The sequence below is a fragment of the Onychostruthus taczanowskii genome, unplaced genomic scaffold (genome assembly GCF_017590055.1).
Source record: "Onychostruthus taczanowskii isolate IOZ18803 unplaced genomic scaffold, ASM1759005v1 scaffold87, whole genome shotgun sequence".
Classification (NCBI taxonomy): Eukaryota; Metazoa; Chordata; class Aves; order Passeriformes; family Passeridae; genus Onychostruthus; species Onychostruthus taczanowskii.
The window spans coordinates 229,435-517,792 of NW_024506662.1; the positions used below are offsets into that span (position 1 = coordinate 229,435).

At 40.5% G+C, this 288,358-nt stretch overlaps 5 protein-coding genes across 10 annotated transcripts in view; 3 read left to right on the plus strand and 2 right to left on the minus strand.

Moving 5' to 3' along the window:
• The first annotated feature begins 4,031 nt into the window (after window positions 1-4,031).
• Window positions 4,032-45,546, plus strand: ISM1 (isthmin 1). Its single transcript, XM_041425160.1, has 7 exons — window positions 4,032-4,235; window positions 4,873-5,228; window positions 25,942-26,178; window positions 34,940-35,207; window positions 38,179-38,322; window positions 40,806-40,895; window positions 42,549-45,546. Exons 1-7 carry the CDS (start codon window positions 4,226-4,228, stop codon window positions 43,064-43,066), a joined length of 1,623 nt encoding a protein of 540 aa, XP_041281094.1. The 5' UTR covers window positions 4,032-4,225; the 3' UTR covers window positions 43,067-45,546.
• A 30,112-nt stretch (window positions 45,547-75,658) lies between these two features.
• Window positions 75,659-152,800, minus strand: TASP1 (taspase 1). 3 transcript variants are annotated; one of them, XM_041425159.1, is made up of 14 exons: window positions 152,734-152,800; window positions 150,284-150,501; window positions 148,540-148,607; window positions 146,974-147,042; window positions 139,660-139,780; window positions 138,454-138,538; window positions 133,711-133,775; window positions 122,814-122,920; window positions 116,292-116,411; window positions 115,175-115,253; window positions 100,503-100,613; window positions 91,338-91,448; window positions 87,657-87,730; window positions 75,659-77,222 (listed from the first exon to the last, which is right to left on the minus strand). In XM_041425159.1, exons 2-14 carry the CDS (start codon window positions 150,426-150,428, stop codon window positions 77,127-77,129), a joined length of 1,251 nt encoding a protein of 416 aa, XP_041281093.1. In that variant the 5' UTR covers window positions 150,429-150,501; window positions 152,734-152,800; the 3' UTR covers window positions 75,659-77,126. The 3 variants fall into 3 exon arrangements, with proteins under 3 accessions (XP_041281093.1, XP_041281090.1, XP_041281091.1); XM_041425156.1 differs by having other exon boundaries at window positions 133,696-133,775; XM_041425157.1 differs by lacking the exon at window positions 152,734-152,800 and adding an exon at window positions 152,374-152,459 and having other exon boundaries at window positions 133,696-133,775.
• A 9,437-nt stretch (window positions 152,801-162,237) lies between these two features.
• On the minus strand, window positions 162,238-191,409 carry ESF1 (ESF1 nucleolar pre-rRNA processing protein homolog). Of its 2 annotated transcripts, none has more exons than XM_041425140.1 (14): window positions 191,367-191,409; window positions 189,743-190,442; window positions 188,677-189,005; window positions 187,788-187,901; window positions 187,009-187,109; window positions 185,716-185,868; window positions 184,189-184,303; window positions 183,096-183,234; window positions 177,255-177,416; window positions 170,135-170,256; window positions 168,834-168,924; window positions 164,096-164,163; window positions 163,288-163,434; window positions 162,238-163,136 (listed from the first exon to the last, which is right to left on the minus strand). In XM_041425140.1, the coding sequence occupies exons 2-14, from the start codon at window positions 190,440-190,442 to the stop codon at window positions 162,837-162,839; spliced, it is 2,541 nt and encodes an 846-aa protein (XP_041281074.1). In that variant the 5' UTR covers window positions 191,367-191,409; the 3' UTR covers window positions 162,238-162,836. The 2 variants fall into 2 exon arrangements, with proteins under 2 accessions (XP_041281074.1, XP_041281073.1); XM_041425139.1 differs by lacking the exon at window positions 191,367-191,409 and adding an exon at window positions 190,568-190,727.
• A 76-nt stretch (window positions 191,410-191,485) lies between these two features.
• On the plus strand, window positions 191,486-198,934 carry NDUFAF5 (NADH:ubiquinone oxidoreductase complex assembly factor 5). The gene is made up of 11 exons (XM_041425161.1): window positions 191,486-191,757; window positions 192,286-192,326; window positions 192,540-192,603; window positions 193,258-193,305; window positions 193,407-193,510; window positions 193,941-193,980; window positions 195,986-196,183; window positions 196,783-196,843; window positions 198,080-198,163; window positions 198,509-198,591; window positions 198,705-198,934. The coding sequence occupies exons 1-11, from the start codon at window positions 191,527-191,529 to the stop codon at window positions 198,789-198,791; spliced, it is 1,041 nt and encodes a 346-aa protein (XP_041281095.1). The 5' UTR covers window positions 191,486-191,526; the 3' UTR covers window positions 198,792-198,934.
• Window positions 198,935-248,462: 49,528 nt separating this feature from the next.
• MACROD2 (mono-ADP ribosylhydrolase 2) overlaps window positions 248,463-288,358 on the plus strand; it is an 852,083-nt gene continuing 812,187 nt past the window's right edge. For 2 of the 3 annotated variants that reach the window (XM_041425153.1, XM_041425154.1), the window contains exons 1-3: window positions 248,465-248,711; window positions 252,645-252,761; window positions 272,164-272,271. In XM_041425153.1, the coding sequence (XP_041281087.1) occupies window positions 248,666-248,711; window positions 252,645-252,761; window positions 272,164-272,271 (271 nt within the window). In that variant the 5' untranslated portion in view covers window positions 248,465-248,665. Of the gene's footprint in view, window positions 248,712-252,644; window positions 252,762-272,163; window positions 272,272-288,358 lie in introns of all 3 variants that reach the window. The other variant, XM_041425155.1, reaches the window with a different exon arrangement.

Below are 288,358 nucleotides of genomic sequence, written 5' to 3' on the forward strand. Positions count from 1 at the left end.
TTTTTTTTTTTTTTTTTTTTTTTTGAGAGAAGACACTTGTGTGTGCATTTGCAGCTTATAGCTAAGAGGTTGGGGCTAGGAAGCTAATCAGCCATTCTGTCTCCTATCTGCTGATCTGCTGGCGTTGGGGGAAGGGGAATGTGGGCAAACAGGCATTAAATTCCACTGGCAGGCAACAGGGAAGGTATTCCTTGATAAGCAGCATCCAAGATGATGAGCCATAAAGCAAAGCCCCTGTGAGGAAGCAGGGGAAGAGGTAGGGAAAGCTTTAAGCATCTGTCTCAACGCAGCCTTGCTCAATGCTTGCCAGAGCAGAGGTCACCACCAACAATAATAACCCTGGAGAAGCCAGACGTATGCTTTCCATTCACCAATAATCTACAAAGCATCTTAGGGTGAAATCCTGGCTTCTCTGAAGTCAATGGGAGCTTTGCCAACGACTTCAGTGGAGCCAGGTTTTCATCCCTGATAAATTTAAAGCAACCCCTAGGCTTAAAGATGAAACGATGGCATCCTGGGAGTGGGTGCAGGCTGAGGAGCAGCAATGCTTCTCTGAAAAGCTGTCAGATCTTACAGACAGGATGCCTTCACAGTCCTGGAGCAATGCCAGGATGAACAGTAAAGGGGTAAAGTGGACAACCAGGTAACACCAATAATTTTTAATTGCTGGGACTGCTTCAGTGTAGGACCCCAGTGAGTCTTGATACTGTGACATAAAACCCAGTGGTCCTTCTCACTTCTGAGATAAAACATGTAAAGTGAGTTATGTTTGTTAATATTATATGATACTGATTTTTTTTTTCTCTCCCCTTCTTATCCAGTGATTTTCATGTTGGCCTTGAAGGTTGTCACCTGGTGACACTCATCCAAAGTGAGGATTTTTCACACCTGACGAGGTACAATCAACGAAATGAACCAAAATGTTTATTTCAGTCCCTAGGACCACCCAGCCTCTGCAGTGTGCTGTGTCTCAGGCAATACTTTGGTTTTCAGGACAACACCAAGTGTGGGTGCCTGCACAGTGATGAAGAGGGGTTGCCCCAGGCAGTGTGGTGGACAGTACGTGGGGTGATAAGCTGTGATGGCTAATGCTGGAGACAGGAGCATCACCATCAGGACATGTCAGTAAGGACACGACAAATTCAGCCCTGGCCAAAGTTTGTTGGCCTGGAGCCCTGAAGGTGGTACAGCGGCATTTTTGTTGGCAGGCTGGTGTGAGACTCTGGGCCCTTCCTCTGGCAGTGTCATAGCTGTAGCCAACAGGCTCCTGAAACACCTCCCAGGAGAGAGTTCTCTCCCTGTGGTGGAGGCTGCAGCATGGACAGCCACTACTTGCTCTTGAAGCTGCACAACGAGGTGCATGGGACGTGTGAGGTGTGTGAGAGGCAGGGTGCCAGAGGACATCCCAGAGCTTGCTGACTGCCATCATGTGAGCTGGGTTACACTGCCTGGCTGGGCACTGTGGTGCTCGTCAAAGAGCTTGGGCTCTTTTCCCAATGGCTCTTGATATTTTCCCTTGCACTGGCAAGAAGCTGGAAGCGCACAGGAGCTGAGTCTGCCTTTATCGGTGGAGGGAAGAGAAATGGAAGGTAAAAGCTGGAGGTGGAGGGGTGAGGTGTGAGCTGTGAGCCTTTACAGGGAGCTATCACAGGAACACACGTCTCTTATCCCAACACCACTGTCAGACCCACTTGCTGATCCACCTCCCTGCTGAGTGCCCACAGCCACACCCCAGGAGCAGTATCCAGTATCCCCCTCAGGCTAGCTATGGTCCCCTCCTCCTGGTGAACCCTGACTTCATCTTCCAGGGACTAAATGGTGGCTGCTTGAGCAAGTGTCCACCCAGCTGGGAAAAGAGAACTTCCCCCTTTGCTTTTAAATCCATCTCCCTTCCAGGTCTTGATTCAGCTGTCTGGAATCATCGATGAAGTCATCTGCTGACTGAAGAGTGTGAATTTAAAGGGGCATCTCCAGATCACGTGTGCTCCCACTCCTGCCTCGCTGCCCCAGACAGCCTCACAGGCAGCAGTGCCATTCCCAAGTACCATTTTTACCCCAACTTTTTCCAGTGGGAAGAGGTTTTGGTTCCTCACTGCCATCGGCCTGCTGCTGAGAGCAGCACTGCTCTGTCCCTCCCTAGCTTTGCACAACAGCTCAAGGCGTTGATGTGCCACGAGGAGATGCACACCAGTACAGGCCCATCTCATCTGGATTAAAGATGTCTTTTGGTTCAGTTTCATAAGGCAAGGGAGAACTTGCATTACCCAGAGCTCGGCGGCAGATCCATGTGTGTGTTTTAAACCAGACTGTCACTCAGACTGTTTCGCATTACGAGCCTTCAGTCTTGCTCTGGCTGTCGACTCGTACTATTGAGCTCTGAAATACGGAACTCATGTGCCAAGTTTCCACTTTTCTTCAACAGCCAGGATCCACTGACAGCCACTATGTATGGTCAGACTTCAGCAAACCTGGAGGACACTTGTGCCTCTTGGCTGCCAAGCCTGCCCCCCCGTAGCTGCCCTGCTTCTGCCCACTGCCACCAGGATCGCAGCAAGGGTGGCAGGAGGACAGCCAAGGCCGAGCGAAGACAACTGAAGTACAATCAGTGTTTTTATCTTCTCAATATTTTGATTAGCCCAAGGAATGTTTGGGTTAAAAAAAAAAAAAAAAAAAAAAAAAAGAGGCACCACATTTTTTGAAAGCCATGTGACAGTCCCACAGGCTGTTATGGCTTTATGCAGTATTGAATTGTTCTGTATGACCCAAGAGCATCAGGGCCATACCGGGTAATTTTCAACAAGTGATTTCATGAGATGGGAGCTGTACCTCTGACACACTCAGGGCAGACCCATGGGAGTCCCTACCCTGCACAAGCATCTGTGCTGATCATTCCTACTGCAGTGCTAACATGGAGTATGTTTGTGGATTTAAAAATCCTTAAATCTTAAAGTTTGGGGCTTGTGGCTTTTGGTCACATCTTTAATGATACCCCAGTACAATTATATTAATTACATCCTTGCCTGATTCCTGTGCAATCATTGACAGTGGTTATCACTAGAAGAGTACAAGACATCATTCTGACTCACTCATGACCACAGCCTTCAGATGCTCCAAGACCTGCAAGGAACCTCTGTGGAGCTCTGATTCTCCCCCTGCCCCAAAAGTGCCAGTTTTCCAGGGCACAGTGTGGGCTAAGACTCCCATGATGCGCCTTGTCCCAGCTGGCGCTGCACACTGGGAGAACATCTCATCCTTACCTTGCAGGAAACCCTGCTAGGGACACTGATCTCCAGATGAAAATGTTTCAGATTGGGAGATACTTTTTCCCCAGTTTAGATATTTTAGACCAATTCAGCCTCTCAGCTGTCACACACTCACAGATTGTTCATATCCTCATTTTTACACATAACATTCCCAATTGTGCAAGAACGACAACAAAGATTCCAAAACTCCCATTTTTTTGTTAGGTGGCTTTATTTATGCTTCAAGCTGATTTGAGCTGTGTTTGTTCTTGTCACACTGAGCTGCACCTTGAGCACCCACAAAGATATCCGGCTCCCTCAGACTGGACGCTGAGATATTGACTTGTAGCAAATGATAATCCAACCCTCATTTTCACATATTCTCAAGTTTGCATTACTTTTAAATCTGAGGGGCCTCCCATCAGAGAGAGAAAGGTTTTTCCAGAGTACTGACACAGGTCAGCAACCCAGAGGAAGAGTAAGGAGTGTCAAACCCCGGTGGAGTCCCACTAGGGACGCACAGACCAGCTGGGAGGGATGTGTCACTCACTCCAGGGCAGATCCATCCCAGCCGAGCAGAGATGGCAGTCGGGACGCAAGGTGCAAGGTGTGTGGGAAGAGGTGCGGGTGCAGCCGTGGGGTGTCCTGGCAAAGCAGGGCACGGAGAGGAGCAGGTCGGCACGGGGAGGAGAGGAACAGGGCGGGGGGGGGACACGCTAGGCTGGAGCAGGAGCTGCAGAGAGGGCGAAGGAAAAGGGGGGGAGCAGGGGAAGGAGGCAGGGCAGTATAAAAGCATCCGACGCGTACCTCTCCAGACACAGAGCGAGGGGGCGAGAAAGTGGGTCTGGAAGCAGCAGCAGCAGCAGCAGCAGCAGCAGCCAGGAGGAGCGGCAGCCGCTTGCAAACACGCACGCACGGTGGCAGGAGAGAGTGTGGCGCTACCCCTGCCAGCCCTAGGGCACTGGAGGGAAGAGAGAGGAGAGATGGAGCCAGGTATCCAGCTCCCCGGGAGGGCAGCGGGCAGCTGAAGCTTTTTGCAGCCCCTCGACTCTTCCCCCTATCCCATTCCCCACGGCCGAGCCAGGGGGTAGAGAGGGGGAGGAAGAGGAAGGTGGACGGGAGAGGGAAGCTGCAATCTGCCCCTCTTTTTCCCCGGGGAGCTCGAGGGCTGGGAGCCGGCGGGGGTCGCGGCGCACCGCACTCCGTCCCCGCCGCACCGAGAGGGGCCGGGGCAGGGCAGGGCAGGGCAGGGCGACGCCTCGACGGGCGTCGGGAGAGGAGGGGGGAGCAGCGGGGCGGGCGAGGACACGGCGGCGGCGGCGGCGGGGGAAGCTGGTTCAGGGGCCACCCCCATCCCCGCGCGGAGGGAGGCGATAGCCCCGAGCTCTCTCCTCCCCTCGGAGCGTCCCGGCTTCCCCGCCATGTGAGACTCGTCCCCGGCCCCCCCGCCTCGCTCTCCTCCCTCCTCCCTCTCTCTCGCACACACACTGCCGGCTCCCCCCGTCCTCGCAGCGTGTCCCCGCCGGCCGCCGAAACCCGCTGCTCTCCGCCGGCCGCGGCTCCCCGAGGCGGCGGGGCTTCTGCCGCCCGCTCCCTCCTTCCGACGGCCCGCGCTGCCTCTGGCTTGCAGGGCTGCCCGCAGAGACGCCGCCGGCCTCGGGTACCTGCCGCCCGCCGCCGGGCAGCGCCGGGACTCTGGCCGCCGCCGCGGCATCCCGCCCCGACGTGGCTCCGCCGTGGTGCGGCGGCCCCCGCTGCTGCTGCTGCTGCTGCTGCTGCTGCTGGCGCCGTGGGCGCCGCGTGTGTCGGGGTCCGCCGCCGCCGCCGCGGGGCCCTAAAGCCGCCCGGCTCAAGAGGATGGTGCGGCTGGCGGCCGAGCTGCTGCTGCTGCTGGGGCTGCTCCTGCTCACCTTGCACATCACCGTGCTGCGCGGCGGCGGAGAGCCCCACGCCCCCTCGGCTGCCGGCAACCACAGCCAGCGGCAGGTGAGTGCCGCCCCGCCTCCCCCACCACCCTCCCGCGTCCCCCGGGGCCGTCGGGGGCGGCCGGGCAGCGGGGGCTGCCCGGGCTGACGGGATCCGCCGCCGTGCACCTGCCCCGTCCGCCTTCTCCTCCTCCTTCTCACGCCGCCCGTCGCGACCCCGAGGGCTCCGCGGCCCGAGGGCTTCCCCGGGAGGTTACGGGGTGTCCCCCGCCCTCCTTGGCTTTACGCTCTCGGGGGCAAAGGCAGAGCTGCTCCGGCGCCGCGGTTCGATGCCATGCGGGAGGCGTCGGGGCGGCTCCCACGCGTGTTCCCGCAGCGGACGACGGCCAGCGCACCTGGGCAGGCGAGGGATGGAAGCAGCCGTGTCAGGCACGGCATGTTCCAGCCAGGACATCCCTTCGTGGGGACACAGGATTCCCTAGAGGGGAACAGATAGTTGTATGGTCTCGGGAAATACTGTGACTAAGTGTATGGCTTTCCTTGGAAAACTTCAAGAAACAGGCTAACACTGAGTCCTGAAACAGGCAAGAAACTTATTGTCATAAGTGCTTGTGATGTGAAGGACAGCGCTTGTGACCCAGCTGGCCCATTCCAGTCTTTTGAAAGACTTCTCCCATGAAACTCCACTGTGTATTATGCCCGACAGAGGTGAAGGACTTTTTTTGGTTCTGTTTCAGTATTCTTGCAGGTCATTCTTTTTATTCAGTATCACATGTTGCCATTCATTTATAATGGCTGGAGACAGTGATCAAAGCTGCAGAATCACCAACATCCACAGGCAAAGCTTGTAAATCTCTGGTCAGTTGCGTGTGCCCCTGGCATGCTCTCTTCTCCTCCACCCAAGTGATAAAATAAAATCAACTACCAAGTCATGCGATAAACTGACAAAAAATGTCATCATTATTATCACTGTAAATTTATCCATCATCTGGGTAAGAATCATAGCACCAGCTGAGGATAAAAGCCAAGGAGAGGTAAGGAGAGTGCAGGCTGTACTGGTCACTGTATGCACGGGATCCCCAGCTGGTGGTCCCCAAAATGAACCCACTAGCCACAGGAGGGAACCCAGAGCTGCAGGCTCCAGTCACAGCCTGGAGGCAGGTCCCCCTAACTCAGAAAACCTCCTGCAGAACTTGGTGGGAGTCCTGCTGAGGAGTGCTGAGCCCTGCGCTGCGGGTAAGGCCCCACCATGCTGTCGCTGCAGTTTTATCACCAGCTTGACATTCCAGGATGTTTTCTTTTAATATCTGCGAGATTTCTGGTAATGACGTTTTATAAATGATGCCTTCTTTTCTCATGGGCACTGGGAATGCCTTTTTAAATGATGTTCCTTGGAAAAGTAAATGTGGAGAGGTTTTTTTATGAGGTGTTTGCTATCATTAGAATAACCCTGAATTTGCCTTTTCTTGACAGGCTTGTAACATAATGAGAGAAACATCTGGGCAAGTGGGAACTCTGGGTGATGCCATTTCCCTGAGGAGCTGCTTTTAGAGCACTGTTGTAAGGTTAGGGTAAAACAAGAGGAAAATCATCTTCAGATAATTATCTTGGATTATTATCATTGTACTTGGCTGTCTCATGAAAACCTGTAGATTGTTGACTTCAAGAAATTTTTTTCTGTTTGGTGATGTTTTACAGATTGCCTTAATAAACTCTGTGCCTTTAAGCACCGTGATAGCTTTAGCAGTTCATATTTTCATAATGTTTTGCCATTTGTAGCATTGAAATTCATATATACTTCCCAACTCCATTGATTCTGCAGTTATGTATTTGAGAGACAATATCTGTACAAAACATTATGGAGGGAAAGGATATTGATTAGAGCAATTGGTTAAACAGATGGAAGCCTGTCAATTTTCTGGTTTTATAACTTCCAGGAATTCTGTTGCTAGCTGGATTCTGTTGCTTTAGAAAGTTGCACTTAAGCAGGCAAATGCTTCCATTCAGAGGATCACAATATAAATCTCAATGAGAAGTTTGCACTGGCATCTTCTGATTTTGGCAGGTTTTGGGCTGTATCATGGCACCTGCTGAAGTAAATGCAAAATCCTCGTGCACTGCACTCACAGGGAAGAGAATCTGCACGGCACAAACTCAGACTTGTTGATACAAGCACTTAGACATCTCTCAGGGTTTTTCTGTCCTGGTACATCTGTAGGGAGGACTGATTGTGAGAAGTGAGTAGATCGGCGTTGCATTTGATGGAATTTCACTTGAAGAAGTGTGGCAGATCCAGGAAAGAATAATCTTTGCAACAACTGTTTATAGATGGCTTTTGACATGGCAAATGTGTATCAAAAGTCCCTGGCAATCATCAAGCTGAGGATATGGTCTCTTAGGACTTAGGCAGTCTGTTTGCACAAATGAGGTAGTCAGAATTGGGTCCTTTTTACATAAAATGAATTCAGGAAGAATCCTTAGTAATCTTAAAATATTGCTGGAGATTTAAATAGTCTGAAACGTTTGTAAGCATTTGAAGTCTGATTCAGTAAGAGAAGAAAGAGCTCCTCTTTCTCCCATCCCTTGGTCTTTTAAATGAAGGAAGGATTTCATAGGATAGGTTTTGATTTCTTTTGGTTTTTCAGTTGGGTTAACCCCTGCAATTAATTAGACTGAGAGATGAAGGAAATATAGAAAAAAAAAGAAAAAACCCTTCCACCCTAAAATTAAGCAAGTTATTTTTTTCCTCCCTCTTGTTTTTTCCCTTTGGTGCCCTTCCCCATGCTGTGTGTGTCTCCAGAGATTCCAGATGTCTGGGATTGTCTTGTGCTGCTGTGACTGTCTGCGAAGGAGCAGCAGTGAGGAGAAAAATCCCAATATACTCCTGAGCTCCTCTTTGGGGTGGGTGAGGTACAAGCACAGGCTCCCTTGGTTCTCTGCTGCAGTGATGGTTGCTGGATCTCTGCGTGGCTGCAGTTTAATGCTGCTCTTAGAACTGGGTTGTGGCAGGGCAAACGAGCACAAAATGGGAAATCCACACTGGAGTTGTAAAGCAGCTTACAGTCTTGAGTTATGAGAGGCAATCAGCCTTGTGTTTCTCAGTCAGATTTTATTCCCTTCCTTCCATCTCTTCCAATAGGAAAAAAAAAAAAAAAGGGAGAACTGGGGAAGGGGGAGATTTTTTCTGCTGAGAATTCTACTAGGTCTAATTTAATTAGCATCCAGAAGTTGTTCTGGAGCATATTTATGAAATATAGAAGTACAAATTTTCTTTTCTGAAGAAGAGAAAATGAAGCTATATTAAGAGATGGAAAAAAGCAGCTTGGGTACATTTTTATCTTTTTACATAGTTCTAAAACCAAGGGAAGGCTTGAAAATAAATTTTGGAAGACATTTTTAATACTTTACGATGCTCTAAAATCTGTGCTTTCATTCTGAGAGAAAATAATTCATCGTGAAGTTTATCCTCTTCTCTTCTAATTTTTCCATAGCAGGCCTTGCACACCAAGAATAACAGTGTTCCCACACCAAGAAAAATGACTTTGTAAAATGCAGTAACAGAGCCACCAACAATATATGCCATAGCACATGAAGTCAGATTCTCCACTGCGATACTTGCAGCAGTATTGCATTAGCCTGAAACTCGGTAGCTGTGCCTAAAACTGGAGCCATGTAAGAAAACATCATTTGAAAAGCAGCACAATGCTGTAAACAGATGATTTTTTTTTCCTTTTAATCCCCCTGCTCCTGCCCTTGTCCCCCTCTTCAATAAGCACGCAAGCAATTACACCACGTTGGAAACGCTCTCTGAGCCCTACCAGAAAAAACACATTCTGCTGCTTATAAATGGTTGCACAGGAGTCTCTCTCCAAGCTGTGTGAGTAGCCCTTTACGGGGCTGAGCTTGTAATTTTCTCCCAGGATGCCCAGTTCAATGCCATGAGTAGTTTAGCAATGGTGTGCTGCCTGCTACCTTTGCTGGGCTGCATTTCAGTCTTTTCAGGGCTTGTGCGTTCTTGCCGACCCTTGTACTGCATTCAGGCAATTTGTAAAACTATCTCCACTCAGATACAGTCGCATATTTCAGCTTTCTGGCTTCCTCAGTTAAGTAGGACTCAAGCTGTTTATTTTGGGAGCGTTTTAGACTCAGTTTTTTTGAAGTAAATTTGAGCTCTGGAGCTTTACATTTGGTTTGCTCTATTAGGAGCTGATTGTGTAAGTCATCTTTGAAAACCTGTCAATTCCATATTCTGCCTTCTTGTTTTCCAGACTGCCTTTAGCCTGTAAGGTGCCAGTAAGTGGATGTACATCGTGTATTTACTGTGAACCTAAATCCTTTTCTGCCTTCAGAGACGTTTGTACATTACATGAACAGCTTTCAGAGCAGGTGGCTTGTGAGTGGGGCAGGCTGATTCTCTGTAACCCAGAATTCTCTTTTGGTGAGGGGGTTCCTCGTCACAGGGGAGGCTATTTTGTGTTTTTTGGCAGTGAGAGTGGAACCTGCCTGTTCTCAGCTTTGCTCTGTAGATTCTTATCTAAGGCTCACCCTTTGGCATATGTTCCTCCAGCTATGTACTAAGATTTAGCAATGGCTTAGACCATGCACAGTTCATTCTCTTGTCTCCCAGGGGAGGGAACTGTGTGTGCTCTTTAGTGGTTTTGCTGTTGGGCTGTGGCTTGTTCCAGGATCCAGGGGGAAGGAAGGGTGATTAGCTTTACGTGTGCTGCTGCTGCATGCATGGAAGCAAAGGATAAAATGGGAAGCAAGGGTGAAGGACTCAGGACCATTTTCTGGCATCCACTCCCATGAGAGATTCTTTCTCCTTTCAAACCGAGCTCCCAGAAATCTCCAGAAAGCATTAATTAAACTTCTCTTCATACCTATCACTTTGATTAATTTCATAGCAAGCTAAAGTATCCTTGGTGGAAAAGTGCTACCACACCTTCAGGGTAGGATGTGGAAAGGTTTTTAGTATCTTAGACTACTGCAATAATTCAGAACAGGTATCCAAGGATATTTTAGTTATGGCTGCAAGGAGCAATATTAGGCAATTGTGAAGGTTACTTCCTGAGTTAAATTTTACCATGATGTTTGGATGAGGTATATTTTGCTAAACATCTCTTAAGCTCAACAGCTAACAGTTACTGTACTGCTTATCTTGGATCATCACTGATAAATACCTGACATTAAATCACAAGGTGCCTCTCTATTTTGTCTCTGTTATTATAGCTCAGAGCAGTTTTGTCCTAGTGCTTCATACTGAAGAATCTCTTTGAGTTATTTATTTCTGTTTCGAGCAAGATTTAAGATTGTTTCCCAGCTCTTTATAGTATTGGGCAATTTTTTATTTTTCAAAAAAAAAGCAGAGTGTGTGTGTGTGTTCTAAACTCATCCTGAGCCATCACAGTGTCTTCATGTTCATTCCCATGGTCCTGGGGCCAAACATAAAACACAGTGGCTACTACAGGGAGAGGTGCAGTGGCATTCCTTCTTTTACCTTTCTCTTCTCTCAGCTGATCCTTTCTCTGCTCGGAGGCTGTGTGTGAGGGCAGAGAGGTTAAAGGGAAACCTGCCAGGGGCTTGAGCCCTATGGCTGAACAGAAGACTCATGGCAATGCAAGCAGTGGTAGGTTTGAAACCTACCACTGGCTCCTGGGCCAGTCTAGAGCTGTAGAGATTGCCCTTGGTGAGGGTGGAGAGGCCAGGTGTAGGTACAGAGATTCTGCATGGAGCTGCATCAGTACTTTCCACTTTGTTTCATCTAACGTGGACAACCAGCACGAGTTCTGCAGTAGCTTTTATTTTTAGCACTTGTTGATTGTGTGGAGAAGTTTGCTCTACACAGGAAGAACACAGTTGGTCACAGCAGCCATGACAGTGATACAACCACTCTGCTGCTGACCCCTGGCTCTTACCTGACTGGCACAAAACTCTCTCCTTTGCTTCTCCTGCTTTGGTTGCCAACCCTCAGGTTCAGTCACATTTGCCTGCTCTGTCCTTTCCTGGTGCCAGCTGCCCACAGAAAGAGGAGGCCTAGAGCTGCAGCTCTGCTGGTGGCCTCAACAATTTCTTCATCGTTGTGCTGTGTGGTGCTGGTCAGTGTGTACTCCCCTGTGGTTTGTAACATCACTGTTGTGACCTGCAGGTCCTTAGAGGTTCCCAGTGCTTAGGGGTTCACCATACTGAGCTGTTTGACACCTTGCTCTGCTGTGGAATTCCTTTGCTGAGGAGATATCTGTTTAACCAGTACAGGTTATGTTGGATGTAAGTTGGGAATTGTGGTTTGAATTCAGCATTGTTCTTTTGTCTCTGCTCATATCTACAACATTTCTATGTCAGTAATCAGTAAATGCTGAATTGTTCCAAAATGGTGGAAAACTCCATCAAACAAAACAAGGAAAGGATTGTCAATAAGGTGGAAACACCAGCTGTGTTATGTCACAGCATCTGAGAACTTCATAGAAAGTGAAGTCCAGAAGGCAATAGTTTTGATAATGATGCAGACAATGCAGGCTTGGACTGCAAACATAATGTGCATGTTTGAAAACTTTCTGAAATTAATGTGACTTCTGAAAACCCAGTCATTGGTATTTATTCCAGTGGGAAGAAAAAATAAGTTTGCAAATATCTTATGTTTTCTAAGATGCACTGATTTGTGAACATTTATGCTTAAGAACTTCTCCTTTGTTTTCCTTTATTATGTAAAAGTGCACAGAGTGCAAGTAATGCTAGGAAATTATTTTGCCAACCTTCTCTTGTGCTTATGTTCTTCTGCATAACTTTAAAATCTTGAAATACACTTGTAATTTGAATATATAGATAGACAATTGAGATGTTTCCTTACACAAGCGTAAACCTAAAATATTGAAGCCATGTAGTTTTGCTCGGTGCTTGCATCCTGACTTAGCAGCTTTGGCAGGTTTAACTGTGAGCACTGCTTGCTTTATGCTCTTGTGGGTGTTTTGCCAGTGTTCCTTGCAAACAGACGTGGTAGTTGTGCCTCATTTTTTCTCATCACTGTGTTGGTTAGTGCTTATTTGGTCCCTTTGTTATGACTCTTACCTTGCTGTCTGCTTTAAGCATACACGACATAAAAGCCCTTTGAATTGACTGAATAATGTTCAGTTATCAGAAAGGTGACTTTTTTAAGGTATTGTTTTTTCAGTAGTGTCTTCTTTTTTCCCCCTTATTTTACTTTTCAGATGTCAACCCAAGCTTATGGAGGTTGAGGTTTTCCAGTATTGTAGTGTAGCTTGTGAGCGATGTGCAGTGCAATGGGTCTCCAGCCTGAATAGAGGCACTGTCAGAGATGAATAATGAAGTGTAACTTTAAAGTGAAAAACACAAAGTGCTTCAGTAAAAGGCAGAAGGAAGCACTCAGTGATGCAGTGGTTACTGTTGCACTTTAAGACCATTGTGCCTATTTTACAAGTTTTAAAGACAGTAAATGCCAGGCTAAATTCATAGTCCAAAGCATAGAGGTGAATAACATTTCCAAGAAACGGCGCAGTGAGCTCACTGGTACATCAGCAAGAGCAGAATATTTCCAGTGTTGTTATTTCCATGAACTTTCGATTTGAAATACCAGAAAAAGAAAGAAAACAAAGTAAAATGTAACTTATTATTGTAATAAGGGATGGCTCACCACAGTGGTCACTTCTGTGGCACCAGAATGTTTGGTTAGAGGAGCTGGTGTGGGCGTTACTGGTAAGCAGTTCCTTTATCCTTTTGTCCTTGTTTTTCAAGTGCTTAGGGAACTCATAGCCATGGGTCATATCTTTTTTATTCCTCTCTACTAGCTGGAGGAAAGCAGGCCTGGAGTTGTTCCTCTCTAAGCCTTTAATGTAGGGAGGTGCCCCTGAAGATGAGAGGGGAAAATCAGGGATGAAATCTTTCGCTCACACTCTTGGTGGAGTCAGTGCACGTTGAAAGGCAGGAGGAGCTCAAACATCCCTTGGCTTTTATGCTTGTGTGCTAGATCTGCATTCTCAGTGTGTTTAAATTGACCTTGTTCCACTGACTTCCACAAAGCAAGACAAGTCAGTGATTTGTGTCAGCTGCAGAGCCAAGATCCTCTTGAATATGAATCTTTCACAGCTCAGTTTTTCCACAGAACTGATAAGCACACAGCACATGTCATCAGGACCTCCGTCCATAAAGATGAGCTGGGCCCTGGTGTGTGGCTTTCTTCATGTTGCATAAATTAATTTCCATCTGTTGTGTTTCTTTGCACTGAAAAATCCAGGTGTTTGTTCCACAGTAGTTCTTCTTTCTTGGGAAGATTAACATTTCTTCTTTGCCAGCCTGGTTGTTGAGATCAGTTCTCATGACAAAACCAGTGAGTTCTCTATAAAAGCCAAATAGTGCTCCATCTCTTTCTGCCACTGGAGCCACTCTAAGAAAAGTGGATTCCTCCTCTTCTAAGGAGCTGTCACTGAGTCCATGTCATCCATGGGACAGGTTTAACTTCCTGGATACTCCTTTCAGGCATCTTGCCTTTGCATTCTCATTGAGTTGGGTGCTCAGGTACTGAGGCTGGGCACTCAGTCGAAACAGTTCCTGGAAGAGAGGAATGCCCAGGAATGCTGAGCAGGAGGTGAAGTCCTTGCACTAAAAGAGATGTGCTGCAGGCTGTGATGGAAGGAGGTGACAGCAGAGAAATTGTAACAGAAATAACAGGGAAAAGGACCTAGTGACAAGACAACTATTTTTTTAAGCTAGTACTTCAAAAAGTAGTTACACAGCTTTGGTATCTTTATTGCCTTAGAAGTAACCCAGCAGCAGCATTTTTGCCAGAAGAAACCATCATTACTCCACTGGAAGCAGCTGCTGATGTTTATAAAGATAAAACATAAATTTGCTTAGTTTTACCTGCAATACACATCAGTGCAGGATTTGAAAATAAGTATGAGATTGGTCTCGATATAACATTAGTAACCAGATATCTACTAATGTCGGTTTGCACAAGCTACCTAAAGAAACAAAAATGATTACTAGTTTAAAACAGAAAATGAGAACCATAGCTGTCTAGCATAGATTCTGTAACACCCCACTCTACTTGCCTCCTACATCATGAAAATTTTTTATGCACTATTTAATTTCATAGCCAGAAATTATTTCCCTTCTATTTAGCAGCATGAGAGCAATAAAACTGCCACTGTCTTTAATGTTTGCTGATACAGCTCTCATCTGAAAGTGCCTCTGGAAGTTACCTCAGTAATCAGACTGGAGTTGTTTAAGGTGCAGTCTGTATATTGGCATTTTGTGCTCCTGATTTTAAGAGTCTCTGGACTGAAGAAGTCTGTAAAAGCTCACTGCACAGAGCAGGCTACAACAAAGCAGTTAATGATTCTCGTGACATGAATGATGCCATTACAGTTTATTTGAATGATGCTGGCATTCTGTCTTAAATATATCACTTTTTATTAGTTGGTTGAGATATTTTTTTGAAATCAACTCAATATCAGGCATGGGTATGCATCTTAGCTAAACTATAACCTAGCCAGTCCATGCCTTTTGCCCTGTGAAGTGCCCAGAGTTTTTCAAAACATGTAACCACAGTGATATTTTTATGAAGGAATGTTCACCTCATGGGATTTTTTTAAGGTGTTCTATTTTTTTTTCCAAGTTACCGCTTCACTTTATTGTACATGATGTCCAATAAAAAAGATATATGTCTGTGATTGGACTTTGAAAAAGGGCCATGGTGCCTATTCCATTTAAAGGGAATGAAGTCAAGCAGTAAATTTGCTGGTCGCCCTTTTCATATTGACTGTATCTTGGCCAGCAGTTGGTCTTTGATGTTGTAACAATAGAGCAAAGGCAGAGGAGGAGGAGGATTAGGACCTCCATAATATAAAAACAAGCCTGCATTCATCATGATTTTTATAGAGCACAGTCCCTGTCTATTGGAGGTTTGCAGTGTAGGCTTAATGTTCTGCAGAAGAGAATGGCAACTTCAGCATTTGCAGGTGGTTTACAATTCATCCATCATTGCTCCTACCATCTCTTCTTAATTCAGTTTGTTTAGGCATTCGGCATTAGACTTTTTTTATCATGTTATTCCTTTCTACAAGAGGAAGAAAGATGTTTGTCAGGCAGGACAGAGCTTCTGGAGTATCGTTTTCCATTTTGGGGGTTGATCATCATGTTGTTTGTAAAAGGCTCACTGCAGCTGGCTACTAGAGTATCTATTCCTCACTTTGTGTTCTAAAGTCCAGGCTTTTATTGGGAAAGAATGGGGGACTTGATATGTGTGTGTTTAACATTTGTGAATATATATCTCAAAAGGGACCCAGGGCAGCCACACTGCCTGTGACTTCAGATGTATCAAGAGAATAGTGGCAGAGGTTTCAGCTCAGCTGTTTAGCCTGGTAGAGTCCTGGAGAATGCTGATGTGCGTTGAAATGGTAGCAGCACTAGCTCTCAATCCAAACATGCAGGAGCAAAAGGGTCATCCATTTCTGGAAATGTTCAAGGTACCAAGATGAGCTGAGTGCTGGTGGGAGCAGATAGGCTTCAAAATGTGGGCAGAGCTTGGAAAGAGACAAGTAATCCATATCTGTGCTGTTGCAGCCATGTGTGCAGCATTGCAAATGTGGAAGGCAGCATGAATGGAGTGTTCCCAGGGATGTGATGATGGCAGCAGCAATGAGCCTGCTGCAAGGGGATCCACACAGAAGCCCAAAGGCAGCTCTTAGGAAACAATCTGGGGCTGGATCAGGTTAAATTGCTTTACTGCACCAAACTCCAGTGGCTCTTGCTTAAGGCATGATCCTGAAGTCCACTGACAAGGCAGAACACCAGGAAGCTTGTCTGTCCCAAGGAAGGGAAGGGGTGAGGGGAAGATGCCAATCTGTGATGCGTTTGACAGTTCAGTGCTTGATTTAGGGTTGGATCCTGTGCTTCTAGGTGTTCAGATTAGACCAGGGAGTCCAAACTCATGAACAAGTCACTGCTTGCCAGCCGAGCTGCAGTAGCTCCTTAGATGTCTTATTCCACTTTCATCCTGCACAAAATACAAAGTGACTTTATATTTTTCTTATCTCAGCACTGAGCAAACAAACCCTGCCCAGATCTCTCATCAGAGCGACAGCAGTCTGTCTTCAGACCAAGCACTCCGTGCTCACCAAACACATGGCTTATCAGTGGGGAATCTGGTTTTTGGTTAACATCTACCATGATGGCCATTTTCTGCAGCAGGTGTAGCCAGGCAACATCTGGTGCAGAAAATGCACGCCTTTCATTTCTGTGCTCAGCTCTGTGTGTCCTACATCCAGCCCAGATGCAGTGCTGTCTTGGCTGTTTCTGTGTTCCTCAGCTGCTGAAAGCAAACTACATGAGGCCCAGCCAGTGTAAGGTGAGAGTTCTGGCTAGTTAGAGGCATCACCTTGTGTTTAAAAGGGTTTGCCCTTGAGAGATCAATAGCTCTGAAAAAGCTGCTGAAATCCTTCAGTGGATGTGAATTTGATTGCTGCTCTTCTTTGATCTGGCATTCAAGGCATTTTGAATAATGTAAATCAAAGCTGCCTTTCTCACCTACCCATCCCTTTTTCTTCTTCTGTCTCCTACGAGGATCTTTTTTTCATGTTCTTAGGAATACAGCTTTGGCTGTCTTAACATCAAGATAAAACAAACTCATTATTTGCATAACATCAGAGTAAGGGCCAGATTAATACCACCTCTCTGATTTTTTTTCCTTCCTTTGTCCTATTCCTACAATAAAATACAAGGGGAGTATGCAGCTGAAGTCATGTGTTTGCACACATATGGACTAAGTGGGGGAAAAGAGATGCGTGTGCCAATTCCCTGAAACGCACTGCTGCCATTGATAAAAGGAGCAATAATTACATTGTTATATTGGGTTATAAACCCCATAATACTACTATGACAATTATTACAGTTTGCTTGTGAGAGCTGTATGAAGAGAAAATACATATATATTCATCTCTTTAGCAGAGTTAAGTAGTTGGAAGTGAGTTCTGAGCCATAGCCTTCAGTGTCTCTGCTGTTTTTGCTTTGGGATCTGTCTTTGTACAGAGCTGTTCTCCCTCCCTGGATATGGCTCATCCACGAGGGCCCCATCTCTGTTCCTCGCCGGAGGAGGTGGGGATACACAAAACTGAGCTTTTTATCTTTCCTCTCTTACCTTGCTGCTGTGTTGGGCTGCTGGGACTAATCTAAAGATGGTTTTTGCCTCCTCCCATACACTTTATTGTCAGTGGCGCCTGGGTGGCTTCAGGCACAAGCTATGACTATAACAACTTTAAAAAATAAAACCATTTACCCTAAAAATAGCTCAGAACTAACTAGTGATCATGGGGTGGAAGGGAGACAGAAATGAAGATATTTTCATTTCACGTAAGTGTCAGATCCAAAAGCATCTGCCTTCTTCAGTGCATGTATGGTATTCATTTCCTGTCTGCAGTCGATTGGAATGCCCCCCGAGTCGTTAGAAATTGAAAATCAAGTCATGCTTCTTTAATCAGCTCTAGGAAATAGCCCCCTCCCTAACTGCTCTAGGAAAATTTATATATACATGCACTGAACTCATGATACAAAAAGCCCGCGCTTCTCTCCAGGGCACATCCTTTCTCCCCTCTTAGACAGAGAAGGATCTTCACAGTGTCTTGCCATGGTGTGCCTCCTATCTACTCACTTGCTCTTCTTCCCCATCATGTCACTGGAGGGAGGCCTTTCTCCTGTGAATCCACATCCTCTGGTTTATTGATCTGTCACTCAGGCAGCTCAGGGAGGTGGAGAGAGAGAGAGCATCATGTCCACTGCCGATGGCTTGATATGAAACCACAGCAAGTGTTGCCTCTCTGTGCAGATGCCATATATGCTAATTACTTGCAGTTGCTGCTGTATCAGCCTCCAAAGTTTTCCAAACAGAGAGGGTAAAGCTGTGCACTTGAAAGAGGATTTCCCTGCAGGAGCTGAGATGCGTGGTCCTGAGGCAGCCGCTCAGATTTCTGCTGCTGTTCTGCTGTAAACTCCTGGGTGTAGTAACCCCTTCCAGCGAGTGTTGTGAGGCACATGGTTGGTGCACAGATATTGAAGGTGAACAAGCACTGCCTTTCCTCTGCCTTCACCCTCTCACTTCCATCCAAAGGAAAGTGAGTATTGGTGGGGAAGGCAGCTAAGGGAGAGGCACATAAATTATCTCGCAGCCATTTGATGGTGTGTGTGTGTGTTTTGAGCACCAAGACTAAAGTGATTTGCCTTTTTTCAGGCACAGAAGTAGCTTTGCCAGAAGCACAGGAAACATCATGTTTTTGGAATATAACACTTGTCTGCTTTCTTGCTTTCCCGTTATTAGCTTTTGCTTATGTGATGAAGTCATCATGTAACTTTTAGTCCACAGGGACTAAACACTTTCTAGTCTCTAAAAACATCTGCCAGTTAACACAGCCACAGTCATAGACACTTTTGAAAGCATAGGGTGGATATTCAGTGGCATATGAGAGGGAGACATGGAGGCTGGGAATAGCTGTTTCTTGGAAACTAACAGCTGAAGGCAACTTTACTGTTTTAGCTAGGGAGAGATAAAACTTCACTTATTAAAGTTGGTTCACCTAGTGAAATCCTAGCCATAGTGGTTTAGTAGAATAAACTTGCAAAAGGACATAGTTTAAAACTCAGGAAAATAACTTAAGATGTATGTTTGTTCTCTTTCATTTACACTGACGTTTTATGTCCTGACCTGCAAAGCCTGAAAAAAGGGTTGTGTACAAAAAGTATTAATATTCTGAATTTCCTTTGCAGTTTTGATTGCAGCTTAAGGCAGCTTTTGCCATTCTGCTGGAACCTAATGTGTAAATTAGCATGCAGATTTCAGATGATGGGTGAGATTAAACTAGTCTAATTGAATTTAGCAAGGGTATAAATAAATTCTATTTTTAAGCTTTATTACTGATTTTATGTAAGTCTTTAATAAGGCCTAAAAAGAATTTGAATTTTCAAAGAATTTGCATTTTGACACCACAGGTGTAGAATACTTGGGCTGCTCTTCACCTGTACCTTTGCCTGTTCAGCCACTAAATCACTGTGTCCTGTATGGAGAGCTCAGCCAGGCAGTGATTACAGGGAAGATCTTTAGAGTCATCAAGAATAACTAAATGTTTATCAGCAGCTTAGGCAACTGAAAATATCTGTTAACTAGAAGCAAAATTTGGCACTGAGCATCTGTCAAAGCCCTACACAATTCAATTCTGTGTGCTTGGCTTGTCCCCTGGATGGCTGAGCAGATATGCTGAAGAACAAAGCACCAGTGTTGTACTACTTTACAAAATCTGCTAAAGGGCCTCTGTTGTTTTTTTTCCAGCAGACATTGAGCTGTAATCACCACCAAGTTTCTATTATCAAAGTGTTTATACAAACTGGCAGTTCTTCACCTCCAAGCTGAGCCATACTGTTTGTATTTTCCAGCTGAATGAAAACATGAAATACAAGCAAACAACAGAGCATAAAAAATAGCTGTGATGTGAAGTGTGTCTCCACAACATGTAGCAAAAGGTTGCCAGATCTGAGTATAATATGGTTGGTTTTCTCCTTAAGCTCAGAGTTAAAAACCTTCTCTGCCAGAATCATTCAGATGTGGACCCACTGTTTGCCAGTGGTGTGGACAGGAAGCTCGGTGAGCAAAACTCCCAGGCGGAATCTGAACAAAGGATGGACCAAAGCTTGATGACTGCAAGTGAACAAACTGGCTCAGTAGGGGAGGAATGGTGTTAGAGCTGCTCTGGCACTCAGGAGGTATCAGTTCACAAGGTTCAACAAGGCAACAGGCTTTTCCTCCAGTGCAGAGGGTCCTGACGTGGTGTTAGCCACGTGCCTTGAAAGAGCTCTCTGGTACCTCCTAGATGTGAAGGGCCCTCGACCCTACAGCCTGAGGATCTCTGCAGTCTTAATACGTGTCCTAGCTACACATTCAGTCATCAGGATTTTCTGTGTAGCCATGAGGGCTACGCAGAGAAGTTTATAGTGTAGAAACCCTAAAATCCAAAAGCTGTGATTCTGTGATGAATGTGCCCAGATGCTTTGAGATCCTGGTTCTGCTGTATGCTGCTCCTCAGAGCTATTTCAGCATAAGGCAGACAGCCAGCTGGGTGCTGGGGCACCCCAAACACCTCACTTTGCCACTGGCACCCAGCATCTACTCAGACCACTCCTTCAACAGTGACTGTGGATTGATGTCTGCCCTGAACTTCTTACTTGTAGCAGTATTTGTGACTGAATCCTATTCTCTACAGAGACAAAAATCTCTTCAAGAGCCACACAGCCCCTGAAGATCATATGTCCCAGAGCAGTACATTGTGGGGTGACTGAATTTAGTCTGTCCATGGCCACATAGTTACACAGGCAGTCTACTGCAAGTTAGAACTGCTTACACTGTCATTTTACCAATTTTGCTGGAGAATTGGAGAATAATAGAGAACTATTAAAACACAGACCATGATTAACAGAACTTTATTATTGTTATTATTATCATTATATTACCAACTGTTATCAGTGATTCATCTTTTACTAGCACAATCTTTAAAACAGATGCTCTATTTTGGACCTGCTTAGTGGAAACAATGGTGTACATACAAGCCAATGCCATCTGCTTTAAATTATTTATTAGCATTGATTATCTAAAATGCACTCTTTATTATTGGAACAATTAGTTTGTGCAGTTTTCTAAAGATAAGTAAGGCTTTTCACTTTACTGCTGTATGTGAGTGAGGGGCAAGATCATTTTAAGGAAAAATTAAAATGTCTTAGTAGCGGAGTGGTTGATGTAACACCCCTCTGGTCTGACTTCCTGTCTGACTGCCTGGACTGTATGTGGCATTAATCATAAAAGAAATCTTTCTCTGTGTATCTCTGATAATGTTTCTCAGCTGTTACCCTCACTGCCTGCTCCTTTAGCATGCCTGATAGATCCCGTGCTGTTTATACTCATGATAGATGAAAAACATAAATAAACTCCAGAAATTAGATCACCCAAGTTTGTTACATGTCTTGGATTTGTGATAGAGTTTTGTGTAGTATCCTGGTGTGTTACTCAGCCTCTCAAGACTGCTTAATTTTAAAGTGATCGTTTAGCACTAACCTGAAAACCCACAACAGCCTTCAAAATGAAAACAATCTGTTTGGGCAGGTAGGAAATGAAACCAGTCCTAATGGCTGTAATGGTTTTCTGTGAAGGCCTCAGGCCTCATGCCTCATTTTGTCTCTGATAGCAATACAACATCTGTGAAGTTTCCTAATAAAGAAAAGTTCTTTGTTGCTGGTGATTGAAGATGCTGTACAGGTGCATCATGAAAGTGCAGTGACAGACCCTCGGTTTTCAATTCAAGACCTCTTGTCAAGATCATTTTACAAGATATTTCAAAGGAGTATACAAGAAATAAGAAAGCAATGTAGCTGCAGCAGGGACTTAGTAATTGATTCCCTCACTGCCTGGGAGCTATTAGAATATAAGTTGTATCAGTTTTCTAAAATCCTCTCAATTCCATAATTAGCAGTGCTTGCAAGTGTGCCCTTGCTTTGGCAAGTAGGGAGTGAATGAAGGAAAGTAATAAATATGATGGGCAGAGGAAGAGCAACTGCTTCAGAATATTTTCTATATCTACAGTCATTCCTCACTTACTCTCTGTCTTGGTTGTTTTTCCAGAACTGGAAATGGTATTAAAATAAAGAAGAGAGGAGGGAGATGGACTCCTTACTTGCCAAAATTGCAGAGAAATTCCCTTTTTCCGTAGTTTGGTATTTTTACAAGTTCCCATTTCTGTTTAGCTTCTCTGTGGGGAAGAGAAACAGTACATTTCCCTGCACCTCATGTCTGTCCTGACAGAGGGAGAAACATGACGGGAAGGCCAAGGAGGGTGTTAAAATACCCATCTGATTATTGGAGAGTTAACCTGAAATATCAGGCAGAACATTTTTCCTGCGTGCAGGGCTGTCCCTTGGGGCTTAAACCCTGCCACAGTGCAAGTCCCACCTGGATCACCAGCACTGAAAATTATCCTCACAAAATCCCTGTGAATTGCTGGGTTTTTGTGGTTTACAGATGGACAGAAACACATTGATATGTACTGAACTATTGCCCTCCCTTTTTCAGAGATGGGTGTTGCAAGGTGTGTTATTCTGTAATGCAAACAATGTGCCAGATTCTCTCTCCAGGGTTTATTTCATTGCTTTGTCACACAACCCGTAACAATGGACTATATCTTCCTGCCTTTATATACTGTCCACACTTGGAACCCTCAAAAATCCTACGCTGGTTTTGTATTAGGAACTTCTATAATTATCTGATCCCATGGGGCTTGGAGAACTGTAGCTTACAGCCAGTATGAGTAACCTCTTAAAATCATCTTAATGGAAAGTCTAAACATTGTGAATAATCCTTTTAAATGAAGAGGGGAAAAGTGTTTTATCTTAAAATATTTAGAGCAGATGCATCATTTGAGTAAGAAACCAGTGTGTCTGAATTAGAAATGTCATAACTTCAAAGAAACTGAGTCAGTAGTTCTGAATGAAGTGACATAGCTTTTAAAGGAAGGCAAACAACACTGCTTTCCCAAAAGCATCAGTAATAAAATTGTGTACACCTAAAAATAAACAGTGTGAAATATAAACATGGGAAATAATGTAAAAATAAGGACAGAAGACTATCCCCCTCAAGAAAAAAAAAATCAAATTTCATCTATTAGCTTTGGAACACTAACCCTATTTTCTTCAGAAAGGATGCTGGCATTGCAATAAAGACAAACTCTTTCCTGCTAGATGGGTCTTGGAAGAGCCCTTGCAGAGCTAATGCAGTAGCACAGTGTGAGCATAGTCTTCTCTTCACATGCAGTTCAAACTCACTTTTATTTTTGGCGGCCTCTTTAATCTTTTTACCAGAAATGCACATTTCTAATAATACTGTAGGTCAGCTTAGACATGACACCAAGAAGTATCTCCGTAAAAAAATGGACATTCTCTTCATTTTATTAACTGGGGACAAATGTCCGTTCACTCGTTGGACCATGAGCAGATAACTGGAATGGTCGCACAAACCGAGCATTTCCACTTGCCTGTGCTGAGTACTACACAGAGCCCCAAGAGCTCCTGTCTTGGGCTTTCCCAGTGCAAAAGGGACTGTGAGAGGCAGCACTGCCTCTAGGTAGAACACTGCCTGACTTGGATCGTTCCTGCCAGGCATTAGCCAACCCTGCCCTTGAAGTCAAGCTCCATGTCCCACTCCGGGGCTTGGCAGTCTCTGCCATCAGAACTGTGTACCTGATGTGTCACTGGGGTCTCTGGGTCGTGCCCACCAGAGTGGTCCATCCTTCCTTGCCTGCAGCAGCCTTTGGGATGGAGCAGTTACCTTGTCCTCGCTCCATTTTCCTTCCCAGTGTCGAGCCGCCCCGTCCCGCGCGGTCTGTAATTAATGACAGTCCCTGCCCCAAGCAGCTTGGTAGTGGGCCCGATCAGCCTGATGTCATTACTTCACCATGACAATTTCCTAACTAACTCCATGTGATATTCCATCTGCTTGACACTATTAAAAACTTTTTATATAGCCCTTATTATTGTAGTTGCTGAGCTCCCCGCAAACATCACAGTGAGGAAGGGAAGTGCTGTTATCCCCACCGAGGCACCAGCAGACCGTGACCTGTCAGGATCACACACCAAGTCTTGCCAGAGACTTGAATCTGGGTCTCCAAAGGCCTTGGCCAGCTCTAGCTGCATGGTATGTTAATGTGGAGAATCAGGATGCTCCTGAAGGAGCAGACAGATAGAGAAAGTATGGAATCGTATGTGAGAATTTTATTAGTTTTTAATAAAATCTTACTTTATTTTTAATAAAGGTAAGATTATGGGCATGATACCCCACTAAAAATAGTTAAGTACCATATTTTTTTTGTTCCTAGCTGAAGTAATTTAATCACAGCACTATTACGCCCTGTTGTTAGTCAGACATAACTGAAAAGCCATTTAATCCTCATGCACCAAGCATGTTAAATTCTATCTGAAAAGTGTTAAGTTAAAGCAGTAGCATATGAGTAAGGAACCTAAAGTTAGCTAAGTGGCCGTCAGTTTAATTTCCCAGAGCTTCCTGCTGTGTGATCTGCTTTCTACTTTGTATTGAATAATGGGTGGGCCACCAAAGGCATCTGAAAGTCCTTCCTGGTCTCCAGCAAAGAGAAGAGCCTGTTTTAGCCTCCAAGCAAAGCAGATTGTCAGGAGCACACACATTTTTAGCACTGCTCACATACACTAATTCAGAATTTGGATCTGTGCTGTAGATAAATGTATAAAATTACCCTTTTGGCACTTTCAGAGCGTAACTATTCTGGGAATGACAATACAACAACAATATTAATTCTGCTAAATTGCATTTGCTCCTTACAAATAGGGTGAAGTGAGGAGGGTAGAGGACAACTACCTTCATTTTTACTCAAGACAGTTTCACAGAGTCTGAGATTAATTCTTCAAGCTTAGTTTATTTTAACTCAATGAATATTTTTCTGTAATGTGCACAGGTTGTATTGTAACATCCCTTTAAAGGTCAGTTTAGAACCTTCTAAGCAAATAAACACAAAATAAAAGAAAAAGCATTGGAGCTGTTATCTATCTGAGAGCTTAGCTAAAGGTATGCTGTGGCTTAATTTGAACCAGGGGAGCTGGATGGAGATTGCGTTTAACCAGAAATGCTGGCAAAAATATGCTTCAGTAGAGCCAGAACCACATGTGGCCATTCCACTTTAATTGTGCTTGTTTTAAAAGATAGGTCTTTAACATTTACCCTCTCCATGCTTGCTGTCTCTTTATGAACTGAAAATAAAAACTCCCCAGGCAGTCATACTAAGACCTCAAGCTAAAATTTTTCAGCTGAGTCAGACCCAAAACCTGTGCGGAATCTACCCCATGCTTTTTTTCTTTTTTTTTTTTTTTTTTTTTTTTTTTTTTTTTTTTTTTTTTTTTTGTAGCCATAAGAAGATTGGACTTCTCTGCTGTTTTTTCCCCAAGTCCCCAGGCCGGTCCTAACCCAGGGAGCCAGTGTTTTGATACTAAATGTGTCTCCTTGGTGAGGTCAAAGGCAGTGGCAGCAGTGCTACTGGTTCAGAGGCAGCCTGCTGTAATGTACTACAAAACCCAGAAGTACGCTCAACAATAACAAAAGCATTAACCGCTGACCCACAGCTCAGTGAAATTCAATCCCACCATTAGGCAAACATGAAAATGAGATCCCAGAGGAAGGAAGGTTCAGATGTTCAAGACCAGAGAAACTGGGTGAGGAACACAGAGATGAGATGGAAGTTGTTGCAGACTGAGGGGAGAGAAGGGGAGGTTGCCAGCTCAGCGGTAGGATCTTTTAATACCATAAATTTCAACATGGCCTTAGCAGTCAGTGTTTTTGCTTCACTTTGGAACAAAGCAAACTAAAATGATTTAAGATGGATGCCTTTCAGCATTTTTAGGGGCATGTTTAATGTGGTACAATTTGATTTCCCAGGGGTTACTTCAGAGCCTCATGTTTCTAGGTTTGTTTTAAGTCTGATGCTTGTGTCCGTGTGTAGGTGCTCACCACAAGGCTGGAATGGTTCAGGAGCCTGGAAGAACTAAGTCCCCAAGTCTGAATCAGTTCTTTCTTGTGTCAGCTGGTTGCAGATCTGTGTTTCAGTAGTGAGCCGTGGGTCTGGGTGCTGTAAGGCTGCAGCCACTGGAGGGATGGGGGCACTGGCAGGACTGCATGCTCTCAGTTGTCATTATTGGGCCTTGCTTTTCTTCCCCAGAACACACTGACTGCAGAGGACCATTCTCCTGAAGACAGCTTCACCCTGAACCCCGAGGAGCGACGAGAATACCCCAATCTCCAGGCTGCCCACCGGCCATTTCCTAAGGAGCAGTTCAGGCAGGAGAGCGGGCACACGTCCTTGCAAAGAGATGGACCCAGGTCTTTTCTGCTGGACCTCCCAAACTTCCCTGACCTGTCAAAAGCAGATATCAATGGGCAGAATCCCAACATTCAGGTACAAATTTATGTTAACATCTGACTATTTTACAACTTACACAGAGTTATTTTACTGAGCCAAGACGACTTTCATCCTGGCTTCCATGATGTGCAGCCAGAACAATCCATCTCTACCAACAGAGAATGTATATAGTACAATATAATATTGTATATAAAATATATATACACAAATACTTACTTTTTCTCTCTAAGTTAATGAACATATTGCAATTTTTTTCTGAATTACTTCTGGAATAGTGTTGATTGCATGTGTGGAGATCACTGTAGACCTGTTTGTGATGCTAAACCCATCTTTGTGATTCTCATTTTGGAGCATATTACATTCATTGAAAATAAATGGGTATTTTAATTTCTGCCTTCAATTTACTGTTGTAGAATTTGTTTGTGAACAGATTTGCATTTTGTATGCTATTATAAAATGCAACCATCCCCAAAGGCTAACAGAGAACAAGTATTTCAGTTTCAGCTCAAAATGCATTCTTCTGTACGGAAGTGAGACTTAGAGTTAATTTCTGTAGCAGCTGCTTGTAGTATAAAAAAAGTTGTCTGCACAAAACTTTGTTATATGTTATTCCTCAAACAGTTCTTGGGTTTGGAACAGCCTCTTACAAGGCACTTGCATCTTGAAACTTCAAGGATCGGAAAGAGGAAAAAATGAGTGATTTGTTTTTAATTCAGAGCCTTAAAGCAAAATTGGCATTAATAAGCAGTCTTTTTTAACCAAAACAATAAATTCAAATGTTGTTCTGCCTAAGATGTGCTTATAAAAACAATGCACTAATAGATCTGGTTTTCTGGTTAAATTAATTCCTGGCTTCTTATAGTCCCCCAGCCCACAAAATTACCATCCTTTTGATATGTCTAAGAAGTATGTATGTAAAGATGTAATAAATCTGCTGGTGAGAGGCCAGCATGCTCAAGACGGCTGGAGCACCTCTGCTCTGGAGACAGGCTGAAAGGGCTGGGGAGGTTCAGCCTGGAGAAAAGAAGGCTCAGGAGAGACCTTAGAGCACCTTCCAGTGCTAAAGGGGCTCCAAGAAGGCTGGAGAGGGACTTTTTACAAGGGCATGGGGTGACAGGACAAGAGAGAATGGCTTTAAACTGGCAGAGGATAAGTTTAGTAGTTTTAGCAAGTAGTTTTAGGAAGAAATTATTTACTCTCAGGGTGGTGAGGCCCTGGCACAGGTTGCTCAGAGAAGCTGTGGCTGCCCCATCTCTGGAATGCCCATCTCTGGAATGCCCAGGCTGGATGGGCACTGAGCAACCTGGTCTGGTGGAAGGTGTCCCTGACCATGGCAGGGCAGTAGAATGAGGGAATGAGATCCCTTCCAACCCAAACGAGTGCATGATTCTTACCTATGACTGGGTGAGAAGAAGCTGCCTCCACAGCATCGCTCCCTTGCGTTGGACCATTAAGAAGTCTCACAGATTTGGCAGTGCATGATTCTTACCCATGACTGGGTGAGAAGAAGCTGCCACAGCATCGCTCCCTTGCGTTGGACCATTAAGAAGTCTCACAGATTTGGGGCCAAAAGCAGGTCTAATACTTGACCGGCTGAGGGACTAAACATATTCAACATGTGGTGATGCAACTCTTGTGCTAGGAGAACCATTCCAGAAAGCTTTAGGAAGGTATCTTGGTTTGAAAAGACAGGAGTCTGCTAACGAAGGCAGAAGCCTCCCTTGAAATGGAAAATGTAAACTCCCTCCCTCCGAATTGTTATAATTTCGAAATTAAGGGGCTCTCAGGCAAAAATATGGGAATAGGAATAACAGTTCTTTACCAGGAAAATTAAAATACAAGTGCAATAGTACAAAAAAAAACACTGACAGAGTGGTTTTCAGAATATGATCTGACACCCTGTGGATCAGGGTGGTGGCAGCAATCCCATTCCATGGTGGCTGCAGCCCTCCTGCAGTGCCAGGTGTGGTTCTGTTGGAACAGTGATCCTGTAGAAGGATGGAGTTTTCCTCTGAAGATCCAGTGGTGGCGCAGATGGGCCTGGTCTTCCTCTGGAAATCCAGTGGAGAAGAAAGCTGCTCCTCTGGTAAACCAGTGGAAAAGGCTGTCTGTGGTCTTCCAAATCTAAGTTATATCCTGGTAGGAATGTTTGGCTCCTCCCTCTGGGTGGAGCATCTCCCAATGGGATGATGGAATTGTATCAGTCATGCAGGGACACTCGATGGCCCATTAACAGGAGATATCTCCCCAGAGGGAGGATTGGTTGTGGAAGAGATAAAGAAAACTGCCCAATTAACAGAAGATAGCTGCTCCACCTCTAACAGACGGCAATAGAACACACCCCCCTGGTCACATCTCGTGACCTAAGGCAGAAGGGAAGATTGGAAGCTGTAGGGACCCCAGGTTGTGCCATGAGGCAAATCATGCAACATCACTATTTGAACAGTATGTAAACTGCAGAGGAGGACAGGAGGAAACAAAAACCTTTCCTGAGTGGTGACAGCCTACAAAGTTTAGACACAGGGATAAAAGAGATGGAAACAGTTCCCCAGCTTGTTTTCATAGTAACTGCTGCTGCTATGGCCTCTTTTTCCACCACCTGATCTTGGAAATATGTCAGCAACTATGTCAGCAGTCTTGCTGGACTATGAGAACTGGGAAAACTGGTCCTGTAAACTGGAAAGGGGAAACATTGATCTGAGAGATCTTGTGCACAAAGATGAGCCCTTTCAGAAAGAGGCTCCCTATGTTGTGCATTTTATTTACTCTGAATTTACTCTGCTTATTTAGGTGGGTAAATAGTGATTATACAAAGCTTCTTTAAGTTCTTGTTTGACAGTCTTACAGCTGGTCAAGACTTATGGACATAAAATTCCCATTAATTCCTTACAGAGTCAGAGAAAGTTTATTTTTTTTTGCCTAAAGGTTGTAAAAGTTGGCCTACTCTTTTACAAAAAAATAGGATTATAGTGAATGCTTGCTTGTTAAACAGTACTATACTGACCTGAAGAGAAATAGAGACACTTGTTGACTTGCAAATTTCTCATCAGCTGTTTGGCAGGTGAAAACAGAATTGATGCGTATTTTTCTTTTTGCACAATGGCTCCCAGATCTGTAAGTTACAGTTCTGGGAGTGTTGATTTAAAGAGTCCTCCTAGGACTGAGAGGCTGGATAGGAGAAAACAGCCTCTGTTTTAAGATAGCACAATGGCCATATTTTCTTCTCAAAGGCTCAAAACCTCTTTTTTCCTTCTACTGCATAAAGCAAAATTAACATTTTAAAATGGAAATTATACCTGGGAATTAAAAATCTAAGAAAGAGGCATAAAATTCTTCCAAAAAAGCAAGTGGAAAAAATACTCCAGTGAGTTCTCTTTAGAGCCATTTCTTCTGTGGTTCCTGTGAGATGGTGCTTGCTGTGTCATGCCCTGGTATGTGCTCTTTTAGTGATTAACTAAAAGTGAGTATCAGAACACCATCAGAGGAATTCAGATTATCCCATATTTATTAGATGATAATGTAACTACAGCAGACTGTCTCTAGAAAACCCTCAGAAGCAGCAGTCAGAGCTGCAGTAATCCAAATGAATATGACTCTTTGCCTACATGACCAGGATAACCCTTACTGGCCTTCCTGTGGTGTTCTAGCCTCATAAAATCTCCCATCACTTAAAGTGGCATTTTATGCTTCAGCTGTGCTTCCACACTGGTTGTTGAGAGTAACCACAGTCACTGCTGCTGAGCACACACTGGCTGCTTGGCTTGGGGTATTTTGTTTTCTTTTTTGCCATTTTAATGGTTCTGTCAATGCCTGGAAGACTTCTAGATGAGAAGGTGATTACAAAAACTCTTTACATGGTTTTTTTAGTTCCTCTCACAAGTGGAAAATCCCTGCTGTCTAGGTTTGCACTTGTTTGACAGAGCAGCCAAGGGATGCCTATTCAGACCCTGTAACTGGTCAGGGTTATCATTCAAAATCAGAATTGCTCTTTCCCCTGAGCAGCAGAATGAAGTCACATGGGAGGTGTACAGGAACCTGCCTGTTTTCCATTTCTGATGGGTTTTTCTAGTCTTTCCAAACAGCCTTCTACATCTGCAGCCAACCCTCTGTTTGGAGCCTGCCGTTGAACTCTTGCTCTTGTTCCTCACCTTTTCTTTTTATTAGTGGTTTCCCAGGTTTGTGTACTGAAACAGGGTCAGGGAGTGTGCTGCTCTGTTGTGGCACTGCTTTGCTGCTTCCCTGGCAGTGCTTGACACCATGAAAAATGAGCAGAAAAGGGAAAACTCATAGAACCATGGAGTGGTTTGGGTGGGAAGGACCTTCAAGATCATCTAGTTAAGACGCCTTTCCACTAGATCAGGTTGTTCAGAGCCCTATCCAGCCTTGTCACACCTGCAGGGATGGGGAGTTCACAACCTCTTTTTGGGCAATAAGGGCATTTTGTTGATATTAGTGTTCCTCACTGAACTTAGGTCTTGGTCAAGCTTCATGACAATAGAGTTAAAGCCCAGCTGGGTGAGCTCCAGTTGTAATGGATGTGTTAAACATTTTGATGAGGTGGTGTGTTCTGGGTGAAAACTGCACAGAAACAGGTTTAAAACCATGTTGATAACCATGTTAATTGACAGAAGTGGTTCTAAAGCAGAAGAAGTTAATGCTTGCTTGGTCTTTTTCATTTGCCACGAGGCCTGTGGCCATATTCACCAGTCACACCACTCCAGTGCTGCTGTGTTATCTACTTGTTACCTCTTTTCTCTCTTTGATACCTGCTGGGTTACTACCTTCTCTTAGAAACACATCTACACAAAACCACCCACTCTAGGAACATACTCAAGTACAGAGAAACAAGGCTGTGTGATCTGCTTTGAAAAAAGAACTGCAGGCCTCAACTCCTCCAGGTTCACCCATGGCCATTTCCTTCACCTCCACCTGCATCATAATGTCACTTTTCACACATTTTATTAGACGTACTTTTTAGCTGTCATTTGTATTTGTCCTTTGAAGCTGCTGGTTTCAGTGCATTGGTGTGGGATTCACCGGCAGCTTCAAAGGAACAAATATAAATTATAGAAATTTCAGGCCTCAAGTCACATTGTCTTCTTTTCTCCCAACAAAGCTTGAGGGACCTTCACTTTTCAAGTCCAGAAAATTGTTCTAAGCGACGTGACACAACCAGAAGTAAATTACTGTCACTGCTGATAGCACTTTAATTAAAATTATGTGATATAAAGCCAGATTACCATTTCAATCTCGTACTGAACTTGTTTCTGTTCTCCTATTATACTTACTTCATTGCTGACTTGCACATGTCTGTCTTACCCAGAATGGCAAGTTCTGTATTGAAAATTTGCATCGATTGCATGAAAAAAACAGGATAGAAATGTTGTGGGATCTGCTGCTTGCACAACATTGCAAACATAGTTCTTCCTGAAACACAATCTTCTAGTCACTTAGGGCAATGTTTACACCAGTAAAGTGAATTCAGAAACATTGTCTCAGTAAACAGGACAAAGAACACAGAACTTTTTGTGCACTCTAGCATGCTGGGATAATATTTATCTTCTGTATATTTTTGGCTAGGAGAAAATTGGATGTTGGTGTCTGGAGACATCTGTGCATGATACACTTGTTTCATTAGAAATTGACTGCAAATCTGTTGTTTTAATGTGCCTACGCCAATTGTTTTTAACAGTTTTCAGATGAATGTCCTTATTCCTAGCTCATACAACCATAAAAGAAATGGCTTTATTTTAGGTTTGAATACTTCTGGGGATGATTGTGGATTTATACAAGAACTGTGTTACCACAGACATTTTGGGAAGTTTGAGAAAAATCTTTACAGTTTTGATAATCACTGGAAGAAGAAATCAGCCTCTAAAATGGGCTCCAAGATAGAACTGCTAAACCAGATCTCTTTTTTAATTTTTAAGATAACATGTTTTTGTTGGAATACTTACACATTATGAAAGCTTTTCCAGAGCTTCTCTAAACGCCTGGTTTGCATTACTCTAGTTCTTGATCTTTATTCTCTAATTCCTGATTTCTTTATTCCATTTTATAAACAGCCCCCAGTATAGAAACTGATCACACAAGTTGCATATTTCAGTGCCATGTATGTGTACAAGCATGTGTGTAAGTGCTGTCATGGGCTAACACTGTACGTCTACCTGTGAGTACTGGGAACAACTCAGTGAAAGCTCATTTTTCAAATTTTAGACTGGGATAAAGGAGAAATTACTCACCTGAAACAGCAGTCTCTTCTCACAATTCTTCCCTAACTTCTGGGTCATAGAGTGGAGGAGGGATTGCTAAGATTATGCATTGATTTCCTCCCTGCCTCTGGAAGGTCCATTAAGCCAAGTCCCTGAAAACACCAGAGTTGATTGAAGCTGGCTTCTAATTTCCAAGAGTAGCAGCTCAGAAGATCCCAGGATCCTTTACAGAATTTATTTCACTGTATGATTTTTATTCCACAATAAACAGCTTGGTAATCAAAGCTTGAAGCAGTGGAGAGGGGAACATAGGTTTGTGTCAGACTACCACACTGGATTTTGCTTCTGCTGTTTTTGGTTTTTAAATTGGCTGTGTGATGGAAAACTCATCTTAGAGGCCTTTCTAATAAGCTTCCTCAGAGGTAAAAACAGACTGAAGTGGCTGATTGCACAGATATTCCAGTCTTGGAAGTAAGTTAGTGGCAGCACTGCTGAAGGTCTGGTGGGGTCTGATGGCACTGGAAGCGTGTGTGTTCCGCCTGCTTTCCTCACCAGTGCAGCACCAAGCTCTGCAGATGTTTCTCTGTCCCTGCAAACCCTCTTTTCCTTAAGCTGACTTGGCATCATCAATCATTATTTAAAATCAAGTTCTTCAAGCTCTTCTTCAAATTGTCCTTGGCTGAAATAATGCCAGTTCATGCTGATTGACTTTCATACAGCTACAGATTATCAAAGCATATAGAGCAATTATAATTTTTTTTTAATCAGAGGGTTTGTTTTTTTCCATTTTGCTGAGTAATTGCTCAGAGAGTTAGTGTGGTCCTAAAAATACTTGCTGCTAAAGTACTAGAAGTGTACTGATTTCCAGGTGGGGAGTACTAAAGCCCCACCACTGGCAGTGTTTGCTGCTCGGTAAGGCGATTTCCTTTCACTTATTGTGAAAACTCTGTTTTGCTTGGATAGAGGTAACAATTTTGAATCCCTGAACTGACTCTGATGTTTTCATGCTTATGAAATCCATTTTAATTCTTGGTCTGTAGAAACTGAGGTTTAATGAAGTAATGGTTCCAATTCCATATTTAGGCTGGGAGTGAAATACTCTTTGTGTAAAGAGGCTATTAGGCTGACAGCTGCACTTTCCCTTGCTCTTGCTCTTTTCCCAGTGGAGCTTCATAGTAGCCTGCAAGTTTTTTCATTTCAATGGCCTGGTCTATGGTAAAATGCAAAGCATGAAATAGGTTCAAAATCCCCTGTCTCCAAAGAAAGGATGTGTGGGCATGGTTTGTGTTTGCAGCTCTGAAGATACAACAGTTCTGCTTTGCTTCCTGTGTCCCAGTCTGCGGATCACAGGGAGCTGTGACCTTTTCTTTCTTTTTCTTGTGTGTGTCTTGTGATTTTAGTAATAACAATTGTATAAAACTAATCTTTTATGTACAATGCACATCCACAGAGCTGTGTAAATTACTTTTAACATAACAGTACATTATTTCTGTTTTATACAAGCTGATTTTCATTGTGTACCATCTTGAAAGGCTGAGAACGCCTCTGTACCTATTAAACATTATAGATATATCTGACAGTCACTTCTGGTTTTTAAGCCAGTCCAGTGTAATCACTGAACCATATTAGCCTGAAACATCAGAGCATTTTATGATCTATCTGTGGCCAGGCAATGCTTGCATGACTCACAGAGCCAAGATTTCTGATGGCTAGTCTCTGCTTCTACCTAAATAGCCACCTATATGCACACACAATATTTATCCAAGAGTTTTACAATTACACATTGTTCAGCACAGAAAGCAATAATCAAAGGTTGCTCCTATGCAGAATGATATTGACATTTGTGATGTCTGTGAAGGAATTGGGCAGCAAACTCTGAATTTTGGTTCTGGGCTTCCATTAGAAACCATAAACAGGTTGACCATAACAGGTTATTATACTCTTCCAGCACGGCAAAAGGACCTACTTTAAAGGACTTTGCAGCAAGTGGCTTACTCAGCAATGGTCAGAGGAGCTGCTGGCTCCCATCACTGCCACAAAGTGTGGTTTCATGCAGCAGTAACAGCTGGGCTGCTGCCAGAGGGGCAAGACAGATGCAAACCCAGCAATACCTGGGCTCTGCATCTTGACCTTCACACACATGGCCTTGCTTATTTTGAGTCAGGCCAAGTCCTTGGAACAGGCTCTGCACACTGGTGTGCTTCATGCTCGCCTCAAATTCAGCCTCAGCATAGAGCACAGGTTTGGTTTTCTTTTTCCTGGTCATATATGTTAGCCTCTAAACACATTTTCCCCATAAGGCAGAAAATTCTGCTGCGAGGGTTTTAGGCACAGTGTGGGTTATCATTTTGTGCAGGATTTTTCCTAGCCTTGGTTCCGAGGCTTGATTCAGCAGAGGTAGCAGAAGGAATCACTCAGCCTCTGCATGTCTTTGGGCTCAGCAATCCACATGTGGTCTACAACATGCCAAACCCATGGCACTGTGTAGCCCCTTTGCCAGGCAGCACCTTGTCTTTGTTTCAGAAAGTTTCCCCCTGACAAGGAGGAGGCACTGACAGTCAGGCTGGTCTGTTTGAATCCCACAGGTTACCATTGAAGTGGTGGATAGCCCTGACACAGAGGCAGACAAGGACCTGCAGAAGGAGAGCAGCAAGCCCAGCTGGCCAGCCCCATCTCCCGACTGGAGGAACTGGTGGCAGAGGTCCTCCACGCTGACTCGCATGAGCAGCGGTGACCAGGACTACAAGTATGACAGCACAACTGAGGACAGCAACTTCCTAAACCCTCTCGGTGGGTGGGAGAGCCATGCACCCAGTCACCGGGCATTCGAGTCCAAGGAGCAGCCGGAGTACGGTAGGTTTGTGTTCCAGGCCTCCTGTGGGCATCTTGGGGTTGTGAAAAACAAGCGCGAGGGAAACGAGAATGGTGAGGCATGGCTGAGAGCAGGCCAAGCAAAACAGAGTTTTTCAACATGTGGCTTTTGTTCATCAGCTTTCAAATACAAATCTGTGCAAATGCACAAGCCGTACTGTGGTAGCTGCATTCCACTAGTAAGTCTATAATCTTGAAAATCATACCAGTTATCCCAGAAGAGGGCCTTTTTTAGTCCAACGTGTGCTTTTTTTAAAAAGTAGAGGAAACAAGGTTTCGCATTTATTTTTAGAGCAAGGGTAAGTACAGATTTAGAATCGTGTGGTGGTTTGGGAACCAGAATATAACTATTGGATAAATAAGCAAGATCTGAAATGTGGTAGTATTTGGTGGATACACAAATAAGATGAGTTATGTTGGTGCATGTGTGGGGAGTGGCATGTGCAGCAGGAACATTGTGTATTTGTGTGTGTAATATTCTTCCAGATGTGTCATGGGGAAAACAATTGTTTTCAGCTTGTTGTATGAAATAGTTGCAGAAACTAGAAACAGAGAAGAGCTACAGCTATTCACTGCCCTGACAGGCTGTGACTATCCACATGGGAATGACCCAAGGGAGGTGAGCTAAACTGTGCTCACAGGAAGAGCCCCCTGAATTTAAGTTGTGTGTAAATACAGACTGCTTTTAGTCAGAACAAGGTGTCAAAGCCATGGTAGTTTTACCCTGGCATTTCTGTTTTTATTCCTCAGATGCTGCATAGAGCCTGGGTAAAACAAACTTGTTCTTCCATGGTTTGACTGACTTGAAGTACTAGAATCTTAAAAATCAAGAGAGAATTTTTATGGAATAGTGTGTTTAAACACATACTTATGTATTAAATTTTGAGGCCAGAAGACTAAATCTATCCCTTCTTTTTGCACCTATATTTATTTGTGGGCAGGATTTATTGCCAAGATTTCATATCTTAGGTACTTACTCATATAAGTTAAATAAAATTGCTTTCACAGAAAATTGTGATAGAAAAATCATAGTAAGAATTACAAATATGAAAATAGGAAGAACAGGTTGAACTGCAGCTGAAAATCTAACATGGTATATTCAATAGTGTGCAATATATTCATAGTGCACTGTAAATACTAGGTAGGTAGGTCCAAAAATTATCCTAGAGCTCCCTGCTGCACACCAGAGCATCCAGCTAACTGGAAACAGCTCCTGGCCTTTTGTCTAACCTAAAATGCTGGCCTTGTCCAGGAGGATGCAGTAGCAGATCCTGCCCGTGAGGGGTGTAGGTGTTCCACCCACTGACATGTTCACACCTTTCCTGTGTGTCTCTCTCCCCTCCTGCCCCTGCCAAGGGCTCTCCCTGCCCTTCCTGGGCCTCCTGGCTGTTTGGCAGGCATCCTGCCTTCTCACCTGCCCTCCTCCTCGCCAACCACATGGAGATAAAAGAATTGGAGAAGAGCTGGGAAGAAGAGCAGGTCCGGGCATAGTGGGCAGATCATATTTTCCTGAGACATCTGATGCCTTTTTTGGACGGTTGTGGTGCCTGCCTGCTGGCAAATCCCAGAGCCACGGGTGTTGCACGCCGACATTAGCCTTGTTCACACCCACATCCCACTGCGGACACCGGATTCCAGTGTGCTGGCTTCCCCATCATCAGCCCTGTCAGAAAAGGAGGAGAAGCAGATAAGGTCCTTGCCATGAGGAACTCACATCTAGGCAGCTTGCTCTGAGTGAGATATATAACCTCCCCATACTCCTGGCAATAAATGTTTAATAGCACCCCACAGAGCTGTTGTCAGTCGTTACATATGGAACAAATCAAGTTACGTGTTCTGCTAACCAGCTCAGGAAGCCCACAGACAGCATGGCCCTGGGGGAAAGCGTGTAGCACAGAGGCCAGGGAAGGCAGGGATCCTCCCTGGGTCTTGCTGTAGCTTAGGTACTCTTACCTGTATCTATAGAGCAGGGCTGCCTCAGAGCCACTAAACCAGATTTTGCTTTGCTGTCAGCGGTGGTGTAACCCAAAGGAGCTACAGCTGCAAGTTATGATCACCGTAAAATACCCCCTGTAGGCTGCAGGGAAAACCATTCAGCCAAATGTTCCCTCAGCTAGGGAGGCCAGTGGGGAGGCAAGAAAGCTGGGACAGGTTGATGGGCTTTGTTTGGTGGCCTTCACGTGGTGTGATGTGCAACAGTTTATGTAGCACACAAAGGAGGCTGTTTCTGAAGGGTTCAGGTACTCACAGCATCATCAGCTTTTGTTGGGCAGACCTGGTGTCCAGTGACTTTGGTTATCTGCCAGAAGAAAACAAAATCATATTTCTTTTTCATAAGTTTCCTTCTAGTAAACAGTCAGATTTGATGTTATTTAATAATTCACATGAAACACTAAATATTGCGTGTTGTTCTTGGTGCAAGAAAAGCATGCAGTTCCCTGTTCTCGTAGCAGTATTCCTGAAATATCTGTTCCCCATTCAAGGGATTGAAAAATAAAATTGTGATTTTCACTCGTGACCCAACAACATGCATCTTGCCCAAAAATTGAGTACTGTTGTGTGTTTTGAAATGATGAAAAAGAAAATTCAATTTATCCTTTGCCTGATTAGTCTGTGGTCTACAAACACATTCCTATACGCAGGCAAATGATGTGAATAGATGTGTACTTTTAGTTCATGACCGAGCTTTGCAGCTGAGGATCCTCAGCAGCCAAAAGGTCAAAAGAGAAAGGAAATATTTTTTCAAATAATCTTGCGTGCATTTCCCTGAGGAGCACCAAGTGTGAAAACCATTCAAACAGCAGGCTTGCGCCTGGCATTCTGCCCAAGCTTCAGGTAGGGACATCTGGATTCCATTCGTGTTTTGCCTTCTTAATAAAAAACACTACACAGTAGTTTTGGGTAGTAGGAGTTTTGTTTCCTCATTTCCTCCCTCGCATTTGTCCTCCCACAGATTACATCGATGGCGAGGGCGACTGGAGCCCCTGGTCCCCCTGCAGCGTCACCTGCGGCAGCGGCAGCCAGAAGCGCACCAGGTCCTGCGGGTACGCCTGCACCGCCACCGAGTCCCGGACCTGCGACCGGCCCAACTGCCCAGGTGGGAATGTTGGTGGGAACTGCTGCCAGGGGGAGCGGGAACAGGTGGGCAGGGGTGGAGAGAGCCATCCTGCACACAAAGCCTGGGGCCCGTGTGCTCCGTGGCAAGGTAAGGGTTCCTGTGGGAAGAGAAGATTTTCAACGCCCTTTATTCATAATAATGATACACTGCTAGATGTAGTCCCTGGGACTTAAAAGACACCATCCCCTGGAACTTAAAAGACAGGTACAGGCTTTCTCTAGGTCATGGCCATCATTTTTGTGTGTGGCAGTCATATTTTCTGGAAAAATCCCTTTGCTGGGATTCTTCTCCTGGGAAGCTGAGAAGCCTCAGAGAAAAAGGAAAACAATATTATCTCATTTGCTTCTCCTGTGTTTTGCTGCTTTGGAATGTGGTTGGAGATTGTTTACCAACAGGTGGTTGTTTCATTAGTTTAATGTGAATTGTTTTGACTTAATGACCAATCAGGGTCAAGCTGTGTCGAGGCTCTGGAAAGAGTTTTCATTAGTATCTTTTTAGCCTTCCGTCTGTACCCTTTCTGTATTCTTTAGTATTCTTTAGTTTAGTATTCTTTAATATAATATAGTACCATAAAATAATAAATTAGCCTTCTAAGAACAATCATCATTCCTTCCTTCGTCTGGGAACCCTGCAAATACAATATTTGTGCATGGGAGTTTTGTATTATAAAGGGTGTAATCTACTCCCCTGAAAAAAATTTGGAGCTGTTTTAGAACTTCAAACCAGCTGTGCTGTTACTTCAGCGAGCTCCTGTTTTGCTGTGAAATGGATGGCATTGCTTGCATTGTGAACAGAGATGAAGGCAACCAGTAGTTTTGGCTTAAATATATTCAGAAAATATAGCCAAGGAGCCTCGCCTTAGCTCCTACCCATTCTCAGGATTTGACATTTTGGAGTGTCTTTACCATCACACACTATCTTCACTTAGGCAAAATCAGAGCTGAGCACTCAAGCCTACATCATGAAAATCTGAAGCTGCTATGGAACACTGTTTTTTAAATGTTGCTTTGTGTTTAAATTTAGACCAATTTGTCATGCAGTAGGTGCCACAATGCAGGGGATAGGTGCAAGTCCATTACTTCCCAAGATCAGAGAGAAGTGAAAACACAAGTCATGGTGGTATGCATTACTCTCAGTTTACTTAATGACTCAGAAAGGCAGAAATTCTTAAACTGGAGGTCAGACTTTTTTTAATGGGAAGTGAAATGTCAGCAGTGCTGGAGAGGAGACTTAGAAGACTTGGTGAGAGAGTTGGAGAGAAGTTTCTGACTTGCAGATAGATCCATGTCTCCATTGCAAAGTAACAACTGTGAGGCAGTTCAGGGAAAAATGTTTCTGCATGCTCTCATGCATCTTAAAACCTCAATAATAAGGAGTTAATTCCAGAAGAAAGCAAGTAACCCCCAGTTATATTCTCTAGTATTTATTACCAGCTAGCACCAAAAAGTGGCAAACTTGAAAGAATATATTATGTCATATAACAGACCTCCAACGATCAGCAAGCAAAATATATTCACTCTTTGATGCTGTGCTGACATTTTCAAAATTACAAGTCAAAGCTCAGCTTCTGCTGTTTATAATTCCAGCAGTGAATTACTGCCTTGTAATGGGTTCTTGGGTATCTATTATTCTACATCTAGTGCTGGAGTTAAGGCAAAATTTTATGATAATTGTATTGAAAATTTGCCTGAGGCTGTTTTGAAGATTTGCAAGCCACTATTATGCCCCAGTTCAGGAGATCTGGAGAAATTTCATTGGCAAGAAGATGGACGGTGAATAGACTTTATTATTAACCATATAGTTATCACATATTAAAGATCTTTCAGTTCTCTTTAGAGGTCTTTAATTCAATGGAGAGGAAAGGAAAAATAAAACTAAAACCTACTTGTGTTAAGCCTACATGGCACAGAAATGCTAGGCACATCGATAGGCTGAACTAAAGCAGCAACAGAAGGATGTTTACTTTGGCAAGATAATTTTTCTGGCAATCTCTGTGTCTCTCAATTGGTACCAAACAATTAACTGGAGGCTGCTGGTAAATCTTGATATGTTGAGATCCTGATATTTTATTTGACAGCTGTAAGTGGTGGGGATGGAATTGCTTGGAGAGGTTGGTTATCTCTTGCCTACTCACACCTTTTAACTCCCTGGCACTGGGAGAGAACAAAAAGCATCAGTCTTCTTGTAACAGCATCATTCTTCCTTGAGAAATGGTTGCCCACATACAGAGATGAGCTTCCTCACCTGTCTTCAGTCCTGTCACTCTGTTTTGCTTTACTAACAGCACAGATTCCTTGGTCATTATGGTTCCAAAGGAACAGCCCAGCAGCAACTTCAGAATGGTTCCCTGCCAAAACAAAGCACCTTGCAGAGCCTGGGGAAGAAGGGGTGGCAAGGAGGCAGCTGGTTCCATTGTGTTTTAATGGGAAAACACCGGCAGCACTAACACGTGTTTGTCTTAGGGATCGAAGATACCTTCCGGACAGCTGCCACAGAAGTGAGTTTACTTGCAGGGAGTGAAGACTTCAATGCCACCAAACTGTTTGAAGTTGGTAAGCAGCCTAGTCAATCCTTCAGTAACAGATAAGAGACTTCCTTAGGATTTTCTCAGTCCTGTGGGATCAAGATACTGAGTTTAGCATTAAAAATGTCAATAGTAACAGCCATTTATTGTCTTGCTCATGTTTGTGATCTGAAAATTTGCTTTGGTTGTAGAATCTTTCTCCCCTTCAGTCTTATGTTTGTTTCATCATAAAAGGGTTATTTGTTGTCCTAATTCAGAAAAGAGCTGTAAGACTCCACAGTAATGGAGGGGGGGAAAAATCAAGCACTCTTTATTATTTTGATTAAATAGCCTCGAATGGAAGACCCTATAAAAGCATTTTCATTTAATATAAAAGAATACAACTGTCACATCAGAAAAAAAAAAAGACAAAAAGACAATGACTTTTATGAGCATGGATTGCTTTTATAGCTCTGCGTGCTGCAGTGGGAGTAGCCAAAGCAATTTTATAGGGCATGGCTTGATTCTGAACTATCTAAAACTCAGTCCAACATCTGCAATGTTCTGATTTTGTCCCTTCAATGAAACCATAGTGTGGCCACTCAGAGACACTGGATGCTGGATTAATTGAATAAATAGTGTAACCCAGCACCTCCCTACTATGGTGGCAGAGCACAATAGTTAATGACAGATAGGATGAGACTCTTTAAGGAGACAGAAAAACAGGACACAGATCACTAAGTAAATATTTTGCAGGAATGTGTGCTGTAAGAGTTTTAGGCTCCAGTTAGTTACTCTCCTGCAAAGTCCTCTTAAAGTAAGTGTGGAGCAAGATATGCAGGCAGTTTTGGACAGCCCATAGGATGATACAGACACCTTAAATAATGTTTTAGGTAGGAGATTCTGCCAAGAGCCTTGCAAAATAATGAAGTGCTGGTATTAAATATGCTACTGGTCTACAAATCTCTTTAATCCCAGCTATATGTCATGCCTCTGGCACCATAAACTCCTGCTGATGTACAGCCACTCTGATCTTATGTCACATATGCCCTTTTAGAAGCTGAATCACTTTTGGCTGCATTTGCCAGATAAGATGTCAGTCTCCATGTCTGAGATATTGATGCTTGAAAAGCGAATATCAAATAGAAAAAAGTTGGGTTTTTTTTAAAGACTGAATTAGGGTCTAAAATGTACTTCAGAAAGAGTCATACAAGCCTTGTTTGCTGTCTTGGAATCTCTAGCATCATCTCAAACTTAGTCCTTCATCATCTGACTGCCATTTTTCCTGTTGAGTGTGTTCTGACTAAAGGTTCTAACTGGAGACTGGCACCAAATCACTGTGATTTCCCTTTTTCTGATGCTTACCAACCCGTGGTAGTGTCTCTTGTGCCACATGGGGATATCAACAGCCTAATTAGAATTATCTGGGTAGAAAAAGTGTCACAGATTCCTGCTGGCCTGGCTCTGCACTGTAACTCAGATTAGCACTGCCTGAGGCACTGAAGTCAGTCACAGGTGATTTTATCTGACAAGACAGCACAGTAATACACTCTGGGCAGGGCAGCAAACTGTGACTGCCCTTCCTTTCTACAGCAGAGCACTGGTGCTGAACAGCTTCACTTTGCTCAGTTGCTATCACTGATCACACTAACTGGGATGCTGCTTGATGTATCTTAAGTTTCCATTTCCTGCCCTGACACAGATACTGATAGCTGTGAGAGATGGATGAGCTGCAAGAGCGAGTTCCTGAAGAAGTACATGCACAAAGTGGTCAATGATCTTCCCAGCTGCCCTTGCTCCTACCCCAGAGAAGTTGCCTACAGCACTGCCGAAATCTTTGACCGGCTCAAGAGGAAGAACTTCCGCTGGAAGGATGCGAGTGGTCCAAAGGAAAAACTGGAGATCTACAAGCCCACAGCGCGGTACTGCATCCGCTCCATGCTGTCCTTGGAGAGCACAACGCTTGCAGCGCAGCACTGCTGCTATGACGACAACATGCAGCTGATCACCAGGGGCAAAGGGGCAGGAACACCCAACCTGATCAGCATCGAATTCTCAGCGGAACTCCACTACAAAGTGGACATTCTGCCTTGGATCATATGCAAAGGGGACTGGAGCCGCTACAATGAAGCCCGGCCTCCCAACAATGGGCAGAAGTGTACAGAAAACCCGTCAGACGAAGACTACTACAAGCAGTTTCAAGAAGCAAGGGAATACTGAGAAGATTTTCCTTTTCTTCAGATGCAAAATAGCATTCGTTTCCTGGATGCCAAAGAACTGATGATGGCTGCTGCATTGGCTCCTCGACAGGGGTTGGTCAGTTCCTTTCTAATGAATGTATATAATTGTAATATAATACGTAAGTATTTTTCACAGTGTGTGTAATTTATAAACACATATCTCTCTGTCTCACACACACCTATTTTTGCATACAGACATACATAAGTCTTGTCCTGATAGGATTTTATACTGCAATAATGTTCATGTAATAATGTGCGTTTCATTTTATTTCCCATCTGTAACCTAATGAAGGGGGTGGGGGGTAGCTGCCATCACCATCAGGCCCCAAGGCCCCAGCTGAGGAGGCACATACTTAAAAGTTGTTATAAACAATAGGATTGAAGAATGTACTCTTCCATATGGGAATGGTTTACAAGATTAATGCACCTACAGCATCAGTTTTCTCTATAATTGGTTTCATGACCAGTCATATCTAAGGAGGGAAGAATTTTTTTTTGGAAGGGTAATAGTCAAAAGTGAATACAGAAAATCCCTACCAATTTTTCTCTTGGAATTCTTCCTGCACCTTCTAGCTCAGGTATTTGCAGTCCACCTGGGGTAGGCTTGCAGGAAGATGTAGCTGTGGTTTTCCTACAGGCCAGAAAATGTCCAGGTGCAGTGGTTCTGCAAGAGTTACAAAGAGCCCCCTCCTGGAGACATCTCTGATACAGAGCTGCAGCTGTTGGGGCTTACATCTCCAGAGCAGCTGTGAACCTGTGAACTGAACATGCTGTAAGTCTTTGGAGGAGTGAGGGCAGAGAAGGAATCCATGTCAAAGGACCAAAAAGATCACAGTTCCTTCCCAGATTTTAATATGAAGAATGTTTGGATCTGCTTGTTTCTTTCTTTTAATAAAAGGAAGTTTATTATTTTAGAGAACAGTAAAACTGGAATCCACAAGTTCCCTGGGATGAAAGATGCAACCAGCCCTTTTCCCCCATTTTTCTCATGCTGAATGCAGTGTCCTACAGCAGAAGCTATTCTTTAAGGGAAGCTTTCTGGGAGGAACTACTGGTGTCTTAAAGTGTCTTAATTTTTTTAAAAAAGCTAGCATTATTTTTGTAAAGTATTTATTGAATTGTAACAATGACTCACATGTGGGATGTATAACATAAACGGTTTCTGTAGATGGAACTTGATTTCCAAGAACACAACTGTTGTTAGGCAAAGGTTTTATTTCCAAATTTTTATAAAGTTCAAGTTTACAAACTGTTATAAAACAGCTCATATCTGCATTCTGATGAAAGATTAAAGTTACACCCTGGGTAAATAAATACTTACAGTTCCATCCTGTGAAAGACTGCCTTGCTGCAAGTCAGTGTGTTCATTTGGAAAACTAAATGTCACTAGAGAAATGCCTGTTTTGGGGTTATGTGGTCTGACACACATATATGAAACCTCACACAGAGTTAAAGCTGACTGGCATTGCAGTCAGCCTGAGCTCAAAGATTCAAGATGGACACAAAAGGCAATTCCCTCTGCTATATACATATAGACACACATAGATGATATTTATGGTCCCTTCCAACCCAAACCCTTCTATGGCTTCTTGTAAATCTTTTCCATGTCTCTGTTGGCCTCTGGGGTCAGGTTGATCGTGGGTTCACGGACGGACATGTGCGTGGTGCCATTAACACAGCACAACAACCCCGGCTCTGTGTTGGCCTGCCCAGGTGGTGCAAACCAGGGGCTCAAAGGCACTCTGGGCTGTGCACACCCAGTCTGACCCGTGGTGGAGGCTCTGCCAGATCTGCTGGGCTGCAGAGCCCCAGCACTGTGCTCCAGGTCTCCAAAAAACACAGCGCTCCGGGCAAAGCCAGCGCACATCTGCGCCAGCGACGGCTCGGCTGAGGTAACCTCGGCAGCTGGAAAACTTGGCCAAGGCATCGGAGCATCCCAGAGCCAGGCTTGAGTTGGTGGATATGTTCTAGCACAAGCTGGTAGTAACAAAACATGGTTAGTTGAGAAAGAGGGTAAACATAGGGATCACCCCTTATTTTTTATAGAAACCAGATTTTGTAAATACTTGCAAGGTCATACGAAGGCGCCACTAGCTCGTGGAGCCAGTTAAATTGACAGCAGATGGATGAAAGGCACGAGGAGTTCCAGGATCCCTTCACAGGGAAGACAGGTATTTTCAGGGAGAAAGCTCTGCTTCTTTCTTAACAATGTGGAGGGGGAAACAACATTCTCAGGTTTCTCTGGGAGAGAGATGAGAGAATTGGTCACAATTCTTGAAATGTAAAACACATCCCTGCCCTTTGTGGATTAGTAAATTATGGTGCTATTGAGAAATGCTACTACACTATTAATACAGAACATGGCACATAAAGTGTCAGGGAAGAGGAAAAATTATTCTAATAAATGAAATGACGCACAAAGTTTCAAGTCCTACCACTCGTAATTTGCCAAGGCTGGAAACTCTGAGGGAGCTAAATAACTTCTGATAGCACCTACCAGGTGTTTCTTAGGATGAGTCCTGGAGTGCAGATTGAGATAGTCTCTTCTCCCAAGTAACAGTCTTTATTAAAAACAAAGTCTGTCCTACTTCATAATAAATTATGATCCGTTCGGAGCTGGACTGCTTATTATTTTATTTTATTTTATTTTCTCTTTATCTCCTTTCCAGTGACCAAAACTGTACATTAAATGCCTTTGTGTAGTAGACTTTAGCAAGGTGATGGAGGTTACCATGGCCAAATTCAGCTCCGTCTTTTAAGTATAGAACTCTTCATATTAGAACAAGGCCCAAGGAAGGGTTTGTGCCTCACATTCCCAGGCACAGGGCGGTGGTCAGGAGAAGCTGTTGTTATATTTCTTACGTTACCACAGAAAAGACATATTGGAACACTCAACTAAAGACATGGGGGGGGATTGAAACAAGCATAACTGAACAGGGAAACTGAAACAAGGAACCAGTCAAGTCATCCAACTTATTTTTAACCCCCGATCAATCAGCAGATACAGATTACAGCATGGCTTCTGAGTCAAGTTGGTGGGAATGAATCAAGCTGGCACAGCTGCTGTGAAAGATGTGTGGAGCAGTGCCCCGAGGCAGCCATAAATGGATTGAATTGTACCTTTGATGCTTAAAAGGATGAGTGGGCCTGGCTTCGCATTGCCCGGACAGCTGCTGAGCAGCAAAATTCCACTAACATAACCCACAGTGATGCATATGGGTTATAGGACAATATAGAGAAAACCAGAACCATACACACATCCATGAATCCCCATTGCCCTGCATTAGTTACCAGCTGCTTTTCCCCCCTCCTGCTGTGCAGACTGGTTAGCACTGTCAACACAAGGCATTCTTTGGAAAAATGCTGGTGAGCTCGTGGGGCTGTTCCAGATCCAGCGATCACAGTGAGGTTGTAGGGCTGGTTGCAATGAGTTGCTGATGCACCTGACACATCTGAGTGGGCCCACGCCAGCTGAAGGCAGGAAAGCGGGAAAGTTACTTTTTCCTGTTGAAGAACCTGCCCTGCCTGAATGGCAGGGCCTTAATGCCACGGAGTCTTATTTGTGGTGTCTCCCTTGTTGGTGGCGGGAAGGCAGTGAGGGAGAGCTGAGTGATGGCCCAGGGAGCTGCCTCCTCTGCCTTCCCTTTCTCCCCTTCCTTCTCCACCAGGACACCCTGGAACTGCCCAGCAGCCAACATGGCTCACAGCAGTTTGGCTTTGGCTTATGCTCAGCAGCAGAGTCACACCCTCATCCATCCCTAGGGAAAGTCACCTTCAGTCTGGGCAGACCATGCAGAAACTGGCACCTGCTGCTCCTGGCATAGGCAGGGAGCCTGTTCATAACCCACCCTGGCTCAGGTACTCTGCAGCTCCACTGTCACCCACAGGACCGTGCAGCACTACACAAGGGGCAGTGACATGGCAAGGCTCCTTCTCACCCAGAGGAGGAAACCTGCAAGGCAGATATGGACAAACTCGAATTTCTTCATGTCCACTGCATCCACCTGCACAGGCACCAGCACGGCCACGTCCCTCCCCTCCAAACACACAGAATCCAGCGTGCTGAGGAGGAGAGCATCAGCAGGAAGACCACCAGAATAAACATGACACTTTTCCCAGCAAACTGGAGTGAGTGTGTGTTGCCACTTTGCTCCATGGCGTTTCTGTACCAGCGGAAAGAGCCTGTGTTTTTCTATCACCCATTTCCCGCTTCTTTACCTTTGTAACTTGCAATGGAAAAATGTGTGGGCAGTTTCCATTATGCCTGTGCTGTTTCAGACAAATTAAGGGGTTGGCTAAGAAATCGCTGGTTTCATATTTCATACAGAAAACACACACATGCATATATTTATATGCCTATGTAAATTAATTTAGGATATCCTCTAGTCATGTGCTGTACAGCGGTTCGCTGCTGAGCGGTGCCTGCAGGAAGGGTCCCAGAGCAGAGCACTTCCTTGCCTCCTGCACAGGGCATGAGGCTATTTTTGCTCTTGCACAGGGGGGAGAAGGGCCAGGAGACTAAAATGGCAGCAGTCATTCTTCAGCTCTGCCTCTTACTTTATGAGTGGCAGGTTTATTCATTTTTCCTTTTCAGCTGCACTGCTAAAGCCACAGATGCCTTTTATGACTGTGCTAATTTTCTATCAGTTCAGGGAGTTATAAAGTTTTTCTTTATTTATTCTCTATCACAAAAAGTATCGGGGGGAGGGGAGATTTTTAAACATACAGAGAAACTTTTCATTCAGTACATTGCACAATTTATAAGGGGTTCAGAATGTTATATTCTGGAAGTGATAGCAATATTGCACAGGTCAGACTGGCCAAACCGAGCACAGCTAAGCGTGGGTGGCTCTAGTCTTCTGAGAAGTGCTTAGATAATATTTCCTTTTTAAAACAGGGCAAACAGTATTACATGTGTTAAATGTCAGAGCTTGCTGTTTATTATGGGTCTGACCAATGCTTTGCTTAAAGTGGAACAGTGCTTCACTTATGGATTTCAGGAGGACTCTGGTAAGATTCTGAAACATGCCTGAAGCAAGAGACAGCATGTGCACACCATGGTGGTGGATACAGGATGTGAGTCAGAAAGTTTGGGGAGCAGAGAAAGCTTGGGAACCAGTTCCCAGTCCAGGCTGCCTCCTGCCTCTGCACAGCTCTTGGGAACCAGTTCCCAGTCCAGGCACCATATTCCAGGCTGCCTCCTGCCTCTGCACAGCTGTGCTTAACCCATTTGCTGTGCCGAGCCCGTTCCTTTGTCCCCAAATCCAAGCTGCAGCCATTCCCCTTTCCACACTTCCCAGGGGCAGCTCTTGAGGGGATGTTGCTCAGCCATGAAACACAGAACTAGGACACAGCTGGCCTTGGAAAAGCCTGAGTAGGGCTCCCTGAGCTGGGTAAGGAAATGGAAGAAGTGCAAATGAGCTGGACCATGCAGACACAGGGATTCCTGTATCCCACTGTTTCTGGCAGTGTTTACCATCAAGCACTCAACGGGGAGCACCTTCTAATCACAGTGCAGCCCAGCTTCATACACCTCCTGCCTGCCAAAAACGAGGGTAAATCTTAAGCAGCGTTCCAGCACTGCTGCAGTTCCTGTTACCCCAAAAAGGACAGGGGATCCAGCCTGGCATGACACCTCCATCCAGGAGTCAGCTCCCACCAGGAGGCAGAAGCGCAGCTCCATCTCATGTGCAAATGTCCCAGCTGTTCCAGGACAGACAGCAAATGACAACTTGGAGAAACAGCAAGGTCTGCCACCACTGCCCTGCAGCAGTAACCACATCTGAACACCCTGAATTCGGTGCATCAGTTCTCCTACACATCTCTCATCTTACAGCCTGCCTGGAAAACACCAAGAAGGAGTGTGGAAACAAGAGCAGTCCCTTTGGGTTGAGAGGATGCAGTAACAGGAATGGGAAGAACCTCTGGCCAGTGTCGGGAGGAAAGAACAGTGTGTTGAATTACCACGTGGGCTCGTTAAGGGTGATCCCAATTTAAATCAATGTGTGGACAATGATATCCTGAAGGAGGGTGGTCTCAGAGAGGGGCAAGTCAAAAGGAACAAAGCAAGTCTTAAAAAGGAGCTGAGCAAAGAAAACACAGTGTCTACATCCAAAGCAGACTAAGGATTTCCCTTGCCTGGCTGTCCACTGACAGAACCATTCCCCAAACATTTCACCATGTGTTAAATCACCACTAGGTACACAATCCCAGAAAAGCCAAATTAAAAGGTGCAGCTGGTAGGTGTAAGGGAAGGAAGCATTCCTGAGCCGTTTTCCTGAATGGCAGCGCCCATGGCCACGTGCTCGGAGAGGCCGCGGCGCAGCGGTGGCTGCACCACAGCTTCCAGCTGCCCACCCCAGCTCCATGGCAGTGGTTAACCTTGACAAATGACTGTGTTTTGCCCTTGCCCATAGTGGCACAGCTCTCAGCACTCCTGTAATTTAGTGTGGCTTTTGCTCAAAAGGCCAACCCCCTTCCTCTGACCCCCACATCAGCCCCCAGGCCGGCGGGTTTGTCCCTCTCCCAGCACCATCGGCTTGGGACTCTCTTCCCACAAGAAAAGGGGGACCTGGCCTCCTCTGCCCAGCACAAAGACAGGAGGCACGAAGCCACTGGAGCAGCACAGGCTGGAGGTGGGGAGGAAGCTGACTCAACCTCAAACACAACCGCATCCATCATTGCTAGGGTGGGTGGCCTGGTCGGAACGGCCGGGCTGTTTTTGCAGCCAGTGGGATTGCCCCACGGATTCGGTCTGTGAGCCAGAGGGAAGCAGTGGTGTGTTCCCTGTCTGACTGTGCAGCACTGGGGGGGAGGAGGAAGGTGGGAAGCCCCAGAGCTGTGCACTCTTAGATCCAGCTATATACGAGAGCCAGCACTGCCAATCTGAATCTCAATGGAAGCAGCGCCCAGACAGCCACACAGGGAGCTGGGCCCAAAGGAACACATGGAAGGAGAGCCCAGCTTTGATGTCTAAGTCACTGTCAGGGTGTGTTTGGTCTGCATTTGAAAGGAGGTGAGGCCAGACAATTCCAGCTTTAGAAGAGGAAATCTGCAAGGCCAGGGAATCCCACAGGACTATCTGCTCCATCTGACACTTCCAGGCTGGCAATTGTACCATGAGCTGCAGAAGTCGTCTTGAACAGAGCTTGAATAGGGTAGAACAAATTTAATAGAAACTGAGATTTTTTTTTTCTTGCCAAGAATATCCACCTATTTCTCCCACAGATTGCCTTCTGCAAAACTTCCCAATGCTTTCAGCAGATGTAGAGCTGCTCTCCAACATCTTCAAATCCAGAGCCCTCTGGAGAGAATCATGGTTTGGGTTGGAAGGGAGCTCAAATCTCATCCAGTTCTGCCCACCCTGCCATGGGCAGGGACAACTTCCACTGCACCAGGTTGCTCAGAGCTCCATCTAACCCAGACTTGAAAGGTTCATTGGCAGCAAAACCTAGAAGGGAAACACCAGCAATATGACTTCCCCATAGCTCAGTCACCACCATGTCACTGCACCCCCAAAAATGCCAGGATCTGCCAGGCCCCTTCTAAACCATCAACCCCAGCTTTCCTGCCCACTGGCTGAGTTTTCCAGGTCAGGCCAGGTGTGGACTTCAATGAAAAGGCTTTAAAGCCTTCTCTAGGAGACACTCACCCAGTATGTTTGCTGCTAACCCTGGGGCACAGGGGACGAGTGACAGCCCCTCTCCTACCACAAGCTGGCCCTGTGTTGGCTTTTCAAAGTCCTCACTGCATCCCTGAGCTCTCAGCTCTGCTGGCAGCACAGCTCAGCACCACTGGCATTGCCCACCACTGGCCACTGCATGGCCTTTATTCCAAGACACTTCTCATGCTGGAATTTTTTTCCTTTTTTAATGGGAAGAGAGACAAATCCAGACCCCCTGTATGAAGACAATTTGTCTCTTCTGGGTGAGTTCCAGCAAGAGGAGCGTACTTTATACATATGGGCTCACTTTCGTGTTTGATTGCTGGACTAAGACCACATTGTTGTCCAGCTCAAGGGAGGGAGAAAAAAGAGCAAAAACCACACAAATCAGGAAAGCATTAGGTAGGCTTAGCTCAGAATACATCTTCTGACCAAATGGAGAGCAATGCTTTTTCATATAATTAGACTGTCTGCTGGAAGTCAAACAGAACAAACGGTGATGCTTTCAGTGCTGGGGGAGCTGTGCAATCCCCAGGAGATGATCACACCTTCCCCACAGCATTAGCTGTCATCCCTGAACAGGTTATGAAGGGAGACTGTGGTTTAGAAAACCCTCAGAAGCTCTTTCACTGCATTGCCGTTCCAAATGCCATTCCTCAGTCACAGAATCACAGAGTGGTTTGGATAGGAAGGGACTTAGAGATGATCCAGTTGCACCCCCGCTGCCATGGGCAGGAATATCACTCCCAGAACAGACTGCTCAGGGCCCCATCCACCCTGGCCAGTCAATGCAGGAAAGCAAGGCGTGAAAACAAACCCTGACTGATCAAAAAACCTTTGACCATCATCTTCAAATTTGCATAAGGTGAGCAAAATGCTGCGTTTGGCAGTAAAGGGTCAGTTGCACAACCAGCAGGAGAGCAGATCCAGTGAGTGGGACTGTACCAAACACTGGAGGGAAAACACTCTGTACCGACATATAGTATCAAAGAGTGAATGATTCTGTCCTTCAGGTAATGTTTCTTTCAACAACAACCTTTTCTGTAGTGGGAGTGGCACAAATGGCATTGAAACAGGCAGGCACAGCGAAGGGAACTTGAGCCTGACACCCCATTTCTGCTCATGGCAGGCAGTGGGCATACAAAGGGCCAGAGCCTTCGACCTCCAAAGCCAACAGCAAGGCTCAAACCATCCCTAGCCCAATCTGTTTTTTCAGGAATCAACTCTTCACCGAGAAGAAACAAGTAAACATTTTCCATCCTCTTCTCTTCCTAGACATTAAGCAAGAGTAACTTGTAAATTGCTTCCAGCAACTTCGAGACAACAAGGGAACAAACAACTATCAACAGGCATTACACTCATTGCTTCACACGAAAACAATTATGGGGCTGAAGGGATCCTGACAGGCAATTGGAAAAGAGTCCTTTTTATGCTAAATTTACTGTATTTTAGTCCAATTTTCCATGATTTAAAATGTGCGATGCAATAAAGAGCTGGAATGCCTTCTTTTGTCACAATATTTCACACCCAAGGCCTCAGAGCACTTTTGTGAATCAACCTCTGCAATAGTTTTGCAAAGCCAATGTTTTAGGAAGCAATGAACTGGAAATAAAGGGCAGTTTCCAGAGCTGTTGGTGGTCACAGAGGAGCCTATAAAAAAAAACCCAAAGCACCATCCCAATATCTGGGCTCCCTAATCCCGTGCCCTCCTTGGGCAGATGTCTGCTGACAGCCCAGCAGAGCTCCTCACCTGGAGCTGGAGCTCCTCACATGCATGTCCTGGCTGCACTGCATCCCAGCAATGAAAGAAATGGGGAAAGAAGGATGAGATGGGTTCATTGAGGGAGGAAAACACAGGAAGTGAAACATTTCACATTTTGCAGTATTCCAGCTTCTTCCTGGGAAGAAAACAGTGTCCACTGTCTTGGCATCACTGCTGAGCAGACCACAGCTAGCTGGGACCATTTGAGGGTGCCAGTTCAATTCCCCTGGACAAGCTGCAAAAGCCAGTTGTAACCAGCACTGTAGGCAAAGGGCTCAAAGCCTGAGCAGACAGGAGGTTGCACTGGTTTTGGGGGATACCACACAAATATGGGGGAGTTTTTTTGTACTTCCATGCAGAGGACTTGCCTGTAACCATAGGCCATGGTTACTTAGATTCCTTAGATTGTCAGCACATAACCAAATGTTTTCAGGGTTGAGCTGTTAGCTTAACTATATGCCTAGAGCAGAGCCTTTCCTGCGATCACTCACAGAATCCTGGAATCATTAAGATTGGAAAAGACCTCCAAGATCATCAAGTCCAATCTTCAACTGAATATACCTCCTTGTCCACCAAACCATATCCTCCACCATTGGCAGGATTTCTGGTCAAAATGGGGAAGGAGTTGAGGCCTTTCTACTAACACAGACTTTCTCAATGTGTTAAAACCAAAATCAGTGATGTACTGAGGCTTCTTATGAGCCACAGTCAGCCCCTACACAGTGGGACAGGACAGGCTTAAGCAGCAGGATCACAGCCATACCTTGGTGTGGTTCTCCATACTCAGAAAGTTTCTATGCCACTATTACAAAACATCTCTAAGTCCCTCGTGGGGATCTCAACCCAAAAAATATTCATTACCTAATTTCCCCATAGCTTTTAAAGCATGATAGTAATATTAGGAAAATTCATGGTGTCAAGAGAATTAACCTGGCTAAGGTCAGAGAGAAAGGGCTATGGCAAAAGTGGGACCTGACTGCGAATCCCTTTTCCCACAGAGCTCCATCTTTACTTCCCAAAGCATAAGCACCACTATGAAAGATCACTGAAACAGTGAAAAGTGGTATTAATGGTATTTCTGGATTCCAGTCATTGAGTCTCATATCCACCACTGGTTTAGACAAAAACTGAGAAGCCACCAGGGCGTGCGAGGCAAAAAACTGTTTGTGCCCTTGTTGAACACTGTCCACACCTCAAAGCAGCACACAGACAAATCCTTCAAAGAACTGGGAATGGGTGGATGCAGACAGTGCACACAGAGCATGATTTGCCTCTCTGCAATGTGCCACTCACAGATGACACATTGTCCTGCATCCAGGAGGGCTTTGTTCTCTCTGGGGTGAAACCTCAGCCTTCAGTTTGTTAAACGCGATTGCAGAAGCTGGAAGGGTGAGGCACAAAGACAGTTGTGTGAGCACACATATGATGGAAGCACAGAGGACATGTATTCCCTCAGAGGGGATTGCTTGGATCCAGCAAAGCCCTATGGATGGGCACAGGTTGGGACACAGCCATCACCTCCCACCTGGTGCCAGACAGAGCTGAGGCAGACAGTCTGTCCTCCAGCCCGGTTTAAAAGATAAATTAGGAAATGCGAAAGAGAGGGGAAGAGGGATGAGTGCTTCTAAAGCTCCCTGAGGAGAAGCTGCCAGCACAGGACAGCTTTGCAGCCTGCAAACAGCGCTGACAGCGGGATGCAGAGCCCATGGAAGCGAGGGCTGCAGCACGTCCTGGCTCCAGCTGGGCCATGTTTTCCTGACCCCTCTGCAAAGCCTCCCCTGGGATTAAACACCTGCCTGACCATGGGAGCCACAGCAGGACAGGGGGCTGCTCGCCAGGGCAGGTTCCTGCCTCTCTTCTGAGCTGGGCTGATGGGCTGGCTCATGCTTGGGAAAAACAAGGATGCCCATGTGTGGCATTCACATTCTCTGAACAGAGAGGGAGACATAATTCTCTCTCTCAGGAGTTTTTTTCCTAGAGAAGCACAGAGAGAATAAAGAGAAAACAATTTTTATCTCTGTTCTCTGCTCCTGTTGTTTTTGCACAATGTGGAATGTGTTAAGAAGATTGTTTACCTGTAGTGATTTGTCAGTTGGATTCTGCTGAGGATTGTTTTGATTCCTTGGCCTATTGGGTCAAAGCTGGGTTCTGGCTGTCTGGAGACTGTCATGAGTTTTCTTTAGTATGTAATTTAGTATAGTATAGTGCAGCATCTCCTTAATATAGTATAGTATAATGTAATATAATATAATACAGTTTTAATAAAGCAATTGTTCAGCCTTCTGAATCAATGGAGGCAGATGCCAATCATTCCCTTCATCCGGGGCACCCTGCGTTTCACAATACCCGTGGAGCAGCACCAGGGGAGAGAAAAGGGGGAGCAAACACCTGCAGCTGCTGCTTCTGCTGCTGTGGCAGAGGGGTCTTGACCTCAGAGAGAAACCTGCTGTATCTCCACAGGGTCTGGAAGGGGAAAAAAAAAGTCTACAACTTAAAATCAGCTTCCAGGGCCAGCTGTTCCTTTGCATCACCATCACTCACGGGTTTCCATCCCACGGCTGTGGCCGCCTCTCGTGGTGCAGGTAGACCCTCAGAAAAGCAACCAGGGGTCGGATCCCCTTTGTTCTCCTCACTCAGACTGTCTCTTTCCTTACCCCCTGCCTCCAGCCAGATGTGCTCGCTGCCTCTCTCCTGCCAGCTTTTGCGTTCGTCCTGGTGTTCATTCAGCAATTCAATTCAGGAAGCTGATCCAGCTGAAATCCTCAGCAAGGGAAAAAAAAGCAGCTTCCAACCAGAATATAAGCACTGCCTTTGAACACACACACACACACACACACACACACAAAAGAAAACCTTCCTAATTTGTTTTTAAAAAAATAGAAGAAAGTGATTGAAGTGTCTTCATAAAAATTTCCTTTTATGTTGAAGAAAAAGTGCCATAAAAATACCAACCTTCTAACACCATAAATTGAGTTGTAGAGGAGATGATGCCTTTACCAAAAGAGGCTGTATGGAATTCATCACTGGTTCACTCTTTTAAAATAAATCAGCTGGCAAAGTTGTGACGTGACCTACTTAATTTGTTGTCTTGAAAGTTGATGAGCATTTAAAATTTGTTCCCAAAGCCTGGAAAATGGTGGGGTGGAATGCAGGCACCATATCCAAACCCCTGAGTTGAGATGCTGCCTTTTTTAAGACACTACAGGAGTCAGAGGCTCCAGCAGCACTGCTTGGGAGAGGAAAACTGGGCTCCAGTGGCCCTCACAGGGAGATCCAGTCATTGTCCCAACTCAAAGCTGTTTCTAGCACAGATTGGTTACATACATCTTGAGAAGTTTCCACTGATGGAGATTTTACTCCACACCTGAGCAAACCATCTTCCACACCACTAAGTTTTTGCAGAAGCCTCCTCCCTTTCTGCTCCCAAGGCACCCTTTTCTACAGGTGACAGGCACAGTGAGCAGCACCTTCCCTCTCTCCCTGCACTGGCGGAGCTGGAGGCTGTCACTGTCCCATACCCTTGATCTTGTAGCTCCTTGCACTTTCTCTCTTGCTCTCTTCTGACTCCCCCATTTTTATTCCCTTTCCACAAAACGTGGAGCCCAAACCTATGGGGCTTTCTCTGCCAGGGTGCACTTTTGTGGACATGTTTTTGTCCCAATGCACCAGAGCTCCAACACACTCCTGCACGTGTTTCACGTTCAGTTCATGCCCTCATGCTGTCAGCTTTGGAAAACTATCCACAGCTCGCTCAGAATCTATTTGCCTCTGTTATTATTGCCATAACCTATGACTATACAGGTTTCCATATCCAAAACAAAAAAAAATAATCAAACACAATACCAGTCTCTCAAAAATCCCAAATGTCTTCGCTCTTTCCCAGGTGAGACACTGAAAAACTCCCCTGACATCACCAGAAGTACAGCACTGCACCAAAAATGAGGCTCAAGGGCTCCAGAAAATCAAGGTTTGGCAAATCGGTCTTGGTGCTTTGACTGAAAATCCTTTAGAGGTTTAAAAGTGTGTTTGGGGTATTTTATCTGCAAGGAGAGAAATCAATTACATCTACCTGGTTGTATTTATAGCACCTTAACCTTCTTTGAGATTTCATTTATTCTCCAATTTGATAAGATTGTGGCCCTTTAATAAGCTGAAGTATTCATATCCTTATGACAATCTGGCACTGGAATTGTTTGCTTTAGCACTGCAGATTGCACAAGAGACATGAAAGGTTTCAGCGTAGCTGGAAAGTCACTTTTGATGAAATCACCCATCGCTCCAGGGGCTGCATTCTTTACAGTTTGTGCATACTGATGATATGTGTCTTCAGATGCGTTTTGGCAACCCCATGCCATTTGCAGAAACCCATCTGGGACTCAGGAACAAAGCAAACGCACACTAACATGAGGAGGACAGAGCTGGCACAGCTACTGGGTGGAATTTCTTTAAGGAAGCTCAATCACTTGTTCATTTTGCTGGCAGGAAAAGATAGGAAAATGATTGTTCCTGTTCTCAATGAACTTTGTGATATTGTTAAATCCCTCAGACAACATATGATTCATGGCAAAGCTGTGGCAGAATTCCTTTGCACTTATCCACAGTGTGGCTCTCCCCCAAAACACAGATCTCTGCCCTCATTTCATACACAAAAATTGCCCAGATGAACAATAGCTCTAACTTTAGAGAAAAATCAGAATGCTTGTCCTTTTTTTTTTTTTTTCAAAACTGCCAAAATTTATTATTATTCCATCAGTGGAAAAAGTGCATCTTTTCTTGCACTAAAACACAGCAGCAGACTCCATGCTGTGATATGAATTGAGAGGTGACTTTTGAAGAGAGTTTTCTGGGTAATGGCTTGAGCGAAACCCTGAAAGGGAAGGCCCAAATTGTGCCCCACACCTGGCAATGCCCCTCAGCACCAGTGGCATCCAGCAACACTCCCGAGGCAGCATGAGGGCACATCCCTGAGCCCAGAGCACAGTGAGGAGGTGGCACTTCAGCTCTGATCTCCAATCCAGCCTAAATCCCCTCCATGGGTTCCAGTGGATATTTGAGTTGCACCAGCCATGGATGTAGCCCCAGACTGCAAATCATAATTAATGCCTACCCCAGCTTTGCATTTCTTTGGGAGAAGAGCCGTGAATCACTGAAGTGGAGCCTTGTAAAGGAAATCCTCAGCCACAACAAAAAGGTTTCATGCTTTATCTCCCCCTCTCAAGTATTTTAGCAGACAGACAGAGGATTTTCTCCCAGTGACAACAATAACTACGCTCATTGAAGAAAAATATGTGGAACAGGAAGACCTACATTCCTTGTGTGAAAAATAAGAGTGGTCTGTGCCAAATGCATTTTTCAGGAACAACTCATCCACATGAAAAAATGGGTGCTGTGATAGTGTCCTGAACAGTGAGGCAATGGTAATGTGCTACATAACTGACAGATGGGAAAAGTAGAGGGGAAAACAAGGCTTGGTCTTTGTTTATTCCTAATATTCCATTATTAATATACCCCTTTGACTCACATTTGAATGACTGCATCTTCCCCCTCCCTGCTCCCTCTGCTTTGTGTAGCAACTGTACCTTATTCCTAACTTCACCATTCTCAGGAGTTTTATTACTTTGTGTTTAAGAACATTCCTCTAATGAATCCTGATGTCTTGAGCTCTTCAGGGCATGGATTTGGAAAGCTTGTGCTTTCCAAATCGTTCAGGTATAAACTTAAATTAATCTGTATATCCCTAAATTAATTCAGCTTACCCAAAGGGTATGGCTTAAGTGCAGCCTGGTAGTCCAGACAACTGTATTGTAAGGATGATGATGATAATGATGATGATGATGATGATGAAGAAGAATTATTATTGTTACTGTTATTATTGTTGTTAGTATTACTGCTGTTGTTGTTACTTTTATTTTTATTGTTATTATTATTTTTTTTTTAAAGGAGAACTCAAAAGGGGGAATAAAGAGCTAGGGAATATTTCTTAACCCAAGATCAGCTCAATTGTTTGGAGCATGGTGCTCATAACATGAGGATTGTGAGTTCAATCCCATTTAAGACTCAAACTTCATGATCCTTGTGGGTCCCTTCCAGCTCAGAATATCGAGGGTTGTGAGTTCAATCCCATTTAAGAATCGAACTTCATGATCCTTGTGGGTCCCTTCCAGCTCAGAATATTTTGTGAATCTGTGAACTTCTTCTAGGGGGGAAAGAATGACAAGGACATCAGCCTCACATATGACATAAGGCAGCACCCACATTTTATAAAATCGGGGATTTAAAACACAAGGAGAACACAATTCCTACTCTCCACCTGAGCACTGTCATCTTCAGAGCAGGACCCCATGGATGGTTCCCAGTTCCAGACCCCATGGATGGTTCTCAGTTCCAGACCCCATGGATGGTTCCCAGTTCCAGACCCCATGGATGGTTCCCAGTTCCAGACCCCCTGCTGGCCCCGGTGCAAGCGCCTGCCCCACATCCAGTGGGTTTGCCCAAGTCACCCATGGCCACGACAGCAAAGGGCAGTGTCTCCCTTAAACAAGGGTGCCCGTGGCTCATTCCCATCGTGACAGATCTGCAGGAAGCACAGGGCAAAACCAAAGGCAGAAGAAGAGACTTGGCTGATGTGTGAGGGCGGAGGGGCAGCACAGAGGGGCAGAAGCTGAAGGAGCAGAGGCTGAGCCGTGCCAGTGCCACCGAGTGAAAACACTCAGCTCCCTTTCTGCCATTAAAATGAGTGAAGAGCAAGACTGTTTGGATAAACATCAGCCAAAAGAAACCTTGGAGGCAGTTAGAAGGCTACTGCTTCATACAATATAGACCATGTTTCCAAATACAAATATTACACTTGGCAGAGACACTCCTTTGCTTCATGAGTTATGTTGCACTTTTTGTTATGTTTAAGTTTGTGCAAGAGGTATAAATAGCTGGGCTGGTATTAAATGAGCTTTTCTTTTTTTTTTTTTTTTGGTTGCAAAATATCAAAATGGTCCCAGCTCTTCATGGAACAAACACACACTATATTCCTGTGCCTGAATTTTTGTTGCTAATTACAGAAAATACCACGTAACCGAAAAACAATGTTCAAGAGCCAGACGTGAAAAACACATCTTTCCTATATGAAGTAATTTTTTTCAGAAAGCTGTCTGGTGGAGGGCATCTGGATCACCATGGAATTGACATGTGTGCATACATGCTCAGTGGCCTCACAGAGCAGCAGTTTCTGCTCACGCTGCAGTGTGGAAAGCCCCATGTCCCAGCTGAGGGACACTGAGTGAGACAGAGGTTTAGGGTGTCAGTTTGGGGTTGACTCTGGTTTAGGGTGTTGGTCCCAACTGCTTTGGCTGATCCTGTATTCCCTAAGAGCAGAGGTAACAGGCAGTCCTGGTTATGTCCTGATTACAGACACAAGATTTGCATCCAGCGATAGTTATGGGCATGAGGAAAATCCCAGCAACCATCCAAGCCTCTCCATCTCAACATGAGAAGATACTAAAATCTGAAGGCCAAAAGGCACTTTCATTTGTTCTTTGATAAATCTGAGTGTGCACAAACATGAAAGAACAGCGGGGCCCTCACTAGGCAAATCCCCACTGCTTCTTTATCACAAACGTCTACTTGCTTTAACCAATTACTACCTGAAAGGATAAAATAGTTAATTTTACAGATGGATGCAGATTGAGCTATCTAACATGGATACAACATGAAATTACTGTCTTAGATAAAGCAGAGAGGAGAGTTCAAATACTGTTTAGCAAAGAAAAGGGTTATCAGCTTCAGACAGCACAGAGAGCTTCCCACTGAAGTCAATACTTATTTCCATTTTTAAAAAAACTTACTAAATATCCCCAAGTTTTTCCAAAATGTTACAGGACCACCAAACCAATAGAGCAGACATTGACTGAAAATGTGAGATTAGTTATTAATGATCACAACTTCAGCAGCCCACAGAAAATGAATAGTGTATACTGTTCAATTGCAGGGAGGTTAAAGGGAATAGCACACAAAATCCTTTGTTAAATAGAAGATATTTTGCTTGTGAGTGGACATGGGGAATGTGATTTTCAATGTGTCATGCAGGACCTTTCCATCCATTCATTCCACCTCAGCAGTCAGGTGAGAGCAACCATGAAGAGTTTCACCTCACAAATGCTTTGAGGCTCAGATGCTGGAACAGCATCAGATCAAATGCTGCAGTAAAAAGTGCAGGAAGAAACACAAAATCACTTTCTCCTCTAATCCCTCGTGGTTTTGCTGATGGCCAGATGCACCCATCAGAAGCAGATGAGTGTGCACTGCATTACATCTTTATAAATAGCTTGTTGACTATTCTTCTGGTTATTTCCCCTTGTACTACTGTAGGGAAAAATATTGGTCACCACTATTGTGACCAATATATGTAGGGAAAAATATTCCACCACCAGTGGCTGGTGGAACAGAATAAGAATTACTTTCAAAACCCCACAGAAATGTTGGTAATTTTAGCTCCTGACATCACTGCATTTCAGGAAGTGTCCAACCAGTAACAGTCATCCTAGAGCAATTCTGCAGCCAATCTCAGTTGAAAGGCTTCTGCTTATCTCACAATCAATGGCTCTTCAGCTCATTTTCAGTTCACATTTTTGGCTGTGAGAAGTAGCTTGTTTTTCAGCCAGCATGATAATCTCCAGAAAATTTGCTTAGAAAGAGCTGAGTTAGACTTACGGAGCTCTGGACTCATTTTCTACAAAAACATCATCCCCCAAAATGAAGGTGTGGGACAAAACAAACACACTGTGAACTAGAGAAGAGCCATTCCCTGTGTTTGCTTGCTGCCCTTACTCATTTGGAAAAAAGTGTATTTTTAACAACACAGAATTAGTGCAGGGTGGTGAACCCTAAGCTGTCATTAGAGGCTGCCAAACGAGCCAGTGTCCCTTGTGCTGGTGAGTAAACAAGGGTGTAAGAGGGCTGAATAAACAAATAAACAGAGCAGGCAAGGGTGGCTTGTTGGACTCCAGCATAGGTCAGTGGTGTGGGAGTGAAGAGAAACCCTGAGCTATTTTCTCTCTGCTTTCACACCAGACACTGGTGGGGGTGCCTGGGGTCCCCGTCTGGACGGTGAGATCAGCTCAGTTTCCTGTTTCCCTGTGGTTAAACCCATCAAAACATCATTCCACTCAGAGAGGAGCCCCTTGCTACTGAAGAAGCACAACATGGAGGAAATTCAGCCTCTGGATGAGTTAATCTGGTCAGTGAGATTCCTCTACAAACCAGGCAGATGCCAGTCCACCAGAGCTGCAGAATGTGTGAGCAGAGTTTTTTACTTCTGGACGCGTTTTGCTTGCATGGAGCAACATCACAGCAGGAGCTGGGCCTGGGAACCCTCCTGTGCATGGTCAGACACACCTGGGTGAGTCACACCAGTGTAAAATTGACATGCAGACCGCTCTGTATGAATGGTTTGAGCTCTGTGCCTGCCCGTGCGTGGTGACTTCAAATGTTCTCAGATTTTCTCTTCTCAATAACTTCCCTGGGAAATCAAATGCAAACCAGACTTGTGACACCTCTCTGATGGTGGCCTTGCCAACTGAGCTCAGATGAACTTCCTTACACTCATATGGAGAAATAAAAATATCATCCTTCAGTTCCCCAACCTGCCCACAAAAGCCTAGCAGAATTTCTACTAAAATTAAAATCTTACTCATGCATAAAGGAGGAAAAGAAAGGAGACTGAGAAAAACACTATGTACACAGACTTGGCAAACACCAGTCTTGGTTTCTTTGTGGGGATTAGGACAGCCCAGCCAGGGTAAGTCCTGCTCTGGGCAATCTTACAGATATATTTATGGTAACTGTGCTTCTGCTACAGATTTTGTTTTCCCAATTACACAGTACTCCACACCTTCTTACTCCATCTTCACCATGAATCCAAAATTGTCCATTTACTTTGAAGCCTTACTGACTCAACTCCTGCTTCCTCTCCTTGGCTAAGATAGTTCTGTTAAGAAAAGGCAACAACTTAAACATGCTTTCACTTTGCTTTTTGTGCTTACTATGGACTGAAGAGATTAAAGTTTTCTTCTCATTTTTTGAAGTGTAAAAACATCATTGTGTTAAACATATCTGTCAAAAGCAATAACTGCTTTCACTTGCTTATTGTTACCATGAAGTCTCTCTGAATGACCTACAGAACTGACATTCTCACACAGGCAAAAAGGACAAAGAGTATGCCATGCATTTTAGGTTTTTAAGTTGTGATCTAAAGGTAGGAAAAAAGCAATGATCTACCAATTGTCTGTTGACAATCTGAGGTTTCTCTCCCTCCCTTCTCTGTGTAAAATAAACAGGTGAAAGAATCCCATGGCCTCCTTCCAGCACCAAGAAATGGATGTGGGACTCACGTTCCCTCGTGTTTGCAGTGGCTGCTGCCTTTCAGATGGCCGCACTCACAGGCTGCCACCCCTGCACCCCTACCTGATGCAGACTGTGCCTGACCTGAGGAGATTCTGCCTGAGATGGCTCTGCTGAGAAGCTCTGCTGACTGGCCCAGGAGGCCCTGAGGTCTATCATGAAGTCTCAAAGAAGTTTCCCTGCGTGACTCACAGCCATCATTCAACCAAAGCCAAACACTTGCCTTCTATATCCTCCTAAACACTGTCCCTGCTTCTGCACCAGGGCCATGGGTTCATTTAGGTTACCGAAGTTTAGCAGCCTATTAAAAACTCACAAAATTCTTGCCTTTCGCAGAGGCGGACGGTGCTGTGGAAATCTGGGAGTTGCACAGCTGAGGGATGGGCATGCCCCCTGGGATGCCCGACAGCCCCTCATATTTTCTGTCCTTCTCTCCATCCCTGGTGCCACGTGGCTCCAAACTCCAGCATGTTCACAAGTCAGTGACATTTCTAGGGAAGAGCACACAGGGCGTGAGGCAGCCGTGATTTAGCTGGTGAGGAAGTAATGATTTATATTAACATTTGAAGCAGGTCATTAAATATGACCCCCTCACTGCAAACCCCACGCTGAGCAAGATATTTTCTTGTAAATTATTTACCAGCAAGCTTTTCATACTTTTGCCTTGTAGGTTTTCCATAACTGAAGTCAGGCTCACTCACATTTCCCAAGCCCTGGTAGCAGCTCTGCTTCAAACTGTGAAGACATCTGAAGGCTGCTGCAAATTGGGACAGCTCAGCAAAAAAGAAGAAGAATTTGGGGCTTTTTGTGACTTTCTCTGTCCCAGTTCTGTGATAAGGCATATGAGAAATCCAGGGGGTTTTCCTTGGGGCACCCAGGTAACCTCTGGTTGACTTTCTCTGTCAGACATTGCTGGATCTCAGTGGATGGACCTCCCACCTGCCAGGGAAGGGGCACTGTGTGGTATTCACATTCTCTGAACAGAGAGGGAGACATAATTGTCTCTCCCAGGATTTTTCCTGGAGAAGGCAGTGAGAGGCTCAGAGAGAAGAAGAGAAAACAATTCTTATCTCTCTTCACTGCTCCTGTTGTTTTGCACATGTGGAAATGGAGATTGTTTACTGAGAGTGATTTGGTTATTGGACACTGGTGAAGGTTGTTTTGTGTCCTTGGCCAGTTGGGTCAAAGATGTGTCCTGACTGTCTCAGACAGTCACGGGCTTTTCTTTAGTATTCTTTAGTATTCTTTGGTATTCTTTAGTATCTTTGTTGTATAGTATCTCTTCAGTATGTAATTTAGTATAGTATTAGTGTAATATAGTATAGCTTGATAAAGCAATTGTTCAGCCTCCTGAGTCACAGAGACAGAGCACATCATTCCCTACACTGGGAGCACACAGGATCGATAGTACTGCTCTTCTCTGAGCTCTCAGCTCCATGGCCAGCAGGGTGCTGGGCCTGCAGGTGGGTTCCTGCCTGCACGTGGAGCCTTGTGTGTGCTGCATTCCAGTGCCTGGAACACCGTGGGGATTTCTGCTGAGGCTGCTGCTCTTCCCAGGATGGCAGAACCTGCGCTCCATCCAGGGAAACTCGGATCATGCCAGAGGGCAGCAGCATGGGCAGCAGGTCAGGGGAGGTGATTCTGCCCTCTACTCTTCTCTGGTGAGACCCTACCTGGGGTGCTGCATCCAAGCCTGGGATCCTCAGCGCAGGAAGGACATGGACTTGTTGGAGCAGATCCAGTGGGGGCCTTGCAGATAACCAGAGAGAGGGCTGGGCACTTGTGCTGTGAAAACAAGCTGAGAGAGGTGGGCTTGTTCAGCCTGGAGAAGAGGAGGCTCCAGGGAAAGCTTCAAGTCCCTTCCAGTACATAAAGGGGGCTTTTAAAAAAGATGGGGATAAATTTTGTAGCAGGTCCTGTTGCAATAGGACAGTGTATGTTTTAAACTGAAGGAGGATTGATTTAGAGCAGGTATTAGGAAGAAATTTTTTACAATGAGGATGGTGAAACACAGGCATAAGGTGCCCAGAGAAGCTGTGGATGCTCCATCCCTGGAAACATTTAAGGCCAGGTTGGGTGGGGTTTTGAGGCACCTGATGTAGTGGAAAATGTTCCTACTCACTGCACAGGGGTTGGACTAGCTGGCCTTTAAAGGTCCCTTCCAACCCAAACCATTCCATGATTCTATGATAATGGAGCACCCAGAGCTCTTCTCCATAGTGGGGAAATTGCAAATCCTGCTGGCACGCTGTCCTCTGGGAGTGGCCATCTTCAACACCAATCTGCAGAACACCTTTTCAAGGCAGGGAAATCTGGGAAACTGAAGCAGTCACCGCAGTGTTCGTATCCCACTTTCTCCATCTTGAATTAAGTTATACTCATGTCCTTCCGAGAGGCATTTATAGTTTTGCAACCTCACCTCATCCAATCCAAACTCCCACTGAAACCCATGGAAGCAATCTATCTCGTGTTTTGTCAGCTTCAGGCCGGGCTTCAGTCTCTGAAGGACCATCACAGCTGAAGACAAAGAAACAAGCTACACTGTTCTGTTTGATTTTGCCTTTTAAGTATCATTTTTCATATGTGTAACTGGAATGGTTCCTTTACAAATGAGGCTGAATCATATTCCATGAGAAACAAAATATTTGCATTTATTTAGCTGGTAGATTGCTTTCTCCTTTTATGGAAGGGAAAAAAGCCTCTATCAAAAAATCAGAATATTAATTCTCACCATAAAGAATATTGATTTCTGATATTCTGAACATCTAATGCACCTTAAAGAAGAAGAAGATCCTTATAAAATCAAATAATAAGCATCAATAAAGGATAAATGAATGTCTAGATAAAATATATAGAGAATATATATATAATATACATGTTATATATATAAAATATGTATAATAAAATTAATAATACCCCAATCTTATTTTACGACCTGCCCCATATGAGGTATCAATATTGAAAACATTCAGTATTTGATGTCAAGCAAGTTCATACCTACACTACTAGTAGTTGGAAGAGGACAACACTTCCACGAAGGCAGATAATTTTTTTTTTTTCTTTTTAAAGCAGAAACTCATGTAAACCATACAAGGGAAAAATATTTGCTTGTGAGCATGTTTGTAACTTTCATTTTTTTTTAATTGCTCCTGCTTTTGGACAATTTCGGGGCACTGAAGCCGCCCTGGCTGATGCCAGTCTCATTCCTGCCTGGTGCAGCTGCTCAAGCCCAGCCGCAGAGCCGAGCCCGGCGTGTTGGAGCCACCAGGGAATGACTGGATGTGCTGGCACCCGGCACTGGGCTCCAGGTCCTTGAGAACAGAAAGGAGGATGTGTCGAATTTCAACCTCCCTGAGCAACACGGGTTTTGCACAGCCCGCTTTACTCCCAGTTCTTCTTCTCAGTTCTTCCCAGCCAGGGCAGGGTGGGAATGCCGCTGTGCCAGGCAATCCCATCGCCTGCCTTGCCCCCCAAAACCTGCTCGATGGCTTCACCGGCAGACTCCCAGCAGCCCGGGGGAGAAAGCTCAGCCAGGGATTCCTGTGCGGAGCCCCACCAGGCTGATGCTCTGCCCATCGCCCCTTGGCTCCCAAGCGCGCAGCGGAGGGGCAGGAGAGGGAAGGGAGCGGCAGGATGCGGTGCTGCTGGCTACGCGTGCCAGTGGCACTGCTGGAAGCGTGTCCCTGCCTGTGGTACCCTCCCGTGGCCAGGTCTGACATAGCAGCAGCCTGACACCTGCCGCGCTCCCGACGGGAGAATCGGGAACGGCTTGGCTTGGAAGGGATCTTTAGAGGTCAGAATCGCAGAGTCACAAGGTTGGAAGCGACCTTCAAGGTCATCGAGTCCAAGCTGTTCCCTAAACACCTCAACTAAACCGCGGCATCCAGTGCCACATCCAGTCTTTTTTTAAACACATCCAGGGATGGTGACTCCACCACCTCCCCGGGCAAATCATTCCAGAACTTTATCACCTTTTGCGTGAAAAACTTTTTCCTAATATCCAACTTATATTTCCCTTGATGCAGCCTGAGACTGTGTCCTCTCATGTCAGTTGCTGCCTGGAGAAAGAGACCAACCCCACCTGACTACAATTACCCTTCAGGAAGGTCTGATCCACACCCCCTGCAACGAGCAGGGACATCGTCAGCCAGACCAGGCTGCTCAGAGCCCCATCCAGCCTCTCCAGGAATGTTTCCAGGGATGGGGAGCCCACCTGTCTGGGCAACCTGTGCCAGTGTTTCAGCACAAACCTTCATCCATATGAGTGCCCTGCCCTGCGATACCTCACCCCTAGTGATCACCATCCCTTGTGCAACCCCCAAATCACCCGCAGCACTGCTTCCTCCCCAGCCATCTCCACACCAGCTTGGTCTTTGGCCCCTGCTTTTGGAGCACAGCCCTCTGTGAGCAGGGAGTTCCCAAGGGTCTGGCACGGGGCTCAGCAGCTCCTGGCTCTGCTGCTCACTGGAGGCTGCCCAGAGGAGTGGAGCCATCCTTTCCATGGCTCCTGCCTCTTTTATGATACAGCTGCTCCTGCAGCTCCCTTCCAGCTGTCTGTGTGCATGGGCAGGACTCAGAGCTCCCACAGCCATTCCACATCGCCAGCCACCGCCACTGTCTCTGCTTCCAGCAAGCACAGCCCCTGTCAGCCCTTAGCAGGCAGCCTGCTTGCCTGGTGTGGCAAGTTTGGGCTGGAAAACCAAAGGAAATGGTGTGGGGGCACCTCATCCCTGCCCAGATCTGCAGCATGCTCAGCAGGCACTGGGCACTCCCGATTTTGAGGGATGCTGAAGATGCAGGAGAGCCCAGGATGCAGGAACTCTTCCCATTGGTTTGAGATGCCAGCAAATGGTGCCCCATGCCCCCTGTCTATCATCTCCTTCACATTCCCAGCAAAAAGGCAGCTCTTCTTACTGAAGGAGGGGAAGGAGGAGAAGGATTATTATTTTAGCCTTTTTCTGATATGGCAAAGCAATGCCAACAGATGGAGCTGTACAGAGCAGGGACCGCTCACTTTGGCAGAGCACAGGGGAAGCAGCAGCCGAGCATGGAATTCCAATTATTAAGCCTAATGAGAGATGAATCATCTCCAAGCAGGAGACAAGCTTTATTTACTATGCTAGAGTGAAAAATAGGTCTGTCAACAAAGCTATAGCGCAGAATGGGGGAATCCCAGGATTTCTCCATCCCTTCATGTGAGGATGTTCTGTCCCAGGAGAGAGGAAGGGCTCATCACAGCCCTTCAGCACAGGCTGGAGCCTCAAAGTCCTGAGCTGAACTCACATCATCACCCACCAGAGCTTCACATCAAAAGGATATATCATGCAGGACCTCATGCAGGACTTCTTCCTTCCCCAGCCTAATCCCACACTTCAATGCCTGGACACCAGGGCATGGCACAGAGCTTCCACCCATCCTCTCCTTGGAGATGGATCAAAGCTCTCAGCTAAGGCCTCTTGCCTAATCCGAGGCCACAAGCACCATATGAAGACTCCAGAGCTCACCAGCAGCTAGGAAAGCAGGGATGCAGGAGCAGCAGGCTATCAGGAGGGCAGAAAAAGGGAAGAGTCGACAGCAGGTGACCCTTTTTGGATTTGTATGCACAGACAGTGAATTTGAGAGCTGCATTGTTTCACCAAGAAATAAATTTATCTTGTTTAGCTAAACTTATAAACTTAAAAGTCCACTGTCAAGTTAGTGCAATTTTTTCCCTGACAAGATGGACTAAAACAAAATGTACTTGGTATCCTCACTGGAACATGACTAACAAGAACAAGGTCTTGCAGCCTATCTGCATGGAGATAGAAATAATTAGAATATTTAAGACGCAGAGGAGATGTCAGCTCTCCTTTGAAAGAATTTTTCCTTTTTTGGTATTTTCAGGTAAGGAGAATTAGTTAGCAGGAAGGGAAAAGGGATTATATCTTCTTTCCAGCCACATGAAAGGTTTCAGCAAAGAAGAAGCAAAAGCTTATGTGGTCTTTCTCTTACAAGCCCTGTTCAAAAAAGTCATTGTATCTACTTTTATGTCATGAATAGAGGATTTTTTCATGGCAAAATTACAAGAACATCATGTTGGTCCTTGCAAAAGGACTGCATGAAGCAACATCTTTAATGGAGAATTCTCAGGACAGAAAAAAATAAAGTCACCAGAAAGTACAAAAAGCAGGGATGAACTCCTTTGCCCCCTCCACCAGCTCCCCTGTTGCCAGCAGGGATGCAGTGCCTTCTACAGGTAACATTCAGTGTAAGACTGGCAATACATTACTGTACAGGTGATTTTTACCAGTTGTGAAAAATCTGAGAAGGGAAAAATCTAGAAATTAAATAGGCAAAGAAACTGGTGAAAATAAATAAAAATAAAAATTCAAAACTTTTGTACCAGCTTAAAAGGTCCTCATTTGTGAATGGAGCTGTTCTGTAATCACTGGATCAAACAATGCCTGGTTACTTCCACATTTGTGGAAGCCAACAGAGCTCACAGCAACCTACATTTTAGCCCTAACTGGGAAAAAAATCTTGTACAAAGGCATTTTTGGGCACGGATCCTCGAGGGACTCCTCAGTCTCCTTTCAATTCAGGAACTTGTATGTATTTCCTTGTTCATTCTAGCCACACACATTCATTTCACAGGGGAAATTTAAATATTGACCCTCTGTTAACAGTATTCAAGAGAAACAAGTGATGGTGCTGGAGAAAGAGAAAAATGAAGATGGAAAGAGTGGAGAGAACAGGACATAAAGTGGACATGAATAAAGACAACACATGCACATACAATTCAGGAGACCACTGGCCCGGAAGAACCTGCACCCAGGATTTCCAAATGAATAGTTAATCACTCTGACTAGCCAGCCTGGCCACCATTATTACCAAAAAACCCGTTAAAATATAGTTTTTGGAGTCTCTGATTTTTTAAAGTGGAAACTTCAAGCGTTTTCCCAGCCAAATTATTCTGCTGATTCTTGGCAGTGATGCAGAAGGAACAACAAAATCAGAGTGATGGCTACAGGCTTCAGTACTCCCAGCACCCTGGGATCAAATCACCAAAGCGTGGCATTCAGGCAGCATCCTGAACACATTGTGACATGTCCTCGGGGCAGGGCGCGGGCAAGGTGAGAGGTACAACTCAGTTTGGGAGGAAAACAGAATCAACAGGTCTTGTTTTCTTCATCCCCTCTCCAGGAGGGGTATAAGGAAGGCTTTTACCACTTTGTGTGTGCCATTCGTGAGACCACCTAACATGGGCTCCTTCTTCTGCAGTGAAATGGATTAAGGGTTGGAATTTGAACTAGTTTGAAGACAAAGCACAGCGGAGTGTTGAAAGCCTACCCATTTCTTCAGGCACCTGAATGCATTTGGGTGCCATTCTCTGCAGGGTTAGTTCCTATTGACTACCCGACCTGGGCTTGGCATCCCCACAGAAGGCACAGCATCTTTGTTTTAAATTAATTTGCATGACTTTAGAGATACCTAAAGTGAAAATGCTTTAGCAAGGCAAAAGCAAAGGCATCTTAATTTCAAAATTGAAAACAAGTAACATAGAAAAGTACCAAAAGAAGAAAACAGCATTACCTCATACCTGAACTTAAAACTCTGTCTGTCACACTTTGGAGAACAGAGTAATTCATTTGCCTTGTGCCCCTTGTGTATTAACAGTGAACTCTTTGCCTGGTTTCTGTTCATCATTTTTAGTTGGGTGTTTCCTTATTTTTGAGTTCTTTCCTAATTCAGGTACCTCTCTAATGCTGGTCAAGATTCTTGAAACTTATCTGGGAATAACTATTCTTTTGATGTGCAAATAGAATACTCAAAATAAGTTTTTTTCTATGCATTAAGCCTTTTTCCTGAGGAATTAATGGAATTGCAGTCATCTAATTGCAACAGATTGCAAATCATCCATCATACAGCATTCTCTGCTGTGCCATGGCATTGTCTTTTGGTTGGATAAATTTTCTTTCGTGGACATTAGGTGACATGTTGATACAATAAAATGGGGTTTGAAACAATATCCCTCCCCTCCACAGACACACAATTCATTTCAAAGGCCATCATGACACAACTGATCATTAACTACCTCAAGCCTCAGCCTGTTCTTATCTCCCCAGAGGAGTTCAATTTTAAAAACTGTTTCTTCATTGGATCAAGAATTGTACTTCACTAGGATTGATTCCCATAAAATCAGCCACAAATTCTGTTTTATAAACATGGCAATATTTTCCCAACATGATCCATGATGCACTGTAGCAGTTACTTTCAGGGATGGACTGGAAGCAGTAAGAGCAACATCCAACACAAAGAAGAATCACAGTGAGTGGGATGATGGGAGCAGTTCCATTTTATACCCAATTTAATTAACATCAGCAAAAGGCAAGTCTTTTTGTCTTTCCCATCACTCTTCCAGCCATGCATTCCTGTGTTTCCTTTACACAGTCATGTAGCTGCAGAGCCCAAAAACATCAGCCCTCTGGCCCAAGCAAAAATTAACCTGCCAGAAGAATATTTCCTGCAAAATTTTACTCTTTGGATATAATCCTGAAGAGAATCATGGCTGCAGATATAATTGATATTGGTGCCATCATGGGAAAAACAAACTCATCTAGGGGAAATCAATGCATGGCTAATTAAAACAGGTTTGCATAGCAATAGATAAAGAGACAAATTAAAATACCACCTTCCCCCATATTGTCTTTCTCAGGCTCAATGTTACTCCTTCATCCATAAATCCTGCACCCTCTCCTGCAAGAAGGGCTTGTGGGGCTGTTTCTCTCATTATTTTCTCACTCCTTGCTATCCATGCTGCTGCTCACAGCCAGGGCCTTTACACCTGTCTACTGCAGAATACCAGAGACAAAAGAATTTACTCCTAGCTGCAAAAAGCACAGTATTTTCAAGTATGGACAATTTGATGCCAACTTTAAACCAAATCTCAAGGTGACAGGGAGCAGGGCCAGGAGATTTCCAACACAGAATTGCATTGTGGGGCTATTATCAGTCACAACTCACATTTTAAGGAAAAAATTCTAAAATCTATGTTCAGTAGGATCACAGGTCCAGTACATACAGAAGATGTTACAATCCAGGCTGGTTTCATGGCTTATCATACTTATCTGGGACACAGTGGTTTGCCACAGGTGAGTTGTACCATGGGAATCCTTGCCTAAGGTTGGGCTCTGTCGGGTTGTTGTTGATACCATTCACACACATGTGCCTGAAGTGAAACCAGGGCTGCAGAAATTATCATCTTTAGGAAAACTTGTAAATCAGGAAACAGTGCTGGGAGCCCTTTAGCTCCTTTTAGCACAGTCATTGCTTGGCTACAGCAGATTATTTGCCCAGAGGAGCCTGTGGTTTGGTTCTTCCATTTGGCTTGCTGGAGCCCTACACACCCAATAGATATTCCCAGATAATCCAAAAAATGAGTCATCAAAACAACTCACACAACCTCATTTCTGAAGCCTTCAGTATTGGCATTAAGGGACTCATAAAGTTTGAGTCCTCTAAGATAAATACCTTCAAGGATGACATCCTGGCTCCACTAAAGCTGACGGCTGAGCTCCAAAGTGACACTTTCTGAAAAGGGCATTTCACTTTGAAAGGCTTTTTGTTTCAGAAAGATGAGTTTAGCTGGTCTCTATCCCTATTTGCAGCAATACAACATTATCACTGAGACCTCAGAGATAAGGGAGGGTAGGATGGTTCAGGCACAAGGCCAAGGGAAAGCAGGTCCCACCTTACCTGCTGCTCATGCTAACACACTTTATTTGCTTCATTAGGCATACAGGAGTGGGTAACAAGGCACATCTGTTGTGTTTAAATCCCTGTCAAGTGATGCTAATGGTCTTTACGGGGATTTAAGCCCCAGGTTATGTGGAATGTGTACAATCTAATCTGTGTCACTGTAAAATCTAAAACAATAAAAGTCAGTGTACAAGTCCTCCTTATCTCTGTCTTATCTCCCAACAGAGTGAATAATCAAGCAGGGGGCTCTTACAGTAGCAAAAGCTCCCACAGGTTTTCCTGTAAAAAAAAAAGAGCAAAAATAAAAGAGGTAAGTTTTATTAATCAGGAAAGCTGCCCTTAGACTCACTACTTGAGTCCTTTGCCACAAGCTGCCATATAAAATCTCAACACAATTTCCTGCAAGTTACAGGTTCTCAGCATTTCTTGGCAGACGTGGCCTCTGGTATGAGGCAGTGGCCCTTTCCCAACCCTCCTGCAGGGAATCTACAAAACCTCTGGTGACACTACATGGAGGCTAAAAGCCACAGAAATTGTCTTTGTCTTCACTTTGCTGTAAACCAAAACAAATCTTTCACATGAAAGCCAAGTGTAAGGGAGCAGTTCATACTTTGTCTCTTCAAATATCCCTTGGAAGATGAGCCCTAATAGCATGTGAAGGATATATCAATTCTTTGAAAATCCAGGTTTTTTGGTTACTGTCTCTTATTTTTTTTTCCTTCAAAATAATTTTGTTTTCCCTGTACCACTTTCCATTTATTTCTGCTCTCCCCTGCTGGAAAATTTATTCTGTATACTCTGCTAACAAGAGCGTTTATTTCCCTACCCAACTACAGTACAAACTTTCCCTTCAACTCTTCAATTCTCTCCTGAACCTTCTCCTGTCAACCAAGCTGACCTGAAAACCAGGTTCTTTGCCTAAGTCATATTTTAATATGAAAAAGTGACTCTCTAGTAAGAGGATGGGATGTCAGCCACCCAGAATTACACTGGTCCCAATTCTGTTAGAGTGGCAAACCTTCTGAGAATGAGGAGATGGTGATCAGCTATTTGCACACACAACACTACAAAAACTGAGGAGATGGTATCAGCTATTTGCACACACAACACTACAAAAACTGAGATGGTGCTCAGTTTTTTGCACACACAACGCTATGAAAACTGAGGAGATGGTGCTCAGTTATTTGCACACACAATGCTGTAAAAACTGGCCAGTGTCTTTCAACAGATCAATCCTGCTACCACTGCATGACAGAACTCTTGATATAGCTCACTAACTCAAAGTAAACAACTCACATAACAACTGGAAGAAAAAGCAATCATTAAATTGCAAGCCTTCACTTTAACAAGCATGTTAAAGTCTCATAACACACCTGAGAGTTCCATCCTGCATCATCCTGCTCAAAACTGGGTTACAAAGACTGTCCAGCTGCACAATTACCATGTGCCACTGTGAAATATTGCACCTGTAATGCCATAACCACCAATTCCTTTGTCTATTTTTTCTATATTCTGCTTTTAATTCACATTTTAACTAACAACAGCAGTTACCCCAACCTTGCTAGGAACCCAAGATTTATTACCAGCTTTGTTTTCTTTTAGGCTTCCTTCTTTTCACAGCACCCTCTGTATTGTCCTTCACAGGTGAATGGCTGCAGCTCCTTTAAACAAAGTCCTCTCATCCTCCACCTCAGTCAAATCTCTCATAAGTCACAGCATTTCCAGAGGTTAATTTACCAGCAGAAAATCATAGTCTTCATTTGTACAGAACTGTAAAGGATTTTTACCTAAAAATCCCAACCAACCAACCAACAAAAAAAATCCCACAACTGGAATTCAAATCACCTCTTAAGTTTTTTTAGTGTAACAAGCCTGTCTTCCATAACTTGCTCAGTTGGAGCCCTTTGAAATCACTCATTGCAGGCTTATGCTGTTAAGGCACAGGAGCAAAGACAAAAATGGGTTATGTGTCAGGTTTGGCTTAGCCTATTAGAAACTTTAAGCAAGAAAATTTATTATGGCTAAAGACTGAACAGGACTACTCTGGTACCAACCTGTCTGCTGATCCTTTAGGACACGTAATTGTGTCTTTGGGTATAAAATCAACAGCATTCAAATTTTATTTCTATGTATTTCACTTGCTCACCCTTCCTTTATAATTTCAGCAGCTATTGCTGTCCACTGTGTAATTTCCTCTTGGGCTCTATCTGCTTATGCCAGTGGCAATGGTCACTCATCACACACAGGGCTTACAGAACATGTCATTGCAGTGTCCCTCCTCACCATTTATATTTCATAAGCCTCTTTTTTAAGCTCAAAATAGAACTAGCAGCACAATTAGATGCATCATTAAAGTCGTGTAAGATATTTCATTGGTTTAAGTGGGAGTTTGATAGCAAATTCTACTCCTGCCAATCTTCATAATTACTGATACCAAAATTCATACATGCTAAGATGGTTTTCTTCTCATATGTACCTTAGGTAGAAAACTCTGCACCAAAAAGAAGAAAAAAAAATTGATTGGAGTATTGTACAGATACAAAAATAAAGTAAAAACAAACCACAAAAATCCTATGCTAGAATCCAAGCCTCCAAAAGGAGAGATTAAGCAAGTAAGGGGAAGAAAGCATTTATGAATTTATATTTTACAAGCTTATGGCAAGAAAGAGCGAATTTATGCCAAAATTTCTATATGATGTCAGTACAGAAAAGCACTTTTAGAACAAAAGCAGGCTAACACTGTTCCTTTAGCTTTTCTAACATAAAGGCCATTTTAAAATTTGGCTATGTACAAACCCATATACATGATCTTCAATTTTTCACTCACTACACAGTGAAGAGTCCTTCACTTCTTCAAACCATGAGTACACCACTGAGGATCCAACCTCAAGCATTGTATTTCAGCACAAACTATTTCAAGACAGGCACATTCCACGTTGTTGTTGTGCAATCTGGAAATCTGCTGGTTTATATTATTTACAGAACTGTACTGAAATATCTTCAACTACAGGGCTACATTGAGGTCACAATTAAAAAACCATACACAGATGACAGCATCTCAATGTATGCTGTAGTATAATAGTGAAAATTAACTCAGGCCATTAAAAAATTTTTATTCTTTTCCATGAAAGATTGGTACTACAATCAATATAACCATTTCATCAGTCAAGTATGTCTGTTATAGGCAGGCACAATATTACAAAACAGGCAAGTACAATGCCTGATTAAGCGAATACAGTCTGAATATCTATTCATCCACTATTTCTGAAAACAGAATTATCAAATATCCACCAGGGAAAAGGATGAACTATTTTAGTTTCTCTTTGGCATACTTATCAGGACAATTAATCAATTACAAAAGTCTTCTATTGCTGCCAGTGCTGTGAAAGGAAAAAGGACTGAGTGGAAGGTTTTACGTCAGAACTCGCTTTTAGGACTTGGGCAACCTGGCTCACATAGCCAAACTGGTGACAAATGACAGTTCAGCTGCCAATGCTTCACGAGGCAGACAAGGATTACATTGTTTTACACTGCAGGTTTGTTCAAGGTATCAAAAGAGTTACAGTAAAGTTATGCACAGTACATACATATTACACACAGTTATATAAATACCCATGCTGCGGCTGGACATGAGGAAGTTGCTTTACCAACACGAAAGCTCAGTATCAGACCTCCCACCAGCCACTTGATACACATTGCACTTCCCATCCAGTAATATGTTCATTTCTGTACCTCTCTTAAAAATAGATTTAAAGCAGAAGTGAAGAATAATATCGAATCTTTCCATAAACTTTGTTTTCTTATTTACACTGTAATATTCCATTATACATAAAGACTGCGCAACGATACATTATCTTCATATAGCTTTTTGCAATACATACAGCTTGGAGCTATTAACATCTTGGTTTGGGAACACAGATATGACCTATAAGACTATTCAAAAACAATTTGAGCCTTCATTTTGCTCTAGTTTGTTTCACTGAAACCATTCTTTGAACAACAAAAAATCCTCCTTACTGGAGAGGAAAAAAACAACTCATGTTTAAATCACCTCTGGATTTCCTTAAACCACTAAGAAACTTAGAAACCATAATAATTTTTTGCATAATTATAAAGCCACTTCAAAGGCCTGTTACTTTTAAATTTAGAATATGAATGACAATTGTGACCGTATATTTAAATTATTTTTTCTTAACTTTTGGTTATCTTTCAACACAGAAAAATGAAAATGCAATAATTAATTATACATGATCTTTGCACAACTGGGGAGTGTTCCTATTTTATTTGTGGGACAAAATGAACATGCACACAGCCCCCATTCACAGAGTGAGAACATAAACTACAGCAGCACTTGTCTCAAGTTGTGGTGCACATGGTTGCAATACGGAGTATAAAACAAAAGCAGAATTTCCAACGTCTGTTAAAACACAAAAAAAAACTTATTGTACAAAGAGTCATTCACATTCTCTGCAATGAAGTAAAGAATCAGCTGCTTTCTGGACTCTCCAGCCTGCAAACTCCTCCTTCTATTGCCACGGACTGTCCTGCCACAGCTCCAGGAGGAAGTCTTGAAATGTGAGTCTGTGGAAAAGTCAAGAGAATATTACGGACTGAGAAAAGGCAAAATTATGCAGGACAAAGTAAGTTGTAAGTACTGAACAATTAAGCTGTTCCCTCACTGAAGTCTGAGGACAAACTACAAAGCAACTTGAAAAGCAACTGAGATTCTTTTTCTATTTTGTTTGCATTAATGTTTAACACATGAAGAGAAAGACCATGACAGATGCATAGAAAAGGCAAATTGGATGAATCAACCAACTGAAAGTAGAAAGAAATATCCAGAGTGAAGACAAAAGAAAATACTTCTGGCATTTCATGGTTTATAGGTCTGGTTCTTAGGGCCATTCAGAAGTTTTTACTACTGCATACAGAAATACACCTTTGAGAAACCTCAGACAGAATTAAATACTTGACAAACTAACACTTCAGAGGATAAGGCAACTGCAATGGCCAGGATGCAACTAAGAAACTTCTCTGCAAAAAATACCTGCACATCCACCTAAAAAACTCCAAAGACTTTCTGTTGCCAGCTACCAAATAAATCAACCCAAAAACCAATTGTGTTTCTGCCAATAGGCATCTTTTCCACAGAAAATTTTAAAAACCTTTGAGAAGGCAATGGAATATTTCAGCCAGGAAGTGGGTACATTTGTCTGTGTACACAAAACTCCAGTTTATAACTGAATTGTAATTCAGTGACCCTAAAAATCTGTTAATGATCCTTTATATACTGGGGTATGTTTTATTACTGATGCGCAAAAGCATCTGCTTATGAAAAGATACTTCAACTTGCTGTTAAGAGTAATGACTTTTTATGCTATTTGCACATGTGTTTACACTGTGGAAACTGTTCATGCTCTATTAAATTAGGAACTAGAAATGATTCCTACTATGGTATAAAGCTCACAACAGGCAAAAGCATCTGCTTATGAAAAGACTTCAACTTGTTGTTAAGAGTAATGACTTTTTATTCTCTTTGCACATGTGTTTACACTGTGGAAACTGTTCATGCTCTATTAAATTAGGAACTAGAAATGATTCCTACTATGGTATAAAGCTCACAACATAATGTTGCTGGCATTTAGAAACTACAGCTTTCTGTAAGTGCAGCCCACCACACATTTGTTTGTACATACATTAGTCCATTTAAAAGATTTAGTAGTTGCAAAATGCATAACTTGCAATGAGACAATGGGTTGTCACAAAAAATACAAATGTAAAAGTTCAGTAAGAAAAATTTGCAACTGAGCAGAAAGTGATTTGAGACTCTAAACTCAGTCCACTACATTGAAGAAACATTTTGTGTCTTGAGCAGCTTCTTTTAATTCCTTTCTTGATAAGGTGGGGTATCCTGCTGCCTGCACTTAGGTGGCCTTCTTTTCTGTTAAATCACAGAATAAGATTAAATTTAAAACACTTCAATGTCTTCATTTTATTGCTAAAACTTTGATCTCTGGCTTTTCTACTTGATATATGAACAGGTTCCTACTTTCAGAACAATTTCAGTTACAACTGTGATTTACCACTCCAAGAAGAAAATAATCTGTTCAAATCTGTTACAGTTTCCCTCAAAATGTAACTGATAATTTTTCTGTAGATGTCATTTCATAAATTTAAAAAAAAAAAATTAAAAGGAACAAAATCAAGTGGAAGAAAGGTATTTGTCATTCTATGACATTTTCCCAGGTCTGTAAAAATTTCTAAATGAAAAGGATGACGGTATAAAAGCAGCACTGTTTGATGGGCATGGTAGCAAATTTGTTTCCTCAGAGGAAGAATGCCACTTGTTGCTCAGCAAGGTACTGCAATCAGAGCAAACCAGTGAGATAATCCTAATAAGTTTTTGAGTAAAAAAATTTAAAAGGACAAAATCAAGTGGAAGAAAGGTATTTTTCCTTCTATGACTGACAGATCCATGACATTTTCCCAGGCCTGTAAAATTTCTAAATGAAAAGGATGACAGTATAAAAGCAGCACTGTTTGATGGGCATGGTAGCAAATTTGTTTCCTCAGAGGAAGAATGCCACTTGTTGCTCAGCAAGGTACTGCAATCAGAGCAAACCAGTGAGATAATCCTAATAAGTTTTTGAGCAAGGGGAGGAAAATGTACAAGAGGGGATAAGCAGGTAGCCACTATCAATTAATACATTAGCAAGTATCTATGATTAAATAGCCACCCAAAACACATTTCCTATAGAAAACCTCATTTCCTATGTCAGGAGGAACACATTCTCCATACACAAGACCCCAAACCACTATACACCAGCATGTGAAGATTTCCATTTACAGAAACACTGAAACCACATATAACAAAGCATTTCTTAAAGCCTTTACTGGCATCCTGTTTATTTGCATGCTTTCTATGATGGAGTAAATACAGATCTGGTTTATACTGACTACTTTTTATTACTTTCACCAATGGCTGCATTGCGTAGAACAAAAATGAGACAGATCTAAGATGATAATGTTTAAGATGTTACTTAATAAATAATTTGAAAGGGTAACATTGTCATGTCAAGACAACTGTAGAAAACTCCCAAATGAATTCCTACATTTATACCTCACTTGTTCTTAACCATAAGAACAAACTCCAGTAAATAAAAAGAAACATCAAAGAACACTGAATATTTTTAAATTAACCACAGAACTTATTTGTAAATTCCTTACATTTTTATATCCCTACATCGTATTTTACATTAAGTCCAGATTGTATAGTCAATTAGGTTTAGATGCTAGAAACATAAAAATAAAGAACAACACTGGAAAGGTTTTAATTGAACTCGATTAGTCGGTCAGCTTTACAAGTTGAATGAACCCACACCTGGAAGAAATTGTGCCTGGGACCACAAAAAAAAGGAAAATAAATATTTTTCCTGAATTAATCCTCCACTCAACTCCACAGAAGCCTCTCTTTGAAGAAAGTGTATGTCAAAGAATGGTAGATTAAGAATGATGAGTTATCCACATCTTTAGCTTCATATATAGGCATTTTACAGTCCCAAGAATATTCTGATTTGCTTTGCCTTCCCAGAGAAAAGCAAGGTTGGTGAGGTTCCAGTAGGAGATGAGGTACCAACATCTGGGACACCAGTCAGTCACCACAGATTGTTGCTGCAGCTTAGAAAAGGAACCCCTTGTCCACAGTTCCACAGGAAAAAACGTAAATGCTGGAAGAAACATTTGATCTTTTGCTTCTTACCCCTCTAAAAAGCCCAAAAGAGCCAACCAACCTTTTGATGCAGATTCTTGCTCTGTGTTCTTGACATCCAAACACTCAGTGTTTCCCTCTTTCTCTCCTAACCAAACCAACATCATGGAACTACCAATCTCCCCAGCCCCAGTGCTGCAGACACTGGAATGTTGCTCTCTCCCAGTGCTTTTTGATGCACACTGCCAAGCTCCCTACTGCTCACAAAACTAATAGCTCTTTCTGGAATACATGGAATACAGCTACTATGGTTTCATCTTTTTGACTTATATTACTTCATGTCTCATAGACAAGGATTCTGAAGCAACCTTGAGAGCAAAGAATATGAAAAGCATTTTCTTTTAAAGAACTAGTCTCCTCCTTCTATTCACATAAAAGTATCAGTTTGTCACAACTTAGAGAATTTTTCTTTCATTAAAAGCATAAATACAATGTAAAATGAATATATAAAATTTCAGCCAAGAGACAGACAGTGCTGCATGAGAAAGCTGAAATCAATCAAATGCTGCCAAGAGGACAGAGTACAACTACCAGATGGCAGCACATTCAGTTCTTAAGCAAATCTAGGGAGTACTTCATGTGTTTAGCACTCTTATTACACACTCAGGATGTGCTTTAGACAGAATAATTTATAAAACAAACTTTTTCCACTCATTACACTATAGAGATGAAATATAATGAAAGACTGAAGATACCATATCCTTAAGGAAATAGCTTTCTACGGCTTTGCTCCCTGAGAAAGAGAGTACCACCAAACTCACATATTCTTTAGAAATTTGGAGCCTTCTAGCTGGGTACACACTTCCACCATCAGAACCATCTGACCACACATTCTGTATTTATTTTCTAAGCAGTAAGAGCCCATTCTGGCAGCAACTCTGCTGCTCTGTCTCCTGGTAATCTGTCCTCCACCATGATTTGCATGTACACCTGTAGTACAGCAGAAGGTGCCCCACTAAATACTAGCAACTACTGTTATTGGAAAATGCCATGTGCATCTTGTTTGGTGAAACCTTAATAAAGAAATAAAATGGGGAAAAAATAGAGAGACTCCAGAATATTGTCCTTGTTGGGAAACAACAGAAAGACAGAGCAATGGGGTACTTCTGGTCTCACTGCACTGAAAATAATAATTTTACATATAGGTTGCTTAGGAAGTTAACAGTTTTCCAATCTCAAATTCATTCTGTGGGCAGCTATACTACTATAAATTATTTCTATATCTAATTAAATCAATTAGACACATACTAACCAATCATCTCATCAGCTCAGCATCCCAGGGTTTTGTAGAGGTATTCTAAAACCCTGTAATGAATCCTCAAATGCGATTTGTATCACTTTGAATTGCAGATGCTAAGGTTATTGCATTTATATTTACATACCTGCACACACAATCCCATCTTCCCTACTCTACTCTGACAGCCAAATCCAGGGAGAGTTCCAGAACTACTGGCTTTATGCAAGAACCCAACCCAAAAAGTGAACTTAACTTCTCATATCAGAGCCAGTTAACTTCCATGAAGGTCTATGAGCCAAACATTTTAACCGGTATCTTAGCACTGCAGGTTATTTCCAACAGGTAGAAAAACCTTATTTTTATGAGAGAACTGGATGGTCCATTACATGCAAAGAGTAGTTTTCAAATGAAAATTTCTGACTGATTCCCCAGTCTCCAGACAAGTGTGAAGATGAAAGAAAATAAGTAGAACAGTGACACATACTTCTCCTGTCTCATGAAGTTAAAAGACTGTCTCTGTAGTCTGAAATGAATGACTGAATTATTTGACTTCATATTTCTGCTCACTAAACAGGCTTAGTAAATTTTTCCGCTAATTTTTAAATTAGAATTAGGATTCTTCTAAGAGGTGTTTCTTCACCCAATGAGCACTGGAAAACTGCCCTTCTCCTGACAAAGGGCTTTCACAGACCTTTCACTCACAAAGTCAAATACAGAAGCTCATCCTCAGAAAACCAACAACAATCACTACAATCAGTGTTTGTCACATGTATCACTTCAAACATAGTGGGAAGAACTTTTGCTGAATTTTACAATGTCAGTAAAGGTGAATAAATCTGATGATGACAGCTTACACCTCCACAGGAAAAGTGGACTGAAGATGGTCTCCCTGTCCACCATGCTTATGTTTGCTCCTACTGGGAGATGTAATTAACTGTCAAAGATAAAAGTTTCTGTATGAACATTGCAACCACAACTTTTGGTGTGGACAGCAGTTGCTGCAATCACAGCAATATGCAACACTCCCCACTAATGCTGCACTACGTCTTGCAAAGCAATGGGAATTTGGTTCATTTGGGAATGGAAAGAACAGCTTATGCAGCTTTGCATTATTAAAACCTGTCATAACATAGAGCTTAGCAGTTCATGTTATAGTAACTGAATAGCTGCCAAAAAAGAGATTTAAACTGGCAACTGAATTGGATTATATTCAATATTGCAACTGGGCTTTTTAAATTTGCTGTCTAAGTCATCCAGCTGTTAGAAGAACTAAAACCTATGAGTCTGAACTACCACTCAAAAATATTGCAACATTTACAGTAATTGCCAAAGTTTGCAACATTTATAGAGATCATATAGCAGATTTATAAATGGTAAGAAACATAGCTAGCTGATAAATTATTTCAAATACTTACACAAAATAAATTACCAAAACTGTGTTTTGCTAGTATTGAGACTGGATCTTGCACTGGGAAAAAAAGGACTCTGACTTCAAATACTGTTGAAAACAAAGTGAGCAATTACCTGTCTTCAAGCAGAAAAATCAGCCACCAGCAACTACTCTCAATCACCATGACAAGACACTGGTCAGATTCAGGAAAAAGTATCCCAGCCACTTATACTTTCTGCATACAGAATACTGCAGGGTTTGAGTAAATAAATACCCTGCAGACTCTGCCTGAGATAAAAGGGCTCCTGTCTGACTTTGCACAGATACACAACACTACATCAAGGAAAGGCTGCCTACCCGTAGCAAGAACCTTCAAGAGATGTCGCTGGTATGAGAACTCGCATTGCAGACATACACTGCACTCTCATTTGAGATTGAAGGATTTATTTTCCTTTGAAGCACCCTCCATTGAGAAAGCAGATATGGAACAAGAAGATATGAAGTTTTTGTAAACAAGAAGAGTCAATTAACTTGTGCAATCTAACCATTAACACCCTTCCTTCCCATTCCTCATTTTAATCTAAAATCACATTATGGGTGAATTGAGGAATTATTTCTTCCCACCCCAAATTACAAGGCAGAAGGTCTGCAAGCCCTTTGTGTAAACTGACTCTGAAATTGCTCTACCAAATGCTACATAAACTGTTAAGACCTAAGTATTGCCCATCATCCATGACAGTATGGACAGACCTGCAAGAAGCAACATCTTAGAGTAGAGCTACTTCCCCAGTGGTGACAACAAATATGCAGAAGCTGTCAGAACATAACCCAGTCAGTTCAGGAAAATAGGAAATGATAACTGAGCCCTGCCAGAGTAATGTTAAAGAAGCCAGAGCCTCAGTTAACAGGGTGACCTTTTTAGCTGATGCTATGAACAGTTGTTAGATCTGCTATGGATCCATAAAAAACCCCAAGCATCTGGAAGGTTATTCTGAAGACCAACTAGTACCTCAGAAAGAGAAGAAAATTTGGACTGGATAAATAAATAATTGCTTAAATTCATATCAAGTAATTCATGAGTCAACAATACAATAAGCAAAAAAAAAAAATCTCCTCAGTTCATGCAGTTATTTAATCCCCCAGTCCTTCACTCTAGAAGTCATAATCTTAGTGGATGCAGCAGTTACTGCTACAAAAGGAGCTGTGTGAATACAGAGGGAATCCACAAACTAATATTTTCTATCTCCTCTTATGTATTCTCACAGCTGCAGCCAGAAACCTCTGCTGCAGCCCAGAATATTCCAACAGCCTCAGGAATGGATAGATGGAGTTGAGCATCAGCTACTGTGACAACTCCACCATCACAGCGGTGGTGATACAAGACCTGTGCTTCAAGAGATCTTGGAAATCCCATTCACCTTCCAAAGAACAGGGCTGATACTGAAACAACCTGTCACAGTATTGCCTCAGGAAGGTTTGGCTCCAGCAACTCCTGAACCAGAGTGTGTCTGCCACTTAAGCTCCTGATAACTGAGGTTCCCAAGCACCAGCCTGGGTTAGGTGCAGCACCAGCTGGTGCACAGTAGTTCAAGTATAGGAAAGAGCCAAAATGTTGAGATGAAAAGATTTGTCACATGCAATTTGTGACAAACACCAACACCAAGTGATTTTGAGGCTTGTGTTGAGAAGGATGACAAGAAAAAAAGAAAAGCACAGTTGAACCAGCTAAGATCTGCCTTGATTAGCTGTTTGTGGCCTAAGAATCTGAGGGAAGCCACTGGGACATCCACTGTGCAGGTGCTGGAGACACTTCCAGAGTTAGGAGCAGTGGAGGAGCTGCAATAGTTCCAGCATCCAGAAAGAGCTGATAGGACACACAAACAGAGGTGACTGCGTCAGCAGTAAGGTGTGAACTTCGTTCATCTGGCAAGGCTATGCAGGATTTATTAAAGCAACATTCAACTCAACACTTTAATCCAACAAGAAATGGTGACTTTTCCAGGCAACTGGTTTTACAAAAACAACAACAGCAAACTTAGACACCTTTCCAGAAAGTATGCTTCAAATCAAACCACTGTATTAGTGCACAGCTCTTGCAGGCTCAGCCATTTGGTGCTGGGGAGCTAACACTCAGGCAGTCTGATCTGAAGGTGAGTGGCCAGCTGCAGAGCCCAGTCGTGCCTAAACTGGGAGCAAACAAACCCCTGGTGCAAGGTACTTCCAAACCAGTGCTTGGAGAGCTCATGCTGCTAGAAGCCAGAAGAACCAGCAGGTCACGGGGTACAAACCACTTCAAGTCTCTGATTCCACTTTCCTGTCCCACTCCTCTCCTAAGGAGCTGCTGACAGATAATTGGTTGTCTCTATGTCTTGAGCACACCAGAGTCTGCAGGTGAGCTGCACCTACCCTGTGTTTGCTTTGTAACAAAGAAAGGAAGACATCCTGTACCTCCACAGTTTCCCCCTGGTGTTCAGAAGCACCATTTGCTACTTCCTATTATGAATGGCATTAACCTCCCATGCCCAAAGAATCACACTAGGACAGTAAAGCAGGCTCCTTTTCTCTTTAGTATCTACCCCTTTATATGACTCTAATATTAGTCTAGTAAAAAATTGAACCAGTTCAAAATCAGGCACTGTGACAACCCCTCAGTTTAAGAACTAGTCCTAGACTGATGAAAGAAATAAAAGACCTGAAGGTCTTTACCACCCTAGAAAAACAGGAAAGCAAATGTTTCCTTACAAGCTGCTGCCTAATCATTTTGCTATGGTTCTCATAAACAAGTGATATTTTATACTTTTATGAACTCTTATCCCATTATTCTTTCATGGCGAGCACTCAAAATTAACTGTAGCAAAACAGTCACTCTATTAAAGAACAGAGAATTTTTTTTCACTTGCAATACATTGTGTTCTATTTCAAGCCCAGTTTTCCATCTATAACTTAGTCCTAGTTGTAGCAGAACGAAATTCCAGCTTTTATGACAGAAGACTTTTTTTGATCAATAGAAGTCAGCAGCAAAAGCGTTTGTGGTTTTTCTCTGGAAAGCATTTGTGACCACAGACTCAAAGAAGGAAGAAAGGGAGGGGGATTAACTCTTCAGTGAAGGTCAAAAACATAATTTAAAAGTGATCCAAGAAAAGCAGCTGTGTCTGTCAGCACAATCAGGATTACCAGCTGGAGAATTTACCAGCACTATGAAAACAATGCACACCAGATGTCAAATGTTGCAACTGCGAGTAGGAAAGCAACTCTGGGCATGGCACTGTCATGTTAATACTCATTACCAGACAGATTTCATATTTAGCATTTATTTATTAATTAGACACTACCAGGAAGAAACAATAACATTTTGAGCTTCACAGTGTAAGTCAGAGGCAGGTATGCACACTGGAAACATTTCACATCCTTTATTCTCAGTTATTCTTTCACTGCAAACACAAGACAACAATTTTAAAGCTAACTAACAAATATTACAACATCTGTGGCTGAACTTGCTTTAGTTCCATTCAGTTCAATCTGAGTTTTTAACTTCAGTTTGGACTTTTATTCAACTAAATCTGAAACAAATATTAAGAAAATAAGTAAAACCACACTCTCTTCCATGTATAGCTATCTGGAAAGAATTGTACCTAAGTTATTCAAAAGTGAAGCAAATATTTCACTTACACCTCTACTAGCACTTCCTTCATCAGCTGCTTGTTATCTTCCTTGTCTTTCTGGGGCATTTTTGTCTTCTTTTTCCTGCACATTCTACATCTTGAAGATGAACTCATCCATTCCAGTGCTTGAAACAGAGTGTTATACCAGTTTTGCTGTATAAAATATCTGATGTTGATTTTCTTCTTTTGTATATTCTTGTATTACCTTGGTCACATCCCCCTTTGTAATAATGTCTACAGAAACCATTAATAAACCAGAAGTCTCTGCTTGCAGCTTCTCCCATGTTCATTCCTGTTCTCCAAACTTATCTCCTAAATGCTTCAGTTGCTACACTACAGTTCCCTCCTTTTTCTCCCTTCCATGCTCTTTTCCTAAAGAATGGATGGCTCATCCGCTTGGCTAATCACTACTCCTTGATCATGATATGACAGAATTCTCCAGTTTTCACTGTTAAATTCAAATTTAACGTAATATTTCTCTCATTAAAAATTAATTCTAAGGCTCCAAGAAACTGAAAATATGGATGGTAATACTGGAATTATTTATCACAGAGGGTATTCCAGGAACTTGTTTGAAGTTTGTTTTATATCTTCCTTGATGGTGCAATTGCTTTATCCAAACGAAGACATGCCCACACAAAAATATGGTACCAGCATAACTGAATCAAGATGAATAAAGTTATTCAAATACAAATACTGTCAGCAGAGGGAATGGACATGTGTTCATGGCACCTTATCCTGACATGGAACATGTTAGTATAGGGCTGTTAACTGCTTCAATTAAAAAAATAAATTAGAAATGTCTAATCAATTGACACATTTAACTACTTATGCAGCCATTACTACTTCTGTTCTCTTAAAGAAACAAATTTCTTACCTATTTCATTATCATTAATTCAAATTCTCCTTAGCTTCTGCAGCCATCCAACTGTATTACAGCCTATTCCTCATGGCTTACCTTAGCTTTGCCATCCTGTGCAGACATGTATCCAACACACATGCTCTCTGTTGTATGGCTCCACAGAAATTCCACTATAAAGGAATATGCATGAAGTTACTAAAAGGCCTTGGTTTAAAATACAAGATGCAATTTAACATGACTGTGTCTTGAGGAACAAATATAGCAAGGATAAAAAACAAAGACCAAAAACTACTTACCAGAGCAATTAAATCTCAAAAGAAGCAGCTATCAAACCAAAAAGATTTTCCTGAGTATTTGCAGTCACACACTGCAGAGCTATTACCCAGAATGAAAATGTTACTTCAATGATATGGAGCCTCCAAGATGAGAAATACATCAACTCCAACTGCAGTTAAAAACTGGACCAACTTCTAAAGCAGTGGCCTGTTCCACCCATCAGTAAAAGCTGACAGAACATGTATTTGCCTGCCTTGAACCCAGACAAAAGCACCCTGCACCAGCATAAAGCCAGACGGCCTGCTATCAACAGGTGAAGGGGGATTTGTGGCTTGGCTGCCCAAGCAGGACACAGGCAAACATGCAGAAATAGTCAAGTCTGCAATATGGGAATTGAAGATATAGATCAGGTAAAGCGAAATTATCCTGCAGAAAAAGGAGAGGTGTGTGATGGAAACAGAGTAACATGCACAATAAGAAAGATTTCTGGCAAAATTAGAGGAAGTCCTGGATTGAAAAGTATGCTGAATTACAACAGCAGATGCAAACACCCCCTTTCTTTGTGGAGAGTGTAAGGAGCCTCTTACTAAAGGTAAGAGAGGAAGGAAAGATGAAGAAACCCCTAGCAAAGCACTCCCAGGTCTGATTACCTGGACTTCCAGCAGCAGATATACAACACCAACTCTCTGGTACTGCACTCACAGCTGATTTAGGATATCTGTGCTAGAGACCAACTGCCATGCTTGCAGTGATAATGCTTAGGAAAACTAATTGCTGCTCACAAGTATTGTTAATGCCTGTTAATCCAGTAAGGTGCTGTCCTGAAGTCTGAAAGTGTTCTGATTTATCAACTGTTTAACAGCCTGTTCCAGTAATCTTTAATTGCCTGATACATATGCAGGTATCTTTACGTACACAAACACACTCCTACTCAGCTGCAACAAAAAATTCAGACAAAGAGCACATTATTCATATCTTCAGCTCTCTGTCAGTGGAGCTTTATAAACTGCCACACTGTTTTCTTCCTGCTCTCTGTCATGGTCATTTTTCTTTGTATTCATAAAGTTCATAATTTGGAAGGGGGGAAAGAAAAAAAAATAGCTGATCAGAATTTAAGGCATTTCACAGAATTCTGTAAAAGGCTTTAAAAAATGCACTGAGGCACAAATTCTTTCTCTGGATTATGGGAGGTGTCTTACATGAATTACACAAGATGCCTTGAACAGACATTTCCACATATTTCTTTTAAGAGTGACTTTCACATACTGCAAAAAAAGCATCACTAGATGGGTTTAAAACCTTTACTCATTCCTATTCCTATTCCTCACATTCCTTTAACGTGGCTGATAAAGGTCACAGCCTGCTGAGCACACTTATCCTTTGAAACACATCTCCTTGCATAGCAATTAAACCAGAGCAGGAGATCAAATGTTAGATGATCCCAGCAAGGCTTGAAGATTCTGACAGATATGCAGATATCATCATAAAAGAAAAATGAACTTCGAGGTGTGTGCTCTGCTCCCCCATAACAGATTTGTGACTGATACCACCAAAGGTGAATCAAAGGCTTTCACAGAGTGAAACGTACCCAGCACAATCAATGTGTGTTGCAGGGGCACAAGCTCTCTGTGGTGCCCCAAAGGCTCCACTGCCAGTGAAAGCATTTTTTTAAAAGACAAATTTAATCTCATCTTTCAGTTCTGAGAAGCTGAGAAACAGTTCAGAACACCCTCAAAGTATTACATCTTTGTCTTTGAAAACTACCAAAAGTACCCTGTACTAGCACAAACCTTAATTATTGTTAGCAATTATAGGTAGTGAATTTACTGAAAATTCTAAATTATATGTGAAATATCTTCAAATAACTATATTTTCAACCATTTAATAAGTGACTTTCTTGCCATTTATTTCAATATTAAAAAGAAATAAATAAAGATGATCCCTGTAACAAAGACATGAGAGTCCTTTATTCTATGTATCAAGTTTTTCAGTATTAACCAACTTATTTTCAGTTCAAACAACACAAATCCTACATATGTTTAATTGTGTATTATCTCTGCATTCATTATAAGGTAGGAAATTTCCACGGTACAGAAAAAATACTGTGTTACAATTAATCTCTGTTATTTCAGTGGAAAGAAAACCAAGAATCAATGGACAAACAGTCTTTACTTATGCTGTACTATATATATATATATTTAGTATATATCCCCATAATATATGGGGATATATAATATATAAATTATATAATTATAATATATCCCAATATAAATATATGGGGATATATTAATTTAGAAATTAATTTTTGAGGAAAAAATGCCACATCTTCATTACTAGAATATGTTCTCTTACATGAATGACAAGCATTAAATGAATAGAAAAAATTCTCTCACTTCTAAATCTCAGGAATTTGAAGGTTACGTTGATTTGGTTTGTTCTTACTTAATCAGACTTGTATTTTCATTTTCTTAACTCTTTTTTTAAGGATAGAATTTATGTTGCAGGATGCTGTTGCACTAGATAATGTCACAATTGGGTAAATAATAATAAAGAAGCGTATTATACAAAGAAAAAACACTAACTCTGGTAAAGACGGGTCAGTGTGACCCAATAAAAACGCACATAGCTGCACATCTGAGGAGCTCCACAGGAAAGGAGATGGCACAAGTGTCATCCTGAAGTAATTCATATGCCCCCAATCCCAAATTCCTTCCCTTAGAGAGGCCTTACTGTCTCAGGGTTGTATTTCCACCCAGTTCTGCTCATAGTCTACAGCCTTCAGTTCCCATCTGTTTCTCCCACACAAACCACGGGATAGTTTTCCATAATACATTTTTCTGCCATAAAGCAGCAAGACCGGGATTATGTTTCCAGGACAGAAATAGGGATGAAGGGATGCAAAGCCCTTTTGGAACCAGACAGCTCCTGGTAGAGGCAAAGTCCAAGTGATTTCAGTATGGGCAGCAGAAAGTCCTGTTTGGTGCAAATGCACATAGTAACTGGGACTTATCTAAACCAATTCTCCTGGCCATTACCAAGAATAAACAACCATAAACAACTTTCCTTACAGATTTTGAATGCATCCTCCAAATCCACACATTTTCTTCTGCAAAAAGGAGGAATAAAAAACTTTTTAGAAAGCATTTTTCACAAATAAGCTAATGAGAAGCAGTAAACAGCTACATGCACTACTCCAAGCTATAAATTAAATTTTTCCAATGAGGAATACATCTTGCCTCACCACAAGCAACTATTGTATCTAGGTGTAGAAGGATCCCACACAATCCTCTGAATGACAATTCTGCCTAGAAATAATGAGTCAGAAAGAATGCTCTTTTCTGGAGTTTTTTTTAATATTAGCCTTGTTTGTTCCCTATTTCACTTTCTAGATGTTTATTATTTCAATGTCGATTCCTTTTTGTTTTCTCTGTGGCTTTCAAACATGCAGAGAGATTTCATTTCAGCCTTCATTTTCAATTAAAATGAGTAAGAATTCCTTACCTAGTAAAGTTGGCTTTTCCTGCGAGGATTCAGGCTCTGCTGAACACCTGCAGGAGCGGAGAACGATCACACCTCCGAGTACACCATCTTCATTGGCTAGGAAAGGTGAACCTGGGAAAGCCAAAATCATTGGGGAGAATTACTTGCAATAGGAACAGTTTCTTGGGCTTTTTTTTTTAATTGGACTTTCTGCCTTTTCCCTTTAATCTTGTCACTAAGGGTTGAAAAGATTGACAGATCAAACAGTGCTTTTACAAAAGCATCGGTTCTCTTTTTCCTAGTGTTTCAGAAGAATAATTTTCTGGAACATTAATCTACTAATTCACCAGCAATCAAGAGCTGCATGGAATAAAACAAAAACATTAAAAAATACATTTTCAAGTGCAAAAGTCAAATGTAATTTGGATGGATCAAGGAAAATATAATAATGAAAAATGGAGTGTCAAGTTGAAAAAAAGTTGTGACTCAGTATTTAGCTCTTTCTGTTCTATAGATTATATAAAGACATATCTAAAAAATCAAGCATATTTAGGTCATTTTTACAGTTTATTCATTTTTGTTGATTTAAAGGCCTTTGTACAGAGGCATCATGAAACTCCTATACTGTCTGCATTGCTGTTTGATAAATATTAACAGAAAAGCCTGAGCACATCCTTTTTACAGTGGATGCTGTTAATTTAAGACATAGGATATAAAAGTCTTCTATCAGAAGCTGGAAAAGCTTTAAAGATAGCTGAACCAAGCCTAAGTATTTTTTCTCTGGTTCCCAATTTGAAATAAGATTCCTATTGCTTTAAATGTGGAAACAATGGTATAATTTACATACAATTTTAAATGTCTTGAGCCACAAAATTAATTACGTTTGTGCACTTAGGCCATAGACATCCTAGTTTCACATCTGCATTATACTGTCATTTAAAATTGAACATACAATTGCAACAGCCATTTAATGTAATTCTTTTCAATTCTTTCTTTTAAATAAATTAGTGCACAGACACTGTAATTTGCCAGCCACTAGAACTTTAGAGCAAATCTATTCATTAGCCTCCTTTAACTTGCCCACAGCTATTTGTATGATTAAAATTACTCCTTTAATGCAAATAACAACAAAACAGCCCAATAAAAAACAACTTTGAGCATTACCATAAGGAAAACTAAAAGCGTATTGTGTTGTCTCTAAACATTAGAGCAGCCACTTTGAAAAATAATACAAGGTGGCCACTGCAATAGAAGCCCACGTTGCAGGAAAATAATAAATGCAGTATGCTTAATAAACAGTAGTATCTTATTTGATCTAATGCAAACAGCTTATTGTCTTTAAAGTGCCACTTGCTTTGTAAAAGAACTATTACTAGTTACACCTAGTAATACACCTCCTGTATTACTCACTGACTGTGACCAAGTCCCTGTGAAACAAGAATCCAGCCCATGATAAGGTAGTAGATAAAACAGGAAAATACGTTTGGTTACAATAGAAACGCAAGGCTTGGAAAGTTGTGAAGAATTTTACCACCCAAGTCAAAATCAGACACTTCAAAGGCAATGCCTCTACCTGAACTTGGTCTGCAGACCTAATCTTAGACTAAACTGCACAAATGACTTAGGCTCTAAGCCATGGTGAAAAGTCTAAGCTCTCTAAGCTGTGGCAAAAGGTCATTGCAAAGAGACAACCAGAAAAAGTTCTGGTTTCTTTTTAATAAGCAGTTTCTCCTTCCCTTTCAAGAGCTGTGAAAGATTCTTCCAAAGTTCTAGTGAAAAATATTAATTATCTCTTTAATTAGAATGGCTAAAAATGTTCTACTTCATCAGAACACAGCCAGCAAACAGTATTCACAGCAGACAGCATTTCTGAGGCCACAATAAAACACTGGGACTGTACAAATGCACATAATACCAGACAGCAACTACTGATTACAGTTTATAGAGTTGGTTCCACTGAAGTCTTGTTCTAGAAATGCTTCCATTAGTTTAATCACTTATTTTAGGGATTTTGTTTCTCCCACACTCTGAAAAAAACAGATGAAAGGGAAGTCTGTAAATAAGCTAATTACATATTTCATCATTTTCCCAGTATTTTTATTTTTGTCAGCTATGCCATCATGACTGATCAAACCGTCAGCAATCTGAGTAACTTGTATATGGTCTTTTGAAATTTCACAAGGCTTAGCAGCATATTTCTTTCCATGCAGAGACTGCAGCAGAACATGTAACACTGCATTTCCATCAAAAAACTTTCATTTTTACAGGGATTACTTTGCAAGAACAAAATATTCATCTTCAGAGAAACACAGAATTAAAAAAAAATCACTCAAAGCAAGTGGTTTTTTTTGAAAAAAGGTTTAAATAAGTAATTTAAAATTTGAGCTTCAAGCACATAAGACAAAGTCTTCAGCTTACAGCTTCATCCAAAAAGATGCTCAACCTCTACATGAACAACTGAGAGCCCCAATTCCGTCAGGATAAATAGCATTTATTTATTGACATTAAACATGGTGTCCATTATACTGCCCTAAGTACATACACAATTGTTTTCAGAACAAATTACTTCCTTCAATGATTGTGCACCATGGAAGCTTTATTACCAGTCCACAAAACTCAGGCTTTGAAGACCACTCAAAAGTTGGAAAACTGACTGTATTAATTCAGCCTTTGCTGAAGTACACTGCCACCCTACTGCAACTGGAAAACTCCAGAAGTGGATTAACTTAATAGCACCTGATAAAAGTGTGATAAAAGTCTTAACTTCAGCACCCATAAAAAACAATAGATGGGCAAGACATTGACTTCTTTAAGAATGACACTGGTTGAGCCCTTGGACTAAGAAGAAATGTTGGTTACGCCACATGAAACCAGGTCACACAGCACTAACTTTGTAACAGTACTACTGGTGTGAGATGAATAAAACTACTTAAAGTGACTTTTAGCAGGTAATTTGAATGAAGTATTGAACCAAATGTCTTTAAAAAAATTGTGTCACACAAACAAAGCAAGGATTATGGGAGACATTATATCTCCTACACACAAAAACATAGCCTTGCTTGCCCTTTTTATCTTCTACACCATTTTCTCATCACCTGGAGAATGATCATCATTCTGGAATGATGGGAGAAGTCTGAAAAAGAATACCCCTTGTTTCCATCTCCAAACACAAGCAGCAAATGCACAGTCACTTGCACTACCCTGCAAAGATTCAGGATCTTCCCACCCACACCACTTCCAAGGGCCACCCTGCTTCCCTGTTTCTGTTGAAGGCTGCCATTCCCAGAAACATCAGAAGCAAACTCTGTGACTCCACCCTCACCCATCCCAGATGCCTTCAGCAGCAAGTTCAGCTAAATCATCTCAGTGCAAAATCAGCAACAACACAGTGTATGTCTCCAATTCACTGCCTAAGCTGTGGAGAATCAAACTCTAAGAAATGTCAAAAACCAGTTGCCTACAATAACAATATTACAGTATGCTGTAATATGTTACAGTAAATTTAGGCTGTTTCTCTGCTCTTAAAAATTAGACCGTAAGCCAAATTAAATACATGCTGAAAAGCATATTGTTTAAAAGTTACTTATTCTCCAGTTAAAGCCATTTTTCAAAAATGTTAGAAGAGGGATTCAAATATAATACCTTTTTTAAACAAGGATCTTTCTAGATATGTGGCCCTACTGATGACGATCACAATTATGCTAAAGAGTTTATTTTAACAAACTAGACAGTGCAAATGAGTCGGTCTACAGTAAGCGAAATTCCAGACAGCTGAATGCTATGCATCCATCACTGAATCTGTAAAAATAATGGTACAAAAGCAGTATTATACTTTATTTCTAAAGAGAATCCATGTACCATACGCATGAATTCATTTGATTGTTCTCCAAACACTGAATTCAAAGGTTAGGGACATATTTCATTAATTTAGTTCTAAAACTCATTTTGTTACAGCCAATCCATTGAGAAAAAGAATAATAGAGCAGACTTTTGTAAAAAATAACACTATAGGTAATGACTTTTTTCAATATACAATTTATTTCAAGAGGAGAAAAAGTGGAACTAAAATACTGACATGTATATTAAAAGCAGAATGGTTTCTCATTAGAAGGAAAAAGTGATCTGGCTCCCACCTCCTACACCATTTTTGCTCTCTCTGTTCTTTTCAGAAAGACAGGTTTTCCTGTACAAATTCAAAATTTAGTTAAAATAAAATCAAAATATGGCTACTACCCAAAAATATTGTTTTCCACTGCAATAAAACAGAATTGCTGGACAAATCTTTGATGTAATATCTTGCTAATGACAAAATTACAAAAACCTGGGGCTTTAAACATCATTTTAAGTCTCATGAAGCTCAGTGTTCCTTTCCCAGTTACACTGGCATACCACTGAGGACTGTGGGATGAAAAATCCAAAGTAAAACTCCAGCTGCAGCATTAACTAATAATGTTAGCACTGACTGGCCACAGCAGAGAGAAGGGGTAGGACAAAATGAAACAAACCCCATATTTCACTAGTTTTGCTCAAATCCTTACCTTCCCTAGTCACAAAACTACATTTTACAAAACACATTTCTCTCCTTCAAAGCTCAACTACTCTGTTATTGCTACGTGACATACAGAAAGCATCACTACATTTTTATTTATGTATTTTGTATGTTATTAATCTGTAGCAATGGTCTCTCAAAAACAAGCAAGCAGGTCATCACAGCTACTCCACTTTCCCTGATCCCATGAAGTTCTGCAAGAGCAGAGATGAACACCACGACCCAGGTTCAGCTGCTGATCGGGGACAGAACTGAGAGTTCTGCAAGTGTTAAAGCAAATAATGGCCTCAACATTCAGCCTTGCTCTGGAGGAGCTACAGTTACAAGTGAAGAACACTTTTTCTTCGGCATCTTTTGTAAATTAAAGCTCTCCTGTGATGAAGATTGTTTCTTCCAGATCATGGGAATGAAGTTGTTCACTTCTGATCCTGTGCTTTTTGTCCCTCATTTGTAGTTACTGCACAGAACCATTCTAGCACAGATCCAACACAAAGCTGTAAATGAAGTGTTTTATTTACACTTACCCAGCTGAAGGATGAACCAGCTGCTCATCAGATGTTCTGCATTCACACTGTTCCACAGCAGAGAAACCATTACCAGCTTCATTGTTTACATCAGCTTTCAAAGGCTTAGAACTTGGGTCTAAACACTGACTGTGGTGTGGTGTAACCAATAAAGTGCTTCAGCATCCCCCAGTTTTAACAGAGGGCAGTTAAACAATTCTAAACCTTCTTGTGCACTGTGTGAGTGAAACTCTGACCTTTGCAGGTCAACAGTCTACAGATCACCTCGGCCACTGGACTGTCAGCTTGTGTACAGAGCGTGGTGGAAGGGAAGCTGTTGGCCACTCTGCTTCTGCTATGTATCCCACTAAACTCCAAATATAATAAGCACTAAATGAAGCCTGCTTTTCATTTCATGCACCATTATGTGGTGAATGTTTAAGCACAAGCTGTCTCAAGTCAGAGGTCTTTATACTTCATGATACATTAAGTTACAACATCTATATTGAATTTTTAAAGAAGCTGCAAGAGAAAACACCTGCACTTCAAAACTTTACAGGTAAGATTTTAAGAAATGAAATAACTGAGGATACCACAGACCAATAAAATCCCAAAGCTTTTGACATGGAGAAGTATAGCGAGGACCTATACAAATCCTTGTGGAACATCACCATGTTGTGTTTATGAAACTTCAGGATCACTTAATTCTCTTCTGAAATCTTTCTCTTTGTTTCATGGAGAAGCATAATAGTCTGTTTCCCCCAGCTAGAAAACCACAAAGGATACTACAAAACTTAGAGTGATATAGCACCAAAAGAAACTCTCAAGTACTATAAAGTAACTATAACACTGTGCAACGCCAGTCACAGTCTTGTTACTGTTGAAGTATGAGGCTTTTTCCTCCCCAGCAAGCATAACCAGTAATCAGGAAATTAATTTTCTGTGATTCCTAGATGTCCAAAATCCTGCTCAGAAGAGAGGATTTTGACACTAGATTTCTAGAAGAGAAAGTGTCAGCATTATTCTTCTGCTATTACCTTGCTGCAGACTTCACTCAACTGAAGTGCAGTTTAAAAATTCAAGACTAGAGAAACACATCTCCACTAAGGGAAGAACAAATATCAGATTCCAACTATGTCTTTCAGCTCATTATTTTCTAATACTTCATAAGAAGTTCTAAAGTACCATTGGTAATGCTGCCATTGTTAAGAGCCCAGATTTCCTGCCAATGAGATGACACAAATATTTACTCTAAGTCTACATAAGAGTCTACAAACACAAACTTGGCTGCATTTGAAAGGAATGATGAGTAACAAAATCCTCCCTTCTTCTGTCTGGAAGGTACTTGTGTTTACAGAACACCATTCCTTAACTGTGAACCAAGCCTTCTGCGCTCTTTGACTAAAGATATGGCGCCCATTCCATTTACAAAAAGTCTATATTTAATTTCTCTCACCTCTGATTCAACCATCAGTTGTGCATTCTCCACAGTAAGCTGGCTCTGAGAAAGGATGAGAGAAGCACATCTGACATGAGTTTGCTCATCACCTGCTGTTTAAACAGCACTCACTGTCTAAGCCAGGCATTCCCTAGCTGGAAGGATTCCCAGGACTCTGCAGAGACTCAGAGAATCCTGTAAACAGGAAGCACCAATCTGATGGCAACTGCCAAAATCAGCTGTTCATTCCTCTGATACAAGTAACACACATTTTGCCTTCTGATAAAACATTCTAGCTCAGCTTTGTTAAAAGCTGGGGGTTTTTTTCCCAATGCCTTGGTCCATTATAATTCTGGTGACATTTTGACAAGATCACAAAGCAGGGCTCTAAGGAAGGCAAGGGAAGCATCCATGCCACCAGCAAGGAGTCTATTACCCCATTTTATCCTGATGTTTCACAGTAAGGAATTCTGCATCATACCACACATCCTGTGCTATCAAGTAGCACATCACTTATGAAAAATCACAGCAAAAACCTATTTAGTATAAACCTACCATTTTTAAGTGCAATGCATGTTTTTAACTGTTGCACTGTATTTGCCACATGTAACTTTGCATTCCATTTCCAGAATTGCCAAGATTGCCAAAATTTCTCCACCAGCTACAAACTCAACACTATGTCACATGCAACCAGCAAGATGTATATGGATTTTGATTTTTTCCTCCATCAGTCTTCATTCACAGGATTGAGCACAAGCTGAGCACAAACTAGATTTTATGTTTTCTAATCCAAGCATTTCACCTACACAAAAAACAAAGGTGGTAGTATCTTTTTTCCCCATACAGGCACTGCCCAGAATATAACTGAGATACTACTGAGTATAACTGAGCAGATACTACAATTTCTTTCAAATTTTCTTTTCATGAAGAGCATTAATTTAATCCTGTCTCTCCCTCTTTTCACTTTCTGCTGTTTAGCTGGGTTTAGTGTTTTCCCAAGGCAATAATACAGCACACTGATATCCTGGTACCTCTGTCTGTGCAGCTCCTCTTTCTCTGCAATTGATAGTTCAGGTGCAACAAATTCTTCAGCAGCATTTAATAGGCTCTTATCTCCAACAGAAACATTTTCACATTTCCACTAAAGAACGCAATGCATACATCACATAGGAGCCAGCTCACATTTAATATGCAAAGTGGTGGCAAAATACATTTGCATTAAACAGCAAAACAAGAATTGCTGGTTTTTTGCTAACCATTACCAAACCTAAGAAAGAAAACCCAGAAAACTCAAAGTAACTCAAAGAAGGCACCTTTAACTAAAGCAATTTAAATTTTGGGCTTTTATCAGCCAGTCTCTATGAATTACTTCATCAGTAACTTCCCATCTTGTGTGTGTACATGCATTAATATGAAATTGCAGAAGGCTACATACAATTTGGGTTTGCTTTTAGCACTCTTAGGAAAAACAGCAGAATAAATTTTAAGAGCATGAACTAAACATCTGACTTTCCTAAAGTTAGGCCACTTCCATACAACATCTGCAAAGTAGGTTGGAAATTAGCAAAGCTATCACAAACATCCTTCCTAAATGTTCTTTTGCGTACACAAACTCCTAATTTTGTGCCACTATGCACTGGAATGAGTGATTAAATAGAAAAAGCTACATTTTTGCTGCTTGGATTAGAATCTTTTTGGGGAACACAGAGGATGTTCTGCACTCTTACAACACCTAGAAATGACCACAGTGCAGCAGCAGATTATCAAGGGCAGTCTTCCAATGCAAAGGTGACTTCCCTTCAAACAGCCAAATGTCAGAAGCAGAACCTAACATGGATTTAACACTAGAAAAAGAAATCAAGAAGTTGCAATGCACAGCTTTCCAAGACCAAAGGTATTAGTCCCTGGGACCCCAAAAAGTGTGTACATGCCCCTCTAAAGTATCACAAAATGAGCTCTTGCAACAGTGTCCAAGTATTATGTTGTCCATCAGAAATTTTCAAGATGAAAATTGTCTGTAGATTCTAAAGCTTGAAAAATTTTAAGGGGTTATGAAAACACTGTAAGTCAACATATATGACAGAAGCTTCACTGGAATTTTCAAAAGGGCAAGATTTTATTGTTATTTTAAAAATCCACTTTCATACTTTGCTTCTGATTTGAGGAAAGAAAAAAATATCTACATTTACAAGAAATTGAAGATATATTACACAATTCTCTTAAATATTTTTTTTAACAAGTGTATTTCACTTTTCCAAGAAATTAATTTTATTATGCAAATAGCAAACCAGAATCTGCCTGTCCAAAGCATTTAATTAGAACAAGAAATGGTTTTGAGGTCTACTATTTCTAAAAGGGTTAACACGATGAATAATTTTTACTAATGCTCCTAACCCATCAATTCTAAAATATGCAATTGTACACCACAGCCCATGATTCAGACAGGAAATTCTTTCTTCAAACCTCTCCGGGTATTCTATGACTCACATAACAATTGAGGTATTTCCAAGGGTTTTCCTTTAAATATCCTAATATATTCTTCTGTAGTTTAACATTTTTCAGATGTAACACAAGACTAAATCTGAAGCCAACTGCAACACAGGGCTTCAACAGAAATCACAAGAATAAGTATCTTTAATAGAGTTACTTGCATTTTCAGCTAACCTGCATTTAGGCAATTTGGGCCATGTACTTACCAATAAACTTGTTTTGCATAGTCTCTAGGAGAGCTTGGTGGGCATCCTCTGTTTGGAGAGCACACGAACATTCTCTGGCCAGTATGGTCCGGACAAGGTGCTCTCCACAACCTAAAGAAATATTAAGGTTGGGAATAGTCAAAATACAGATATCACTTTGAAGAAACCCTGTAATTAATTTATATCATCACATTAATTTGGCTGTGATGATGCAAAATAATGACAGTTTCTTCACAGTGATGCAAATGACAAGTTTCTGCCACACATTTTTGTTTTTTAAAAAGGTTGACACAAAGTCACTCAAAAATTCAAGTAAGTGGTTTTCTCACAACTTGCCTAAAATTTCGACTCCACAAAGTCAGAAACCAAACAAAAATTGAACAAAAATTACAGAAAGAAGAAACAGCAACACTGTCTCTGACTTAGCATCTCTATCCAGATAGAATCCTCTTACTAATCATTCTCCTGGGAATGACCCTTGCATGTAACTCTTCAAACTGAGAACAACTCCAGTGACACAGTAACTCCTTTTGCATGACAGAATTTTCTACTCATTCCATCTGATTCAGTCTTTTTGCAACAAAGGAAAACATGAATTCAGCCGTGCTTTTTTTGCCAAAGTGGCTGGTCACCAGACTCCTAATACAAATTCTTTTAATTTTTAAAGGTTTATCCTTAAGAAACTAAAAAGCTTCTGCAAACAATCACTTATTGCCTCAGTGCTTTCTGTACCTATCCTCTGAAACCTATTTTTGGTGAAGACAAGCAGGTCGTTACTGCTACTCTTGTTCTGTAGGAACACTTTCACACCTGCTCTTTTTTTTCCTACACCCTTTTCCCTTCCTGCACTGTGCTTTGGGACACACAGCTGCAGCAAATGGCACCATGAGTGTTTACTGGACCAGCTGGGCTTGTTGGACAGAAAATTCATTGCTGATACCTTCTCCACCAAGGTCTACTTATGCATCCTGTTTGTTGACATTTAACCTTACTGGCAGGGAAGCAGACAAAGCAGCTAGAAGAGGTTGAACCAAGAGTAAGGTGAATTGTTTTATCCAGTTAGGAAAGAAAAAAATACAACTAATGTAGAGTTGTGCTAACAATGATCTTAAATTATCGAAACGCAAGTGGCCACATTTTGATCAGATTTGTAACTTATCAGGACCTAAAACTGCATTAGACACCAGAATATACAGAGAGAAGTGAGATACAGTGCGTTCACAATTATATATGTAAATATGTTTAGCATATTTCTCATTAAATACAACAAGCTGATGTAAGCACTGGAATAATTTTTAAAAAATCTGCTATAATACAGGTACAGAACTACATAAATACACCTACATAGCCTCCAGAAATAAATTTATGGCTGGAAACAATCTAGTTGCTTCCAAGTGGCAGGGAGCTGGAGCTGGTAGACATCAGACCTAGGCTGGCTTCAGACAAAGGCAGCTCAGTCTCCACAGGTAACTTGCACTTTACTGGAAGCACTAACAAGCCCAGAACAGAGACACTGGCTGCAGCCAGCCTAGATGTGGCATAAAGAAAAATTTAATAATTAAACCCAACCCAAAGTGGCTCCAGTGCAACCTGCTGAGTCTCTCCTCACTGTGCATATGCTGAGTTTAGAGCACTGACTGGTGTGGGTACAACAGGGCACAAACACATTGGCAGGTCTGGCACTGTGTGCTGCAGTGACTCACAGACTGATTTCCAGTTCTTCTCACCATTTTAAACCCTAATGTGGGAACCTTCTCAAAGAATCTCCCTCTCTTGACACACAATTATGCCTTTCCTCTTAAATGCACAGTGAGTTTTCACTGTTCTTCAAAGACTGCTAAACAGAACAGGAAAAAAAATTACCCCCCTCATTTTCAAGATTAAAAAAAAAAAAACTCAAACCCCTCCCTCCCAAAAAAAAAAAAAAAAAATCCAAAAAACAAAACAAAACAAAAAAACCAAAAACAACCCAACCAAACAACATCCTCTGGAGCACTATGGATGCATTAGAGGTCAGAGAATCAGCCCAGAGACCAGATTGCTGAAAAATTGTGTACACATGTCCCAAAATCCTGCTACGTTCAATTTTCACAAAAATACCTTGGTCTTCAGTTATGTGTCCCTGCTAATGAAAAGTGTCTCCTGATTAATACAATTCAGCTAAAATGAGTTGTTTGAAGTGGGACACTTGGGCATTGAATCTACATACAATTGGCACAACAGAAACACAAAAAATTCTTTGTATAGCAAACAGACTGAGTAAAATCCAGTTACAAATTTAGAGGAAAATGAAAGAGCCAAAATACTACAACAATTACACAGCCAAGGGAAGTTGTTCTAGAGAGCACAAGGGAAAAAGTGTACATGGTTGAAGTGTCCTGGTTAGGAGATAATCTTCAAGAGGCTCATGCAATACAGCAACCTCAGCATCTGCTTACAGCAGGGTCTGTCTATACATTTGCCTCATTGTATCCACACTCTGAAGCTTCTGTCCACAATAGAACTGTGAGTTACCTACTATTTATTCCAAAGTGATGGATGAAGAACAGAAAAAACCCCACAAGATGCATTTCACTCATAGATCACAACATGGACATCACTTTTTTAAAACTAGGAAGCTTTAATCACTATGAAATTTTGCTGTAAAGAATAAAACTAAACAGGCGTATGCTTGAGCAATAACTGAGAAAGCTGGTTTTTTTCTTGAAAAATCCTCCTAGTACCTTTAAAATATAACATGTAACACCTTTAAATATAACTATATGACTAAGAAGCAGGGGACTTAGAAGAGGAATCAAACAAATGAGACACAGAAATCAGAGTGAGCCTATGTATCTTCAGTGCATCAAGTAATAAAACCAGATGTTACTACTTCACAATTTTCAAGCATTTCCTAAATTGGAATTAAAAAAATAAAACAATGGCCATTTTTTAGCATGATGTGTAATGTTATTTCCCCCACTAAGAGAATGACTTTATTGAAGAGTTCCCATAACATCAAGTCTGCTCCAAAAAAAATTCAGAGAGAGAAAACTTAATATGGGTTAAGAACAGCTGCAGCCCACATCCCCATCCAGGATCAACCATAAGGAAAGCAGCTTTGAAATTCTACTAACACATCACACATCTCTACATCCCCACAGACAAAGTCATTCCTTTTTGTCATATTTATGTCAACCTATAAGGCAACAAACTTACAGACTGTTGCTGGCAGTGTATGTAAAAATCTTTCAGCACTTCACTTGCTGGCAGTCTGCAGGGACAGATAACTAAGGAAACCAATTCCCCCATTTGCAAAAGAAAAATTTGTTACTGTAGTTTTTGATGTAAGAACATCTATTTTTGAAGAATGAAAAAAAAAAACCCTAAGCAGTCTGTCACATACTTTGACCAGATATAGGCTACGAAAAAGAATTGCACTTTCTATCATTTCAAGTCAGAACCAAATTTCTTGCAGGTTTAGCAGATCTATATGTCTGTATAGCCTTGAACACTGTAGATAATACTGGGACTAGGCACAAATTTATTGCATACATTACTAGAGCAATCAAAACTGACTTGTAACTTACAATATAAAGTTGTGGGTTCAAATTTATAGTTCCAGTCACTTTAGTCTAACCACCAGCATTAGCCAACTTCCAAAAAAGTTGTATTAACAGGACTCAAGACAGCAATTCCAGTGAAAGCTACTTAAACACATTTCCAAATCAAGCACACAAGTTGATGAAAATGTAAATCTGATTAATGTGCTTAACTATCTCACATTATACTACATTTAACTGCAAGTGTTAACACATTTGGCATTTCTTTCACTGAATAGTACTAACAAGTACAACCAAACCAAGAGGAACTCCCACTAAGAATTTTCCAATTGTACATTAAAGTCTCAAATACATTTGTTTTAGTAACTTTCTTGTAAACAGAGTTCAAATCATTTTATTATCCTTTCCCAGTTATGATGATGACTTCTTCAGTATCCTGAAGCTCATTATATTTCAGAGATTAATATTTTGCAATGACAGACAAATGCTTCCCTAAGATTTCACACATGAGTGACTCAAATGCAGATGACTGGTTGGAAAAATTTACTGGGTTAAATTAGAGCTTCACATTGAAATAACTTTCATATAGTAAACAAATTATTTTCCTAACACTGTAATGTTCTGCAAACACCATGTTGCCTACTTGTAACTCCTCCACTGACAAAAAAATCTACTGTTGGAACTGCTGTTGTCCATGTTTGCAGGGCTAAGTACAATTAACTGCCTTCCTCTAGGATTGCTTCTGGCAAAGGCAAAAACACTTCTAACAGAAAACAAAGAGTTTATAGAGACTATTTTGATAAATCATGCCTGACAAATTTGGTGACCTTCTACAATGAGGTTACAGCACTGGAGGGTACCATGAGGGTGGTGAGATACTGGAACTGGTTGCCCAGGGAAGTTCTGAATGTGCCATCCCTGGAAGTGTTCCTGGCCAAGCTGGATGGAGCCCTGAGCTAACAGTTCGAGTGGAAGGTGCTCCTGCCCATGGCAGGAACTTTTAGGGTCTGATCTTTAAGGTCCCTCCCAACCCAAACCACTCGAAGATCCTACGAAAAACAAACTAAAACAGACAGATATTTTGATGCAAGTTTCTAGCTTACTAAGTTAAGGGGAGAGAATATACAGATTCCTAAAGGCTCCAGGCATTGATGGCAACAGATTCCTGTGGCAAGGGAAGGAAAGAAGAATGAGGCTTAATAGCCACAACACCTTGATTTTGTAAACAAACTACAAACCCAAACAAAATTCTAAAATATCCCAGAAAACCTGTCTTCAATCAGAAGCTTCTATTCCTGCCTGAAAATTACTTGAAGATCATATACAAAATCACTTGAAGATCATACAGAAACACCAAGACTGATTTTTGGATTATGTCACAATACAGTTTTAATGCAGTGTTTCTTTCAAACTGCCAGGCAGACCAACAGTGAAACAGAACTTCCCTTTTCTGTGGGTACTGAAATGTGCAATTTCTGACATTAATACAGTTTTACCTCCAATTCAAATACTCCTCATTGATTACTACACGAACTGCACAAGAACAGTCTAGGAATCTACAACCTTTTTCATCATAGTCTCTTTTTCTTATGCTGTCCTAGTATAATTTAGCTGTCCTGGCTGTATCAGTAGTCCCCCTGAGTTACTCCTTCAGCAATAATTTGTCAGTTAGCCTATGCACAACTTTCACAACAACCACGTTACTAGGGGGAAGGAGGGGTTGTGATGTTTTTGGCTTTATTTTTTAACATTGTTAATATCTTCAACTTTTAGGTATTATATTAGATACTATTTTACATTGCATACAATTCTGAAAAAAGGTAAGAACTCTGAGCTATAATTTTTAAATGTTAATCCTTCTGTACCAAACAGCAACTAATATTCAATTCACAGGATACACAAACCTTAAGTTGCTACAGACTTGGATCTTTCATTTGAGCTTCATGCAAGAAACTAAGGACTAAATCACTGGGTTTTTTCCTCAGCATAGTGACTTCTCAAGAAGATTTCTAATGCTTGAAATAACCACAACAAGAGGAGAAAGAACCCAGCACAATATAAGCTGAACATCCCATACAATGCGTGCTCTGAAACTTATAATGCTCCTCCAATGGAACCAAGATGGCAAACGAAAGGAAAGCCTTGTGCAAAGCCAGGGCCTCCGAGCAGCATGTCAGAGAGAAATTGTTTTTCTGCTTCTTTTGATGGGAGATGCTTTCAAGTCAGGAAATTAGAAACAGGTGTGCCAGAGGGCACACACAAACACACACACACACACACCCCACACTGAAAAACACGCGTTTTCAATTTTCAGACATGAAAGAGGCTCCTGTTGAATGGAAGGAGAAATGAAAATCGAGTTTGCTTTCTGCGAGCCACAAGCAGAGAGCTTGTGGAGCTTTGACAGGCTGCAGGAGCCTGTCTAGCTATGAAACACACAGTACCTCAGCACAAAGTGTTGGAACTTGTTTTAAAGGAGTACAGAATGGAAACTTGCATTACTCATATACAGTCAAGAACGGAAAAATTCATCTAGTTTACTCCACTGCCAAAGTATGACTCTCTGCTTTACAGAAGCTGAAGACAGAAGTTACAGGTTATCTGTATTTTATCATCTAGTCTGAATGCAGCAGAGTCTGAACCTGGCCCTGTTGTTTCTGTCCTGTTAAGCTTTGATGTTATTTTCAGTTCAATAATAGGCCCTAAAGTATCCGCTAACAAGTTAAAGAACTACTATTTCTGCTCTATTTCCTGGATAACTTCTAGTTATGCCTAATGGAAATACTGTGAAACCTGTATTTCAGTAAGCTGTGCTCATCATTTCCAGCATCTCTAGAAAGATCTGAGTAAAACCTTGCACGGCAATGATTTAAAAAACAAAATACAGTACAATATAAATATTTAGTTGGCAAGACACTGATACAGGTAGATACATATGGGAAAAAAAAATTTAATGCATAACTCTCAGAAGACAAAATGCTGCAGTCTAGCAGAATGCACCACAGTGTTATATTAAAGTAACATAATTTTAGGGGGTTTTTTTTCTCCTATCAGCTGCTGTATCTTGTCTTCATACTAGCAGGGGAAATTTTTAAGTTACTGACCTACTGCCAGAAAAAACACCTGCAAAGTCCTGTCCAATTCCTAAAGCATTGATCCTAGAGGGCTCAATGGAGCACATTCCTGCTGCAGACAGACTACCCTTAGATGATTTACCTACTAAGAAAATGCAATGGAAATTTTCCAAAAGGTTGAAACTTTAGTAAATTTGGGCAGGTTTCAAAGATAACAAAAGAAATTCAACATGCAGACACTCACATCTAAAGAACCTTCTAAGGAAAGGTAAGAAAACACGTCTCTGACTTTTAATATGGGAAAAATAAACTAAAATCACTCCAAAAAACAACTTACTCAGCTTTTCTACAATTTTACAGATAAGAAAAAAAACGGTTTGAGAGATAAGGATTCATTCATTTGGCATTCTAAGTTCTAAACAGTGGTAAATGGCAGATAAATTATTTTAAAAGCTTTTTGTTAGAGTTACTATGAACAAAAAGAATTTGAGATGTATCTCCAAGAGAGGTTAGAATGAAGAAAAAACGCAGGTCCCTTAAAGAGAATGTACTTTTTACATTCTTCATTACATTTAATACATTTTGAAAGATTAATTTCAGTTAAGCTGTAAAGAAAGAAGCAAACACTTTTTCCTAGGCCTTCCTCAGAAGCTTTGCTGCTACTGATCTCTGTAAAAACCCTACACCTCTCCAAAGTACATCACCTCTGTCATATAAAACTTACAGGTAAGAAAGTATCTAAGTAGCTTATGTGTTTGCTAACTAAAGGAAGCTACAACTTCCACAAGCCTGTGCACCTTCAAGCCTCATAGATATTATAACATCAAGTCCAATTAACATTTCAAGAGGCAATAAGCCCTCTGATTATTGCATCCATCCAGTTCTGCTTCCCAGCAAGCCTTCCAAAGTCAATTCAATCAACCACTGTGATCATTCTGAGGACAAACCCCTCAGCTGTGAACACTGCAGTACTGTGTTTTATTGATTAGCTTCTCCATGCTACCATTCCCACAAATCATTTCTGCCTTGGGCTTCCTTTCCCTTCTCCCAGACTCATGGTGGTGCTGAGTTAGCTCACACACCACATGCTACAGCACTGAATCCTCCCAGCTGCATCTGGACACACAGGCTGAATGAACTCTTGAAATATCCACTCATAGGTAAATACTGATCTGTCTGGAGATAGACCTCCCCTTCCTCCACCCTACCCTCTGCTTCACAGTAACAATCACATAACTCTTCTCCATTTGCTTCATCTGTGATGCATTAAATTACCTCTTATTCCCCAAATCTTACAGGACCAGACTGATTTTGAGAGATAATACATGTGTCTACAAAGAGATTAATTGTATCATAATACCTATCTCACACAGTGTAGCTCAATCTGTACAGGACACAAGATTTGCATGAGAAATTCCTCTGGGCATTGGGAGCATGGACTCAGAAGGACAGGCCAGACAGACAGTGCTGCACTTGTGTGTTATATAAGGGCTAGCAACACATGCAAGTTTGAAGCAAGCTTTATCATCACATTCTAAATGTAATTCACTGGCACAAGCTGCTCAGAGAAACTCTGGATGCCACATTGCTGGAACTATTCAAGGCCAGGCTGGATGGAGCCCTGAGCAACCTGGTCTGAAGGAGAAGGTATCCCTGCCCAGGGCAGAGGTGTTCCATCCATTAAGGTCCTTCCAACCAAAAATATTCCATGATTCTACAAAACAGCACTGGCCAGGTATTCACTCACAGGATCCTAACACAGCCACTACTGCCCTCAGTAAAAAGGAATCACAAAGCCAAAATTATGCATTACAAGTCAATTTATTTGCATTAAAACTTCCCTGAAAAGTATTTACTCCGTAGATTTGCACATCACTGTGGTTTGCTTGTAAAAGAAGCTTTCAAGTAGGAATCTACAGATCAGCAGTTGCCATAAGGAGACCAAAATGCTGGTTGAGGGCATAACTCAACAGTCCATCTCTGCACAGGTGTCATTCCTATTCCATCCTATTCCACATTACCCATTCCACATTGCCTGCAAAAGCACCAATAAGACACCCAATGGACTGCAAAGAACAACAGATGTGAACACAATTTGAGCAGGAAAAGGTAGGGCAAGGAAAAGTGAATATATTAATCCCCTTACTGACATCGATTTCAAAACCAAGAGAAACCTCCTTGAGCAGCGGGCTGAACTAGACCTCAAGAGGTTCCTTTCAAACTAAACAATTATGTGATTCTTCAAAACACAAAGTGTGCTATTTATCCTTCATGAAATGATGCATTATGTCTACAAATGTATATCCAACACAGCTTTTAAAGTATTGTGATCTAATCTCTAAAATGCCTTTATGAGAACAGAGGCCACTGTTTTTGTCGTGAGACCTTAACAGTTTCCTAGGATCTTTGTGAATTCACCAACACAAGAAACTGGCAAGGAAGTTTACACAGAATAAATATAATTTGTACATGTATTCCTAAAACACTGCTGTTTTCTCTACCTGATTTTCATTCCATTCAAGAAAAGATTCTGTGCAGGAGAGAAGAGCATGACATCACCAGGAGATTTCTCCCAGACAGAATCCTCAACTACGCCTCGTAAATAAATCTGGTCTTTCCAAAAATCTGACATCCCTTGTTGTACCTCCTCAACTAAACACAGCTCTGGCTCAGCCCTGAAACCAAATTATGTTTGTTAGCATCCTTAATTTTTCTGAATGACTTCAACATATGTCAAGCTTCTACTCCTTCTTTGGGATCATAAATTAGGTTGTATTTTCAAATCTCCCTAGGATAACCTATGTGCCTTTCCTGTATCAAATAGTCTCTTCAAATAAATTTTAGTAAAAGCAGGAGATTTTGCAGCTTCGTGTCACAGAATTTCTGCATTTTGTAAATAATGTAAGACCTTATATCTTCAGAAATGCAATATTAAAGGTTTGCTGGCTTCAGTGGCTGGTACCTAGACACAAAACACACTCATCCTTTGTATGCTTTCTATTTCCTGCTGTTAAGATGAAAGAAATGCAAGACATCATTTTCAGTCTCTACACTTCCACTCAAAAATTCCACTTGGGTTTAATTTTCAAAGTGTCCTGCATTAGCTGTTACTGTAACTTTATTTTTATTGTTAAGGTTCTGCATATCCAAAGAGAATTAGTATTTCTCAGCTTATCTCTCAGGAAAGATACAGCCTGCCTCTTACACCAGCAGTATTACTTTGGCACAGTTAGTGAATGAATATTCACAATCATCACAAATATTCCAACTGAGTAGGAAATTCAGTGTCACACTTAATATTATTTTGAATGAGAAGAATATCCACAAAGTCTTTGATTCTTATTATGCTCAGGAAAAAATAGGAAATTTTTTCTTCAAGTACAGCCAAAAAATGTACTATTGCTTTTCCTGTGGCTGGGTTTTGTTCACAAATGTTTTCCCTCCAAATAATACCCATCTTCCTGTGTTTACATTCCTATACCAGCAAAAAACACCCACTAAAGAGTTCCAAGCAGCCTTACAAGTGTTCTGGCCTCTTTTTGTGGGGAGGTGGTGGGAGGGCTTAAAGGGGAGCCTGTTTTGTTTGTGTCTGTGTGCACACATGCATGGAAAAGCTTTTAAACACCACAGATTTGGCTTCTACTATGTTGATCCAAAACCCAGTTTAGCTGTTAATTACATTTATACTAAATAAAGGCCATTGGTCATGCTCATCTCATTTAACAAGCTTTCACTCCATCTCCACCATCCTTCCTGCATGGAATGGCCCTTGCACTGTTACTAGATGTCACAGTTCAGGTTGTCCAGGTATCTTGGGTGTGCCCCCAACACAACTGCAACTGCAACATTCTTTGAATTTCTTGAATTTTAATACTGCTTTGGAGATACTTAAATTCCTGTAATGTTTATCCTTCAGCTGCCAATAAAGTTCCACAATGATTTTTTCCCAACCAAAATATTAATTTTAATATAATTCAGAGTTTATACGTCAAAATGTCTCAAAAAGTTGATGGGAAAAAATCAGAAAGGCTTTACTTGTTTACATAGAAACTGAATTTTAGACTGAGACTTACAGAATAAACCTTGGATTTAGGGCCCCTTAAACTCACAGTCATTCCTAAGTTTCACCATCTCCCCCACTGTGTTTTTAGAAAATCTCCATCTTTTGATTTCAGTTGTCCTGGGCCCTATTAAGCTATAACCATAAAATATGAGTTTTACAATACGCTGTGTTTTGTAAACCTTGAAGTAACTTTTGAAAAGCCAAAAAAAAACAACCAAAAAAAACCCCAAAACCACCAAAGACACTGTGTTCAAACAACATGGTCAAGTGACTGTTAGAGGTATGAAATTACCGTGCAAAAAGTTGAAGTCGTGCCCAAACAAGTACAGAACCACCACCTTTGGCACATTCAGCATAAAAAACGTGATAAAAATAGCCAAAAATATTTAAGAAACAACTTGCTAAAAGGCATAAGAGCTAATACCAAATCCTTCCTGAAGAGGAGAAAGCAGGAAGCCTCCCAGCAGCTACAGGGCCAACAGAAGATCCAAGATTTCTTCAAATAAGCGTGGAAAGAAAGCTACAGGAACTTGGAATTACTTTTAAGTACTTGTGTGGTGACATCTTCCCCCAGCCTGCTTTTTATTTTTTAATGAGGCAGGTACTGAAAGACACTGAAGCTTCAACTGGAGGATTTTAGAAAAAAAATTAATAAAAATTCAATAATAAAGCCTGCTGTATTATTAACTGTGGCATTTAAACTAAAACTTCATTTTCCAAGGAAGCTTCCTCAAAAGTAGTCACAGAATAAAACTATTCCCAGAAAAATTGAAATATCTGGTCTTCTAAGGACAAAAAGAAATGAGAAATCTTGAGAATTCACCCTGACCTATTAGAACAAATATCTCTATTTTATAAAGTCCCAATATCTCAAATTGCCAGAAGCCTGGATAAGGCAGTGGAGGTGCTTTTCCCAGTCCTGTACTTTCCCCTGGAGAACTGCAAACACCCTCTGTCTGAGACAGGCCACCAGACTGTCTGGAGCTCTGGTTCAACCCAGTGTGTCCATTCCATGCAGATTTCAATGTGCAAGGGTTTGCACTCTGCCTCCTTTCAATTACTATTCCAAACTCTGCTTTCCCCACACCACAGGTTTTCCCTAACCTGCTCAATCTCTCATTGATCATCCCTTCCAAGACCCAAAGACATGAACATTTTCTTAAGTATGGAGTGCAAAGAGGTTACAAAATCTGACCTTCCAAATTTCCTGGACGAAACTGATGCCAAAGAATATCTTTTTTCATGATTGAGTATAGAGCCTGATATAACAAACTCTCAAAGCTTAAATTTCTATTCTCAGCGATCACTAAAAAGAAGTTTAAAAGTGTAAACCACCACAAAAGAGAAACCTTTTATTTCCAAAAGAATTATTCAGCTAAAATTATTTGGTTTTACACACACTAATACCAAATAATTTTGAGGATACTTTTGATAAAGCTTTAGGGGAAGTAGAGTTTAACTTTTTATTCAAGATTTTTTTTAAAATTCCAAATGTGATTTGATGAGTCAGCTATTCTCTGAAGTCATGTAACAATAAACATTACTCAATGCCCACAGCAACCACTGTCTAATTTTATTCTTTTTTTTGTTCTCCCCACAAAATGGAAAAAATTCCCTGTAGAAACTATTAGATTTGTGCCAAATTTATGACTCAAAGAAAAATTAAAATAAATAGACATGTGAAATTACAACAACAAAATGCTAGATTGTGAAAACCGCAGAAATTTCAACTGATTGTAGGTTTCTCTTATGTATATCTTTTAAATACATTTACCTACAGGTGTAAATGTCTGAATGTAAAATGAAACATAAAATGAATGTGCATGTACACAGTTTTTATGTACACATAACATGCAAGTTGCTTTTGTTGCTGATTTTTAAAAAAAAATATTAACACAAAACCCGTTTGGAAACCTACAAGAGGAGAGTATAATCACTATCACAAATACAGTCTAGTGTGGGTTTAGTTACATCAGGGGATAGTGGTGATATTCTATTAAGAAGCACTGTTCATCTTGGAGCTTTCTAAATCAAGGCATCTTCTAGAATTTAGACAGTACATTTATTTTCTAAATATTTAACAATGATATATCTTAATGCATTATTCTCTTCCTTGGCCATGGCAGTTTCACCTGAATATCTGCAGATGTTTATTGCTCCCATTCCCATCTCTTGTTGTGATCCAGCCAAGCTATAAGTTTCATTCTTTCAACTTTTCCTGCAACTTAATTTTCCATCCCTTTACTCCTTAATTAAATTCATGGTTCACATCGTTGGATGTTCATATTTTAAACAAGAGTCAGGCATCAATACATTTTAGAACTGCACTAAACATAAAGTACATTATAAAATAAAACATTATGAGCTTCTGAAATGGAAAAAAGAATGGTATTGATTACAGAGGAGTTCTCACTTCCTGTAAACATTTCTATCTCACTCTCTCTCACAGACATACACATACTTTAAAGGAAAACCAGAAACAAGAGTTTAATTAAACACCACTAGTCTGAATTTCAAATCCATGAATGAACAGATGGCCGCGCTTCACAATCCAATTGGAGCAGGCCACTCCAATTAACTGGGACTGGGATCAGGGTAATGTCATGGAAGCTAGAAGTTTTGAACCAAACAAATATCCATATATGTGTATTTGTGACAGTAACAAATAGTATAACATGGAAGTATTTAGCACTATACAAAAGTGGTACCAGCAAAAGAAGAGGAGGCTACTGTTTCAGGCCATCATTAAATCTAATCATCTCCTGTGAGTGCACCAGGATGATTGTCAGTGCTCACATAGACTTCAAATCCAGCTGACTTTGCAAAGAACAGCTTTAAAGAAGTAAATAAAGTTGTCTGCTTCAGCTCTTCCACAAACAATCTCTAATATTGGACTTGTGCTCACTAATTAATTAAACATGGTCCCAAATACTTAAATAGATTTGGTTACGTCAGTAAGCATTTATTAAACTAAAATCAGTATGAGTAAAAATGTCTTCTGACACTCCTGTGTTCAGTAAAACCATCCCCTGAGTAAGCACCAGAAAGAACATCTGCTTTTACTGACATCAAACTTAAGGGTGAACATCTACATCAATTTTCAACAGTGCTAGACAGACGTGAACACAGGGGAAATAAAAGCAATTGAGGATATTCCTGATGCTCTTCAGCCTCTATCAAATTTTAACTCTGCAACCTGTCACCTTCCTCCCCCCACTATTTCTGTAGCAGGACTCCAACTCTGCACTGCCCATGGGATACAGCTGATATCTCCTAAATCTGAACTCTGCAGATTTTCTTCACCTCTCCCTGTACTGGATGCTGGTAACTCTGACCCCTGAGCAGTGGGCAATACCATAAATTTTGGAAACTGACATAAGCACTTATGAAAAAGTGTTACCAGTAGTTTTTCTGATTGAGGCTGTTCATACAACTAGGGGGAGGGAAAAAAAGTAAAAGCAACTCCTACATAACTTCACATCTTAAGACTTGTGTTCTGCAAGGCATCAAATAAACACGATACTTTTGTGTGACATAGTAATTAAATATTTTTGACAAAAAAACACTGCATGTAGCATTTTTGTATCCAAAGGACCCTCTGATTATCTCAGTCCTTTACACAAGGCTTCCATTCCCAGGGGTATTCTGCATTTAATACAACACTGGGCTAATAAGCACTTCTTCACAGGAGGACAGGTTTTCCTAATACTTATCAAATACAGCACATCCTTTCAGTGCTGTATTTTTATCCTGTAAGGATAAAAATTCCCATGGTTGCTAATTAACTAAAAAGGGCAATATAAGCAACCAACAAGAGATCAATTAATGGATTTAAATACAATATTACACTAATAAATGATACAAATTAAATGACATAAATAAATTATACAAATTTAGAATATAGTCTGGAAATTATGTTGGTATTTTAAATTTGCAAATTAATTACAGTGAAAGATAGCAACTTCATTAAATATTTATAAAAGTAGTAAATACCTGAAGTACTCACAGCAGTGGAATAAGGGTTATGAGCTCCTGTATTTTCAGCCCAGCAGCCACAACCATAAAGAGCTGCCTAAGGAAAGAAGCACATTGTTCATAAATTTTAGGTGTATGAGATTTTTGCTTTATTCCCTTTCCTTAAAAAAATGAAAATACAAAAACAACCTCAAACCAACAACAAAAAAAACCCCAAGAAAAATCCAAGTATTAATACAAAAGATGAATAAGAATATCATAACCATATTGTAATTCCACTCCATTTTGCTACATCCTTTTACTGTTCTTGAGAACTAAGTGTTGGCCATAGATACAGTATTCTAGCCTAACTTAACAGAAAATGAGAATAAAGATATAACCCTGTTCATACAAAGTCTTTTTCGCCCTGCTATTCAAAAAACAAACTAAAAAACCCCTTAACTACATTCCAAAAGAACTGCTTTTTGGACAATGGAAAATGTCAACCTTTCACTCTGCTATTCAAAAAACAAACAAAAAAAACCCCTTAACTACATTCCAAAAGAACTGCTTTTTGGACAATGGAAAATGTCAACCAAAAATACAGCTGTACAGCAATGGAGTACAAAATTTCTGATGCACCTCAAAATCCCCTAGCAACATAAGGTGATACATCATAAATCTATTATTATTGTTAATATAAATAATAAATATAACTATACATAATTTATAATCATAATTACACATAACACATCATAAATACCTGATATGTTATTTTATTACTTTTGTCACTTGTTCTCATTCACAAGATCATTTAGAAATTAAGACAGCTTCCCTAAATATTGAGAGAAATCTTATTTTAAGACTTTAAGCATTTAAGAGACCATTTAAGGACATATTTAAGCCCAAGAAATTAACTTACTGATATCTCTATCAAAAGGTAACTAACTACAGAACATCCCCATCACTGTTCTATTACACTGATGGAGGACACTAAAAACACTTGCATACCAATGCAGTGAAAATGCCTTCAGCATTTAACAGGAAGGAAGGGAGAACAGAAGTTTGCTGTCACAGCTCTTGCTTGACACCACACCTGCTTGTGATACTGAACAATCATTCCCAAACAAAAAAAAAAACAATGTACAATGATCACCTGACCAACTCTTCCAGGGTGCTTCAGTGCTAAACCTCCACTGGAGACAGCAGCAGCCACATTTCCTTCTTGGTCAACAACAACTGCACCAACTGTATCCAAGGTTCCTGAGTCATTCTCCTGCAGAACACAAAAACAGAAAAAAATTCTAGCAAAAACAGTATATTAAAGTCAGGTCATACTCCTTAGGAGTGTGCAAGTGAGAGCCTAGCAACCAAATGGGTTTGTTACCATGCACTTGTACCCACTGCCATAAATCTTCCCAAAATGCTGCTCTGCCTCAGACAGGACCTTAATAAAACTTCTCCAGCAACAAGAAGGTAATAAACATCTCAGAACTAATCCAATGTTTAGATCACCTGCTTTTATTCACAGAAGTGTCAGAAGTCATTTTTTCTTAGTGGTTGCCACTTGTCCACTAAGAAATGATTCAGCAACTGATGCCACATCAAAAGGCCTTTCCTAAAAGGCCTGAAAAAGCATTTTCAGAGGCTCTGATCTTTGAAGATGTGTGATTTTTAAAAAATGAAATTTAAAAAAGTCAAAACAACAGCAACAAAAACCAAACACCCCTCCCCCCTACAAAAAAAAAAAAAAAAAAAAAAAAAAACCAAAGCACCACCAAAAAAACCAAGCAGCTGTTTACCATGTAAAGGGAAAATACTGATATTCTGAGCAAGACAATAAATAGAAGCCTCAAGAAAAAAATCTCCCCTAGGACAGATTCTTTCTGCCAGACTTGTTCTCAGCTCAGGAATTTCTAGTGAATAAAGCAATTTTACCCTTTGTTCCTGTAACTAGAGGGTAACTAGAAAAGTGTCCTTACTTCCATGACTTCTGAGCTAGATTTCCTCCCCCCAGGAGCAGGGGTCTTCCTTTATATTCTTCCCCCATTCCTTAATGCACCACACCAAGTCCCTCTTAGAGAAGGAACAGTTTTTCCCTCTCTGCCTAGGCTTGGCCTAGATTCCCCTCTCTGCAGAACCCAGGGCAAGGCACTCAGACCTCATGCTCCACCACACACACAGCATGCAGTGTAAGAAAATAAAACAAATAAACTAAATTGATCCATCATCCATCACGTACTCCAGACTGTTGCTGCACAAGCCTCAAGCCTCTTACATAAACTTACCCAGTGTAATAATGCCAAGGGTTATTAAGTTTTTTCACATAAATGTGAATTTTCTGGACTAGAATTCAGAGGGAGGAATTAAGAAAAAACCCAAACACCTAATTATTCAACTTCAAATTATCAAGTTCCCATCATTAATTAGAATTCCCTTGGGCATACTATGTCACTTATCAAGCATGGTTTCTAGTACTGTAATGTTGATGATACTCTGGCCACACTTACTTTAAGAGAAAACACTTGGATTAATTCTGTGTCAGTCTCAAAAGGAAAAATACACAACACAGTGCTACCATGTTCTACAGTACTTTTCAAGCAACTGGAACTCCTAGGCAGGTGTTTCATCCTTGGCTTTCATCCCCCAGAGAAACTAGTTTCTTCTCTGCACCTACATCTAGATCTTCCCTGGCAAGTTCTGCACTCAGATGCTGGCACTGACCACATTCAATATTAAAACAAATGGACAGATGTCCCAACAATAAAGCAGAGTAACTGTTTAAAGAGAGACACGGGTGAGAAGCCAGAGATCCACAATTTCAACTGGTACTGGGAAGAAGGGAAAGTTGAAAAACAGAGGAAGGAAGGATCAGGGAGAGTAGGAAAAGTAGAAACAAAAGGAGTTTTGATGATGGGAGCAAAGGGGATAAGAAAAGAGCCAGCTTCCTTCCAAGATCTCAAGATGAAAGAAAATTAAGGAATCCTTTATGCAAACGTATTTTCCAACTCCCAGGACTCCCAGACACAGCCTGAGCTAATACTAACCCAGTTCAAACAATACCACTCAGTGGATTGAAAAGACCTTAAGCAGCAGAGCAGGCTGCTCATGGGATGCACAGATTCCCATCCTTTCAGGTTTCTAAGACCAGACCAGATAAAGCTCTTCCCAACATGATTATGATTTCTCTGTAGAGAATTACTGATACAGATGCTGCTATCTACCCCCTGCCCTCTTTTATCAAAAGAAATTATACCCACAACAAAAAATTTAATTAATAGACAACTACAGATATAAAAATCTAGCCTATCAAAGTTAGTTTAAATGAAGCAACTTCGAGGCTGGACATCTTTCCTAAGGGAAGCATTGCTAAGGGAATGTTGAGCTGGCCCACATAACTTTCTGAAGGAAATCTGTATCTCTGAAGCAAAGGAATTCTGTATTTTTCTTCTCAGTAATATAGGTTTGGGGTGGGGGAAAACAGGACTGGTTTGTGATCCAAAAAAAATTCACTGATATAGAGGTGATACTGTATTTATCTTTATTCAGCAAACTGAAAACCAGTGATGTTTCTATTCTACATCCAATGGGAAAAATACATTGTCAGTATCTTCTACATGCATGAACTGTCCTGGCAACCCTGATTTCTGGACCAATAAATAAAGACCTCATCACAATTTAACAAAGAAACTTTCTAAATCTCCCTAGAGAAAAGCATCATGTGCCTGAGGAGTCATTGCAAGACTGCACCTACTGAGAAGACTTTCAGTGTCACACATTTTATCTCTTCAAGTCACATCAGTGTTGAAAAGCAGAGGATCCTGTCAAGCTGGTGTCAGGACAACAAAAACAAGTATGATAAATACTACAATTCACAAAGTCTAAAATAAGACCAAACTTTATACAGGTCCAATAGGGACTAAACAAGATCCAGCTTGCTTGTCTTTACCTTTCTACTGATTGATTTACTTAGCTACTTAAACTTTAAAATTTGGCAGGTTCCAAAGGAAACTTGATGATATCTGTTACCAAATTCTGTATGTGAGCTCAGCTACTAAATGATACTTGTTCACTGCAAAAGAAGTTTGGAGGTTTTAACAATGAAGTACTGCAACCTAAATATAATCTATGATGTAGTTAATATTTTGCATGGAAAAACCTGAAAGTCAGTGTTATAAGTCAGACCTCACATTACTTAATTTGCATCTTGCAGCAGGAAAGAAAATTAATTTATTAAACCATGGTCCAAATACTCAGATTTTGCTAAGAACATGTACACAAAACCGGAAGATGCTAACCTGCACAAATGCAGAGTTCTAGTAAGCATTTTTAAAAACCCTCCTTCCCTCCTGCACATAAAAAATATTGTAAATATTAATCACTATAAGCCCCTAAGGAAGCAATCAGCAGATTAGGAGAGCTCTATCCAGTGCCCACTGAAAGAATCCACACACAGGGCCCTTTCCCTCTCCATCTGAGATAGTTTTGAAATGCCACGGTAAGTAATTACCACTAAACCTCATCTCTGTGTATGACTGACAAAATACAAAGTTAATCACACTGAATTAACTAACATTTATAAGCTATTACCTATCTAAGTACACAAAGCTTGATGAACAATCCCAGCCTTCCCAGTTTAACAGCTGTTTGGTGTGTAAAAAAAGAACATTTTGTTTGATCTTCATGTGCAAGATGAGGAAATTATTCCATGCTGTATTTCCACAGATAAAGCCAAAACAAAACAACAAAACTTAACTAGAAGGGTGAAAATTATTTAGGTTTCTTTTCCCATATTTAATGGATCGTGAAGCATACTTTTGAAAACTGTAAGGTTTTATTATCAAAGACCATTTGCACACAAATGTGAGATGGAACATTTACTTCTTTTTTAAGGAAATTTCCAAACTTTCCAAAGACTAAATAAGACAAACACTAGGATTGCCATAGTTGACTGCTACCCTGACAATTACCTGCACATAGACAAAAATATTTTCTAAATATGTTCAGTCTTAATACAGTAACAGAAGGACAAGGAACTGTTGATTCCATGCACATAATTCCAACTGGTGTACACATATGTCAGTACCTATGTTGGACTAGATAAAAACCACGCCAGTTTTAATAAAACTCAACCTAAATAATGTTATTTATAGAGGTAAATAACTAGGCTATGAAATACTAACTTTCAAACACCAATCTCTTCCAAAAATCATGCGTACTAGGGATTCTTAGTGTCACTTATTCAAACCAAGAAGAGGGCAACTTTTTACAGATATGATGAGATCACTTGTAAAAGTTTGTAATAGCAAAAAAAAACAAACAAAAAAAGACATTCTAGCCAAACTCTGCTAAGCTATTTTCAATGACAATTTCCTCTGGTAAAAGACAGACTACCAGTAAGCAGACATATATATACTCCTGATATTTACTGGTGCTTGAGGGGAGAATTAGAGAATGGCATCTGGCTAATGAACATATCATAGACACCCCCCTGAGAATGTTTAGTTAATTTTTGTTTGTGCGTGAATTATTTCTTAGCTATGTAAATCAGCAAGACTCTGAAACTTAAAAAATACTAAATTTTTACACCTTCAAATTTGGTGAAGTTATTAACGGATCCTCCTGTATGCAAATGCATAACACTCTGCAAATGGTACATTGGGTGAACAAAGAAAAAAACAGAAAAAAACTCCATTTATCAAGAAATAAAACTCCTTTAGCAAGTTACACTGCCAAGTTTTTCCATACAAACTTTGACAAATTTAAATAACCTCATTCTTTTTAAGGTTGGTATCATCACATTTTTTATTGAAAACTAATTTTTAAACCTGTATTTTTTTTTTTTTAAGCTGGCAATATTTATCAGTAGCCCAAACTTCCAAGTAATTTCAGTCTGTTTTGGTCACAATATTCTCTCTTCACACTGGCCTATTAGCTCTGATCCCATTCAACTCCACTTTTGTTAACATCCTTTCTACCTTGCTCTCCCCACAGCCTGCAGCACTGACAGAGGCACACATGCTCAGCTGCAGCACAGAGCTGAAGTGGGTGAGTCAAACCAGATAATAAAACAGCTCTGAAGTCCTGCTGAAAGGAACGGTCTGCAGCTCCAGAGAAGCACAGCTGATAAAGTTACAGGAGTATTTATCAGCTAAAATAACTTTGACAAGAAGATTAACTTCTAATTACTCAAGTATTTAAATGGTTTTAAACCAGTTATTTTAAGATATTTTATGAGAGCACAGCTTTGACAGTGTGAGTTTTAGGGCAACAAATCACATGCCTGATCCTTGCTAAATGACCCTTTTCTACTAGTTTGGGAAGATATATCCTACTTTTCTTTTCTTTTAGAATTTGATTTTTCATTTCTATTTCATTTGGAAAAGCAACTTTGAAAACCTTACTTCCTGTAAGGCTGCAATTATCCTACACTCTGTGGATAGCATGAGAATTCCATATTGAGAGCATGGGTTGGTTTTCATCCCTGCTCCATGGACAGGATGTGCCCAGACAGCTGACAAACCAGCATGTTGTTACTGGATTACTCACCAGGAAGAAGAGCTCTACCTGATCACCTCCTTTACCTACCACCACTGGCCTTTGGGAATCTCCCACAAGCTCTGCACAGGACTCTGGAGCCCTTGAAATTTCAAATTGCAGGTCGGTAAGCTCATGCATTGGCATATCTTTCAAGCATTGACTTGCCCCTTATTACATGAACAGCAATACTGCACAGGGATCCCTCTTCTCCCCAGGAACACTTTCACAATCCCAGGTTCACAAGGAGGTAATTGAAATGCTGTGAACAGGAAAAGTTCCAAAATGAACAATGAGCTTCCACGGCTCCCCCATCCTTAATTTCTTCACAAGTCTTAGCTCCTCGAAAAAATAAAAATTAGTACCCGGCTAGAGAAAACATCTTATCTAAGAACACAGATGTAAATTGCCTAATTTATCACTGTTTGCTTTTGCTAACAATTCTTTGGGATTTATACCTTATTTCTATCAATATATGTAACTGTGCACTGGTCAGACAGCAAAGCAAAGAGAAATGGCCAATCCAAAGGCCCACAGGCCCCAAATAAAGCACAGGCATTTAATTTAATGACCCATACTTTGATACTCAACATTAAACACAAATACTGTGAATTACATTCTCACAGGTTACCAAAGCTCTACATTTAAACTAAGAATGAGGGGAACAGAGGGAATCCCTGGTAGTTTTGTAGCACAGGTAATATGGGCCAGGTCAATGCCAGATGCATGCACAGATGCACATGTTTACCTACCTGACATTTCAAATTTCACCAATTCCAGTTCCATAATGCAGTGTGCTCAGGAGACATTAAAAAGTGGGAAACAGTGACAGAGATCCCAAGCTAAAGAAAATGTTTTGGTAAATAATTATCTGTTTGTATTTACATTTGTCGTATTTCCAGTTCAAAATGAGCAAAATCTTTTTCTTAGCACAAACAAGATATAAAGCGATGGTTTGGTTTTCAAATAGCAAGGCAGAAAGTTTTAACTGCACTAAATTTTCATTATATCATCTAAACATGAAGAGGGACAAGGAGAACAGGCTTCTGAGGCTACATCAGTCTTATCATATAAGACATGGAGTTTATTAGCAATCAGCTGTGAGTTTAGGACGACACAAGAATTTGAAACAAGAGCTAACCTTTTCATTTGATTGTCTTCTTTTCTTTAGTTGAATGAGATCTGTTTCCACCTTTTCGGCCAACTCCAGCTTCCTCTTGTTCCTCTTAAAAGCTGCTAAACTAAACCCTATAAAAATAGTTCAAAAGCATGTAACTAAGTAAAACTTACTTATTTTAAGCAAATATTGATAAGTCGACATTTTGAAGGACATATCCCCCACTTCTTTACTGATGCAAAAAGCACCAATAAAAAGCCAAAAACTAAGTATTCAAGTTTCAGTACAAGTTGTTCACATCTTTTCCTAAGCTTATAAGTTCTACTATAGTTCAGCAACGGTGATGAGTAAAATATCTGGTAGAAGCACAGCATGAACACATGGAAGCTGGTCTAAATATCTTTGGCAATGAAGCAGCACTGCACAGAAGAGAACAGAATAAGTGGCTTGTGTTAAAATTGTTTTTGACTGCTGACAAGTAAATAGATACCATGTGAGCTCATTCTGATAGCCATAAAATTAGGTTACTATTTTATTACCTTAATCACATATCTGTATGTTTACCCATATATTTAAAGCCACACGCAAGTCTAGCAGTAGTTTATGCTCCATAATCCAACACAGTCTAAAGACCACCTAGGTCTCAAGAAGACAAACATCTACTTTCCACATCTAAGCCCTGCATTCAGAAAGGAAGTGCTCCCTAAAGTGGACTAAAAAATAAAATTGTTATGCTTAAGAGACCAAAATGACATATTCCCGTTTTAGAAGTTTCAGTTCATGAACAAATTGCAGATATTGACATATTTAGTTTAAATTAGTTCTGACTCAATATCATCCCCAGGCTGTTTTAACATCCTCTGTAAAATGTAAAGAGGTGGGGAGAAAATGTCTTTTGTCACTTGCTTAACCACACCAAATCAAGCTATTGGGAGAACAGAGCAATTTGAATCTTACTTATACAAGTAAGTTACAAATTCAAAGGAAACTGAAAAGCACAGGTTTTTCTACAAACTTAAAAAAATGTCATTTTAAATGACATTCTGAACCTAGTTACATCACTATTATTCAGAAGACTGGAATCTACATCAAGTCTAGTAATAAACTCAGTATGGCCAATGGAACCCAGAGCTTTCAACTACAATTCTCACAGAGTGAGCATTTAACTTTGAAACTTCTTCACACAGGTGTCAAATTCACCTAGTGAACTCTCTTTTAGTCATGATTTTAAGTATATAAAACTGCACCTTAATGTACACACAGCTAGTTATAGTTAGTTCAAGTATATAACTCAAAAAGTAGTGAGAAAGCTGGTATTTACCTCCAAAAACCTAAGGAATACCAGTTCTTTTAAAATGGAAACCCATATTAATCAGCCATCACCAAGAAAGGAATTCATTCACTATATAGAGCTGATTAATGCAGCTACTTAAGACAAACATTTCTATGTCTGAAATAAGGATGAAGAGGTAAAACCTGAACACTTGATAAGAGGGAGCAGACAAAGAATCATTTTAGTCAAGTACTAATTGGCAGTGCAGAGAAACAAACTAAAAATCTTTCACAGACCATGAACTTTGCAAGTGCCCCAAAATAAACTAAGCCAGCACATTGCTTTTAAGAGAGTTTTTAAACAGGAGAGCTTGTAAGTTGGCACAAGTTCACCAAGCACAGCAAATACCTATAGGCAGAGCCATACAGAGTGAGTAAGAATGTGTTGGCCCTGGTATTCCTCAAAAGCAGGCATTACACAGGGATAAATACACCTAAACCTGTTACCTGCTGCTGCCACTGCCTCCTGCCAAGCTGGAAAAAACATGGACCTAGAGAGGCAAAAGGTGCAGGGAGCCCACACATGCAAACCTGAACAGGTTCCTTGTACTTCAGAGCCAAATTTCAGCAGTGTCCTGAAACCTTCTGCAGTATTAGCATGTTCAAACACCTGCACAAACATCACATGGACTAGCTCCAAGCTGCCCTGCCAGCTGCACAGAGTGCTGTTACATGACCTCTCAGCATCTCCATTCCACCTACACCTTGGTAGCATATTTATCCTGCCATTTTTCCACAATACACAAAATGTTTCGTTCACTTAAGACTGCAATCCCTAGCTAAGCAATTAATTTTCAGAGGTTACCCTGTACTTTAAGATAGTTTGTCTTTTCAAAACAAGAAAAAACCTGAGGAGTTACTCTGAATGATCTGCTAACAGTGACTTCTTATCTGCATTGTTAGTTCAAAGTAGTATCAGTAAGTTGTGAAAAACAGGGCAGAAAAAACATTATGAGAAAGAAGTGCACATATCTTGGGCCATGTCAGACAGACAGATGAAGACACCTTTCTAGCAGCATTTAATGATGTAGGTTGGAAGGGATATTGGGAGGTTGTGGAGTCCAGCGTCCAAAAAAACCCAAATCCAATTTAAAAGGATTTGTCAGATTCTGAGCATTTTCAACAATGGAGATTTCACAACTCCTCTGGGCCTCTGCATCAATATTTGATCAGCCTCAGATTTAAATAAATAAGGTATTAATTCATACTCTTCAGTTTTGTTCAGTTTACCACAAAACATCATACCTCTTTCATACCTGTGAGGGAACATCAGTCTAGTCAGTCCCTAGAAGGGAAATTCTTGTGCTCAGACTACATTGAACTTCAGAATATTTATTAGGATTAACTTTTAGATGAAAGGTGAAGATTTTCTTTTAGCAAGGACTCATGAATAACAGCCTTTCATTATTTAAGGAAAATAATTACTAGCAGTAATTATCAATTCCTCTTAGCAGGATAAGCCAGCTAATATCTCCAAAGTGACCAAATAACCATGAAATAAAGGACCAGGTTAAAACTCAAAACCAGGCAATTTTTTTCCTCTGACAGTTTTATGTCCAACTTCAGTTAAAAAAAATGTCTTGACTCTTACTTGAATCTTAAATTTGGTTGTTTTTTTTTCTCCACAGAATAAGGGAATAAAGACTAAAGCAAGTGACAAGCTGCCTGCCCTCAGTTTATTCCTGCATCTGTGATGTTCTATGTAAAACCACTATAAATACCATTAAAATGAACAGTACTTTCATTGCTTCATCTTGGTCTACTAGTGACAAAAGAAACTGAAGAACACAAGCAAGCTCCAAACAACACATATGAAAGGTGAAACTAGAGTTTTCTGAAAACACCCTCTAAGTTTGGTCCTTGACAAAGAACACATTAAAACATCAAATTAAAACATTCCATGAACTAAAATACAATCCAGGATTCACACATGCTTGGTTAACAACACACACACAATATGGAAAAACAACCCACAGAAAATTTATTTTGCAAATAAGCGCTACAGATAGAAAGAAAACACCTATACACAATTTGAGTTCATAGTTCACATTAAATCTAAAACAAAACCTCAACTTTGTGGTGCAAGGACACTACAAAATTTCACTTGTCCTTAATGACAGTATAAAAACCACTCTCACCTTCTCCAACCAGACAGTGCATTCCAAGCTTGAGAAAAGGAAAGGGTCACAACACAGTGATGAAGACAGGCATGTTTTCCTAAAACAAATGCAATATAGCTACATCAGCCTGATGTTGCCGGGGTCAAGGAGGAAGAGAAGAGCAAGAGAAGCAAAGCTTACTGACTGGGGAGAAAGCTAGGAAGAGGGGTAAGGGAGCTGATGGAATTTTAGCTTGAAAAAGGTTTGGATCACAGCCCAGTGGTACTGTTGCTGAAATCTATGGAAAGGTATGTAGTAAAATGTCCTTTGATTTTGCTCAAGAACTTACAAGTTTAGATGTAATTCAAAAAAGTATTTTCAGATAAAATCCCTGGCAATTACTACCCTACCCAGCAACAGCATGTGCACTCCACATCATACTTAGAAGAATTCAGTCTTGGGAGCCACAGAGGACAACCAGCCCATGTCTTCTGCTCCCTCATTTATGCACCTACTGGCATAAATAAAACCACCTCTGAGCTGCTGGGAGAGGAAGGGAAAAAAGAAAATAAAGCCCCACAGCTCTACAAAATTACTGTTTTTGTTTAAAAGTAATTTTCTCAGGCCTCATCCAGACTAGACACAATGGGTGACAACCGTAGCACATCAGAACCAAAGTATTATAAATAAATCCAACCTCATTTACAGTATTTACCACAGGCCCCTGCCTTTCAGCATGGGGTGCCTCTTCTGAACAAATAATCTTCAAGGACCTGGAAACACCTTCCTAATCATCCACATTCTCCCTTCAGCCCCCCAAAGTACCAACATGAGCAGCCCACATGGATTCTGCAATTTGGGTGCAACTGTGCCAGACAGGGGAAGCTCTGGTTGAACACTTGGTCACAGCAGAGCTGAGACAAGTGTGGGGGTTTGCCTGGGAGAAGGTTCAGTGGCTGAGCACAGAACAGGTAGAAGAAGATCCTGCTCAACACCACTCCCCTGCAGGAGAGGCTGGCATGAGTGGATGTGGTATCAGAACATGCACTTGATAATATTTATCTGTAAATGCAGATGAAAAGTCTCCCAGGCTCATGTTGTTCAAAGCTAAGACTGCTGTAGATATTCAAAAGGTTCAGATGTTCCTGGATACCCTGCTGAGAAAAGGCCACAAGATCTCCATTACATAATTTACTAGCCCAAGATTCGTCTCCTAAACTATTACTGCTAGACAATAAATACACCTTTTTTACATGCTTTTTTCATCATTATCACCACCTAACAAGGAGGTGAGAAAGTATTTTTCAGCAAGCAGATCAGTGGACGAGATCATTAGTCTCTGACTAATGATTAAGAGACTCATCTGTGCCACTTATTTGCCATAAAACTTCCATATCCTTTACTCACCTCCTGTACTCTGGTCATTCCCTTCACTCCATTAGACTATGTACAAGTAAAAATTTAATCAAAAATCTTGACAGTTCTATTAGATAATGCTACAATGACTAAGTAATGAAACACAACTGCATTCTCCAGTCTACACAGCTCTTCAGAAGTTTTTCTCAGTCACCTTTCATAGCCCATTAGAAATGATTCAGAGAGCACAGGCATATGAAAAGCAGACTTGTCCTGTACATGGAGTCCTTGAAACTACTGAATTGTACATACTGACTTAAATACAACACTAAGACACCTTTTCATCTGTTAAATAACGGTACAATTGATACATATCTACTTGTTAATTCTAGCCCTATGTACCTTAAACAGGCCTGCAGATGACAGGCTGTTTATTAGAATACACTGTTAAGTTTTTGCCCTAAGTTAATGCAAAACATTTTTACTGCGAAGTCCATGTTTCCTTAAAATCTCCATGCTTTTATAAGCCATATGTATTCCCTTATTTATTTTCAGCAAGGTTGAAAATTTGGAAAATGGCTATGTGAACAACTATATTTTCAAACAGAGGAAGGAAATACAAATTTTTAGGACCACTAAATGACAAATCAATTCCAGGACAATATTCAAACCTTCCTGGTTACAGTGCTGGAACAGCAAGCTGGGAACACAAACCCCAAATACCAACTTTCAATCACACACATTACAAATTATTATGCAACTAAATATTATGCAACCTATAAGTGTCAAGCAATCCTTGTTTAAAATCAAACTATAAATTGAAAATACTACAAAAACCCCAAGAATATTTAAAAATCTTTGGAGTAGAGATAGAGCTCTGACCAATCATATAGCACCCCCTGGCAGACAGTGCTTAGAGTCAGCTGGCAGAAGCTTTCTGCAATTTATCTTTCTATTCCATATTAAAAGAGAATGCAACTATTGGAGAAGATAATTAAAAAGGAATATACTAACAAATTAGTTAACCCACAGGAATTAAAATGATCTTGTGAAGAATTCTGTTGAGCAGTTGCTAAAATAAATGACACAAATTAAAACACAAAGATGAAAATAAAATTCTTTTTAACAAAGCTATTTAACATGACAGATTAACACTACTCAGGGTTATGTTGGGACTAAAAGACTACTAGAGATAGCTTCCATGTTGCCCTGCTTTGACAGAAACAGCAAAATTATTGGGGGGTGGGGGGAGTGGAGGCACTTGGCAAAAGCATATTAAAAAAATAACCTATCTCTCAGAGCACTACTCTATAGATCTGTTCTTTACAACACAAACTCAGGGTAAACTGCTGTTGGACACAGCATTTCTTACTACTTCCTGCAAGAAATCTTGTTTTTCATCAAGCAGCCTTTCCTGAGCCTGAAGATTTTAATTCTAATTATTTTCTGGGCACTTTGGCCCAACCTTTTTCCTGGGTAACTTACAGCCATTCTCCTGGCTGCACTCAGCTGTTCAGATTTCAGAACAGCAAGTGACCCTACAATACTGTCTCCAAATCCAGGGAAGATTTACTTCATGTATTCAGATTAACCAAGCTTCCTAACCAAATCCCCAGAACCCATGAGTTTCTCTCCAAATCCTTCACCCTCCCCTTAAAAAAAAAGAAAACATGGTCTGAGCCACTGCCTGAAATTCATAGCACAGTTTCAGCAATACAGCATGTGTTTTTCTTAATACAATAATAATGAAGTAATGTGAGAACTAGGAGTGAGGTGAGATTTGGGGTTTTGGAGGAGAGGCAGGCAATACTGGTGGTCAGGGAGACATACAGTGTCACTAGAAATAGCACAGTCATCCAGAAAAGACTCTGCCTCATTAAAGAATCCAAGCAGCCATAAGACAAAACAGCAATTTCCTTGCATGCACACAGTTAGTTAAAGAAAAGCAACAAAGTACAAGTAAAGAAATGGTCTTTTACAAGTGGAATTTCAAACCAATCCATAGCAGCGCCCAGTCTGTTGAACAAGATGTGATTTTACTGATGACACAAAGTTATTCAAGGTAATTCAAGAATTTGACTGAAGAAGGATTCTGAGTAGGATTCTGACAATGAAGTAGCAGCTTTTATTCAGCAAGTCTCAAAATAATCACAACAAGGTAACTCATAGTTGTAAAGGTTTTTGCAGGTGCTGGAAACTAACACGGGTTCAAAAAGAAACAAAAATTTTGTGTCAGAAAATGCCACTGTTTACTTTCCATGTATGCAGGAGTCACTAACAAGTCTGGAATTTAGAGTCTGGAATAATATAAGGGATAGGGGAAGGGAAGCAAATACTTGCTCTGTTCTTACATCCTTCCTTAAGCATCTTATTTATGGCTCTTGAACTGCAGTTCACATGTTATGTGGATCCACTGCTGCTATTTTTGTTCTTATGTAACATTATTCACTGAGGTGCTTACAGTCACTTCCACACTGCTAGAGTTACAAGTTTGCTGCATGAGCAGGTGCCTGCCTTCTTTTTCCCTTTGAAGACTTAACATTGCAAGCAAATGCAAGATGCTGTCTTACACCAGGTTATCTTTGTCAAAGATAATTTACATCTATTATAGGCTGAGTTGATAATTTCAGATAGAAGTGTTTTGGTTATTACTAGTGCTGGCACATATACTGGCAGTTGAGGATGTACCTCAAATTTACATTGCATATTTAAAGTGTACTTTTAACATTTTTAAGAGATTCCAATGTACAGTAATTCAGCACTTCTAAATTACACCTTAACACCTGGATTACACTGTCAAGGCAGTCTCTAGCACAGAGCAACAAAGCACTGGATAAGCCAGTATGGGCTCTGTACTGGCAGCCTCTAGTTTGGGCTGGGATTAATAAATTCAGCTTCTTTGCAGAGTGTGGGCAAGACAGATCACATTTCAGGTGTTTGGGGTTTTTTTTTAAAACCACCCACTCTGTACACTGGAAAGTCACCAGGTTTCTACAAATGGTAGAAATCCCATTTCCCCACACATTTGACAAACCAAAGAAAATGAAGCACATGAGCCTTGACAAAACCTTGATGTAATTCAACTAGTAACGTGGTTTAAAACATGCTTCCAGTTTGGTGCTTAGATACTTGGACAGTTCTGAGAGAACTATGGAGCGTGACCACAAAGCAGATCGTGACCCTTTCCTTGATACTGATCACAGGGAAGCTCCATCCCTGCAAACCAACCACCCAATCCCCCAGCCTCACTGACAGCAGCTATAACATTACTCTTCTCATCTCAGGTCCAAGAAAAAGGAGACAGACTAAGACAACTTCAAGAATATATTTTCCATGTGCAGCACAGAGAAGCCAAAACATGTACATAGTTCTCCCTGCCAATATTTACTGCAAGTACACATCTAAATTTGGATTAGAGGTTTTTGGAGAGGATTTCAGTTTGGTTTTTTGTAAATAAGTAACTAAACATATTTTCCTGATGTTTGGCAATTAGTTCAGTTCTTTCTTTTACGGAGTTATTCAGAAGATACACGATGTCTTCTTAATTTATCCCCAGTTCTCCATACAAACTTTACCACAGCAATGGTAGCAAGCACAATCAAAAAAAGTCTCCCTTTTTTTGAAGACTGATGCATTATTTAACAAAACAGCTGAGTTCAGATGAGATCTCTTTCTGGTTGCTTGGAAACAACATTCTATTTGATTGTTTCTTAAGCATATCTAACTTTCCTTTCCATGGTAACATTGGATAAATTTATTTTGGCTTCTCACATGTTACCTGAGAGTTTCCTATTTCTTTTCACTTGTAACAATCCCATGCTGTCACACATGTTGTTAATGGTCATTTTCCAATCCCACTGACCAGAGGTCAATGAAATACAAGATTTACTTTGCTAAGGACTGAGATGGGAATCAGTGTAACATTTTCTGGAACTGATTCTTCAGGTTCTTGTTTATTCTTGCATTGTTTTTTTTCACAGAAAAAAAAATCAGATATACTACCATTAATAACTATACTGCAAAATCCACTTGTCAATCCTGGTTGTTTTAACTGCTTGAATGCAAATTGTTTTGCTAAATAGAAGTATGCTGAATGCACTGCAGAGACAAAATGCAAGTATTGGAGCAGGATTGTGAAAATATATTGGCTGGGATTATTCTTCTGATGTTTCTCCAGTGCAAATTCATAGTATGGATTAGGCAAACCAAACTAGCAGCGGCCATCCATCCCTATTTTTAAACTGTAATATGCATATTTGCTCTGACTTGGGTACATTGTAGCTAGCAAATGTATCATTTGGCAATTAATATCACAATCAAAACACACTGGTACCACTGGTACTAGAAACAGTTGAAATCTGTGCATGCAAACAGAATTAGTCAAGGCACCTTCTTTGTGAAGTATCTCCTGCATGTAGGAGACTTTCCTAAAAAAAAAACTTCCCTTAAAAAAAAAAAAAAAAAAAAAAAAAAAACGGAAACCCCCCCCAACCAAAAAAAAAAATGCAAGTAGTGGTCTATTGGAGCAGGATTGTGACAATATATTGGCTGGGATTATTCTTCTGATGTTTCTCCAGTGCAAATTCATAGTATGGATTAGGCAAACCAAACTAGCAGCGGCCATCCATCCCTATTTTTAAACTGTAATATGCATATTTGCTCTGACTTGGGTACATTGTAGCTAGCAAATGTATCATTTGGCAATTAGTATCACAATCAAAACACACTGGTACCACTGGTACTAGAAACAGTTGAAATCTGTGCATGCAAACAGAATTAGTCAAGGCACCTTCTTTGTGAAGTATCTCCTGCATGTAGGAGACTTTCCTAAAAAAAAAACTTCCCTTAAAAAAAAAAAAAAAGGCAACCCTCCTCCCACCAAAAATACTTCAAAGCTTTGTTTTTACTCATTCTAGAGTCACAAAAATAAAGGTGCTCTGCTCAATTCTGCACAACAGTTGTTCTGCAAATGCTGTTTTAGACAGCAGATAGAGCAGAAGTTTCAGTCATGTGGAGCTAGAGATCAAAACTTTCTGTCCAAAATGAAATGTGTCATGAATACGTGTGAAAATCAATGTGATCAAATAAAACACTGTTTCGGGGGTTACATTCCAGCACTGAGTATCAACAATTCTGAGCTGCAGTTTCTAGATATTTATCTACATTTAAAATTAGACCCAATAAGAAGCTTAATGGGAGCCCTGGGTTTCAACCTCTGATCTAGGGATGAGTTAGATATTCAAAGTAGTAGTATTGTTTACTGTAAAATAAACATTCCTAATCTTCTGCGTTCTCCTTCTTTGGGTAATAACTTCTAATTTTTTTTTTCCTGCATAACCTCAATAGGCAGCACAGGGCATGTTCTCAACTAAAACTAACTACAGACTGGTAGTTACAGCACTTTCCAAAAGGGAGGAGGGCTGAAGAAGAGAAGGAAGAGAACCACATCCTCCTTTCCATGGATAAGTGCACTCATTTTTAGCCTAGTTCACAGATAATGTACCAACATAACACAATCTTTTTTGTTTTAAGACAAGAAGCTTTTCTAAGAAAATAGGGTTAATTAATATACAATACAATCCAAGTCTTGTTTTCCAGATTGGGTTATTCTCTCAGATTAGGTGAAGTGAAACCTTAGATTAAAAAAAAAGAAAAGGCAAATTACTTTGACAGCCTGTTTAGACACAGCAGTTCTGGACAAAGACCCAGAGATGGATAACTACACAATCTCAGAGACAAACTGGGACCTGCTGAATTTTGATACATGGCTAGTTGGTGCTGTTAGGATCCAAGATGGATCATAACTGGAGACTTGTAGGACTGAGCTTGTAAAGTGCCTACATTTTGGCTAAAATGAAGTCCATCATTGAATTTAGACCCAGAATCACAGAATCACTTAAATTAGGTGTTGCTAAAATGCAGCTGAAGTAATAGTTTACAATTTTTTTCTATTTAGATACTTATCAGTAAATTAGTAAACTTAAACAACCCTTATAGACCATAACACCATAAGCTAGCTGAATGTTAAGAACAACGAAGTGATGTACACCTCAAAAGATGAGGCACCATTTAAAGTTACTCTGTCCTGTTCTTCCTACTGACACCACCAGTTTACTCACTTGTAGCCATGATACCTGGAGGACATGCTGGTATCCCGTGATCAACTGCCCATCTGTAAGCTCCTTCACCAACTAAAAAGCTAGGAGACACAGAAGAGGGAGTTTAAACAAAACCATATAACAAATCCCCCTTTGCTTGCAATTATTTTTTTCTATGTGGTTTGGTCAATTTTAAATCATAAGCTGTCTATATTTCACAGGACTGTCTGCTATTAATTACATTTGGCAACCTTACGTAGTTTCATTACAAGATTATGCAGCTCTGATATTAGATTTATTACTGGACAAAACCAAGTACTATTAAATTTGAAATTCAATACAAAATCAGCATCAGCTTTCAACTGCAGCTAAAACAGGACACAGCTGTCTCAAATCTTCTCTCTGTAACAGCTTAGCAAGATCCTGAAGACCAAAAACATGGGATGAGAATGGTGAGAATGGTACTTCCAGTAAAGCCAGCCAGTGCCAAAGGAATGCCAAGCAGTATTTTGAAAAATACAACACAAGCTAAAAGCTAACTGTATTTAGAAGGATTAAAGTCTATTTCATGGAGTTTTATCAATCAAATTTGTAAATGAGACTCACCCACTAAATTTTAAATATACTTGTAAAAAAACTCTAGCCATCTGAGAAGCTGTTTTCTAGTCAGTACTGAACACTTTACCATAGTGAGACAGTACACACTACTGTGACAACAGACAAGAGCAAAAAATATACACACACATGGAACTTCTAGGGATACAAGAAAAAGCAAACCTCATGCTGTTTCCCCTTGGAGAAATTAATCTTACTGCCAAAAAAAAGGGTATGTAGTAGCTGGAAATGAGGCACTTTCATAAAGCTGCTGTGCAACACAATAAAAGACAACTACTTCCAATCTTATTTCAAAAATGGACAATGAAGTTAAGAATAACTAAAGCTGTTAAGAACAACTGCCTAATGGACACCAGAAGCAAAAACTAAGAATTTTCAGCAAATTGGAAAAAGTTTCACTGAAATGCCAGAGTTAAGAAGATGAGTCTAAAGAAGTTATTCCAGCTACAAAGTGGTCCCTGGGACCATGCAGTTCTCAGTTTCTGAGAACACTATTGATATAGCAAATGTTTTGGTATTAATGCTGCTAAAAGTTTTCTGGACAGTGCTACATCCAACATCAAGTTTTCATTATATAGTATTTTGTGGTGGCATTTTCTATCTTCTATATGATTTAACCAATCCAAGAGGTATGCCCAGTCTTTCTTTACTAAAGTCTCAAAAAAGGTTGATCTAAATGAGAATTTGAATTGTTAAATGCATATTTCTTACCATTGTTAGTGCAGCTTCAGGTAAGAATTGTTCACATTGCAAGATACTGTGGGATAAGTTATTTGGTACTTTGGCAGAACTCAAGCATGTACTGTTAGATAAATTAGTGCTCAAGAAACAACCTGACACTGACACATAACAAAAAAGCTTTACATATTAACATAAAAAAGATATGCAAACTGCAGCCAAAATTAATTTAGTAGTATTCTTCATTGTCTAAAAGAAGGTGGGTTTGGTCTTTATCAAACAACACATTTTTGGGAAGCAAATAAGCACTTCCTTATCAACAAAATAATTTACACAGAGAGAAAGGTTAGGTGGGAAAAGCATCAAATTCAACATTGGGAATTTGATATATGGTAACTCAAGCACAGGTCAGTCAGAAATAGTGTGTTTTCCAAGCAGTTTCACAGCTGCCTTTTTAATACTTAAAACCAGAAAATGCCACTAGTATTTTATGAAGAGTGCAAAAAAGCACCACTAGTGTCTCCTAACTCATGCGATGTGACTTTTAGGTTGTTCACAATTCTGTCCTTAATCCTTAAATTCCTTTCCCTCCCAGAACACATAAAGTTCTAGTTCCAAAGAGTCTTTAAATCAGAGCAGAAAACTATTTGAGGCTCCGTATCACCACAGAGATCATCCACCTTTTTTAAACTGCTCAGTTCGGATCATTAAAGGACACCGTAATCACAGAAAAGTTAAAATAAACTGTTTACAAGACAAATAGCATCAGGATCTCAATGCTTTGTTGTCTGCACATATAAACAAAACAACCACCAAGCTTGATTTTTGGGGGGAGAGGGAAGAGGGAATGAAGCCAGTGCACTATAGAAAGCACTCAAAACTACCCCAAGTTTCAAAAGCCCTCAGGCTAATTCAAAATACAATTTTCCAAGGGGAGAGGAAAAACCAATACATAAACAAAGAATGAATGAGTTTATTCTCTGCTACTCTGAAAGCTAAAGTATGACAGAAAGATGTCAGGACCTCAGAGGTTTCAACAATTGCACCATGCATTCAGAGTTTCTCTAAAATTTTAAATTCTATTTGGATAGTGGGATTCTGTGTTTTAAATAACACAAGAGACTGATCCAGAAAGACACACTCTACAGAGCAATTTACAGCACATTAGATACATTAGCCCAGACACTTGGATCACTCCATCCCAAAAAGCTTATCATCTCTGTACAACTTAATTCACACTCACTGGAATTTCTTCTATGGAAAAATCAGAAATATACCACTTTGAATTGGTTTTGAACTGCCACTATGAAAATGTATGCTGCACTGGGGTAAACAGCCCATCCAAACTATCTCCACTGTTCTTTTGTAGAGAAAAAAACTCCCTAATGACACTTTTACTAACCTCACAGCTCCTGAATTTTTCCTGTTGGGTCATGTGCCGAACATTTTTGACAGAAAACATTAGGCTAGCTTAGATCATGCTATAGAAACAGTCTCTACCATAGGTTTCTTCAAGCAGGTTCTTAGGCCAAGCAGCATCTGGAAGATTCCCCAATACACCACGTGCCAATGAGAACCAAGATGAAAATCACGTATCTTTACAATTAAAAATCACTTACTAGAATTCCGACACTTCCTAGGAATGCCAAAATATGGCTATTCTCTTGTCATTTGACCCTAAGTATTCCCAGCTTTGGCAGGAATGTATTTCAGTCCCAAAACAATGTGTCATGCCAACCCCAGCCAGAAAGGCAAGACATGAAATCCTCCATTCCATCACCTTCAATGCACATGAACTTTATCACTCTGACCTTGGCACACCCTGTGTGTATAGAAGCATCCATCACAGCAAGCCCAAAGCATAACCCATCATATGCCACTAGTACAGACTGTTTCCAGGATAAAAAAAAATTGCCTTAATAAGATGTGCATTCAAAATCCAGAAGGGGGAAAAGAGGAAATGAAAATATTTATCAGGTAACCCAAGAGCACATTTGCACAATACACTGCATGCCTTGGCTCCAAAGACAGCTCATCTCTCACCTCGAGATTTCAGCTACCCTGCCTTTAAAAGCATCTGCTAGTCTTGCACAGTCCTCAAAAGATTTAGTCTTGTCTTTGGGGGCAGGAGGATAGAGTTCCTTTTCCACTCAGTATTTTTAAAACAATAGCATCATAAACTAGGTCATAAAGTCACAGCATAATATCCAAGTGCTCCTCCTTACAATAATTCTACAATGCTGATGATACAAGTAAAACAATCCCAAAGTGCTTGCTCCTGTAATACTGACTTCAGTAATACTTCTGGGACACCAAAAAACCACATTTCACACTCATTTCACATTCTAATGTACCTCAGCAAAGCCTCATTTTCTCCTGACAGCTAAAGAAATGAGCAGCTAACATAAAGCTATTGAACATAAAGCTCCTATTCTTTGGTAAACCTCTCCACAATTACTCTCTTCTTTATCCATTTTAAAGAAAAGTGTTTAAAATGCAAAATGTGCCTGTTGATGGTTTGCTTTCAAGCTGGCTTTTTTTGATCTATGAACTTTTTTTGCACGTGACAAAACACTGAAATCCTCACCGTTTAAACTGGAATACGGCACCATCCAGCTATAGGCCAATTTTACAGAACACTAAAGTAAGGAAAGTAAAATTTGTAAATCTAATACTTACATCCTTTTAAACTACATAAATGCTGATTTAATACTTTTGCAAATACTGACCACCAGTTGGCAAAGGGCAGCAAATTCTGCCACAGGTATGATAACTGATGATAGCAGTCAATTAATATGAATAAATTATTAGAGTTCTCTACCTGTCAATTTACACTGCTAATGAAAATAAGGTGGTTTTAAGAGCAATCAACTCTGACACATTTCTTGGATTCTTTCCAAAGTGAGGCAATAACATTTGGAGTTATTCTGTGTTATACTTACCTCTTCCATTTAAGTTTTATATCCATCTTAATGAGGAACTGCTTGTTTTGATTTTTGTTGTAAATATTATTAAATTTATCTTTAAAATAAGAGGAAGTTACTAAATGCTGCACATTTCCACAAAGCCACAAAGGCAGTAAAATAGGATATTTTTTCTATACTTATTAAAAACTGTTGCTTTTTGTTAAAGGTAGACAGAGGCAAAGGCAGTAGAATTTCCATTGAATCTTGATGGTTTTGGGGATTTTTCAAAAGGCTACAGTACAAACATAAGAATTAAGTATGACAACTGGAAATAATCAGACAGAAAGAAACTATCACAACATGATGTTGCCATCTATATCTAACACCTCCTTCCAATGAGTGCATAAAAAGTTTCAGGATCAGAAAACAAAGCTTATCTTTTATCTTCTTTTTAAAGACACACTATCACTGGTATGTAAAACAGCAGCAGCCTTCCTGGGTGAGATAAAACCTTCAAATATTGCATCCATGCAGTAGAGATGAAAGACCAAAGGAAAGTCAAGCAGAACAAAGCAATTACCAAGGTGGAATTCTGCCAGCAGAGAGTTTCCCCTTCTGCCCTTCACACAACAATCTATTTGCAACCGAAACGGGATTCTTGATTCCTAAAAAAGAAAAATTAGCAAAAAATGGGAACAAAACATTAAAATATTTTCCCTCATAGCACTATAGCGCTCATTGTGGAACTCAGATCCCTTTAATTTCCAAGGGTTTGTCAAGTAATGAAGTGACACCTTATGTTTCAAGGTAGTAACATTTTCAGTTTTCCCTTCACATGCTGTTGGTAGTGACAAAGCCTTCCAGTCAACACCTCCCCCACTTTTTTTTAAAGAAGGAAAAAACCATTTTGAAATAGGAGGAGTGATCTCCTACCACAGAAATCTCATATAAAATCTATTGTATCTAAGGGTCAAAGATGTTTATAAGCATTAATTTTTCTAGGTGGAATTTTCATTTGGATCTATCTGGCCAGAACAGAAATTACAGGATTCAGGCTTAGCTGTCTCTCACTCTCAACTTCCTCCTTCCTCATGCTTGGAAGGATACATTTTTTAACAAACAAGGCTTGAAACACTTAATTTTACTATTTATTTTAGATTTATATCTACATGAGGAAGCTATTACCACAGTTTAGAACTATTATAGGATAAAGAACAAAGCTTGAAATCTTGTCAGAAAAGCTATTCAATAGTAACAGCTAACTGTTCATTCACACTTAGAATGAAACTTCAACAATCCCTGTTTGGGACTTTATATCTTTATATATTTGTTTCAATCTGCAAGCTAAAACTTGAAAAAAGAAAGAAGCATTAGTTCTCATATTAAATAAATCCCATATGCAAATAAATCGCCTGAGCACAAAAACAAATAAAAATCCTAATTTAAATACTGGTAATACTTTTTAACAACTGAATATTATTACTAAATTATCATTCCTCAAATTCATCTCAGCAAACTCAGTCCCACTGTGAATGCTGTGTGGTATCACACAATTGTGCTACGTCAAAGGATTATCAGTGAACTAATAAGACATCATGTTACACAAAGAAATTAACACAAACCAGCATTTCAGGGAGCAAGAATGCCTCCCCCTTTTTTAAAGGACACAACTTATTTAAACACAGCAGAATTTACAATGTCACCCCTTCAAATCAGTAACAAAAACCCCAAAATTGATCTTTGCACCTAAATCAGAAGTTAGCTTTATAATACATAATTAACATACCACTCAGTGCTCCAACAGCTCCAAAATTCAATGACTTTCCATCCATTATACTGGCATCACATTCTATCTCACCCAGAAGGTTTAGGTTAGATCCCAGTCCTGCATTTGTAAAAGGAGAATCCTAAAAATAAGAATAGAACACGATAAGGCCACATCCATAAGAGACTATATCAAAACCTCTGTATAACTGATCTGATGGCACTGATCTTGGTGCAATGCATTTTTCTGATTTTAGTAGTTTAATCTCCCACAACAAAAACAAGGGCAAGTTGAACAGAGCATTTAAAATTACTACAATTGACAGCTTTCACCTCTGCAGGGTGTGATATATCTCAAATGTAACAATGCACTAATATAAAAACCAATCACCTAACAACTAAAGATGATCATTTCTGTGCAAGCAAAAGCCTTACAGTACAAGTGAAAATCTCTTCCTCCCTCAAAGTACACCCTTCCCTTGGTCCTTAACCCATCAAGTAACATTTAAGTAACATCTTATAACCACTGCACAGACCAGTTTACCTTTGAAACTCCTAAGTATGACACTACAGCAAAACAGCACTGTCCTTTTTCTGAACATTCCAGGCCAAGACTGCAGCTCCACATGCAGAAATTATGAACTGGCATCACTAAATTCCACTTTGTAAAATTCCTATTTGACCATTAGCACAGGGACTGTGGTCTGGAAGCTTCTTGACTAAAAACCAATTCCTACTTCATAGAAACTATGGAACAACATTTTAACAACATCATAAAGCTAACTCCTTTTTTGTTAACACTTTCTGTGGCTTTTAACAAACCCAAGGTTGTCAAAGAGTAAGTTCTGCATGCTAGAACTAAACCCCATTTTTACCCTTCCATTTCATCAGAGCATCCCCATGACTTTAAAACCACAAAATTTCAAAGTAGCACAGTTCAGCAGTCTGACTGCCAGCTCAATACAATCCCCTCTTCTATATGCAAGGAATATAGGACAAAGAAATAATAGCTAAATCAAATTTCAGAGAGATGCTGCATGCTTTCAGAGTTTCCTATATTTAAATTACAACAGTGTAACAACTTGATGTGACAAAGAACAATGTTTGTCTAGACCACCTGTGTACTGCAGAAGTATGATATCTCATTTCACTGATGAGTAATAAAAGGTGAACCAGAAAAGACATTATTGGAATCAGCTCAAACTTCTGTCTTACATTTAAAATTAACTGGATGGGCTTTGAACATTCTAATTTGCAATGAATTTAAAGAAATGAGAGGTTAGCACATAATGGATAATGAAACATTTACAGTTTAGAGTGGACAAACAATTTCCTGTAGAAAGGGGATGGGTGGGGAAAAACATGTATAAAAACAGATTATGGCCTTGAAAAGGCAGAGGATTCAGAGTAGCTGCTGGCTTATCTGGCTTCATTGCTCCCCAGGCTCTACAAATATGAACAAAATTAAGTCAGTGAAGTTTAGGAAAAAAGGGAGCAGAGAAGTGATGGAAGGAATTGAAAGCAAACAGTGAAAGGTACTTGGAAGACACAGTAAAGCCAGGAATGCTTAGGATGACCAATGCTTGCTCCTAGTGCTGTCCAAGTCCTCTGCCCCTGGGTAATCAGAGTGCAAAGACCTGTGAGTCTGGAAACAAATCTCTCATGTTTTGTTCCAAACACATTCACTCAGTGCATTATACTTAAAAGAATTAGCAAAGAGGAAAAATGTTGTGCTCTGCAGATTTGTTGCTGCCACAAAGCAGAGACAGCTGTTATCCTAAGAGCAGATGTCATGGCCAAATAAAGGGAGTAAGAAGGACCCAGCAGAAAGAAGTCCTGGTAACACTGTCCAGAATCCCTCTGCACTCAAGGCACAAAGGTCTCTACCATCTGGTAAAGGTAATAATCAAAAGAGGCCAGGAAAAAAATACAGAGTTCACTTTATTTCTAAGGATCTCTATGTGCTACATGCTTGGGCATAGCACCTTCACTGGCACAACCTCAAGGATGCACCAAGACATAATTTACTCAGAGGGTCTAAGAACAAAGGGAACACCACCTACTTCTCCCTACAGAATATTTATTAGAATACTACAGAATTTTTGATAAATAAGAACTCCACACCAAATTGGAGGTCTCACTTTGGTGGGGTAACTCTCACATTAGGACTCAGAAGGAATCTTACCAGTAACAATATGAGTAACTTCTCCAATAAAAAGAAATAAAGACCAAATTCCAAGCATCTGTTCAAAATTTCTGTAGAGTTTCAATTAGGTTTAGAATCAGATTGCATTAAATGAAGAAAACAGGCTTAGAATTCCTAAAGGAAGATGATTTAACTTCATACATCTGAAAGGCAATCTGAAAACAGCTTTAGAGAAACTGGGTGTGAACCCATGGAATTTCTGATATCTACCTGAGTTTCTCTGAGGTGAGATAAAAGCCTTTGAAACAAAGTAGGGGAAAAACCTTTATTAAAAAAAATGGAAACAAGACATTCACACCTACTTCTATGAATAGGCAAAGACATGAAATACACCACACAAATACAATCTCTATTTAATCTCCGCAAAGTTTGACCAAAAAGATTTCAAGAGTCTGATATGCAAGTGGAAGAATATAATGTATGAATATTAAGGTGTATTTTGAAATGAAAATTCAAAACTTAAAAGGAACGGAATGCAGAAACATTTAAACAGAACCATGAATGCCTTTAAAGAGGGAAGAAACAAACTGACCTAAGTGAAAGGCTCTTCATACCCTCAGACAGAAAAGTGCAGCACTGCAAGACCTGACTAGCATAAAATGGGGAAGAACACAGCCAAAGCATGTGTCCAGGAAAAGAGAAAAAGCTATCTTCAGGAATATACTTTTATTTAAAACCACAGCAGCAATCAGCCTTTGTGTTTCTAAGGAAACTGAAAAAGACAAGTAAACAAACCAAGCCTGAGCTTTGCACATTAACAGCAAGCCTTGCCACTATAGAACACGAAGTAAGAAGAGAGAAAGACAAACAAATGGTATTCAAAGCATTTTAACAAAATGTAACTCTTCAGTTATGTGAAAAACACTAGACTTCCTGGCAATAACTCTACAAAGTGTCTCTAACTTACCATGTCAACATGTAGCAAAAGAGGTAAGAGAAAGCTTTAAGAGGTGAAATAAGAGTTTTGTTTTCCTAAGTTACCCATCAGCAAAAACTCTCAAGCTTCTGAGGGCATCATTTTTATTTACAGAATCCTTTTTACTTCAAAATGTATTTATAAATGCTCTGGCAGCAAATACAGGGCATCCTGAAATTTCTAGCTGTGGTCAAAGTTGGAATGCTTGAAGATGTTACTCAGCTCTGTAACACATCTAGGCAAACAGTTAAAATGCTTGGTTTTCAATGAACATGAAAGAACATTCCATCCATCTTTGATACAGTTTTGGACACGGCTTATTTCTAACTTCTAAAACAAATTCAAACTCTAGAGGCACTTCTTTCCACATACTGCAATTTTAGAAGTTATTTTTCTGTGAGAATTTCATGACAATCAATAGTCTACGAGGATGAGTCACTTTCAATTACACAAGCAAAAATGTTTTTAGACAACACTTTTGTCACAAATTACTGTTGGTCACTCTACAGCAAAGCATCATAGTAATGATTTTAACTGGAATTAACAACTTCCAGCTCATTACCCATTAGATGATCATCTATGGTGACTGCCTTAATACAACAAGGATGCTTCTCCTTGAAAAAGAAATCCCTGGAACTAAGACTGTATATTCAAAAGTCTTAACTATTAGGAAAATAATACCAAAAAAAAAAAAAAAAAAAAAAATTCCTCAAGAAAAAAAATCTTTCACTGCAAAATTTTGCTGACAATCATAGAAACACACTGCTTGAGTATAACAGGTCCAAAACATTCTTTGCATGGATCCACAATAACAACATGCAAAATAAACTGAGCAATTTCAGTAGCAAGGAGATTGGAACCGAAAATGTGACAGCCGCTTCCCCATCAATCATATTAACTCCCAATTTAAATGATGTTCATAAAGAATGTTCTACTAAAGTCAGATAAAGAAACAAGTAATCTACACACATATAAGTAAAGGATTACACTAAACTTAGAAACTTTTTGAAATCTTCATCATTTTCTACAACCACTGTATGTTTCTAGTACCTGATCAGTAGACATCATTAAGTGCTCTATAGTCAAAGAAAAGCTTGAAATTGCATAATTTTCTCACAGCCACACATAAATGCAAATCAACATGTGGTTTTGCTGAAAACAGCACATTTTAAGTGGGTTGTATGGGGTCTCCTCCCCACACAAAAAGAAACCCGTTTAGTAATTTCATTGTATTTCAAGAAAAATCCAGGCATCATATGGTGGCTGATAGCAAGAGTGCAAAAATTAACAGTACTGCAATAACATCTTTGTGGAAGTAAACAGAGTAAATAATGAGTCTTATGAAATACCTTGTCCAGACTGTTTTATTACCAAAGGCTGACAGAGGTAACACGTGCACTTGTTCCTCTGCAGTACCAGAGCTCTCAAACCACAAAACATACCTGCCTTAATGATCTTATCAAATACAGCTGATGCCTATGAAGACCAGCACAGTTGTTTTAACAATACTCTGTGTCAGTCTTGTTCCTTTGCAAAAGAAATCCACCTTTTTCTCTAGTTAAGTATTACCATTATTATTGTATTCACAGAACACCATTTCACTTGAGAGTCACACAGTCCAACAAAGAAAGGCTATTCTTTCTGCACTTAGAGCCTGGAAAAATAAAACACAGACAGCATACCACAAGCAAACTGTCAGCTTGCTCATAAAAGATCAAGAGCAACTCTTGTGCCTCAACAAGTCTTTGAAGTGATGTCTTTTGGATGAGCTGCAATCCTCGGTAACAGGAGTTCTGTAATTGAGCGGAACTGAGGAAAAAAATTCATCTTTTGTGAGATTTCCATGAAAATACATTTGTGCCTTATAAAGATTACAAATGTTTGGAATACAGCATTACAAGTGAGAGAACCGTAAAAGTGATTAAATATCTCACATAAACTCATAGCAGTGTGTCCTACAGAACCCAAAATATCAAGAAGTTACAGTCACTTTACGATGAAATCTGTTATCATTTAATACAATATTCTGTTGTTCTGCATCTTCATTTGTGTTATGGGGAGACAAGAACACAGTTTCACACAAGATTTTTGTTACTTATTTGCCAACTTCAAATGCTAAAACACATTGTTTATGCTAAAGCATAAACAAAAGGGAGTGACAGCTCGCTACAGTTTGTCAACACAAACCTATATTTTTACTCATAACACCTTGCAATTAATGAGAAAAACTATTCTGATTGCTTTGTTGACTTGCCACGTGTAGTTTGTTTTCCACAGAGCAACAGGAAACCACCAGTACTAAAGCAGAAAATGCAGGTCCAGAAATGACAGAGATGTCAGGAGGTGGTGATCAGAACAAGGTATGAGCAGAAACAAACCATTCCATATGTTGGAAGCTGGCAGTTTAACTTGGGAGTTTCTCATACCAGATACAAAAAACTGCCACTGCAAACCACACCATTTTCTGGTTTGGGTACAAATTTGACTTTCCCTCAATGTAACTGCATAACTATTTTAATCTACAGGAAGGTCAAATCCCAAATCCAGTACTCCCTATTCCAGTAACAGACAGAACCTTCAATTAAGAGATTATATAAATCTCTTAATGAAAAAATGATAGCAAATAATTACATTAATGACTGTACTACAACCTGAACAAAATAACATTTTATCTTAAAAACAGGAAAAAGGTTTTGTGTAACAGAACACATAAAAACACTACCTAAGACAATTGCTGAACCAGAAAGTGGAATGATGGCAGCATCAGCACAGATGTAGTAGCAAGACAGGTAAGGAAAAAAAGGTTTCTGATTGGAGTAATTGCAAAAAACTTTTTCATTTCATCTTAGAGCCATAACTTTTTCTACAGAAGCTATTTTTGGAGTATTTACATCTACTAAAGAAAAAGAAAAGTCTCTTGGGGATAACAAAAACATATAAATTATTTACCCCAGACACAGCTGTAAAGAGATCTACAACTCTTCAGTTAAACTTCTCAAAATATGTTCTTCTCTGTAGCTCAGGAACACGACAAAAATCACAACCCAAAGCAGATTTTTATTTTTGTTTTCCACTGAGGAGGGAGCTGACACACAAACCAGTCTCATGGAGTGAGAAGAGCCTCAGTGAGCTTAGGGAAGTGCATTGTAAATAATTCCATTAGAGAGATACCCGCTGCTCTCTGTGAGCTGTACTCTAATGTGTAAGATAACACATGAAAGCATATTTGAACGGCTCAGTGAGACCCACAGGAGTGCTAAAAGCCAAGGCACTTGCCAAGTTCACAGAGTGACTGAAGCCTTGGCTTCAGCCAGCATGTCTAACACATACTGAAGTATGCACTTACTGCCTGCCTTACGCTATCCCCATCAAGTACATTAATGAACAATTTCCCAACATCTGGACAAGCAAATGCACTGCTAATCCTCTTGGAATACTACCATCAGTTCAAAGTGCAGGAAATTATTTTTACAGAACAACACTTACCTTGCTTTCCTTTTTTTTACTAATAAAGTTGGAGAGGAAGAAGCAATTACTACTTAGAGGAGAAGAAGAATACCTGTTTCCATCATTACTGTCATGAGGGATTAGTGGATCTGGGACAATGACCAAACTGCTTCATTTACCACCCAGAAATGTTTAGCTTTACTCACTTCTACATTATTTCACTGAAGGCAGATGCTATAAAAACCTCATCACTCCAGAAAGACACTTTTCCAAAAACCTCACCAGCAGCTGCTCATCAAGATGTTCCATCTTAATTAACAAGTACTGTTTTGAAATAAAAACATTATTTGCCCTATTCCTCTACACATATTTTGTCACAATAATCAGAACCAGTAGGATATATTTTCCCTCTCTAAGAAGCAGAGCCAGGACAACCTGTCTGTAGCTCAGCAAGCCAGAAATGAAGTTCCTTACAAAGTGTTCAGTAAGTCTTTAATCACTGCATTTATTCTTAAAGGGTAAAGACTCTCTGATAAGACATACCTAAAATAACAACCAAATTGCACCAACTAGAAAATTTTTACTCAGTCTGCTTTTTATAAGTACTTAAACACATTTACACCAAAATACAGTGGAAAAGCAAAAGATAAAATTAGTGTAGCACAAAACCAAAAATCCACTGAGACTGCCCATTTAATACCCCCCTACAGAAAGGTGTGGCAAGATTTACCCAAGAGGTATATTTACTACTAGTCAGAAATTCATACCTCTAATTCTATAAGTGCTGCAGTCACTGCATCTGTTGCAAGAGCACCAGCCTGTAGCTTTTCAATTGCCTGTAAAACACAAATTTTAGCTGACAGTTAGGAAATTCTATTATTCTGTGACTGAGCCCCACATTTTTACATTCCTGTATAAAATAAAATCTTCATCAAATTAGTTTAAAATGTAAGAGGGTGTAAGAACAAGAGGCACTGGAAAAAGTCAGCAGGAACCATATGAGGGCAGGTCTGAAGATACGATTTTACAATACTATGACATTGTGACACTGCATTTAGTAGCCAATTTCTGCGTAGTCAATTTTCTATCAAAATAACTTCTTATACTTCACGTCCTCAAACACCAAATGTTTCAGTCAACAAGTTTCAACTTTTCCTTCCAAGATTCAACAAAAATTTCTAGTACCACATACAGCAATTACTATAAAATTGAAGAGAATTTTACAAACTCATCTAAAAGCCAACACAAATCACGTAAGATAATGTTACCTTGAAATTACATACACACACAACAATGAACTTGTAGAGCCTAACAGTATTTATTAGATCCATACTGAACAAGACCTTACAGTCAAGCTTTCTCAGGGAATCCCAGAAAACAACCCTGGCTGCAAGACAAACCTGAAATTGTTTGTTCTTCACAGAAGTTATTGATGTTGGCTACTCAGCACCAGAGTAGCTACACAGAATCTCAAATTGGACTTGAATTCAACAGCAGATCTCACATAACTAGCTGGAAAATTACTTTCAGCAAGGCTAAAAAGCCAGTGTTAAGTTTGGATGATTTGTGAGGCCTCTCATTACAAAATTAGATTGGTATTAGGATTGAGCAACAAACTGTAACACGAAGTGATAATTATCAGAGACCAACTCTGAGACTTATAAAAATCCTGCCAAGCTCCCAAGCTCCTTCTCCCTGGAGAAAGCAAAAGACATTAAAAATTTTAGAGAGAGGTCTTCCAGCTACTCGTTCAACACTTAAAAGACAGGACTTGCCAGTTCCAAAGCAAAGTTCTTGGAAGAGATGAAAACATATTAATTTCAATGGAAATTAAAGTCTTGCCATTTCTCTGTTTCCAACTTTGATTTTTTTTTTTTTGTTTTTGTTCTTCCTGTTTCTACCTCCCTTCCTATTAAGAGGGTAAGAGCTATCAAGAATAAAACAATTATAGAAACCCCTGCACTCACAGAGCAACCTGCATGCTAGAGTTGAAATAAACTTCAAAGAGTGGACATGGAAGAAATCAATATACAGACAGCAGACTTAGCTCCAGAAACCCTGGAGAAGTGCAGGAAGCTGTAGGAATACTCCTCGTAGGTACCACTGCAACCTTCTCTTGCTCTCCCACTGTTCATTTGGTGTCTGCTATTTGCCAGCACTGATGAGAATGTTGCTGCATCTCATGGCCGTGGCACTGTCCTGTCTCTGTATCATCTTAAATGTTTCTGCTCTGTTTTCCCTCATTTCCTTCTATAAACACATCCAGCCCAAGCAGCTAAGTCCAAATATTTCTTGTGTACCCAGTACAGGACTGTGGAGCTGGTGACACATACCTTCTGGCAGGCTCTTTTGCACACATGCTTGTACTCTTTAGCTTTGGATTCAGAATGATAACCTGCACCTGCAATGAAACAAAAGGAAAATGTATTACAGTACCTGGCAGACTGCAGCCTGTAGTTCACACAGAGATTTAAGACACAGGCAGATACAGTGTTCCTTATTCAGGATTACGTTGGCATTTCCTTTTTCTATCAGTGATTGACAACTTTATGCATTCCAACACAGAATCAAACACACTCAGTAAAATACAGGATACAGATCATATATCCAGAAGCATGCAGGTATAAATATCAGCATCAATCTCTTCCTATAAAAACGTTCCAAGAGATTCCAGTTTCACTCATTCTTGGAGGATTTCCAGCATAGCTTTTTTCTTTACTGTCCATTATTGGGCAAACCTTCAGATTTAAATGAAGCTCTGATTTTCTTTTATCCACAATTCTGCTCATTTTCTCATGTTTATGCTACATTTTTAGAGCTTGTTACTCCTGACTTAGAACAAGGAGCTCCTTCAAATGAAGATCATACAGATTTTTCACCTTTTTCTTATTCTCAATTTTCGTATCTATCCTGCTGTATTGAACCATTCTGCCCTATTTTACAGCCACTGCCCCTACTTCCATACCTGAAAAGTTTATCAATGCCACAATTCAACTAAATGCAGCATCAGAGAAACAAGAGTGGAGCACATATTGAAAATCTACTTCTGTTTTACCAGGTTTTGCACCTAAAAACGTGCTTATATGTATCTCAACTTCCCTCTGCTCACCTTTAGAAATATTAGTTTTGAGAAACTCTAATAAAATAAGCTTTAATACTAACACCAAAGTGACCCAGCAAAGGACACTATATTGAGCAATTTCATTTGCCCTTAAAATAGAATACCAGGGTCATCAAACATCAACCCAAAATAAATTGTTTAAGGTTTGGGGCTGGTTTTTTCACCTTAATGATTTTATAAAGCAAGTAACATGATGGCTTTTCAAATATTTTAGGCATGACCAGGCCACTTGCCTCTGTTTCACCTCATGAGCTCACACAGATGCTCAAAAGAAATATACACCCAGATATAAGCATTGTTAACTTCATGATTCATAGTATTTAACAAAGAACCTATACATGAAGAATTTATGAGCAAGACACACATAACACATAATTTCTGTATCAGATCTGAGTAGAGAAGCCCTTCATTACATGTGGAAAGAATAAACAGTAACTCACTTAAACATGAACAAGATCAGAAAAATTGACTTGGAAGAAAAAAATGTCAGAAAGGTAAAAAGAGTTCTGTAGCAAACAGCCCAAGCAGATTTCAGAAGGTCTTAGCTGGACTGTCCTCGTGGACAAGCTAGACAACAAACCACCACCAGTGGAAGGACTGTATTTGATCCTTCTGTAGCTAAAGAAACAGAGTGAAATATCTCCTTCATTTTGTAGGTTTGCCAAGCTTAGCAGACAAGTACAGAATATGATATTTTATAATCATTTACATTTAGGGGTTTTCTTTGTCAAGGAGAAGAAAAATACCATCCAGAACACCCAAATGATTACATTTTGATTAAGAGTTTCCAGTGCAACTTCCAATCAAACTCCTCATTCTGAGACTTGAACACAGAGTTAATATCACTTTATTAGCAGACTAGTAGTCCAAAGCCAGTATAAAATTTTTGTTGGCATCCAGTTTGACATCAAAACATGCATTATTTCCATTCCAGCTGTTCTGCTTCCACATCTTACCTGCATGGACAAGCACAAATCCCACTCGTTTCCCTCTTTGGGTTTGCTTTGTTTCGGGCTCTTTGACCACCACTTTTACAGCTGTAACCTGAGATGATTTGGAAGGTAACACTTCTACTGAACTTATCCCCTTCTCCATGGTCATACATTAGGATCACCATCTTCTACTGGGAAGGAGCACACTTCCATTCAAAAATAAACTCTGGAGAGAAATCATCCTAAAACCAGATCAGATATATATGTTAGACACTGACTTCAAGAGATGAATTTCACACAAATAACCTCCAAAAGAACTTTTGGGAGAGAAGTTTGAACCAAGGGGAACACTCCTCTCCGAAGCAAGGCTTCCAAGTTCTTCATCATCCCTAGGCAACAGCATTAATGAGATAATCAAAGTTGATGCTGCAAGCTGAAAGCAGCCTTTTCACTCCAACATAACTTGAACCTAATGATCTTGCCAGACACTGGAAGGAACGGTTAATATAAGTTTTGCTTTCCATGGGGTCTTGTTTTCCAACAATACAACTAATTTCTCCACCCATCACATCTAACTAGCACATGACTAACCCTTTAAAACACCACACCTTTTCCTTTCTATGCAGGGAATATCTGCTTAAGATCCTATAATGAATTCCTATTCTTCTATACTGTTTCATCCCATCTCCTAATAATTCCCTGCTAACTTGCAGCAGGAAAAGAAAAAATTAACTTTTTTTAAATGACAAATTATTTCTAAAACAAAACCAAGTAAGCCTAAAACAGTCAAATAATGTTTGTCTGGGTGAGTAGAGCTACCATGGTTACTAGTGAACCTCAACCTGCTTAAGTTAAGCTCAAATAATTTAGTAACTCTATTGGTTTTGATGGTTACCCTTAAGATGCTAAGGAAATTAATGTTTATAGAAAGCTAATGGAAATATTGTCAGTATTGTCTAGTACATGAAACAAAAAAAATTGTTTCACTGAATTACTTAAGTAAAAAGCATGTAGTGCTAATGCAGAAATGGAGAAAACCTCCATCATATATTAAGATAACTTATATATTAAGAACCAGATGAATTTTAAGGTCCCTTCCAATCCAAACCATTCTCTGACTCTCCAGCTCTATATTCCAGTATAACATCTATCATTCCTACCATCTCGAAAAGGACTTTGTAACCCAAGAACACTGGAAGGTGAACAGAAGTGGAAAAATGAGATGCTTAATGCATAAGACTTAAACCACTGACTCTTCAAAAGCTATATGGCTTCCTCCAGCAATTAAATACCACTCCATTTAAATGGCCCAAAGTATGTAAATGATGTTTACCAAGTTCTGTTCTGCCACAGAATAAACCAGCTAGTTGCCATAACTATTCTTTTGCTAAGAAGAATCAGCACAGCTCTGGAGGAAGTTATTTATTCACCATAATTTCTTCCTAAATACTAAACATACCTAGTAATCTTCATACACTTATACATTAAGTTTTCAAAATTAAATATGAACTTATTGTTACAAATATATATGTCCTGATACAAAATGAAAGGCCACTACAATACACAGACCCTACAGAGAGAAAGTGTTTATGGATTATATCCAATTGTAATGGTCACTTGAAAAAATTTCAGAACTAAGATTAAAGTATTCATCACTGTATTTACTTGCTTTTTACCAATAATAGTAAAGATGGCTCCAGCAACCATTGGTCCTCTTTGTTGCATCTTGCTACACTCTACAGAAAGTCACTCCTGCAACAAGGGCACAGCAGAGACTCAGTAAAGAGACAGAGGAGCAAGTAAGGAATTTAAACTCTCCCAGGAATGGAAGAAATAGCATGGCAGTAGGGAAAGCAATAACGATGATAAAATAACTTTTGAAAATTAAGATGGAGATGACACTTGAAGGTTTACTAACAGTGTAACAGCGGGCTGAAAATCCTAACAAGGCCTTTGCATGGAGCTGGGTCTAAGGATGTGTTTATTTCTACAGAGAAGATACAGGCAATCTCTATCTCTCTCTCTCTTGTCTGCTTCTGTTTGTAACTCTTCCTCCACACCAACTCAATTTTCTCAAACTGCTCTTCAAGTCCTCTTACATTTCATTCACAAACCTGCTGCTTCCACTTCTTAAGCTCCCACTGGACCCAACTTTTTCCTTCCAAGCCTCTTCCAGCATTTCTCAGTTCTCCCTCCCGGGCTGTCATACTTCCACCACTCCTGACATCATTCCTCCTTGCTACCCACTTCCTGCTCCCCATCTGCGCAGCGGCAGGAACGGTGGAAGAACACACAACAGAACAGAACAGCAACCCGAACGATCTTGCCACAGCAGCGGATGCCCTGACCGCGCCGCACCAGTAACCCCGACTCGGGAACACGAGCACGCGCGAGGGCCGGGGCGAGGCAGCCCCTCCCGCTCGGGGGACGCCGAGGAACGGCCGGGAGAGCACGGCGGGCCGGGCCGGGGTCACCCTGCACCGCCGCCATCCGGGACCGCCCGCTCGCCCGCCCGTTGCCTCGGTGAGCGCGAGGCGTCCCGCCCCCGGGCCGCGCCCATTGGCCGGGCCGCGCCCCGCGGCCGGAAGTGGCAGCAGTGTTGATTGGCGTTCCGCTGGGCCAATGGAGCGCGGGGCGGGGATGGCGGGGCCTGGCCCGGGACAGCGCTCCCCGCTCCGCTCCGGTCCGCTCACGATCGGCGCCAGGCACGGCCTCCGGGCAAAGCAGCACGGCCCCACAGGCGGCATCTGCGTGTCAAGGGGGTGGATAGCAACCCCCGGTGTTGTTACCGTGAGCCCCAGGGTAATATACATATATCTCATATCAATATGTGTATATATCGTATCGATATATAATCAATATACATATCATAGAATATGTAATGTACCTCTATATGCAATACACATGTATATCATATATATTATATATGTAATATATATCTATCATATATATAATATAAATATACAATATGGAATATATGTATTATATAAATATATAAATATATAAATATATAAATATATAAATATATAAATATACAAATATACAAATATATAAATATGGTACCAATCTATCATATCAATACACATATTTCTATCAATATGCAGATATAGTCTATCAATATACATATCTATCATCCAATATGCAATACATTTATATATCAACATACAGTGTTGATATATATCATGCAATATGCAATGTACGTATATTAATAAGCAATGTACATATGTATTATATCACTACACATATATATAACACAGTATGCACTATATAATACAATATACAATATATACATATCGTTATGTAGGATGCATATATATCTACACATCTGACTTCTGACAGCTGCTCAAAACTAACCATATTGATTAAAAATACATATATTTCATAGAAGACTTGCTAGGAAATTCTCGCAACAGGCAGATATTTTTCATCCTTCTGCTTCAATGAGCATTTAGCTAGAGATAATAAGTTTTTCTTCATTTCTGTCCACTTTGTTGTAGAGGTGACGTAGAAAACACATTGTTTACTGAAGCTGCCTTCCCAGCATCAGGGACAGCTGTATATGAATCCCATTTCCATGATACCTTCTCTGATGGTCACTATTATCATTCCTGGGAAGCAGCTGTGTATGTGTGAGACATTCATTATGCCAGTCCATATGATCCACTGTTCCCAAAGTGCCTCCACACTTCCAGCTCATTGCTCCTCTTTGTAGAACCATGAAATGAGCCCAGATGTCCTTATAGATTTACTTATATTGTAAATTTATTTTAGCTGATACCTCAAATTCTCATTTGCAAAGCTCAGCCTTTTAAAGTTGAAACTCTAAAGCTTTCATTACATCAAGACAAGGTTGTTCTGTTTGCAGAATTCACTTAATGTCTTGCTCAAGCTGGGCATGAGAAGTGAAAGGATATATATTATACAAAAGATTATCCTGACCCCTCTAGATGAAGTAGATTTTAACTCAGTTTTGTTTTCCTAGGAGTATGCTCAGTATGTAGCTATTACACTGGTTCCTGCAACAGTGAACAGCATCATTCATTCTCTGCAAACAAGCTGTCAGAAAATCACCTGCTTCCGCCAAACTACAATTTTTGAAAATAAAATTTCTATGGTACCTCTCTGGCAATTAACTCATTCACTACTAATAAAAGGTGTCTTTCTAAATAAACATTTAATAATAATAAAATCGGCGTGAGTAATCTTGCAGTATATTGCTCCATTTGCCTAGCAGGTGTTGTTTTCTCACTCAGAGAAAAGCGCTGCCTCCTCGTCCAAGTCCTTCCACTCTTCCTTGTTCCTTCCCCTCTGCAGCGTGTCCCCCTGCAGGCAGCGCTGGCGCAGGTGCCTCAGGAAGCTCTTGATGGAGGCAGAGTTTTCCTTCTGGTGGCCGAGCAGCTCGTCATTGAGGGGGGAGCAGTCAGCCAGGCAGCAGCTCCTTGGCCAGGCTGAGCGTGTCCAGGCCTTCTCCTGGGAGACACAGGGCAGGGAGCACGATGGCAGGGGCAGAGGGGCTGCAGGGGGCTGGGCCCCCTTGGGCTGTCCTGCGGAATCTGGGGCCTGGCTGGGCTGCCCCAGGCTGCAGGATGTGTGGAGAGGATGTAGGGCAGGTTGTGTCTTGTTCTGGTGGCTCAGCCTGGCCTTGTTTCCTCCTAGGAGGAAGGGGGCTGAGCCCCACCTGTGCTCCTGGGCTCGGGCACGGGGCTGGGGAAGAGGCCGAGGACCCTTGGTGCCTGCCCAGGCTTTCCTCTCCCCGGGGGCTGGCACTCCTCCTCACCCTACCCGTCGTAGCTGCCGGTCCCCTGGCACCATGCCACCTGCCCGGTCCCCATCCCTCACCTCTCTCCGCTGCCTCTCGGCTTTTCTCCGGAGGCCACGGCCAAGGCAGAGCGCGGCGAGCAGCAGGGACAGGGCTAAGAAGGTGCAGCAGTGCCCGTGCACGGGCCACAGGCTGGCACTGCCTGTGCCAGTGTCCCGCAGCTGCTGCGCGCCCCGGGCTGGCACGGGCAGCCGGGCCGTGCTCCTGGCGGGCCAGCTGTGAGCCCTGGGCGTGCTGGGGAGCAGCGAGGCCACGCAGAGCCCCAGGAGCAGGGAGAGCCCTGGGCGGAGCATGGCACAGCTGTCCCTGGAGCTGCGATCTCTGGCCCTGAGCCCGAGCTGAGCTGAGCAGCACCCACGGGCTCAGTGCAAGGTGGTGGCATCAGCTGCGATGTCACAAGGCTGTTGCCTGGCAGCCAGAGGCTGGGAATGTCAAAGCAAGGCCGGGCCAGAAGGTCTGAGTGAGTGGCTGCTTTGTCTCACTCTGCCCTTGAATTTGAAAATTAAGATAGAGATGCCACTTAAACACTAATTAGGAGCATAACTTCAGACTGACAATCCTAATTAGGACTTTGCGTATATTTGTGTCTCAGATTATATTTATTTTTACACATGGTTGGCTTATCTCAATAACTTCATAACACTTCCTCCTCATCAGGTTAATTTGCTCAAACCACTCCCATGTCAAAATATTATTAATGTCCATGAAAACTGCTGCTTCCACTTTGTAAGATGACATTGGACCCATCCTTTCACTTTCAAACTTGTAGTATTTATCAGGACTACTCACTAGAGCATGGAGTGACAGGACAAGGGGGAACGGCTTCAGACTGAGAGAGAGTTGGTTCAGATTAGGTGTTAAGAGGAAGTCCCGATCTGTGAAGGTGGTGAGGCACTGGCACAGATTGCCCAGCGAAGCTGCGGATGCCCCGTCCCTGGAAGCGTTCAAGCCCAGACTGGATGGAGCTCTGACCAACCTGCCATTTCATTCTGGCCTGTGACGTCACCTGCAGCGGCCTGTGACATCACCCGGAGAGCCTGAGTGTGGGCCGCCTCATGGCGCTGCCGTCAGGGCCCTAGGCTGCTCTGTGGGCAGCGGGCTTCGTTCCCAGCTGGTGGGAGCTCGCCCGCCAGACTTAAGATTTTAAAGGGAATTTTGACAAATTCTATTTCTCCAGCACTTTCCATAGGACTTCCTACTAACACCAATTTCATTCTGGTCTGTGATGTCACCCAAGCAGCTTGTGATGTCACACGGAGAGCCTGCGCATGGGCCGCGGGTTTCATCCCCAGCCGGCCACCGACGGGAGTTCGCCTGCCAGACTTGAGTTTTTAAAGGGAATTTTGACAAATTCTATTTCTGCAGCACTTACCATAGGACTTCCTAATAACACCAATCTCATTCACTAGCCGGAATCCATTTTGCTTACACTTCTTGCCGTCATCAAGAGAAGTGTATCTGCTTTCATGTTTTAACCTGAACACAGGTTATACTGTGTATTAAATATTAGCAGGAACATTCACTGCACTGGTGAGAGCCACACAAAGAATCGTAGAACGATGGAATGGTTTGCTCTGGATGGAGCTTTTAAAGAACATCTAATCCAAACCCCCCTGCTGTGGATAGGGACATCTGGAAACTAACTTTTTCACCCCCAGACTTTATTCCATCTCCACCACATCCTAATTGCCCTACACGGGATCTCCCCCAGGAATTCAGAAGGCTCCTTCCTGGCCTGCCTAATAGTCACAGAAAATCTTTCTATGGCTTTTTTCCCAATAAAAATGTGCTTCCACTTTTGTATCATTGACTTCTTTTTTCAAAGACCAGCCTTACATTTTTTTAACAATGCAAAATATGTCAGGAACAAATGCAAGTCTTTTTCAACGCAAGTTTTTGGCACACAAAACTATGTGGCTTTTGGAGAGCAGCTTTTGTCTTCCACATTACCAGGTGCTTCCTATTCTGTTGGACAAAACTACAAGGAAATAACATGCACTCCACAAACCCTCAGGAAATCTTTGGCTTTCTTTCACAGATTTTAACCTGAGGTCCAAATCCAAGTTGCGAGTTGCTTTGTTGCCTTTTTTTTTTTCTTTGGTTTTATTTCAAGCCTTTGTTATTCTTGACAGCACTGAACTGAACCAAGGAGATTCCTCAAAGTGCTTTTTTCTTCTCAGATGGCAATAGCTACATTCGAGGTAGGCAGACTGATTTGAGAGAAAAGGAGGATGTTGTTTAAAAAAAGAGGACTTTAACATGATATTGGCTTTCACATTATATATATTAGTTTTTGCACTGATCAAAAATATTCAGATAAAATCTTTATTTAGCTGTTTGTCAGTATAACAAAATCTTTAAGTACGTACTGCATAGTTTATAGAGATAGTAGTGGAGTGAATATATTACCTTATAGGCCTTAGCTGAACACTAGGTGTTAGAATACCTCTATGTAGCCAAACAAATGGTGTAACGTGATCATGGTGTTCCCCTTTCCATTGACTGAATCTTCCAAGTGATAAGATAACCATGACACAAACCAGAGCACCACAATCAGAGAATACCATGTTAAATTTAAGGAGGACATACTAAATCCTTACCAGAGGATGTGAGACAGCAGGATGGAGACACAAGAAGAAATAAAATATATTGACCTGACACCCAGGATATCATGCAGATAAGCCAGAGTGTGAAGAAGCCAAACAAAGGAGTTCCTAAAACATCAGAAAGGTCTCAAGAATGTTTAAATAATGTATGAAACACATGAATATGCATGTACCTCAGCAATGTAACCATATGAAGATAACACTGTCAGGATATACCCGTGTGTTCTTTGGCTGTCTGCCAGGAGCACCCCAGAGCTGGACTTCTGTCTCTTATTTCATCCTTTATTAAACTTTACAAAAATTCTTTATCTTGATCTCTGCTTTTCACAGTGTTGTGGAAGTGTTGCTATGCACTTGCCTTCTGGCTGCAGCCCTTCTTCAATGCACAGCATTGGCCACCACCAAGGCAGCTTTGATTTAACCTTTTGTGTTCACCTCTCTGTCCTGTGTAAGGTCTATGCACCCTCTGCCTCCCATTTTCCCTTTCTGTGTCCAGCTGTTACATCTCCTCTGCCTCCCATTTTCCCTTTCTGTGTCCAGCTGTTACATCTGTGGCTAAGAAAGAGGCAATTTCTGTCTCACTCCTTCTCCTGACTCTCAGCTACACATATTTTGAGTCGACCTGGCTGTCAAATCTCCTTGAAGTTGGCAATGGGTTGAAATTACAAAGGTAGGGCTGTCATACTGATAGATAGACAATATCAGAGCCCTTCATTCTTTAGGGGGGAAGCTAAAGCCATGTCAATGTTTGGTCCTATACCATTTTCCAGAACTTTGCATTTCAAATCCAAATGTCTGTTTTCACTTGTTTTTTGATGCCTTTACTTGCCCTCTGCTGTTGGTGACAGTTTTCAAATTGGCCAAATTTCTTGGGGTTTTTTTCCTGTTTTCTGGTCCTTACGCTTATGTAGATTTGTGTTGCTACTCCAATAAAAAGGTGATCTCATTCTGTAAATTGTTCCTCAGCATCCAGGTTTGGAGTGAAAGGTTTTCTTTATTCCTTTTACAAAGATTCCAGCTGTGTTTTAAAGCCTGGAGGTTGGGGGGTTTTTTCGATTTCTTATTGATTATTTTAGATTTCTTCTTGCACTTTGTCTTTTGAAACACACTCTACTGGTTTTACTTCCTAATATGATAAAAAGCTTATCTGCTCCTTTAATTTATTCTAGGTAAAATTGTCTATTGAAGTCCTTAGACTTCAGTGAGGTTTCACAAAACATGTTCCAGGCAAGAAATACCTGAACCTTGGGGATTTCACCTCAAACTTAAAGATAGCCAATTGGACAGAAGCCAAAAAGTCCCACCTGAACAATTTACTAGAAAAAGAAGACAACAAAGTAAATAATCTCTTTTGTGAGGTGTTTTACCATGAGCAAGAGCCTCTTGCCCTGGCTTGGTTTTTCTCTGTAAAGAGCTTTGTTATTTTGCCTTTTATTAGAACTTTTCTGTTTCCAGCACTGCCACAGAAGCCATCCTGCTGATTTTATGCCATCTGAGGTTGCTGAGCTATTTCAAGTGTGATAAAGATCTCCAAGAGCTTATAAAGATCTGGCTTGAGGAGATCATTATATCACCCATCTGCCCCAGTTGTCCTTTCCCTGCTTCCTTGTCCCAGAAATACAAAAGGAGGAAGGTCTAAGTGCACTGGGCAGGATTTCAATGCAAAGCCAAGGGATTTGTGCAGTGCCAAGGAGCTCGTAGGACACAGTCCAGGAGCATTTGCCCATGAATTTGGGATGGGGTGTCTATGAGGATGGGCAAGCAGGGCTTGCCAGTGGGGTTCACTGGTGGCTACAAGCAACGCTGTTCAAAACTCAGCCGTGTTGCACTGCTGAAAGACAGAGCTGGAACACTCCTGAGCAGGGATTACTCATATGTTACTGATGAGAGGGATAGAAAGTGGTAATGACCTTAGGTGACGTTCATCTAGACTGGGTCCAGAGCCCAGACAAAAATATTCCCATTTATAATGCTGTATGTTAAGGACAGAAAACTTCAGAACAGACCTTTCTGCCACTTTGTCTTGCTTCTTACAGGAATGCAGCAACACAGTCCTCTACATTAAAAGGTCCATTTTTACATTAAGTTACAGTTTTTAAAGTACTCCAGGAATTAATGAAAATTACTGTGCCATCAGAAGTACCAGTGTTGTTTTTCTTATCACAGCTACAAAACCTGACTAAGGTATTTAACATGATTTAAGACAAATGCAAAGAAAACTAATTGCTCTAGTTCTTTTAAATATAGATCATATATAACATAAGTTTCTAAGATCTTCTGTAGAAAACCCACATTATGTTGGTTGTTTGCTTTATTTGCTAAAAAAGTATGTGATAGGAAAACTTACTGTTATTTTTGGATACTATCAAAATATGAAAAGGACAAAAAATCAACTTGCTATTAATTGGAAATAATACATTTAATTTTTAGATTGGAGGAATGATTGAAAACATACATGGCTCTTCATCTCTTGTTGTCTGATCTTCCTCAGTTTATCAATAAATCAAACTCTCTTGTCATTTCCCCTTGTAATATTAGAGCTTTAAAGGCCTGGCTTACATTCAGCGTGAGCTCTGCTTGTTGCCAACTTGGAGACAAATTACTTTATAACAGACCTCCATAAGTTGCTGGAAAAATTATTTGTCTCACTTTTAACAGTGCTGGTTTTTAATGTGTTATTTTACTTCACTGCCTTCACTTTTGCTGGTTACATGACATCTAGTGAAAGTGAAAAGTAAAATCATATCTTAAAGTTGAGAGGTTGAAACTTCTAGATTCTATTTTCATGTTTAAAAAAATTAAATGGTCAAAACCATCATCTGTTTTGTTTACACCCAGGCATATGGATTACAGGAATTCTAGATTCTTACCAGATTTTCAATATATGCTTCTGCTGCAGACACAGAAAGCATGTCAGATTTTGCTCACATGGATCTGGAGTCATGGAGATTAGATGATGTGATTTGAATTATTAATCAGCAATTAAACCTTGTTTTTAAGGGCAAAAAGAGGTTTTAGAGCTAATCATTTTATAAACAATCAAAAAAATTCTCTTCTAAGGTGCATGCTAGGACAGATCCTGAAGTTCTCCAGTTCTTCCCAACTAAGATGCCCCCTCAGCACTCAGTAACTTGAGAACAAAACCAACAACAAAATAACGTGATTACATAAAATGATCATACATTAAGCATTTACAGGATACTCAATACACATTACTGTACAAAATAATTATTTCAACCAATAATCAAAATCACTATGAAGTCTGCCTTCACCTTTCCATGCATTTTGTCTTGCTATGACATCCAAGTAGAGGCAAGGCTTCCTAACAGGACAAAGTAGCCAGCATATGTCCATGTGACAACACAACATAATTTATACCATCTAATTTCAATAAGAAATCCTCACAATTTGTAACTTCTAAATTTTATAATTTAAAAAAAAAATTATAAAATTTATATTTTTATATAAAATTAGATTTTTCAAATGACTCATCCAGCAAAGTTTATGTCAAGGACAGAGGCATTTCAGGAGTACAGAAGTGAGTCACTCAGCATGTCTGGGCAATCTTTGGGAGCAGAGATCCACTGATTCCACGTTGATTTCCAGCTGTAAAAGCACCAAGCTGAAAGGCACTAATAACACACAAGTGGTTTGGTAGAACTCAGCAGGGTTATAGGACTCAAGAGACAGTGCAGTTTGTTGTTGCCTTTCATTTCCCAACAAATCTGTTTTCCATACAAATTACTAAACAAAATTATGGGAGACTCTCTATGGACCCAGTAATAAAACAAAGTAACTCTGAATATGTTCAACTGTTTATGAAGAGTAATGACATTTAAAACACTCTCAGTCTGCAAGTGTTCCACAGGCACATCATTGCAAAGCACTCTTGTAAAATCCACCTCCACCTGTATTTGTGTATTATGTTCCTTAATGCCTTTGGCTGTTTTGGTCACTCTACAGCCTCCCATCTGCTAATCCAGCTCTCTTATCTCCTTTACATACTGAGATAAATTTACTTGATAAAAACACTGGCTTTGATTATTAATAGTTTTAACCTCTGATTTCATAGAAGTCTTTGGTTAATTAGTAGAACATTTTAGAAACTAAAAATGTCTTTAAAATGGAAAATTACCTTTCAGCTCCTTGTTTCTAAAGTTTTCAGTCTTTCTTGTAATGCCATGTTGTATTTCCATTATAGCTGATACAACAAACCTTTAAAAAAATCCCAACACCCCAACTCACACCAAACCTTAATCAATGGCCACACTCCAGGGAAGTGATCATTTTCTGCATACTGTATTCTCCCTGCACATTTGACACCTTTGTCACCAACACTAACATGGTCAAACAACGTTTTCTAAAATTGTATCATCTAGATCTGCCTTGAATTTTTTTCCTTCCCCCCTGCCCCCTTTTTTAACACTTGCAACACTGGAAGACTTTCTATCAGTATCATATTAATGGAAATGTAATAACAATAGCAAAAAGTTTATTTTTATGTAATTTCATTTAGGCGTGAAAGGAAAAAGCACAGCTAGTACCCAAAATTCTTTTGGGCCAATTTAAAATATTTATTTCCAAAGTATGTTAATGAAACACTTCTAAATAGCAATATTTCCATGAATTAATTCTATGACCTTCAAGTATTTAAAAGAGAAACAAATAAAGTATTTATGCAATCTTTTAAAAATCTACAAAGACTTGTATACAAAATTTCTTCCATTTCTAGTTATATTGTTACCTTCTTTATCAGGACGGGTATGTTTTACAGACTTCTGTGGGATTAAAAACTTTAAAACCACTTAGTTTTCAGCAATAAACCTCTGCAGAATGGTTTTTATTATTTATAGATAAACCCATAATTATGATGTTTTTAGCCATCTTCAGCGCTTCTATGATTTTTAAGAGATGACATGATACAAAACAAACCATCCCAAGACCACCATTTCCTTACATATGTGCAAAACAGTATTTGTTGTGGCATAAGAAAAGAGTGATTATTACTCTGAACATTTCACCAACATAGTTAAATGAATTTTCAGGACATTTCTGGTGGACAGGAATTAGAGCAGGCCACAGTAACTTTAACAGATGTGTCCAGTGAGCAGGGCTTGGACTAAAGTAAAGGCTGAGTAAAATCAAAGTTCAGTTATTTTAATTTCTGCTTTTTCCGTGCCTGAAACTCTTCGGTTTTATTTTTGACAGACTTTATTAGCATTGACAGGGCAGGATCTATGGTTTTCTTGGCAACCTCTCCTTTCTTTGCCATCTTGTTCTCCAGGCCCTTGTTTGCCTCCTTAAGATCTTGCTCCTTTTCTTCTCTTCGGCGAGCTTTCTCTTCCAGGATCTTTTCTACTGCTTTTGTCTTTTTGAAATTTGGATCTGAAGGATCCAAATTAAACAGGGGAGAAGTAAACATGGCCTGGAATCTTGTATCAGCAACATTAACCTGAAGGGAGTAAAGAAGCATTTATTTTAGGTAAACTTTTCCCATGACAGCAAAGCTTTTAAGCCCAACAAAACATAAACTGCTTCAGAAGTCACAGCTCAAGAAATCCCTGGAACTGCTCCAGTCACAAAGTCAAGAACTACACAATTACCTGGAAGTCATCTTCTAATAATTCTTTCCTTTTCATAAGAAGTTTCTTTTTCTTCTTGCTCAAATTCTGTTGTTCTACAATCTTTTTATAATTAAAATGTTTTCTGGTGTCATCCTCATCATCCATCATCAGTAGGGCCATTTCAGCCTGTTACAAAATAAGAAAGTCCATGTATACAGTGAAACTTTTCTATGAAAAAATTCAGCATCTCATTAATAAAACCTACATTTATTTAAATAAGTTGAAATGGGGTCATCAGGGCAGTATTATTTCATCCACAAAAACATTCTTTTAGCATTTTGAGGTGTAGTGTTAATACAAATTATTTCCTTTTTATTAGATATAAAATGACTCCAAATATGCACATTCAATTTTCAAACACAGTAATAATCTCAGCTAAAAACTGTACACCACAGCTTAGAAATAACTAATGGATACAATTTAATACTGATATTCATATAGCAAAATATAAACTAACATATCTGGATTTAAGTAATTCCTTTAGTTAACTAGTTCTGAGAAAGGATGAAAAGAAAACACAAAATAGCAAATAATCTTCAAGGACAAAAATACACAGGACAAGGTTTGAACTCATAAATGTTTCATACAATACTGATGTTGAAAAAAATAAAAATTTGGCACTGCCCAACACACAAACTTCTTCTTGGTAGTTTTTGTTCCAAAAGCTCTCAATGTTAAAATTGTATAGTTTTATTCTACTGCCGTCCTATGAAATTCTGCAGTTCCACTCACAAACATACCAAATACTTGCAGAGTTCATGCAATGCAACATTTTACATCACTTTACCTTCTGTTTTTCAACTTCGTCTTCATCTTCTGAGGTACTTTCTACTGATTCTGGCTTCTTCTTTAAACCTAAGTGCAAATACAGGGCATGAACAGATTTATCCAAGCTTATGCATGAGAGCATATTTTACCTATAGCTAGAACTTCTAAGTACATCTCATTTTCTTACACTCAGTATTTGAATGTCAGATGTGGAAAAAGGCTGCAAAGTTAAGAAAAACCAAGAAGACTTAAAGCAGTAAAAAAACACTGAATAGATGTCCAGTTTAAGGAGGCAGCAACATTCAAATGGCATAAATAAGTCAAACCCATGGTTTTACTGTATTTTTCATAGAGCAGTAGAGAGAAGTATCACAATAGTGCAGGCAAACCCATGACATCACACCACTCCCAGAGCATTTTCTAGTGGAAATTAAAATATGATTGACTCTGATCAGACTCAATGTTGTTCTGAGGAAGATCCCCTACTCCCTTAGCATTCAGATACACAGTGCTGATAATGACAGACATAATGAACAGTAACAGCATAAGACATTAGTCAAACCTCACTTCTAATGAAAACAGACCTGTTTATAAATCCTACAAAATCAAATTATTCTCTGTGGAATGCCTGTAGATCTTGATCAAGAAAAAGCAGGAAAAGCAGAAGGTTTCCTGACCTGAACCACACACTCTGACCTTTGAGCTTGGAATGACATATCCGGGCAATTTACTGCAGTCCACTGGGAGTACTCTTAAGGAAGATATTTGGCTTCATTTTGTTAGGACAGGTTTGTACTCAGACTAGAAATACAGACATGCCAGACACATGTCAAGTTATATCACTAAGGATACTCTGGAAGAGGACGTATTTCTTGAGAAAGGATTTTTTTCTGCCTTGACTATTCCCTTGACTATTTCTACATGGATTCCAAACTGGAAATGGATTTCCAGAAGAAACAAACCACCACCACGAAAAAATAAACTATCCTGATGCACATCATCAGCTGAAAAACTAAACTATTGATTTAGTAGTTCCAGAAAATGTGCAGGAAAAGCAGATTCAGATATGATATTGTTACCTAAACTACACATTTTAAGTTAATGTGTAGAAGGGAGAAGTAAGTGACTTCTGTAGGCCTTCACCAACTATGGAATCTTTCTGTCTTTCAGAAGTGGCTAAACTACAGAAAAGGTGCACAGAGATAAAACTGGAGACAATTATATGAGAAGTTAGATCAATACATTTCTTTTCTTTCTACACATTTCCCAAAGGTAAGTCATTCAAATCACCTTCCCTCCTCTTTCATTCTATGGGGAATCACAGAAGTGATCCTTATGCCTTCAGAGTATTCTGTGGCTGCAGATGGGGCTGAGCAAGGAGTTGGTATCAAACTGAGCTCTTCTCCATGAAAATAAATAAATTAGTAAACCCTTTAGTTCTTACTTTGACACTATGCAGCTAGTAAAACCCAGCTTTTTAGGCAATCAGGGACCTAAAATCACCCTTAGGACTCAAAAATTTTTATCATACTGAAAATGGTTCTGCTTGAAAATCCACAAATACATCATTTTTGTGTATTATTAACATACTCCTGCTACAGTCCCTCTTCCCACATACATTCTGCTAGCTCCACCACACACACTTGTTGCACACTTATTGCTATCCCTTGGATTTTTCCTAGCACTTCATCCCCCCGCCAACTTCCAGTCAGATTTGTCCCACCTACAGCAGAAGATACTTCAGTGTGACCCAGAACTAACTGGTAGCTGCCACCAGCCACTGTAAGTGTCCAGTTTCTGCTGTAATTCCCACTCAAGCTGCCATTCGACTCTTTCTCAGCTCAAGAATTTTGTTTCAACATTAACTTTGCACATCAACAACTTTCCAGCTGACAGTAAAAGCTAATCATACCTTTGGGACTTCAGACACAGAAACTGACCCCGAATCAAAAACTCCTCTCACAAGACCTCTGCCTTATTCAGAAACTTGAGTCAGTCTCAAAAGCCTTGCAAAGACACATGGTAAATCAATCTTTTCATCTACTTTATCTTTCAAGTACAAGTTCCACAACTATATTCTGATTTTCTTGTTATGCTGTTAGGTCCTTGCACTCACACTGCTCCCTTCCAGCTTTAAAGAGCCATCAGTACCTGCATACATCATAAATTATATAATGAGAAGGCATCTAATGGTTTGGAACTAATAGGAGTTACAATAATGTGTGGAGAATTCCTCAAAGGTTCAAGAGAAACTATGTTTAATAGTCTAATGTGTTCTGAAACTGTTCAGTGATCCCCAAAAGCAGGACTTTGCTCTCATGTTAATAAGCAATTACACTATTTAGCCATTAATTTTTCAACAGTTTAAGCAAAAAAAGTCATTTTGTCTCCCTTTTCTAAGGGCCCACAGAAGCTGATGCAGTAGCAGTGAAACTGGCCAAGCCAAACCCAAGTCTTACAAGGCTTTTTAAAACAGCACGGGCATCAGTGTAAAATGAAAGCGACAATTTTTTTTTTCTTGACAATATGAAACTAGAGTCAAGCTTCTAGAATGGATCATCAAGGCTCATGTATCTGCAGCATCTGATCTGTGGTACTATTAAAAAGTTACTTGAAAACTGTGCAAAGCAAGTACTACCACGAACCCCAGACAGACAGCTTTTGGGCACAGCAGGCACAAAGAATTTGCTCTACCTTGCCTCTCCTAAGGTGAAGCACCCACAGTGTAAGAATCATTTCCTGCTTATCAGGAACAAAGACATACCTGAGAAACACATGCTTCAGTGGACTACCCATAAATTCCAGTTTTCCTTGCACAGCACTCAAGAGTTTTTAGGCCCTTGGTCTAGCACCTCCCTACACTCTTGCTTCCTTTCAATTGCCTCAGCTTGACAGAAACCGAGCTACACAGGACCCATGCATGTTACAGCCAACAAATGAATCCAGCACTACTGCATCCTCAGTTTCTGCACTGGTCCACATAAATCTGCAAATAAACCCTGTCATATGCTTTTCCAGCATAATCTAAAATAATCTGACAGTCAATTTAAGGGTGAAATTTCAATCTTCCAGGGGAATTGTGGAAGGCTTGTGAAAAATGACGGTCATTCAAGTTGCCTGTACCCTAAATACAAAGTTGGCAGAATTACAGCCAAGTTCAAAGATGACTGTAACCCATTCTCCCTCACTGGATAAGTTGTGCTTAAAAGCAACCCCAGCTATGAGACAGAGGCTGTTCTGGGTAAACTTGGTGAATGCCAAAGCTGTGCTGTGTAATTACCATTAAAATGTAAACTGGATCACAGCCAGCCTCTGTGTTGTCCCTTTAGAACTTCTCCAGGGCTAACCACGTCCTGGTTTTCTCCTGTATCTCAGTAATTATCAGTAATCTTGAAGACAAAAGCTTCACTTTCTTAACTTTTATGTGTATTTAACTATCCTCAAAGACTCCACAAACATTAAAGTCTATTCTCCATGTTATGGACAAGGTTTAAAAATGTGCAGATAAGCTCATTCTCTGCCGAGCCCCTTTAGGACACAACTTCTCACAGAATTCAGAAGAAAACATTTGTTTCAGAGATTTCACAGAGAACATCACACATCACATGAGAGTACCTAGGTAATCTTGGTATTAAAGAACAATTAAACAATTTGGTGGAAGGAATGGTTATCTTTACAATTAATTACTTCAACCTATACACAAGCCACCCAGACAGCATGGCAGAAAACAGCACTGCATGACTCTTTGGACTGTGGTGTATTGTTTTTTAAACCTGGACAAGACTCACTCTACTGTTGTATATTTCAGATTATTAAGTACAAAATCATCCAGATTTGGGGGGTTAGTTATTTATTTTATCCTAGGGTAGATTTTAACATTCAGGACGGAAGCCTGTGCTGGCAAGTATAAAACTTAAAGTAACTTACCCTTTTAAAATGGAACTTGGATCTGCACTACTATGCTCAAAAAACCCCCAACCAAACAACAGACTGGCAGTATGAGTAAATCAGTTCCTATCTTCTTTATGTCTGTTTTCTTGTTTTGTTTTTATGTCATTTTTCTTCTTTTAATATACAGAAATATGAGCCACCCTTAGGATCTGGCTCCCAAAAGTATGGAACATCAGAAACCTACCTTTATTTATTTTACTCAGCAAAATTACTCAAAATAAATTTGCTGTTACCATGACAAAAACTAATTTAAACATCAGAATAAAAAGCTTTTTTAAAAGGTATCTTAAACATCTAAACTGAGCAAGTTATTTTCTAAAATATTACATTTCACTATTGGGGTTTCTAAGAAGCCAAGAGTACTTCAGTAAAAACCTGTATCAGACTAAGAGAAAAGTGATTTCTTCTCAAAGACAACTTTGTTTATGATGCAAAAACATTTGGCATTTTTATAATTGACCTAAGCTTCAAAGGGATCCATACATGGCTCTTCCTAAATAAAAAGATTTCAAAAGCAATGGAGTTCTTTTCTCTAGAATACTTAGGGGAGCAGTTTGTTTTTAACAGCCATCCCCAGGAACTGCTTAACTAATGGTCTCTGGTGAAAGCCAAGAGAATATTCCATACCATTCCATGTATTACAATACACATAATTTTACAGTAATAGCAATTTTAGGCAAATAACACCTACTTCATTTGATTCTGAACATTCTACTTCTGTGTTCAGTCCAGCCTGACTTTGTTTTGGAAACTCGGTATTTAACAGAAGGGCAGATTTACTCTAGAAGCTGCCTGTCTTGACTGACCTGTTTTCTCAAATTCTTCAGCAAAATAGGGGTCATTGAGATCCACATCAGGTGGAAGTTCATCTTCACTCTCTTCTCTCTCAGCAGCAGCCTGTAACAAAGCACAAATGTTGATTATTTTAATCAACATTTGATTATTTGAACACAGTATCTCAATCAATCAACTATTTAAGTTTCGCTGGAATGAGATGTTCTGTTGGTAGCTATGAAGATGAAAACGGAAATACTGTACATGGAACATCAAAAAACAAGAGCACAGTAGAAACTGATAGTAAAGACAAATTGACAATTTCAACCCTCTTTCATACATTTTATTAGGCATATCCTCAAACTGTGATGTTTGCCAAACTGTGATGCATCAGACAACCATTCCAACAAAATTACAGGATCAGCACTATTATGTCCTTACTTTATGCCCCACAAAAGCTATGCCTTGGGACAAATTTGAATAAGAAAGTTCATTTTGTGCTGCAGATTTCAAAAAGCTGGAGTTCAGCTTTAAAATAACATATTTTCTTACTGGTAGTAGTGTGTCATACACCTTGCTCCTTGGCTTAATTTATCAAACTGGACAAGGTTGTTAAGCTACAAAAAGTTGCTCTGCTACTGAACAGCGCTGCTTGCTCCATTTTGAGCTCTTATCAACTGGAAGAAGTTACTCATCAAGTGCCAGTTAAAATTTACTGACATGCACAGAGTAACTCAAGGTGTAGAGTTTACTCTTAGAAGTGTAATTCAGCAATGTGAGTTACACCGGGAGTAATTTAAGACTTTAGAGAACCTAGATTCTGCATGCCACGTGGTTATTTTTTCTTTTGTAATTTAAAATTTGAATAGTTCTTTGCAGCTATTAATTCTCTCCTATTACAAGTGTGAGAAACAAGTCTGTATTATTTTAGCCCCAAAATTTCCAAATTATCATTGTCATAACAACTACAATTATCATTGTCATAACAGCTTTGAATTGATATGCACACAGTAGCAAAAACACCACTTCTAATGCATTAAAAACGCAAATTAAAGCCAATTATTATTATGACTAATTTATCTTTACAGCAGCACAAGTAGATAAAAGATGCTTTGTGTAAGCACATGTATGGTCAGCAGTATGCTGAATATCCTTTTCCTCTGTAGGTTTGTTGAAGTACTCCCAGTACTTCCACATGAGTGACCACTGCATATTCTAACCTTAAAATAGCACTGGCAGCTGGACAATTTATTTTGTTTATCTGAAACAAACATTAACAACAAATAAGAAAACAAATAACAACTCCCCCTCAAATGGCCAATGTAAACATTACCTTTCTCTTTTTCTTAAGGATTCTTTTTTCTTTCTTCTTCTCTAGATATTTTTGCCATGGAGTCAGGTTATCCTTTCCCTCTAACCTGTTTTTGACCATTTCTTCAGCAGTTTCTTTGAGGCCTAGGAAAAAAGCCATAGTAAATTTAAAAAATGTGATGAATCTGAATTTTTTTTAATAAACTGTTTTCTCCTTTGCGAAAGAGTTATCTAGCTTTTATTCAACAAGTCTGTGCAAACAATATAAACATTGCTTAAAAACCCATCTTTTTATAACGAAGATTGCTTTACAGGATGTGTTTTTCCAAATAAAACATTCCTGCAGTAAAAATTGTACAAGAGTCAGAAGAAGCGTTGCTGTGTGGTATCTGATCCCCAAAACTCCTGCTGTTCCTCAGAAAGGTCTTCTCCACACATTCAACTGTGCAGTTTACAGATGCCAGAATGAGTAGTAACACAATAAAACCCACAGACATACACAGAGCCCTTATGTTTAATGTACCACACCATCATTAGTTAAGATTCTGAATTAGTCACGTTGCTGAAGCTTTGCCTCTGTGACAATACTCTGACAATGCTGTAGGATCTCTGCTGGACACTGTATTTTTCATTCTAGAAAAGTAAACCCCATAGACGTGCAACACCTCTGGCTCTTAATGATTCTGGCCTAACAGGATCAGACAGCTGAGTTTGGCTGTGTGAATTAGGTTTACATTAAATTCCATAATTTAGCACAGACATCCACTGTTTCCATGCCCAGCACTTTAATTTGCATAGACAAGTGTGTCCTAACCTTTAAGCTTTTTGTAAATAGAACAGAATGAAGTTTTCTATAAATATGCATCATTAGAGTATTGAATGATGTAAGAACATCACCTTAAAAACAAATCCATTAAATATCTGAAGCATTCCCATGTAGTAGAATAAGTAGAATAAGTAGAATACTTGAATTCAGAATATGCACTTAACTTAAAAGCAATCTTCTAGTTTTGGTAAAAAGTTCCATACACATCAAGAATATTCTGATGTAAGAACATCACCTTAAAAATAAATCCATTAAATATCTGAAGCATTCCTATGTAGTAGAATAAGTAGAATACTTAAATTCAGAATATGCACTTAACTTAAAAGCAATCTTCTAGTTTTGGTAAAAAGTTCCATACACATCAAGAATATTTTTCTAAAATTCATTGCATCACAGGGCACTTGGATGTTATGAGGATGAAAACTGATTTCAGATGCACCTCATAAACATTCAGCCCACTCTTCAGAAGATGGGCACTTGCAAAAACAAAATTTCATTATATAAGGAGATTACAGGACTTAATTGTCTTGCAGTACCCTGGAGCACAATTCATTGGAAGAAAAGGAATCAACTTCCCTGGTAGGAGGTAACAGCCTGGGCAATGAAGTATTTTTCTCCTACCTGCAATTCCTTTCTTCATTCACTAAAACTTTTTTTTAACTTTGTATCAAATCAGTCAGATATCCTACAGGTAACATTGTCTCCCACAAAGTGACTGAATTTTCTTGGGAGCTTGTAGGAATCCTCTTTCTGCTTGGCTCTCCAGGCCTGATATTTATTGTCTCTTCCCCAGTCCTACTTCCAGTGGTCTCTCTTCAGCATTCTCTTCTGCCACACCAGCCCAGCCCTGACCTAACTACAGTCTCCCAGCCCTCATCCCAGTTTTATTGCTCAGAAATCATACTCAGACCTCTCCAGATGTCTTAGACTAGATGCCATTCTTTCTCCCAGATTTCTCAGTTGCCAAGTCCCCATTCCTTACCATTCCTCCAGCTCTCCTCAGTATGGAGGAACTGAAAACAATGATCATGGTGGAATAAACAGGGCAGCTTTCACGGACAGTACTAGCTGTCCCCAGAAGAGCAGGCAGAACATTTTTCTGAAAAAATGCAAACACTAATCCCTGCTTTTGTGTTCACTGACACTCCAAAAATCATTCCAAGGCCGGGGAGCTGGTTACAACTTGTCTGAAATACCAAGTGTGGACAAGATCTAAAATAACATTAAAGCATAGAATCATAGGAGGAAAAGAGTGGAGCAAAAACATGATAAAGGATCCTTGTACTACTCTGGAAAGGTGCCAGAATGAACGGTTAAGTGGCAAACTGTTACAGCCACAAAAATTGGGTACTTAACCAGCAAACAAATCAGAGCCATGATAAGGGAAGGATTTTGCAGATTGACTAAAAACATGCCATTAAGAAACTTTCATACAACAAGAACAAATATTTAGTTATCTTCAAAGTCCATGAAAGCAGAGTCATCAGCTTCCTTGAAACCGAACCACTATAACTTTGAATACTTTGTAATACTTTTATGGGAAAAATTACTGGCCAGGTAACAACCTTGCACATTCTCTTTGAAGATACAGAATTAAAAAAAATATATGCCACATCTCCAGCAAAAGAGAGACCCAAAATCTGAAAGGAAGTTACAATATTTCTGATTTATTTGCCTGGAAAATTGAATCATTTGATCCATCTGGCACTGAAGAACTTGGAGGAAAATCCAGCCCTTTCTTGTGGTATTTGGCAGTCTCATGAAAGGCATTAGAGTTTCTCCACAGATTAGAATGGCTTAGAAACTACTGTCCAGACCACTTCCCGAGAATAAGTGTATTTAAGTGGTCAAAAGGATTTTGATTCCAGAAGGGGAAAGGAATTGTCTACTTTAGGTAGAAATATTAGCTGGCCATAGAAAGGTTTAACTTATATATCCTTATTGATATATATATTTTTTTTAGAATTAATGAACCAACATTTTTATTTAATCTTCACAAAAGAGCGCAAGAGAGGAAAAATGTCATCTATATTAGCATGCAACAAAATCATACTTCAGCTAAAGGATTAAACATGGTGTAAATACTACAGCAAACCTAAGCACACTTCTCTACACAGGGGTGGGACAGCAAGGGATGGGTGCAGGCAGAATTTTTACTTCTCCAAACACTCAGTTCTGAAAACTTACAGAAGTTTAACAGCCTGCAATTGTCACTGATATTAGAGGGTAGAAAGACAAATTTCTGTTCTCAGGAAACCTAAACAAGCAAGTTCATCCTGCTTGTAATGCCTCACCAGAAAAATGAAACACCTTGTTGCAGGCAGCTGCAAGGAACAGCAAATAGAAGTACTCTGATAACGTTAGAATTTGTCACCCCCAAAGATAAAATATTTCAAGTCAGCCAAGCTTTCCTAAGCAGTAAGTGTGCCTGTGAGAAGCCACCACACGTAGCACTGTCAGGTGTGAGCCCCCACACAGCTCAGCACGTGCTGCAGAGCTGAGGCCACTCCAGGAAGGGGACACAGACCCAGATGGAGATAAAATATTTCTTACAAGACTTTCTGTGCTCAGCATCATCTTTTACTGTACAGTTGGGCTTTACTACGCACTTTACAGACACCACAGCCTTCTATTCTACTTCTGACCAAAACAAATTTGAAATTTTGCTCTAAGCCTAGCTAAATATTTACATCTCCTTCTTCCCAAAGGAAAAGTTTTTAAGTTCAAAAAACACCCCCAAAAACTTGGCTGAATATCATCAAGAAAATGCAGTTGTGGTCTTCTCTCTTTTCACTTTCTAAGGGGAGCTTTGGGAGCTGGATAAGGATTCATAGCAATTGTTGCTTAAATCAGATATGATTAAGAAAACAGATGGATGCTCGAATATAACACTGATTTTGTGCCTAGAAGAAACAGACCAAAGAGAGTTGGAACTACATCTAATTTATTTTTGCTGGCACTGTGGTTTATTTAAAACTATTATGATTCAAGAATAACTGAATCATTGACAAAGTATGCTTTCTATAGCCATGTGTAAATAACTGTGCCAAAACTCAAAATTTTAAATTAATTCAAATATCTGTTTTTCAACTGAAAAACTTCCTAGATTTAACTGTTGTAATTCTTCCATGTATTAAACATTTGGACAGGAAAAAGATTTTGCAATAAGTCAAGCACATTAAGCAGAACTTGATAATAAAAATATTTCAACAGACATAAACTAGTTCTGAAAAAAATTAAGGAGTCTTCAGAGAATTCAACAAAAACTATTTTTGAATGCCCAGAATGCTCCAACTAAACATAAATGATTTTGAAATTTAAAAGAGCACATTTGTTCAAGAAAAAATAACCTAACAACTATCCTCCCTCCCATAAGGAAGTATAGCCTCAAGCATGTATAAACTGCCAGAGCTATAAACTACTGTTCAGCATGTGCAGCCTATGCTCCATGACACAAAAAACATATATAAAAGAGTATCCCCTTCAGGTGTGCAGGACCTCTTCTCCAAATGCTGCCTGAAATAAGTGAGGGCTGAATTTTTGACTCAAAAGCAAAATTAAGACACCCATTTTCACTTTTACAAAACTTGTGTTTTGAACAAAACTGTGTTGCAGAGGTCAATGGCCAGAAGTGGCACTGCTGCCCTTGTGAAGGGGAACAGTCTCTAACAAAGGCAAGAGAACACTTCTATGATTTCCAGAACCTCTGCTCTTCAATAAACCTCTAATTTTTTCAGGGTAAGAAACGAGGAAATGTTAACATATACTGTAAAATCATAGTTGCTAAATTAATATCAAAGACTATAAACTATCCATGTATAATTCATTGTGCACACATGTACATTGAACCTAAAATTGTACGAACAAACCTGACCCTGTGCATGGACATCCAGCTACATTTAGACAAAATCAGTCAAATTTATCAAGATAGAGGGGTTTTGTTAGGTTGTTTGGGTTTTTTTTTTACCATCCCTCCCTCAAAAGAGATAAGGACATAGCAAAAGTCCTAGGAATCCTAGAAGAAGGTGCAGTAGGGAAGGGGTTGGACTAGGTGTAAGTATGTTACGTTTTGTTTGGTTGTTTGGGTTTTTTTTACCATCCCTCCCTGAAAAGAGATAAGGACATAGCAAAAGTCCTAGGAATCCTAGAAGAAGGTGCAGTAGGGAAGGGGTTGGACTAGGTGTAAGTATGTTACAAATCCAATTTTCTGAAGTCAAGTTCCATTGCAAAGAAACAGAGAGTCCATGCATCATGGAACTGGATGGTGTAATTATGAAGTGTACTTACACCTTCATACTAGGTGTAAGTATGAAGTCAAGTTCCATTGCAAAGAAAGAGAGAGTCCATGCATCATGGAACTGGATTCCATCTCTACTACATTTAATACTCCATTGCCACTAAATGTGAATGCAATTTACTCCTAATATGCAAGGTACAGTCTCAAGGACAGCCTCTCAGAAAAGTTCTTGTTCTCTCAGGGCAAGCAAGGCTAAAGAGTTTCCTTTGGTCTCCCTTAAAACGATTTTCCATCTCCTAAAATGAATGGTTTGCTCTAGATTCCTGAATATGTTACCACATTAAGTTGCTCAAACTTTTTTTTTAATTTGCAGGACTTCTTTCACACAATGTGCAAAATTCTTTGAAAAACAGAATGCATAATAAACAAAAAACCCTCCAAACATGCTTTCCAAAACCAACACAAAGGACAGTTACTTCAACAACACCTAAATACAAACATTTATAAATACAAAACACACTCCTAGCAGCAATTGATTCACCTGTGGTTTCCACCTTCACTCTGAAAGGTGGCAACAACAAATCTCTGTAGAAGTCTTATAAAGCTACCTATCTATGAGAACCCCTTGGCTTTGAATGCTCAGTGACACAATGAATTAACTACTGAGTGAGCACCATCGTGAATGCAAGCACTGACATGCTGTGGACAGACAGAGTATGACACTGTGTCACTGAGCACTTGTCCTGGCTGCAGGATACATGCCTTCTCAAAGAGGTTTTGACAGAATTCATGCCAGAAATCATTGGAATTATAAAAGCATGATTGAAAGCACAGAATTTTTAATGCCCTTTTGAATACAGGTCTGATGAAGAAACAGGAATAAAATTGTTCCATTCAGTTTAGTCCATTTCTGTGAACTGCTACAGACCAGAATATTTCTAACCGAGCAGAACTTCTATTCAGCAGAAGTTACCTGAGTCACAACTCAGAATAATATTTGTATAAATCATATCATTAGATATGCATTCCTAGCTGGGATTAACCCATCAGCAGTGAAGGGCCTGGATTCTGGCATGTGTCTGGTCTTGCTAAATGCAGTAACAGAACAGGGCTGTGTCCTGACATGGGCTGCAGTCCCACAGCTGCTGCACCTTGCTGCTCCCAAGAAGGGAATGTCATACTTCCCTAGTCTTTCAGCTGCCCATTTAACCCTCTGAACATTTGCCTGACATGCTAACTCACTGGAAAAGATCCAGATTTTTTCTTTTCCAGAGTAGCTCTGTTATTTTAGCAAACAAAATTACGTTTGCAGAGACCTACCAAGTGTGAGGGCTGGTACAGACAGTCAGAATGAGCTGTGGGCCAGGACCAGGGTGATGCCACAGTGCAAACCTTTCCTTTTGTGGATGTAGTGAGCTGTTAAACCGGCTCATTCCACCTCACACAATGCATTCAGTCTGAGTGGTTTTTTGTCACAAAGGAAAAAGAGAAGTAGACACTCATGTTTGGCTTTCCAGATGAGTTGTGCTGGATGCTGCATGCTGAAGTTACCTTTCACTGATTTCCAGATGTCAATCTGGATGTCACTGCTCCCCAACCATTCCTGGTACCTTGCTTTCTCCCAGAGCACTTTCACTGGAAGGTCAGACTTCTTCCTCTTTGCTCCTCCAAATCTTTAGCCTTATGCAAGCAACACTTCCAAACCACTCTCCTATAATTATACACTATGTTTCCAAATCATACTGATTTTCATTTTTAGAAGTGTAAGTATGTTTTATGACTCTATAGCAAACACATGAATTCTACTTAAAAATGTCTATAAAGTGATAATTGAAAAAACAAGTACAAAAAACCCTGGCAAAAAATGATCTATAAAGAGAAACTTACAGCAGAGGAACTGAGTTCAGTCATGTTATTTTTTCTATTTCCCTCACTGTAAACAATCTGGATTTCAATTTATGTGGGGGGAAAAAGGGGTTGTTTCTCCTACTATAAATTCAGCACCTTACACTATATCCCTGTCAGCAGACCCATACTACATATCTGCCAAGGCAGGAAAAGAAAAAAAATAAACCCTACCTGGAACCCATTTAATCTCCATTCCTATATCCTTTTCTTCCTGTTTTTTCTCTTTTTCTTGGATATTTTGCAAAAGTTCTCTGTATTTGGCAATTTGCTCTTCATCATCTTTTTGGCTTTTCCTCGGCCTGTCATCTTCCATTTCATGAGCTACATCACCATCTAGGAGGAGAGAGCAAAGTTATCTCAGAGAGCTTCATGAAAATGAGCAACTGAAGTTAATCTTTATGAAATAAACCTAAGACACACACGTTATTTCCAGAAGATATTATAAAATATTTTCATCTATTATTACCCCACAGAGTAGCCAGTTGAAGAATTCCCTTATTTAGATGAAATAAAATAGTATCTGAAAAGACAAAAAATTTGTCCTGTAAAAGAAATCACTCACTGAACACACATCACTCACTTAGAATTACTACTTTTAGATTCCCTTCCAGCAGAGTAGAATGTAAATCTCCAAAACCAGCCCTTCCAGCCTTTTGTGTAGATGGGCATTGCCTCTGCTAACTTCCAGTCAGCTGGGACCTCCCTGATTATCCAGGATTGCCCAAAAATGATGGGAAGTGGCTAAGAGCATATGATATCTGCCAGCTCCCTCAGTACCCTTGGGTGGATCCCATCTGGCCCCACAGATTTGTGTCTGTGTGGTGTAGCAGATGACTGACCATTTCCCTTTGGATTAAAAGTGCTTCTTTCTGCTCCCTGTTCCTGTCTCCCAGTTCAGGTACCCAGAGAACTGTTATTACTATTAAAGACTGAGGCAAAGGAGGCATTAGTACTGCAGTCTTTCACTCATTCTTTGTCACAGTGCTTCCCTCTACCTCCAGTAAAGGATGGAGATCCTCCTTAGTGCTCCTCTTATTGCAAATGTATTTATATAGACAATTTCCAGGGCAGTAATCAGGTTAAGTTCTGGCTTAGCTGTGACCCTTCTTATTTTCTCCCTGCACAACCCCCCAACACCCTTGTAGTCCCCCTGAATTGCCTGCCCCTTCTTCCAAAGTTCATAAACCCTCCTTTCTTTTCTTAAGTTCCAGCCAAAGCTCTCTGTTCAGTCAGGCCGGGTTCATTCCCTGCTGGCTCATCTTTTGCATGGCACATGGGGTCAAGTCAGCTGCTTTTCTACTTTCCTCATCAGAAGCTGGGATCTAAGAGGGAAGCATCTGCTCATCCAGAAAGCAGAAGGCAACTCTGTTTTGAAGACAAGTAGAAAAAGAAGACATTTGGTTGTTTCTTATTCCTAGCGTCCTGAGAAAGAAGAGGCTGTACTGCATGGGAAAAGAAAAAAACATTAAGCTAAAAGAGGATACCTAGAACCTGGAGAGGCAAGGGGCTCCCAGTTTGTATTTATCACTCATTTTGCTAGGAGAAATTTAAGTGGCAATGCATATTGTAATTTTTTCTCATTTAGATAGAACTTGTATTTCTTCTGTCAAAACTAACAGTTTTAAAACAAATGTTCAACATCACCTTCAAAAGGACTGTAGGAGCTTTTAATTCTGTAAGCAAATAAAGCACATTTGACAACAGCTGCAAGAAAGGAAAGTGATCTGAGTTTGTTCTCAAAGTTTGTTCAGAGTTCAAATAACCTTGTCAGTGGCTTTCAAGTATCAAGCTGTATTGCACAACATCAGGAACCACTTTCTGATGGATATTAAGGCAGCAATGCTTTCTGCCAACAGCTTGTTCAAAGGCTTTTTGAACAAAACACACAAACCAAAAAGTTCTGGGGCATTAACCGCTGCACTGCAAGAGAAATACAATCAACCTGGGAAAGAGAAAAAGGCAAAAACTGATGAAATTTAGAGTATAAAATACAAGCACATTCTTATTGTTTTCAAAAGCAAGTAGTAATAGAAGTGCTAAAAGATTTTAAAATAAGAAAGTTCAAATCATGAGGCTGGTCAGAAACATTCCAATACAACAAACTGTTTTTAAAAGATCACATTAATACCAAATATAACCAAATACAGAGGTTCAATATATTAAATCAGTGACTGGCAGCAGAGTTAGCTGAGATCATGTTCTTGTAATCACATGGTTGTGAAGAGACAGTGCTCTTAGTTTAAGAAGATTATCTTGAAATAGCTGAGTAGATGATTCCTTTTTTAAAAAAACTCAGCCTTAGAAACTAAAGGGAGTAGAAAACTTTTAGCAGATATAACATCTGACCAGAGGTCTGCTGCAAAGCTGAATTATTCTAAAGGAGGGGGGGGAATTTTCTTTCTATGATGCAATGGCAAAGCAGAAAACTCAGCTACTGACTTGGATGCTGATAGCCATACCATAAAATTTGCCCTAAATGTCTCAATTTTATTCAGGGTAGTTACTCAAATTCAGACAGATAAAAAGTAAAAACCAAAATACATACAATGCATGTAGAGCCAGAGAATTAAAACCAAAAAGCTTTAAACTCCAGTGTTCAAGAATCAAGTCTGAGGTAGAGGTTTTTGCACTACAGCATGCTATGAAAAATTAAATGTGTTGACATCAGTCATGAGCCAGAAAATAATGTCAAAGAAAACACGGGGGTTTAACCCCATTTTCCCCACATTTTAAGCTCTTCCTGAACAAGGATTTGTGCAAATCCCATTAGTTCATCCCAGTGATAATCAAAAAATGGAAAAATTTAGAATACAAGAAGAAGTTTATTCAAAGCCTATCAGAGTCCATGCCTTTTTGTAAGATTTTTCAGGGAGAAAAGATACTGGAAGAAGAGAATGCAAAGAATCAGATAACAGTAAATCAATGGTAAACATTGAATTATGGCATTTTCTTAGATTTTTTTGCATTTTCCTTTAGGTATGTGTAGTCTAACTATTGAGGGGCGTGCACTGGGTGCAGTTTTAAACCTCCCCTTGCAAACCAGGTGAGTTTTGTAGCTGCAGCCTTCCAGCACCTGTGTGAGCCAGCCAGACCTAAGGCAAGGCTAACACTCTGGCAATCAGAGTCAGTCCTGAGCAGGGACTCACTGGCCTGCAAAAGCACAGAGAGATGCATTTTTCATGTTACTGGACACCTCCAACAGTTTATATGAACTTCCTAGGAGGAATGCTGACATGACCCTTCTTGGCCTTGCAAGCACCTTTAATTGCAAAACAAACTCAACCCAGCAGTTCCTGCAAACATGCTTTGGAAAAGTATCCAACATCTGCATCAGTTGTATCAAGTTTCTGATGCTTCACAGAAAGAAAATAATCAGGTTGTGGTATTTGCATTCTGAAATTCCCATGAAATTCCACCCAGGCTTGGCCAACTCATAAACTGCTAAACCCTCTTGCTTCTTTCCACAGACAATAATAAATAACCACATGTTCTACTTCTGTCACCCTCCATTTCTCAGCCTTCTGTAATAGCTTCAGCAAATATAAACACATGTGGATACTGTTCATTTTTAAGAGAAAAAGGCTGTACCTTATCTAATAAAATGCTATACTATGCATTTAAATTTATATATGTAGTCATGATTTATTGTAACAAATAGATTTCAGAGTTGTAAAAAGATTTAACAACTAGTCTGATTCTATCTAACCTTAATTATTGAATACAAGATTTAGAAGCATTATTTAAACAAAAAATCCTCCTTCCTGACCATTACATTTCCTTTTAGTGCACTTATGCACCTCTGGCATCAGGACAGCAGCACAAAATAAAAGACCTACTGGCTTTGTGGAGTCTTACATTGGAAGTTAAATGCCACATATCTGAGCAGGAAGCCACAAGAGACTGGGCTTCCTGCTCAGATTCCCACTGAGGAGAGCAGGGATCTCCATGAAGCTCCTACAAGCCTGGTGGTGTTCAGTGTTTGGACAACCCTTAGGTTTAACTTTTAGGTTTCCCTTTATGGAGTCACAACTTGGACCCAATGATCCTCATGGGTCCCTTCCCACTCAGGATATTCCATGATTCTATCAAGACCAGCTAATTAAAAAAAGTCCTATAAAAGTATTTATCACAGAGTCTATTTCACTATTTGTGTGCTGTGTAAAGAAGAACAGCAGAAAAGATGTTGCTCTTGTAAATATTAATAAAAAACCAGATTAAAAGCTTAGACATAAACCCCATGATGCTTAATTTGAAGTATATTTAAAACGCCATACACTAAATCACTGGTCCACAGAGTCAAAATAGCAATTATGGGCTGGATTTGATGAATGCCACAAACACTTCCTAACTGGGATAAACGTACCCAAGTAACAGAAAATTCAGAAGCAACGTAAAGGCGAAATTTTGTGCTATGAACTACAACATTCCAGGTCACTGAAACCCTTGATGTTACAGAACTGTTGTTTAACAGTAATACCAACATTCATGATGCACGTATTTTAAGCTGAAAAATTCCATGAAAAAACATGTTAGAACAGGCCAAGAAAAACCCTTTTAAAAATAAAACATTTTAATAAGTTTGAAAAGTACGAAGAGAAGTCCAGGACATTTTTTCCTCCTTATCAGACTCCTACATTTCCATTCAAGCAGCTGACGTTGATTTTTCCCATTTGTGCTTAGCACCACGTAATTCTGCTGGATGGAACCCTGACAGATGGAATCCTGTTTTGTATCACATAACTGAATGGATAAAATGTCAGGAACATATTAAAGACATGACAACATAATTCCTCTATTAGCAACTTACTTTTCAAAACATTATTTGAATCTAGATATTTCCAGATTTAAAATTTAATAGTGTGGTAAGATTATTTAAGGTAATTCTTTTTTCCCTTCCCAGCAATGGAATTTTACTCTTTAAAATTCCTGTTGTTCACATGAATATTTGCTTTCATCACCACCCTATCACAGATGCTTATCTTTAGCATCTTGGTAGCCTTGTACCTGACAGAAGATGTAAGTGCTTTACTCTGCATCCCCTGGTCCCTTTTACAGACTTCACTAAGTATTGCTAAAGAAACTAAAGTGCATTACAGTGCAGTTTGTGAGTTTTCATGTCAGGTGAGAAACAAGTGGACATTATCACTGCCAAGATGAGTTTGCTGCCACAAGATTTCCCAACTCTATAACCAGAAGAATCTGTAATGTTTTTTTGCATGCTCCGAGCTCATCTCTGATTGCAGCAACCTGCTTTAATGCGGTATAAATCAATTTTAACATCTGTTTGAAAGACCTAATTAAGGTTTAATGAAATTTTATTTGCCTTGTAATCTAGGCTGTATATATTATTAACAGCAGCATGGATTTTAGAATGAAAACAATCAATTTAAATCATGAATTTAAACATTGCTGCACCATATGCAGAAGACTCATGTACCTTACAAAGTTAGATTAAATTCTCTTTATATTCTTAAGAGATATGTGAATCAAAAAGCATTTGAAAGATGTTCCTGTTTATTTAGTCATTATCCACCTTGCAATTCAAACTAGGAGTTTTCCTCTGAAAATGAAACACTTCAAGTTCTATGGGCCTATAATTTATCTCAAAAATGAACAGATTAAAAGCAGATATTGCCAAACTTGACAAAGAGACGTCAAGATACCCTGAAAAAAGATAAAAAAGGGAGTAGGAGGAGAAACAAAATGCAAGAAAATTATTTTCCACTCAGAGGTGCAAGCTCCTATTGAGAAAGCAGCTACTGTGGTCCAGTGGAAAGTGTCCCTGCCAATGGCAGGGTGTGGGAGCTAGATGATCTTTAAGGTCCCTTCCAGTCTGAACTATTTGGAGATTCTGCTCAGGGGCACAATCATTATACAACAAATATAATATTGTCCTTGTAAAAGATGACGTTCAAGGCATTTTCTATAAACATGACATTTAAATACGTGAATAATTTACATTCAAAACCCTGCAGCTAATGGCTTTGTGTACAATATTTATTACCAAAGTACCTTGCTGCTGTTCCTCCTCTTCTTCACTTGATGAAGCCAAATAAGCTTGAAAATCCATGTCAAGAAGCTCCTCTTTGTTAAAAGTTCTGCTGAGTGATGTTACTCGCTCATGATCTGTCTCATCCCATGTGATATCTACCTTAAAAGAAAGAATGCCAGTTGTAGAAGCTGGAACACTAAAACTAAACACTGTAACACTGTCTTTTTAGGGAAAATTATTTTATACTTTCCATTCAATTACCTGTTAGTAATTCTCTCTACAATACCTCACTGTAATAACCATTTAGCAACATGAATTTAATTACAACATTTTGGAATTTATTCTACAGTTAGTTTTAATGAGTTTGAGCTACAAGAAAAAAATGCAGAAATCTCGTGCACTGAAAGGTTCTGTAACAGCAGGTCTCACAACACAAAACCTCTGTAAGCCACATTTCCTTTGTGGCAACAGATACTGGAGCTCAAGCAGCCACCAACCCCTCTCTTTTCCTCTTCCAGCAGCAATTCACTGCCGGAATCACACGCGGATTGCAGCGGAGACAATGAAAGTGTTTGCGCAACTGCAGCCTCAAGCAGAACGTGGAACAGATCTGACTGAAAAATGATCCAACAGAAAGTACTTATTTCTCAACTAATCACTTCTCCAATCTGGTTCACTTCATGGCCAGATGGAGATTTTGGCTCTCAGTAGGACAGAGTAGGAATGAATTGCTACAAGGAAGGGAAGCAACTGTTGAAGCCTGAAAACTCTTACTGATTTATACACTAACATCCATTTTAGGCAAATCAAAGGCTTTGACTGTAAATAACCAAGCAATTTTATGTGCAACTTGTCACAGAGATATAATGAGGTCAAAATTCAGTATTTAATTTGTAAAAGAGAAGCACAATCTCCTTTAAAATCTAAACCAGGGTTGCAACTTGTAGGTCCATAGCATGCTTAAATCTTTTAAGACGTTTGATGTCTTTATTTTGAAATGGTGGAGATAAGCAGGAATCTTTTCCCCAGTACATATATCATTCATATGATATATGAAGCTGAGAGCAAAACTAAACAAATGAGAAAAGCATTACAAAACCACTGTAAAGATACCTTTGATGTTCCCATAGCAGCAGATGTGAAGTACTTTGGCTTATAAGCAGCAATGTTCACTTCTGAGGCTACATCTTTTGGCTTATCATCAAATGCAACATTATCTGGAATAAATCTTAAAGGCAAATAAAATATGTTATTCTTCAAATACACGGGGAAATTGCATAGTATAAACAACCTAAGCTTTCCTGAGTATGGTAAATCAGCATGAAGGAGTCAGCTAAAATAAAGAGGGTAAGCCTGAAAAGAGAACAAAAGATATGAACAAGTATTCCACACGTGTAAGATTTATGGCCTGGCTTCTGCAGATCTGTTCCATGGGGTTTCAGTGTATAACAACACTCTCTTTGGGAAGTATTTCAATTTTCAGTCTGGTATAAACAGGGTCACAGGTGGCTTTTTTGGTGGTTTTGTTTTAAGAACGATCTTTTCAGAAAGTTGAATATTAAAAATTAAAAAGAAAAAAGTTAATAAAATAGGATTTGGAAACAGATTAATAAGAAATTCCAAACCTTTTAAGAAAGTTTGGTACATCTTGAAAATTATAATTAGTAAGGAAAAAAAAAAGTTTAAAAGTAACAATTGAAGAACTTAGTTTAAAAAAACACCCAAACCCCTTGATATACTACTTGAGAAATTACCTGTGATTTTTTTTAAATCTTTGCAAATGTAATCTGATACATAGTACTCAACATTAAAATTTAACAAAGCAGAAGATGAGGAAAATCATTGCAGATTTCAACTGTGTTTGTTGTAAAACATTATCAGTGTTTAAAATGATAAAAAGTTGCATGCTCCCTGAGCAAAGGTGTCTTCTCCAAAATGGTTCAAAGCAAACTAACTGAGTTTCTCCAGAATATGATACAAAGCAAAAAACCCTTAACTTTCACTGACTTCCAAAGGTGTCCATAATAGAGGCCCCAGCAGACAAACAGGGCTTTTGTCACAACTTTCGTGATTTAGTAACTTTTCTGCTTAGAATGAAAGGGGGCTTTTGTAACAAAAGGAAATACTAACAATAAACCAAACCATAATTTTAAATCCTTTCTTTCCCAAACATGACTTTTGAAAAATCAGAGCATCCAGCTCATTCACAAGCACTAACATATCTATTTGAGCTTTGTGACAACAGCAGCAATAATCTTGCCCTGTGGCAAGGAATCACAAAAAAGATCCACTTCTGGACCCTTGGGGAGAGAAAAAGAAAAAATTTTTGTTTTCTGAATCCTATCACTTTATTTAATTGTACCAAAAGCTTGAAGATGTAATCAGAACTTTTCATCTGGCTTCTATGAAAATAGACTCTCTATGCAGAGATGCTTCAACTTCCCATATTACAATAAAAATGGTTAAAAAGAAGTAAGAGGAGCCAAAGGGAAACCTAACAACTCACTGGATGCCCAATTTATCTTCATATCTCGTTTTTGGTTCCAGAATAAAGTAATACAGTTTACTCTGAATTATTATAAACTGCCTTTAATTCACTCTCCCTGGCCCAACGTGCAAAAATATCACCAGTGGAGTTACCTCAGGTCTATGAAAGAACAGCTACTTTCAAATTCCAGTCCATCACATTCCTCATAAATTTTATTGGCTGTTTCAGGAGAATCACATTCTACAACTGCATAGAAGTATTTCAGTCGCTTAAACTGGTACTCCCGCAGTTTCTCCCTATAAATCCTGTGAAAGTGGAGAAAAGACCAGTCAGGTGAGCTGGCTTTAACAGCTTTTTATTCACAATATCTTTTAATTCAACTCATTAAAAACATGCACCAATCAACCACTGTCCTAATCTTGTACGATTAAATGTTAAACAGCACAAAGTTCCACCAATATTGAGTTTTCTTCAAGTAAAAAAACTATTTCAGACAGTTTTATTAAGTGTAAAATTTGTACAGGACTCCACTGAAAGGTCACAGGGATGAGGTTCAGTGAATCTGAAGGGCACAGGTGTCACTGAGGTACCTCTGGGATACCTGGAATTCTGTGTGTTGGATTCCAGATGCTCTCAAGCCTGCTGAGCAGTAAATCCAACACTTCAGGATGCACCTTGATGGACACAATGCAGGTGACCTCAGAACATGCTCTACATCCACCTGACACTCTCCTGAGACACCAGAGAATGTCTTCAAAGGGATCTGCCAGTATTTTAGAAGCATCTGGATTTTCTAAATACAGGGCAGTCCAGCAGGATGCATTATACAAATATGGCCCCAGTCAGGCTGCCAAACATCTGGAAATTCTGGAAAAATATTAAAGCAAAACCTTGAACAAAAGCTGAAAAAAGGCAAAAAAGACATGCCAGGACAATGGTAGGACTGAGGAACTCAGCCTAGGAGGCCAGGGCTGTTGCTGGTGGCACGCAAGAAATCTCAGTCTGGGAATTCTTGGACTAAGGTCCCTGCTGATTTACAGGTAAGAATTTTGACAGTGAGCACTAAAGGGAGTTTACTGCACAAATGGCAATTTGTAGAGGAGAAATGCTGGTTTTTAAGCTACCCACGTATTTGTTTTATTGATTATTTGGTTTTTAAGCTACCCACGTATTTGTTTCATTGATTATTCCAATGAGCTACATCATAAAATTTTGAACTCACATAAAAAATCAGATTTTCTCAAGTTTCATCATGAATTTATTAAATGCACTTATAATGAACCAGTGCCTGTTGTAAAACAACCTTTGAAAAAAAAACCTACAAAATTAAGGTGTCCACAGGATGCTATCACATATGAACTCCTGGAAACAGGAGCTGATTAGGATTTCCACTAAGAATTAAACATATTATATGTCTCATTTGAAGACAAAACTAAAATTAATACCCATCATCCTCTGTGGCATTCTCTGGAAGATCGAACAGTTCCACAGGTCCTTTTTGTTCTTCCTCTTTCAATCTCTCTTTTCCAAACTCTGAAGGATAAATCTACAAATACAACAACACAAAACTAAATTCTTAACTGTGATGTAATGTACACTAGCTAAGAAAAAAAAAAAAAAACCCTCTCCAGGCTTTTACACTTCACAGTTTTTATTTAGGATCAGTAAAGGGATCAATTCCATAAACTTTAATAGTTGCCTAATTTTAACATACGGAAAAGACAGTAGAATAACCAAACTGCCTGCTAGGAATTTTGAGATGAAGAACAACTGACTTTGTTCATTGTACATTGTGGCCCTTTTCAGAAAGAAGTATCTGATTAAAATTTCTCAGAGAGCTGAGGCAGCCACTAATAATGGAAAAATATAACTTAACTGGCCAGAATACAACCAATTTATTAGTAAGGTCTAAGGCTGGGTCTAAGGTTGGGTTATCTGCCCTACAGACCACTGAATATTAAACTAATCAAGGAAATGTAGTCTCCTCTTACTGGAGAAAACGAGCACTGAGGGCCAACCTCATAAACACAGGAAGTCAATGGCCTTGGCCTCTAACTCTGCCAAATACATCCCTGCTACAGCAAGTTAAACTGCAACATAGCTTCTCTCTAAACACATTAATATTTCTTTTGGCTCTCCACAGTACTATCTTGCTTCTTATTTTGCAGTCTATTTTTTTTTTTAACAGTAAAAGTCAGTACTCCCTTTAGAAACCAGTTCTTACCTTAACAGAAAATACTGTTCCTCCTTTGGGTGTGAAAGACTTAAATAGAGCCAACAAATCCTTAGCCTTCAACCTATCCCAATCCATATTACAAACAGCCAATCTGCTTGTAATCTGAAAGAACATAAAATTCATAGGTTTAATTGTTGACTGTTGTGAGGAATACACAATTCTCTAGCAGAACAGTGATAAAAATCAAAGTCAGCAATATACCTTGCTGAAAAAAATAAAAGCAGCATTGTCATTGTGACTTTTTACCACTTAAAGCAGCAAAGATGAGAAACATCAATTACCAGAGCACATAAAAAGGACATAAGTAGTGAAGCACCACAGAATGGTCTGCACCAATCACAGATTTAGAACTGCAGCAACAACAGAACTGCTTAGGATTTTGTTATCATCAAACATTGTCAGTCTCAGGAGCAACCACAACCACTATCGTGACAGCACTAGAGTACTGTGATTTCTTTACACACTGACTGTGCTAGTTGTAAAGTCCTATTTCACTGTCTCATGATGCCTTAATTTCTTAAAGTGTGAGTTAAACAACTAAATTTTTGAAAAGTGAAAAAAAACCAGTAATGAACAAAAGCAGTACTATTTCAATTCTGCAATTACTGAAAGGCTCAATTCTGTTTGTCCTTTCACCTGCAGACAGCTCATTCATAGGTATAGGTAAGTGCTCCTAGGGGAAGAGGAGACACCAGTGAAAGCTGCAAGTCTCTCACTGCCAAACAATTTCATTACACTTCCATTCTGTCACTAAAAGGCTGAAAAACCTTAATGAAAAATACTTCCACAAACTGTTCCATAGATGATGGTCTGTAATGAACTCATAACACTTCTGAGTTTGTCATCTAGCAACTTTTCACATGCCCAGTATTGTTACCTCTTCTCCACGAGGGGCGTCTTTATCCAGCTCGCGCCACGAGTGCTCGATCTCTGGCTCCTTTGGAAAGAGCTCGTTTAAATCCTCATCATCCTCTGAGCTCGTGTCAATGTTCCCTATGCCTCTGGCTAGATCAGGCCCACTATCACTTTCTTCATCATCTTCTGAATCACTGTCATCTTCACCCATTTCCTCATCATCTTCTGGCTCCTCTTCCTCGCCTGTTTCTCCACCATCTTCTGATTCCTCTTCTTCCAATTCTGCATCTTCACTTGAAATGGTTTCTTCCCCTAACTGGCTTTTACACTTTACACTTTGGTCACAGATGTCTGAGCACAGAAAGATAAACATTAGAGACATTTTTATGTTAAAATTACACATGGCCCTTCACAAAAAGGAAAACTTCAGGGCTTTTTCACACTTATTTACAAGACTCCTGAAAGGTGTAACAACACAGGAGCAAGTAACAGAAAACATCAGCATTTCCTCTTTTGTTTGTCTGGTCTGGTCTAATCTAATTTAATTAAACTTTAGGCCCAGAATTGTACTATCAATCACAACTATAATTAAATGTTCTGCTATTTTATTCATATTACAAAACCAACAGGTAGAAATCCATTTAATAATGGAGGCTATACACATGCACAAGCAATATAAAGCTTTTCTTCAAGTTGCCTGATCTTTCTAATCCCCCCTAATATTAATGGCTCAGTGCTGCCATGTTTACAATTTCAGTCCACAAGCTGTGATGTGCCTTCATGGTATCAGTTCATATATCTGCTGTTTGATAAATACAGCAGTGTATATGCTGCTATAAATTTTACTTTCCTAACTAACCAACAATTTTAGCACCAACAATCAAAAGGACAGGGATGTTCACAATCTCACTGAAGAATCAGAACTGATTCTATACAGAGCTGACCAACTCCAACCCTTCAGCAGCACTGAATCTGTGCCAGCCAGCTATTTTATAACTAATCTTGCAAAATATCTTCCATGGATAAAACAAAAGCATCAACATCCAAATGAACACAACTGAATTCTCCATGTTATTTGAACAACCAACCTGATTCTTTTATTTTCCCTCCTAGGGAGTGGTCCTTCCTGGGAGCTTTGACTGACTCAGCAGCACTTCCTTGTGAAGACTTTTCCTTCTTTTGAATTGGAAGGGATCTTCCCCCTGACACACCTCCTTGCTTGTTCTCCCCTTTGGGTAGAAGGCCCTTATTTTCCTGAGAGGGATCAACTTCCACTGCAGGTTTCTGTGAATCCTCTTTCAAGCTGAACTTAGATTTATTTTTTTGTCCTTCTTTTTTAAGGTCATTTACTTTAGTCACCTCTTCACATGTTTGGTCCACCCCTTGTTGGGTTTTTTTGCTCTCCTCCTTTGGGAGGCCACCAGCAGGGACCTTTGCAGAATCTCCTTCTCCTTTACCTTTAACCTTCTTTTTCTTTTTTTTCTTTGCCGTGATTTCTTTACTCTCACTTTCTGAAAGATCAGAGTCAGATTCTGACAAGGCATAGAACTTCCTGAGGTTCTCTGTAGATGTGCAGTTAACAGGGCGACCTCTTTTATCCACCGTGTACTTCAGCTTGAACTTCTTGTCGTGGAACATGGCTCGGAATCGCTTGTCAATCTTGACTTTACGTTCCCTTTCAGGCATCTCCCAAAACCTGGGATCCCTTGCAACGCAGCTGAACCGGCCATCGCTCAGGATTTCCTCCTGGGATGACATTTTCGATGGCATTTTTGAAGACTTAGACATCTACAATAAGGAAAAAACCCAAACATTTCTGATTAAAAAAAAACCCCTTAACCAATTCACATAGATTCAGATACACAGTTGAAAAGAAACCAAGGATTAAACAAAGTTGGGTTTCTAATCTGTACCTAAGAAGTTATTTCCAAAAGCACACGTGGCAATTTCATAGCATCACACGCCGCCTGGTTGGAAGGGACCTCAAAGATCCCTGCCCCTCTGCTCAGGTGACAGCCCAGCTAAAGCTGCCTCCACATCTGGGCTCACAGCACAGGAAGAACATGGAGCTGCAGGAGCAAGTCCAGAGACCACCAAGATAACAGGAGTTCCTCTCCTATGAGAAAAGACTGAGAGAATTGAAATCGTTCAGCCTGGAGAAGAGAAGGCTTCAGGAGACCTAACTGTGGCCTTCCATCTGAAGGGAGCCCACAGGAAAGATGGAAAAAGACTATTTACAAGGGGCTGGGAATAGCTTCAACCTATTAGAAGGCAGATTTAGATTAGATAGGGAAAAAAACATTCTTCCCTGTGAGGGTTGTGAGGCACAGGTACAGGTTGCCAGGAGAAGCTGTGGATGCCTCATGCCTGGAAGTGTTCAAGGCCAGGCTGGATGGAGCTCTGAGCAACCTGGCCTGGTGGAAGGTGCCCCTAGCAATGGGAGAGGGTTTCGAACGAGACTGTGTTTAAGATCCCTTTCAGCCCAGGCCATTCTATGATTCTCCGTGTCGCAGACACATCCCTCCGTGACTCCTCACCAGACCCACGCACGGGACCTTCGACGTGATTAACCCAGCGCGCACCGCAGCTACCGCCCCCCAGCAGCACCAGGCGCGCCAAGACGGCTTCAGCCCCCACACCCGCTCCGTCCCCGACCCCAGCGACGGAGGAGACCGCAGGGAGGAGCCCCGAGGGCGCTCCGCTCATACCGACCGTGCCCGGCGCCCGCCGCTCCCTCACGGCGCTGCCCTCACGGCGCTGCAGGTCGGCGGCAACCGCGCGGCCACTTCCGGCGGCGCTACGGCGGCCGCGGCGGGACACGGAGTCCCCGCCCGCAGAGCGCAGGCGCGGAGGGGCGCGCGCGGCCGAGCCGATGAGGGGCCTGGCGCGGCCGGCGCTGAGGGCGCGATGGTGCCGCTCGCTCTGGGCGCTGCCGCCAAGGGCCGCCGCCAGCGCCGCTTCGCCTCCGCCTCCTCCTCCTCCCGCCAGAGCCTCGCCGGGCCCGGGCGCGCTGAACCCGTTCGACCGCCGGCTGAAGCGGAAGCAGAAGAACTGGGCGGCGCTGCAGGCCGAGCCCGCCAAGTGCGATTACCTGCGGGAGGAGGTGCGGGGCCGGGGTCACCTCGGGTGCTGTGGCCGGTTCTGGGCGCCGCCGCTCAGGGACTCGGGAATATCTCAGGATATTGAGAAGCTGCAGCGGGGCTGGTGAAGGGGCTGGAGCACAAGGCCTCTGAGAGAGCTGGGGTGTTCAGCCTGGAGAAAAGGCTTAGGGATCGCCTTATCACTCTCCACAACTCCCTGGATGGAGCTTGTAGCCAGGTGAAGGTCGGTCTCTTTTCCTAGGTAGCTAGCGGCAGGATAAGAAGACATGGTCTCAAGCTTTGCCGAGGGAAGTTTAGGTTGGACATTAGGAATTTTTTTACAGAAAAGAGTGATCAGATAATGGAACGGGCTACCCAGGGAGGTGGTGGAGTCTCCGTCGCTGGAGGTGTTTGAGGAAAGGCTGGACGTGGCACTCGGTGCCATGGTTTAGTTGACGAGGTGCTGGTTACTGATGGGTCGTACTTGATGATCTCAGGAGTCTTTTCCAGCCTCATTGATCCTGTGATTCTGACCGCCGGCTCTCCCCCAGGTCGGCGGCAGGATCGCGGACCGGGTGTTTGACATCACCAGGTGAGCCCCGCGCCCTCCCCTCATCCCCTGGGGACGGATCCCTGGGGAGATCGCTGGATGCGGAACGCCTTTCCCCGAGGTACCACAAAAGGATGCTCGGTGGGCTGAGTTCAATAAGGCCCTTAGAGATTAGCAGGGGAAACTTAATATGGTCTAAAATTAAAAATATTTTAAGACTTAGTTATGTTCTGTGTTGCTGATGTTGTCCTTTAGAACGTTTCCTCTCGCTTTGGATGTTGGCTCTGGAAGAGGTTACATAGCTCAGCACTTAACCAAGGTACTGTCTCTTCATATTATAAGTGTTTAAAGGAAGGTCATGTGTGTGCCTTCCTTTCAAATTGGGCTCTGTTACAATTTAAGACAATCACCTGAGTCGTGATGAGGTAAATCTTCCCCACCCCTACCCCTGTACCTGTGGTTATAGTTCAAAGCTGTGTGTTGTGCAGGCTGTTCTTCATTTATTGCTGCTGAAAACTGGACAAATGTGTAAGGGAATGTCTGTTATGATACAGTTAACTTTTAGTTTTGGGTAGAAATATGCCTGGTTTTTTGATGAATCTATTGGCCACACTTAGTTGTTAAAGAGAAGTGTCATTATGGAGGCTCTGAAGCCATGAACAGTTTACCATTCATGAGTTGCTCTGTAAGTAAAGGTGCTTCTTGGCTGTTAATCCATGGTTTATGTTTAACTAAACTTATGCCTAAAATCACAGAATGTGTTTTCTGTTACCACTTCTGCCTCAGCTGTTCTCCCTGGGAGCAGGTGCCACATTGGGTGGGGAAACGGGCTTTGTGCTTTATATAAAGCTTCTGTCAGGAGTGGGAAAGGTTCTTTCTAATTTATCATAAATAGTGTAAGTGCCAAAAAAATGACTTATGTCAATTTACAAAATAATTCACGTATTTAATAAACTTTTAAATTTTATTTCAGGAAACAGTTGAAAAACTTATTCAAGTTGATATCGCAGAGAATGCTTTAGTAAGTAGCTTTTTGAATGCTAAAGTTCTTCAGTTCTGTAGTACAGGGAAGCAAAACAAGTGAGGTTTTGATGAGCTGTTTTTCTTCCAACCCAACATTAGAAAAATGCTGTAGAATCTGAAATCCCGACGGTCAGGGTCGTAGCTGATGAGGAATTCCTTCCTTTCAAAGAAGATACGTTTGACCTTGTTGTCAGCAGCTTAAGGTATGTATTCATAATTTATTTTGGTTTTTTTAAGTTGTTAACAATGTTCTTTTCAGAGTAGCTTTAAGAAAATAAATCCAACAAAGATTACTAGGCCATTAAAAAGCAGTAAGAAAAGTACTTGCATACTTTATATGATCATGCATAATTGTTTAATTTCCTTCAAAAGACTTGGAGTTTCTTTCTTTCCTGCATTTTGACAAGCTGGTCTCCAGGACTTGTATTTTGTCACCAAAAAGAAGTGCTGTGTAGATAAACTTCTGTTCTTGTTTGGTATCAGTTTCAAGCAGGTGTTTCAGCATGGTTGCACCTTCAGAAATCAGTTTGTGGCTTTGGCTCCTGGAACTTACTTAGCTAATTAGGTAGTTACTGGCATTCCCTAATTTTGATTTAATCTGAAATTATAAAATGTACACTTCTGTTATTTCAGTTTGCATTGGGTGAATGACCTTCCTAAAGCTTTCAAAGAGGTAAGAAATTGTTTTTTAATACTCTAAGTTAGCACTTGCCATTACTTGCATTGAGAGCACTCTCTCTTTACAGGTCCTCTTTAAATAAGAGGCACACAACTCTTGTTGCACACAAGCATTTTTTGCAATACTTTTGGCAGTTTGAGGAGCATTAGCTGATATTGCTAATAATTTGCTCCCTCAGATCAGTTTGGAATAAATAACTGAAACAACATATTTGTACAATATTTGGATTCTCCACAGCTGAGATCATGGTAACTAATGTCACCTGAGGCAGTGCTATTGATTTTTACTGTTAGGTCTTACTGTTTGTAGTAGAATACTGCACTGCTCCAGAGCTGCTTTATGGTGCTTGAGTTATCTTTATGTCTCAGCTGTTTATTTTGAAATACAGCTTTGACCAAGGCTTTTTGATATTGGAATAAAGCAAATTTGTTGAGAACAGAATTTTATTTTTTCACTAACAGTTTTGGTTGTTTTGGATTACTTCAGCTCTTTTCTGCAGGTGCAAACTTTAGTCAAATCAAACATGTTAACCAGTTTGCTGTTTTTTCATTTATTTCAAATTGATCAATCACTGCAGTGCTGCCCTGTCACCTGTTGGTAGGAATAGGACTACCCTACTGTGGCTGAAATAATAAAAATCAATTGAAATGCATTCAGTGCTTATAAAAAAATTGAAAGAAATACACAATTTTCACCAAAATTTAAGTATTCTGTAGAGGGTCAAATACTTTCTCCCACAGTAAATATAGTTGGCCCTGTCTCACAATGGCAAGGGAACTGGGCTTCTTGGCCAGCTCTCATGATTTCCTGTGTTGTCTTTAACTAATGGCAACTGCCTTTAACTGCCTGATTTTCTTACCTGTCAATTAAAGGCTTTTTTACTAGCACAGAAAAGGTAGCTTGATTAATACTTCATTAAAAAACTATTGAAAATATTTTTTTCAAAGGCATTGGAAATGCTTGCTGTCTTGTTAGCCTGGTTATATAATCAAGCTCTTCTGGATGTCTGAACCAGAGATCATTTCCAACTCTTAAAGAAACAAGAAGGCATGAGTTTATTTTCCTTCTCACTAGGAAGAGGGCCAGAACTTAGGAGACCAGAAAGCAGCTTGTCAGCCTTGGTGTTTGAATTATGATTTGCTGTTTTGGCAAGTTAATAATAAGTAATCATAGACATAATAAAAATGGCATTCGATTGTCCAGGAGTTCAGAGATCAGTACTGGAAACTAAAGTCTTAATTTCTCTTAAATCAAGCCATTAAAAGTGCTTTTGCTGCTCTGAGAAAGTAAAAGTAAATAGCATACTTACCTTAATCTACCCTTCTTTTAGAAGTAAATGAATTTAGAATATTGTTTTAGGATCATTTTGCTGAAAGTAGTTTTACCCTCAATTTCCACGGTTTGTTCCATGTTTCCTGACTGTAAGTGTAATTTCTGAGGATTTCCTCTTAAAAATAGAAAACAGTGTCTCTTCAGCCAGAGTATTTGCAGTGTGACCAGAAGCTGTGTCACAGCTTGCCCTACAGAATAATTAGAGTCTGTCACTGCTCTTACAATGATTGCTTTTGAGTTCTTTAAGATAAAAAGTCTAAGAACCGCGTGGTTCTGTACAGGAAACAAGGCGACCCCCGTGGCAGGGAGAAATGAGGAGGAGGACTCCATCTTATCAGAAGGCTAATTAATTACTTTATTATGCTATATTACATTATATTATATCATATCTAAACTGAATCTGCCAAGCACTCAACTGCTCTGCATCTCGTGACTGCCACCCGACAGTCCCGACACACACACGGATTCAATTGGTCAGTGAATCAAAACTCACACCAGAATCCAATTACCAATTCCCTTCAGGTAGGCAATCTTCCACAATGCATTCTGCTTGTGAACAATACAGCGGCACTAAATGAGATAAGAACTGTTTTGATCATTCTTTGCTTCTCCCAGGTTCAGAGAACGTGAATCCCAGAGGCGTGGCCTGAGTGTTTGTGTGTTGCAGATCCACCAGGTGCTGAAGCCCGACGGAGTGTTCATCGGAGCCATGTTCGGGGGGGACACTCTGTACGAGCTGCGCTGCTCCCTGCAGCTGGCCGAGCTGGAGAGGGAAGGGGGCTTCTCTCCTCACGTGTCACCCTTCACCGCCGTCGCCGATCTGGGACATCTGCTCTCCAGGGCTGGCTTCAACACCCTCACTGTGGTAATTATAAGTAAGAGAGCCATCAGGGAGAACAATCCAGAACATCAGAGCTGCTGGAATATGAGTATCGCTGTTTGCTAATGTAGTAATGACGTGCTGCTTCCTTCTGCATGTGGGGCACCTCGCTGAACAGGCTGCAGAAATAGCCTGGACTGCCACTGGTTTTGGCTTTGTGGTGATTAAGGGAACCAACTGAAGTGTATCATTGGCTCATGGCCCAGTAGAATTTGGATGGTTTTCTTGGAGAAATGTCAGAAGATGTTAGACCTGCTTGAAAAAATTATAGACACTTGCTCTTTCTTCTAAAACCAAGAAGAAAGTAATGGCATTTAAATTAAAATTTTATTGCGTTTGGCCTATTAAGCAAAACTTCTTAGAAATATTAAAACAGTACATGCTTATTAGAAATACATGATTTGAGCAGAAGAGGCAGATGAATAAAATTATCAGAATGGTTTAGGTTGGAAGGGACCTTAGAAATCATCTAGTCCCAACCCTCCTGCCACGGGCAGGGAATAGTTTGCTAGTACAGCAAGGTTGAAATAATGCTATTGGTTTAGTTTGATGTGCTCTAAAATTGAACTTCTCAATTCTTCTAGGATACTGATGAAATCCAAGTGAACTACCCAGGGTTATTTGAGGTTATGGAAGACTTACAAGGCAAGTATATTCTGTGTGGAAACATAAATGTTTTCTGTATCAGTGGGCCAGACACAGAACTGTTTTACTGAGTGATTCTTAACTCCGAATCATGGACTGGTGTGGGTTGGAAAGAACCTTTAAAGGCCATCTAGTCCAACTCTGCAGTCAGCAGGGACATCTTGATCTAGATCAGGTTCCTCAGAGCTCCCTCTGACCTGGTCTTGGATGTTTCCAGGTGTGTGTCATCCACCGCCTCTCTTAGCAACCTGAGCCTGTGTTTCACCATCTACATCACAAAGAATTTCCCTCTTAAAAAGATACAAATAAATCTTATTGCAACAGGGGAAGCATTAGGTTTTTTTCCTGCTGTCTAGTGAGTCAGGAGATTATGCCTGTGAGGAGATTTGTGTTGGGAAGCACAAGTCAAGGATTTGCTGCTTCATGGTCTGCTGTGAATGTTCTGCTTCCCTGGGGTTCCTGTTCTGCATGAGCCTATTCAGTATAAGGTGCAGAAAAGCTCTTGAAGGGAGACAGAAGCCCCTATCCCACACACTGACTTTTCCTGTGAGCCTTTCTGATTACCAGGGCAATCAGCAAACTGCTTTGGAATAAAAGTAAATATACCCTTAATTTGGAATATGCTGAGGAACAGCAAACAGTTGAGTAACGACTTTGTTAATATTCTGATTGCCTTTGTCATGGATTGTAAAGCAGTCATTCACATGCAGTCTGTTGTTACTGACAGCAACTCAGGGCATTTCTTATCTACTGCTCTGTGGAGTAATTCCTTAATGGAAAGGCAGCTTTTGTTCTGAGCAGAAACATTCAGATGTAGTAAGTGATTAAAAGGATTGGAATTGTGGTTACTTCATTTTGTATTTTAAATCTCCTGGACTAGTAATTTGAATGATTATCTGTTAAAACAGTAAGAGTTGTGTCTGAATAAACCCTTTGTACTCATTCTTAAAATCAGTTATACTTAAAAGCTTAAATGTTCATAGACTCAGGCTGAAGAACTAATAATTTGAAATAATCCCTAGCAATGTAAACCGTAAACTGCGAAGCATAGGAATTAAAACTTCTGGATTCTTACACATAAGAAACTTACCCAATGATCTGTGGTATGTTCTCTCTTACAGTGAATAGCAGAGGATTCTGTACTTTGGTTTTGTAAGAACCTGTCCTTAGTGCATGACACTTAACTCATGGCGTGTGCAATATCTTCTTTTTCTTAAAGCTAAAACATATTTTTAGGTATGGGGGAGAGTAATTGCTCTTGGAATAGAAAACCTCTGCTGCACAGGGAGACAATGCTGGCAGCTGCTGCAATATACCAAGGTCAGTATTGAGAGTAATGAGTTCATCTAAAATGACTTGAAGAACATTTTTTCTGTGTCTTTTTTTATGACCTTTGTGTAAAAAAAAAACCCCAAAAACCTAAACAAGGCCAAAGCAAAAGCAAAAACCCCAACTACTTCAGAACAAAATGCTGTTATCATAAGCTATTTTTAACCTTAATTGTAATGCCAGGATTTGAACTGTATTGATGCACCAGTATAAGATATTTTTACTGTCCCAAATCTTTCACCAGGAGTCATTATGATGAAAATGATGTTCTGAGAACTGAGTGTTTCCTAGAGCTGACAGCCTGTGCCTTCTCTCTCTCCCTTCCTGCCCTAACAGAAATGTACGGAAACAGCAACGGCTCCGTACCTGCCACCTTTCAGATCTACTACATGATTGGCTGGAAATACCATGAGTCACAGGTAATGTGTATTTTCTCTTTGAAAATAATTTAAATAAGCGATGTTTTAAAAGCTTTTTACGAAACATTTTTATTTAAAATTAGCCCTATATGTTGTTTTTTTTTTTTCCTTAGGCAAAACCAGCCCAGCGAGGTTCTGCAACAGTTTCATTTGGAGATCTGGCAAAAATAGAAGGACTTCTTAAAAGAGGAAAAAAATAGTTGCTCTTCAGAAATAATAATTGTCTTGAAACTTCTATAAAAGTTTTAATTGCAGACAGTCTTCACTTGTGGTTATTTAGTGATGACATCCTGAAATGGTAATAAAATATGCACAACAGAGGTTTTTGTACTGTGCCACAGCATTATCAGTGTGAAATTGTGTTGGTTTTTTTTCTTTCTAGATAAATATTTGAGCAGTTTGCTCTCTCAAGTCTTTGAGACAGCAATTCAACTCTCAACTTTTTATTAAATTTACTATTTTCAAAAATAATGCCTCTTTCAGCATTTCAGTATCACAGGCTGCTCCAGGTATGGTTTACATGTCTTGAATGCATTTTTAAATTATTTCTCAAGGATAGTAGATCATAATAAATAATAGTGTATTATAAAAGTAAAGAATGGAAGCAGGTGTATTTATGAGACAACATATAAGAGAAACTATCAGCAAATACAAAGATACAAATTATTGTTTTTACGAGTTGGGAAGTATGGGTAAAAAGTTACTGTAAGAGATTTGAATAATTGATACTTTATCTAAATGTTACTTGAAAATTACATTTACGCATTACTTTCCACTTTTCTATGTCAGAGGCTAAATAGCAAGAAGAGTAATTTTCTCTTTAGCTGTGCCATGGAGATACGACTTTTCTATAACTGCATTACCAGAAATTGATATTAATTGCAACTATGACCCATTAATATGAGAGGTTTAAAAAAAATACCTGCCCAGAGATTTTGCTTGATTGTAGCACTCATGGAGTTGGGGAGAAACAGAAAGGATGATGTCTATACAACCAAATATACAGTTCCATAAGTTTTATCCTAGTATCTGAGAGGTATATCAATCCTGGTGGAGCTAAAGCCTTTTTAAGTTTTATTTCCTAGGCTTTTCTAAGATGATCCACCAGGTGGAGTTTGACAGAACTTGTGCGTGGCACAAACCCAACAGGCCAGGTCGGCAGAACTCTTCCCATCTCTAAGGTCCTGATTTGGGGGATTATTTTATTGACCAGGCTTTGACTTTGAATAAGAAACAGGCAGAGAAGGTACAACTCATGAGAAGGAGGGCAGCAACCTTCTGTCCTCTTTCTGCTTACAAGCCTAACCCATTTGAGGGAAATGAGTTCATTTTTTGTTTTCCTAGAAAAGAATGGTAATTCTGTTGGAAAAAAGGGGGAGAGACTCTAAATGATCTGATAACTTTTAAAGCTCTCTAAAGACTAAATCTAAAACAAGAGCTTGTTTCTGTGAAAGCTGTTTTTTTAATACTCCATCAGTGGACTTGGTACAAGATACTGCATCACTGTACAGGTCCTCTCTGGCTAAAATAAAATTCCCTTGTTTCTGGAGGAATCTCTGGTTTACTAGATGTAGGTTTCTGTGAAGTTATGTGTCAAATTAATGTAACTTTAGAAATCGTTGCTTTAGTAGGTTAATTTCCAGTCACTTGAGCTGGTGGTTGTGACTCAGAGGTGTTAAGGGAATGAGGAGGTGGAATGTGCTGGGTAAATGTTAATTGGAGAAGTGCTCCTACTGTGCTCCTTTGAAGTATCCAAGTTATGGCAAAAAGGAAGGATTTCCAGTTCTTTGATTTCATATTTCATAGATGGCATACATAAATAGTAAAGTATTTTGGTAGTGGGGAAACATCTTCTGAACAAGGAGAAAAGGTAAGTAGCTTTCCTCCTAGCCCTTGGGGGGGAAGGTGTAGATATTCTATTAATTTGAGAAAGGGCTGGGGAGTAATAAAAATAAGGAGTAGTAAATATGGCATTGGTGGAATGTGGGTTGGAATTAGGGAACATGTAACAGGCAGGCAAGGTGTTAATTTCCCTGTCTATGTTTAAGTACCTGCCTTTTGTGGGAGTCTTTAACTGCAATTATGTTTTTTTTTTCTATAGTACTTCTTGGAGTTCTAGGTTACTCCTGGTTTCTACTAGTTGCTTGAATAAGTAACTTTGAAAACACTTAGTTTACTATGAAGAGATGTTTTTGTCACAAGGCTCTGTTTCATTTTAATTCTTTTTTTCAGATTTCAGTCTTTATGGCTTTCTAAAATTTTAGTGAAGAAGAACATGGTTGCCAGTTGCTAGCCTAGTACTTTGTGTGCTGAGAGCTTTTTCAGAGTGAGTAACTTATAAAAAGTAGTTGTGAAGGTGATGTAATGTCTCTTGTAAGCTTAGTTAACTTAAGCTTAATGCATAATACAGAATATTTTTCTCCTGAATACAGAATGAGAAAAGAATTCAAGGAGATTATTATTTTGAATAATTAAAAGCTAGGAGCCCATAAATAAAATAAAATCTAGCTTAGAAGAAGCATGGTTGCACTTAATGAACATGAGTATTTTTATTTTAGAGTTTGAGTCACAGATCAGTAAGTATGCTTGGTCTGGTCTTTGGTTACAAGATCTGTCAATGTGTAGTTTTATTCAAGTCTGTTTAGGATAAAGGGATGAGATCCTGTACTTTCAAGACTTAAGAATTTGTGCAGTTAAAACATGAGAGAGGATTCTTCATTACCTCTAATTTATAAAAATGTCATCAGCAGAAGTACAAAAGTGAACCATGCAAAATTAAACTTAGCTGTATTTCTTTACACTGTTCAAAAAAGAAAAATATGAATGGCACTCTTTTAATGTTTTCTGGAAAAACTAGGAGCTAACACTGAGCTTTCAGTTGCAGGGGGAGAAACACACTAAGCTTTCATATGGTGTTTAATTGGAATTTTTCTGAAGCAAGAACCTGGTCTCAGGGATTAAATTCATTAGAGCATCTTGTTTAAGAAGCCACTTTTTAGAAGGCTAGCATGTATGTTAAACCTCTCAAGTTTTCATTTGTCTAACCCAAAGACTTAATATGCACTTTTCAAAGATGTGGTCTGTTTTTGCCCAGGTTTTGGAGCCATTACTTTGGAGAAGTGCAATTATTGTAGTCTTTGATTGGAATCAGTCTGAGTACTGAAGCAAGTGTGATTTCCTTAATATCTTGGGTGCTGTCAGGTGAAAGAAAAGGAAAAGAAAAATAAAAACCTGAGATAGGTAAGTTTAGTTGAAGGCTACATATAAGCAGAAGACACCAAAGGAATGCATTTGCTGCTTGTAAGGGAAAACTTGCTCATGCCTTACTTAAATCAAGTTCAAGTTGAAGTGATTTGTTGATAGCTTGTAAATAACTGTTAGTCCATGAACTATACATGCAGGATTAATAGCAGCAATATAACAGATAAATGACAGCTAGACCCTTACAAAACCTTAGTAAACACCTTCACATACCTAAACACACTCCTTTAGCAACCCCCACAGCCCCCACACGTACATCCTCAAGTGTGCAGGTAAATGCTCACCCCTGTCCCTTTACCAGGAGGTTTCAGCACTATGAGCTCACCCTTCTCAGAATATGTTCCTGTGTGCATCCATCAGCTGAGGAGATGTGGGTGCTGTGGCTGCATTCTCACCTGGGCTATTCCTGTCACCTGTTAAGCCACCCAGCTGTTGGGGCAGGACCCCAGAGGTGACACCCCAGGAGTGACCTGTGCTTGTTGAGCCCTGAGTTCTCAGCCCACTGCCAGGGAGGGTGTTCCCTCAGGCCTCCACAGAGCTTGAAGTGCCAGGGGCACCTTCTTGGTGTCAGACCAAGTTTTCACTGGTTTTTTTTCTCCTTGTTAGAAATGTTAGTGCTTTTTATATTTGATTTTTTTAGCTGATTTTTCTTTCCCATCTGATGTTTCTTGATAACTGCCTGATTACTCTTTCATGTGGCTGATGGTTATCTTCATTTTCAGACAATCTCAGCAGATTTTAAGCAAACACCCTCTCAGTACTGGACGTTTTGTTCACACACATTGCACATGTATTTCTATCATAGCAGCTGATGTCCAGGGTTTTTTGCCACCTTGTACTCTGTGTAGGTTTCTCCCATTATTTGGAGCTGTATTTTGGGGTACAAGGTACATTGATAAAGGAAGAGACAAATTCCACAGGAAAAAGTGTTCCTGTTTGGAGCCTTATTGTGAAGCAGTGAACAGTGAATATTGGGGAATTCTATTTGGCCTCAAACTCTTCATGATAGGCCAGAATATATTAAATTTTCTAAGTTTTCTAATAATTGTAAAATAAGGAGGTTTCATTATTCAAATACAATCTATATATCAGGTATAGTTTCTGGTTTCATAGATGACAAAGCTGCAGGGACAGAAATACATTAGATACATTTCAGCAACCTTCCAGTACTAAAGGGACTGCAAAAGCCCTGGTGAGGGACTTTTTAATGGTGTGTGGGGTGATGGCTTTAAAGTGACAGGGGGTGGGTTTAGATTAAATAACAGGAAGAAATTATTCCCTGTGAAGGTGGTGAGGCCCTTGAACAGGTTGCCCAGGGGAACTGTGGATGTCCCATTCCTGGAGAAATGTTCAAGGCCAAGCTGGATGGGGCTTACAGTAACTTAGTCTAGCAGAAGGTCTCCCTGCAAGTGGCAGAGGTTGGAGCAAGGCAATCTTTAACATTTCTCTCAACCAAAACCATTCTATGATCCTTTGTATAAAATACTACCTTTTTAGCCAAATTAAAACATAAAAGAAGTTATTGTTTTACTTGGTACCTGCATTGATTTAAGTGGTTTGAATCTCTAACCTTGAATTTTTCACATCTAAAGAAAGGCACACTAATATTAAAATATCACGTATTCTGTGGAAATACTAGCCAAAATGAGCAATTTACTGAGGGAATCTATTGGGTAACAGGTATAAGAAGTAGTAACTTAAAGTTTTTGTTGATAGTGGAATCATTATACTCCCTGAGGATTTTTTTCTCCCTGGAATTTTTTTCTCCTGGAATTGTTTTCTCCCTAAACTGAGCAACAGAGTGTTGTATGTGATGCCCATTTTTTTAGCCATACTATCATCTTGTCTTCACAAAGTGTGTATTGCTGTAGCATTCAGGTTCCAGAGGCATCAGTTCTTACCAAAAGTTAAGTTAAAGAATGTTTGGAAGTCTCCCATTTCTTTTTCTGCCATGTGTAGGAATGTGCCCCCTGTTGATGGAGTGACTAAATTATTCTTTGTCTGCTTAAAAAGGCAAAAAGCCCAGAAGCTTCTCTCCCAGTTTGGTACAAAGACACCTCATAGGACATTTTGGACTTCACTTCAGACCTAGGGCTGATTGGACAGAGGTCAAGAGGTCCTGCCTAGGTAATTCCCAAGAAAAGGAAGAGAACAAAGGACATGATTGCTTTTGTGGAGTGTTTTAGCAGGAGCAAGAACCTCTTGCCCTGACTTGGTTTTTCTCTGTAAGAGCTTTGTTATTTTGTCTTTTATTAAACCTTTTTCTGTATCCAGCACAACCTCAGAAGCCATCCTGCTAATTTTATGCCATTCGGGGTAGCTGGGCTGTCTCAGATGTGGTAGGTTCTCTGAGAGCTCATAAGACTTGGCTCAAGAAAAAACCCATCAACCATGTATTCTATTTTCAGTTTTATGAAGATCTATTCCTTTATTCCAGTTCTAGAACTATTGATTGCTTTAATTTGATGCAGAACTTATATTTGTTGCAGAACTCTTCACGTTATTTCTTAATGTCAGTTGCTTTCACTTCTGTAATTAAAAATGTAATTTCCGTCAAGTACCACTTCAGATTTGGTGGTTGTATTCCCAGTCAATTTCTTTTCTGACTCAAAAGCAGGATGCCCAGTCTTAGAGTAATACTGCAGTTCTGAGGCAGCAGCTGTAGTAAGCTTTACTTGGTAAATTAATGCTGAACTTCGTAGGTGGCTAAGTTCAAAATGTAAGCCAGTCAGAACTCAGTATCCATTTAACAGAGATTTGCATAGTATCTCGTCCAGGCCTGACTTTTTGTCTGTGATTTTTTTTCTTACCTATAATTGTTTCTGAAATGCTAAAAGAATAGCTGAGCTGGAGCTACTGCCAAGAGATTTTGTTAATCATATCTCAAACAAAGCATTCCTCAGATGATTTTGCCTCCAGGATTCAACTTCGAAGGCATTCTCAGGAGGAGCTGCGGTGCTGTCACAGCACTGTTGAGTCAACAGACTTAGAGCACTTGTTTGATGCATGGATGACTGATCTTCAATTACCACCTTTCACAAAACAAATGAAAACATCTGTTCTTTTATTTATGTGTGAGTTTTGCAAGTAGTTGTGTACAATTTTCTTTTGTTTATTTTTGCTGTGTGTGTTCTTTTTCCCTCCTGACTCGCTGAATCTTCATTGTATGGAAAGTGAAACTTTGAGCGCTGAATGGATTGGGTGATTGCATCTTTATTCAGGTTGTTTTACAGTGTGGTGGCTGGTATTTTTTTGTACCTAAAAGTTTATTTTCCCTTAGAAGATAGCTAAGCATGGAATTTTAAGTTAAATTCTATCCCAAAGATATGGCATTAAGGTAATAGCAAGAAACTTAAGGCTTGCCTGAAAAAACACCTCACCTGAGTTAAGATAGAAGAATAGTTTACAAGCAATAAAAAAGCTACAACCAAATGAAAAAATCACTAGCATAACTACAAATTGTCAATAAAGGTGAGACTATAACAGTATGATTCTTTATTAGCCTATGTTTGGAGCAGACTCAGTTGTTCTGCTTTGGGAAAGAATTCAGGTTTATGAACACAAAGGCTTCCAAAGTGCAGGGAAGTGTTTCCCTGCAGAGAGTTTGTAAATCCTCACAAATATAAAATTACTCAGTCCCTGCATTCCTTTCTGGCATTTTCTGCTGGACTGCTTGGCTTTGTTATACTGGCTCTCCTAGATCTCTGAATAGTCACATGGAGACTCTGCATAATTTTAGAAGTCTTGAGAATTGAAATGAGAGCCCCTTAGCTGTAAAAAGGATCTGAGAGTTAGATTACAGAATGGCTTGGGTTGGAAGGGACCTTAAAGCTCAATCTAGTTCCAACCCCCCTGCCATGGGCAGGGACACCTTTCCCCAGAGCCCCTGAGTGCTGCAGCAATACAAATGGTTCTGTGCCCCTGCTCGTTCAGTCTCTGCTTTTGAGTATTGCTCAATAACTCCACTGAACTGTACTGTAAATATTATTGTTTTCAAGCAGTTAACCATCTTGAAAACACATCAACATGACTTAGTTAGTATAACACTTGATGAATTTACAAATGAATCTTGGCATAAGGCAAATGTATCTTAACGCTGCGGTTTGTCTGCCTGCTCCCTGCATATTTATTTTCAACTTCCAGTTGATTAGCTGCTTTGTCTTGTGTGTAGAAATGGCCTGTTTAATGCAGTGGGAAGTCGAGTAGAAGCCAGCATTTGTTAATGGATGCTTTGAACAGGCACAGTCAGACATTTTAAATTATTCTAACTAAGCAGGAATTCTAATTTATTTCTAAAGATAGAAGTACAACAACCCAATTACCTAGTTTTCTCACAGAGTGTAATGAGTATAATTAGCATAAAATTGGTCTATAAATTTAATGGGCAATTTCTTGTGTGGACATTGACAACACTAGTAAAAATGTGGCAAGCTCTATTAGGGTCCATAAAGTAACTTGTTCCCATTAGATGCTTCCTTGACAGAAGGCATTACTGTAAAATATCAATCAAATCTCTTCTGCACAAGGAGTTTTTAAGGTATTGGTTCAAAGAGACATGCCTGTAGATTTGAAAGTTCCTTCAATCAGGGAATTTTTTTGGCTGGGTTGGCAGTAGGGCTTTTCACCTTCTAAAGATGGTATTCTGACTATAAGTTCTAATTTGTAGTATATGTGAGGATGTGGCCAATTCTGTGCGTAGCCTCGTAACAGTAGCTGGATCTGTTGTTCTAAATGTAGAATATACACACAGCTGACAATAAAGATAATAAAATGCTATTTATTTACTCTTGAAAGTGGAAGGGGTGCTGGAGTCCCACACCTGAGGCAGAGGTTCTCAAATCATGATTCGGGCTGCTCCAGCACTTGTGCAGTTGGTTGGATGTAACCAGCTGTGGGGCATTTCAGAAGTTTCAGATGATGGAAATCAAAGGATGGTTTTCCCTCCCTTCTACAGCTGATTTGGTTATGATGGGGAATTCTCTATGTAAATGTATTTTCATCTAGTACAGTAAACTCAGACACAGCAAAGTTGCAGTGACCTGCTGGGACTAAAGTGGTGAAAATGAATGCTGTGAGAGAGAACACATGCTTAGAAGAATACAAAGTTTCTTCTGCTTTGTCTGTTGCCTAGAGAGTGAGTGAACAAAAAAATCCAACCCTGAGGCTTGAAGATTAGGACCAAGTTCTTCAAAGTATGTTTTCATGACGGATTTTTCATGTCACCCTAGTGCAAGCTGACATTACTGGAAAGAGACATACATGTAAAATTCTCTAAAACAAATTTTCCAATAATGAAAATGCTTTAATGCCTTCAGGAATGCATTCACTTTAAAGGCACTTTTATTGCATTATTCTGTTAAGTACAATAAATAAAATTATATCTGTGACTGTGAAAATAGCAAGTTATTTCTTGTGCTTTAGAACAGCAACTCTCTTAGGGATTTATGCCCTACCACACCTTTTCCTGTCTGATAATTTCATAGAGTGCACTTGCCTGCCTTCCTCTTTTGCCTTATTATGAGGAAATGAAATAGTTTGCAGGTCCTGGGCTGCTTTGGAGAGCTGGTGGGCCACTGTGTGTACTCTGTGACTAGCAGCCTGCGAAACAAACTAGGCAGCAACCAAGCTGAATTTACTTGGTTGTAGGGCCATTAAAAGATGTATCTTTACATTTCTAGGATTTAACTTAGGGCAATTTTATGAAATTTTATTTTATCAAAATAAATTAACTTGTAATTAACAGTTCTGTTCCAGGTTAAACCCTAAGAATGTTAATCCTATGGGATTGCTAACTTTGATTTATTAAATAAATAGTGTTTAAAGTAGGTATTTTTAAAAAAGGGTTTTTTAAAGTTCCTGAACTCAATGTGAACCCCACAGCAAGAGAAGAAAAGCATGGAGCAGTCCATTGCTGGCCTCCCTCAAACTGAGCTGTACTCTGCTAAAATAGAGCTTCTTAAGGAGGAGAAGTGTTCTCAGGTCTTTTGTGCTGAGAGAGTCACAGAAAAGATAGGTCAAAGTTTTAAATAAATCTCTTGGGAGAGTGTATTCATATCTTACCTGGTAAATCAGTGCATCTTTCTTCACTAGTAGCTGAAGATTGAAGTTGTCATTCTATAATAAGGGTGTTTTGGCAGTAGAACTTCTAAGAAGGTAAATATTTTGTTGTGTAAGAATTTAGGTGTGTTTAACTTGGAATGTGAGAAACACCTCACTTAATCCTGATTATAGGAAGAAAGTTGTTCACAGGCAGTGCAGGAAAGGGCTGATTTTTGTGGCTGTGCTCGCAGGGGTAGCTGCTCCCAAGCCCCAGCAGTGTTTCAGGGCTGCCCTCACCTCTGCAGGCAAAAAAACAAAAACAAAAACAACAACCAAAAAAAAAAAAAAAAAAAAAATTCCCATCTCCGGAAATATGGTCAAGCTGGATGGGACTGTGTGTAACCCAATCTGGTTGAAGGTATCCCTGCTCTTTGCAGGTCTTTAAAGGGCCTTTCAACCTAAACCATTCTATGATTCTGCAGTCTTACTAAAGTGGAAATTATCATGTATTTCCCCCATCAAATGCTTTGTGATTGACAAAATAAAACCAGATATAAGCACAAAGCAAATCCCTGTTTCCCAAGGAGTTTCACAAGTTAAAAATGGACATATGGATGAGTTTGGAAGTTGGCTGCAAGGTCAGGTAAGTAGAGCAACATTATTGCTTGTAAAAATAATTGTGTTGATTTTTCTCTTCTGTGAATTTTTTTTCAGCACAGGCTTTTACCATCTATTGGAAGCAGAGCACTTGTGCTCTGAAATGAATAATTAGCTGTTGAAGTAGGTCTCTGCTGTGTCAGTACTGTCTTCCACTTGTCTTCTCTTATGTAACAGAGAAATTTAAACTGAAATGGGAAAAAGTTACTAAATCCTATACAGGGGTTTACCTTTTAAGTGAAAATGGGATTGTGATGTTAAAAAGATGCTGCTTGGGAAACACACCTTTCCTCCTAGTGTTCTCCTAGTAATCATATTTTCACCAGTGTTCTTGCAGAACTGTTTCTGAGCATATTTATTTTAAAAAAAAGTAATTTAAATTCTAACATGATGCCACTAACTGGCTGTTTTTGCAAAATGGTACCACGAGAAGCAAATAATTTAATAGTAATAAGGACATTAATTCAGCATTCTATGGATCATATATGGTTTATATTTTAGTAAAATATGCACATTTAATTTTTACTAATGTACTTTGCATAAATGCTGAATGTGATTACTCTTTTTTTTGTCTTTAGTTGCAGTTATTGCCACTTGTTTTGCAGCTTGTCCAGCTCTGTGGAATACAGCTAACTGTATGTTGCTATAATACACTTTTTTTTATTAAAAAGCATAATTATTTATAAAACAAATTATGAAAATCCCTGTTCTGGTAAAATTTATTCAGTAACACAATATAAAACTAACCACAGGAGAATGAAATCTGTGTAATCTGGAAAGGTACAGCTCTGTTAGAGGAACATGTGTGATAACCATGAAGACCTGCCTCTTTCACTGAGAACTGGAATAGTGAAGACAAAGGAAGGAAACTAAGGAGAGAAAGATCACTCATAACCTAAATGTTGAAATTCACACTCAAAACTAATGAGAGACAGCTTATTACCAGCTCAAGATTTTAAAAGGTAAAGCATCATATTTCTCATTAACCTTCTTTAATAATTTAGATTTCATGCGTGTTTTTCCATTTCACCTTTTCATGCCCTGCCTTCCCCTTTATACACTGTAGACAACTTTGCTAGTTTTTCTTTTCCAAGCTGTGTTACTTAGAGGTACTCAATTATATATCACAATGGTGTCTTTCCATTTAATGAATGACAGTGTATATAATTTCTGCATTGATTCATATGTTAGGTTGCCACAAATGCTTAGGCTTAAGACCTTGATATGAATTCCTTATCCACAGCTATTTATATCAGGAAAACTCAATTGTTTGAGCAATCTTGGAAATTAAATGCAAGAAGTGCCCTGATATCATTAAATCAAATTCACTGAAGAAAATATAAGAAGGAAAATTTGTGCAAAGTGAAGATGTACGGCTGCAGATCTGGATTTTGGTTAGACATGGAGATGAGCCTTGTAGCCTGCTTAAGCTCAGGTATTTTTATTGCTTATGCAGAAATTAGTTGCACGTATAATCTGACAGCAGGTCACACAGCAGATTGGCTTGAACAGGTCTGGAACTTTGACCTCTGGATTGCCAACTCACTGCAGTTGGTGTTTTCCTTTGCTGCAGGCACTTGTTACTGGTTTTAAAGCTGGTGATTATTATCATCTGCTGTTCTGAAAGAAAGCAAAGGGTATAGCTAGAAACAGTGAAACTGTGACCAACACATAAGTAATGTCATTGTCCTAAACAGTCCCAGATAGTTGCAGGGATGGAAGTTTAGGCTCCTGATGAGGGAGCCTCTGCAAAGGAAAGGCAGAAGGCACAAAGAATTGAGGAACAAATCTTAATTGTACTTTCTGTTTGCTCCTTGTTGTTCAGGCACTGAAGTGCCAAGGTTGCCAGGTGGTTTGAAAATTTCTGAGACTATTTTTCCCAAGTGGAATAAAGGCAGTACAAAACAGCATATTTGTTACAGTTCTGTGTTTAGCTGGAACGTACAGGGACTTCTGAGGGCAAAACCCTTGTTTTGGGACCTGACTCAAGACAGCATTTTTGCTTCCTCTTCTTGTTACCAAAAATAAAAAGCATTATTAAGCAATGATGTTTACAGCTGTGCCAGTTATGGAAGCTGTATTGCTTCCATTGATTGCACAGAGTGTTGTCAGAGAACACTAGGAAAAGGACTCAGAAACATGGGACATAGAGAGAGGACAGCTCAGAGGGCACCACAGGCTGAGCTAAAGCCTGAGATATCAGTTCCCATAAGAGGCAGAGACTTTTGAATCTGGAAATGAAAAGTCTAAATGTCAAAGGTAAAGGAATGATAAAAGCAGCTGTCAAGGGTGGGGTGGTCAGCAGCTGGATTCCCGAAACACCTTAGGAACAACTTAGGATGACAAACGGGAAAAGGGGTACTGTCAAAAGTATCTACTATGGTCTCGGGCTCAGAGAGAGAGGAAAACAGAGGTTAAAGTTTTTTTTTTTAAAACAGGTTTATAGAACAGCATGAAAAGAAGGCAGATAGGATTTAGAAACAGCTTTGCTAAAGGAGACATTGGTTGAGTGCTCTAATGATGGAAGGAGAAGGACAAGTTTGAATGAGGGAAAAGGGATCTGACAAACTTGAAACTTTCTTTTTGTTAGTTAGCTGGAGGCGACAAGGCACATCTTCAATTCTGGTGCTAAAAATGGGAGCTTGGAGTACAGCCAGAAGATATTTAGATCACTCAAAGGCAGAAATTACTTTTGGAAATACTGAGAATAGGTGATGTCATTTAGGTGAAAGAGAGAAAGTGCACCAAAAGAGGCTGCAGGAAAAGGAAATCTGTCTTTTTATCACCTTATTCAATTGGGTTAAGTTTTAGGAGAAGAAGTAGTTATTGCTTCTCCTTTCTCCTTTGATGTTATGTAGACTGATAGGTGCAGTCATTGAAAATATTTAAGAAGTTATTATGAACATAAGATTTGGACTTTGTCATCCTGGTCACTCAGATATGTTAAATTTGTGAAGGAAAGGAAAAAATATGTAGAAGATTGAAAAGGATTAGAAGTAGTAGAGCAACAGGAATTACTTTGCTATACAAAACACTGAAAAAGTTTTGGAGAGAGGTTGACTGGAACAGGTTCAGTGATGAAGGTGAGAGGTGACAGACAGTGTGGGGGGTGATGTAGGCTGACTCCTACTCTATGGGAAATGCATGGTCAGCTCAGTATTTCTTGGTACTGTGAACAAGGTTGAATTTTAGTTCCTAAGAGGTGAGGGGAAAATAAATTTCCTCTCCCAGAGAGGATGACAACCAGCTCCTGTGGCTGCTGCTACCTTCCAGAGAGTGAGTAAATCTGCAGCTGTTGTAGACAAGAAGTCAGATGCAGTGCCATGGCAACTGCTCTGAGACCAAGCAAGTCTGCCTCATCTTGCTTTCTTGTGTTATGCTTTTTCCATCCTATTAGTCTAAAAGGTTATTTATCTTTTCTCTCCCTCCCCCCCCAATAATTGCTTGCTTTGATAATAGTGCACACAAATGAGAAAAGACATCATTCAAATTGTTAGAGATATGAGAACACAGAATTTAATCACTTGAGAAGGCATCAACAATACTGATTGTTTTTAATGGAAAGGTGAGAAGGTATGTTTCTGCTTTCTGAATAAAAACTTTTCCTCAGTACAATAGTAAAATTAAGTCTGTCAGTAGGATTGGTTTAAGGATACAGGTGAGGAAGTACTTCAGGATATCTGTTTTGTGTTGGCAGCTTCTTACCTTACAGTCCATTTGTTTTTGAAGGCTCCAGTAGAGTTATGCTGGCTTGAAAGTTTCTCAGAGTTTTCATGCTAATTGGTAAAACTTTTTTGTGCTTGGGGTCATCAGGAGCTCAGTATCTGTCTTTGGAGCATCACCTCCTAGGTACATCCTTCAGAATACTGAAGAAGCCTTGGTGACTTCAGTAAAGGACTCCAAAGTTATTTAATCTTAATTTGAGAGCTCAAATGCATGAGAAGCTACCACAGGCTTTATTTGCAATGATTAATTATTCACTATTTTTAAAAGGTGAACCTTTCTTTCAGCCTTAAGTCTGGAGCTTGCAGCTGTTGCACTGATTATGGATTGCTATGTAAGATTGTAGCCCTTCAGAGTAAAAACTTACCTGAGAGTGGATGGTGATCAAATTATATTTTAACATACTTGGATGAAAAAGAAAGTAAATGTCTTTAGAACTGCTTATTCTTTAAATAGCATTTAATTGCACTAAGTACTGTATATTTAATGGGGAAGATCTTTTTACTAATTTCCCTCAATTTTTATTCTTAATTTCTTTCAATTTTTTGAGGGAATATAATGACTTTTTTTCTAGAAGAGATTCATTTAGCTAAAGACATTTGTTTCTTTTGCAGTTTTACTGACTGTAGATATGGTACAGAGTAGATAACTTTTTGATAAAAAGAATATTTATGTATGGTGATTATGTAAGTGAGAGGTATGGTTGCACAACCTCAGGATGGGAAAACCTGCTGTGCATCATTTTTAATATGCATAGAGCTTCATAACACATTATTTTGTGAACTGATCACAGAATAAATCCTTTGATGAAGAATAACTGCATTCTCAGAACCAGATGTGGATTGATTTCACCAGTGTGAGAAAGAAAATATACAGTACAGAAGTTCTTAGAGCAGCACTTTGGTAGAGCTGGACAAAAAAAGTAGCAGTAGAACTGAGTGAGATTTTACACTTCTGCAGCACAGCTAAGCAATGAGCCAGACCTTAGTGTTTTAATATGCATGAAGTATTCTATGCTTTAATGAGATCTTGTGCTTTGGCTCTGAAGATTGTTAGTGCCCTGGTGAATAGCCCTTCAGACTTCAGGCACACAATGAGAATTTGCTTCCTCTTTCAATTCTTCGACTTCTTGGATAGAATTTATTATTTCCCTAAATATAAGCAGCTGTCAAAATTCATTATCTATTATAGTACCCCTTTTTGCTATTTTTAACTCCATCTCATTAAGTGGATTACATGGTATCCTTTTGTAATTAACTGCAGATTAAATATTATATTAAAAACATAAGAAATTACACCCTCCCAATTTGCATTATGAAGTTTTTAAAGGCAAGAGAACTTGATTTTCTTTCCAGAAATGTTGGTCAATAAAATAAATATATCTTGTCCTTGTTGATGTGATTGTAGAATCAAAAATGTCAAAATGAAATGTGCTCTGTTCTTTCCCACTTAAATTCCATTCAGAGATAATTCATTTTTTGCCTATTTTATCCTTTCATTCTTTGGGAAGTAATTACTTCCTTCCAAGAGTTTTGTTGGATACGCATTATTTCGACACCAGGAAACCAAAATATTAGTAGAGTCAGAGAACAGAGAAAAAATGGAAATCTAGCAGGGATTTGTATATTTGCATAATAAAATAGCACTTCTATTTCCACCAGCTACATATAGTGAAACCAATCCATGGAAATTACTTGTAAAAATCCTGCATATTTTAAAATTTGATCAAGACAAGCCTTATGGACCCAAAACTTTCTTCATATGAACTTGCAGAGTCCCAAATCTAAATTCAACCTATTTAACATCAATCAAGACTATAGAAATAAGAGAGGGATTAGTTCTCCCATCGGTTTGATTCCCACCTAAGACTTGCATCACCTGTGAAAGCACTCTCAGCCTTTACTGCCCACAAGGCAAGGCAGCCCCTCTCCTGCTCCAAGTGCCCCTTTAAAGCCCAAAGCTGGGGGAATGTGAACTTGGTGGTCCTCAGTGAGCTCAGTGAAGCCAAACTGCTCAGTGTAACCTGGTCCTCTGGCTTTGGAGTTAAGCTCTACGTTTGCCTCCTGCTTTTCTTCGAGTTTGGTTCAGGTATGGTTTAAGTATAAAGAAACTATATGTTATTAATTATCTCAGTCTGCATCCTAGAGAGATTTCTTTGGGCAATACTGTTGCTAATTCTAATTTATCTGATTTCAAACTAAGTCACCAACTGCATGATTCCTAAGAGCTAAATTCTGTTCCCTAGGTTGGGCCTTAGTGACAATCAGCCCATTCTGTCACCAGTGCTCAAGCAAAGCTACAGCATTTTCTGGAAAAGAGCAAAAAGCAGTCATCATACTACCCTTTATGCACCTGAGCAGCTGCATTAGACTTAGCCATTATCAAGTTCTTAATGATGGCAATTTAACAAATTAGCCTTAAAATAATACATAGCTTTTTCCAAATGCTATACCATTAGCATGCCCAATTTTGACTGTCTTTATCAAATAGTAAAAAGTTTTCTTTAAAATGAGTCTTTCCACTCACTCCTAAAAGGTGAAATGGGTTTGATATATTCTACATTTTCATTTTGTTTCATATGAATTGAAAAATATTTAAATGCACACAAATGTGTTTCCCTGATTAGCTTTTTAATCTGATTTCTTGCTAAAAGTGATTATTGCAGATGCAGTTCCACTCAGCAGATTTGTCATGACAAAATAGCCACAGACAGTTTAGCCTGAGAGGTGGAAAGTGGCTGAATTTGAGATCATATGTGAAGAGTTAGATATTTCAGCTGGAAAAATTCTTTCTAAAGAACAAGATCAGATTGACTCTGCTAGAACCAGACAAACCAGCAATTTGGAATTCTTGTTGCAGTGCATTGGCATATATGGAAGATGTTACTTTTTGTGAAAACATGAAATGGTGCTCTGTTGTATCGTGCTTTTTGTTTTATCAGTGGGTCTATGGTTTGATTTGTGATTTAGTGCTTTTCCTGGTGCTGGTTTTTCCTTTTGTCTCCACCCTTTTCCCAGAAATGTCGTCAGCTAGTTTCTAGTTTCTATTTCTCCAAATTTTACCCATTTCCTAAAAACTGTTTTTCTTCCTTGGAAGTTTATTGGTTCGCTCCTGTTATTCCCCGCCTGGGTTTTTACTCCCAACTCTCCTGATTTGTTGGAAGTTGGGTCTGCCCCTGCCTTTCCCCTGAGATATAAGTCTTTGTCGGCCCCTTAGTGGGGGCCCAGGAAGAAAGAGGGGAAGAAACACCATCAAATAAAGTTTCCCTGGGACCCCTGTGCGCTGCCTGTGTTTTATTCTGCGCCGAAACAACTGACAACTGGGATTCAAGGAGCTCCAGGGGGAAAACTGCCGACCCTCACTCTCAACATCAGCTAGCCGGGGAAGCGAAGCGGCAGAGTGCTCCAAAGCATTTTCACTGAAAATACATTCTCTGCTCAGCCCAGCTGATTATATTATCTCTAAAAGTGCTCAGCAAAGTATAAAATTAATAAATATATATATATTTATGTGTGTATGATTTATATAGATGCCTTTTGAGAGGGCAAGCCTGAGGCACAAGAAAGTACTTATGTATCTGTTATTTTGCAAAGCCTTGCAGACTATGCTGACCTAATAAGTAAGAATTGTTCCTTCTTTTCTGACAGTGGGGATAGAAAGGAATGAGACTAACCTTCTGTTTCAATTGCTTTTCCTTACAGCACTGAATAGGAAGGACCTTTCTCCTAGTTTGACTCTGTCTGGCAGCTTCAGTTCCCCTTTTGCTGGAGACCTAGAATCTACTTTGACTCCATATTTGCAGCCTATTATCTTTCTTTCACATTGCTAGGTTTTATAACTATTGCACTATTGGATCTTAGGATCTACATTGAAGTGTGGTAGTTCTGGCCACAGTGAATACAAGTCCAAGAGCCAGCTTCCACCCTGAGAAGCCCTAAAATACAATCTGCTCTTCCACAAGCTGTAGGTCTTCGATAGCAAGTAGTGTGGAGCAGTGGATGTGGATCTGCAGGAGCAAACAGGCTGCAGGTACTGAGTGGGTTTTGAAGGGGTGATGGGTGGCTTTACATCACACTAGTTAAGATCTCATTCTGTGAACTAATTGCCCATTCATGGTGGATGTGCACTTCCAATTTAGTTGCACCTTAAACAAACAGTGCACATCAAACCTGGTCCACAAAGTGAACCAAATCAGGTGAATGGGAACAGTGAGATTTGCTTTGAAAAGTATATTCTTGAGCACAACAAGCAAACCCAGGACTGTTTGTGTAAGACTTGCTGTTGTAGTAGTGCAGACATGGTTGATGTCCAAGACATACTCATGCTGAGTGCCTAGGGAATCCATGTATCTAAATGGATCCAGTTGAAACCAGTGGCTTAATATCTCCTGCATGATTTCTATGATTTCCTGTGCCCAAATTACAGGCCTTCATGACTCTCACACACAAAACTCACAAGTTTTTTATGTGTGACAGTGCCTACCTTGAGCACAACTCAAGAAACACTGTTAGAGCAGAGGGCTGAAACACATCCCCATAAACACAAATCACTGTTGCCTTTTGTGTTGCTCTTGTTTTGCCACAGACCCCCAGATAACTTTAACAAAATATCTGAGTTTCCCCCAAACCTTCTGTTACCAACACATAGTTTAGTGCTTAAACACTCAACTTTTGTCCATCTTCAATATTTTAATCCAACAACAGCTGTTAATAAACTATAAGACCTAAGGATGAGACGAAAAAAGAGCAGTATATAGTGACCCAGAGATATCAAAGCAGCCAGCTTATGCTAAACATAATGAAACGGCATAAAAATGTTGGGCAACTAGAATAAACATGCACAAGGAAATATTTCCAATATTCATTTCTCTTCTTAGTAGTTATTGGACAGTTCAGTATAAAAAGAACAGTAGCTGGAAGAATTCAAGTGCCAAGGCTTACACTGGAAATTATCAACAATTCACCCTTCATGTGGCTGCAGGTATAAGGCCAACAATGAGAAATAATGGTCTTATTATTTACCAAAACTTAGGGTTTCTGTTAGCTCTGTATGTCTCTGTTAGCTCTGTATTTGCTGTTGCTGCACTAAGGACACTATTTCAAGACTGTTGGTTTGCAAAATAAGACACTTTCATTTTACCATCACTCATGTAAACTGGATGTTCTACTGATGATGCTTTAAGAATAAAATTATCTGATCTCTAACAAAAACAGAATAAGAAAACTCAAATTGATTTTATGAACTTCAAATGCTAAAATATGGTTTCAGCCAAGTAGAATTTCTTTTGAAGCTCACTATGCTTCAGAAACAGAGTTAAAAGTAAAAATTCATGACTTACAGTACAACACGGCTACTTTTTTTTTTAAAGTACAGCATAATCTTGGGAATTAGGGAAGCTTCTAGCTGGTGCTTCAGTATCAAGGCCAGAAATGCTCCTACCCCTACCCACCAAGCAGAACCGAGCTTGGCACCATTTCCCACAGGAAGCTTAGTCAGCTCTGTTAAATAAATTGCAATAGTATGGTTTTAAATTGTATGACAAAACTTAACACCTACTCTTGCATTTAATGTAGGGTACAGTCATTTTGAAAGAATAAAGTATTTGGTGAACACATAACTCAGGGCTGAGCTGGTTTGGCTTGTAACATCAGGGAAGCAGCAAAGGTCTCGTGAGCTGTGGCTCTGCTGGCTCAGCTTGATTTCTAGGAAGACTCAAATGTAGTTCTCTCATGCTCTGCAAGACTGAATAGGACATACATATAATCAAATATGAAGCCATTAAAACTGCAAAGCTGTTCAGTCAGTTTCATTTCTTGGCTTAAAGCACTAGTGCACAGCTGAAATTTGAGATGTAAGGCTACAGTGGTACAAAATGCAGCAAGTTATGTCTGATGGAACCTCTGCTGATGTTTGGGTTATTTTGTTAATTTTGGGTGTTTTCTGTTTTTTCTTCTTTGTTTGTTTGGGTTTTTTGTTTTGTTTTGGGGTTGTTTTATGGAATGTGTCAACTACTGAACCTAGAAATGTTTTTCAGGAATAGATATACCTATTTGGTTTAGTAAGGTTTCCATATGCACACTGGAAATTCTGATGAAGAATGTGAAGAGAATTCATTGGCTTGTGGCTTTCATTTAAAAAATTCAACAAAAAACAAACAAAAAACCCCCACGCACCTCAAAACCTTAAGTTTTGTACAGAATTTAGAATAAAAAGGCTCTTGATCACAGTATCTTTGATATTTCCAGTGTAGGCTACTGAGAGCTGGACGTAGTCCAGTGAACTAATGGCTCAGAAATGCAGATAATCACAAAATCATGAAGGCTGGGAGCCCACAAATTAAGCCAATGGAAACTGATGTAGAGTGTGGGGTATGCCATTTTTGTGGTGTATTCCAAGCTACAACCTGGAATTAAAAATGTGAATGATAATAGGGATTAGAAAGATAGAAATCTGTAGCAAATCCTGCAGATATTCTAGTGAAGCTCCTTCCATGTACCCAAGGAAAAAGCACTGTAGTATATTCAAAACAGAGATAATAATTCTTAGAGACAATTCTAGAAATAATTATTATACCAGGCATTATTTTTATTATTTTGATTGAATTAATGTCCATTTTATGTATTTTTGTAAAGAACATACAGTTCTTCAGAGTGTTTAAAATGAATGCATGGGAAAGGTAAGTGCATAATTCATGGAACATTTGCAGCCCACCATTCTGCACAAGAGAGAAAGTTCAGAGACAAAAACCAGACAATTCCCTGTACAATTTGAAAGAAGCTGTGATGTTAAATAAGGGAGAAATAGAACTTCCACAATTTCCTCTGAAATGTGAGTCAAGTTTCAAGGAAAACCATGCTGAAACACTTTTGAGAGAGACTTTTGACCAAGGCAACGGAGGTTTCACAGTCGAGAGTGACAATTTCTAAATATAACTACATAGTCACACACTGTGTCTTGCAAAGCTGTAACAAACTGCCATCCTAGCAATCTCTCATTGTACAATTGCGCCTTACATTGTCACCCACTGCAGAAGTCCTTGTTGGTCATGGCACTTTTAATCTTGTCTACTGTAAAACTACAGGAAACATTGCAAAGGAACATTATAGGAAAAATAAATGTTATTTTTCAGGTTCTCTGCAGGAGACCAGAGCAGGCTGCCAGGCAGAAATTTCAAAAGCAGACTTGCTGTCTGAGATGCTATGGGAGCATGGAGCAGCTGAGGAGCAGAGAATTACTGTTATGTAAGCTTTCTATTTCCTGGCTGAACAAGACAGGTCTCTTGTAGAAACCGAAGCCACGAACTAACATGAATTCCTAATATGTGTGACAAAGCATGGCAGTGAAGTGGGAAAAGGCACCCAAGTGTCACAGCTTTGCAGGATGTGCCCCAGAGAGGGAGCTGCCCCACGTGTCTGTCCCTGGGGTGCATCAGATGAAATGTAGGTGAGTGAAATTGTTTTGCTGATAAAAAAAAACTTTCACACAAGAAGCAGAATGGGGAGGTCTGGTTTGTAGGGACAAAGGAAGGGGTAAATGGTGCTGGGACAATATGTTCCTTCTTTCAAGCTGGTGCTTTCCATGGCAGTTTTTACCAATTCCTTTGCAGTGGGATGCAGCCACCAAACTGTGCCATGTATGCTATCTCACTCCTTGGAAGTTCATAGTTCAAAGGGAAGAGCAAAGAGAGATCCTGCCAGAGCACTTGGGTGGAATCAGTTCAGCCTTCTTGGTATCTTAAGAAAGAAGGGAAAAAGGCAAAACAAGTGGAGAGGAGAAAGAAATTCTTGCTCAGTCCAGGACTGGATAAAGTTGATACAAAACTTGGTTTGATTAGCATGTATAGGAGTCATTTGCAGTCATTTATCTGCTTTTTCCCTAGTGCTTTTGTCCTAAACTTATTTTGCACTGCAAAGCAAGGTACTTATCAGCTGCTTTTCTGTTATCCTCTGAGGGGAGCATTTTCTGCAGCTGCTGAATTGCACTCAGAACAGTGGAGAATGATCACCATGATTTACAAGGAGGCTTCAGGTCAATACCATGCTGAGGAAGTGAAGGAGCAGGGGCTGATCAGACAAAGATAACTGCTTCTGCCTGGAAGTTAAACGGCTGCCCTTGAGGAGAGACCACATAGGGGTCAGGTTCAATCGCTCCAGGGATGTGGTAATCACTAGATGGGTCATTTACCTGAGGAGTCTGGAGATGGCAATAACTATTCATTACTGCAGAGCTATCAAATTGATGACTCTCTTTTTTCCTTATTTTCTTGGGCTTAGCATATGGAGAGCAAAACAGGAAAGCCACTATATTAAACAGCTCTTAAATAAGGTGTAATAATGAGCTTTGTTATAAGTAGTGTTTATAAATGGTACTGAAGAAGAGTAAAATCCAGAGGGCAGAGTCTACTGCTATTAACACAAATTATTCCCACTCATGGGTTTGCTAAGTTCTTAGTCCAAATTAACTGAACTTCCTACTTCGGAGGGAGAAATGTCCCGAAAGATCGACAGTCTTCACTTTTGAGCACAGGAGTAAGAGGAGAAAGATGGGCATTCAAATTGGTGTAATCTGAAGAAAGGTAGACAGACTCATACCAAAGACATCTGAAGTTCAAAGCGCCTGGGGCACTACGTGGCACAAGAGTTTAAACATGTTATTCAAACTGCATGGTTATAGAGGCCAGACACTGAGACCCAGTAAAGGGAGAGCTGTTCCAGTGTCAATAAAACTGATCTGTTGGCTTAGACAGCTAGCTGGGATGCAGAAGCCTTGTATTCTATTCCATGTTTTATAAAGACAGCCCATGCTCCCTGGACAGAGAGTTATCCAACTTCTTCTGTGGTTCCTTTGTGAGAAATTGGTGTAATAATTCTCTTGCTCATGGTCATGTGCTGGTAACCAACAGAAAAGATCACTGCCATGGTGCTTTGACTCCATGCTCCTTCCACTAAAAGTTCAGAGAAACAAGGATGAATGTGTTTTTTCTGTGGGCTTTGCTTATGAAATATGTTCTCACTGAAACCCATTAATCGAAGTGGAGGTTGATGCATGGTTATTTGCTTGATCTAATGTTTACTGAAGTCAGCTGAAATCTTTCACTGGGTGTTTAATGTCTTCCCCTCCCTGTCTTGCTGTGATGCTTTATGTTCAGTGGACCAGCTGAGGAAAAATGCTTGAGATTAAATGCTCTTGGGGTGAGTATTGAGGCAACAGGGATACAGCAAAAATAATCTGAAGGGTCACATAATTTATATTTTAAAAGTAATTGTAGCCCTACAGCAACAGTGTTAGTGTAAGGACTGTTGGAGCCTTGATACTTCAAAGGTATATGGGAAATAAGGTTGTTTAACTCAAGGCCTAAATCAAATTTAAATGCATTTCTTCTAACCTTTGTTACACTTATTCCCATAGTCTGAAGTGCAGAATAGAGTTCCCAATAAGCTGAACACTGACCCAATAATCTTTGTATTTTATCAGGTAAAGCAATTGAATTTCAAAGTTAAAAATGCCATTGTTTCAACTTTTGGAACTCCTTGCTTGAGACATAACCTTCATTAGATAACACTGTCTTGAATTTGCCTTCTTATCCCACAAAGATTTAAAATAATAACCTGGAATACAGGCAAGGAACAGAAGCAAGGGGAGCGTGTTGTACAAGGAAAGGCTGTGTCCAGCCACAGACCACCCAGCCCTGCTCCAGGACAAGTGGTCCTGCTCACAGAGAGGAGCTCGGTGGCTGAGGGGTCACATTCAAGCTTGGGGACACCAGTGTCACTCCAGACAAACTCATTGCACAAGCACCTGGGCAATACTGAAAGAAGCCAGGGAGGAAGTTCCTGAAATTGCAGGATTTTGTTCGGACAGGAAGGAGGAGGATTTCAGTTTTTACTTCTTTGGGAGAAATAAAATTTTAGTGTAGTCTTCTTTCTCCTCCACTCCTGTTCTGTGATTCACAAATCCTGATTTATTTTCTCATCTGTAAGGGCTGCGTGATGAACTCCAGTCATAACTTTGGCACGTTCAGCCTCCTTTCATGTCAAATGCTTATTTAGGAAATACCTGGAGGATTATTTGTAATTACTGTGACACTTTCACAATGTCCATAGAGTGTTTAAAAGGGGTTTACTATTATCTACTTCCTTTATCTTTCTGTTCATAGTTTCCAGAGTGATTTTTATGTCTTTAAGGCAAATTAAGGGATGAACCTGGCCTGACAAGTAGCATTTAGACCTAAGGACCAAAATTCCTAAAGAGTCTTCAAGTTCTACAGCTATGGGATTTTTATGAATGAAGAAAGAAGCAGGCATAAGAGGTCTTCAGGTGAGATACTTTCTACAGTCTCACTAGTAAGTGAAAATGTCTTGAAAATTCTGCCATCACTTGATATTTATTCTCCTGTCCTTTGTGCATTATCTTTTAGACTATGTTTTCTATACCATATTGTTATGCAGTGATAAAGGGTTTAACAAAATGAAAACTATTCAAATAAAAAATGGGAATAAGACTATGACTTGCCTGGTTTGTACAGATAAGAGAGTATATGAAATATAATGTTTTCAGTTTAATCCATGTTACTTTGGACATTACCACACTTACAGTTTATTAACAGTAGGATTTCTGCTCTGTAGGTTTTGTACCAGCTAAGTTGCTTAGCAACCTTAACTCCAAGATAACGATGTCTTGCTGCCTGTGATTAAAGAATGATTTTTCCTGTATTCTGTTTATGATATATCTAACTTACATATTTTGTTTGCAAAGTCTTTCCCTCAATTTTCATTCCAAATATAGCAAGGTATACATATATATGTTCCTTGAAGCACTTTATCTTTGAAATTCACCACACTCACCTACTTGAGTAATGCAAGTAGCACAATAGTATTATCAGAAAACCCACACTATACAATAATGCAAAGGACATAAAATGGAGAAGCAGCCTATGGAGCTGCTCCTGTTACTGCTGCATGAATCCTTCAAACGTTTTCAGCACAAGTGCATTGCTAATAACCGTGGATAATGCTCTAGTCCTGTGGTTTAATTCTCCTCTTAAATAAATAAATAGAAAGCTCAGGGACTTGCCCATATGTGATGCTGTGCTTTGGAAGTTGTCCAGAAAAGTGAAGTAGTGTACTTTAAATGACAGCAAATGCCTCTTGATAAAGCTGGGAGCTAGATCAATTACTTTAATAGTATTACAGAAGTCCACTGGACCTCAACACTAACAGTATTGTGAGCTACCATCTGAAGGATGGCATTAATATATGTCAAAATATTCTGTTAATTCCTGAAAAGCTTATCACCATGGTTACTGTGACAAGAAATCAAACAAACAGGAAATAATTTTAAATTAATCCGTGCTGAATAAGATTCTAAGGGAATCCAGACTCTCATTTAAGCATTGGGACCCACAATAAAGAGTGACAGCTCTTTGGCTAGTAGGATAACCCATGCCTGCTGGAAGAGGAGGAGCTCTGTCCTGGAATGTGGGGTGTCTATCATGAATTATTGTAACTCTTCATGGTGTAGAGGTTTGTAACTGAAGTATTGATGTTGGTATGGGTGCAATGGGAATATCTGTATGTGACAGCACCAGAAGTTACAGCAAAGTATTATGAGGCTGGGAGCTGTTTTGAATTCCCAGGACATGGTACCCAGTGGTAACACTGAGGAGAATGCTGTTGGAATCCATGTGAGAAAGGAGCACAGCACAGATGCTTCCTCAAGGCAGGACCCTCCATCCTAAACTCAATGTGAAAAACGCCAATCACTTGTTTTTAAAGTCTTAAAAGTTTAATAGTAATAAAATGGTTATAAAAATAGTAATACATTTATAGTAATAAAAATGCGGACAACTAGCATTAGGACAGTACAAGACAATAGAAACAGAGTTACAGACAGTTTGGGTACCTCTTTCTGGGCAAAATAAGCCTGAAAAGAGACCCATGTAAAGTACAACACAATAAAAACAGAGTTACAGACAGTTTGGGTACCTCTTTCTGGGCAAAATAAGCCTGAAAAGAGACCCATGTAAACAGAGGATTAACCCTTAAAAGCAACAGCCTGTTGCATATTCATACACCTCATACATGATGCATAATTCCATTCAAACACAGGATTCTGTCTGGTCAGTGTCAACTTCTTCCTCGGAATCCTGATGGCATCCTCAGGGCTGAACAAGGTGGGAAGAAGTTAGTTTATTCTGATAATGGGGCAATACATTCTCTTTCTCTGCAAGATTTAGGTGTCCTGTGGCTGCTATCTTGGTGCGAGTACCTCATCCTCTCTTTTAAAAAAAGTATCTTACATAGCATAGTTTCTGTTTTAGCATGATGTTATACACTAAAACTATATTTAACACTCTACTTAAGAAAATTAACACAGCATAACCTTCTAACGTAACACGTATAATATTCATTTTAATATTTGCAAAAAGCCAATCATAAAATACACATTTTTCACACTCAGGATGCAATAAGTTGCAGCACATCATGTGTGCCAATCCTTTCCTTTTTCCCCAACAGAAAAACTTACATTTCAATCAAACAAAAGAAAAAAAAAACCAAAAAACCCCCCAAAAATGAAAAATGAACAATGCATAATGAGCTTACCAGAAGCTTATGGCACTACTGGAGTCAAAAGCAAAGTACAAGCTGTCAAAATTGGTAAATGTTTTGTCTTTGCACTTAAGAATTATCTTAATGCTACATTCAATTCTCTTCATCTACGAGATGTGAACAAGTTCTGTAGTATGGCATTTACCTGCTGCTTTGAAGGGTTTCTAACCTATCAAGTTGTTTGCAGTTTCTGGCTGTTTGTTTAAACAATTATCATTACTTAACAATTCAGCAATTCAGCTCTGAGCATTTGGAGTAAATTTTTTAGTTACTGACCTGGACTGGCTTCTATTGCAGTGTTGGGTGTGTGAGGCTGTTACAGAGGCAGGAGGGGAAGGTATCTGTGTTATACTGTTATATAATATATATACATAATGTTAATGTCTGTAGTGAATTCTGTAGACCAACAATTGAAAAATCTGAGCATTTCTACAGTCAATTCCTGCTGGATCAGCCTGGTGTTTCTTGAATATTTTTGTAAAGAATACTTTAAAGAACAGAAGCGTTGCCTCAATGGAAATAGAAGTTGTCCCATGCAGGATATAGCTCCCCTACATGAAGCATTTGTTTCAAATGTCTACCTGCCAGGTGTATAAAATCTAAGGCTGTGTTTGGTGCTTTCAGTTTAAAGTGGAAACTCAGTCTGTTCGTCCTGTTGTTGCCATAGGTGCCATGGGATCTGAAACAGATGACAAAACTATTCTTTCCAAGGAAATTCATACAACCAAAATGCAAAACCTTAGCAAAAGCAATACCAAGGCACAACAGGAATAGAGTAGTATCAATTTAAATACCCTCTTGAGTGACAGGTTTATGTCAAATTTACTTAATTTAACCAAACAAACATGTTTGTACAAGTAAATATTTGGCATCTGGAGATCCTCCTGACTTGAAACTAGGCATCAATTAAAGCATGCTGAACTAGTCTGTGCTAAGTAATACAGTGAGAAACATCTTAACAGATATATATTTTGAGGATCTCATCCACTGATAATTATGAATGAAATTAATAGAATCTGGAGTACCTGATTTTGTAGTGACATCCCCAGGGGGGAACTCACAGTGGTAATGCTGGCTGGCTCTGGAAATGAAGGTGCATTAAATGACAGTGAGTTGTAATGGGAGGTGAATCTGGTAGGAGTCATCAGAAAAGAGCAACTGGGAAAAACATTATTTTTAAGGGAATGCCTTTAACCCATGTACTTAGTGCATATGTAGTCACAAAGGAGTTTCACTCAGACTGAAATTCTTCAAAATTACATCTGGTATTCAAGAGACTTAGGCAAATCAGGTAGTCTTCACTGTGAGAAGTTAAAGTATTTTCTATTTTTGAATTATAGTTAATGTTTTTACACAGAAAAATATTTTGACCTTGTTAGCATTTAAAGATGAACCTATAACTTTGACAGCTAAGTATAATTTTTGGTGATAGTGTAAGAACATCTGAATTAAAATAGTCAAAACATCTCTTACATTATGCACTCACTCAAAATTCAGGTTTAAAACCTTCTTGGGAATTCATATTTAATATTTAGTTAAACATTGCCAATTATCTTTGGAGCCACAGAATAAAACAGAACTTTAGTAACTGTCACAAAAAGTGACATGGAACAGCTTATTCCAATGTGAATGAATCTCTGAACATAAGTAATCCTTTTGAAGAATAAAAAAGGAAGTACATTAAAGGTTCAGCATCACTCATTAATATTAGTTACTTCCAACATTGATCAGGAAATGTGATTCTCTAAAACTATCTCAAAGAGGATGCTGTCATTTGGATAATTACACGTGACCCCAATTTATGCCAAAATACATGTAGAAGTAAACTAATTCTTGCTGCTATTCAAATATTTATAAGCTTTCCAGCTGAGTCGTGCTAATTAGACCTTTATACACTTACAAAGAAATTTTAAAATAGTGCTTTTAGCTTGGCTTTTATCAAATCTTTATTTCTTTTCCCAAAGATGTCATACAGCAACACAGCTGTAAGTGGCATCATGTGCAGAAGCACAGGAGGTCTGAAGAATAAAGCAGGAGCTATTCTTTCCATTGCATTCAGATTTCCTACGGCTGTTGTTTTGTTGGCATTGATAGACTTTAATTCAGAATTGGGGGGTTCAAATTGAATTTGAATGTTTCCTAAGGCCTTTAAGAGTAGTTACAGAGCCATGGCCTGAGCACCAACAGCTACTATTCCACTGTCTGCCAGCTAACTACAACATATTTTTTTTGGCAACAAAGATCTTTCAAGTATTGTTTCTCCTCCCACACTCCCAGAGTATTAGTTTCAACTGAATGTGACTGTTACTTGGTAACATTAATATTAACATAAGATTAGGGTTAATAACATTAAAGCATAAAAAGATGACCTGGAAGTTAACTTGCAGGGGAAAAAAAGTCTGGTTCAGGCTTACATAAAACTTCTGGTAAGAGAGCGAGGACTTCTAAAGCCTTTTGCATTTATTAATGGCAGGGCTGGATTTGCACCCCAAGCTGCAGAAACCTAAAGGAAGCCACCAGAGGGCCAGTAAAAAACTGGTCTCTGATAGCCCAGATCAGTTTCCTCTCACTTGTGCCAGTGCAAGGGGAGGATGGCACGGGGTAAGAATAAGGAATTGGTGATTATTTCTTTTGGTGCCAATGCACTTCCAACTTAAACTTTGTGGGAAAAGATAAGATAGTTGTGTTTGGTGCAAAGGAAATTCTGCTTGAAGATTAAGTGGAAGAGAAAGAAACAACATTTTCTTCCATTCCACCTAAAGTACCAGTAATTGATCTGGTTGGAAGTGTATTATTCTGAAGCCTGATTTCTGGGTATTAAGTATGTGCTTTTGGAAACCTTGTTTCTACCAGAGCTGTAGAGATTTCTTCTGAGTAAAAGAGGGACAGAGCGTGTAACACATGCGCATCTGTGCATGCACGTGCATGCTGCACAACTGCTCTGCACCTGGGTAGTCACTTGGGCTGGGGAATAGATGGGGCAATACTTCCATCAAAAGGAAAAATATACACCCTGAAATTGGTGGTTCCAAATGTTGGTCACTGGCTAAAATAAAATATCTCACTGTTGTTGCAATCTGATAAGTAGAGTACTGCAACAACTGGTGCTCTCTCTGTAGTAGCCCTGTGCTTCAGGCAGCAGTCCTTTACAGGAAAGTGCACCTTAGGTGCTAAAATCTCTTATATTCTTAGTGAGCATGCTTGTTTTTCTTATTTTGCTTATGGATGCTTATTTTTCTGTAATAAAAATGCGTGAGGGAATGCCACCACAATTTTTTTCTTGAATTCTTTAGGAGACTTTTGTGCTGTGAATGGCTGCTAGGAGAGTACAAATTGCTGCTCCCTCACAAAGAACACACTTCCTTCTCAAACTATCTTCCCTCATCCTCAACCTTTAAATGAGGACTTCACCTGTTTGTGTGTGTGTTTTTAAGGATTGCAAGTTTATATTATCTTGCATATTTCTTCCTTTGGTTTGGTTGTGATAAAACATGCAACTACTTGAAGGAGAAGGTTGTATGAAAGATTGGTACCTATAAAATCTGTTAAGTCTTAATGTGTTTTATTCAGGTATGGCTGTGCTAGTTTTTATCTAAGCTGAATTCTAAATGAATGTCAGTGGTTTTCAAAAGCTTTATTTCAATGCATACCTTTTATTACTTACATAATACCTTATTTTTACAGAGTTATTTAATTTGTAATAGTCACACATTGATATGAGACAAATTAATCAAAGCATTTATCATTTGGGTAATCACATTAATATAACTGCATCAAGTAACATAATCTTCCTGCAATAATATTGAAGAATGATACATCTTATTATCACATTTGCTGTGACATTTATACTGTTTTTGATATTTCCCAGTGGTCACACAGTTCAGACCACAGATCACGTGGCCCCAGGCACTGACCAGTGTCTCACCAGATCATGTATATGTGGAAATAGCAGTAAGTGCTGTTAAGGGTGGTCTGGATCTCATTTTATTTTATTTTATTTTATTTTATTTGTTTTATTTTATTTATTTTGTTTTATTTTTTTAAATTTTATTTTACTCATTTTGATTTTCCCTTCCACCTTTTCTGTTTCCTGTCTTCTGTAATTATTTGTTTCTTCCTGCATTGCTTAGGGAGAACACTTCAGCCTGTCCTGAAGTGGAGACTTGAAAGGAAGAGTGACCAAATGGGAATGTTCCTGAAAAATTAGGAAGAGGGTAAGTACACAGAATACTTTCTAGTCTCCATCTGCTGAGAAGCTCAGAGACTTCTTGATCTAGATACAGTACTTGGGTATTTAATAACTCTCAGGGGTTTTATTTTCTGTGAAATGTTCAGTGTCCCCTAGAGCTCCTGCAAATTTTTTTGGCACCACCGCACCTTTTGACATGTAGTTCCCTAGATCTCCTCTCTGCTACATGAAGAACACTTTCATTTGTTTCCAGTGTAGCTCCTTAAACCTTAATTTGATCCCACACAGGTTTTGTTTTGGAAGAGGCAATAAATACTTGGTCTCTATCCAACTTCTCCGTACAATTCATGATTTTGTAGATCTTTGTCATAACCCTTTTTAGTCATCCCTTTTTTCAGGTTAGAGGAAAAAAAAAATACATTTTGGACAAGTTCAAGAAAAAAAACCCAAAACCATTTTTAAGGATTTCAGGAACACCACTGCTTTAGGTACTACACCATCCATTGTGCAGAACAACAGTCAGGATTCTGCTTTGCTCCACGGTTAATGGATGGTGGAGCTGTCTAATTTCATGTTTGTTATGCCTTTATCATCACTAGCAAGGGATTTACTTGCAAGGTAGCAATCCTTATCATGATGGGGTTTGCCAGGTTGTTTTGCAGGAAAAAAAGAACCACACAAATAAATTACAGCACCAAGAATAGCTAAGAGAGGTTTTCTTTTTCCCTATCTATTATCTTACTGAAAGAGATTTAGTGGTAAACAGTTAACAGAAACACTGTCAATGTCTTTTTAAAAAGGACTGCCAATTACAATGAAAGTAAGGTAATCCCATCTCCAATCAGACATCAGTAATAATCAAAAGTATTCTACTATCAATGCACTACTTTGAAAAATCCAGCAGTCAAATTAAATAAGAAAATATTATTTTTGAGTACTTGAGTATAGGTTAGATTGCATTAAGGGGAAAATACCATGACTCCAGCTTATTTTGTAATAAAGAAAATTTGCTTTCTTTACTTAATTTTATCACAGCATTACAGAGTGGATGAGATTGGGTGGGATCTCTAGAGATGACCTGGTCCAGGGCCCATGATCAGTCATGGTCTTCAGAGAGGTTGTGGAGGCTTCATCCTTGGAGATATTCAAAACCTCATGGGATGGGGTCCTGGGCAACCTGTTGTAGTGATCACCTTCACATAAATAAACATTTTCTTATGTTTAGCTAGAGTTTCCTGCATTTTAAGATGCTTCTTGTCCTGTTTAGACACCATTGAGAAGAGAGTGGCAGTTTTCTTTACTGAGGGTCAGACTGAAGTGAAGAAGGCACTGAGTACTTGGCTCTTTTCTCTGTCCTCTCCTCTGTCATCAGTTCCCTGACCTGCTCAGGAGCAGTCCCACAATTTCTCTATACTTCCTCTTGCTGCTGATCTACTTGTAGAAACCCAACTTTTTGCACCTCACATTTTTCAATAATTAATTTGCAGATGAGTTTCAGTTTAAATGTAACAGATGACTTTAGATAGATTTAGCTAATTCCAAAACTTCTTGCAAATTAGTCTGGTTGAGTTTTACAGATGCTACTTGTTACTTATTTTCTTGAGGATAAAAAGTATTGTTCAGCTTGCTTGGAGCTTAAAAGAGGTATCTTACTAGAATTAGCTTGTATATAATATATACTTTGCTAAATAGATTTTATTTCTGAGTAATGATAAAAAAATATATTTGGTCTAGATAGTTTAGCATTCTAAAAGCTCTAGGTTAGAAAATTTCTTTGCCTCACAAATCCCTCAGACATCTACCACAGCACTGAAAATCACTATTGACCACTATATAGATCTAAAGGCTGTGTATTTCACAGTTAAAATACACCAAACATTTCAGAAATCTTAATGATTTTCCTCTGTGACTATTTCTTCATTTTTATATACTCACTGCACCCTTCCCCACTGAGTCACTTTCTTGGATCATCAAACAATCTACAATCCGCATTTTACAGAAGGGTTTTCGAAAAACAATAACATACTCCCAAATGCAAATCAAGTGAACAGTGAAGAATTGGGTCCACATTCAATTAAAATTTTAGGCAAATGCTCAGACATTTTACCCCATGGAAGCACTTCTGAATGTGAATTGAAACGTAATCCTGTAAGGGATTAAAATGCTGAACTGGAAAAGCAGGTCATGTGAGCTCCCAGAAATCAAGGGTGACACTTGTATTGATTGATTCATTCATTGTCCTCTTTTATGGCAATATTACAAAATATTAGATTGGGGATGTATTGAGCTTGCATGGCTTGGTTTTGGTCGTGGGGGGCTACAGGGCTGGCTTCTGTGAGGAGTTGCCAGAAGCTTCTACTGTGTCTGGCAGAGCCAGTCCCTGGTGGCTCCAAAGATGGATGCGCTGCTGGCCAAGGCTGGGCCAACTAGATAGGGTGGTAACGCCTCTGTGATAACACATTTTAGAAGAAAGGAAAAAAAAAAGTTATTGTGCAGTTGTGATTGCCAGAGAAGAGTGGGGTGAGAACATGTGGGAGGAAGAACCCCGCAAACACCAAGGTCAGTGGAGAAGGAGGCGCAGGAAGAGCTGCAGGATTCCTCTGCAGCCTGTGGTGAAACCACGGTGAGGCAGCTGTGCCCAGCAGCCCGAGGAGATCCATGGGGATGCAGAGATCCACCTGCAGCCCATGGGTGAGCTGTGGGTGCCTGAGAAGGGGCTGAGACCCTGTGGGAGGCCCATGGAGAGAGGAGCCCAGGCTAGAGCATCCTGTCCTGGAAGACTGCACCCCATGCAGCAGGGGCCCCATGCTGGAGGGCTTTTGGGAGGACTGCTGCCCATGGGATGGACTCACATTGCAGCAGTTTGCAGGGAGCTGCTGCTCAGGAGATGGATTCACATTGGAGAAGCTCATGGAGAGCTGTTTTCCGTAGGAGGGACCCCACAGTGTGGCAGAGGAACACCTGGAGTGGACATGATGTAACACACAGAAGAAAGTGTAATTTTTTGTTAAAGATGATGCTTTCAATTTTTGAGACACATCTGCTTTAGACAAGCTTTGTAATTCCATTGTCTCATACTGCCAGCATGCTTTACAGAGGGCAAGCAGCATGTGGGGAAAGCAGATACTTAAAGCCAAGGCTGTTAGCTTGCAGTGAGGTGATATCTTCCATTCTTAATCTTTGAAATTCATTCAGTGTGCCCTAGATATGAGAAGAAAAGAAATGATGCATCATTTCTTTCAAAGCAATCTTTATTTTTGAGGTATACATACGTATTTATGTGTATTTCTAGATATTGTTCATCATTCATACTAGCAATAACTGGCGTAAAATGTCACTCAGTTCTCTTCTTAATATATAGAATTTAAACAGTCTTTTTATGCTGCTGAGCTGTATTTGCAACATTTGTTAAGACTGACATCCCATACATAAAACATCTAAAAATTCAGCTTATCTGCTTTTGAGATGGCACAAATACGTTCATATATTTTATGAGCTGAATGAGTCTGGGCTCCTTAGATTGAAGAAAAACAGGTTATAATTGGTAGCTGGAAACAGTGTGATCATTGAAAAACATTCTCTGTATGTATTGACTTTTAAAAAGCAGGATTAATGGCCCATTCACTGTTTAGAAGACACTCCAATAAGTATTTAAAGATTCTGCTTTATTAGCACTAGGAATTTAGTAATAACAGATATCAGAACTCCAATGTTATCAATGAAATCTCATATTTAATGATATTTAGTATTTATCAGATTTTGCAGAAAACAAAAAGTAAAAGAAGATATAGTTGTGTAGTAAATATCTTCCATTTATTGCTCTTCATAATTTTGTACCTGTGCTTCTCTATTTTATTTAATTTTTTATTAAACTGTTCTCATTCAAGGAGGTTGCTCTTTTCCCAGACACGATGCATTTAGTCAGCGTGTTTCTAGAACTTACAAACCTGGAACGAAAACATTTGTCTCAATAAGTTAGTAAATCTGATAGACCCATTCCAAGTATAGTATCTGACAGAATAACTGAGATAAAAGTTCACTGAAAATAAAAGTTCAACTGAAATTCTCAAAAAACTATTGTTTCATTTAGTGTGCCATGGGCATCACAATCACTTGAACATTTTTCTTTTTTCCTGAGTGTTTGCCTGGTTGTGTTTCACATTAGCCTGACCTAATTTACCCACATCTGAAAGGCAATGCCAAGTTCCATTGCCTGTGAGTCAGCGTAGCCTCCACAGACGCCTGGGGATATACACAGATCCAGTGAATGTAGCCATAGCCCTGTTTTATTATTGCTGCAATTTGACCTACAAGAAGGAACCTTGCTTCCATTTTTATCCTGCCAAAGCTGTTTCTTAAGCCAAGGAACCAAAATTCTGATTTTTCCTAAGAAAACCAACTCCAACAAAATACATACACAATTTCCCACCCCTCTCCACGCACCAAAATACTGTCCATGTCTACTGGTATAGATTTTGTTAATGCCCCCCAGTTAATGCCCCTCACTGTTTCTTCCTCTTTGGACCTATCTTTGATCTACTTTTTCTTCCTGAAGAAAACTCTTATAATCAACTTTTCTGTAAGGGACAATCTCATAAGTCTTTGAAGAAAAAAATTTTAGCATTCCCATTAATATTTCTTCAGAATCTGGAGCACAGTGTCTGGTGCTCAGGTAGTTCCTGTTTTAGTTTTCTCTGTCAGGGTGTTACTTTTTCAGCTGAAACTTGACATCACTTCTGAAATGGCATTTGTGACCACAGATGATATTCAGTCATCATTAAGGGTAATGGGCACTTTCGCCTGCAGCATCTGCTCTTTGGGACTAAAAACCTCTCCAGTCTTCTCTCTAATCCTGCTCAGATGCAGGAATATACCAGGAGAATCCAACAAGACTCTGACATCAGACCAGTTTTGACGGTTATATATACACTTTACTTATATTAAGCTAGCATACAAAAAAAAGTTCAAACATTTTACACCTCTAGCTGTCATTGCTGAATCACTGAAATATTTCATTTAGATAGCATGGTGTGAAACTGCCTAAAGAGGGTGATGGCCAATTAAGAATACAAAGAAAGGCAGGGGCAGACCTTGTATGAGGCTGGATAATACACATGAAAAAGTCTGCTGGCAGAGTTATATCAGTAAATTACTATTTTGGCAAGGATTGGTTCACCGAGCCAAGTCAGCTATGCTAACAAAAGCACTTTAATATCTTGAAGACTTGTGTCTATGCTGGAGGGACAGTAGAGAACTAATAAAAATAAAATTCACTGGTGTTTCTAATTTAGAACTTTTTTTAGACTGGGTTTAAATCGGTTTTTCACTAAATAACTACTGCTAGGATTTCTATTTTCCGTTTTTTCATTTTCTTCTAGCCATGATTTGTACTGTGATGACCTCCTTAATCTAGGTTTTAAATCATCCCTATCAAACTAAGATCAAACTATCTCATCTTGGAATTATAATATCAATATGCTTTGGGTTTTTTTCAGCTTGGCGGCCTTGTTCAAAAATGCACATCATTTATATTCAGGTAAGTCCTTATTTGCATGAAGAAGTTCAAGTGCAGCAGCTTTTCTATTTTCCCTGGAATATTTTTTATGTTTGAAACATGTAGCCATTCTAGATCACATTTTCCATAGCTTGTGTAAGTCTATCAAAATCACATTTGCTCTAGGCAATAAACCAGCCTAAAGCTGAAATACTGGCTGTGACTCTTCGGAAAAATGTAAAGAATTTATCAGTTAAAGTGTTATGTCCCTTTGGCAATGTCTCAATTAATTATCCTTGTGCCATTGTAAGTATGGCAGGTATATTGCCATCAAATGTCCAGGGTGAACTAAAATACGTTCTGTTATTCCATCTTTCGTACACAAACTATTTTAAAGCTAGGCAGATACTGTTATTATAGAAAAGGGGAAAATTGTGCAGATTTACTGCAGAGCTCTGCTAAGGCAGATGTGGTTGCACACTGTTAATCTGGTTTTTTAACTTCTCATAAAGGTTGTAGTCTGTACCTTCTAACTCTGTCCTAAGTTGTGTGTTTAACTCAAAAAACAGAAGTCGAAACCACAGAAAAATTGTTGCTGATCTTGTGATATTTTAAGGTGAATATTACCTGCTGCATCTGGATCTATGGCTTAGTGCTGGGGGACTGATAGAGAGTTGTTCTGTCAGCTCCACTTGAACTAACCTCATTACTTTTGGATTCTTCCCTGAGGCTGCTTCTACCCCATTTTGTACAACTAGAGCAACATGATGAGACTGAAGTTTTGCAGACTTGAGTCTATAACATGAAATACTAATTTATCTTCTTTTTTTTTTTTTAAGAGTAGTTGGTTTCCCTTGTATAGGAAACTTATTCAGTTGTCCAATTAGATTGCCAGAAGGGGCAATTTATTATTTAGGTCTGAGAAATCGTATTTTAGGAGGGGTTTTTGTGAATTTACATCTGTTATGATTAAATAATATTTTTGGCAACTTTCTTATTACTTAATTTTTAGGGTAATGTTAAATAGGGGAAACTATCAGCAATTAAGATGAGTGTCAAATCCAGAAATCATCATGAAAACAGTATTGCTGCCTTACAGAGGCAGTCTAAAATAATATTTAAAAAGTTTTTAAACTAATATTTTAAAAAACTGGAATACACATTCTGTAAACAGAAAATTGTTAATATTTCGTGAACCACAGAAAGGCTCCATGACGAACATAGCATTTTTCTTATTGTTAGCAGTGCTGTTTACCAATCCAGAAAATGTAACCTTCTTTTCAAATGCAACTGAAGCAAGGTCCAAAGATCTAACTCAGTTGTTTAATATACTGGTTTCAAACGGATTGTATATTGATAAACCTGTTTATTACCCCAAATGCAAAGCATCAACACAAAATAAATTCAGTCTAAAATATGCGCAAGTCTCCAGCAGAAAAAAATTAACAATAACAAGTGTATGGAGAGCAGCCTGTGATTCTCTTGTTCACAGATGAAGAAAATTGCCTCTGTTATAGCTTTTTTCCAATAAAAACATTCAAATGCAACTGGATTTAGGCATAAACTAAGATTTTATTTCAAAAACTTACTAGTAAAATAACTGCATCTGGAAGCAAATATTTGATAAGCGTTTCTTACATCCATCTCCACTATAGCTTAGCATTTGAAATTGATTTAATTTAATAAGTGCCATCCTCACAAATCACATCTATGAGATATTGATTTGGATACTAAAAATGAGCAGAACCAAAATTAATGGCCACTTTGCAAAATGTGGTTGTATTCAAATATTGTGGGGCAACTCCAGCTGTATGTGGTGAATTTCCATTTCCACCTGATTCCTAGTTTAAGGACCTGGACTGATTCATCAGTCTTGGAGGGACTTTTCAGGTTCCTGCTTTATCAGCAGCAAGACACAAGACATTGATAGTACATGCTGCTATATATAACAGCAGCTTAATGCTATTTCATTTTTCCAGTAATAAAAATACATTTCACCACAGTAATGATAGCACATTGTAAGGCTTTATTGAAAATTGCAAATTTTAGCTATCACTTGAGAGAACACTTACTGTAAGAAACAGTCATTAAGACTCAGGCCTTAAAAAAATGAGCTCTCATTAGCCCTACCCATTTCTGTGCTCAAATGTATTTCACTGCCCAGTTCTGTAGTGGTGACCAACTACCAGAGAGAGGGGCAGATAATGAGAGATGCTTGTGGCTCAGCTACTTACTGCTCAGTCCGTCTGTAGTAAGATGTGTTGTTGGGGGAGAGAGAACAATTTCTGCGAGGTGGCAGCTGTTTGCCAAATTAATTTCTGGGTCCTGGGGGCAAATTCCAGGCAATGTATCCCACTGATGGTCCTGCTCCTCCTGAGCACAGGACACAGCTGCTGGACTTTACTGCTGTGTGAAGAGCAGACCTGAGATCTCCAGCAATTTTGGTGACTAGTCATTTTTGGGAACTGTCTTGGTTTGGAAAGACAGGTGTCTGCTAAGGAAGGCAGGAAATGGAAAATGTAATGGAAATGGAAATTGTAAACCCCTTCCCACCTCCAAATTGCTATAAATTTTAAATTAAGGGGCTCTCAGACAAAACATTTGGAAGTAAAAAATAACAGTTCTTTATCAGGGAAGAAAATAATAATAAAAATATAAAATAAACAATGCAGTAAACTAAAACAACACTGACAGAGTCAGAATATGACCTGACAACCTGTTGGTAGCAGTCCAGTTGGAATTGTGGCTGCAGTCCTCCTGGAGTGTCAGGTGTGGCTCTGTTGGAGCAGGGATCCTGCAGAAGGGTGCAGTCTTCCTCTGAAGAGGCAGCTGCTGTTCCTCTGGGAAATCCAGTGGAGAAGCCATGCTGGTGTTCCAGAATCTCCAGATTATATCCAGGTAGGAATGCTTGGCTCCTCCCTCTGGAGCCAGTGGGATGCTGCAGTTCTTGTCAGCCATGCAGTGACATTCCATAGCCTGTTATCAGCAGATGTCCCCCTGGAGGAAGGAGTGGTTGTGGAAGAGATCAGGAAAACTGCCCACTAAACAGAAGACAACTGCCATAGAGATGGCAAATGGAATGCAATTTGCGTGGCAATCCAGGACAGGAACACATGGTCTCAACATCTGTGGTGGCCAGGGCTGGGCAACCATATTTCAAAGGTGGGCAGTTGCACTCTGAAGTGCATGGACTTATTCTTCTCTGTGGAAGCTGCCCTCCAGAGAATTGTTTAGATTGTGTCCCATTATAGGCATTCATAAGAGCTGTGAGTGTCTCTGAAATGTCATCTGATCTCTCTTCTTCTTGCCTGCTGTGTCCTCAAGTGTCACCTCAGTGTCCAGACAGAACCGCAACCCTCTGAGTGAGGGCTTGATGAGAAGCACAAGTCCCTGCACTGCTCCCTGGGAGTAACTGGAACTGTTGTCATTGCTTTGTGATTCTCCAGTCCTGGCAGGTTCTGCAAGTCATTCACAGAAATATCAGTGGTGCTGTGGTCTCACCTCCTGGAAACTCAGGGTACACACAGTGCCTGACCCTCCCTTCCTGATATTCCTCAGCGATGTGAACGGTTCATGCTGATTTTTGCCAAGCATGGCTGTGGGAACTCAACACATCACTCTGGATGTCCAGAGTCACCGAGAGAACCCTTGGGGGCTCGGAGACCTTGGAATGTTGACAAAAGTGTCTGGTGGCTTGACTTTGATCCATCTAGAGATGAAACATCTGTGTATGAGGAAATGAGAAGTTCTAGGGTGTGAATAGTGTATTTACAGGGTGAAGTATAGATTTTAGAAATTAGGTACAAGGGGGTCACGAAGAAAAGATGGAGGATTCAGGGCGTGGTCCCGGGTTCTTCTTTCTTCTTCATGTCTTCCATTTTGTGTGATGATGTTGGCACATTTGGATTAGTTTGTGGTGAAGGTACACTTGTCAATAAGGGTGAAAAGTATTGGGAATTAAAGGTAAATACGACAGACGTGATTTTCACTATAAAAGACACAACCATCCCGTGGGCGGGGGAGAGTGCACTTGGCTGTCCTGCTGAACAGATCTCAGCTGGGCAGAGAGAAAATATGACAGATAAGAATTAATAAACAAGATTGAAGACCGAAAAACCTGATAGTCCAGACTTGTCCTTCGAAAGTGCGGCCACCCAGAGCCACTTTTCCCGTACTGGGGCAGAGACAAATAACAGCAAACCCCGATACCTGGCCAACCTCATCACCACGGCAGCCAGCAGGGTCTCAGCCCCTGCTGGCCTCCACAGCACTGCTCTGGGTCACCCCAGATGCCACCACAGCCTGCCCTGAGACTCCTGAACGCTGCTTCCCAGGTGTGGGCACTGAATGCTCCTGTTCCGAAGGCTCCATTAGCAGTGAGTGTGTGGGACTGCTGCCTGTCCACGCTACCTTCAAATAACTGTGTGGATGCAATTTGGGTGCTAGTGAAAAATACTGGTACTTCAGACAATTTTTCAAATTTATTAAAAGAAGTAATGTGCAACACAGTTTGTGACTGTGTTGGAGGGACTAAACCTTCTTCCTGATAAATTATACAATTATGCTTTGAAATACATTTCCTTGTTTTGAAACATTATTTCTCTGTGGTTTAAAAAAAAAGAAATTGTTTTCCGCTTCTGAGAATATGCAAGTTATTGGTAAGCAGGTTCATTTTGTTATAAAACAGTTTTGTTTCTATCCAAACAGAACGTATCTGAGGCAAATAGTCTTAATTTGTTAACTAATTATATAATTATGTTTTTCTTTTATTTTTTTTAGATAATTCTAACACTTTAGTAATCCACTGGGATAGTTATTAAAACATAAGAGATTAAATTCTAATGAGAACACTACAGACTGCTTCTTGAAAGGGTTTTCAGGAAGAGATTGCTAAAAGAAGAAAAGAAAAAGTAAATTCATTTTCCAGCTTAGGACAAAAGCCAGCATAGTAGCACTGAGCTTTAGCCACCTGCATGAATAATCATAAATTAAGTGATGTTTTAGCCAGCTAGCTATCCCTTAGACTGCTATGCATGAGCAGGCAGAAGGTCCTCATTTTCTCTGGAATGGATTATTTGGAGAATTTGCTATATATCAGCCTTAACTGCACTACCTGTATGTAAGTACAGATGGATTAACAACCAAGAGGATGTCAGGACCTTTATCAAGCTTGTAGATAAGCCAGGGAAGAGGATACACAATGCAAACTTCTCCGTGTTACTGTGCAGTCAGGAAATGGCCTGGAATCAAGTCAGCAGGGCACAGCCATGGGGATAAGGCTGCTGGATCACAGAGCTCCTCCGAGGAGAGGGCAGTGACCAGGGCTGGAATCCTGCCCAGCTCCCAGCAGGAGGGAGCAAAGTGTTTCATACTCCCTGCTCTCGCTGACACTGTCAGCACCTGCATTTGGAATCACTGTGGCAAAGAACATTCTGTATCCACAATAAATAAATTTCTCACAGTCAAAATAAAAGGAAGGTTTCATGTGGAGTTCTATAGGAACAGAACAGAACTCGTAATACAATTCTTGACCAGCTTGAGGAGGACTATAAACAAAGCTGCCTCCTACAGGTCAAGAAATACTTGTGGACTAGTAAAAAGATTTGCACTGATTTGGGCATGCTGGGAAAAGCTATTAAGATACTAGCAACAAAAACTACTGTAACAAGGCAAAAAAATAGTTAATGGTGATGAGGACTATATAAAAAAAAGAAAGAATTGAAACATCTAAGAATTGTGATGCAAATCTCCTACTTTTCTTGTATATAACACAGTATATCATTGATACAATAACTGATCTTTACAAAGCAATAAATTCCAGTTATGGGGAGGACATTTTAATTAACACCATTCAGGCTCAGTATTTTTATATATAATATAACTTTTTTTTTTTTAATTATCTCCTTTAAAACCTGAACTCCCAAATTTTGAATTAATTTTTTTACCAAGTGATATAAGATAATTGCACTGAATACAATACACACAAACTGTTATGATACCCAGGTGATTAAAGGTAAAGCAGTTATTTTTATGACATTTCTGTTGTCCCTTCACACCAAACAAATAATTTAGAACAATTTAATTGAGAGGAAATAGTGAAGTGGATATGGCATATATTGTATTAAGATGGGAAAAAAAAGAAAAGGAAAATGTAGATATGCTTGTGCAATGCTGGAAGCATTGCAAGAAAAGGAGCAGGAGCATGTGTTGCATTTACAGGGGATAAAAATACACTGTGCTACTAATGGAAAGATGAGCAATAAAGGACACAAAATCTTAGGCAAAGCAAACAAAATGCAAGAGAAGACAAAAGAGTAAAGTAAAATTAGAAAGAAAAATTACTTGGAAAGTAATTAATTAATCATGCCATTCCTTTAGCAGACACCCTCCACCCCAGCTCTTGCTTTTGTCTGGGACTCTATACAGTGTAAAGTTCTTTGCCTAAAAGCCACGCTGTCCAGCAGAGTCTGAGGCTACAGCAGGATCTTTTCTTGCAGTGTAGTGCAGGGAAGTACAGAGTGTGGAGGTGTGCTCACACAGCCCTATGCACTGTGGTACACCAGACAACTGATTTGGGATTCCTTGGACTCTTCCTTTAAAGCTGGAGTCTAGATGGAAATGTAAAAAGGGTGGTGACAAACTTCAGCAAATCCAGTCAAGGCTGGGACAGGTGGTCTGGAGAGGCTGTGAATCCACTACCCCAGGGGGTGTTCAGCACCTAACCTGTCAAATCTCTGAGCACCCTGGTGCAACCTTGCTTTGCGCTAAGATCTTCTGTGGTCCTTCCAGCATCCATGATTCCTTGATTTTGTACATGCTGGGATTCTGTTTGTATCACACACAGAATCTCACAAATGTTCACTAGCACCTGTACTTTCATAATCAAAATGTGCCTTCCAGATATTTGCTTCCAGTCTGTGCACCAAAAGGTCTGTAGGAATAGATGGATTTAACAACAAAATCAATCAGAAATGGTGAGAATAGCAACATGAATTGAAGATGCCATGAATAGATGGCATCATTTGGAGGGAATAAAGCTAAGCCAAACAAAATAACCAAGCAAAGAGAGAGATGGAAAAGCAGACTTGAAAATTAATTTAGTTATTTCTTGTTATAGATGAAATAAACATCTATTTGTAGTGGTATAATTCCACTGATTTTGATGATGTACATTATCTGTTGAAACAAAAATAGTAAGATGTATAACATCTACATTCAAAATAGCCTCAGTTTTTATCAACTGTTTTTGTACCAGCTTTACCCTGTATGTAATTTTAAAATGTTATTTTTCCAATTATTAGATCATTTGTCCGTCTGCTCATTCTTTCACCTGTCAACTACCTCTTAGCTTTTTTTCTTTTTTTCTTTTTTTTTTTTCTTTTCTGTCTGGTGACAAAGTTGTTATAAAAGACAAATCAGAAAAAATAGCAGAATAATGACAGTGGATGTCCCCTCTGGTGAGATCTAGATTTCCTCATGTACATTTCCAATGTATGACATTCTTTCATTTCAGACACTTGAAAGCTTTCTTAAATAATGTAATTTCAGCCTAATTTAACAATTAGCGTGTTAGATGTCTTTTAAAGGTACTCCCATTTTTTATTGGTTTTAGCAACCAATTACTTCCCAGCCCAACCAGCCCCAGTTCAGTGCTATAATGGCACAGCATGTTGGAATAAATCACTTGCCTTCTGCCCTTTTCAGTCTTAAAATAAAAATCCAAGCACAGATGTAGATGTGTGCAGTCATGAGGGACGAACCAAAACAAGAAAATGCATGTTTGCCTCTTCTTATGGTCACCTGGCTTGACCATTTCTAATGCCAGGATGTTGTTTTTCTGGAAAGAATTCACTGAAGGAATTTTATAACCAGGGAATATTTTTACTACTAGTGCAGATTGGCATTATGCTTTCCTCTGCTAGATGTGATGCCATTTAATTATGTTCTGTCCTTGCAGAGACACTAGACTCTCTTGATGATAAGAAGGTTGCACACAGCCTGCTGAGGTCAAGATCCCAGCAGTCACAGAGCACATCAGTGGTGCTGGTGAAGTCAATGGAATTGCTTTTATGTACTTTATGTTTGAGCACATGGTTATGCCCTGCTTTTTTTCTTTTTTATTTTTTTTAAACTCTGTTCTTCTCTATTGAGGTCACATTGGCTTTCATTCTGTTTGTGCTTTCAATCTTTATTTTTTACTGAGGACATTGCAGACTGAACAGGAATTCCACTTTTTCAAGTGGCATACAGAGGAGTAATTTCCTACTTAGTTTTCTTCTCTATCAAGTACTTTGTGGAACACATCTTGGTCCATTCAGATACATCTTAGTTCATTCAGATACAGAATGACTGAGATTAAAAGTTACTTCTGTTTCCAGCAGCCACTGGCAGAGGGCTGAAAAGGTTTGTGCAAGCACCACCATCACACCCACCTGAACTGTGGCAAACTCCCAGGGAGCCAGTGTGGCATTCCACTCCACTCTGCATTGAGTCATCTCTGAGTTGGGACACTTTCCTCCTTTCCTCTCTGAGCTAGGAATAGTTCCAGGAGCAGAAGACAGTTTTAGTCTGGATCAACTGCTGAATTTTTCAGCTTGTATTTTTATCTCTTCCATATGATGCTGATCCTGGAGAGGAGCCTAAGTTGAATACTCCTGCCTTTTTTCCCTGGGTCTTCTGCTGCACATAAAAAAAAAAATCGGGTCTGTGGGGTTATTGTGGAGACTATGAAAAGCTCTTTCTCTTTTGCCTTTCTCCCTTGCCTCCTTTGCCTATGGCTGTAATGAACAGCAGCACTCACTGCAGAACTCAGGTACAACATGGTAACAACACGCAGCACACACACCCGGTATTTCAGAACTGCAATTAAGTCTTGGGAAAATGCTCCACTCATTTACATTACCAGACTAAACTGTGTTAAAATACTACTATATTGGAATGATGTTTTCCAAAATAGTTGATTTAAAATAGGTTTGACTTCAAAGGATCTACAAAAGTCTCTTCTCAAAGTTTGTAATGCTGCAACAAATAAAAAATGAGAAGTGTATATCAAAATATTAAAAAAAATTAGTCTTGTCATAATTGTCACTTAATAATGTGTACATATTAGATCATTTGACTAATTATCTCAACATATTTATGTGTTTAATGTGTTATTTATTTACTATAAAAAATGACAGTATCTAGATACAACTATAACCTTAGTGGTTAAACTGAAACACTGTGCATTTGATTACTTATGAAACAATAGAATAATGAGATCATATCAAAAGGCATATCAAAAGCACAGAAACAATTTTCTTTCTTTGAATAGTTTAGCTATCACTCATAGTTTAGCTATATTCAGCTAATTGTTTGATGGAACAAAAGAGAGTTCCCTGACAAAGTGGACAAAAATCATCAAGCTGTGAGTAACAGAGTACATTGCCTTTCATCTTCATCTCCATTCACCCACTTGGACAAATGGGGCTTGTAGTTACTTGTTTCCTCTTTAGCACATTTGCCCGAGGCAACAAACCAAAGAAACCACAGGTAACAGTTTATCAAATGCTTTCAGGCAGTTAACTCCCACTCTTCTGTCACTCGGCATCATTTTATTAACAGAACCTTGACCCAGGTGTGCCATGAGCTTGAAAGTTCAGTAGGTGGGATGCAGCTGTCACATGAAAGATGGATGATGTGCATTTTATGTTTTCAATGCATGTTAGTGTACCTCAGAGTGGACGTGCTAATAAAAGATGACATCTTACCAGCGATATTGCAGGAGCCTTGGGAAAAGGACTTGGAAGAGTTCCAGCATGTGATAGGAATGGACAGGAGGAGAGACTTCATGGTTAATGTACAGGGGCTGTAAGTTTCTGTTTGAATTTCCAGCAGCGCAAACGTGCATGGCACAGGGTTTATCAAAATCAGCAGGACCGTGTCTAGTGCACGGTTTGCTACACAGGCAAGGTTTGAAAATAATAATGATGGCTGAAATAAATTTTTATTAAATATAAATAATTTATAAACACACTTTAGATTAGTATATTGCTGTGTTATTGGTGTAATAGATCAATTTTTTTAATAGCTACAGATATTATATGTTTAAAAAGATACTTTCACATACATGATGAACAAATTTTTTCTTAACATGTGAAACTGTCCACGATGTTCTGTTGCTTTCTGCTTTAATGAGGTAGAAACTGAGGAAATAATCTGAATATAGATCTGCATTTTAAATTTTTATCAATAAAATTGATATTTAAATTATAAAAATTTGAATTATTTAAGAACTTTTAAGACAAATTGATATTTAAATTATGAAAATTTGAAATTTGAATTATTTAAGAACTTTTAAGACATCTTAATTTATCTTTTTCACTGTATTCAAGGAAAAAATGAACAGTGTAAAAACCAAATAACTGCTTTCCACTGTAAACAATGAAAAGAGCCTGCTTACTGCCATTTTCATACAAATTTTCTTCTTGTTAAACTTCACACCTTTTCTCACAAAAGTGCCCAGTGGCACTGGTGCTGCCCATGGTTCAACATCCACAAACACAGGCTCTGACCCTGCACCACGCCGTGCTTGTGAAGGTGGCACTAATTTGCCCTTCCCTCTTTGACACTGAATTTTTCAAATGTTTTTAAGACTATCAAGACTTGGAACAGCCAACTTCCATTCCCATCCTCTCTATTTCTCCAGCAACAGACGATTTGATCCTTTCTTTAAAATCTGCATCTCAAACCGACTCTCTCCTGGTGTGCCACGGCTCCCACAGCACAGCTGACCCCCACGGACCCAGGGCTCATCCCGTGGCCCCAAACTGCCTCTGAGCAGAGCCCCAGATCTGCTCAGCTTTGCTCTGCACTGGATCTGCTGTGCCACCACCTTTACTTTGGCCAGGATGCTTGATGGCACTGGAAAGGCTGCATGTAGTGCCCTTAATGCTGGTTCGGTTGGATGATCCAGCAGTTTGGATCGAGGCTCTTGCTCTCCTTTGGTTCATTTATTCATTTCTGTAGCATGGTATCCACTCTCATATTAATTTACATTTCCTGTTATATCTCTAATGGGAGCTCTCTAACCAGTCATTACTTTATCCATATGTTAAATGTTCATTTTGCAGCTATTAGTATTCTATCTAGGCTATATATCTCTTAAATACTAATTTTGGACATTGCCCAGTCTTCCTCTGCAGATTCTGAGCCTAGTTCACCAGCCTTGGATGCACTAAATACACACAGATCATTAGACCAACACCAGTTTTCTGTTGGTGCAATTTTCATAGTCATTTTTTCAACAGAACTTTTTTAAGCCCTTCTGAGCATTGCTTTAGCCCTCAATATATACATCTTGCTACAGCCTTCTCAGAAAATAATCTCCCAGTTTGCAGCAAGATTGGTTTTCATCCAAATACTGAAACGGTACTTTTTAGGTGAATTTTCCCACCATGTATGATAATGCTGATGGTTTCTCTGCCTTCAGGCCTCCACAATCAACAAATGTAAGAAGACAGGTCGTGCTCATATCAGTCAGTGGCACAATTTATTGCTTCTTCAGTGGGATCAATTGTATCACCAGCACCTGAAGAAAAAAATGTAAAACGCAGTAAGAATTTTCTTACTGGAATTGTTACATTTGGACACTTCTGTTTTTAAGTTGAAGAACAGTTTTATTCCTGTCTTTTATCTTGTCTTTCATTTTGGTGCTGGTGTAAACATCAGGCTTAATTTTCTTTCCTCTTTTATATATGTACATACTTGCTTTAGATATTTTCCAAAATTATGGCTGTTGTAGCTGCTTTTACAAATGAAACTGCAGAATGCATGCAGATGGCCTCTACAGGAAGAGAGCTAAGTTTTCTCTTTCTCCCCTTCTGGTCCAATAAACATTGATTTATAAAATGTGGAACAGATCCCACAGGACACCAGAATATTCAGTAGCCTGGTAAATATTCAATGATCTAGGATATGCATTCAAATATTTGCTCCACATAATAGATGTAAAAAGAAGAAAAGAAAAATTTACCTGTTGGTTTCTCTCTCATTTTTATTATCAAGATGAGAAAATTGTGCTTGGGCTGCCAAGGCACATCTCCTGGGCAAAGAGATCAGGAAAAGATAACAACAACCCTTCAATAGGTGGTCTAATATGAATGCTCAAATATGCTTCGTAAAGGGGACTCAGTCTGATTTATTAAAAGGTAAACTGGGTTCTTCCCTGCACCACCGAGTGGGATAAGATTAACGATTTCACTGTAAGGAGCTGTACCAAGATTAATGTTTGTAGTAGAGATGCTAACGCTTGTGTTTAGCAGAAACTCTGAGAAAAGAAGTGAAATGTCGCTAAGTTGTACTTCACCTTTCTTTGATACACGTGAAGCACAAGAGTGTATCACAAGAGAAAAGGCAGTCCTTGACCAAGGGCTGCACACAAGACATTCTCTGTATGATTTACCTGGAATTCCATACGAACAGATGCAGACCCCGTGTTTGACTCCAATCTGACATCTCTGTACCCCTGTGAACTGTTCTGTCTCGGTGAAGCTGTGTCAGATAATGGCACAGCGAGGCTGCGATGTGTCCTTTGTCACACCAGTCCCGCTCTAAGTCAAGCACCTGCTGTGCTCCAGGGCTAAATCCATTCACCTGCATGGAGAAGGGACTTTCCCTCCATGGGGGCACAAGTGAAGCTAAGAGCATCTATAAGTTGTACGGAACCTTTTGCATTTATTTATTTATTTAGTCCATGGGAGTTGGTGTGAAGGAGAAAATTACTCTTGTTACAGAGAAGGCTGAGCGGCACAGGCGCCAAGGTGCCTTCCTCCAGCCTTGGACCCAGGCGGACCTTGGCCTCTACTGCAGCCCGCGGTGATTTTCACAGTAGGTGGGACTAAGGGCAGGGGGTGTGGTGTAGGGATTCCAGGAGTCACAGAGTCAAACAGGTTGGAAACGACCTTCGAGATCATGGAGTTCAACCTCTGAGTGAACACCAGATTGTCAACTACAACATGGCACTGAGTGACACGTCCAGTCTTTTCCTAAACACCTCCAGGGGTGGTGACTCCACCACCTCTCTGGGAAGCCCATTCCAATGTCTAACCACCCTTTCTGCGAAGAAATTCCTCCCAGTGTCCAACTTGAACCTCCCTGGCCCAGCTAAAGACTATGACCCCTTGTCCTGATGCTGGTTGAACGGGACCCACACGGCTGCCGCCTCCTTTCAGGGCGTTCTAGAGAGTGACAAGGCCACCTCTGAGCTTCCTTCTCCAGGCTGAACACCCCCGGCTCCCTCAGCTGCTCCTCGCAGGACTTGTGCTGCAGTCCCTACACCGCTCTCCTGCCCTTCTCCGCACACACCAGCTCAGCCCCGCTCCCGGAAACCTCAGCCCGGCATCTGCAGCTCCAGCACCGTTTTTACCCCGGCCGGGGCAGTTTCCTGCCTCCCGGGCGCTTCAGGGCCTCACGGTGCCGCCGGCCCGCGGGAGGAGCCGGCGAGCGGGCGAGCCCGGCCAGGCTCGGGCCCGGGCCCCGGCGCGGTCGCCCGGCAACAGCCCCGCCGCCCCGGGCACAGCCCGGTACCGCCGCAACCCGGAAGCAGAGGGGCGGAGGAGGCGGGCGAGGGGCGGTGGCGGGGCGGGACGGGACCGGGGTGTCCGCCCGCTCCCTCCCTCCCTCTCGCCCCGCGGGGGCTCCGAGCGCCGGCATCGCGCAGAGCACGCAGTGTCGCACCCAAGCACCCGCCACGCCGTGTCCCCGCACCACACACTCCCCCAAATCCTGCCGAGCCGGCGCCGCCGCGCTCAGGCTCCTCCTGGTCGGTGCGGGAGGAGGAGGAGGAGGAGGCGGCTGCTGAGCGGCGGCTGCCGGAGCCAACGGGCGGCGGGGAGCGGGGCGGGCGCTGCGGGGGTGTCGGGGTAGAGCGAGGCGTGACCCGGCTGACGGGCACCGTGCGGCGGGCGCGGAGCCGGAGCCGGACCCGGCGGGATCAGCGGCACCAGCAGCGGCGCGGAGCGTCGGTATCGCTCGACTCTGGCTCTGGCTCTGGCGCGGCGTCTCCTCCACCCCCTCGTGAGCCTGGGGAACCTGCAGCTCAAAGCCGCCGCCAGCCACACCACCATGTACCCCGGCAACAAGCGGAAAAAGCTGTGGCGGGAGGAGAAAGGTATTATCGCCCTTCTCGGTGGCCGGGCCCGCTTCTCCCGCCTTTAAGCCCACGCTGAGCCGGGAGGGAGCCAGGGAAGGGGGGGGTGGTCCCGGTGCCTTCAGAGCCGCCGCCTCACCGGGGGGTGTCCGGCAGCGCTTGCCGCCGGCCGCGCCTTAAGGGACGGGGTGGGGAAGGGGGAACTCCGTGTTCCCTGCGTCTGTCCTGGGGTCTCCTGGCTGAACCAGCCTTCATGGCAGCCCGGGCGTGCGGGAATTGGGGATGTTTCCCCCAGACCTCGGCGTATCCGTGAGGAGTGGAGCCCCGGGGCGGAGGGAAGCGAGCGAGGGAGGGCGGTAAACAACCCCTCTCCTGAGGGCTGCCCGCCCCCAAGTCACCTTGTGGCAGTGTTTCAGGCCGAAAAGTTGGGCACATGCTCTCAAAACGTGCTTTTGCTCCTTTCAGTGGGTTTGTTTTCTGACGGGAAGCGTGGTTTATTGGGATCATTGGTGTAATCAGTTCGGATTCTAGTGTCGCTCAGCCGGGGTGAAATGTTTGGTGTGTGGGAGTCTCAGAGCACCCCTACGTCCCATCTTTTGAACTGTTTATGTATTTTCATGTGTATTTTAAGGACCTCGACCGACGTACTCTCAGTTTATAAAGCCTCTAAGTCAAACTCCAGAGCATGAAAACTGTGGGCCAAGCATTTGATGGGTTGTTTTGTTGGTAGTTTATGTTGATCCCAGGGAGACCGATTTAAAAATTAAGAAAAAAATTCACAGAGTGGAAGTGCAACGTTTTTATCTGTGAGGAGGAAAGCTTCTTGTCCGGTGTGTTCCAAGTAATGTAGTAATAGATGAGGAGAGGAAGAAATAGCTATCCTAGGGTCATATTTTAAGTTCTCTTTTTGTCTTCCATCATCCTTGTGACTCTGTTTCAAGCTAAGAAGGCTGAAGACCGGTTCAGAGAACAGGATTCAAGTGCACATTTCTAAGGAAAAATTGTTGAAACAGAAATGAACTTATTTTCCTGTAGGGTGGTTGCTCCTGTCAAACTCCTCTCAAATGAAGTGAGTCTTTTTCTTTCAAACCATCTTACAATCCATGCTTCTGTAGTAAAGGTGAGGCAACAAATTTCTACCTGGCAGAAGTTTCTGTTTTCAGTGAAAAAAAGTACAGTTAAATTGTCTCAAGCATTGTTTATGTGTGATCAATTACAACCGACTTTTCCCTTAATGCTGTATGTTTTACCTTTGAAAAATACAAGGGGCAGATGGGGAAAAGTTACTCTGGTGAATGTTATTATTACTCCCACTTGTCTCTTTCAGCTCTGTTACTGTCTGTGTGAATTCACAGCCTGGCAGGTGAACTCCAGCCATTAGTAAGGAGGGCAGAGTGGAGGGTCTGGGAACTGGAGCTGCTGTGACACACTTTTGGTGTCTCAGTCCGCTATGAGGATGGTGGTCTCCATCAGCATGGTGAATGCAAATCAATGCTGCTGAAGATTTTCCATCCAGGATGCATTTTTGAGTGCTAGCTGGCCACAACTCCCTGTCTTTTTGCCCAGTGAGAACGAAGAGCATTTGCCAGTCTTCTGCTCCAGTAACTCTTCCAGCACCATGCTGATGTTGGCCCTGAGTACTCTGAGGGAGGAGGGTAGAAAAAGCTTCTCTTCATTGCTGGCATAGCCCTTCAGTTTTTAGCCCTGTGGGACTGTTCTTATCAAGTACCTAGTTTACTAGGGAGGAAAACTACAGAAGCCCAACTTCTTTCCTTCTTACCCAGTCAATACTTTGGAAATGAAATCTTGTCAGTTCTGCCTTCACCTTTCACAAGCATCCCTGAACCCCTGCAAAGCTGGCTGTGCTCACTGGCTCTGCTCTTCCCGTGAAGCTCTGAGTGCAGTTGCTCTCAGCCTTTTATATTCTGAAGCACTTCTTAAAATGAAAAAAGCACTGATTGCTAAATATTGAGTTCAAACCCACTGACAATACGCTTGCTTTTCTTAATTACTTTCTTGGTAATTAAGGCTTGGTCCACGTCCTCTCAGGGGAGATCTTCCATGAGGACAGCTGAAACGGAGCAGGAGTGGAGGTGATTTCAGAGCCTTAGACACAGGACTGGGCTGCCTGCAAACTTCCCAAGTTTCTGCCACAGGCAGAAACCTGTGCTGGTGGTGAAGGCTGTTGGGAGCATCCTCCGGGAGGTTTGTAAGACTCAATTTAAGTTCTTGCTGCTGACTCACGAGAGCAAACTTCTGTAAAACCTTCCTGTAGAAAAGAACTTGTGTTTTGAAGGCACAAGACTGGCTCTGTCTCCTCTTCAGCTAAAGGCACCTAGGCTGGCTCTGTTTGTCAGTCCCTCAAAACTGACACCCTCTCTCAGGTCTGCCCACCTGGAGGACTTCAGTGTGCATGTCACATACTTGGAGTTTTGTATCCCTGGAGCTTGGGTAACGGAGGTGGATATGGAGCTGTGCAGAATGGTGACCCTCATTAGTCAGTTCTGATGGCAGGTGTAAATATCCCACTGAGATGCCAGGTTGAGTAAGGAGCGAGAAATGCTTTTGTCAAATGAAGATACTGATAATATTGTCAAAAAATACCAAGATGAACTTATTTTGTTAAGGAAGGCTGTGCTCAAAACTTGCCTTATTAGACTGTGCTGACGGCAGCCTACATAATTAGGAAACTTTATTTTGAAAAAAACACAAAAGAACTCCAAACCAGACCCCAGTCATTTTCTTTCTTGGTTTTTAAAGATTTGACCTGAGAAGCAGTTTCCGTGTTCATCTTTTGCTGCTTCAACTTGAGATGAAAATGTTCTTTTTATGTCTACCTAGTCCTTTATGTAAAATGCAAATAATATAGGTCTAGCCTTTCCCCACACCCCTAAAAGTTCTCCAGTCACTGAAAAGCATTTATTACTGATTAACATGTCAAGAAAAACTGTTAGTGTGGTTAAAGTAGCACAGTGCTACTGGTGAAAACAGACTGAGAAATTTGGGTAGAGTATGGGTGTCTACTGGTCTTTTTATTTTCCCCTCTTCTTTTGGGAGGGAAAAAGCTCTTCATCTTGTGCTGAGCTAATACGAAGCATTGATGAGGTAGAGAGGGAAAAGAGGATGTTACTGCAAAAATGAGCTGAAGTGCTGAGGTTGCTTGCAGTTTTGGGTCATTGGGATGGCTTTTTTTTATGTAAAAGTCCATTTATAGCAGGGTCTGAAGAAGAATGAAGTTGGCAGTTGCTGTCATACTTGTGCGATGTTTGAGGCATTACTTTTCACTAAACATCTGAAAAAAGAGGTGGTGACATTCTCAGTAGAAAACAAAAACAACACAACTGACCATATGTATTTTAGTGTGGTAACTAGGTGCGTCCTATTAATACTCAAATGAAAATCTCTCAAGCTAAACTTACCTTTTTTACTATCCCAGACACCTGGCAATTGACAAAACATTTTCTGTAGCTCTGATCTCTTCTGTTATGTAGTAGCATTTCAATAATTTCCCACCATGCTCCCTACCTTCACTTGAATTTTTGTTTTTTTTTTTAGATCTGGTTTAGAAATGCAAAGCCTACAGAACAGACTTTCATACCTGAAAACTCCCTACAAAACAAGAATTCCCTACTAAAATTGCTGTTCTCTGATACAGGAATCAAAGTGGCAGGAAGAAGCAGCACAGCAGTGATGTGGGGAGGAGGCCTGGACAGCCCAGAGTGTGGGGAGAGGTGTTATTAACTTTGCAGAGCTGGGAGAGCCAGAAACAGGCGTGTGCATTTGTACAGCTGCACCATGCTTAGCTGCTGTTGTAACTCCCTGCATCACTCCTGCTGGGTCCCCTCAAGTGGCATTTCCTTCATCAAGGGCAGTGCATTTGGTCACTGTGGCTCGTCTGCAACGATGTATGAAAGCTTGCAAAACTTTTCTTGTTTCTCTTTCCCCCCCAAACAGAGCGTTTGCTGAAGATGACCTTGGAAGAAAGACGCAAAGAGTACTTGGGGGATTATGTTGCGTTACAAACTATTCCAACGTGGATGGAAGACTTAAAAAGTAAGAGTGAAAGTGAGGGTAAGTGAAGTGGGGGAGTCTTAAAATACAGACCACTTTGTTTTCTCAGTCTGAAGTTACTTCTAGGAAGGCCAAGACTTAGCACCTGTGTTATTTTGAACAGTGATAGCCTAAAATTGGGACAGGGGTGAAAAAACCCCAAGATTTCTTAAAGCCTCACTGGTGTCCCAGAACTCTGTTGGTATCCCCAGATGGAGTCACTAGCCCTTAAGTGTGTAAAATAGATCTTCTCTGCATGAGTCTTGCTTTCCAGATACTCCAGCAGGCAGCCGTGCCTAAACTTATTGAGCATAATGATATGGGGAATCTGGGCAAAACAATGCTGCAGGTGACCCAAAAGCAGAGGGTAAGTGTGCAAATTGTGTTGTTTTCTAAGAGTCCAGAAACTGGAGGATATGGGGCCTCCCTTACATTTAGTCCTGCCTGCTTTCTTGAGCTGAGGAACATCAGTCTGGCCAGGACTAACTCCAGTTTCCTTAGTGTGTGCAGCCTTATCATGGTTGTGATCCCCAGTAGAGTTGTCAAAATACTTGCAGTGAGAACAAACCAAAAATGTGGCTCCTATTTGCTTACAGACTTCTCTGCTCTGCAAGTAATTCTGTAACAGTGCCTTGTTCTTTGTCTAGTTCCTTTTCATTCACACAAGGGTATGGAGGGATAGGGATGGCTTCTGAGCTAATTTCTTCCTCCTCTTCTTTTTTTTTTGCTCTGTCTTGCTATCCTACTTGGCTGAAGCCTGTGTTTTTTTGAAGGAGTATCTAACTATGAGATCTGAAGTGCTTCCTGCCTCTTCAGAGATAGGACTAATTTTCTGACTAATTTTCTGACCCTTTTGTTATCCTTAAAGGCAAATACTGGCCTGGGTGAAGAGGTGTCTAGAGTAACCTCGTGGCTGCAGGTGAACATGGTCTTTGTGGTGATAGTCCAGGTGAAATGAGGCTTGGAGCTGATCAGCTGTTTTTAAACTGGCAGGCTGTAACACTTATTTTAGCACAATCTGAAGGAGCTCACAGATTTTCAGATGTCCTTGTCAAAAGCAGCTATTACTATTGTCTATTCCTAAAAGCATCTGGAATAATTTTCAAAGTGAAAATATGTCAAGAGATTGCTGAGCTCTTCAGGCCTGCTGAGTAGCTGTATTACATCAGTACCCATAGACCTCCTTCTCCCATTTGAGTAGGTCATTTATATCTTGCAACATCAGAAAGCCTCTCCATCTCGAAAACAAAAGGCTGCATAAAAATAAAAAAGAGTACCTGACTTCTTGCAAGTTGATTTTGCAGGCCTGTGGTAGGTGGGAATATACAGTATGGCATATGGTTTAACTGGGAGACTCTTTATCCCTCCTACCCCAAACTATGTTGTTTTTTTTCTTTCCAGCTACTCTCAGATTCTCTATAAAGCACTGAAATTCACAGATGTTGCATTACTTGGGCTGCTGAAAGTGACAAGGTGTGGATTTACGTTGTGAATGCTGTTACACTTCACAGAAGCAAAGTGTCAGTTTCTAATATGTGGGTATTGAATCATGGCAGCGGTGAATTTATTTTCTTGTAGCTGCTCTTGCATTCTTTCTGTTAGTACCCAGTACACTGCAAAAAATGCTGGAAGGCAAAAGTTGTGCTGGAACACTTCTCTGCTACTTGAAAGTTTTGTTACAGTGTACGTTCAGGAGAAAATATCCACAGTCACTCTTTTTCTTTGATGTATTTGTTGTAAGTAAGCCATGTATAATAGTGAACTTTTGGAAGGTTGGGCTGCTGAAATGCTTCCACATTCCAGCTGATTAGGACAATTAAAATAAATATGTGTATTAATGTGACTGTTACTGCATCTGTTTCAAACTTTATTTCTCTTAAATGTTGACCCCATTCTGCAGGTATCAAATGTGTCTAAAAGCTGTCGTTTTGAACTGAATTACAGAAAAACTAGATTTAAATCTTACTGCTGATGGAAACTTTTGCTCTGTTTGATCTGACATACAGAGGGCAACAGGTACAGCCTGAATGAAATTCTGGAGAGAGCAAGTGAAGCCCCAGGTGTGATGGAATTGGTGATGATCTGACAATGCCATGTTCAAGTTCTGCTAGTGATTTCCTTCAAGTGAAAGGTGGCTGCTTGCACTGACAAATCGAAGGGGTCTGAAGGGGGTGGTGGTGAAAATAAAATCTTCTGTGTATCTGTCAAACCAAAACAGCAACTGACGGGGAATTTGGAAAAAATTCTTTACAATTCACTCCCAATGCCATATACAGTAAAAAAAATGACAGATTGATTAGTAGAGCATAGAGTGGCTGTTCAGGGAGAGTGATGAGGAGAAATCAAGAAAGCAACGAAGCACAAATCAAGTGAAGCAGGCACAATCAGTCAGCTGCTGGAGTAAGAAGCTGTAGGAGAAGGGCAGAGCATCTGAGCTGGCAGCCATCCCCACAGACACTCAGTACTCAACTGGTGTTCAGTACTGCACGAGTTTTTGTACTGGCTCTTAGGAAAAATGGCATGTACAATGTAAAACCTTCACAGTGCCCTTTTTTAAATGTGAGTGACTCACTGGAGGGTGTTGGGGAGTTCCAGTTAGGCATACATTTTTGTTATGTGTAAGTCTAATGGCAGATTATTAAAAAGTCTGTATGCAGAATTATGCAAACTGAAATGACCTCAGAGGTTTGTATCGAGAAGGAACCAATCTCACTTCCAGGGCACTTCATGGATGCTCTGTACCGGCAAATTGGAAGAACATACCTTAGTTTGTGGATGAAAGTTTTTCCCTACCCCTCTTCTACTCTTTGACAGAAGTGTTCAGAACTAAATTCTGAAGAAAACCAGCAAAGCTTGGCAGAAGTTCGGTGTTTTGGTGAGGATGGAAGTCTTTGTAATAGAGCAACATAACAGAGGGGTGCACATCTATGTAAAGGCTCCTGAGGGGTAAAGTTACTGAGTACTGAATGGCAGCTGGCAAGGGCTTTGTCTCTTTGTAGCAGCAAAGCTGTCAAAAAATATTTGGAAGTTCAAAGAGGCAGTATCTTTTAAAATGCTCTGCTGTGACCAAAAAAAAAAAAAAAAGCCCTACATTTTTTGCAGGTTTCCTCATATAGACACGACTAGCCATAAAAAATTATATTATTCCATGTTTGCATGGAATTTGGTCAATGTTTGTGTTAAATCTTGGTTTTAGGAAGAGGGCGGCACAATGTGGAATGCAAAGACTAAGCTTGGTGCCCACTTTTCTGTGCTAAGGGAAGCAATCTCATGTGGGTATGTTTGTATCCAGAAGGGCTGTGCTGTCAACACCCCTGATTTTTGGTGTGCTGCTTGCCAGGCTGCACAAGTGGATCTCAGAGTTCGAGTGTTGCAGCAGTGGAAGGAAAAGGGACAGTTGTGACATTAAAGAGGGTAATTTGTCACTGAGGGGATGGTAGGAAGACAAAACTTTTGTTCTTGAAGTGGTCCTGCAAATATCACTTTCTCTGGTTTAACTGTTTATTAAGGAAATGTGGAGTTGCCCACTTTGGAAACAAAGAATGAGGTTGCCATAGCGGGCTGGATAATGTGAATATACTGTAAGGTATCGTTCTTCCCACTTGTTATCCTTCAGATAGCTCAAAAGCAAGCTTTCTCTGGTTTAACTGTTGATTAAAGAAATGTGGAGTTGCCCACTTTGGAAACAAAGAATGAGGTTGCCATAGCGGGCTGGATAATGTGAATATACTGTAAGGTATCGTTCTTCCTACTTGTTATCCTTCAGATAGCTCAAAAGCACATACATCTCATCTGTTTTCTCATGTACTTTGAAACAGAGTGTCTTCCTGACAACATGTGAATAATGAACTTGTTTTATGAAGTTCTGGAATTTATATCCCTGTGTTTCAATGCTATTTATATACCACTTGGTTAGGCACTCATCTTGTACAGCAACTGCAGCTCATGTTGCCCACTGAATTAAATGCCACCATGTAGACTAACAGCTAGAGTGTATTTTGAAGTTAAATACATATATTAACTTTCTGTTGGGTAATTCCCGAAGGTATCTTTACTTTGCAGTGGTGAATTTGAGAGCTGACTTCTGAAAACTTTTTTGGAAAGCTTTTTTAAAAATTAGGGTCTTGGGAATTTTGTTGTCATTGAGTTGTGTGTCACTGGTAGAAAAACATTTTGTTGTATTAATTGGGTGATTCAGAAAATGGAATAAGTGATATTGTTTAACTCCATGCAGCTGATAGTCCTGCTGACTCTCACAGCCCCTGGAATTCATTGGTATGACAGTGATGCCAAGAAAACAGCAAATTCAGGTGGTGGTTTAAAGATCTTTGCTAGTGGTAAGAAATGCATTTCATATGATGAAGTGAAAATGGAAGGACAAGATAACTGAGTTTATTTTTATTGAAGGTTAAATGACACAAAAGGTCTGCAGTCCTTTTAAACAAGTCTTGAAATATGTTTAGATGTTTTGGCAGTCTCTGAATCTTTTTAATCTGCTATTTTTAAAGAAAATGATACGGCTCAAACTATTGAAATTAATCCAACACTGAGGGTTTTATGTATAATCATAAGGTTTGGATTTAATAAAAGCATTGTTGTACTGTCAGTGTGTAGCTTTTAAAATATTCACAGTGGGTTGACACAAGATTACAGAGACAAAGCATGTAGATGAGCCAGTCCAAATGCTGCCTGGTGAAAAGAAAATGTGTAGTAACACTGAGCTCTGATCAGCATTTCTTGAGATGGGTAACTAGCACAAGTAACTCTCCAGTATCTCCACGCAGCCGTGCTTGATATGAATATCTGTGCTGCAGGATCTAGGAAACAAGGTGATGAGTCTTAAACAGACTTTGGAAAGTGACACCACTGCTAAGCTGCAGTGAAATTCAGCCAGACATCTACAAGTAAGAAATGGCATCTCTCTAAACCATTCAATATTATCAGTCATTCATACAGAAAAATAAATTATGTTCAACTAGAACATTGAGATTGTTAGACCAGTTTGACAATCACAAGGTCAGTTGGTAAGAGCTGTGTGAAATCTGTGTGTTTCAAGACCATTCTCCCACCAAAAATCCAAGCCCATCAGCTTTCATTGTGATTTTTTTTCCTTACAATGACTGTAACAACTGTCTTTATAACAGATTCTTAACTGAGTGGCAAGGATGAAAGTAAATTGAGACAGCTTCATGTAATTTTTGCTATCTCACTCAAAGAAAAAAAAAAAGCTTTTGCTACTGAAACTCTTGGTTTGAGGAAGTTCAGAGTTCAGCAGTTTTTCTGCTGAGTATGTACAGAAAACAGCAATAACTTTGTGTGCCACCATTCAGGGTCTCCTCTATTACCTGTGGCCCTGAATGTGAATTCCAGCTTTGCCTAAACTCGTGCTGTATTCGGTTTTGTCCTTACTTTTCATATATTGCCATACCACTGTTACTCATGCTAAACATCTTATCACAAGGTCTCTTCAAGGCTGATGTGTTTAAGGTTAGAAAATCATGCCTCTTTGATGCACATGGAGAGCACTGCTTATTAATTGCTGTGTATAATAGCTGGGGGAGCACCATGAAGAAACTAACAACTGTGGTTTCTGTGAATTGTGTGAGGATTATGGTAATTAAGTATTTTGAATACTTGTGAAATTAACATGCTTTTTGTGGACATGGCTGAAAATGTGTTCTGCTCTCTGTCCATGTTATATGCATATTAAGGAAGCAGCAAAGGAATTAGAGGGGTAAGAAGGGCAAACCATGTTTGCAGCTTCTTAGTCTGTGCTGAAGGTGTCCAGGAGTCTGTGTGCCCATGGCATAATGAGGAGTAACTTTAAGGCTGAGTTGGTATTTGTTTGGCTGTGGCAGATACCCAAGGCTGCCAGGGCAGGAGGGTGTAACCAGAGCCCTGTGTGCTCTGCTTTGCTCAGGCTCTTGGCTGCCCTTTCAGGATGTGTCCTGAACAGATACAAAGCTGCAGAGTGCTGCAAATCTGACTGTGTGATCTGGTGACCCCACACACCCTTCTGGCTTTCCCAGTGCATACTTTGGCTATTGATTTCCAAAGATAGACTTGCACAGTACAGAGATGGGAATAACCTTTTGTCGTGGTTTCACGTAGCTTGGTTTTTAGTTAAGGACAAAAATCCATGAGCTACGGAAGTGATTCCCTGTAAGGACCTTGGCAGGTTCCTTTGGACCTGACAACCAATCAACTGGCTAGTTTTAAATATTGACACCCTGTTAAACCACTTAAGAGGGCTGAATATACCTCTGTGAAATCACATTTAAAGACAAACATGCCCCAGGAAAAACTCTCTGGCTTCTGGCCTTTGAACAGGTAACTGGATGCTGGCTGGGCCGGGCCAGGAGGAGAATGAGGAGATGCCTTAGTCTTGGGCTGAAATTCTCTTGTAAGGCTATGGTGAAGATAAAACTGATACACCAGAGTTTTTTTTCACTTAATGCTTTGGGGGGATGTAGCATTCTAGCCATAGCCGTGAGCAGAAGCACCAGTGTTGAAGCAAGCAGATGTTGAAGTAGCTGTGATCTAATGAGGAGAGATGAGAAACCTTGCCCCAGGGATAGAAGAAGAAAACCTCAGTTCCCAGAGATAAGAGAACTTTTGTTTCTGTACTAGAACAGCTCATCCTTAAAATTGCACCCCAGTAAGCTGAGATCACCCATGGTGGTAGTTGTGGGAAGACTGCTAAACCATGGGAGGGACTTCACGATTGCAGATTTCTGGGCAGCTGCTATCTGTGATAATTAAAAGCACAAGAAAGCTGTTTCTTGTGGAAAAGTCTCCATGGCATGGCAGGAGAGACTAAGTTCCTCTAAGCTGTAAGGCTATGGTGAAGATACAACTGATACATCAGAGTTTTTTTCACTGAATGCTTTGGGGGGATGTAGCATTCTAGCCATAGCCGTGAGCAGAAGCACCAGTGTTGAAGCAAGCAGATGTTGAAGTAGCTGTGATCTAATGAGGAGAGATGAGAAACCTTGCCCCAGGGATAGAAGAAGAAAACCTCAGTTCCCAGAGATAAGAGAACTTTTGTTTCTGTACTAGAACAGCTCATCCTTAAAATTGCACCCCAGTAAGCTGAGATCACCCATGGTGGTAGTTGTGGGAAGACTGCTAAACCATGGGAGGGACTTCACGATTGCAGATTTCTGGGCAGCTGCTATCTGTGATAATTAAAAGCACAAGAAAGCTGTTTCTTGTGGAAAAGTCTCCATGGCATGGCAGGAGAGACTCTAAGTTCCTCTAAGTGAACTGAAGTGAGATTATTTTTTAAGTGGTAAACTGACTGAAAGTAACAAATTTGTCTCTTTATGTTGTCAGTAGGAAAAAAAAACAAACCATGGGAGGGACTTCACAATTGCAGATTTCTGGGCAGCTGCTATCTGTGATAATTAAAAGCACAAGAAAGCTGTTTCTTGTGGAAAAGTCTCCATGGCATGGCAGGAGAGACTCTAAGTTCCTCTAAGTGAACTGAAGTGAGATTATTTTTTAAGTGGTAAACTGACTGAAAGTAACAAATTTGTCTGTTTATGTTGTCAGTAGGAAAAAAAAAAGTTGGAGGGAGGAGAAGATCTGAATGTTTATTCTGAATTCTTACTATTTCTTTTCTTTTGCTTCTGTTAATGAAATTTTCTTCATGCCCTTTAAAGTTTTGAGCCTTCTTTGCTCTCCTCCTAATCCTTACCTTGCAGCAGAAAATGTGTAAATAATTCTAGTGGGTTCACTGGCGTTTGGCCAGCACTAGATGCACTGCATTAATTGGAGCATTAGCCGGGAAACTCAGATTGGTAAATCTAAACCACTGCACTCTTCAGGTGCAAGTTTACTTGAGCATAAACTGAGCAGTAATCTGTGTGTGTGTGCTCATTTGTTCCTCGAGGTAAATAATCTCTAGTTAGTGATATCCCTGATGTAAGTACATAAATCAGTGTGTTTAGTGTAAGGGATGGAGGGAAACTGCAGTAAGCAAAAAGACTGAAGATGTATTTGGGTGACCTTGTAATTCTCTGGTGAGCTTCATGTGCGTAACCTTTATAGGATGGATTAGCTGCCAAAGAGATGACGCTTGTTTTACAGTTTGCATTGAAGTGTTTTTGGGAAGAACAAAAAAGTTTCTTGCTTTCAGCAAGTATGAGATGATGATTATTAAAAAGTTCAGGTCTGTGTACATAGATTAAGAACACAAAATCCAGTGTAGCTAATCCTCTCTCTAAGAAAGTAAATTGCTTGTCTTTGATGTAATTAAGATGATGACTTCTCTTTAAGCTGCTGCTCTGTGACTTTTTTAACAAGGTAACTTCCATACAGCATTAAGCTTATACATGTCCTGGATAAAATTATTATTCTGTGGCTCTTTTGCATGCAGCTGAGAAAGCTCTCTTATCTGCAGTGTCAGACAGCTCCTTGAGGGGCAAAAGTTAACCGTAGGAAAGGATGCTACTCTCAACAATAAGTTGATAAATTGGTGTCCTTATTGAGGCTCTGCAAGCTCCTGATGGGTTTTAGAGAGGGATAGTAGGTGGAGATACAAAGGGAAGTTAGGTACCTCTTTGCCAGAAAGAATAGTTTAAATGTTTAATTACTGGTGACATGAATCTTGACCAGATTAATAACTTTCAAGCTTCTGTCCTGTGCAATACAAGAAACAATCCTTTTTTTTTTTAGCTGCTGAATGTCACTGCACTGAAGTTTTGTACAGAGGTCCCTAAGGAAGTACTTAGTAGAGTTAGGAAGTCAAGATGATGCACTGTGCTGTCAGCTGGCAGGCTCGTTCTGGGTGTGAGGGAGGATGGCTTTAGCAGCAGTGATGCTTTAAGTTGGGATGTGCTGTTCCTCAGACACTGCTGAAAAAAATTGTAGGTTTCGGCTTGGAGTATATTGGTGGCTGACTTGAGTAAGATAATTTAGCATATTTTAAAAAGTAACAGGTTCTGTCTTTTCTTTGATTATTATTTTTTCCATTCTTCTTTTTATATATAAACGGTGAGCTTCTTTTGAGTGTGGGGGTTTGCAGGATCAAACCCCCAGATTAATGTATTGTTCTACAAAGACAATTTCAGTAAGTCATCTAGCTTTTCTCAGCATGGTAGCTTGGCTAGTGCTCGAATCTATAATTTGTGATGGATTGTGGCATATGTCCTCACAGTCTTTCGCAGACAGATGTGAGCCAGTGTGCCAGCCTGATTAGAAGCCATGTGCCTATGATTAGGTTGAGGCCAAAACCAAGCTGTTAAATTGTACCCTTGTCATGGCTCGTTTACATGGATCAGTTGCCTGACTATGTGACTTAAAGATACTTTCAAATGCGGGTGGAAAAAGCTGATGTCCTTCTGCAGAAGATGGAGCCCTCTTTTGATTAGACAGGTGGAGACTGGTGTGGCTTGGTTTAATTTGATACAGCTTAGATTTGACAGGTATTTATGAAGGTGCTGAACTACTGCCTCATCTAGGATTTGCTGGCTGGCTTTTCATAATTAGTGATGACACAGGGTAGGCCACCCAACTCTGGGTGTGGGTGGCTTGCAACAAGATGGAAAACTAACCTCATGCTCAAAGGAAGTAATGGTACTGCTTTAACTCCCTTGGTGGTGTTGGGGAATCACTGGTGCAGTTTAAGCTCACCAAGCTCTGTTTGGATCATGTTAACTAACTTTCCTGTCTAGCTGTATTTGCTTCGTGCACAGTTGAACACTTGATTACACATGTTAAAAACCCAGTCACTGGAAATAACAGCCTGGCTTCCATTTTTTGATTCAGTATTCCCTTTTTTATTCAGATTCCCTGTTTTGATTAATTTCTACATGCTCAACATGAAGAAATGTCTCTTAACAAGGTAGCGAGGGTCTGAATAATTGTACTTTAGAATCATAGGATTGTTAAGGTTGCACAAGACCTCTAAGTTCATTGAGTGCAACCATTAAATGGTAGTAGTTACTCTGTGAAGTGATACAGAGAAGTGATTTCTCCAGGTGAGGACATCTAGCTGATGTGTATTTGGAAAACAAGTTGAGAGGAAATTTCTCATCCTTGTAGGAAGTGCTGTCTATTTTTCCTAATGCCCAGAAAATGCTCTTCTGTGCTGGAGAGAAGGCTTAACAATCCAGTAGAAAGATGTTAAATCTGGATTTCGCACAGCTTTAAAAACCATCAAAATGATATTGAGAAGTATTTTCTATTTCAGTGTACAGTGTGAGGGAGAAGCATAATGTTCGTGCACAGGGATGGTCCTGAGACTTGCAGGCTATTGCATGTTGCAGAAATGTGTCACAAGGGTCTTCACCAACATTTTCAGTTGTTTTTTTGGGATGGGATGCTACAGAAGGAATGTATTGGCAAATGAAGCCTTGTCCTGATGTAGCCAATACATTTATTTCTGAGAGTAGAAGTAGTTCTCTGCAAGCACCTTTGCACTAATAGCATCCCTGGGAGTTGGTCGTCAAATGTTGTGTTAGAAAAGACTTCTCTAGAGTTTACCCAAAGGCTCCTGTCCAAAAGACGCAGTTTTTTTGCATCTTAATGCAGAATAGGTATGAAGAAAGTGTAGCTGTGAAGAAACTGGTTGCACCTCTGTCCTCTGTCTTTCTTTAAAACATCTCCCTGTGTTATCCTGCCCTTTGCTTTTTCACAAAGGCTTGTTTAGGCAATTATGGGCTTTTTGATGGTCTCTTGATATGGCTGGTTAGACTGTAAAGGTGCTCCAATTTCTGTGTTTTCCATTTGCTGCACAGGTATGACTTGTAGTTGAAGTTCAGCCTGCACTGGATTTATTCCTGTGTGCTCAATGCAACCTTTTCTGTGTAAGGCATTCTACTCCTCCCCTACCAAGGTATTGTGTGTTGCAGTGCTGTCCTTTGGTGGGATTTCCTAATGAATCTACATCTGCTGAAAGCAAACCCCAGACTTCATGTAGCTGTCACTGAGAGTATCGGTCAGTCACATTTAAAGAAAAAGTAGAGTTCCTTTCTGTTTTTTCCCATCTATCTGCATTCTCACCAGTGTTCTTATAGGGGAAGGATTGTAAGTGTACTGCAAATAACTACATCCAGGAGAAGAGGTGATGTACACAGGCATTCTTATATTGACTTAAAGGCTTTGAGATTTGGTGTGTCTTTCATTTCTAGGTAGAAGATAGAGCTAGATCTTTCTGCTGACTGCTAGTGAATTTGTAACTGCTTCCATTTTTTAGTCCTTGAATGAAGCAAGCATGACTTGCAACACAAATGAGTAGTGGTAGAGTTGTCTTTGAAGTTCCCTCTATCCCTTGCTGTTTGGGTTGAACCTCCACTGTTCTTCACTGTAGCAAATTAAATCGGGTATCTCAGGGGTAGGAAAAAGGAAATGCTGCCAGGTAAGAGCTACCCCCAAGCCTAGTATCTCTATGTAGAAAACATAACCTTTTGCACCTTCATAAGAACTTACTGTTGTCATTTGTGTGTCTGCCACCCAAAGACGGGTGTCTGCCAGGGAAGGTGGGAAGCTCCTTTGGAATGCAGAATATGACCTCCTTCCCTCCGAATTATTATAACTTTGAAATTATGGGGCTTTCACACACAGACAGGGGAAAAGCAATAACAGTTCTTTACTAGTGTATATATGGATAACAAGGCAAAAAAGCCCAATGCCAGCAGCAGCCCCAGGCAGCAGCACAACCGCAGCCCGGCCTCTCTCGGCCGCGGCGCTTTCCCTGTGCCTGCAGTTCCGCTCACGGCCAGCAGGGGCGCTGCTGGCTCCCGGCCGGGCAGGGCGGGTGCGCTGATTCCTCCGCGCCTGCAGGGGGCGCTGCGGCGCGAACTCGGCCACGTCCCCCTCATGGGGCAATGGCGGGCGGGCCAGCGAAAGAGATGGAAGAATGGCTTCCTTTACAAACTCCCAGGGCAGCCCCTCCTGATAGCGAAATGAGCTGTAGCAAGAACCTTGGAAACAGCAAGCTGGAACGGCAGGGATGAGCAAAATTCTGAAATGGTAAAGGAGATGTGTCAGAAACTCTGCAGCTGTGGTGTAGCAGCAGGCATGGGTGTGTGGCTGCAGTTGCAACAAACCCAGAGCAGCGGCAGATGAACAGTGGGGCTGGGCAGTGGCTGCCTGGCTCCTGAACACAGCCCACAGGCTCCCTTAGAGGCTCAGAGATCCCAGGATTTCCCTGAGGCATCCGGGCAGATGGTGAAGTGTCCTTTGTTTACTGAGGTCAGCTGTTAATAAGGTGCAATGGCCGCTCTTATGTGCAGAACTCTGCTCATGGTAGGAGAAGGCAGAAAACACAACCCTGCAGTGATAGCAAATTTTTCCCACAGTGACTGCAGCCTGTTTCCCTTCCGAATGCCAAGAGCACAAGAGAAAGCTAGGAGCTGCACCCAACCCTTCCCCCAGCCCAAATCTTGTGGTACCGCTGCCCTTCCCAAAGGAACCCCCAAATAAAGACAGGGAGTAGCCAGCTGCACCCCTCCCCTGAGCGTGGCAGCTTATTTTGTCTTTGTCAAGTACCCGGTCATTTTTGTCTCCTAGCAACATATGGGCAAAAATTGCCTGAGAGAAAGAACAAAAGGAAAAATTCCTAAACCCCAACCCTTATCTACCTGTCTCGATACTAGAAAGCTAAAGTTCGTACTCCTACCTGGTAAGCTGTCACGGTGTCAGGCAGAGAGGTTTTTGAATGACAATGCCTTGAAATATTTGCTGATGGTTTTGCACAAGTTTTGTAGTTTTCTGGTAGTAACATTTTATTTCCAAGCTTTACTTCAAGTACTACAAAAGTCTGTAATACTCAGCTAGAGAAGTTGTTGCTCAGCAATGGTGTAGAGAATTAAAAAAGCAGAAAATATAGAATAAATTGTCTGACAGCTTAATAAGTTAATGAATGAAAGTAATGAATTTGTGGTTCCCCACCATAAACTTATTTTAATCCTCCATGATGTTGTGTGTGCTCACCTATTTAAATGGGTTCTCACATTCTGGTAAGTAAAACAGGTGCTGCTGAGGACTAAGTACCTGATTGGTCATGAAAAGTAAATTTTTCCAGACAGTTGATAAAAGTGAGTGGGTTGGTGGTATGTTTTGGATGAAGGATCATAGTTACCCCAAGTGGTACTGGGTCAATTTGAACACACCAGGAATAGTTGCATGAATGCTGTGATATTGCCAAAACACAGCTCTTGCAGTGAAGGGATCTACCTTGTCTTGGAAGGAATCTAGTGAAGCAGTCCTCTAGTTTTATAGACAAATATCAGTGTACTCATGGGGCAATGAACAGTGATCTAAAGCAGTGCCATATGTTTGTGTCTCCATTTTGGAACTTCCATTGTTAATTATGAGCTCTTTATAGTAGAGGAAGGTTATAAAGTAGGAATTGAGCTTGAGGCAATGCAGTGTAGTTGTCGCCTCCAAGTGACCTTGGCTGACCATTTGATGTACTTCAGTACAACTCAGGCTGCCACCACTGAGAAGTATCTATATTGAAATTCTTGGTATCACTTGGAGTGAGGTACTGATAATCAGGCTTGGGTGAGAACTTAGTGAAATACCGTATCCAACAGCATTTTTATTCCACTATATCATTACAAAGTCTGGAATACCTCTGAAGGTCCGTGTTATAAAACCAACCAAACAAGGCAGGGTTTCTTCACACAGACAAAGCACATCTCCTTCTGAGTCACAGCTGGACCAGCAGCCTTTTCTATGGACCCTAAATCATGAAATCTCCAGCAAGCATAGCAACCAGAACAGCTGGATGCTGACTCTCCAAGTAAACGCACAAATACCCAAGGGTCTCAGCCTACTTATGTCTTTGCTGTCAATGTGCATGCTGCTGAAGTGAGAAGACTCTGATTTATGAATTGACAATTGCATGTCCCTGCAGATGAGGGTGCATCACAAATTAGAATTGGGAATGTATTCCTCTTCCTGTTCTCCTTGTTTGTTGTTACTCCTTTCTCAAGCTTTGTTATTTGGTACTTTAGCTTTCCATACCAAGTCTTCTCTCGGTTTACAAAAACTTCACAAGAAAGGCAGACTCCCTCCTTTCCTTCTACTTCTTTCTCTCCCAGACTTCAAGGGGTTTTTTTTGCCTCTCTGCTTTGTTATTTTGGGGATTTAGAGAGCTGTGTGGGATAGACTGAGAAAAAGGTTGTTTAAGGACTATGCAAGACCTTGTAACACAAGAAAATTGCATTTTGCATGAGTGTTGTGTGGGTTGTTCAGAGGGACTGGCTGTTTTGATCAATTATCTTGGTACGCCACTCCTTCTGTCTGTGATGTGTAAATGTCCTCAATGGCTCCCATTTAAATGTGGTTGAAAAGTCAAAGCTCACACTTAAAACCTTGTTTGAGGGCTGCTGGTAGCCCTGCCACTGTTAAACTTGGCCCGAGGGAGCGAGCTTGGGGCTTTTTGGGAGAGTTGTTCAGGGGTGAGTCGTAGCCCCTCAGATGGGGGATATTTCCTGCCTCCTGTAGAACCTTGAATAGGAGATAGCATGACCTCCTGACCTGGAAGATGGGGCAAAGTGTGGCCTCAGGAGATTGGTCGGTGGTGCAGAACTGGGAAGTGTAGTTCATGCACCAGATGAATCACAAAGATGATTAAAACATAAGGGGGTTGGAGCATCTCCTGTGCCTGGAGAGACTGAGAGAGCTGGAGTTTAAACTGAAGAAGAGATACCCGAGATGGGATCTGATCAGTGTTTATAACCATAGAGTGGAGGGTGTAAAAGAGATCTCTCCAGACTCATCTCTGTGGTACACAGTGACAGGACAGGAGGTAGTAGGCACAAGTTGAAAGAGGAAATTCTTTCTGAGCATTAAAAAACAAAGCTACACTCATACTGTTAGGGTGGGTGAACACTAGAACAGGTTACTTGGAGAGGTTGTGGAATCTCTGTTTTTGGAGGTACTTTAACTTCAACCTGGACAACTTCCTCTGGGTGACTTGATCACTAGAGGCGCCACCCAACCACATCCACTTTGTGATTCATGGTGTCTGTTGCCTCTGGAGTTTGGTACTTGGCTGTAGTCCTCAGCTAATCCAATTATGCCACTTGGTAATTAGCTGAAGCAGACCATATTGGCTGAGCTGCGGCCAGGGAGAAGGTGTTGGTGTTCATCATCAAGCGCTTTTGACATGCATGTTGTGTGCATTGTTGGCTGGGTAGAAAGTGATTTGTCTGCAACAGATGTTTCTTCCTTGTGCTCAGGTTCTGATCTCGTTTAAGTCCAAGAAGTGATAGAGCAAATCTGTACTACAAATTTGGAGTAGTACAGTGCATCTGTGAGTGCTTTTCCCCTGGTGATGGAACATATGGAAATAATGCTTATCTTGATTTAGATAAGCAATTGCCTTTCCTATACAATCATCCAAGCTTAGTAGGAGTAGAAGCAGACACATAGTATTACAGGTCTTAAAATCTCTTTTTTAACGCTCCATGAGCCTATGCAGAAACAAATGGAATGGAAATTGTGTTGGACGCGAGATTAGTAATTGCTAATAGTTCATCATTTGTAGTTTGTACAGGAAACTTGTGGAAACAAAGCCTGAAGAAGAGAAAAAAATAGGCACTGAAGGGAAAAAGCACAGAGTATGTAGCAGAATTGCTGCTGCACATTCCGCCAGGGTCAGATGCACTCCTAAAGCTTGCTCATCTCCTTTGTGTTTTCAACCCAAGAAAAGTGGTTTAGTGTCCCAGTCAGGTATTTGCTGAGGATTCTTCCAGGGGTGGAAGGGCTGCCTCCTGCCTCTTTTCTGGGGATAATGTGATTCTTGTCCCTTGCTCATGTTCTGTTTCCAGATTGTCTTGGAGAAGCCTTCCTTGTGGGGATACATCTCTACGAGTAGCTATTGTAGCAAGGATGAGGTAGTGGGCAGACTTATTTCTGTTGAACTTGGAATTAATTTACTTCTTTCAGCTGTGGATTCTAAAGCTGACTAGAAATGATGGAACTCAGCTGTTTTCAGCTTTTTTTACTTGCAATCCAGTCTGCTACTTGTTTTGATGAACTTGAAGAGAAATGTGTCATGTTACTTGTTTAACAAACTTCTCTCATAACAGTGTGAGTGTGTGAGCCTCGCTGCCATCAATCCTTCTCACTTGTTCTCTCTTTAATTTCTTCTCTTATTGGCCTTTGCTCATAGAGTGCCAAGAGACTTTTGCTTTGCCATAGGTATCACCTTATACTATGGGGCCTTGGTACCTATTTTTACTACTTTGTGTGTGCTCTACTCTTTCATTAACATTTGTTTTAAAATGCAAATGTAGTTTTTTCTCTGCTCTTTCTCTACTCTTCAAGCTGTAGGTTTTTCTCTTCCCTTTAGTGGTAAGCTCTTTGGTATTGCTGTAGGGATTTCTGTAATTGGATGCTTGAGACCTGTTTAAAAAATTAATATTCTTTAAAATGGATTAGACTTTAAAACTCTGGCTATTTGAGCAGTGATTGAGTTTCAGGGCTGATTTGCCAATACTGTATTTGTGCCATCCTTGTCCATTGCACCAGCTGAGTACGTTTATGTCCTGGGTGGGGGCTCCCTCTAGTGAGATGTTCTGACAGTCCCTTATTCACTTGGTTCAGATGAACTTTACCCATTTTCTTGTCAAGTGTGGGTTTTGCAGACTCAGTCTAATGCATTTTTCTACCCTTGTGTAAGCTGTAAAGGCCCTTTTCCTTACAACAGATCTGGAAGGAGTTGTAACAAAGCTACAGGCTAGGACTGCTTTTTTTCTCTATTTGGTGTGAAGAGCTCAGGTAATCAACCTCATCCTACTTCAAGCTGTGGCTCTGTGGACTCTGGGATGTTTTGAACATGACTAAAGGACGCAAGGATCATGTACAAGGAAGAGGTAAATGAAATTGGATTGTATAGGCAGAGAGGTAGAAGATGATGGCTGGATCTAGAGGGGAGAAAGTGGAGGTGGGACATGAATGTTCACCTGTTTCTGGAGAAAATTTCCAGCTGTAATGTATTACTGAGGCTGGGGCAGAGGAGACAAGAGGAGGACCTACAGCAGTGTTGCCACTTTTGTGTGCTGTCAGTAGTAGCCTAAACCCCCACATTTTGGAAAGGATGTACCAGGATCAACTCCATCCTTTGTGGCTGTGTGTGCAGAGATGATTTAGTGGTCACTGACTTCACTTTCTCATAAGAATAACAATCAACTTGTTTGCAAGACTAAAGTTAAAACAAATAAATGCTGTCTTATTTAATAATTAATTTTAATAATAATAAAATCGGCGTGAGTAATCTTGCAGTATATTGCTCCATTTGCCTAGCAGGTGTTGTTTTCTCACTCAGAGAAAAGCGCTGCCTCCTCGTCCAAGTCCTTCCACTCTTCCTTGTTCCTTCCCCTCTGCAGCGTGTCCCCCTGCAGGCAGCGCTGGCGCAGGTGCCTCAGGAAGCTCTTGATGGAGGCAGAGTTTTCCTTCTGGTGGCCGAGCAGCTCGTCATTGAGGGGGGAGCAGTCAGCCAGGCAGCAGCTCCTTGGCCAGGCTGAGCGTGTCCAGGCCTTCTCCTGGGAGACACAGGGCAGGGAGCACGATGGCAGGGGCAGAGGGGCTGCAGGGGGCTGGGCCCCCTTGGGCTGTCCTGCGGAATCTGGGGCCTGGCTGGGCTGCCCCAGGCTGCAGGATGTGTGGAGAGGATGTAGGGCAGGTTGTGTCTTGTTCTGGTGGCTCAGCCTGGCCTTGTTTCCTCCTAGGAGGAAGGGGGCTGAGCCCCACCTGTGCTCCTGGGCTCGGGCACGGGGCTGGGGAAGAGGCCGAGGACCCTTGGTGCCTGCCAAGGCTTTCCTCTCCCCGGGGGCTGGCACTCCTCCTCACCCTACCCGTCATAGCTGCCGGTCCCCTGGCACCATGCCACCTGCCCGGTCCCCATCCCTCACCTCTCTCCGCTGCCTCTCGGCTTTTCTCCGGAGGCCACGGCCAAGGCAGAGCGCGGCGAGCAGCAGGGACAGGGCTAAGAAGGTGCAGCAGTGCCCGTGCACGGGCCACAGGCTGGCACTGCCTGTGCCAGTGTCCCGCAGCTGCTGCGCGCCCCGGGCTGGCACGGGCAGCCGGGCCGTGCTCCTGGCGGGCCAGCTGTGAGCCCTGGGCGTGCTGGGGAGCAGCGAGGCCACGCAGAGCCCCAGGAGCAGGGAGAGCCCTGGGCGGAGCATGGCACAGCTGTCCCTGGAGCTGCGATCTCTGGCCCTGAGCCCGAGCTGAGCTGAGCAGCACCCACGGGCTCAGTGCAAGGTGGTGGCATCAGCTGCGATGTCACAAGGCTGTTGCCTGGCAGCCAGAGGCTGGGAATGTCAAAGCAAGGCCGGGCCAGAGGGTCTGGGCTTGTGGCTGTCTCAGCCTGCTGCTTTGTCTTGCCACTGTGGGACAAGGAGCTTGGGGATGTGCTCTCTGGTGCTCAGGAAGGAATGGCTGACATGTCCGAGTTGGTAATCTTGAGTTGATGGAAATGGAGGGTAAGACTAGAAGAACAAATTTGTTTGGACTGCTGCTTCTACTTTCTCCCTAAATATTGAAGACTCTTTTTGCTTTTCAACAAACTCTACTTGTTTTGAAAATTTGAGACAAATAGACGAACTCAAGCTTCTTGTGACTTGTGTTAAAAAGAATTTTAAAAAAGTAATAGTGAATTTCATAATCTTCCCTCCTCAGGTCATTTCTGGTGATGTGCATATCTGACTTGGTGAAGCTTTGGGCAGTATGCTTGTGCAAGGGTTTGAGGTAACTGAGCTGTTCTACAGAGTGAATTGGATATAAATGAAGTGATTTGGTGATGCAAAATCTCAAGAGTTTACAGGAATAAGGGACCTATGGTAACAGTATTTAGTAACAAATCTGTTGCAAGCTACTGTATGTTGTCTTCACCACCTGCCTCCTCCTAGTTGAGCAATTTAAGGTGACAAAGCTCCAAGTTTAAAATTTGTGTGGATTTTTTTTCAGGCTTGTTGTCTGGCTACGTGTCTTCAGAAGTCCTTCTGGATTTTGGAGGTGTTGGCAAATGGTGTGCTTGCATATTTTTGTACTCATTTGGTATAATTCTGGATTGGAGAAATTATTACTCTGGTTAGGAGGGTAATCTTAATTTCTCAGTTTGTTTTTCCAATTTACACTCTTGTGATTACCAAATAAAATTACTTGATGGATCTCACTCCAAAAATATGTATGTTTCTACAGTTTTGTAACCAAACGGTATGTGGGCAAGGATTCAGTGCTTCCTACTAGCTTGGATTTGGAAACAAGCAACAAGCAAGCAGCGTGATGTTAGGGCAGTGCTGGTGTCTCTGTGGGTTACCGCTGCCCTCTCGAGGTGAAACCGAAAGATACTGCAGTCTGGCAGGAGTAGTGTCACCGTACTGCTGCCTGTTCTGGGCTTGTAAATACTGACCTCGGACCCACACTTATAACCTGGTTTTTCTGCTTTCTTGGTTTGCAGGTGAAAACGCTAAAGAAGATCTGCAAGGGAAGAAAAGTCTGAGTGAGAAAGTTTCTCTCTACAGAGGTGACATTACGCTGCTTGAGGTTGATGCCATCGTTAATGCTGGTAGGTGGTTAAATTTTTAGCTATGTCTTGAAAATCCTTGGTACAAGTGTGAACAGCTCCATGGTACAAGTGTGAACTCTGAAAAGTTGCCTAAAACTGTTGTGTCCTGTGGAAATCGGTTGAAAATATGGCTTTTCCCCCCAGTTCATACGTATTGTATCTGTTCGTCCTGTGTGCATTTACTGTGGCAGGGATTGTTGTGAAACTTTTATAGCAGGGTTGCCATGAAAAAATCAATGTTTTTTTTGTCCGTCTTTTGACTTAACTTGGTTAGCTGAGACTTCACACTTTGCATTGTAGAAGGCTCATTTCTGTTACTAAGCTACTGCAGTACATTCCAGTCTGCTTTTATAAATTGAGCCACTTGTGGCCTAGGTAATGTGAGAACTTTAACAACAAGGTGGTAGGAAAACAGAATTTTGTTCATGTGCTTCTCATATTTGCTTTCTTGTTGGGAGATTGTATTTTTCAAGCTTTTGGCCATGATCTACAGAGTTTTAAATGTTTTAGTACCTCTTCTTGCTCAGTGACCACGTCTCCATGTGTGCAGTTGAGGTGAAGAACTATGTGTAGCATCTTGTAACAAAAAGAGGGCAATGCCTGTGCAACTAATTAATTAGTGCATTAGATTATAGTAAACTAGTTCAGTTTTTTGGCAAAAAACCAATGGAAAGGTTTACCCCTATACACATGCTCATAGCCAAATCTTGCCTGCACTCTCCACTCCAAAAAGAATACGTGATTTGTGTGTCCTGAGGCTGAAAAGTTTTCCCCCCTAGTACTTGAGTGGCACTGATTAATTTTCATGAACTAATTTTGGTGGTATTCATTTCTTGGAAGGAAATGTGCTGCAGTATCTTCTGTGTGATGGAATTAAGTTCAGAGATTCCCAGGGTTGTAATGGCTAAAATTGATGCATTTGCTTATCAGCGGAAAATGCTGTGTGGAGTTACTGGTTCATGTCTGTAAAGAGCACAGGAATGTTTGCTCACACAGTGTAGAGGGTAGTGAACAGACTCTCTTCGACTGTTTGATTGTATGACATCCCACTTTATCAGTGGACATCTGCTAATGGGTTTTGTGAAGTGCAGGTGGAATTCTTAGCCATTTCAAAATACATTTTTGCATTCCAAGTACTGAGGCTGGTATTCTCGTGCAAAAGAATTTAATTAATCTTGTAGTTTACTGATGCAGAAAAGCTTTCCTAAATAACAAACAATGCAGCAGCATCCCTGTAACATGATCCTCTCCTCACTGTGTTGACAAGGCCTCTGAAATGTTAATATTTTAATATTTCTTCCTCATTCTTTTTGTAAGATGATTTTTCCAGTAGTGCCTTTGCTGACTTCCTCACTTTATTGCTTTACAGTAAGTCAATATTAGCATACTTTCCTCTGTTTATATTCAGCTTCTCTTTGTTCATAGGCCTCCCTTGAATTACAGGCTGGAACTAGTTACGGATTGGCTTTAGAATAGGAATACTTCACTTTTCTTGATTTAAATCCCCCTTTAATTATCCTGAAAGGTCCAAAAAACCTATATCCCAGACTGAAAATGATATTATCTGCCTATAAACCTATTATCTGCCTGCCATCCTTGTGAGAAGTGCCTCTCTCTGAGGAGAAAAAAAAAAAAAGAATCAAATAAACATGTATTGATATGCAGTTTTGAGAAAAGGTTTAAAGACCACTCAAAGCAGACTGAGGCTGAAAGACCTAAAGAGGGACTCTGAAAGTATCTAGAAAGCTTAGTTGTTTCTACTGTTGTCTTCTATAAATTGAATTTGGGCTTAAAGGGAGATTCAGATTAGATATTGGGAAAGCTATGCATTGATTGGAACATGTTTATACAGTGATACTTTGGTGTATCAGATGGACACAAAACAGCAGTCCTAGGGCCAGGGCAGTGGTACAGGTGGATTTTTAAGATTCTTCTAATTCATTATTAACCTTCTATAGTTTCTAAAGGGCATAATATGTTAAACTACCTACAGTTACTTTGGGAAAACCATATGCTCTCTATATGTCAGTGCAGAAATTAAGTCTAAGCCTTTGATTTGCTGAGGATAGCTGGAAAGCTACATAAGGAAGGTGTTTTGGTTCAAGATCCATATTATTTATGCAAAACATATGCTGTGCTGGGATTCTTTTTAAATCCAACAGTTTTAGTGAAATTGTAGTGTCTCTTAGATGGCATCTAAACCCCTGTTTCTGCACCATATGATGCTGTTGCAAAGATCTCCATTGTTTTTTCTTCTTCAATTGAAGTTATCCAAGCCTCAAAGATAAAGCAGTAAGTAGCCACAGTACCAGTTGCTGTATGTAAGTTGAATAAAATGCAGTTGAATATGGAATAGGAGATAGGTTTTTTGGAGGTAAATATGTGCAAGTTCTTTTTATACTTAATGCCTTTTGACTACCCCAAATGTTAATGATTGACTCCCTCCAATCTATTGCAAGCCCTGGGTTATTAAGAAGGGAGGAAGAGACCCTCTGGAGACTTTCACTCTGAATTTAGAAATTCTATTAACTGTCTCCTGTAATAAATGGTTTAAAATACAGGAAGTTATATCCAAATTAAAGCCACAGGATGATAGAGGTTGAATGTTTACATTGACTTATGCAAAGATCTAAACATGCTTGAAGTAAAGGGAATAGTATGGCAAATTCTGGGGCTGTGGAAGGGTTCCAGGTCGTTCACATTGTCTCTAGATTTGGATGCAAACTATTGGCAAAAAACCCCTCTATTATCAAATATATAAGGAGGAAATGAGACCTAAATTAATATAAATGGTGATCTTCTGCAGCTAAGTATCAGGATATCATTGATCAACACTGCTGCAAAAGGATCCTTTTTTGTCCTAGACTTTTAGCAGACAAACTGAATGTTTCTTACTTTCCAAAAATATCTTATGTATAGTTTGCTCATTCTTTTGAGAAACATCAAAACAGCCTCTTTGAAATCATTCAAGACTAGAGTGAGGAACTGAGATGCATTGTGAGAGAGCAAGGAGCTGAAAAAAGGAGTTGATGTGCGATTTTGCTAAAATTGATGTCAATTATCTACCCCTGCAAATGTCTTTTCCTTGCACAATGGTTTCCTAAAACTTCCTTACTACCGATTTCATTGCAGACAGGTATTACTTTAACTTGATATTTTGCTTAAAATGTCGTGTTATGCCATTTCCTTCACACATTTTTTTAAAGGATTCAGGTAAGGCTTGTATGAAAATAAAATCTTACTTTTACTCCTGCGTTCTCCTCAGTGCTTTTTTGTTACACTGTAAGAAAGTAAACAGGCTCTCCTTGAGGCATGTGCTTACTGCATTAATCTGTGCTGACTGGCCTTTTTAACATATTAAACGTTCCCGGATGTCACTTCATCCTGCTGCCAAAAGTGCTTCAAGCACTTGGAAGCCAGATAACCACGATTAGCCAGCATCTGAATAAATCACCAGAACAGAGCTCAGAGGGGGTGTGGTGTGTCTGTGTCTAGGGAGGGGAGAGAGGGGCCATTTAGGCCCTTTGGCAATCCCAAATACAGAAATAAACAGTAAAAGCCTGAGTAAGGTTTGAAAAACAATTTCTTCAATATTTATAGTATCAACTGAGCAGTAAAGGACTACATTTCCTCTGCATTTTTAATAAGGAAAACTTATTTTTTCCTTATTAGCTATTTATGTCATATGGAGTAAGTATGTGAAGTAGGTACAGGAGTGGTATTTTGGGAGTGGGTGTGACAGGGATGTCTGTGTACCTCATATACCTTAAGCAGCAGCTCATCACTACTGACCTCAGGTCACTTCCTACCTGTTAATAAATCTTACTGTCCAGTTACAAGATAAGGAGGCATGTACTAATATGCTTGTGAGGGAGTTTTTACTAGGAGGAAGATCAAGGGGAAACCATTATGTTAGGGGAAAAAAGGATTCTCCTTATTTTTATCTGATGGGGGGAGGAGGATGATGACTTGCAGAACACTAGAAGAGATAATATTTCTTCTTAGCTTTGAAAAATATTCTTTGTATCAGTACAAAAGTATGGTACTGAGAAAATAAACCTTTAATCTTCAGGAAAAAGGAAGATGTTCATGTCTATTCAATTAGATATTAGACATTAAGTCTCACTGTTATTAAGTCTGTAGTATAGCATCTAAGTTTGCAGCTAGAGAGTTGCTACAGTTGTAGCAACTAGGTGTCTCTCTTTAAACTGTATTTGAGTGCTGGAATATTATCTAATACTCAACAATTTGGGGAAGAAACTCTCAATTTTTAAAATGAATATATTTTCCATGTGAGAAAACAAATGTGACTTAAAATCTTCCTCTGATAGAGAAAAGACTTGGTGACTAACATAAGTAAGAACTCTTTTATGCCCCATTTTTACTAACCCTGGTGCTGGAATTTAGTTACTGAGCCTGACATTGCTCAAGAAGAGCATCACACATCTACCTGTGTGCAGTGAGCTGCCTCAGCTGGGAATGCTGGTTTGGCAGGCACAGGCTCCTCAGCTTCCTTGGCTCAGTGTGCAGGGCCAGCCAAGGGAAGGTGCATGGAGGTGATGGTCTCCTGATTGCTTTAAGAGGCAGAGATGTTTCCAGGGAGGGAATTACAGCTGAGTTTTTAAACACATTTGCAAGAGTTTGGAATGCTTGTCCTTCTGTACTTCCTTGTCCCGGTACTGAACGTATGTTGAACTGAAAAATATTCAGTTTTAAATATTCTATGCTTGATTTGCTTGTTGTAGGACTGGTTTTCACCAGAGCCTCTGCATGACTTGATTTATAGGATGAACTAGATATTTTCATACTGTATCTCACCTTTCCCAGTGAAATATGCCTTTCTTCCCTCAGGCTTCTGACTTCACAACCATGTTTCAGCATTTTTGTGTCACAGCAATATCTATATCCAGTTTTTTTATCTGGAGATAGCACATATTTTCTTCCAGATTCATCATTTCCTGGCCTTGACCTTGAATATGACTGTTTAACTTAATGAGGTGTCCCTTTTTTTCTCAAGCTCAAAATTACACATCAAGGTAGAAGAGCTATGTCTTGATAGTGGGAACTGAATATATTATCAGTGAATTACGCTTATACAAGTGTGTAAGTATAGATAGGGACTGAACTCTTCCTTTCCACACAAACAGCTCGTTAATGCTCAATCAGTCACTGCAGTTGCCTTGAACTTGGTGCTTAATGAACAGGTGGGGAAAAAGGATGGATTCTAATCTGGAACAGATCTGACATCAGGCAATTTCACTGATTGCTAATCCATTTCATTTGGCAACTTAATTTATCACACAGAAGTTTCATCTTGCAACTTCTGAAGCAGAAATTATTTCAGAAGTGGCCTGTCTGAATATTATGAAGGTGTTTGAATCAGTTGCTGAGCCTGATCTGGTATTGTGTGTATACTTATTCTCCCCCTTTTTATTTTACAGTGACCAGTAATTCTTACTCTGGAGCTCATTTGAAATTATTCTTCAATAACTTGCTACGAAAATAAGTCACTTAACTCAAATGTTCCTGCTATTGAATTTGGAAGAAACAAAATGTAAAATCTGCCCTTAAGTTGCTTATAGCATTTTGACATCGGATTTTTACATCTAATAGTATTGATTTTTGTGGGATTTTTATTTTTTTTTCAGTTGAGCTGAACATAAATGGTTGATTATACTGGGAGCTTCTTAGCGAGTTTGCTGTCCATTAGAATGTCTTGTAAATATGCTTTACATGTTTTATCTCCAGTATACAGATAGGAAAATGGAAAACTTGTAATGAAATCCCTTGCATGGAGTCATCTGGCATCTGCCTATGTAACTTACCCTGTTGTAATTTCCTCTAGGAATAGAACCAATATTGCTAACAAATTGTTGTTAATTTGGTTTTCATCTTTACTGTGAGCAGACTGTGGTGTTAATCAAAGGTTTCTCAAGTTATTTTACAGTTGGTACAATTACACTTATGTGTAAAACCCCAGAGTAATTTATATATAGTCCTCACTTACTCATCAGGAAAGTCAGTGTTAATAGTTGAGGGAATCGGTCATGCCCAATTGTGACATCTGTGAGTGAGTTTATTACTGCTTTCTGTGGAAAATGCTTTAAGCCTGGCTGGTGAGCAGTAGATGTGGTTAAACTTGCCCTTTGCTTTTGGTCTAATTTCATTTCAGTGCTGTTCTTCCCTGTAGTGTAATATTCATTTGGATGAAAAGGCTGTGTATAGTGACAGTGTTCAAGAGAACGAAATGGAAGGCTGCTGTAGGTGTGGTTTAATTTAGGTGGAGAGCTATATAGCTGCTGCCTCAGTCAAACACCACTTGCTGTAAATTTGTGGCCAAGGCTTATGCCTGAGGAGGCTCACTCAGAATTGCACTGCAGAACGGGTGGCTAGAATGCACTTTGAAATTATCTCAGGTATAACTAGTACAACTCAAATTTAAACATAAAAAAAAAGGCTTGGCAGTGCTGCAGACACGTATCAGGGAAGAACTTTGTTCCTTATTCTAAGATGCTTTGGGAAGGGGAAATGAATTTGGTGAAATATTTTCATTGCAATATTCCAGCAGTGTGCTCACAGCGATCTCATGTAGCTAATGGAGATGGCTTCTGGGTGGAAATGTGCCTCAGACACCTGGGCATTGTCCTGCCACATTGTGTGTGGTGCCAGCGAGCCGAGAGTCTTGGGTGGTGGAATGGAAACCTAAACCTCGTGTGCCTCAAGGAGAGCTTTGCCACTCAGCCTGCCATATGGCCAGGCACTGCAAACAGACAGGCACTGCATGTTAATGATAATCAAGTGATGATTTCAAGCAGTGGGATGTGAGTGCTCAGTGACTTACTGAGAAGCCATAAAAAAAAACTGTAGAGAAGGAAATGTACTTTCCACTGGAACAATGCACTCAAAAGGCTCCTTAAACAAACAGATTGTGGGCTGAAGCACCAGACACACATGTTGAGGTTCAGAGCTATGCTTTTTGATTTTTCATGTTATTCTGTGCTCCCATAGAAGTCTGAGGGGAATGAGATGAGCGTGCACTGTTCTTAAGTATCTGATACCTAACTATCTAAAACGGTTTTGCCAGACAAGTTGTGGATGCCCCATCCCTGGAAATGTTCACAGTCAGGTTGGAAGGAAGTTGAGCAACCTGGATTATTGAAACACGTCCCTGCTCATGGCGAGGAGGGGTTGAACTAGATGATCTTTGATGGTTCCTTCCAAAACCGGTAATTTTGTGATTCTAGGAAATACCCTGACACAAAATTAATGGCCAGCTCTCTCCTCTGGCAGGATTCGGCATAGCCTGTCTTCTGAAAATCTAATAATAAATGGCATGGTAGATGTTTTAGTAGTCTTATCTAACCTGATGGTCTGTGGTAGCTGTATTTATTTACAAGTCTGTTTTCAGTGTTGATGCTTTCAGGATAGTATCTGTTTTACCTAGACCTGTGGGTTCTCCTTATTTCTTTGTGCATCAGTTGTGACCCCAGTGTGATTACTGACCCTTCACGCCATGGTTACCCTGGACCTTTTTTGCGTGTGCTCTTTCTACAGAAAACTAGCAGTGTGCAAGCAAAACACCTGCAAAGTTGGATTTCTTCAAAAGTCTGTGATTTCCCTCAGTTGGGAAGCATGAGGTGGCATGGGATGCTGTGAATCCTTACTGACAGCAGGTGGCAATAGTGCCCCTGTTATCGTAAAAACACTTTTAGGCCTGTGTACCTTAATTTTCCTGGACATAAAATCGGTGATGACTTAAGCAGAAGAAACAAAATGCATATATTCGAGGCGTGCTTGTTGGATAGGCCATCGATACAGCTCGTGCTTGTTAAATGCTGACTCCATTTCATTATGTGTGTTCAGTGTGTGTTTGAAATAGAACAGGAGACAGGCGTGGCTTGGAAGAACTGTAAGCATCTGTTTTACTTCATAGAGGAAAATATTTTGGAGAGACCTTGCTATCAGCCTGTCATATCATACATTTGACAGTGCAGCTGTCATCTTGACTGCACTGATGGAGCAGAGTGATGTAAGAAACTACTCAAGGTCGTCTTGAACAATTATGCTTCGTTTCATAATATTAAATCCACTTTTAATCAGGACTTGTGGCGGATTAGCTAAAGGATTGTGGGTTTTTTAAGCCGATATTTGCAACAGTGTGTTCTCAGTCAAGATAGGCATGCAATGTTGTGGTTTTGTTCAAGCTTTAAAAAACCCAATCCAGTGAAGTAATTTCCAAATGTTGGGACACAAAAAGACTTCTTTGAGGCCTCCTCTCTCTGCTTAGAAATATTGGCAGTGAGAGGTCAGCTGACAGGCTGAGATTATCTCTGTAGTGTTAATATTGACTTCCTCCACACTCCTCTGTCCAGATGTGTGTTTGTTTTTTCCTCCCTTTCTGTTTCTAACCATGAACACATTGGGTTTTTCTGGATTTGCACAGATACTGTCTCAACACTGTCTCAGTCACTGTAAGTAGTACAGTAAGGTCAGCATGGGAATTAGCATTTCTGTGTGTAATGGAATCTCGTTAAATATATGCAGTTAAGTACTGAGTAGGGGAAGGTCTACTTTGATTGGAGCGAGTAGGCTTTAGGTTTATCTTATCTAATTTGCTAGATGCAAAAAATGGGATAAAAAAGCAGTAGTCAGAGTTGATGTTCAAAACTGCTATTGTGCAGCTGGCTGACGCTGTCTTCTCCGGCAGGAGGAGTTGCTTTTGCTTAATTCTCTTAGCTGCTGAGTCTTCCACCCTTTGCTAGGGTTTTGGGTTTGCCTAGTGCTTTGCCATTTGCTGCAGGTCTTGGAAATGTTAGTCCCTTGAAATACAGCTTCCATTATTTGTTAAATAAATAGTTATGGACTGTGAAATGCAGTTTAGTTTTGTTTTGACCTATGGCTGTTAGCAACTGATTTTCTGAGAAAAGACAAACGTTTCTGTTTGGAAAGACACAAATTGCTTTCTTTAGGAATTCAGAATACCTCTCACTTAGAAATTAGTATTAAGGCTACAGCTTGGCTTTAAAAATCTGGGCTCCAATGTCCTTTGTGTGACTTGCTGTCCCAGTCATAAAAATTAGTAATGGCAGCTAAATACACATCAAAGGTCGGTGGAAGCTTGTGAAAGCGGTATTTGCTTGTTAATCCAAGCACAATGGCAAGTGTGTTCGCATCGTGTGCAAGGAGTAGTCACTTGTATGTTAATATACGATTGTTCAGAGTTGTTCGGATGTGTTTGGGAATTGTTTTAATTACAGTATTGAAGGTGCTGCAAGGCCCTGTGCTTTCCTCACAGCAGTGCGGTGATGAGCTGCTGCTGCACTCCACCTCTTGCCTTCATTCTGAGGTGACAAGGACATTCAAGGTTCGTTTTAGCATCTCCTGCCTGTGTTGTCACTTGCGCAGCGTGTTTGAGCGGCCAAGAGGGGACGTGGGTGGTCCTGTTCCTGCTGCCCTCGGGGTATCCTGTCCCTAACACGTTCCTCCTGGCTGCAGAGCAGCTCTTTGGAGCTCTGCAGCTTCTCGCCGGAGCTGTGCCCGAGGGCCGGCAGTGTCATGAAGAAAAGATGACTTGGCTTTTTGTAGGAGAGATGGTGTAATGGCCCTTGTTCTCAGATGTTTTCACCAGTGAAGCCTTGGAGCCTGAGGCTTTCATTGTCTGTTGTGTCTGAGTAGTTGAAACCTGTGGGAAAAACACTGATTTGGAGAAGTTTTTCAGATTATTGTTCCTTCTCTCTTTTATCACTTGCATGTTTGTGCCGCAGTAACTTTAATCTGGTATGCAACATGAATCACTTAAATATGTCTCTGTAGCACCTTCATTTTATGCTCAAAAGCTGGTTTCTGTCGAGTAATAAATAGAAATAGTTAATATCTGGTATGCCTAGTTGTGGGCTGCCTCAAAAAGATGGTTCTGTCAGCTATATTTGATTTGTATTTAGAATGTTTTGCATTGCAAATCCATGTTAGAAATGCTTTTTAAATATAAAGTGTGAACCATATTGCTTTTTCAAGGCAACCGTACGCTTGTGTCATGTGAAATAACTTTTTATGTAAGAAAGAGGTGATATTGCTTTCAACTCTATCAAACCAGGTTATAGAAGAATGTAAGTCTTCCCTGTGACTTGATATGCCTGATAATAGTAACTGGCAACCCATTCCCTTTACATTTCTAAGAATTTGTGGTGTACAGGCTATTTCAGAGGAACTCTCTTTTCTCATCCTGTCAGTTTCAGTCCACTTTGAAGGGATTATGTTGAGTAGTGTGGTCAAGTTCACTTGGCTAGTTCTGAATTTCTACAAATCTGAGTAATTTAGTACTCTTTCTGAAATGAAAATCACATTTTAGAATGATTTTCAGAATAGTCAGTCAGTGAGGAATGGTGGATATTACCTGCATAGTTCACCGAACCAGGGAATCTGAGAGAGAGAAAAAGCTGAGAGAATTTATTAATGACAACTTATTTCTTAGGTTCTGAAACAATTTTCATTTTAGGTTGTCCATTACCTTAAAAAATAAAACTACTAAATCAACCTTGGGGGAAGAGTAGACCAGGGCAAAGGCTTACTTGTTGGTCTTCTTTGATTTTTAGGATGAAGGCATCTCTGGGTGCTGGAGGCCAGATGATTTTTGCGATGTCCCAGAAGAATTTTGCCAACGAGCAGTTCTAGCCTTGGCCGTGGTTCAGCTAATTATAGCCCCCCTCCCCCACTAGATAACAAACACAGCATTTCGGGGAGTTGAGTGATCAGTATTAATGCTGTCTCACCACAAAGAGTGATTTCTCTATCTTCTTCCTCCCTCCTGATATAAAACAATCTGCTTAGGAGGCCCAAACGTGGAGTTTTTGGCAGGGCTTAACAGCCCAAAGGCTCTTTAGGTCAGGAGTTTACAGCTTTAGAGGTTGCAGCTCTAGTTCAGACTAGTCTCCACAACCAGTAATAGATGAGATTAAAACGGAAACTGTTTCTTAAATCTGAAGTGAATCCCTGATGGACAGGCCAAAGGGGTGTTTTTAGGTGGGAGTACTTATCTCTATAGTTCTTACCAAAGACCCAGCAAAAGGTTTTGGGCTCCCTACTTCCCTTGTAGTTCCCAAGTCCCAGGGACTGAGTAGTTACATGTCGCTTCTCTGCTGTCATGCTGGCACTGTCAGACTGAAACCAGGATTTGAGTCAGAAAGTGTAGCTTAGCAGTATCTGCTGCCTTCCTCTCCTGTCCTGTCCTCTAGTGCTAGCGCCCAGCAGAGCAGCTTGCGTTGACTGTAGCCTCCCTTTCTGCCCTTTCTAATCGCTGGGGAGAAGGGTGTGACAGGGGAAGCGTGCACGGTGTTTCCTCTCTCCTCAGAAAGGCCCCTGTGAGCTGTAACTGGATGTAGCCTTGTAACTACAAATTGCTGTCTCAAATCATGACTTCCTGCCTGTGCTTTCAGCAGCCAGGGAAGCTGTGCTGATGTATTTAAAATTTCTTATTTGGGCCACTGCTAATCATTCAGGAAAGCCAGGTTTTGTTCTTCCTGGCAGCCTCTTTTAGAGAGCCAAGGCTGTTCTGCTTTGCCTGAGGGTGAGAGTGAGATGGATGGCACTTTGGTGTCTCTGCTATAGACACCGTGCCTCAGGAGTCTCCCTGGAGCGCTGCTGGAGTCACTTCATATTTCATAATTCCTTGCTGACAATTAAGTCAATTTGCTGGTGCAGCCATGATGGAGCTAAGCTAGGACATGTTTCTTTTTCAGCCAAGATGCACAGTGAAAAGCTCACTCTTTTGCTTTGATTAAATTGAAAACTGAAGTCCATTGTTACCTCTCCCTGGCTTGCAACGTGAATTCGATTTATCAGTGGCATTGTCATCCTCTCTGGATTTCTTGCTCATGATTTTTTTTTTTTTTTTGGGGGGGAGGGAGGTGTTTGTTTTGTTTTGTTTTTTTGTTTTGTTTTTGTTGAATGAGAGGAAGACTCAAGGCAGGCATGCTTTGATATTTGGTGGTAAAACATCACTCCTCAGTAAGAAAACATGCAGCTGTGAGCTGGGGCCTATGGAACTCTGGTGGGCTTTGACTTATTTGTGGCAGTGATGAAGAAGAGCATGGTTTCATTATCCAGGGCTTTAGGAAAAGGGCATAGGCACTTTGGATCTGTGCAAACTGAATAGTCTCTCTCCTCCCCAGTGTGGTCTCCTGAATCAAGGCTTTTTTTTTTTTTTTTTTTTTTTTTAGGTTCCTTGGCTAAATGCAACATTCCTCCTGCTAGAAATATTGCTTTGAGTTTTAATTTAAAAAAAAAAAAATTATTGCCTCTGTTAAATAACATTATCTTACAAGTCTTGCTAAATATATAATTTAGAAAATATAGTTGCTCTGTCTTGGGTCCAATTTTTTTCCAGTCCTGGCATGAACACAGTGCTGCAGATGTGGACTTAGTCTGGTGAGACACAGAGTGATTTAATGTTAGAAGTGGAATTTTGGGTGCTTTCTGGTTGTGGTGAAATCAGTTAATGAATTGGCTTAACTTTTTTGCTTGGGGTTGTTATGCTGTTTAGCCATGGGCTCTGTCTAGATGATGTTTATAGACTTCAAGCATGGTATTTAATTTTCAGTATCTGTACTGCAGCATATAATATGTGTGTATATTTGCACTCTTTGTATTTTGCTTAAAAAAATAAAAATTAGCTGCAGTTTTAAGTGTTTCTTCCAGACCAGCTAAGGAAATAGTCTGAGCCGTCAGCAGTCTGCATGGCATTGTGCAAATACAGAAGATAAATTCTATGTAATTAGTGAGACGGAAGAGTTTTTACTTACAATCCTGAATTTTGATCCTTTGTCAGTGCATATAATGAATCTGTGAATTAGGTGAAAAAGAAATATGCATATGAACTGGAAATAAAATCAGTTATTCAAGAACCCTAGGCTTTTAATTCAACTTCGGTACAAGCTGGTCCAGGTAACCCAGAGGGCTGGTTCTTAGCAATATTGAGGTAAATCTATTTATACAATTTCAGTGATGCACTGGTGAAAGGACTGTTTATATATTCCAGAAGTTTCTTTCAATGATGTCTTCTTTTAAATGTTTTTTTTCTTTTTCTGTAACATGTAACATGCATGCTTGTGTGAAGGTAGTTGATGGGAGAACGGAATGCCAAGAAAGCTATTTGAAGAGATTGTTTATGTATTGTTATTAACTGTTCTTTTACACCAGTGCAACTGGTGGCTCACTTTTTTCTTTTTAACACCTTGCTACACAGAAGATGTTAAATGTTATTTGTTAATGGATGTAGGATTTCTATTCTCAACTTATGTCAACTGTTTCGTCTTAAGGATGAGAAATCTGCATCTTGGAAGAACCAAAGCATTTTTCTTCTCCCTTTGTTCAAAATATTTCCTTTTCAGAGTGCATGGATGACTCTTTTTGGTACCAACACATTATGCTTCTGAAGCTTAATACCTACAGCACATAGAGTAACTTGCAAGTTTAATGAAAATGCTGATTTTAAATAAGGCATTTGTGTCACTCAAAAGATTTGAGTTTAAGCGTTGAACCTGGAAAAAGCTGCAGAAGTTCTGAAATTTAGTGCAGGCGTAGTCACGTTCACTTGGAAAGGATTGTTCATACATAATTTAAGGACATATAAAAGTCTTGAAAATTATGTGTTAAAGGACTATTTCTCATTGAAGTTCCCCCCCCCCCCGGTATTTAATAAAAAAGGCACTAAGTTTTGTTCTCTTTTAAAGCTGCTCTCTAATCATGTAGTTCATTATTTCAGCTTCAAAGTGTAGTCTGTACAGAGAGGCAATGAGGTGTATCCACATCTAGAAATTAAGCAATAATCATGTAGTTTAGTGTTTCAACAGGCTTTGTTCATTAGTAGGTACAATGATCCATTGTAAGTACTTGCTGTAGTCATGATGTTCTTAACAGTCTGAAACTTAAACTCTCCAAAATTATTTTTTTGAGTATATATTCCTGGCTGAAGTAGTGCTACCATGGGTACCAAATGTGTCTTGTGTAATGGTGGTTGTTCTGTGAAGTCATTATGAGAAGAATGCCAAACACTCTGTGTTGGTGTAGTGTGTGTGTGCGTATGCATGTGGCTTTGGATTAATCAATAATTCCCACTTGCACTAAGAACAAGAGCAACAACTGCAGACATGGCAGAATGATTGGAAAAGCTTCTTTAATTTAAGCACTTTTAAACAAATTGAAGCAAGAGAAGGAGTAACAAAAGCATGCTGGGACTCACAGAGAAACACTGGGAAAAAAAGAAAGGGGAGAAGTAAAATTGAAGTGCTGCAAATGAGTGGTAGAAGTAAACTGGCACTGAAATGCAGGAGGGCACATGGGGAAAAAATTTAGTGGTTTGATGGTTTTGAATTACTGAGGCTTATCTTGTCACTGAATCCGTGGAGTCACTAAGACAACACCTCCAGATTGTGAAGATTGGTCAATAAAACCACAGGATGTGAAAAAAAATAATGCTTTAATTTGAGAAGATGAAGGAATGATGGGCCAAAGGTGTGAGAGGGAAAGGGCCACTTGACCAAGGTGCTGTGAGTTGGGGCTGTAGTTAGTTGCATGGCAATTTGGAAGCTTCTCAGCAATCGAGATGAGTAATACTTTACTCTGTCTGTGTGCTTGAACTCTTTCTCTAGGACCTGCTAAGCCAGGGCTGTTCTGGGCAAGTGCATGAAAATGTGGAAGTTAGCCATGCTGAATTTCTTTTATAATTTCTTTCTGGATTTGTTTCAGTTTTCCAGCCTTAGTGAAGCAATTTGCTTCGGGACTGTATATAAATTATTTTTCTTGATAGTGTTGTGCATGGTAACTGTAAAATGCTTACAGGGGTTGGGGAGGGAGAGAAGTCGATGTTTTTCGTTATTTTTGGTATTGCAAGTGGACGGTTTGTTGAAAGCACCTGTTGAAAAGGTGGTGGTTTTCAGTTACATTTTACAGTGCAGACTGTATGTGTAGCCTAGAAACTGCAAGAATAAGCCATGGTATGCAAAGATCCCTGGAATCTGATGGTTTGTGGGAAAGAGTGTCCTGGTACAGTCCTACTGGAGCTGGGGTGCTGCTGTGGCATCTGCACACAGGTCCCATGCTGTTGTCTGCTGCACGTCAGTTCTCAGCCAGTAAGACAAACATAGCTCATCAATGATTAAATATCAGTGTTTTAATCTGCTCCAAAGAAATGGCAAACTGCATAATAACCACAGTTGCCTTCACAGGGCAAGAGGGGGGAAAGGCTGGTGGTCCCAGACCAGCACTGCCTCTTAACAAGCATCAAATGTTTTATAAATGGAGGCAGAGTTCAAATCACGGTTCTTTAGCTTTTTTGGGGAGCTCAGCATTGAATTTACTTAATTTTTACTGTGGAGACTTTTGGGTCACTAGAGTGTGCTGCAGTCCCAGCCCTGGGCTGGTGTGAGCTCGCCCCAGTGCTTTCCCTGCCACAGGGAGACTGGGAATTTTTCATCACGTTGCTTTGCTGTCGCCTGGGCAACTTAAGTGAATTTCCCTGCTGTTTTCTTTGTGTTGCACCCCGCTTCCCTGGCGGTGAATGACTTGGTGGCTCGTTAGCTGGGTACCTGTGTGCCCCGGGAGAGCATCTTGTTGTTAAGCACTGTATTGCCCCTATGGCCGCCTTTATTTTGCTGACTGAGGAGCCCATGAGAGGTTTCCACGCTGATGGCTTATAAAGAGTTGGTATCAACAGCATTTAATTAAACCATTTATAGGTGCCGTGTAGTAATGTTTATGGAGTTCAGCTTTGGAGCTTTGTAGTGGTGAATGTGGGGAAGAAAATGTAGACCTCCTTCACAGGGCGGTGTATAGAAGAAAACACATGGTTTATACAGAGTTTGGAAATGCATTCGTTTTATTTGCCAAAAAGACTTAGTTCAGTCTTTTTAGAATAAATGTGGTCTGTTTTCTATGTTCCTGCAAGTTGTTCTTTGATAGAGAGGCACAAGTTGAAAGTAGTAATTTTTTTGACATTCAGTGCTTTTTTGCTTGCTCAGGAAAACTTTGTAAGTTGAATTCCTTTCATATTTTTGGTGAAGGCTGAGGCAGTCTGGATGTCTAGCTTGAGGAC

Bases quoted from the DNA above. Each gene is read 5' to 3' on its own strand.
- NDUFAF5 (XM_041425161.1), top strand. From the start codon at position 191,527: ATGAGGGGCCTGGCGCGGCCGGCGCTGAGGGCGCGATGGTGCCGCTCG. The intron at 192,604-193,257 runs GTACTGTCTCTT...ATTTTATTTCAG, and splicing joins TAGCTCAGCACTTAACCAAG to GAAACAGTTGAAAAACTTAT. The intron at 198,592-198,704 runs GTAATGTGTATT...TTTTTTCCTTAG, and splicing joins GGAAATACCATGAGTCACAG to GCAAAACCAGCCCAGCGAGG.
- TASP1 (XM_041425156.1), bottom strand. From the start codon at position 150,428: ATGACCATGGAGAAGGGGATAAGTTCAGTAGAAGTGTTACCTTCCAAA. The intron at 147,043-148,539 runs GTATGTGTCACC...TGTGTTTTACAG, and splicing joins GCAAAAGAGCCTGCCAGAAG to GCAATTGAAAAGCTACAGGC. The intron at 133,776-138,453 runs GTAATTGCTTTG...TGTGTCTCCTAG, and splicing joins GCTGGCAGAATTCCACCTTG to CTTTTTAGTTGGTGAAGGAG.
- ESF1 (XM_041425140.1), bottom strand. From the start codon at position 190,442: ATGTCTAAGTCTTCAAAAATGCCATCGAAAATGTCATCCCAGGAGGAA. The intron at 187,110-187,787 runs GTAAGAACTGGT...TTGTATTTGTAG, and splicing joins GAACAGTATTTTCTGTTAAG to ATTTATCCTTCAGAGTTTGG. The intron at 177,417-183,095 runs GTACTTTGGTAA...CTCTCCTCCTAG, and splicing joins AGAGGAGGAACAGCAGCAAG to ATGGTGATGTAGCTCATGAA.
- ISM1 (XM_041425160.1), top strand. The intron at 38,323-40,805 runs GTGGGAATGTTG...TGTTTGTCTTAG, and splicing joins CGACCGGCCCAACTGCCCAG to GGATCGAAGATACCTTCCGG. The intron at 40,896-42,548 runs GTAAGCAGCCTA...GCCCTGACACAG, and splicing joins CACCAAACTGTTTGAAGTTG to ATACTGATAGCTGTGAGAGA.